This window comes from Apostichopus japonicus, chromosome 23, assembly GCF_037975245.1.
Source record: "Apostichopus japonicus isolate 1M-3 chromosome 23, ASM3797524v1, whole genome shotgun sequence".
In the NCBI taxonomy this organism is placed as follows: Eukaryota; Metazoa; Echinodermata; class Holothuroidea; order Aspidochirotida; family Stichopodidae; genus Apostichopus; species Apostichopus japonicus.
The window spans coordinates 8598197-8886554 of NC_092583.1; the positions used below are offsets into that span (position 1 = coordinate 8598197).

The 288358-nt window shown below is 38.0% G+C and overlaps 15 protein-coding genes, 2 long non-coding RNA genes and 1 pseudogene across 31 annotated transcripts in view; 14 read left to right on the forward strand and 4 right to left on the reverse strand.

The window, feature by feature from the left end:
• Positions 1-6599: 6599 nt before the first annotated feature.
• On the forward strand, positions 6600-48860 carry LOC139964945 (uncharacterized). The gene is made up of 11 exons (XM_071967044.1): positions 6600-6837; positions 11302-11495; positions 14370-14511; positions 27159-27657; positions 28983-29115; positions 30137-30237; positions 38243-38418; positions 39719-39846; positions 43410-43516; positions 44100-44281; positions 45099-48860. Exons 2-11 carry the CDS (start codon positions 11378-11380, stop codon positions 45118-45120), a joined length of 1608 nt encoding a protein of 535 aa, XP_071823145.1. The 5' UTR covers positions 6600-6837; positions 11302-11377; the 3' UTR covers positions 45121-48860.
• Positions 48861-59872: 11012 nt separating this feature from the next.
• LOC139964539 (thyroid hormone receptor beta-like) lies at positions 59873-92581 on the forward strand. Of its 3 annotated transcripts, XM_071966178.1 has the most exons (9): positions 59873-60382; positions 67046-67084; positions 81928-82043; positions 83034-83175; positions 83770-83981; positions 84349-84465; positions 85436-85691; positions 86461-86588; positions 89063-92581. In XM_071966178.1, exons 1-9 carry the CDS (start codon positions 60364-60366, stop codon positions 89246-89248), a joined length of 1215 nt encoding a protein of 404 aa, XP_071822279.1. In that variant the 5' UTR covers positions 59873-60363; the 3' UTR covers positions 89249-92581. The 3 variants fall into 3 exon arrangements, with proteins under 3 accessions (XP_071822279.1, XP_071822278.1, XP_071822277.1); XM_071966177.1 differs by lacking the exons at positions 59873-60382; positions 67046-67084 and adding an exon at positions 73240-73627 and having other exon boundaries at positions 83770-83977; positions 84348-84465; XM_071966176.1 differs by lacking the exons at positions 59873-60382; positions 67046-67084 and adding an exon at positions 73248-73627.
• LOC139964538 (uncharacterized) lies at positions 74104-77789 on the forward strand. Its single transcript, XM_071966175.1, has 3 exons — positions 74104-74702; positions 75384-75446; positions 76018-77789. The coding sequence occupies exons 1-3, from the start codon at positions 74387-74389 to the stop codon at positions 77781-77783; spliced, it is 2145 nt and encodes a 714-aa protein (XP_071822276.1). The 5' UTR covers positions 74104-74386; the 3' UTR covers positions 77784-77789.
• On the forward strand, positions 78212-81096 carry LOC139964537 (uncharacterized). Its single transcript, XM_071966174.1, has one exon. The coding sequence runs from the start codon at positions 78245-78247 to the stop codon at positions 80420-80422; it is 2178 nt and encodes a 725-aa protein (XP_071822275.1). The 5' UTR covers positions 78212-78244; the 3' UTR covers positions 80423-81096.
• Positions 92582-93335: 754 nt separating the features above from the next.
• LOC139964543 (homeobox protein Mohawk-like) lies at positions 93336-107933 on the reverse strand. 3 transcript variants are annotated; one of them, XM_071966182.1, is made up of 6 exons: positions 107155-107933; positions 102557-102710; positions 101093-101279; positions 100557-100853; positions 98468-98510; positions 93336-97676 (listed from the first exon to the last, which is right to left on the reverse strand). In XM_071966182.1, exons 1-6 carry the CDS (start codon positions 107295-107297, stop codon positions 97580-97582), a joined length of 921 nt encoding a protein of 306 aa, XP_071822283.1. In that variant the 5' UTR covers positions 107298-107933; the 3' UTR covers positions 93336-97579. The 3 variants fall into 3 exon arrangements, with proteins under 3 accessions (XP_071822283.1, XP_071822282.1, XP_071822284.1); XM_071966181.1 differs by having other exon boundaries at positions 98468-98513; positions 107155-107932; XM_071966183.1 differs by lacking the exon at positions 107155-107933 and adding an exon at positions 103514-103578 and having other exon boundaries at positions 98468-98513.
• Positions 107934-110024: 2091 nt separating this feature from the next.
• LOC139965082 (protein CNPPD1-like) lies at positions 110025-117124 on the forward strand. Its single transcript, XM_071967284.1, has 9 exons — positions 110025-110228; positions 111503-111602; positions 112127-112208; positions 112514-112634; positions 113147-113219; positions 113817-113872; positions 114260-114321; positions 115007-115124; positions 116050-117124. The coding sequence occupies exons 1-9, from the start codon at positions 110166-110168 to the stop codon at positions 116854-116856; spliced, it is 1482 nt and encodes a 493-aa protein (XP_071823385.1). The 5' UTR covers positions 110025-110165; the 3' UTR covers positions 116857-117124.
• A 1789-nt stretch (positions 117125-118913) lies between these two features.
• LOC139965083 (angio-associated migratory cell protein-like) lies at positions 118914-132360 on the reverse strand. 6 transcript variants are annotated; one of them, XM_071967288.1, is made up of 11 exons: positions 132158-132360; positions 130715-130824; positions 129809-129979; positions 128391-128510; positions 127878-128017; positions 127076-127310; positions 126299-126411; positions 125141-125223; positions 124175-124265; positions 123181-123335; positions 118914-122607 (listed from the first exon to the last, which is right to left on the reverse strand). In XM_071967288.1, the coding sequence occupies exons 2-11, from the start codon at positions 130788-130790 to the stop codon at positions 122532-122534; spliced, it is 1260 nt and encodes a 419-aa protein (XP_071823389.1). In that variant the 5' UTR covers positions 130791-130824; positions 132158-132360; the 3' UTR covers positions 118914-122531. The 6 variants fall into 6 exon arrangements, with proteins under 6 accessions (XP_071823389.1, XP_071823388.1, XP_071823386.1 ...); XM_071967287.1 differs by having other exon boundaries at positions 130715-130828; XM_071967285.1 differs by having other exon boundaries at positions 129809-129982; positions 130715-130828.
• Positions 132361-132436: 76 nt separating this feature from the next.
• LOC139965085 (uncharacterized) lies at positions 132437-133902 on the forward strand. The gene is made up of 2 exons (XR_011792167.1): positions 132437-132646; positions 133279-133902. It is a non-coding gene; the product is annotated as an uncharacterized lncRNA (long non-coding RNA).
• On the reverse strand, positions 133900-160122 carry LOC139965081 (islet cell autoantigen 1-like). Of its 4 annotated transcripts, XM_071967280.1 has the most exons (13): positions 159965-160122; positions 157982-158065; positions 157361-157390; positions 149462-149654; positions 148662-148734; positions 147605-147728; positions 146789-146987; positions 144758-144982; positions 142817-143002; positions 141125-141249; positions 140521-140684; positions 139776-140045; positions 133900-138502 (listed from the first exon to the last, which is right to left on the reverse strand). In XM_071967280.1, the coding sequence occupies exons 2-13, from the start codon at positions 157996-157998 to the stop codon at positions 138237-138239; spliced, it is 1872 nt and encodes a 623-aa protein (XP_071823381.1). In that variant the 5' UTR covers positions 157999-158065; positions 159965-160122; the 3' UTR covers positions 133900-138236. The 4 variants fall into 4 exon arrangements, with proteins under 4 accessions (XP_071823381.1, XP_071823383.1, XP_071823380.1 ...); XM_071967282.1 differs by lacking the exon at positions 157361-157390; XM_071967279.1 differs by lacking the exons at positions 157361-157390; positions 157982-158065; positions 159965-160122 and adding an exon at positions 152155-153082.
• Positions 160123-161682: 1560 nt separating this feature from the next.
• On the forward strand, positions 161683-164444 carry LOC139964919 (piggyBac transposable element-derived protein 4-like). The gene is made up of 2 exons (XM_071966981.1): positions 161683-161841; positions 163144-164444. Exons 1-2 carry the CDS (start codon positions 161683-161685, stop codon positions 164401-164403), a joined length of 1419 nt encoding a protein of 472 aa, XP_071823082.1. The 3' UTR covers positions 164404-164444.
• A 7177-nt stretch (positions 164445-171621) lies between these two features.
• Positions 171622-197660, forward strand: LOC139964788 (ubiquitin carboxyl-terminal hydrolase 37-like). 2 transcript variants are annotated; one of them, XM_071966752.1, is made up of 19 exons: positions 171622-171918; positions 173012-173231; positions 174248-174404; positions 176330-176391; positions 176928-177121; positions 177442-177563; positions 178443-178533; positions 179146-179289; positions 182558-182686; positions 183897-184023; positions 184922-185163; positions 186511-186639; positions 187197-187331; positions 188168-188248; positions 188787-188907; positions 190128-190728; positions 191277-191342; positions 192309-192418; positions 193870-197660. In XM_071966752.1, the coding sequence occupies exons 2-19, from the start codon at positions 173055-173057 to the stop codon at positions 194080-194082; spliced, it is 2901 nt and encodes a 966-aa protein (XP_071822853.1). In that variant the 5' UTR covers positions 171622-171918; positions 173012-173054; the 3' UTR covers positions 194083-197660. The 2 variants fall into 2 exon arrangements, with proteins under 2 accessions (XP_071822853.1, XP_071822852.1); XM_071966751.1 differs by having other exon boundaries at positions 171623-171918; positions 190125-190728.
• A 5802-nt stretch (positions 197661-203462) lies between these two features.
• On the forward strand, positions 203463-203537 carry LOC139965112 (U2 spliceosomal RNA; annotated as a pseudogene).
• Positions 203538-217675: 14138 nt separating this feature from the next.
• On the forward strand, positions 217676-227459 carry LOC139964681 (shiftless antiviral inhibitor of ribosomal frameshifting protein homolog). Its single transcript, XM_071966506.1, has 7 exons — positions 217676-217826; positions 218867-218938; positions 219448-219603; positions 221138-221298; positions 221735-221879; positions 223484-223722; positions 226328-227459. Coding segments are annotated over exons 1-7 (789 nt in total). The 5' UTR covers positions 217676-217811; the 3' UTR covers positions 226329-227459.
• Positions 227460-229314: 1855 nt separating this feature from the next.
• On the forward strand, positions 229315-243344 carry LOC139964680 (peptide-N(4)-(N-acetyl-beta-glucosaminyl)asparagine amidase-like). Of its 2 annotated transcripts, none has more exons than XM_071966504.1 (12): positions 229315-229473; positions 233395-233509; positions 234117-234242; positions 235383-235545; positions 236434-236656; positions 237237-237358; positions 238494-238639; positions 238966-239076; positions 239998-240186; positions 240880-241065; positions 241603-241780; positions 243040-243344. In XM_071966504.1, the coding sequence occupies exons 1-12, from the start codon at positions 229328-229330 to the stop codon at positions 243207-243209; spliced, it is 1875 nt and encodes a 624-aa protein (XP_071822605.1). In that variant the 5' UTR covers positions 229315-229327; the 3' UTR covers positions 243210-243344. The 2 variants fall into 2 exon arrangements, with proteins under 2 accessions (XP_071822605.1, XP_071822606.1); XM_071966505.1 differs by having other exon boundaries at positions 240886-241065.
• Positions 243345-246734: 3390 nt separating this feature from the next.
• LOC139964885 (echinoidin-like) lies at positions 246735-256001 on the forward strand. The gene is made up of 3 exons (XM_071966942.1): positions 246735-246915; positions 251623-251764; positions 254585-256001. Exons 1-3 carry the CDS (start codon positions 246806-246808, stop codon positions 254879-254881), a joined length of 549 nt encoding a protein of 182 aa, XP_071823043.1. The 5' UTR covers positions 246735-246805; the 3' UTR covers positions 254882-256001.
• Positions 256002-257030: 1029 nt separating this feature from the next.
• Positions 257031-265141, forward strand: LOC139965066 (uncharacterized). The gene is made up of 6 exons (XM_071967249.1): positions 257031-257893; positions 259149-259216; positions 260098-261322; positions 261739-262538; positions 262859-263075; positions 264034-265141. The coding sequence occupies exons 2-6, from the start codon at positions 259158-259160 to the stop codon at positions 264673-264675; spliced, it is 2943 nt and encodes a 980-aa protein (XP_071823350.1). The 5' UTR covers positions 257031-257893; positions 259149-259157; the 3' UTR covers positions 264676-265141.
• Positions 265142-268798: 3657 nt separating this feature from the next.
• Positions 268799-270608, reverse strand: LOC139964744 (uncharacterized). Its single transcript, XR_011792078.1, has 3 exons — positions 270473-270608; positions 269513-269697; positions 268799-269017 (listed from the first exon to the last, which is right to left on the reverse strand). It is a non-coding gene; the product is annotated as an uncharacterized lncRNA (long non-coding RNA).
• A 13869-nt stretch (positions 270609-284477) lies between these two features.
• The window catches only part of LOC139964434 (uncharacterized), an 8558-nt gene continuing 4677 nt past the window's right edge, over positions 284478-288358 (forward strand). The window contains exons 1-3 of the mRNA XM_071965989.1: positions 284478-284802; positions 285277-285355; positions 287630-288358. The exon at positions 287630-288358 is cut by the window's right edge and continues 118 nt beyond it. Of these exons, the coding sequence (XP_071822090.1) occupies positions 285336-285355; positions 287630-288358 (749 nt within the window). The 5' untranslated portion in view covers positions 284478-284802; positions 285277-285335. The remainder of the gene's footprint in view (positions 284803-285276; positions 285356-287629) is intronic.

The following is a 288358-nucleotide window of genomic DNA, read 5'->3' on the forward strand; positions in this document are numbered from 1 at the left end:
AGTGATAAATAGTTTCGTGGGTTCTCGTGCATACCATTACCATCAGCTACACCAAGGACGGCATTTGTAGCTAGCCAATTTTATTTTCAATGTTATCTCGAGTGTCTTATTCCAATATGTTTCAAATACGGCATCTTCTCTGCAGACGCATTGGCGATGTTATTCTCAAATCTGTACTGTTATGGTCGCTGATAATATCACAGTTTTTCATACCACACGGATCTTCCTCGATAATTTGTCAACAGAAAGTTAACGGCATGTGGATGCCTTTTGAAGGCGCAAAAGTGACAAGCGACGTCCTTAGGTGCTATTGCGATGGTGGTGAGAAATCTGACAGTGCCCGTTGGTTGTATCCCGATATCAAAATGGCGAATACTGCATACACAGTGGAAGGTAAAAACCTTACTTTTGAACTTGGAGAATCCTCTTCTCAATACAGCAGCGATGTGTATGTTGATGTTATTATAATGTGCGGGGTGGTCGATGAGAATGGGTACGAAGGAAATATCAGTGAGTATACATTGAAAATGCCACTTGGACGATCAGAGGACCCTACCTACGTCTCAGATTCGTCGGACATCTTGCATCCAATTAATATTGCCCTTGGAGCTCTGTGTTTCGTCTTGTTGGTTATTTTCATCGTCGTCTGTGTCGCTGTTTCACGAAGTAAAAATGAACTGAAGGAGGAACTGTTGAATAAAAAGACGTTGGATACGAGCTATCTTGAACGTAAAAACTCAAGTACTAGATACTCCAGTGATGAAAACGTCAATGAAACTAACAATTTCTCGGGAACCCAGTCTGTGACAATTACGATATCTCCCAACGCCTCGTTGGACACGTCTGGCTTAGACGAAGACAAGAAGAGCACGTCGGTACAAATATCCCGAGATAAGGTTAACGCACCTGGAACTTGCGTCGATACTAGGTACCCTCGCCAAGTACCACGACGACGTACAAACTCGGATACGTTAAGCCACGGCAGCGTTAATCATGGAACTAATTTCAAGCGGAAAAGTGATGGCTTTCGATCTGGACACGGTGAACTAAATACGTCGGGGGCCGCAGATAAGAAACTGGACGACCAAACGCCGCCAGTACTACCACCGAGGGATAAATCAAGCTATCGCCTCTTCAGACAGACCCCCCTTCCGAGAGACGGAGCCAGTTCACACCTCTCCCGGAGCCTGTCAGAGGAAGGTGCTGACTACAAGGATAGTAGTAGCACATCCTATCCGGATAGTCGCATCTACCGCAGAAGCGCCAGCCACGGCAGCCCAACTCTCCCGCCCCAGCCAGTACCACGAACCTTCATGTCTCTACCAAGGAAACCTCATACCCACAAACCACCAAGAAGTGCTGCAGCTCCCTGGTAATAATCAATTTGCGAAACTTTTTTTTTTCTCGAACTAAACGGATACTGCGTTGCACGGCCTAAAGCCGACAGTATCAAGTCTACATGAACGCCCAGTTCGATCCAGGAGTGGGATCCTTCTGCGGGAGAAATGGCCGTACCGTATCAAGAGTAAGAATTAGTTTTAAACTGATGGCAGTTATCTTACAGGTACTATTATCATAAACCCGCAGGCTAAGTTGTTCCGCGATGCAGCTACGAGGTGCTTTCGAAGAAGGTACGTTTTTTTTTAACCAAAAGGCGGCGCCACTGCACTCGTTTGCCGAATATTGAATCGAAGGTTTGGTCATTGTTGACAGTTGAAGTTTATTGATATACCTAAGTCAAATTATATTCCACATGCTAAAACGGATGCAAAAGCAACAACGATAAAGAAAAAAAGACCTCGTCTCCAATGCCATATGTGACTAAACTCGTGATGCAAGCTAATGTACTTTTAACAGGAAAGTTATATCCTCGACAAGTCGATAGGAGAATGAATTCAGTTTTGTTTATAAGGTGTTTGCGCTTTAATGTGGAACTTGTGCTATACCCAACCTCATCAAGACTGGAATTATTTGAAAGAAGATGACAATGAAGAAGAAAAGAGAAAGCAAAGGGGAAATAAACAATCGAATGTTCGTGTAGAATATAGTTATGGCAGGTATATGATATTATATATATATAGGCCTATATATATATATATATAGGCCTATATATATATATATATATAGGCCTATATATATATATATATATATATATATATATATATATATATATATATATATCCATTGTTAATTTCTATAAACAGGTTATTCTTCCGAGGCAGACGATTTTGCTGCTGTAGGATCGAAACGTTGGACCCTCTATTAAGGGTGATATGAGGAAGAATTTAAATCTTGATATGTCGTAGTCCAAGCAAAAAAGGGCAAATGAATGATATAATAATATTATATAAAAGTATACCGGATTTTAAGATATTGAGCACTGAAATATCCAACAATCTCTAAAATGCTTATTTAAGGCTTACAGTTAGTGGTGACGTTGGCTTAACGGTGCAGGTATAATTGTTAATATATGTATCCATTGCTTTGTTAATTCTAATAACGTAATCAAAAACATGTTCTATTCACTTCGTATCAACAACAGAACACCCATTTAACATAATTTGTACATTTGTAATAATTCGTAAACATGTCATTTGTTGCCATGAAAGTCTTTAATATGTTTATCTATTGAGAAAGTGACCTAATGGTTTTTCATTTCAACTAAGTACATCAGCCACTTTATTTCATGGGCCTCACTCAGACTGGTCAAAGTTATTTCTCAAACCATAAACGTGGCAACAATTTACAAACCTGAACTGGTATACGCAGTGGTTTCAGTATTTTAACGAAATATGAATATTAAAATAATTTTGTTTGTGCCTTCTCCTTTCACGTTTTGTACATAATTATATACTTGGTATATTATATATAGATAAACAATGTTAAGAGTTATTATAGCTTCCTTTGCTCCATTGATTTGATCACAATATTTACAATTCATTAACTTCGGTCGTAGAATCGTTCATTAACTTTAATTAAATGACGATCCTAAAGAAACTATATTATTATTAACTTACTTCCTTTATAGTTTATTGTTACAGTTATTGTTTTATTGTTTTGTTTTTGCTGCATGTGAACACTGCCAACTATATATATATATATATATAGCTGGAAACAGGGACGTAGCTAAGGCCTGATGATTGGGGGGGTGTAGTGGCTGAAATTCCAACTGGATGGGTTTTGGAGTCAGAAAATTCCGACTGCTGCCTTGTACCCCCCCCCCCCGCACTCATCGTCAACGATACGGTCAGTGTCAGTCAGACACCCCATCTTTCGCGACTGCACTTTTGTTCCGAACTTTTTTCAATACATTTGTACCTTATGGGGCAAAGTTTTTGCTTATGTTGATGGCACTTTTAAACTTCCGTAGATTAGCATTGAGTGTTTTAATTGTATACCATAGAGACAATGTATATCCCAACGTCGTAGCCAGGAATTTGAAAAGGGAAGCACTTTTTGCGATTGATATGGGGGAGGGGTCTAAGGGGAGGGGGTGTCCCCCTCCCCTTTGAGATTTTTTTGAACAATTGAAGGTCCTTAGATGCGATCTGGTGCAATTTGTTGCCAGTTTCATCATTATCATATGATATCATATAATCAGCAGATTTTGTTTCCTGTTTGAATTCTTTTACATGTTCTTTTACATAATATATCAGAAAGACAAACATAGTGCTCTTTTACAATTTTTCCAGAAGGATGATTCTTGTTTATTGTCCAATGTCTGGACTTAAATACATTTGACGAACTTAATTGATGGACAATATAAACTTTCATATTTTGTAAGACAGCCAGATTTGCAGTGGCCTAAAAAAATATCGTTATCTCCGTGTATTAACAGTGTAATAATTATTTATAGGAAGTGCGTATCACGTACGATTGCTAGCTTAGCTTCATAACATGCTGTTCGTGCAACAACTTAGGACGAATCATAGAACGGATGAGAACGAACTTGTCGTCGTCGTTGTGCATACGGTTCGTGACATTCCATCGAGTGAGGTTAGGTAGGCAATATGTATTTTATTACGCAGTGGCCAACTGTAGGTTTGAAATAGGCTATAGGCTAAATTTATCTAATTGCATCTGCCAAACTAAGTAAGTAGTTGAATCAGTAGGCCTGCATGTTATTACGATTATAATCGAGTTAACGGAGTTGACGAGTATTCAAGATCAAAAGAGCACTGACAAAATACCATGCTAAAAAACAAGTTTTTAAACATTTTTTTTCGACACTCAAAGGGAGGGGGGGAGCAGTCGCTCCCCTGCTCCCCCTGGCTACGTCCCTGGTATATCCTGAACTTACTTTAAGCTAGCGAACAGGGTCAACCCACCCAATAACAAAATTAATACATAAATTTTCCGAAATGAAGCTGGCGAACGTTGAATTTTTTTTTAGAGTATTCAAAATCATACGAAGTTTTGTATGGTGGAGTATAAGGATCGCGAGATACAATTTCTCAATGTGACGAGGAAAACGTGGTAAATATGACTGATTAAAGGTCAATTTTGATCGAAAATTTTATGTCACTCACAAATTACAAGAACATATGAAAATAAGAGTGCGACAGTCAGAAAAATTAGAGCGCGACAGTCGGAAATTCCGAATTGAAGCTGGCGACAGTCGGAAATTCCGACAGTCGGAAATTCCGACTGTCGCACTCAAATTTTCCAACTATCGTCATTTTTACCAAGATTGGGGGGGGTGAGACACCCCCCCCCCACACCCCCCCTCTAGCGACGTCCCTGGCTGGAAATCTTTGCGAAATTATCATGTTATAATGGAATCTTTTGTCACATTTATTATTGATAAGTCGAAATTTAAACTTCTATAGATGAAGCTATGTTTTTTGAAGATCACGTGCGAATAAAGAAACTATTATACTGTGCGAGGGTTACTGCATATACAGCCTACTCCAATACTGCGGGGGTGTTATAGAATCGGCTTCGAATAACTACGTTCAGCAGAGTTTCAATTTATGAAGTAATTGTTTAGTTTTTTAGATGATTGACAGAAACCTTTAAATCAGGAATCGGATGGGCTTAGTGACTTGTCACCTTCCTGCGTCTATATAGGTGGCTTGTCTGCGCAATGCAGAAAGCTTATGCCGATGGGTTAGTATGCAAAAGCCCATTATTATGCAAAATTCAATCACTCAATTTTTGGAGAAATATAATTTGACATGTCTGTTTTCTCCCAAGAATATATGCTGGTTACATTTTTATTTTTAAAGAAATATATTTTGGATTCTCTGTGATTTTATTTTTTTTTAATGTCATTCATTTTTTTTTTTTTGGCTCAAGCGTAATATATTATCGAGTCTCTACTTTGCCGAGAAAACATATTTTGGAGACGCGAAATCTCTCGACAAAAAAAGACAACAGAAATGTTACATTTCTTGAGAAAAAAAAACAGACCAGCGCAACCTATGTTTTTTGTTTCATCTTTATTAACTGGTAGAATGGGTTTTCGTAGGTAAGTGTTAAAATGTATGTGTCACGTGTTACTGATCCATTTCACTAGACTCCTCTTGTTCAGATAAATGTTGTAAATATTATATTAACTTGCCGATAAGCTGTCTTTCTCTTTCTTGTAATTTTTTTGTAACTATATAAAAAAGATGTGTTATTTTTCGTGTATTCGAATGAACAAAGAATGTACAGGTTATTGTACATTCATACATACAGTTGATGATAAAATCACAAGTCATAGTTTTTTGTATTTTGTTTTGTTTTGGTCTTTATACTATTAACATATATCTAGTGTCAGCTGTCGAGGGAGTTGTGGTCAAATGGGGAAGGCCATGACTTGCTTCTGCAGAGTCCAGAGCATACCGTTTTGTGTCCATCGGCACGGCACAATTTCCATTGCCTCTCTTCACCCTGGTGTATAAATGGGGACATGTGCGGTAACTTGTAGATACTATAGTTGCGTGCGCCCCGTTTGCGGCTGCACTATATGGGAATCTGTGCTGTGGACTCGACCCTCCCCTGCCCCTCTCTGAAAAGGGAGAAATTGAAACCAACGGCTTGCTAAAATGATACTGGGCGAAAACAATATTATGTCTGTCAGTGCGGAACTCAACTCCTGCAGGGATTTTAATCTGGGGATGTAAGCCCCCACTCACAAGCCTAAATATAATCAACCGAAATGATCCCTCTCTCAGTCCCAGTTCTTTTACAGCGGAACGCAATCTTATAACTATTAAGATACATGCCAGAGATTCAAGTGGATTTTCTGAGAACAGCAATAAAGCAGATTAGTTTAGGAATAGGTTCTTTTCCGCTCTACTGACCAAGAAAGAACTCAACTCTGAAGGGAGCTCAGTCCGGCAGACGATAAAAAGATGATGCTCTTCATATGCGTATAAAATTTTCACTAATTTAGGGAAGAAATTAAAACGTACAGAGAAATTTTGAAAAAAAAAAAATTTCCAACCTCTTTTGGTAACTAAGGGTATTCCATGCTTTCATGTGAAAGCGGGCTGTAGTACGTGTCACCCTGCCAACTATAAGGATTGTACCATTATTTAGAGGGTTTCTCCAAGAAGCAATGAAAGTTTTCAATGATGTAACATCATCTCATCTAAATGATGTTTACACCCCTCTGCACAAATACTGTGCTTGCATATAGAGGCCTACTTACATGACATAAAGTATGTAGGCAGGAGGATGTACGGTATAGTGGGTAGCTAACAAAGGCGAACAAGCAGACGAGACAACGATCGATATTAGCTTATTTAGCAATAAAGGATCAATGACAAGAATAATTGATTACACATGATCTTGTTATAGACATTAGAGGAAGCTTTCAACTGGGTGTCAAAGTCGATGCCGAATCAGGTAGGTTATAAATCTGATAAATGTCGGGGGTTGGACTTTCTAAACGTATGTTCATAACAGTAACACTCAAGTTTGTATTTATCACGAATGGGGTATTGTTGTTTGATACTACTATACAACAGTACTAGCCGGTGCGTTTTAATGTCATGATGGCTTGGTACTTCTTCAGTACTTCTCATTGTATTAAACATGAATGTATATCTAATTTATGTTAATCTATTGATTGTATCTACTGATATATACAGTTATAAACTTGCCATAACCTAGTAAACACAGTAACTAGTTATACCGAGCTATAGAATATTGGGCCTAACTTTAGTGTTGCAAATTAGTTAGTAGGATGGTGACTTCGAAGTTCGGCCACTTAAGACTTAAAACACCCCAAAACTAAATCTTCTGGTATAAATCATTTGAAAATATACTTCATATGGTTGGAGAATTTTGTTATAGTACGATACACGGCCAAACTTTCTTTCCTGCAAACTGTTTTCACGTTGTTTTCCAAAAAGATTCTTCGTGATTGTGGAACTGGTATATTTCTTGCTAGAGTATTGCGAAGTTCGGACACGCAACCCACAGTGTGGCGCTGGTAAAAATTGGTGGCGCTGTTGCTCTTTCAGTAATTATAACAGACTTCATAGATCTTCGTCATTTTATTGACAAATATGTATATAAGTAATTTCTTGCACACGGGTCATTTTGGAGAGAAAATAACTGTAGCTTCGTACTTTTTGGTGAAATTTGGCTCTTCCTGTAGGTTTTCATGGTGAAAATCGTGTATTTCTTAGGGTGCCCGAACTTCGCAGTATGGCGAACTTCGCAATACTGACTATACTACAGTTATTTTCCACATTGACGTGAGTTTAGCTAGCCCAGTAATAGTTTGGGACTCATATAAGGCATTGAGCCTTTCACCATGTTACAAGGCCTTTGACTTCGAAACTCTATGCCTAAATTGTACTTTGTTACATCTTCAAGCTCCATCTGTAGGCTTTGATGAACGTTTCCAAAGACGTGATAAGGTGAACCTTTTCGATGTCTTTGGAAATGAACACGTTTGCATAATTGCAAATGGTATGGAGTTGCATTTTCTCCAATGGAAGTAACATTTAGTGGCTCGCCGGCTCAGAAAGCCTATGCCTCCTTCAGCCCAACTTGGTCTTTGTTTTAGGTTTTTGCTTATTGGTTTTCAAGATTGTTGGATGAGTGAAGTTCTGTTGTAGCTTGAGACTGAATGGGCTTTGCAAGTCTAACTGATGTATCTTATCATTGATCCAGCATATAAGCTTCAAGTTTTAATTTTTTTCAATGTATCTGTTGCTATAACAGTGATGGGTTGTGCAAATGATGAATCTCAAACTTCAAATTTAGAAACATTACATGTCATATTGGTTACAATATCAACATTCTTTCAATTCAACTTGAAAATATAAATTAAAAAACAAAGAGAAAGTAAAGTTTTCACCTCCTAGTGGCATTTTGACATCACAGATTGACAAATTTGCTCCTCTACTGACACTACTTTTGAACCCTGATCTCCCACATGAGTTCCTTGATATTGAGTGAGTTCTTTTCCACAAAGATCCATCTATCATGAACTGCCGGTTATTATTTGGAGATGCTTACCTGTAATAGCACCTTTTAAGCTAACTTGTATTATGCTACGTACAGTTATGTTTTTGCAGGAATTGTTTCTACTACCTCTACATAAAATTTTGCCCATACATGTTAACAGTAGACCACTAGTGAAACGTTCGCCACAGATGTCCATCAGTTTTGAATGTTTTTAAAAACATTTATTTATATATTAAATTGGTTATATCTATGTAAATCAATAAATGTCAATTAGAAGATCAATGAACTGTGCTTTCCTTGATGTGTAGGCTGACTATCTCAATACAGAGCTTCTCAAAACCAGTGGTATTGACAGCTTTTAGCCAACATTACCCTTCATTTCTAAAGAAAAATTGTTGTCATTCCCCTCAAAAGAAGATTGTATTTACTGTATGGCACAAAGTGTGTGTTGCCTATTGACTAACAGTGCTGTTTGGTGCCCCTTTTGTTTATGCTTACAGTTCAATCTTAGTTGTATACCATAGATTTTGGTTACTATGGCAAAGTGCTTTCTAGAAGCATATAAAGATCTAGCAGAATAGCAAATAACTTATTTATCATGAGATCAAATTGGTCACCTAAAATTTAATATTTAAAATTTAACCATGGAAAATTTCATTGTATTTGTTGATTATCCTTTGAACACATTTTGAGAATGAACAGGAACTTTCAATATGGTATTATTGGTGCCCATTAGGTCACGTACAGTATTGTCTGTTCCACCCTCCACCACCAAAACTGCTAGCCTTCTGATGATGTCAGGCTTTGAAATTCAGGCTGTTTACTGGATATTTGTTAGATGATTTGGCTGTTTTCCGGGAGGCAAAACAGGCACAATTGCATTCTTCAGCCAGTACTTAGACATTACGCACATCAACGAGTTTGTGATACGTTGGGTAACCGTGGAAATTACGTTCAATCCTCAATCCAAAAATTGTGTGATTTCCGCACCCATCATAAGCCTTGCATAGTACTACTTATTATCATCAAATAATCTCAAATAATATTGTGTTGCTTTGATCAGTCTGAACAGTGACTGCGTGATTGAGTACTTTAATTCGGGAACATGTATGTTAGTGGGAATGTGATTTTAGCTAGTACCAAGGTTTATTTAAGTACTTGCAGGTCAGCAAACTTGGCTAAAATGGGACATTCTAGGCCTGGGTGTATACAGTATACTGTACATTCTGCCCCTTGTTTATTCCTTGCCCAAAGAAACATGAATCATACTGTATGTGATGGTGATGACAATTGAGAGAGTGTGTGTGCACTGTGTGAACATGCATACATGTGATGCCCTTGGCTTGTAAACATTGATAATTCTAAAAGTTTGTGGGTTAACTTCATACTTGGTACAGGGTACATGTATACATATCTCCCTCAGTGAGTACAAGAAGGATTTCAGAACCCTATTGAAATTGGTGCAGGGTGAAGGTCATTTGAGGTCAACAGAAGTCTAAGTCTGAAAATATTGTAAACATGATCTAAATCAAAATACACGGCTTAGTTGAACTTCATTGGTATACATAGGTCCCACTTTATGAGTACAAGATGCCTATAGAAGTTGGTGGTGGTCAGAAGAGGTCACAGTCTGAAAATCTTGTAAAACACTAGAACTACAAAATTAATGCTTAGATGAACTTCGTACATGGTATCTCCCTTAATGAGTACAGCAATCCTATTGGAATCGGTAGGGGTCAGAGGTCACTTAAGGTCAACAGAGGTCAAAGTCTGAAAACCTTGAAAACACAACAGCGACAAAAGTGGAGCTTGTGTAAACTGTATAGTGTACTCTAATTTGTATGTCAAGACCTCCTGAGTGATTTAAGAACCCTAGTGGAATGTTAGAGGTCAAACGTCACAAGTTGAGGTTTAACATTTTCAGAGTCAACATTGATCAAAGTCTGATCAACTTGTAAACACAACAGCAACCACAAAAGTAAACCTTTGATGAACTACATATTTTTATATGTACTGTGGATCCACATAATTCAGTACAAAAAACCTTATCATCATATCTGTGAAGTCATAGTTCTTGTGAGGTCAATGAGGTTCAAAGATCGCGTGAGTTTAAAACGTGGGAACTTTTTAAGTACTGTAAACAAAGTAACTGGAAATATAAAGCTATTAATTTACTTCATATACTTTGTAAAATTTAAGACCACATGAGTACAAGAATCCTATTGTTTCCTGTGAAGGTCAAAGGTCATTTGAGGTCAACTAGGTCAATGTCTGAAAACTTTGGAAACTCACCAACCAAAGTAAAGCATGAATGTAGTTGATAGTCGATACAGTGTAAGTCAACGTTAATGCAAAGGTCCTCGCAGGTCACTTTCAAGTGAGCAGAGGTCAATTCTTCGAAATCTTGCGGGCAGTGTGAGGCACTGTGGCAATATGAACAATGGACAGGTGGCGCCAGCATCATCCAGCCTGGTTGCCAAGGCTTATAATATTTGTTGTTCTGCAGTTTGAAGCAATGTATAGGGACTTCTGGTCTGCCAAGATAATCCCTATTGTTTGATTTTGAGGGGATTTGGCAGTCGCTGCAGCCTTTTCTGGTTTTGACACAAATTTTGTCACTATGAATGTGGCGAGGAGTCGCAAAGCCCAGTGACTTTCTGGTTCAAAATTATGTCAAAAAGTATATTATAAGGGGTACCAAACATACAAATAGAAATTGTTGCAAGCACTGTCACAAGTAAAGAGACATGCATGATGTACGGTTTTGTCAGTTTCAACGCTTAATATTGTATGAATGTTGTAATCATAGCCGTAATATGTAAATGCATTTTGCATGGTAATGAATATTCATGACCTGGATGATTACATTGTTCTACATATATATGTCAGATTCTGTGCAATGACGGTACGGTAACTGAGTAGCAGCAATCTTGAGAGTGATACACAACCAGGCGACCATCCACAGATGACCAGAAAGAGTGAATGGACAGGCATGAGCCCTGGTTCCTCTGACAGTGCCAGAGGGTCAAGCTCCCATCCCCGTTGGGATTCTCAAGGGTCAAGTTCTTATTCCAGTTTGAAAGGTTAGTTGTCCTTTATCAAAAGTTTTGACTCAGTATATTTTGGCACCATCCCTGTCTTTAGTGGTAGTAGTGTACATGGGATATCAACAGATCACATGTGGCAAAATTCAGTGTAGAATGTATGTGTAAATACTGCGGATATCCAAATATTTTTGTTTTAATAATCATCATGGAGTTGTGATAAAAGAGACATATTTCCCTCCTCCTCCTCCTCCTCCTCCTCCTCCTCCTCCTCCTCCTCCTCCTCCTCCTCCTCCTCCTCCTCCTCCTCCTCCTCCTCCTCCTCCTCCTCCTCCTCCTCCTCCTCCTCCTCCTCCTCCTCCTCCTCCTCCTCCTCCTCCTCCTCCTCCTCCTCCTCCTCCTCCTCCTCCTCCTCCTCCCCCTTTTTATCCTCATCCCTACTTACTGTATTTGTACAAAATCTGAACCTTTGCGCTAACTACTGTAGTCTAAGTGTTCAAAAGTTAGTAGCGCTGTGAATTAAAATGACACCATGTATACAAATATTCCTGGAATCATTTTTATGTCCAACGCTTCCACAGATATATAACTGTCAGTTACAAACCTGGCATTTATACAACATTGTATAATGTGTACTGTACATCAAAAAATACACCCACACAATGAAATCCCAAATCCCTTAGCAACAAAACAAAAAATTTGGGTTTTACTAAAAACCTGGATAAACATAACCATACTAAAGGAATCGTAGTGCAGGCATTGTGTATCTGCTGAAGGATTGATAAGGTGAAATCGAGGTGAACAAGTCCTTGAAATTATGAAGAAAAGAAAAGAGAGAAAAAAAAAGAAAGGAATATAAGAAACTTATCTTTAATGTTTCTATCCATACATGTGCTGGTGATTCACATGTATGTTTGGATATGATGCTAATTAATGACATTCAGCTCTGCAGGTTTAACCTTTTGGTGATTCCAATTTGAAGATCATGTCACAATGCGAAATAAACAGTCTGTTTTCATACATTTCGATTTAAGGGTAGTGTTGAAATCTCAGATGCAGTGCCTTTTGTAATTAGGATTGTGTTAACAGCTCGTCTGTCATAACTGCAGCAGTATTGACAAGTTCTAGACTTGTAGGTGAAGGGAGATCTGGTGGAGGTCATAGGTCATTGAAGGTCAAAGTGTGGAAAACTATTTTCGATATGATTTATCTGATAAATATGACATATCTCGAGAAGGACAACCTGAAATGGATAAATTTGATAGTTGGGTTTTTTGATGACCGATTGTTCTGGTGGAGGTCGAATGTCAATAATTTTAATATCGATGTAAACATTTAAATATTAATAGTCTGGAATATGGTAATTTTATCCATCTTGGCCGGCAATCGGTCACCTTTAGGAACATCGTGTGCTCACTATTAAAGACGTTTTAAGTTTTCTAAAGTTTAATGACCTCTCAATGTACAGTATTGGGTTATTTTAACTAATTATGTGATGATACATTAGCTGGAAATTGAGCTTCAGGGAAGCCCTGTTGTTGACTGCAAACATATTAAAACTTTCAAAAATAACTAGCAAAACTAGGCAAAAAAAATATTGCAAATTAAAAGGGGCACAAAAAAAATGTACATTTATACTGTACTTTTCAGATCACTCCAAATTATGATAAGTAAGTAACTGAAGATGGTGAAAATATGGAAATTAAATTTTTCCTGAGAAAATATTCTCTGAGGGCGGTAGCTGAAAGTTGTGAAAAATGCTTGATCATAGTTGACCATTTCTGATCTTTCTGGCATATGTGCTAGCAGTAATGATATGGACCGTGTGTGTTTGGGGGGGGGGGGGACCCAAGGTCATGTTCTTTGTTTTCTTGCTTCTGTCAATGTACAGTATTTCCTGTTTACCTCAAGGGAAACAAAACATTTCAAAAGCTGTTTGTCTTCAAAGTTGGAACAGAAACCTGTGTACCATTATATAATTTTTTTCATCAGACAAAGCTTAACTTGAGTCATTTGTTTTTGAGCCCTTTTCAACGTAGTACTTTCAGCTCTGTTATGTTTATTCAGTAGCTGCTTTGCAGACAGACAGTCACCATAACCTGTTTCAGGGAATGAACGTAGTCGTTAAATATATAATGCCCTTCGGCAGAGTACATCGCATGCTAAGGCAAAGTTGCCAAATTATATAAATTTGCTCAGCTTGTCATTACGTACATTTTGAATTCTCTTTGAGCAGCCCCAATAGGTCAAGTAGTACAATCGTCAATCGAAAAAAAAATTGGTAACTGTGTGCAGTGTGCAAAATTAACGATTATTTAATTAACAACCATTTGACTTTAGCCTGTTTTTCCTGTAAGCAAGTTGGGAAGGTTCTGAACTTTCATGAGTATTCTGAGTATTTCTGAGTATTTTCATGTTAACAGTATGTCCTGTACAAAAGTTCCCAACAAAAACTTTGACCACTGCTCTGAATTTTAAAAAGAGAAAAAAAAAAAAAAAACACTGCTTGTATTTTATTTGGATTTTTCGATCTGTGTAGATCTTCGCTCGAAGGCATACAAGAATGCTGTTGCGCATCAGTTTATGTAAATCCCTAATGTTCCAAACTTAACATTATCTAGTATGTCACTGAAACCCTTTGATTCATCCCGTAAACCTCGATTCATCCCGAGGTTTATCTTTATAATCTATTCAAGCGTTCTCCTGTCAGTTAAAATCTCATTCTCTCTCTCTTCTTCTTCTTCTTCTTCTCTTATTTTTTTTTTTCTTTTTTTTTTGTGTCAACTTTCCTTTTGAGGCTTGATGTTTTTGTTTTTTTTTGTCTTTTTTTGTCAAATTTCCTTTGAGGCTTGATTTCTTTATAACAATGTTTTCTTCTCGTCCCCGCTCTCTTTCAATCGTAATCTCCTAAAGGTGATCAGCTCGGAGAGGAAGAGTCCTTTGTCGACGATAAGGAGACGGCTTCCAGCGCAGTGGCCTTCGTGGTCCACAGTAGCAGAAAGGGGATTATACACCTCTGCGCCGATGTCGCAAATCTTATCAAAGCAAAGAAAAGGTGAGGAAAGCATATGTACAGCATCACATCAATGATTAGGGGGGGGGGGGAGGGAGGTCAATTCAGTCACAGTATAACTGTCCGTCAGTGTCCATCAATGCGTCTTTCATTTTAATCGACACCGTCCGTCCACGATGAAGAAAGAAAGAGGAACTGTTTGCACATTAGATGTAGCTGAAGAGGAAGAAGTGGCTGAATATATGAATCCTGAAATGTGAATGATCTAACTATATTATGTGTAACTGCACTGCAAGTGCTTCCCACAGAATATATTGCCAAGATATATTGAACTATGTGTACTACCGCATTGCAAGTGCTTCACATAGAATTATATATGGCCAACATATATACCAGGAAATTGAAGTAGGGAAAGGAATAAAGTAGTGAAGTTAATAATGGTGATGCTGACAACTATTTTTTGTTTCTTTTTTCTTTTAATCAGATCTTTTGCAACATTTGGCAGTTTAATGTCTTCCTTCCATTTAAATCGATACCAATCAATACAGGTATCTTTCTGTCATCCCTCATAAGAAAAAGAGAAAAAAATTGTCGCCAAATGTTGCTATGTCTCAGCAATCTTTCCCTAAATTTGAGCCCTGAGTTTTCCCAAAACCCAAGATCACAGACACGTAGCCAAGGGGGGGGGGGGGGGGGAAAGGGGGCAGCCAACCCCCCTTGAGCATATTTTTTATTTATTTTTTAATGTTTTTATGATATCGCTAGTATTTTCAAAAGAGAAAATGCTAAGATGCAATTTACAAGGCCTGGGAAGTGCCATTTCCAGCGATCTGGGAGGCATTTTGAGCCAAAATTTTCTTGTACGCTTCGTGCTACGCTTAGATAGTTTGCAATGCTGAATCTACACTTCCGCCCCTCCCTTGGCAAATTCCTGGCTACGCGTCTGCAAGATCATGATTGAAACAAGTATGAAAAATTTCAAGTTTGCAAAGAAAAATATCTACAATGTTTTATAATTAAAAATTAGATCAGTGAGAAGAATGTTGTCTACATGTCTAATATGTACATCTCAGGATAACCAAAAAAAAAATCACAATTGGTTCTAGCTAAGTACCGTAGGAATATTTAAAACTCATTTATGCCTGGGTGATGATGATTTTCATTTGAGAACTTTCCTAGAGTTTTGATGATTGTTTTTCTAAAATTTAATACGATCATGGTTTGTGGTGTAGCTTTAATAGTTATTGCTGTGTTTTAGATTATTTTTATTCAATGCTGTTTTGTTTTTTTCTTGCACTTTTGTTAATAATTGAAAATCCCATGGCATCCATTTTCCAGGAAGAATTACACTATCAGTATGCAAAGAATTTTGCTTTGTCACACTCGGCTCCTGACACTATTCAATACCATGACCCTCGACCTATACGCTTGTACCTACCGCCTGACTTTTGGCTGCAGTTCCAAAGTAAAATTGATTCATTCGTTCCAAAGAATGACTTTATGATTACAAATTTATATCTTTCTGGATGAATTTCAGATAGTTGCTTTTTGTTATTGATAAACTTCTTTTGGATCGGATGGTGCATTGGACTGGATTGTGTTCTGTTGGCATGTAAGGACTGTTGGTGTTTGAATAACTATTACAAACATTTTTTGCTTTCAAGGAATGTTGAGCTATGTATCAACCCTCACCCAACCCCTTTTTTTCCCACTTCTTTTACTGCATTTGTATTAAAAGAAACTGTGCTCCCACTAATACTATAATAGCATGTTAGTGAGATTTGCATTTAATGATAAATAACTATATGACTGCATGAATGAAGCAGCCAACATTTATAAAATGGACAAAAAATTGAACAAATGTACCATAGGTTCCAATCTAATGTACTTTTTTCAACGTACTAATGTACTTTGTACTAATGTACTAATGTATTAATGTACTATGTACTAATGTACAACGTACTAATGTACTAATGTACAACGTACAACGTACTAATGTACAACGTACTAATGTACAACGTACTAATGTACAACGTACTAATGTACAACGTACTAATGTACAACGTACTAATGTACAACGTACAACGTACTAATGTACAACGTACTAATGTACTAATGTACAACGTACTAATGTACTAATGTACTTTTTTCAAAGTACTAATGTACTTTTTTTCAGCATTAACTTGATTCGATTAGAAAGAAAATTGAGTCTCCCTTTCATGCACTTCAAATGTCAACACCAAGTGCTGGTTTAGCTCCCAAATGGAAGTTTTCATGAAGGTGTTCTTTATCACAGTGGGTGTTGGAGGTGGGTGGGGGGGCCTTAACCTTGGGAACTCTTAGGTAAGAAGGCAATAGGAATTCTTAAGGTGGTGATTGCATGTGTGTGATAGACGTACTGTATGTGCCATGTATGTCCGTATGTGACGCCGCCTTGGATTGTAAGCTCTCCAACTCAGATATTTAACTTCATAATTACGTATGTGGATCCACCTTAGTGACTAAAAGATCCCTATCATTTTTGTAGAGGTCAAAGGTTGTCATTTCGAGGTCACTAAAGGTGAAAGTATGCAAATCCATTAAAAAAGGACAACTTTAAAAGTAAAGCGTGGATGAACTTCATACCTATACTTACTAGTATATGTGGATCACCCTTTATAGTGAGTACAACCTCCTTAATGTTTTTTCTTAGAGCTCAGAGGTCATTTGAGTGTAGATATCACTGTAGTGAGTGTAGAACTCTATCTGTGTCTGTGGAGGTCAAAGGTCACATGAGGTGCAAATGTGAAAATATGTGCAATGTTAGAATTTAATGTTCTCATGAAAGTTTGCAAGGAATCACAGAGCCTTGTGGAACGAGATAATGGGCGGAGGCAGGACGTGAGATGGGGGAGGGAGAAGTGTTGTGCTTTAATGGTACCAAGTTAGTAGGTTAGGTAGAAGTCAAGAGGAAAGAAGACTGGAGGAAGATAAGTTTGGTTGCTCATTAAAGTCCCAAAGTATTAAGTTTTGAGAGGCCTTTTGGCTCTCAGGTTTCTGAATAACAGTCATCCTTGGGAACTTTGAAAAGAATACTTAAGGAGTTGGATTAAAGTACTCTGTAAGATGGGAAACTGGATTATCCAGATCTCTTTCACAAGGGGACAGTTTAGTCTGGTCCTTTACATGTCCATAAAGTCCAGGTATTAGGTGGTATACTAGACGTGACAATCTGTGGACCTCCGTTAAAGGTTCATCTTGGGTACATTCCAAATAATTGCAGAATGACTATACAGTACCCTGCTATATAGGGTTACAGGTTGACTATAGATCTGTGTATCCCCAATGAAAGCAATGTATTAGGATCCATCGCAAGCTAACCATTTTCATTTTCCATTGTATAGCCTTTTTCACCAGTGATTTTCAGCCTTTAACAAATCTAGCACCTGGGGTAGAAAGAAAGAAAAGGGACATCAGTTTTGGCAAATGGCTGTTTTTTCCTTTAAAGACCCTGTTTGCCCCTATCATGCAGGCATTGTCCTGTAACAAGGGACTATCACTTTGTGGGTTATTGTCATGGAAGGTGCAAAAGGATTTTCAAAATACCAGCCTTGTCAAAAGGTTCTCCATCCATATTATCAGGATTCTAAAGATGGTCGTCGACAAAATAGGCAGGATTGAAGGGGCCCAAAGAATAAAAAAAGGAGGGGGGGGGGGCTTAGCAGACTCTGTTTTCATAAGAAATTGAAAGTTAAAGAAATTGTGGATATCACTATGTAGAGCAAACGTAGGGATTCCTGTTGTGTTTTCCAATAAGGCATGTTTAGCCAAAAGTTTTCCTATTCAGTGGTTTTACTTGCTGGTATTTTACATTCTCTGCCCAGGGCTTTGTTCTTTGAATTAAATGTTTTTTTTTTTCCTCTCTGCTTTCTTCGTCCATAGTGATTTTTTTTTCTTTTCCCCCCCCTCCCCCGTCCCACTTACCCATCCTGGTCCTTCTTTCTTTTTGGCTGACTATTGTTTTGTCAAATAGCCGATTAATTTTTCATAAATATTTGTCCTTGATTATAAAGCTCCAGAAAGAATGTTCCAGAAAGAGATCTGATTGGTTGGAAGTAAAAAAATTTTTTTTTTTGGAGAAAGAGGAGGTACTGTAGGTGATCAGATTAAACTTGCTCAGATTGTGGAACCTACAATGTTGCCTTGACTCAGACAAGGTGTGGAGAAGTTTGGTATTGGTGTCAATTTTCATAAACCTTTTGCATATCATTATGGCTTGTGTGTTTGTGTATACATGGAAGTGCAGCAGATATACTTCCATGGTTTTGTGGGTGTGTGTTTGGGTATGGTATGGTTGTGTGTGACAACACCTCGCTTGTTAACACGGTATCTTAAGAGGGGAAAAAACTTGGACGATTGTGGTTAAATGATCATGACTCTTATCATATGTGTAGGAAAGGTCATATCATTTCAAACTGTGAAATGAAAGGAAAAAAATTGCACCAACTAACTTCACATAACACAATTTATTTCACTTACAGAAATGTAGGTCATCTACAATTTGTCACATGAACCCTGTTCATTCACCCATGGGGTCCGACATCACTCGAATTACACACCAGTCCAAACCTCGATCACGTCGTACAATTCACTTCCATATAATCTGTAATGATAGTCTGTGTGCTCACCTAGGAATGTATGGAGGGTGTGGGGGGGGGTGGGGTGGGGGATTGGTGGAAGAGGGGCTTACTTAAATGTACAGTACGTTACTTTGAAAGCCTAAAGTGTGTCAAACTGACCTGCTTTTTTAAATAGATTTGCAGTTGAGAAAGTACACAGGTCATCGTGTGATCGTTTTACCACATATCGTAACATTACAGTAGTTTCGACAGATGCATTGGACTCCCATCCCTTTGTGATATCTGGAAAATGTGAGGTCATCGATAAGGGTATCACCAGCGTCGAGTTTATAGAGAAGTAGGAAAATTCATTTGTACTCCAGAACAGTTGGAGGCCAAACTAGCTTCTTCTTTTTGTTAGTCGGTAAACAACTGCTCTGTCCGAGGCAATGCGTACCTGGATGTGACGTCGTCGCGGAAGGTTTTGACTGGAAACCGTCGAAAAATGCCAGCTATGTGTTGTCTTGTCAGTTCAGTAAATTAGAACAGGGTCATACAATTGAAGTGGAAGTGCAGATGACCTCAATATGATCTGTGGTAATTCATGTCTGTTGAAGAAGTCTTGATACTGTAGGGCAAGAAGAAACATTTGTAAGCTAACAATACTGTATGCATATAATGTATGAGTACTGTTGTTGTGAACTGCTCATGGGCTGTTTCATCTATGGGGCAGGTGGAAAGGGGCAGGGGGGGTGGAGGAGGAATGGAAGAGAGTGAATGAGATGGTGAAGGAAAGAAGGGGACCCAAAGGGTGTCACAACGGTTATCTCCAAAGTATATATCAGATCAGGAAGTTTACTCTTTGTCCAGGTTTCTTTGTTTTTACCACTTTTTTATACTTTAAGATTTTAAGCATACGTGTCCCTTCTTCAAAGCACTACTGTCGACAGAGAGAACGTCTCTCCTGTTTGAACATTAATTTGATTGCCCTAGTGTTTATTGAAGAGAAAGAAATGCCAAGTACTGTACACTTACTTGTTGTTGGCTTGGCAGTTTTACTAAAAAGACATATTTTGGCAGTTTTGATTTCAAATTTGTGCTGAAAATGAAACCTTTGGTGTAAATTTAAGTCGCTGGTCGCATTTCAATTTGAGACTTAAACAGAGGCAATAAATTGCTTGTTGAAATTTCAACTTTGGTGACCATTATCTGACTTCCTAGCATTCTAGCATATATCTGGATAATAGTGATGACCTTTTAATGATCAAGCTTTGTGATAAAAAATTAAACAGACAGACATTCTCTTAGAACTTTTAAACATTTTGACATGTTTACAATGTTGACAAACATATTGACAATTGACAATTTATCATGGACGTTAAATATGAATCTAAGAGACTGACTTCGGCCAGCTTGCGGCTTTGACAAGCCAATGAAGCTTCTTCGCGAGTTCCTGCTTGCAGGAGGATCTAAAATACATAAATGCATACATTTATGTGTCCCATTAAACCATTAAAACATAATGAGGTCTAAGATTTAACAATGATTCGTTCGAGTACGACCACCTGAGAAATATCTCGCCGCAAGTTTACATACCTACAGCCATGTCAACATCTGGATTGACCTAAATGACAACATTGAGAATGCTACAACATAACCCTCTCTTGACGTGCAAACTAAAACGTCATTTACTGAACAATCATTATCAATAGTTAATTCGTTGGAGTTATCCCTTTTCTCTGTGTTTTTCTTCTTCATTTTTGTTTTGTTTTCTTTATTACTCTTTCTAACGATTTCTAAAAGGGGGTGGAAGGGGTGGGGGGAGGGGTCTCCTCGTAAAAGCCTTGCTTCTTCATTCCTGCACCTCGTTGCCTTCATAAGAACTTCTACATTTTGTTGGCTATGAACTGTACATATATGTTTTGTGATGTATTCCATGGACACTAATCATATTTAAAATATATATATATATATATATATATATATATATATATATATATATATATATATATTTTCCACCGCTGCTATGGAAAAGATTTTTCAAGTGAAAAATTGCTCCTGGTGTGGTTGGTGTGGTTTTTGAAAGAAGAAAATGTTCTAGGCATATTACCTGTAGTGAAAATTGACAGTCAATTCCAACTCTACGTATTGTTTTCAAGAAAACAACAAAAGTTTTCATGAAGTTGACAGGTTTTGTATCGAAGATGAACTTGAAGCAATCAGGCGTGATGTCATACAGTAGATGCACAAATGACAAGATTTTGTTTGTCTTTCTTCCTTTTTCTCTAAATGTACATCCAAGTTTCTCTTCTGAATTCGGATAATCTTAAATAAAACATATAAATGAACATTTCATTGGGGTAATTGAAAATTTCTTCTCCACTTCAAAGCAAAGTTGCAAGTCCCTACTGATTAAAGCAATAACAAAAATAAAAAATAAAATGAGCGGGGGAAAAAAAAACATTTTGCCATCAGTGTGAAAAATTCTTATACCATTAGTCTCCAATGCAATCAGCAATGAAGTTAAAATCACTGCATGCCTGATTTCACATTGTTTATTATCGGTGACTTCAACCTCAGGCTTCCATTATATTGATCATTCCCCTTTCGTGAGATTTTACTTTGTAAAACACACGACCCGCTTTGTGGAAAGAACATAACAATCTTAATTGAAGTTCTTTTACCGAGACCTTTATATTTACTGCTTTGTGGTTTTGGTGTCTGGTTTATTGCATATTTCTTTGTTTGTTTTATAAAATAAAATAAAACAAGTATTAAGGGGTTGGGGGAGGAGGGGAAATAATAAATAATACCTGGGAAAGGTTTATGGCCTGGGAATGTACCAATATTAAAAGAATACAGTTAAATCTGGCAGGCAATTATGAATTATGAATGATGGTGATTATCAAGACCAATAAGGCATGAAATCGAGAAAAGGAACTGTAAACGGATGGATGAACATTCATATTTGTTAAATTTTTTAGCTTTGAACACTCAAAAAGAATTCATATATTGCTGCTAAAGAATACAAAGCTACAAGCAACGATGAATTCAGCAAAGTTTGCTTAGAAGTGGGACTGGCATCGGTTTTTAGAAGGAGTGGCATTGGTCTTTTAGAAGGGGGAGCGGGGGCGAAGGGTGGAAACCAGGAATGCATTTAGTCATTTGGTGGTGTTCATATGTAGATGCACCATAGTCAGTTTCAAGAACCCTGTTGTTGTATGTGGAGGTCAAAGGTCCTCTGATATACAGTATCTAGGTAAGGTCCATATTGGAGCAAGTACCCTGCTGTGACCATGGGTCAATATTGCAAATAATTTTGTTGTTTCAAAAACTCTCAACGAAAATTTGGTAATTAAATCACTCAGTCTGTCGGCCGTCAGTTTGAAAGTATCCAGTTTAATAACTTGAAAGTGTATAAACTTCTACATATTTTGCTTCCACTGTGATTGGGCAGTGTAAGGAAGTTTAAATATCTGATTCCCTTGAATTCCCCAACACTTTTTATTAAATGAGACAAAATTGCTATTGAGATGTTGTAACATTGCTCAGCTTTCCCCAGTCAAGAATAAGTTTACCCTGTTTTGGATACCATATTTTCAGAGAGCAGTCCACTTGACCCATGACCCAGGTCATTCCCAGGATACAGCTACAACCCACTAAACCCGACCCATCAGAATGGGATTCCCAGAATGCAGGACAGATAGCTTGGACTATGCACATGATCTTCAAAGAATATTTATCTTGATTTGATCTCTGTCTGTAAACTCAGAAAAAAACTGTGGATAACCATTTAGTTAAGGTCTGGCAAACACCTTTGACCAACAGACAACTTTTGGGAGACCCCACTTTTGAGTCACACTCCATAGTTGTGGATCAGCATTTTTAAGGGATCCCTCCCATGCCAGATTTGAACAAGTTTAAACAAGAAGAAAAAGACAAAAACTTTTGCTTCAATTATGAATGTCCTTCATTGATTTGTAATGTTGTTGATTTTCTTTGGTAGAGGTGGGGTTACTTGCAAATGCTGCTTTTTCCCTTTATTAATTTTTAAAATCTAGCCCTGGTAATGGCAACAAAAAAACAACACAGAAAACCTCACAAAAAACAGCAAAAAGATACCGCTGAATTTCGCCATGACAACGTGAAAATAATACACAGTCAGGGGCACTTAGATAGTTGACCTATTGTAAGCATATGACATCATGCAATTGACAAATATGACAATCCACCCTCCCCCCCCCCTTGATTTGACTTTTGCATGAACTTAGGATGGCTCCCAAAATGGAAGCAAGATTTTCCTAAGCTTTATATTCATGAAGGAGTTGAGTTGATGATATACAGTATGTCTGTAAGTAGTTTACCTAAACAGAGAAGGTGAATACATGTGATGTTTGATTATATGTTGCAATGTTAAAACTCTTTTCACTTATAGTACAGTATGTATGCTGTGCTCACACTTTTTGGTATTCATGTTTCATGGGTCGACTGGATAAGTTCTAGTCTGTTACCTCAAGCTTCAAGGTCCCGCAAAATGCATGTAATTAGAGTAGCCGCCATGGCGCATAGGGAACAGTGTACCATGAATACGGTTACAAGTACTACCGGCTAAGAAGTAATCCATACCCGGTGGATTAAACCGGCTTCTGTCAAAGCTATGTCAAGTAACCATTAGTGTTACTAAACCACTTTAATAGTATTCAAATGTTCTTTGGCCAATATATATTTGTGAAAATCAAGTCTCATATTGTGGAATCTACTAACTTGAAGATTTGAGATCTATGTCAAGTTAACATTAATGTTACTAAACCACTGTAATAGTGTTCAGATGTTCTTTGGCCAATGTATATTTGTGAAAATCAAGGCTCATATTGTGGAATCTACTAACTTGAAGATTTGAGATCTATGTCAAGTGAACATTAATGTTACTAAACCACTGTAATAGTGTTCAAATGTTCTTTGGCCAATGTACTGTATATTGTGAAAATCAAGTCTCATATTGTGGAATCTACTAACTTGAAGATTTGAGATCTATGTCAAGTTAACATTAATGTTACTAAACCACTGTAATAGTGTTCAAATGTTCTTTGGCCAATGTATATTTGTGAAAATCAAGTCTCATATTGTGGAATCTACTAACTTGAAGATTTGAGATCTATGTCAAGTGAACATTAATGTTACTAAACCACTGTAATAGTGTTCAAATGTTCTTTGGCCAATGTATATTTGTGAAAATCAAGGCTCATATTGTGGAATCTACTAACTTGAAGATTTGAGATCTATGTCAAGTTAACATTAATGTTACTAAACCACTGTAATAGTGTTCAAATGTTCTTTGGCCAATGTATATTTGTGAAAATCAAGTCTCATATTGTGGAATCTACTAACTTGAAGATTTGAGATCTATGTCAAGTTAACATTAATGTTACTAAACCACTGTAATAGTGTTCAAATGTTCTTTGGCCAATGTATATTTGTGAAAATCAAGGCTCATATTGTGGAATCTACTAACTTGAAGATTTGAGATCTATGTCAAGTTAACATTAATGTTACTAAACCACTGTATAGTGTTCAAATGTTCTTTGGCCAATGTATATTTGTGAAAATCAAGGCTCATATTGTGGAATCTACTAACTTGAAGATTTGAGATCTATGTCAAGTTAACATTAATGTTACTAAACCACTGTAATAGTGTTCAAATGTTCTTTGGCCAATGTATATTTGTGAAAATCAAGGCTCATATTGTGGAATCTACTAACTTGAAGATTTGAGATCTATGTCAAGTTAACATTAATGTTACTAAACCACTGTAATAGTGTTCAAATGTTCTTTGGCCAATGTATATTTGTGAAAATCAAGGCTCATATTGTGGAATCTACTAACTTGAAGATTTGAGATCTATGTCAAGTTAACATTAATGTTACTAAACCACTGTAATAGTGTTCAAATGTTCTTTGGCCAATGTATATTTGTGAAAATCAAGTCTCATATTGTGGAATCTACTAACTTGAAGATTTGAGATCTATGTCAAGTTAACATTAATGTTACTAAACCACTGTAATAGTGTTCAAATGTTCTTTGGCCAATGTATATTTGTGAAAATCAAGTCTCATATTGTGGAATCTACTAACTTGAAGATTTGAGATATATGTCAAGTTAACATTAATGTTACTAAACCACTGTAATAGTGTTCAAATGTTCTTTGGCCAATGTATATTTGTGAAAATCAAGGCTCATATTGTGGAATCTACTAACTTGAAGATTTGAGATCTATGTCAAGTTAACATTAATGTTACTAAACCACTATAGTGTTCAAATGTTCTTTGGCCAATGTATATTTGTGAAAATCAAGGCTCATATTGTGGAATCTACTAACTTGAAGATTTGAGATCTATGTCAAGTTAACATTAATGTTACTAAACCACTGTAATAGTGTTCAAATGTTCTTTGGCCAATGTATATTTGTGAAAATCAAGGCTCATATCGTGGAATCTACTAACTTGAAGATTTGAGATCTATGTCAAGTTAACATTAATGTTACTAAACCACTGTATAGTGTTCAAATGTTCTTTGGCCAATGTATATTTGTGAAAATCAAGGCTCATATTGTGGAATCTACTAACTTGAAGATTTGAGATCTATGTCAAGTTAACATTAATGTTACTAAACCACTGTAATAGTGTTCAAATGTTCTTTGGCCAATGTATATTTGTGAAAATCAAGTCTCATATTGTGGAATCTACTAACTTGAAGATTTGAGATCTATGTCAAGTTAACATTAATGTTACTAAACCACTGTAATAGTGTTCAAATGTTCTTTGGCCAATGTATATTTGTGAAAATCAAGGCTCATATTGTGGAATCTACTAACTTGAAGATTTGAGATATATGTCAAGTTAACATTAATGTTACTAAACCACTGTAATAGTGTTCAAATGTTCTTTGGCCAATGTATCTGAGTAAATCAAGGCTCACATTCTGGGATATATATAGTGCTGCTTTAAGCTGTGAGATATCAAGCAGTTTTTAGGGTTACTAAACCAGTGTTATAGGGTTAATACTCCATTGGAATTGGTGCATCAGTTATAGAATCTAGGTCGGGGTGAACAGAAAGGTTGCCTTTCGAGGCTCCTGTTCATTCCCGGTCCGGAGGTCATGTAATTGAGAAGACGCATCATCTGAGGAAACATGACCCAGTAGATAACCCAAGGTTTATTGTAGAACATGAAGCACCAGTAAGAGGCTATTTCTGGGTGATTTAATATTCAACATGTAGTCGATATCTAGGATGGATAACACCAAGTTCCCGGTGTGAAAGTGTAAGAACTTACCATTCTGTAAGAAGACAAAAGTGGGGCAGGTTTGGGTGACCATTTGAAAGGATGACTTTAGACGAAGGGGGGGGGGGGGGGGAGGTTGTTGTTGGTACATCATAATCCAATAAAAAAAAATGAAAATTCAAGTTCAGGTGCCCTTTTTCAAGATACTTATCGTTAAAGGCTTGTAGGATGGCGTATCACCCTCCAATACTCTAGAATGTCAAATAGTGGCCACGCATATCTGCACAGATTTCGACGAAATTACTGTCACTCTTCAGGGAATCACAAAGCCTAGATCTTTGCCGATTCAAGCATCTTCTTCTTGTGTCTGGTCGACAAGTTAATAGGGGAGAGAGTAATCTCTCAGCCTAGAGAGTATTTTAATACTCAGATTAAGAATGATCCACATCCTCCAAGATTTTGCAACCGAGTAAATATTAAAACCTGTGTGATAAACGACTTTTGATTCATCCCTCCCCAAAGAATTTGTCTCTTATATGGTAGTAAATAAGATATATATATATATACCAGTGGTTGAAAATCACATGCACATAACAATTTTTAAAACTTCAATTCTTAAAAAAAAATTATACTATTTTGCTTCACTACGGTAAAAGAAAACTCTACTTCATGCACATCGTAATCTCAATTATTTCCAGCATGGAAGGGAGAGTCGATAAATTCAGGAAATTTGACAGCAAAAAAGATGACATACTGTAACATAACCGGGAAGATATTGATAAATCTGTCTGGTCATTTTTCTTTCCTACAGACTCGAGCATCTGGTGAAAAAGTTGAAAGAGGAGAACGCCGACTTGAAGCAGCTGAGCGCGAGCCAGGACGCTTCGTGCGGCCACACTAGTAGATCCACGACCCCGTCCCCACCCTCCGTAGACTCATCAGATTCTCACTATCATTACCCCAGGGGAAGGAGGAAAGGCTCGTTACTCAGCGGCGGAAGACGCCCATCTCCGTCGCTGTCGACGTCGACTCTGACCTCACCCGGGGAGGAGGTCGGAAATCCGCACCGCGAGGTCGGGAGACGCCTGGCCTCTCGCAAGAGGAGAACTTTGACCCCGCAGAGGGTCTGTACAGCAGAAGATGAAATAGAAGCTGCAAGGGAACCTGCGAACGGTCTTCTCGTGCGAGGGGAAGACTCAAGTTCCGTCGAATGCGAGGCAAAGTCTGCTTCCGAGGAGGAGGAAACTGGTGCGCGGGGAAATTATCACCAAGTCACTGTAGATGTGCATCGGTCTTTTCCCCATGTGGAGGTAAACCGTTCGTTGCAGAGGAATTTTTTCTCAGTTTAATTACCATGAATATTCATGTGGTCTTCTCCTGGAGCAGACTTGTTTGCAAATTAGGTTCCCAAGTTCTGTCAATTTGACCAAACCTTACAAAGGATTATTCAATAAAAAGACTTAAAAAATTTATCTGACTAAAAGAACCCCACTAGTACTGTAACTAGTGACTCGTCGCAAGTGAAGATGAACAAGAAATTATTTTGATGGTTTTGATAGTATTTGTCGATAACGAAAACTGTCTGCCAGACTTTTTCATTTCTGACAACGTTTAGTGCAATAAAGGCTGCCTTTGTCACTTTCAATGATTTGTAAATACCTCAAGTTACCTGTTTACCTGATATTGTAGTCAAGCTACCATGAAAGTGCATCGTTTACGAGGTTTCCGTACCAAATGGCATCAAAACCTTTGGAAGCAAAGTTAATGCATAAAGTTGCCTTTTGACATTTGCACTGTTAAATGTTGTGACGACTTTTTTCAAAATTTGTAGAATTTTTTTTTGGGGAACTTTAAATTCTTCAAAGTGCAAGTGTACTACATTTTGCGGCCAAGCTAATTCACTGTATTGTAAATCACAGCCTATCGATGTTTTTGTTTAACTGGGGGCTTCTGTTTAATATGCATGTGTAATATGCTGTATTTGGATGCTATCCCAAGAGGAAGTTTGTTTAAAATTTTCAAGTCATCTGCTTTGCCAAACGTTAAAAAAACATCGCTACATTCAATCGAGCATATTTTGAGGCAATGATGCAGATCTAAATAGAAAGGTTTTTACGGTCACAAAGTTTCTGTCATATTTTGTAAAAAGAACTCTTGTTAAAGCGATATATAATGATTTAATAGGCACAATGTCCCTAACATGGGAACGCTATGAATGAGTGAAAAATCATTTGCTTCCTAACTTTTGTAACTCATATTTTTTCGTTTGCCAGACATAAACAATTTTTTTGGCTGTAATGCAATAATCTAGCATATATTTGAGGTTAATTTTGACATCTCTCAGTAAAAGAAAATCATGCAGACAATGTTTTGCTGTCATTTTGGAAGTTTCCTTCATTTGTGAAAGATATGGAAAAAAGAATGATTTTTACCTGGCACAATTGGCACAACATGGGAATGTTATGAGTGATTGAAAACCTATGACTTGCTTTTGCCGTACCTTCTAAATTCTTGAAAATACATTTTCCTGAGTCACGGACAAGAATTGTCAACAACATCTGAAGGCAAACTCCAGTTCAGATGCATAAATTTGTTATCATTTTTTTCTTTTCAACAAAAACAAATTTTCTCACAGGAAGAGACCCATAACCACCGTGTGCATTTACAGACTGAAGAAAATCTTGTCAAAGTCTTGAGAGAGTCTGTGGGAATTCAGTGCTCGCTCCCCGAAGATCTTCACAGGAACTTACAAAGACAGCTGGATGAAGGTTTGTCGTCTATTTTATAAAGCAACATTTCACCCATCAGGAGGGCAAATATTTCTGGTTCCAATAATCCAGCCCAGCTTTCCCATCTGTTATTTACAACTTATAAGTTTAAAATTCTACACTCCACTCCTCTCTGACATGTCTCGTGCCCTCAACATAATTGCAAACCCACCCCCACCCCCATCCCCACCCCCACCTACATACAATCCTCCTGGTCCCCTGACTAATTTACACCTGAATTTTGGTTTCATTGAAAATTCTATGCATCTGGTTAAGTGTGTATACAAAAGTGTACATGTATTGTTATATCTTGTTTTGGTTTTTTTGGGGTTTTTTTCTCGCTTCCTTATGTTTTTGGTTTTTTTTCCTTACATGCATGGGAGTGCTTTACTTTGTTAAAGCGATGGGGCTTTCTTAGGAATACTTTGTTTCACAACTATGCGCAGGCAATATATTTAATTCAATCAATCATATATGTTATTAATATGTACGTATGTATGTATCTTTATCTCTATCTGTATCTGTACATATACACATATACATATACATATATATATAAATATATATATATATATATATATATATATATATATATATATATAAAATGTCATGATTTGCAGAGGAAGGCCAGCAATTTGCCCAACAAACAAGCAGTCTCTCCTCAGCAAGCTGAACATAGACCGGTACGTTCGCATTATCAATTTCAACTTCAGGTTCCAACGTCACGTACAAGATCTTTCGGTGACCGTAGCTTTCTGAATGCCGCACCGCGTTTTATGCGGGAACTTCCTCCCGGTTGAACTTAGGTCAACTTTGGATTCTTTTACTCAATTTAGGAGCTGTCTTAAAACTTATCTTTTCTCTCAACTCGATTAGTTTTTGCACCTTAAGTACACTTAAAAGCGCATTGAACAACTTTTGTTGGAGTTCGAGCTATATAAGACTAGTCATTTATTAGTTATTATGACTCTTGAAGAATATCAGATTTATAAATTGCACTTTCGTCTTCTTCTCGTTTCAGTCGTGAAAAAAAAAGCCGAGTTGGGAAGCAGCTACCTCCGGGTACAGCAGGAGTTGGAACAACTCAGGCTTCACGTAGAAACCCTTGAAAAGGAAAGACGGGTAAGCTCTCGCTGTTTAATCCAGTGGTTCTCAAACTTTTTTAGATGACTGCCCCCTTCGACCATCTTGCACTGTCCCAATGCTCCCTCCCCCTACCCACTACCCTCGACCTATCGTTCAAATTCGACCGCTCAAGCGAGCAAGCAGACTGTCTGAAGATGTGCATAGGAATTAAAAAATAGCCTACATTCCCTACAAGATGATGAATTTTCTCTCAACAAAAGTTAATTTTTTTGTTCCCAGACCCCCTGGATGCCTTATTGTGCCCTAAATCTCTGCAGTGTTGTGTCGTAATCGTCAGGGACCCCCAAATCAGTGCCAACGCCCCCCTACTCCCGTGTACCCTGTAGCGCCCCTCTGAGACTTCCGAACGCCCCCAGGGGGCAGCAGGGACCTCTTTGAGAACCACTGGTTTAATCAGTGGATAAAAAGGGAGTCTTGAAATTTACAAAATTCTCGTATTGCTCTCGTCTTCTCATCCTCATTGCCATGATCCAAGAGTCAGGAGGTTTTAAAACAGTCATTTTCATGTTTTCTAGATGTTTAACATGAGGAAAACCATTTTGAACTTGCTGTACATAGACGTCCTAAAGGTGTTAATATATTTATTGGTTTACATATGTTATAGTATTTGCGCTATATAAGGATCCATAATAATAATAATAATGATACGGGAACAGTAAAGAAAGGTAACACAACAACAATAATAAATTAAAGTGTTAAAGCTGAAATTGGTATAAGATACTGGCACCCTGATTATAACAGATATATATTTGTGCATGATTACAATGACACAGGGCAATAAGTACAGTATTGGATTGTATTGGTATTCAAGGTTTCCAGCCGTAGACTCGTAAAGCTGTTGCTGTCGTTATATATAATTGCTGTAAGGTCAGGGAATAGTTTATATAAGTTTTGAGAGGCAAAATGCAATAGCAAATTACTAAACAAGTACAAAGATATGTAGCATTTCTTTGCACAGATATCATAGTGTTGCCATGACATTTACATAGATACATAAAACTTTGTACAGTTCAAAAACTGCTAGGCAATTATGGTCACTCTATTCCTTTTGATACCTTTAAAGAAAAGCCTCTAAGTAAAATAAAGACCGTGGGACCTAATACCAAGGTGTAATAATTTGATCGCTATTGGCTCTTTTCCAATTAACAGCTGAAGGGGGAAAAGCAACTACCATTGTTGTGGTTAACCAATTGTGGGACTTAAACAGCAAAAAAGAGTAAATATATATACTGTGGAATGTGTTGTCAACAACTGAAAATATACTGGTGGAGTACCCGTGTCTGAGATTTTGAACATACATGATCCACACACACGTCCTGTGAAATGATGAACGTCATTTTAGCTTGGAGCTTCCATGCTTAAGACTTCGTTGTTGAGATGTATGACATATATGATTTGCAGTTTATTCACCTTTATTTTGGATGGGGTGTTGATTATGCAGTAATCTGTGATGTCGTATATAGACTAACTCTATTAGGATTATATTCTGTATTTTATTCTTTATTATACTGTATAAATTACTATATTCTTTAGTATAATGTATACTATACTATATTTTATACTATTATGTATAATATATTATACTATACTGTACATTATACTATATTCTATACTATGCTGTATAAAATACTATATACTATACTATACTGGATACTATACTGTATACTATACTATATTCTATACTTTGCTGTATACTATATATATTATACTGGATAATATACTGTATACTATACTATATTCTACACTATACTGTATATTGTACTATATATACTATGATGTACAATGTACTATATACTATACTATACTGGACACTATACTGTATAATATACTGTACTGTATAATATACTATATTCTATACTATATTCTATGCTGTACTGTTAAATATACTATATTCTACTTTTGCAAGTACCAAATTGCATTCACTGTAAAGTACTCTAGTGTCAAAGTACTCCCTCTCATAAACTGTACTCAAAATTCAGTGCTAAACTACTTGTATGTATATATACTTGATTTCAATTAGTTGGTGCTCTATCAGTGACTTAACAATTACTGGCGTTATACAGTAGCCTCATAATATTGTTTTCCCTTTCTCTATGAAAGTATTATTTTCTTCACAATAGTACTTTTGTGCATCACTACTCCAGCAATTATCTCATATTTTCATCACATACTTTAGCACAGGTTGTACGAAGATGAAGAAGCCATGATAACGTATGAAATCATTAGTAGTATTACTATTAGTCTCAAGGGCGTAGGAACCGGGGGGGCTGGGGGGGCGCCAGCCCCCCAGTGAAAAATATGGGGGGGGCGGAAGTATCATTCCGCCCCCCCGCTCCGCAAGTCAGAAAACCCCTTTTTCATTTCCAAATGAGAAAAAAAATCTCATTTGGAGCACTAAATTGCATTTAAGGCCAGGTGAAAATGCAAAATTCTTTACAAAATGGAGTGGGAGTTGAAGTGTGCTATATTGCACCAAATTGCATCTGCGGCCACCTGGAAATGCAAAAAAATCCAAAGGGGAGGGGGACACCCCCTCCCCTTAGACCCCTCCCCCAGGCCGGCCATCAGTCTTCAGCCCCCCCACTCAAAAGTACCTTCCTACGCCACTGATTAGTCTAACAAACCCTGTCTAGACACCACTTTGCCATTCCAAAATCAGAGGGAGAAAGAAAAAAAATTGAGAATATGGAGGCATTCTGAATGTTTACAAACATTGCAAACTTTCGAGCAGTCTCTTCACATTCGACTGTCATATCATTTGCTTATACAATGACAACGAGGGAGGCGTTGTTAGCATATGGTTCTTGTGTATTGAATAAATCAATAAAAGTACTAAGATGTACTCAAAAAGGTACTTGGATGAAAAAGTACCCATATTCCCGTCACTCCGATTCTAAACTGCTGTACTCTGACACTGGTACACGGTATTCGGAACGTGGATTTGTGACGAGAGATCACAGCTGTGCATCATGTAACCACTTGTTCTTCATTAAATAATGGGAAAAATTTTCTACAAAAAAAGTTATTCAACCATATCCCAAACTAATAGCTAATATTGTGTGCAACCAAAACGAAAGAAAAATCTTACCCTATTGTCTGTGAGGAAGTTAGGATCAAAGCAATAAAGCGATGCTCTGATAATTAGCTATCTGTGCACACAAAGCTTGTCCTACCCCTGGACTGAATTCCAGATTTGGAGACTGAATAGTGGTGGTTGGGCTTAATACTGGCTTGTACAAATTAAACCGCTCCAGGGGACAAAAAAAATTTAAAATTTATAACACGCACTTCCCTCTTATACATAATCCTCTAATACTATGCTCCAATTGGTCAAGTCTTTAAACAGGGGGTGTGGCTACCATCCATCCAGGCCCTGACTCCTCCTTCCTCTTTGGACCATTTGTATGGTAAGATCGTGTTAAACCTTCCTGGATATTCTCTGTATAAAATTCAAGCGTTAGTATAAGGATGGAATGTAGGATTTATGTTTTCGTATTAAGTCTTGAGGAGGAAAATATTTCATATTTCTAGGTCAATACTCAGACTTCATAAATAATAAAAAATTATAATAAAAAATAAAATCAAGCGGGTCGAGCCGGAAAAGAGAGTAGAGAGCCTGGTGTGCTTTTGTCTGGAGTTACCCGAGATCACAGTCACAGATCCAGCAATATAAGCCACTTGCGGAGGTCGTCTGACTTGAGTAGCCATTGCTACCCACTTACGGAGGGTACTCTGGCCACTCGGCTACCCGTTGCATCGGGTAACCAGACAACCAGAGGATCGGAGAGCCAGGCAACCGGTGCGCTGGGCAAGTCAGGATGCTGGGCAGCCGAAAGAGGCCAGGGAGCCTTTGATTCGGCAGCAATGGTCGGCCAGTGGATCACATGAAGGTTCAGATTCAGAAGCCTGTCCCGGCGGAGACTGGGTCCAACAGCTTGATTTACGAGTGAGACTTTGAGGGTCTCCGCCAGAACGGAGCCAAGCCAGCCACTCAACGTGTTCTTCAAAAGACCCGAAGGGGAGAGTTAAAGATGACCGACAGAAAGAGTCGTAAGAAGGAACAGATAAGAAATCACTCTTCGTTGGATTCATCGAGAAACACTGATTCTGGGTCAGACAGACCGAGGAAAAGACACAAATCTTCCTCTGATGGCCAGGTTATCTTGGAAAGGTTTAGCCAGCTCAAGGACTTGCTTGTCGCATCCACCCATTAGACAGTGGAGATGGAGATTGCATACCTCTTGACAAAGCAAGCGATCAGAAAAGGTCCACCCCACCCGACAATCAGATTCTGTTAAGGTCATCATACTTCCTGACTCTGAAGAAGAAGGGAACAGACCTTTGGAGGCCCCATACTCAACTTAAAGCAGGTTGCAAAAAAGTTGTATTTAAACCAAAGTCGTGCCGGATGGAAACACTTTCCTCAATCGTTCCGATCGTAGAAAAGGGAATGTGGGCCACCTCGTTGGATGCATACCTGCACATCCCAATCAAGCAAGAGGACCAGAAGTTTCTGGCCTTCAACTACACGGGAGGGGAATTACCAGTTTGCTTCCCTACCATTTGGCATATCCACGGCACCAACGGTCTTCACCAGGGTAAACCAGATCCATATTGGCGTTTCTACGACAACGACAACTGGCTGATCGTCTCAAGATCAGAAGAGGACTCTAAGAGAGACACAGACTTCCACTTTCCTTCCTAAAGGATCTAGGCTGGTTAATAAACGAAAACAAGTCATCTCTAACACCAACTCAAAGTCTCACATACCCAGGAGCGGTACTTAATCTACAAAGGGTTGGGTCTTCTCAACAGACGAAACGGTAGACGCCCTCCGACTACAAACGATGGACGTTCTATCCAAACGACATTCCAAGACGAGAGCATGGATGAGATCACTACAGCAACACCTCCTTCTTCCAAGCAGGAACTAGCAAAGAAGCCATCATTGACTTATCAAAGCTGCAAGCTGACCGAAGTCATTCTCTTAGATTCATATTTTAACATCCATGATTATGAATTGTCAATTGTCAACGACTCTGTAACAGGAGGACATACAGTAATCTTGGGGTGACTCGAACTCGGGACCTTATGATTGAAAGGCATATGAGGTAAGTAAGTGAGTGCTAATAAATTCCCCAAAGCCACTTATCTGTTTTGGGAATTTGTTAACCACGCACTTGCCTCATATAGGCCCACCCACCTTCCCCGCTCTGGAACATCTCTTGGGAAAGTGAGAAGCCATATTTATCTCTTCACATGCACAGACCACACTGACATAACTATTTATCACTAATGTGGGTGCCATTCTCAAGACAGGAGTGCGTGGAGAGGAACTTAAAGGCATTGAAGACTCGCCCAAAACCGCATGCTGAGCTCTGAAAAAGTTAACTTTCCGTTGCTTGCAAGTGAAGTTTTATTCTTGTCGCAACAAAACGCGGAGGGTAATGAAACGTGATACCTTGTTATCTTTTATCTGACCTGAGATGCCCATCGCTGCTATGTACACTGTGTTGTGGGTATTGACCGTAGCTGTATGTATTGACTGTACACTATTTTCTAATTACCGAAGGTAGCAAGCTATGTGTGTATTTTCTGGGATCGATGGTGGTGTCTCACACTTATGTCACACCTCATTCGAAACTAGGTCAGATTACCGGCATGAGATGTTTCTTTGTGCGCGAGTCTTCACACCCTTTAATGGATCAGAGAGATGATTCTCAAACTCAATAAGGTGAGCTGTAATTACATTCATTAAAAATTGGATATTATTACTGAGGTCTTCTGCCCATTCCCACTTGTGCATTGGTTAAATTTAGCCATTGTTGACACGAGGGATGTAACGGAAGTGGATCCTAAAGAGGAAGGGGGAGTCAGGGCCTGGATGGATGGTACCCACACCCCCCACCCTCCCCCCCCCCCCCCCCGTTTAAAGACTCGACCAATTTGAGCATAGTATTAGAGGATAATGCGTATGTATATGAGGTAAGTGCATGGTTAACAAATTCCCCAAAACAGGTAAGTGGTGTTTGGGGGAGTTAAAAAGATAAATAATACAGAACTTGTGAAATAAAGTACATTGATCCAAACCCCAGGTGCATTTAAGCTTGTTGAATTGTTGAGGGGGAAAAAAAGAAGAAAGAATGGAATGCAATTATTTCATATTCAAAAAACTGATTTTATTTTGTTTTTATGATTATGATTATTATTTTTTTAAGCACCTTGGAAAATACTTCAACCGCATGATAGGAAGTTCTATTTCAATAGTGTTTCTTGCCAAAGGGCAAAAGGCTCCTTTAGAACTCTAGTCTGTCCGTCGGTATGGGACGCATCTCGTAAACACGACAACTATAACGCGTTTTGCATGATTGAGCTCCATACTTTGGTAAGTATTTGTTGTGGGTGCAAGAAACCTTTTCCCAAATTGGATTTTGGTCAAAGGGCATTGGACGTCGACAGAAGTCAACATCTGAAAACATTTTGAAAACGTGATAGTAATTATAAGGAAAATGCAGGTTTAAACTTCATACTTGATAAGTAGGTTACCTGTAAAATCTCATCGGTATAAACAAGATTGTGAAACAATTGTGTGCAGTCTACTATATTTTATGTTCTCATGTGTTGTTTGGTAACAGGTATCACTATCCCCTGTTAGTTTTCTGCTCTTGCATGGTGGTAAGGGTGCGATCAAGTGGCGTCAACAAAATATTACCGCGATTCTCATCATGGAGGGGATCTTAATTGCATCAACGGAAAATATAATGTAAAAAGAACGACTGTCGTTTGTGTCGTGCGTGTCTGACATCACAAGTTATTATAAATACTATAATAAATACCAATAAATACCGAGTATTAAAGTGCTGTTATCATGAAATAAAACATGCTCACGAGCACTGTACAAAAGAACCAATACCTGGAATATAACATTACCAAACTTAAGAAAACCTAAAAGTAATAACAACAGCAATAAAAGTAAAAAATGATATAAGACAGGGTTATAAACCACAATAAAGTACATAAAAATATAAATATACATAAAAATGGGCACAGTGAATAAAACACTGAATAAGATTAATGCCATACTCAAGCCTAAAAAGATAAGTTTTTAAACGCTTATTGCACAATGTACTTACTTATCCAATTATAGAAATAGGCAGCAGGTATATTATATTAAGCCAATGTTTTTTTCTTTTCGCTTGCCCTATTTTATATATATATATTTTTTTTGTAAATCAAACCCTTTCTTTTAAAATTAATGTGGCATTTGTACCCTGAGAGCCTTTTTAGCTAGAAAAAAGTATCTGAAACATTCTCTGGGGTGGGTAGGGAGAGGCCCAGTTCAAAAACAAAAGTAAAGTTGCTCCTTCATCTGAAAAACTAACAGTTTTGATAGCTATTAAAGCAAAGCATTCCAAATGTATTAACCCTTTCAGGAGTAGGTAAACAAGTAGAGTATATAATAGGAATGTGTAAAGCGTTTGGAGAACAGTTGCCTTGGTGACGTTACAGACCTAACTCTGTGTTCCATATAACTGCGGTTAGGGCCCGTTATTGAAGCGGGTCAATACAGGTTCATTCGATCAACCATATCTGGAGTTAGGTATCAATTATTGAGATGGGGATTCAACCAGCAGTATGGAATATCTTCATTGTCTTTAAGGGATAAAGTTTAAATTGTCTGCCACTGGAATATTCCTTGATTTCTTTGAATAATTGATTTCCAAAACCTCCCAAAAATGTACTTTTTTCAAACTTTTGACAAAGTTTGGCTTATATCAAAAATCTGGCAGCAACACTTGAAATATTACAGATTGAGTTGTAAAAAGAAGAAAGAAGAAAAAAATATTTGGAGGGGATTTAGAAGATAGAAATTAATTTTTTTGGCCAATTTGGTTAGCATCGTTGGTTGACAGGTAGTAGTCTTTTTCAAGTCGTATCGTTTGATAATTTAATTTGATTAATATTGAATTTTTCTTTCCAGATGAAAGATTGTTGTATAGTCGAAATCGAAAATGAACTGATGATGAGAAATATACCGCATAGTGAACCATTAACCAAGGACAGTGGCTTAAAACAATCGTTACCTCGTCTTACTGAACCAACCACCACCACGGGCTGTCAGAAGGCCGTGAAATCACTCAGTCGGATTACAGGCGGGTAAGTCCAATTAAAGATTCGGTTGGTAACGTTATTTCACGCCTTCTTACTCCCCAACAGACGTTCCAGGTTTTTTTTCTCCCGCTTCTGTGACATACCGATGCTATGAGGGTTATTTCTGTCAGTTCCAAAATGTCAATTATGCCAAAGTTAACGGGGGTTTATCTGTACAGTTGATTTGGTAGTTCGATTGGCTAGATTCAAAGTTTGCATGTTGCCATGGCAATGTGTCTATCTTTATCTTACACGCTTGTTTGATTTTGCTAAATATGAGGTTGGAAAACGTTTGTCAAATTTAATGACATTTTTTGTGCAGTCCTTTTAAGCGACTAATTGGTTCATGCCCACAAGAAACTGAAACATTTGCTTGGCTCCCTCGCTTACCTGTCTCCTCAATATGAAAACATTTTCGCACTAACATGTCTAGCTTGAACCAGTAATTTGTCTAGCACTGTAAAGAGCTTCGCAGCCGATCACTCCTGTTCAACCGGCCTCCCGATTGTACCACCAAGAGTAACTAGACCTGTTTTTTTTCAATATGGGGGGGGGGGAGAGGTTTGTTACCATTTTGGTACAGTCAGAGTGCTAAGTATGTGAGCAGGTAGGTAAGCTCATCATTCATTAACATCTGAAAGTTTTGGAATGTATACAGATATGCTAGCAATGGTCAATTCAGCTGCCATATCTTTCATGATCACACAGAAATTATGACTTCAAGTGATGGAAGAAGGCAAGGGGGGGGTGGGAGGAGGGGGTGGAGGGAGGAGGGAGGAAAGGTTATTCATCGACACCCTGACAGGTAGTCACTTAAAAGATCATCCTGTAACTTGCCATTATTACTGTTCCTTATTTCAAACCCTATCATCAATGGCTGTGTGGTTCAGTGGGCTGCCACAAAACTTCATTGTTTAAGCAGCATTTTGTGTTTGATCCCCGGTTGCCAGTAAAATGACAGCCCTGGTATTATTTTATGCATTGATTTGTAAGACTTAACATAACAAACGATTGTGATGGCTATTAGTTTCTGCTTCAGCAGAATTCCTTTCTGGGAAGAAAAAGCTAGAAAATTAAGCCACTATTTGAATTCTACTGAGGCAACAAACCCCCAAAATTGAGTTTATAGTATTATATAAAGGTAATGTCTTTATACCACAGACTTCTAGTTTTCTCGCATATAGTTTTACAATCGTTGAAGAATTATGTTCCTAATTGATGATGCTATCATAGTCGTGTGGCTAACCTCTCGCTTTAAAACTGATTGTTTTTATGGTCCAAACTTTTAATTTTTATTTTTATTCAGATGCACAATCCATTTGGAAGACAGGGTGATGATTAAAGGTGATCGTACAGGCAGGGTATGCTACATCGGTCCCTTGAAACACCTGAAACCATCCATGGTGTTTGTAGGGGTGCAACTCGAATCCACAGGTACGTACAATGTTTTGTTTTACTCACCGGGGGCACAGCTGGGTGGTATGGTTAAGGGAGATTTTTGTCCGATTGAGTATGCCCTCGAGGCAGCGAAAGGTCACGGCACTGTATAAGGAGATGCCTGTTTTGTATACCATGTGTGGTCATGTCTAATGAAGTGTATAAGGAGATGCCTGTTTTGTATACCATGTGTGGTCTTGAATTATGAAGTGTATAAGGAGATGCCTGTTTTGTATACCATGTGTGGTCATGTCTAATGAAGTGTATAAGGAGATGCCTGTTTTGTATACCATGTGTGGTCATGACTTATGAAGTGTATAAGGAGATGCCTGTTTTGTATACCATGTGTGGTCATGTCTAATGAAGTGTATAAGGAGATGCCTGTTTTGTATACCATGTGTGGTCAATGTCTAATGAAGTGTATAAGGAGATGCCTGTTTTGTATACCATGTGTGGTCATGTCTAATGAAGTTTATAAGGAGATGCCTGTTTGTGTACCATGTGTGGTCATGTCTAATGAAGTGTATAAATGAGATGCCTCTTTTGTATACCATGTGTGGTCATGTCTAATGAAGTGTATAAGGAGATGCCTGTTTTGTATACCATGTGTGGTCATGACTTATGAAGTGTATAAGGAGATGCCTGTTTTGTATACCATGTGTGGTCATGACTTATGAAGTGTATGGAGATGCCTGTTTTGTATACCATGTGTGGTCATGTCTAATGAAGTGTATAAGGAGATGCCTGTTTTGTATACCATGTGTGGTCATGTCTAATGAAGTGTATAAGGAGATGCCTGTTTTGTATACCATGTGTGGTCATGTCTAATGAAGTGTATAAGGAGATGCCTGTTTTGTATACCATGTGTGGTCATGTCTAATGAAGTGTATAAGGAGATGCCTGTTTTGTATATACCATGTGTGGTCATGACTTATGAAGTGTATAAGGAGATGCCTGTTTTGTATACCATGTGTGGTCATGTCTAATGAAGTGTATAAGGAGATGCCTGTTTTGTATACCATGTGTGGTCATGTCTAATGAAGTGTATAAGGAGATGCCTGTTTTGTATACCATGTGTGGTCATGTCTAATGAAGTGTATAAGGAGATGCCTGTTTTGTATACCATGTGTGACCATGTCTAATGAAGTGTATAAGGAGATGCCTGTTTTGTATACCATGTGTGGTCATGATTTATGAAGTGTATAAGGAGATGCCTGTTTTGTGTACCATGTGTGGTCATGTCTAATGAAGTGTATAAGGAGATGCTTGTTTTGTATACCATGTGTGGTCATGACTTATGAAGTGTATAAGGAGATGCCTGTATTGTATACCATGTGTGGTCATGTTTAATGAAGTTTATAAGGAGATACCTGTTTTGTGTACCATGTGTGGTCACGAGTAAATGAAGTGCCTTGTTTTTAACAATTTGTAAAGGGTATTTCCTGTCTCGTTCCAAAGAAAAGACTCTGTCTATGTGATTGTTCACCGTAGTCGTATAATTCTTCTATATAGACACACAAGTATATAAACCACAGAATTAAACATTGTGTTTACAAGGGAGAGCTTACCCTTGTCAATTGCTGACAAAAACATTATTGGTATATTTAGGATTTCTAGAAAGAGGGGAGGGGGGGGGGACGGGGACCTGCGTGACAAGCGTCGGTAGTTAAGGACAATTTGACCGAAATAACGGCAGTGGATTATAAAGCCTTGCTGAATGCTCCTGCATAGTGTGTGTCAAATCTCTTCACCCTGTTTAACCTTGTTCTGAGCATGTTTGCAGCTAGTTTTCAGTGCCACAAACTAGTTTTCAGTGCCACAAACTAGTTTTCAGTGCCACAAACTAGTTTTAGTGCCACAAACTAGTTCTCGCCGCCACAAACTAGTTCTCGGCGCCACAAACTTTTTTCAGCGCCACAAACTAGTTCTCGGTGCCTCAAACTAGTTTTCAGTGCCACAAACTAGTTCTCAGTGCCACAAACTAGTTCTCAGTGCCACAAACTAGTTTTCAGTGCCACAAACTAGTTTTCAGTGCCACAAACTAGTTTTCTTTGCCACAAACTAGTTTTCTTTGCCACAAACTCGTCAAAACAAGAATCTCTCCCTGGATCTGTCACTCTTCGGTATTGTCAAAATGGATGTGATCATCTGTGCGTTTTGTATGGAAATCTCTGCCTGTCGCATACTACCTCGTAAGGCACTAAGAGTGTATGCTGGGATGAATGTAAATCAGCTCTTTATTTCCAGAATTTGGGGAAGTTTGGACGTCCCAGACTGACAGCAGATTTTAGTCACAGTTTTCTGGTTACCATGTCCAGTGGCTCAGTAACCTTTGCAAACGCGCTGGTGTGTGTTTCTTTTTGTCTGTGACGGCCAGCTTGTAAACAACATATCGCAAGAAGCACAAGTTGAGTCAATGTCACATGGTAGATAGATGCCCCATGATGTGTCCTATTGTTTGTGGTTTCCATCTCATGAATATTAATGAGTGGGTGTACTTAAGGTAAAATTCTTATAATGGCAATATCTCTTCAACCAAACGTCCGATTTAGTTCACTCTTGGTATGGTGATGTCAGTTGATGATACCTACGTGGTCATATAGTCAAGAAATTCATTCTCAATATTATTCATGAATGGGCGTGGCTAAAGTGTCATTACAGTGGAGGGTGGGGGGGAAGGGACCTGCGTGACAAACGTCGGTAGACAAAAGCTGTAAGTTGGATAGCCACACAATGTGATGAAGTGTTAGTAATAAGCCATTCCACTTCTCACCCATGCGTCTGTTTCTGCTTAGCATCGTAAAACCGACTGCCTTCGAGGGCCGACATTATTATGTATTTGTTAAACTGGCATCCACGTACTCTGGAAACTTACCTTTATTGTTAATCTGCATACTTAGCATCTCAGTATTCTTTCTCAGTTGCGACTTTAAGATAAAGCAAGTCCGTCCCTAACCTCCCCCTACCCTCCCCCCCCCATTCCAACTGCTCTGTTACCACCCAAGATTCTACCTCAGATTTTCTGTAGAAGTAGGGATATGCCTTAGCAGCTATGAATAGTGGTTTGTGATCCTAAATCAAGGTTTTTTTTCAGTTGAATTTGAAAACTTCTTTGATTCTAGATATTCAATCCTATAATCCCAAGTTGAACAATGTCCTTCTTGAGCTTGTCTGGCAAGTTTCGTTCCAATGATGAAATAATTCGGAGAAAAATTCAAAGGTTTCTGGAATTGTTTTCACTTTGTTTTCACATGGGATTTTTGTCTAACATAATAAAGAAGAAAAATTGTCATAAAAAAATAAATAAAAAAAACAAAAAAATTGTCTGCGCAATCCTATATTGAGACTGACCAATGGTATAATTAATTACCTGCTCTGGCGGAACTAGCACTAGCTGTGGAGTTTTAGCCTGTAGATGGAAGCATTTCAATTGAAAATTTTCATCTTGTCACATGTCAATAGGCTGTGCGATGTCGTACATAGTGTTGCACCGATTTTGTTACTTTTCAAATTTTTTCCATCCTACATTGACCACCTTACTTGTACTTCCTCTCCGCCAGCCGGTCGTCACGATGGTTCCATCCACGGTCATCGTTATTTCACCTGTCCGAAAAACCAAGGCATATTCATCCCAGTGCAAGATGTAAATGCTGTTTTAACCTCTAAGGTAAATCAGTTTCTTTTTCGTTACAGGATTGATTGTTCCATCGTTCAACTCTGTAGGTTTACATGGCTCCAAACAAAAGCAAAAACACCGAAAGTATGCTATGACTCGTAGTCTCGGAATTTTGTGTCATGTGAGCCTGTATCCATAGCTGTCATTGTTGTCAGTTGTACCTGCATTTTTTTTTTTTCATTTCTTTCTTTCCAGCTAACAATAAATTGCTTTGGCAGACTCATTGCCTATTGACAGAAGTACAGTGAATACACAAATAATATTTACAAGCTACTGTTTACCCTTAACACTTCATTGTGCATTTGTCGGCACGGTGGGTATGGAGGAAACAGTCTCAATAGCTCTCGAAGAAACAGGATTTATTCAGTCCAGCCAGGCATAGCTTTCGGTAAATAGTACATTTTCTGAACTCACCAGAACAAAACCTCCCAGTTACAAAAGGTAACTGTGAGTGACAAATGTTTATATTAATCAATTTTTTTTTTTGTTCGTCACCCATTTGCTTTAAAGACTTTATTCGGTCGTCTGTAAAAATTTACGAGAACAATATTTTTTTGTACCTCAATATTTGTAGTTTATCAAAAGACCGAAATCTGCCAAAGTGCCATCCATCATTCCTCGTCATCCGCCCGCCACTCGCCACAAGAGGGTGACCCCGGTGGTGGCGTTACCCTCCTCGCCACCGGTCAAATCGAATTCAACGGCAACATCCCGTCCTATCTCCTCCAGGAGACAGACAAGGCTTCTTAGACAGCAGTAAGTTTTGAACGATATTCGTTGACAGTAAAACCTGAATATTACAAATTTTCAAATTTCAAAAAGTAGTTCAAAAGGTACTTTCGAGTGGCTGAAGTTGATTGGGTGGGTGATAGATACGCTAGAAATTTTCTACATCTCAAAGTCAAAGTCTTTATCCTTTTACCAGGTTGGTTTTGGGGAGGATACAAGTTTTTACAAAATCTGGTGGTATTTTGTGAATGTATTTGGCAAGAGTGGAGGAAAATGACGTCTTTACAGCACTTCAGCGGAAAATGTCTATGAACTCGCTTATTCACGGATGAAAATCAGATTTATCAAAAAATCTAAAAAAAAGTTGCATTTTGAGGAACGAAAAACAACAACAGGTTAAAGGTCATCATTGATGATCACAGGTCAACCCTGAATGGCCTTTTCTGTCACAAAAATTTAAAACAGACTGATCCCCCCCCCCCTGGATCCTAGTCCATGACAGGGTTCAAAGCGCTGGATCTGATCCGCTTTTACATTCCAAGTAAACACCGAGCATGGAGTTTTACACCCTGCTCGCTGTCGAATGTAAACAGGGCTGTAACCATCAATCACCAGGGAGTGTGAATATTAGGCAGTTTTAGGCCTTAGAAATGTATAGCTCATAGCTAGTCTAGGGCAAATCACAACATGGGGTGGTGCTAAGGAAACAAATTTGGTAAACAAGGTTTTATAGTCAGTAGGCTAGTCTGTGAGATGTTTTATAGTCAGTAGGCTGGTCTGTGAGATGGTGATTTGTATGAAAATTGGCATTTATTTCCCTCTCCTTTCTGTTTTATGTCGACAGAAGCAATCATGAATATTCTTGAAGACGGAGGGATGACAAAGATGACCTTTAACCAGACGGCCATGGATTTGCATAATCCATGAATTATTCATATTGCGATAAGATTTGTGTTATCGAAAAATGGAGTTAAAAGTTGCACTCACCAAGACTTTTTGTAGAGAAAAGTGATTTCTTTGAGAGAAATTTTACGTCGCTAGGCCGGAGATGCTTTTATAAAGGGGTCTCATTTCCAAGAGAAGAATCCCTACGGCATCACAGTCAGATAAAACTTTGTCGAAAGCATTATCGGGTTTCACTCAGACAGCTCTCGGTTGGCCTCGGAAGAAGTTCCTGCTACAATCGAAACGTTAAACTGGTCCGTCATCAAGCAAAAAAAGTTCTTGTATCTGTTTATATTATCAATGAACAGCAAATAGCCACATTTCATTATGAGGGAATGTTTACCTGAGAAGTGTGACATGCGCTTCCCAATTTGACAAAAGTTCAAGAGGCCATTATTCTCCCTCCACCCCACCCCACCCCCCCCCACCCTTCCCTTTTTATGCCCCATCACGCATCAAGTGCTTAAAAGTGTATTGTCAAGGAGAACTTCCAACTCTGACTTCAATCGCAATTTGACATTATCGAGCAGTATTTAGATCACAACCATTCAAGAAATTGTCAGAACGAGAATTAACTACGTACTCACCTCACCTCTACTCCAAAATCTACTCTCATTCTGTAATTTATCCGAAAACAGAAATAATATACGTTATACTCAGTTTCTATGCTTGAATTAACTCATCTATTATATCTCTTCTTATATGTGATCTCTCTTCCAAGAAAAAATTAATTTAAAGCCATTTTCTTCTAAAAATAGTTATGTTTGCATATTTAATTTCCCCTTCAAAGAGAATTTTAAGTTATAATTTCTTTTTCTTTTTTTTTAATTTAATGTTGATATATATATATATACTTTTTTTCCCTCCATTTTATCTATAATTATAATCTGAGACTTACAAGAAGAACTTAAACAATTCTTTGCTTTATCTTTTAGCAGACTTTAATTTCTTGCTCTATCTTTTAACAGACTTTAAATTTCTTTTCCTCTATCTTTTTAGCAGACTTTAATATATTCTTGACTCAAGGCTTCTCTACATAATACGTGCCTTTCGACTAATTTTGGTTCATCGTTGAATTATTCAAACGTTTACCGTTTTTTTCCTTTCATTTTCTTGACTCTGATTCAGGGTTAGGCTTGTGGCAACTCTACAAAATTTATTTTGTTCCTTTTTCTTTTGGAATGGTCATATTTTGATCTGTTCTTTTGATGAAATTTCCGTTACAAAAATTGATTTTGACATGACTTTTTTTTTTATTTTTATTTTTCTTATCTCCATATGCATACTATATTTATTAAGATAATTGTTTCCCTGATTGGCCAATGGCCATGAGAATTACTAATTTCTCTTTTTCTTCAAAGAAATTGTAATCAACTTGATGTTGGGATTTTGTTTTTCATCATAAATACAGGATTTTGCTCAAAAATTCATCTATATAAAAAATAAAATAAAACTGTTAGCAAACTGCTTATCCACTAGAGAGCCTGTGTAAGAGAATGCTCTTCTTTTTTTTTTAGCCTTTGAAGAAGATCCTGCTAGGATCGAAACGACAGGCCAACTTACTTTTACACAAAAATTCATCTAACCGTCATCTGTGATGGAAAAAAAATTGAACCAATCTGAACAAACTGGTTTGCCCTGGGCCCCTTCGATAAATCTGAACGATAAAAAACTTTACATGGACCGGGAAATGGCAAAGAGGAATTTGAGAACTTGACAATATGGAGAGCCTGGTTGTTCATTCTTGCATAATCAAAAAAAGTCATCCTGGTAGTTGCTGATTCTTTTTCATCAGCAGTCATTTCCTCTGATTAAACTATCAGAAATATTGGGGCATAAATATAATTTTTTTGATGAGCATACACAGACAACAGAAAAGACAACTTTGCCTCAATATTTGTGATTGTATATTTTTTTTTTGGGGGGGGGGGTGTTCCAAAAATGAAAAAGGTTCAGTATTTTCAGAAATGTTGATCAACAAATGTAGTAAGAAATGACATTTGCATACTTGCTAGATGAATGTTAATCTGATTTCTGCTCCAATGGAAGGAAGTAATTTATTTAAATTAATGAGTTTTGATATGTATGCAGTTAGGTTCAATTACAGTTTAAAAAAATGTTGTTTTTTTCTTCTCTGACAGAAAATACATATGAACAAACAATTTCTTTTACCAGAAACACCTGTTCTAATAGACTATGAGATTTACCATGGCAACCAGTGCAACACAGTCGCTATAACAGTTTGCTTTCAAACTCTTTTGGACAATAAAAAACTTCCAATTTGGATACAAAATTGAATGCCAGAAGATAAAAATAATCAATTTGTAATTGCTCAATCCTTCTTCATAATTCTGATCATTGCTATGGATATGTCAATAGTATAAATTTATGTTCATGTGATGAATATTTCATTATTTTTTTCTCTTTTCATAATGTACAAATGTACTGTTTCCAATTGGAACTATTTTATTGGTTTATTTTATCATTCATTGCTGGAGTCTAAAGGTATCTGTGCGATTGTGTCTGTATGCGTGTGTGTGAGCGTGCGTTTGTGTGTGTGTTATGTCTTGGCTTGTAAACAGCATAACTACAAAAGTATGTGGTGTATGAACTTCCTACTTGTTAAGTTGATTAAACCTAATATTGTGTACAAGAACTCTATTCTTTTATGTGAAGGTCATCTTGACAGTTCGTCTTGGCTCAAGTTCACACTTGGCTTGTTGAATATGGTGATTGCAAGAACCGTATCGAAATTCGATGGAGGCCAGTGATCATTTGAGGTCAACATAGGTCAAAAAAGTCTGAAAACCTTGTGTAAGCATGGTAACTCAAATTTAGGTCAAAAGTCTGAAATATTTGTGAACGTGGAAAATCTAAAAGTACTTCTTGGTTGGAAGTTCATTTTGTGTTCAATATGTAGATCCCCCCACTTGGTGAGTACAAGAACAGTATTGAAATTGGTGGAAGTCAATGGTCAATTTCAGGTCAACCTAAGGTCAGTGTCTGATAACTTTGTGAAACACTGTCAACTCAAAAAGTGAAGATTGGATAATGACCATAGTATGTATGTGTATCCACCTTTTAGAGTACAATAACTTTTCTGTGAAGGTCAAAGGTCAACACATGTCAAACACAATTACTTTCGAAGGTCAAAGCCGCCTGCATGAAGTCCATACCTTTGCATCTAGATCCACCTAAGTGAGTTCAAGAACTCTTTTCTGCAGAGTTGTGATACAGTATTTTATCAAGCAAATTTGTATTTCTTGGATACTCTATGCCATAACTCAGTTTTGATAAATTTGATATGGGCTTAAAATTGAACTCAGAGCAGTATTGAGAACCATAATTAATAACGCAATGCTTCCCAATGAAAGCAGTAGATACAGGGGGGCGGGGGAAGGGGGGGTCAAGAGAGGTGGCAGGAGGTTTCTGTGTTTTAACTTTAATACTTTATAGATGATAATATCATCAACAGGCACAGAATATTAAAGGGATCCAATCTCCATAAATTTCAATAGTGCCTTGGAACCCTGATATTCTTGTAGTTCATTGTTGTTTCCTTTTTCATATGATGAAACATAAAATACAGTTTTTGGTTCACTTTTGCTAACCTTTGTGCTTTTCAAGGAAGGAACAGCAAATAAAAGACACAAATAATTGGTACTTGTGTTTGTGTTTTTCCTTTTCTTTGTGTTCTTTATTTTTTGGTTTCGATGATAATCGTAACCTCTGTAATCATCATGGTGTATGTGTGCGTGATTGTATGTGTTCGTCTGTGACGACCAGCTTGTAAAAATGATATCTCAAGAAGGGAAGGTCGGACCAATTTCATATTTGGTGTGTAGAAGTACCACATTGAGTACAAGAAGTCTCTTGTTTTTTATGGAGGTCAAGGTCATTTGGGGTCACGAGGGGTCAAATTGTGAAAACCTTGTAAACACGATATCTCAATATTGGAAACTTGACCAGATCTCGTACTTAGTTTAAAGGTGTATAACACTGAGTGAAAGAAGCTTTTGATTTTGGTGGAGGTCAAAGGTCATTTGGGGCCAACAGGTCAAATCGTGAAAAGCCTTGTAAACATGATATTGCATTACGTCAGATTCATGAAGAAAACTGCCCATGTTACATCATCGAAACCACAATGCATTTTTGCTTTCTGGTTTAAACAGGAAGAGTGTTGGCCTCTGCTTTGTAGAAGAGATTTGGAAAGGAGAATGGAAGTTCTTTGGACCAATTTCCAACTGTGTAGCTTGTTCTGTCTGCATACGGCTTACTGCGGAATGTACTTTTCTAAAGAATTTGAAAATCAATTCCAATTTATTATTTCTACACATCAGAACGAGATAGAAATGTTGAAGTGGGACATGAAAGGTTCTGTTTACAATTGTTGTTTTATATATTGGTGGAAAACATAGCCTTACACTTACATCAAGTATGGCAGGCAGTATATAATGTGACCGGCCATTGTGAGAAATGTTCTGCATTCCCTCTCTCTCCTCCACCCTCCTTCCCCTCTCGTCACCCTTCTCCTACCCCCATATCAATCGAACGTGTAAAGTAAGAGTTCTTGTATCGAAAACCACCAGTCTCTTGTCGTCTGTAGTGTCCTTAAAATTTACTTTTCATTCGTCTCGCTGTTCGCTTTCTCTTTTGTTTTCCAGACCTTGTCCTTTGAAATACTGCCCTGTAAGTATTGGTCTAGTCATGCCATCAATGGACCCCTAATCCTATTTTATATGTCACACCCGGTTTAAGTTAACTCGTCCCTCTCGCCTTTGTTTCACTTGCTACCCCCTTGTGAGGTGTAAGCCCAATGTTCTCGAGATGGCTGAATACATAACGGGACCACGATCGATATCTCATGAGAGGAAATCGTTTCAATGACAGGCTTAACAAAGACAAGTAATCAATGGCACATCAAAGAAAACGACTTGCCTGAAGACTAGATCCTATTGAGTTACATTGTTAGATCGATACGCCCTTAGCAGCAGAGAGGGGTGTGTAACACGACTGGTGGTTACAACACCAGTGATTTGGTAACACTACTTTGGCCAATCCTTTACCAACTGGTATTATACGAAATTTTCGTTTCGTTTTCTTCAAGAATTAGCAGATTAACGTCACTGTTATAACGTTTATCTCGGCTTTACAACCCTGTTTGCATGCTGGGGAAGTTTCGTTACAAGTTGTATAAAAATATTAATAATGATTATTACTATCAATTCACTCTCGGTTGAGACTTTGTGTCTGTTACTTGGATCTGGAACGAGTCGACGAGATATGGAACCAAGTCAAATACAAAGAGATCATATCTGATGACGATTTCTTATCAGTATATCTTTTATTCGTCTACGTATTATTCAGCCGTTTTCTTCTGTTGATATTTTTTTTATGTCTGGGATCATATTACAGTCGTTTCTTTCATTGGATTATACTTACTACAGAAAAGGAAATTTAAAGAATTGACAAAGGGAACAATTTATAAGCTCGTCAAAATAATGACAACATGCGTCGGTGTTCACGTCAAAACAGTTTCCGATGAAGTTTCTCCATGATTAAGGGGGAGTGTAAACATGACTTGATAATGATTCTGTTAAAATTGGCTGATTATTTCTTAGTTACCGTACTTCCACTGACAACACGGAATCTTATATCTCTTTTACATTTCTGAGCAGAAACCAACGTATGTTTCTAACGCTCATGAACATTTTCCGGACCGACTGACAACTACGATGGTTCTGCGTTTGGATTAACATTTAGTCGTACTTTGGTCACATGTATACTCGAAGATGTGCCCTATATGAAAATTCAGGATAAAACAGAGAACGAACGACCGATGTGCAGATGATGACAGAATACTGACCGTTAAAAGTAAGGAGAAATACAACATTACAAGAAAGAATAAAACACAAAGCTTGTCGTCTGCAGGGATCTTTATAATTGCTTTGTTGATATTTATAGTTGCGTTTTGTAATACAGACAGCAATAAGTTTTATCTAAGATGATGAAATGCCTTTCTCTGCAGGACATTGTGTAAAAGGGCGCAGCTACTTCGTAAAACGCGTTGTGCGCAGTGAACCTGCGTTCGGTGCAGGAGGTCTGGAAATGCCTGGATACTACGTCGGCAACTCGCTCGCCGAGCAACTTCTTACGCATTACAAGAACCATCGATATGCGCCTTTGGATGGTAGTTTAGACATCCCACAAAGTAATGAACTGCACCAACGCGCACAGACTTTGGGCGTGGTTTCTGTCCAAGGAAGCGCAGCAATTGGCGGACAAGGTGGTTTAAAACCTTCCAATGCAGACCCTCATAAAATGGAAAGTTTGCCCCCTGATGGAGACAGCCGTCAAGTGTTGACTCCTGGTAGAAGTTCGTCTCATGGACCGACTACCCACTTTCCGCTATTAGCACGCACTACCATAGAAAGGAGCATTCCATTAAGACGTAGGGATCCGTCGCATGACGTGACGTTACCACAGTGCATCGTAACACAAAATACACTCAGTAGCAAGAGCGAACTTGAACTACATAGGAACTCGACAGCCTACGCTCGTGAAAAAGTCAGGAAGTCTTTAAAGGGAATGTATCCACCTAAAGCTATTTTCATGGAAGGGTACCCTCAACCGGTAAACTTTTACACGACAAAATTTCCACATGTCGTTTTAGAAAAGGACTTGCGCAAGCAGCAAGGGAAGTTTCTTGACCACAAAATTCGATCGTTGAAATATTCAAATGGCAGACCGGTGGAACTTAAAAGGTCAGAAGGGTTGAGACACAACTATTCCCATAACAAACCGGAGCTAGCCTCACTCGAGAAACTTGTCAACTATTCGGCACTCATTAGATTACGTAATACCAAAACTGTTTCTGGTTGGTTGGGTGGTCTACATTGTTACCCAAAGCAGTTGCACGAAAAAGAGGATGAAGTACCTCCTTAAAGCAGCTTTATATATGTCACTTGCATGAATTTAGTAAACTTTATGATACTATCCAATATAAAAACTATATATATATATATATATATAAACGTAACTGATTTGTCAAGTTTCATTTCAAAACATCCAAAAGAAGACGATATTTTGTAAAATGTTCAGATTTTCTTGTTGTCCTACACGTGACTTGTATATTAGAATACAAAACATGAGCGACAGAAAATGATACATATCGACTGGCTGAAGTTTCAGTAATCACCCTCATTTGTTGAAAAATGATAGCCAATGGGAGGTTTACTTCAATCAATCGCATTTGGTAAAAATGCGGACCAAATTCAATAAAGCTGTATTTTTTTTATAGAGGACAAGAGGGATAACATATGCAATAAGTTCTGTAAAATGAGAAAATAATCGGGCAAGTTGTTATATGTGTTTACGTAAAATATGGCATGCTGAACTTTCCTTCTTTTCTTTTCCAAGCAAAACCTATACTCTTCAGTTAATCACATTTGCCAAGTGCAGAAAATGCAGTGGTACCATATTTAAAGATTATTAAAACATTTTTGGCGTCACCTTAAGGGTTGCATACACAATTATTTTGATCTGATGCAAATTAAGTAAATCCATTTCACATATTTTTGAGAGAGAAACTGACATTCTCAATACCAGCTTAGATTTTAAGGTAAACTGTGTATAAATTGGTATGTAAACATGCATTTCAGCATGTCTAAAACTTGGAAAGTCGAAAATAAATGACGTACTGCCACAAATATGCTACGTGTGGGAATTTCTCTCTATTGTCAGGGCGGATCCAGGGGGGCCCGGGGGCCCGGGCCCCCCCCCCTTTTTGAAAATCCAGATTTTTTTTTACCGCGTTCGAGGGAAAGGACCCCATGCGTGATCAGTGGCGTAGCTACGGGGGCCTGGGGGCCGAGGCCCCCATGAAACAGGTTGGCCCCACTGGGAATGGGGTAAAAAAAAATGTTGTAAAAAAATAAAAATAAGTGCGATTCACTTATATTTTTTGTTCAATAATTTGGGAAATAGAGTTACACAATTATCTCGTCTGTATCTAGCAGAATAAGAAAATACAATATCTGTAGTAATCATGAGAATGGTCACACAGCATGGCATGGCAATGGTCGATGCGACGATTGCGCCATATACCACGAACCTTGTTGTGCTGAGCGATATCGATATCTGCTGAAAATATGTCCAGTGCTTCCACCTAGCGCAACAATCTATCAAAAGATTGGCTCCGTTTGTACTGAGCCGAGGTATCAGGTTTTCATATATTGCCTCGAGTCAAATGAATATATGCAGGCGCGGATTCAGGGGCGGGGGGGTCCGGACCCCCTGCTCTTGGCCCAAAAAAAGAGAGAGAAAAAAGAGAGAAAAAAAAAAGAGAGAGAAAAAATAATTCAATTAAACGCCAATTTTAAACATGTAGGACGTCAGAAAAGCGGTTATCTTCACAAGTCATCCAGGTGTGTCTTTTCCGACAAATGAACTATAGTGTGCACGCGTGCTACAGGTGCCAAAAATGCCTAACGATCTCAATTTTCAGACCGAAAAGTTTCAAAATTGAGGTGGTGTTCGAATTTTTTTGGACGGTGAGGTTACAGAGCGGTAGGCTGCTAGGATGCGCTAACGAATTTTTCAGGAGCAAACCCCTCACCCTTCCAGAATCCTGGATCCGGCCCTGCATCAAACAGTGGTGACGGAACGGGAGGGGATTGGGGGCTAAAGGCATTATGATTTTTGTATCATCTCAATTCATCTGATATGTAATACCATATTTCATAGATTGTTTTTTTCTCATCAATTGAGAAATTGCAGACATGATATCCATATTTTCAGGCTAGGTACATGCTGCTTAGAATACTCGGGAAGTGCCGTTTCCGGCCATCTGGGGGGTTTGTAAAGCCAAAAATTTTCTTGTACGCTCCGCGCCAACCGATGATGGCGCTCCGCTTAGATAGTCTTACGTTCAGGCGCGGCTGGACCAGTCAGACCCCCCTGTCACAAATCCTGCATCCGCCCCTGATATGTCATTGAATATTCCACAAAACAACTTTTTTTTTTATGCCCACGAAACTGTCGAAACATGATTTTCACTACTGGTAGAGATATAAAATATTGGGAATTCTGAAATTCCTGCAAACATGCGGCTGTGCCTGTTCAATACTCACTACTGATTCGCCTAAAAAAATGATGAGTGGAAATAGTTTCTCCAGGACCGTATCGTATCGTGGGTATCGAGTGCGTCTGATATACGAACGTACGTAATACGTACGTAAGTACGTCTATGATGATATGCACTGTACTGTACTGATAAAAACATAGGTGAATTTCACTCCATGGGAGTGATCACTGAGCACATTCCGGTATAAGAGTGAATTTCCACTCCATTGGAGTAACTTAACTCCTAATAGAGTTATATTCACTCTTATTAGGAGTGAGGGTTAACTCCAATAGAGTTAAATTTCACTCTTAATTTGAAGTGCGCCGAGTGATCACTCCAATGGAATGAAATCCACTCATTTGTTTTTAGTGTTGCTAGATATATGAAGAAGAAATTTACATGCCAATACATGTTATCGGTCATCGATTGGCACAAAAAACCAGATTCTGATGACAGCTGCATCAAGAAACCCAATAAATGGCCTAATTAGCACCGAGCCACCAATGTGGAACATTACCGAAACATCGATGCGTGTTAGTCTTCCATCCCCTTCCTCTAATGCTATTTAAGTCCACATGTAAGCATATCCTGCAAATCTACCGGTAGCCCACAGGGGTTTGAGTTGGGAGAAAGGCCTTGACAGCTGGAAACGACAAATGATGCCAACTTCCCTCAAGTTAAAAGTCTGGCTGAGTTGGCAAGGCCAGTCAGCATGAAAGATAAAAAAAACTTTTTTTTGCATTTCTGTCACCAAAGTTGCACATCTTTTTGGTTGTTATTTTGCCTCACAGGTGCCATCTCCTGCGATCTGGGGGTTGCTGAAATCTCAAATTTTCTCTGTACGCTCCGCGCCAACCAAGGTGGCGCTCCGCTTAGATAGTAGCCTCCGGCCCCCCCCCCACAAGAAAGAACAGCCCCCCATGGCCCCCCACTCAAAAAATCCTAGCTACGCCACTGTGCGTGTAATTTTTTGTAAAATTAATTTGCAAAAAGAGTACACCATCATTCTGATAAAGTCAAGGTGAGAGGGGCACTCTGACTGCATCAATAGTCTCCATCTGGAAGGGGGCATCCAAGATGAAATGGCCTGGAGTAGCCTGGTAAAAAGTAGTTTGCATCACCACCTACTCCCCAAAGACGTAAATCCCAGCTCATTGCTCGAAATTGCAAATATATGCCCGGCAAACCATGAATACATGATTTATTGGAAATAAATTTTACTCCAAACTTTCACGAAAAGTAGCACCAGATTGCACCGAGGACCTCCATATTTTGTGAAATTTTCCAAAGGGGAGGGGGGCACCCACTCCCCTTAGACCCCTCCCCCAGGACGACGATTAGGCATTTCCCATCTGGGCCCCCCCCCTTCGGCGAAATCCTGGATCCGCCACTGATTGTTCATGTTCAGCGACGGATTTAGCTTGTTTGTGTGTGTGTGTGTGGGGGGGGGGGGGCTATATGATTGTTTTGGCGTATCAGAATATAACCGTCGAATAAAAAAATACAACACAATTTTATCAAATAAGGTTTAATTAAATTTCGCAAATATGATCACTACCCATATATAGCTGATTGACAGAACTGTATTGTTATAACACTATTGTGTTACGTCCATACATAGGGTTATTTAGTGGTATCGCGTTTGGTATTTGACTCTTTGCAGTAAATTGAATACCACGTAAATATACCACGTAAATACCACTCTCAAATATTCAGATTGCTATCGTGTAAGATAAATGTCATATCGCACATCATTATGAGACGACGATTTTTCATGTCGAAATATGTGGGGGACACTTAATGTGTCCAGGGTCGGAGTAGGGGGCAGGGGTCGGGATTCGACTTAATCCGGTTGCTCAATCAGAGACATACCGCGAACAAGAATATTTATGCTATAAACATAGAACTAAATTATGAACTTTGCGATACATATACATATATATAGTATAACATATGTATGTTAGCATGAATATTCATGTTTCGATCAAAATACACAGCCAATCCTCACGTGACAGTATTTCTCAAGAGGACCGTGTTGGTACACAGTTTAATATGTCGAGCAATGTCATCATGCATGATACAGCCCAATGAATAACGTATCTTGTGGACCGGGGAAACCCTAGGTTAACCCTAACCCTTACCCGAGAAATACTGCATCATATGTAGTATCATACAATACCGTACTTCTTGAGGCAATGCAACTTGCCACATTATAACTTGTCTTGAGAGATGAAAAAAAAACAAGACAAACCTGAGGTCTTGGTGAAAAACATTTAGCTATACTCTGCTTCATTTGGACCAGTGAGGTATGTACAAACTAACCGATAGAGTAACGGATACATGGACCCCCCCCCCCCCCCAAAAAGTTAAGATTTGTAGCTTTGATTCATTGGTGGACAAACTCTTCCACCATGTCAAATACAAATGGTGCCCAGGGTTTCACCCGGACAAAACCTATTTCAATATCAATACATTTAGATTGTGCGTATGGTTGAAGACTTTGACATAGCTTTTTAATGTGGTGTCGGACTATTTGGAAGAGTAGAGGTAAAAACCCAAGTAGAACATATATTGTTTTCTATTTCTATTAACTAACTGCAGAGAAACAAATAGCATTATTAAGAAGCCATAATTAGATGTAGACCTATACGTACGCCTCTTTTTTAATGAAAGCTTACATGCATGTTTTCAAGTGCGTTATTTAAATATTGAATTTTATTGAGCATAATAAAGAAGCCTGTTGTTAGAAAAAAGAGGGGGAAGGGGGTGGATATGGGGGCATGCTTTCATAAATGTTAGGCCTATCACGTTTCTTTATGTTTGTATGTTAAATGGCATGAACCACAGAACATTCACACATATACGTACATACATATTATTGTATGTTGTTAGGGGAGGGGGTAGTAATTAGGGTTATAAATGATTTCGAATAAAAAAGGGAATAAGAAGGTTGTTCTTTGATAATTTGTCATATTTTGGAGAGAAAACAATCCAAACAACTGCTTTTGGATGGCTTTAAAGTGGTCTAAACTTGCCTCAATTCTGCATGACATGTACTTTCATTCATGCTCTTCAATATCCACGGCCACCCACCCACACCCCCCCCCCACTCCACCACCCCAAAACAGACCCGTTTGATAACATATCAAAACGACGTTACTTTTTGGCATTTTCTTTTCCTGAACGAGAACTCTTATATTAGGCGGATTGATATAAGCTCTACGTGGTACAACCTGTAAAGGCACTGACATAAATATATTTCTTGTGCTATACAATCAATTGATGGCGCGCTTTCACTTAGCTATATACGGCTCTGTTAAGCTATCCACTTACCTTACACATCGATTCTCTCCGCCGAACTAGTCTTGTTCGAGACCCTGGCATTCTGCTGTTCCTTTACCTGTTACAATTAATATGAGTGCGCCCTCACAACCCTCTTTCGAAAATCTGTCAAAGCCATTTTTTTAAAGCTGAAGAACAATTTATGGAAGGGCGCCCTCAGTTAGCGTTATAATTCGATGATATTTATCTATAAAACGAACTTCTTGACCAAGACTACCGCCGAACCAGAGCAATATATGGCTCTGTGCCAAATTCCGAAATAAGGGGCTCGCTCTAAAACAAACTCAAAAGCGTAGGAGGCGATGGGTCCGGTCACTTATGTTTAGCGACAAGACAAATATTAATACCAACAAGAGTTGTGAAGGAAAGTATTTATTTAATCTGTACTTTCAGTATGTGGCTATTAGCCGCGATGTGATATCTTGCTGTAGCTATGTCGAACCTCCATCGAGTTTCTCTCATTTTACCTGCAGGTTCAGTGTTGATAATTTGACATATAAAAATAAAAAATTGGAATTTATTTGATCAACATTATATTTTTCTTTCATGTGAACTGGTATTGTTAATCCCATGTAATTTTTGTCACGAATACATGAATACAAATGGTTTTTTGGTATTTAGAGGACACACAGTATATCCCTATAATGAACAGAAACCTATAGGTTTTGTTATTTTGACCCCCCCCCCCCCCCTTTCCCCCAAAGAAATACTTAAATGGGCACATGACACAGGCCAAACCATCATTATTTTATTATACAAAAATCCCATCATTAGAAAATTTTATTAGAAAAAAAGAAGACAGAGTCGATTTGCTGATAATTTAATAATTTTTATATGAAAGTAAATTTTCAATGAAATTTATTAAAAATTGAATGGATGGATTATAAACGTTTCACGAAGAAACCTAACTGCTCCTGTTACTGAATTGAAGTTGGCCTAACTACTGGCGGACATCTTCTTTGGTCGGGATCAGTCTGTTCTGAAAAGAAAAATTATCAATTTATTATAAATTATAACCCATACGCCTTTACCAAAATTGTACACACCGAAAATAGGAAAGCTAACGATAACTCAAATGAACACATCGTTTAATGGGTTTTACAGTCATTCTGTCAAAACTTATATTTGTGCCTTCCCCGTCCCGCCCTCAACGTCCCCTCCCTCTCTCTCCCCGACTCCATTCTTCCCCACCCCCCGCCCAACAATAACACTTCTATTCTGCTGAGTAATAAGGGGAGGATTTTATAAGACGGGTGTGGCCTCGGGTAGTTATACAGTCATTCTGTCAAAACTTATATTTGTGCCTTCCCCGCCCCCACGTACCGCCCCTCCCTCTCTCCACCCCCGACTCCATCCTTCCCTCTACCCCGCCCAACAATAACTCTTCTATTCAGCTGAGTTATCAGGGGAGGATTTTATAAGACGGGTGTGGCCTCGGGTAGTTGAAGCCGACACTCATGTAGGGCGTGTAGAGGGTGGGGCGGGGGGGGGGGCTGGGGCTCTCATAATCGCAAGGTTGTGCTCATTCTGCTTTCCGATTGCAGTGTGAGGTTGAGAGGAAGGGGTGGCCATGTGGACCCCCCCGCCCCCCCACACACACACGGCGTGCGTTGTAAGGTAATTGCCCCGACCTAAAACAGACCGAAATTTCCCCTCCCATAAAATATGCACACATTCTTTGAACATGTATGGAAAGATGACAATTGCATAGGGTGTTCCTTATAACATCGAGGTAAAAAACAGTTTTTACCTCCATGTTTATACATAGCTTGTGATACCACTGTATATCTGGACTTCACCCATCCATGAAACTGAATTGTAAAGAGGGCGACTGGTACCATGGAGCTTAGCTCCATGCTGGTACGTACAGAGACCGAACGGGTTGACCTCGAAAAGCACACACGTTATGTGATTGTCCTTAGCAGTAACCGTAACTTTGTGTGTGTAATATGCAAGCAGATAATTGGCTTTCTGTAAGTTGCGTCATATTACGTAACTTGACCTGAACGGCTTAAGTTTTGGGACAGACTCTTCCATTTTACATATGAGGGCTTATCCAAATATCGATTTTATTTGATGTAAATCTGAAAGTCGCCAGGGTTAAATCGTATATAAGATTTAAAATATACTTCTGTTTGAAATATTAGTTTTTCGTTTAAAAGCTGATAGCCCAGTAATGAATCTAAGGTTACAAATAAGTTTTTAAAATACCTTTCAGTTTTCAGCAGTCTATTTTCAGGACACGAAGACAATTATATGTTTGGTATCTTGTTACACAATCAGTTTAACAGTACCCGGCTAGTATATTGTTAATGCCTAACTTAGCGCTAGCCAGGGTATTTTTTGATTTTACAACGATTGGAGGTAACGATGTGGATTATATCCACGTAAAATTATAATTTGGAAATTTAAATTGGATGGTCAAAGATGTTGCTGAAAGCCGAATTAAAATGTTACCATAGGCATTAATATATATGGAACTTGTAAAATTGAACAAGAAAGATTGAAGCCGTCAGACTTTTTAGCTAGAGAGGTGCATTCCAAGACACCGGATTTGGAAGGACATCGTTGTTAGAACAAGGACGTCCAGGTTAGACTTCGTTCGCTAAGCCGGCAAATTCCTTCCGAAAAACCAACAAAACAAGTTACTTTATTGAAGACGAGACAGAGTTCGATTGCACTGTCTAAATAGAAAGCGATGTCGAATTTTCATTTCGGTGAGTAAATTATCAGTCCGTTTTAACTGCTAACGAGAAAAGCTAAAAAAAGGCCTTCTTCCTTGACTTTCACCTTAGTAAGGACACTCTATTTTCCTCCGTCCTTGTAAGGTGGTACTTTCGAGGTCTAGTGAAAGCAACACTGTTGTAGTAACTCAGACATGATATTAAATTAACCTGCAAAAGTTACTTTGAATTAAACGATCGTTTAATTTCTGGCATTTTATTCTGCATACTTTAGGTTTAGGCTACTAACATTGTAAAGAGTTGTGTTGGAATGTAAGGAAGGCTAACCAGTTAGGCTAAATTTGAAGCAAAGTCAAATGATCTCAAATGGAAGTCATCTTGGCTAAGCCCTTAACTAGTTTTTATCAAACTAGATCATTAAATTAGGCCATGACTGACCAGTTTAGTTAGAAGTAAGAAGTGTTACATGTGTCCTGAATGATATAGTGTTTTTAATGACCAAATATAAGGTTTTAAATGCTTAAACTTGCAGCTGCAGAGTACCCCGCAACTCTTAAATTATTGCTACTTCACTTCTGGAATTCTGTGACCTTGCAGTCGATCATGACTTGAGACGAACGTTTTTCAGTTTTCTTGCGTTATGGATACCCGGGTGGATTGGAAATTCAAATTTTGCTGTATACAGGGGATATAGTTTTGTTAAGTTCCCAGTTTCCAAACCATGTTTGTTATGCAGTGGCGTAGGAAGGTACTTTTGAGTGGGGCGGGGGCTGAAGACTGATGGCCGGCCTGGGGGAGGGGTCTAAGGGGAGGGAATTTTGGAATTTTTTTGCATTTCCAGGTGGCCTCAGATGCAATTTGGTGCAATATAGCACACTTCAACCCACCCACTCCATTTTGTATATAATTTTGCATTTTCACCTGGCCTTAGATGCAATTTGGTGCTCCAAATGAGATTTTTTTTCTCATTTGGAAATGAAAAAGGGGTTTTCTGACTTGCGAAGCAGGGGGCGGAATGATACTTCTGCCCCTCCAAATTTTTCACTGCCCCTCCCCCCCGGTTCCTACGCCCTTGTTTGTTATCACACTGTACTCACTCAAAACTAAATATATACTTACCAGCTGCTTGCAATGGCTGTATCAGTGAACGTATCTCTCAATTGAGTTCAACCTAGGCTACATGTTTAGCAGATGAACTGGCATTTTATTCAGTGACACGTTTAAAGGCATTGAAGACTTGCCCCAAACCGCGTGCGGCCATCTGAAAAAGTTAACTTTACGTTGCTTGCAAGTGAAGTTTTGTTTGTGTCGCTACAAAATGCAGACAGTAATGAAACGTGATACCTTGTTATCTTTAGCTGGACCTGAGCTGTCCATCACTGTATCGTTTGTGAACTGTGCTGTGGGTATTAGCCGCAGCTGTGGGTACTGACTGTACACTAGTGTCTAATTACCGAAGGTAGCAAGCTGTATATTCATATATTATCATATTAAAATAATCAGCTAATGATTGCAAACCACTTAGAAATGTATCCAGCTTAAATTTCAAACTCAAATTTTTCAAGCAGGTCAAGAATGGACTTAAATTTCTCTGCGATGATGTAGTGAACTGACTGACATTTTCAGCTGATATTGTAACATGTACTCACTGATTACCAGCCATACTGACTACTGAGGAAGAAATACGAGATAAACTGTTGAGACAGTTGTTTCCTGCAAGTTTAAAGCCACAGGGCCCTTCAAGGTCAAATTGCACCAAACCTGGATATATAGTTAACTTAAAGCACTAACGGACACCTACCCAATTTGCCCCATATTCAGTGCATTTGATTTGTACTTGTGTGTTTGATAATCCCATTCAAAATCGGTTGACATTTTTGGAAAAGCTCTTTATTTTGTTTCAAAGATATACACAAATTTGAAGTTTTCATAAATCTTGGAAACTCATTAAATATGTGTAAACTATGACATGGAGTAATTCATGCTCATCAAAATTTCTTACATTAGGTAAATTAGTTACCCTTAATTACTTTGAATAATATGATGTTCCTCTTATCAAAGAAGAAAAATCAAATATTTTCAATAGCTCCTTAGGTCACACAGTGACACACACCTGTGTTCAATGTCTTTGAAACGAAGGTTTTACAAACAAAGAAATAACATAACAGAAAATTAAGCAGTCACTCTGCATAATTAGCTAATTAAATAAAATTAGAACTAAGAAAAGACTTAAAATTTTGTAAAATGGTCAATCTTTGATGGATTTCTAATGCCTATCAGAAGTGATTAGGACAATGTTGTTCATAGGTATCATATAGACCTTTAACATGAACATAGCATGTATATAGTAACACTAGTACTGGTACATTCAATATATCAAACACAACAGACTTATGAAAAAACCGATATGACCAAGTGATCCCTGTTTCAATTTTTGACTGTTATCAATAAAACAGAATAAGTACATACATATTTTCAGGCACCTTTAGTTGGCACAACCAAAACTTGACTATCATATGTTGTTTATTAAAGACAATTATCAGCATTGGACCAACATACCTAATATTGCTTAAAATGATATCAAATATACAGTTATAATGCCCCTAGCAGATTCTCTGTAATGTTAAAAGTTTGGAAAGTTTTGATTGGTCAATTAATGATATGTCTCAGTAATAAGGAGAAAATTCTCTGAGGTTGAAGGCAAAGTGCTTTTCGAAGTTGCAACATTCGTGACCATTATTTAACTTGTTAGCATGTTCGGGGACATAATGACGACCTTTACAAAATCCTGTACAATATCTAAGACTGCATGAAAAGGGCAGATAGAAATTAAAGGGTGTGAAGATACTTGTCACTATTATCACTATTTCTATTTGTTTTTATATGTTTTACATTCCAAGCAGTTTAAAACCACCATTTGTGGTATTAGTATGACTAGTATCCATGCAGCCACTCTGATAAAACAGTGTGTACTGTACAAACCTTATTGGTGGCTCCCATTTTTGTCAGTTAACTGAATAATATAATTACCCTGCAATAAGGCCAAATACCATCATAAATTGATTGGTATTCCCACTGTGTTAAGTTACCTAATGTTACATAATCACAGCTAGTGAGGGATTATTTTAACCAAAGGCAGGCCTTGTTGAAGAGACATCAACCTTTGGTGATATCAAAGAGCAATGAATTATATAGTTGTCTCCTAACAGGTCAGGGTAATAGTGAAGATCGTATTTCCATGGTAGTAATTGTTCATGAGGAGGAGGAGGAGGTACTGTAAGCTGATACCAGAATGGTTTCAGTGCAGTAATTCACACTTTTAAATGATTAAATCACCTAAACTTTGAAGTGTTATTTTCTATTCTATATTTAGACAAGTAAATGAATTAGCCTAATAAACCAAGTTTCAATTCATATGAACTAATTTAAAAATAAATTTAAACTAAATTATAACAATAAATTATAAAATATATAATAAGCTTTAAAGCTTGATTTGATCATTCCAAGATCATGTCAGTTCGTATGTTTCCACTTATTATTACAGTGACATAAGAATTGTCAAATTGTTGAGAATCATATCAAAGTTCATAACAGTCATCGCTTTAAACTTTCTTGTGGTGAAAAATTGTGGGTAGGCAAGTTTGATGGCCAGACTTAACATGAGACAGTAATAAATGTTAATCCAAAAGTGATAATATTTTAGACTCTTTAATCTCAACGGAAATGCACTAGTAATTTGACAAATCAAGCTTTAGGAGTACTGTTAGTTAGCTCTCCTTTATATGGGATTTAAAGGGTGTGAAGACTCATGCAAAAAGAAACGTCTAATGCCGGTAATCTGACCTAGTTTCGAATGAGGTGTAACATAAGTGTAAGACACCACCATCCATCCCAGAAAATACACACACAGCTTGCTACCGTCGGTAATTAGACACTAGTGTACATTCAGTACATACAGCTGCGGTCAATACCCACAGCACAGTGTACAAACTACACAGCGATGGACATCTCAGGCCCAGCCACAGATAAAAAGGTATCACGTTTCATTAAGTGTCTGCATTTTGTAGCGACAAGCAGAAAACTTCACTTGCAAGCAACAGAAAGTTAACTTTTTCAGAGCGCGGCACACGGTTTGGGGCGAGTCACCAATGCCTTTAATTAAAGGAATTATAATGTAAAGCAACACATATTTTCTCTTTAAATTTATCATTGCTTCTTTATACACAGAAACACAATTTAGACAAAGACTTGCCTTAACAGCAGAAACAGTTTTTGTAAAAATCATTGTTGAACAGCTGTGAAAGCTTTAATGTATCTGCCAAATTTTAGGGAAATTCTATTTGTGCCATCCAAGGTTGTTGATGAGTCCATAAATATCATGGATCAAGTAAATTTATAAATAATATCTTGAGTCAAGTTAAGTGTGGTGGCGCTCCGCTTAGATAGTGTGGAAAGCGCCACCACAGACCACTGGCTTGTGACTTTTCTGTACAGTGAGTTGCTGTGTCATAGCAAAATCTAGATAGTCTAAAGATTTTTTTTTTTTTCATTTTGTGTAAAGTGTAGTAATGTATACTTTCAAAAGTTTCATTATTTTGAGTGGGTTTTAAACGTTAAAACTAGTTTTGCTTTTAAGACACATTATGCAAAAGTATCTATTTTGTCTTCAAAAGTGTTATTAACTAAAGCAGGTTAACATTAAACTAGTTCTGGTTTTAAGGCACATTATGCAGAAAGTATGTATTTCGTCTTTGAACAGATCTGTTTCATTATCGAAAGCAGACTCCTGGTCCTTCTTCTGCCATTCCCTTCCATCCCCTCTGCCTCCCCCCCCCCCCAATATCTATGCACTCTTAGACCAACATCCTGGTTACATCCTTATCCAACATGGATAACTGGGACAGTGAGGAACCTGAGTATTTGAAGCATGAAAGTAACCTTGGTTAAGGTCCTTGTGAATTAAACATGATAACAAACTGTACCAGAGACAGGTGTAGCCTTGTCCTACACCCCTCCCCTCCCCTCCCTCCTATATCTGTACACTATTAGACCAACATCCGGGTTACATCCTTCTACAACATGGATAACCGGGACAATTGTTAATGACATGACTCTCCACACACATCAATTGCTGAGGAACCTGAGTATTTGAAGGAAAGTAACCTTGGTTAAGGTCCTTGTGAATTAAACATGATAACATACCAGAGACAGGTGTAGCCTTGTCCTCAAACATTCCATGGACATTATGGTATCTCTGGAGGTCTGGAAGGTCAAATATATGCAAACTACATACAGATGACTTCCAGTAGAATATTTTATTTCCATCAAGTTTAGAGCAATTTCTGTACTTAGAGGGTGTGAAGACTCGCGCAAAAAGAAAAGTCTAATGCCGGTAATCTGGCCTAGTTTCGAATGAGGTGTAACAGAAGTGTTAGACACCACCATCGATCCCAGAAAATACACACACAGCTTGCTACCATTGGTAATTAGACACTAGTGTACAGTCAGTACAAACAGCTGCGGTCAATACCCACAGCACAGTATATAAATGATACAGCGATGGACATCTCAGGTCCAGCTAAAGATATATATCACGTTTCATTACTGTCTGCATTTTGTAGGGACACAAACAAAACGTCACTTGCAATCAACAGAAAGTTAACTTTTTCTGATGGCCGCACACGGCTTGTGGCGAGTCTTCAATGCATTTAAACCAGTTCAAAAATCGAATAACTTCTTAAGAACAGTTCATGGTATGGGTTAGTACAGTTTCCTGTCTTCAATGTAGAAATTATAAAATTACTCAACTTTTGAATATTATTCTATAAAATTTAAAAGCATATAAGTGATAGATAAATAGTGTGTTTGGGTTAAAGAGATCATTTCAATTGACGTAGAATTCAAATTCGACTGGTACAGTTTTAGACAAGTTTGTTCAATCGACTGCACAACTAAATTAACGTAAGTAGGATCAGTTAGAACATGCATGGTGCTAAGGTTGTGAGGAGACAGGTAAGCTTGTCGCTTGTAAATATCCAAACCAGTAAGTTTGGGGATTTTAGTTAGTCAGTGGGTTTACAGGTGCATGCTATACCATTTTTCAAAAGAGAGAAAAGTACCCAGAGTATATATAATTAAAAAGCTTGCCTAATTAAAAGGTTAGCAGTCTCATGGTGGTGACTAGCTCTTGCCGTAGAAAAGCAAAATGTCAGACAGAATCGTAATGAAAATTACTATTTGATTGCAATTAAAACAGTGCTTTGGCATGTTAACTGTTCTATGTTTACCTGAGTGAAAAGTGAAAGGGAAATGTATATATTCCATTGAGGTGAAAATCGCTCCCATGTCTATCCACCGAAGGTGAAAATCTAGTCTTCCACCTATCGGGTGTATTGTTTTCGATGCAAGGGTCATTTTAGTACATTAGAAACACCAATGAGATTAGTCAAAGCAGACTGAATATTCATGAAACCCAGTAGCAGTTTGCAACCAATGGCTGCATATGTGATTGATCAATGGTACAAAATGATCTATGCATATTCATATTTGAAATATTTGAAACTGGAAAAAGCTACATGCATGTGAAGTATATGGCATGTATTTATCACAGAGATGTTTAAAACTATAGAATCCCTTTCAGTGCAATATTTCAAATTCATATTTTTGTAAAATTTAATTCCTTTTTACATTTTCCAGATCAACCTTCATCGATGTCAAGTCAGAGTAATGAGAAACGTAAGTCTTTTGTAGTTTCTTATATGGAAATGCTTTTAGTTAACTGTTGTTATAAGCTATGCTCATTGGTCCCCCTCCTTCCCTCACTTTGTAATACTTTTCTCATCTTTCATATCCATAGTACACAACTGCATAGCTTTTTCATATCTACATCTTCTTAAAACCATTTGCAACAGATTAAGCATCTTCCTGATCTTGTGCATTTTTAACCCAGCTTCACCATTTCACTTTAAGTGGCACTTTTAGGTATCTTCTCTTCCTGACTTACAATGTTTCTCTCTCTCTTTTATATTTCATATGTAGTGGTTATCATTGATGTCGCACATACCCCCCATCCCCTCACCCACTCACCCACTGTTCATCTCTTTAATTTAGAAAACTATTTCCTAATGCGTTCAGAGTTTGTAATCCAACAGCATAATACATATCATGGAAGTACATTAAAACTAGAATCACGCCCTTACATGCACTAATTGCACCCTTTTAATCATTATCTTTCCTTCCTTTTGATTGTTCTTCCCTCCTTTTCAACATACCCCCCTTCCCCTTCATCCTCCCTCCCCCTTTCTTTCATACTTCCTCAGTCAGTAGTGTCATGTTAACAATAGTGTGACCTGATGGGGTCATAAACAACCTCCTCCTCCTACACCCATGACCTCCTGAGGTGAACATTCTCATCCTGTTTTTGTTGACATTCATGTCTTTAACCCTCAAATCACTAATCCTCTCTTTCTCTCTCTCTATAATCTTGTCCTTTGAACCTTCAATAGAAGTAACTTAGGCTTTTATGTACATACACCAGCTGACCACAATGTGCAAATCATCACTGTTTAAGCATGGTCAGACAATTCACACAAATTACGTAACCCTTCGCTGGTTCACTGGTATAGGTAGAGAAACAAGCTAGTGAAGAAAGAAAGCAAACTGCAAGCAGGAGGACTGTGGTATATAAAAGTAAAAAAAAAAAAAGAGCCTTTGTCTGCATCAAGCTTTGAACACTTTAAAAGGGATTTTTAATCACCCCAGCTGTTCAATATGCCACTAGTGTTATGTAACATTACATCAAAGAGAAGTGGACACAGTCTGTGGTGATATTCTTTGCAAAGTTTGCCAGCTGTAAATAGATAAAAGTGGGTAATCTAGTTATAGGTCTTGCTTTGACCTGAGGGGGACCACATATAGGACAGGATACAGGAAGCAGTTAAAACAATCATACAGAGAGAGAGATGGGTGGAGAGCAAAAAGAAGAAAGTAGGGGCAATTATAGTTAGTTTGTAAAGGAATGATCTGTCTTTGTCTGCCAGGCTGGCAAAAACGTTTTGGTAGAGCTGTTTGGTTGGGTTGGGAAAGAGTTTTGGTTAATCCTTCATTCTGACCAATTCAAGCCAATTGAAGTCACTATCTCTGCATCATTGGTATTCTTATGACAACATACATGCCTTGGTTGATTGGACAATTTTCACTGCTACATGTTGAATTAACAACGTTTATGTCCAATACAAAAAAGAAAAAGAGAGATATAATATTAAGAAAAATTCAAAGAAACTTGAGTGATTGTTTGACAGTATATATCAGACAAGATGGAAGAAATTACATATAAGATGAGCAATTTATCAAACCGTCTTTGGATCAGATAACCACTGGAGGATTAAAGCATGGCAGAAGGCACAACTTTATGTCGTAGATCAATCCAAAGATCTGACTCCTCAGTTAACACCCAAAGAGATCCCGAATAGCGAAAATTCTGTTGGGAGGTCGTTGACCGACGCATGGGAGCAGGGGTTGGGGGGGGGGGGTTAGGTCATAGAGAGCATACATGAAAGTTTACCAGTTCACTGTCTAGGCATGGCAGAGTGAGAGTGCTGAGGTTGTGATGGGACAGGTAAGCTTGTTACTGGTAAATATCCAAACCTATTAAGGTTTGGGGTCACAAGCCTAATTTTGATATGTCGTAGACATTGAAGTGACGTAATGCTATCAGAAGTTCAGGGTTTGTCTTTCTATACCACTTTTTTATTATATGACCCTTTACACTTGGTGAAATGTGACTGGACTATATGTAGTCTAATATGCAGACGATTAGGTCAGTTCCTTAGAATGCAACACAAAAACTCAATGGGAGAACAAAAGATTGTTACATATGGCCTCAAATTAACATCCCTTAAAATAGATGACGAATTTATCAAGGACAAATGGTATTGAATTTCATCCAAGGATGCTCTGTTATTTACAAGAAGATAAACTAACATTTTGGGGTTCAGTTAGTTATGATTTATAATTTATCAAACAATGGATAAACATTAACACGCAGTCTGCACTCTTAAGCTTTAAAGAGCCTTAAAGGAGCATTTCAAAGGTTAAGCATATATCTAAAAAGGTAAATTTCTTATAACTCCCATTCCCAATAGCTATAATTTATAACAAAATGAACTTGCTATCAATTTTTTTTTTTTACCTACACAAACAAGACTAAAAATTCTGCATAAATTTCTCCTACCATTGGAAGTACAAATTATATGGTCATATTTTCTATTCTTTACACATGAAACTGCAGGACCAATTTTTAAGCAGTTTCCTTGCCTTTCGGGTTCTTCCGAACAGCAAATTTGGTTATCCGAAGAAATGTAGCAACTTATACAACAAAGAATGACCAATATATGTACACTATGGAGGAGTGATATGTTGGTTTGCTAACTTGAACACCAGCTTTGGGTTCAGTAAACTCCCCTTTAGATGGATCATGTGCCTACTGTAGGCTATAGTATTATATTTGTTTATTTCAGTATCTCCAAAGTGATGGAGGGTGACACCAATTAATCATTTTGTTGGGGAAGGGGGGGTGTGGGGGGGAGGAGAAGGGTATTTTGTTACAATTCAGCCTGAATCTGTAAGCAATGAGTCATTCGCTAGGACAGACGACTTCCAAAGCTATTTAGTAATCTCAAACGATCATTAAATAAAAATTCCTTTGAAAAATGCAACCAGCTAGATCTGTCTATAATAATATTAAATGAAAATCAAATCATCATTAAATAAATGGCACAAGTATATATACATAGGCTTAGGAGCCCAATTTGATTTTGGGGGGGGGGGGCTGCAACGACTTGCCCGAAAAATATAACCACAATTTTTCGCGCGCTCCGTGCGTTCAACATGTTAATGTGCATATCATATAGGCATGCATCGGTTGTTACATCGCATGCCAATAACATACAATCATTTGTCGTTTTATTACTCTTCTATATTGGTTATAATTATTGGGGAAGTCGTTACAATCATAACGATAATAATAATATCAGTTTAACCATTGAAAAACACATTGCACATTATTTTTCTGCAGTAGGTGCCTGAAAAATTCTCAGCATATTGCCCGAATTTTAACAAAAATTGTTGGTTGGGGGGCCTGCAGCCCCCCCGCCTCCTACGCCTATGAGTATATTGATTGTGATCGTCATCCATCCCCAACTTATAATAAGGCAACTATGGTCAATGATTTCAGGGAAAAGATTTGATAGTAGCCTTGAAACTTCGAAAAACACATAAAGCTTTACAGTAGTTTACTTGGAAGAGTCGCTCAACTGTGAGTTCTTTGAATTCTAACTTGACCAAGGTCCAGCTTTCCTTCAGGGTATTGTAATTTAAGTATGTAGTTATTATTATTATTTTTTTGTGGCTCTGTTGGTTTTATTTGTGTCCATATTTGGTAATTGTATATTCCTTTGATCAAAGGAAACATGTATGAATGATCTATGTAAGTATTACTTCTTGCAAGCTATTATTTTTATGGTGAACTTATTACGGTGAAATTATTACAACACAGAAGATGATTTTTTTTCCCTGTTCAGTAGGATTAAAAGTTTGCATCTATGTAGCAATGATGGATTGCATGAATCTGTTCATCTTGATACTGTACTGTAAAATACTAATGACACGCAGTGCAGAAATCAACTAATACTTGTTCACATTTTGGCAAGTTAGTAATTCCCACTTCAGTGATCAATACAAGATAATTTATTCTCTGCTTTTGTTAGATTTTTTTGACTCGTATAATGTACAGTGAGGTGAAGAGGCATGATGAGAGGGGTGGGTCGAAGGGGAGGGGAAATGCAGGGTCTCTATACTCTGGACGCAATCTCAGTTTGGGGGCCCAGGAAAATATGTATGGCCAGTGAAAAAAGAGGATGGAGAAAGATCTATTCACATTTTCAAAATATCCTCAAGAACAATTGAAAAGTCACAAAAAGGGTCAGGTGACATGTCAGGTGATATATGCTGTTGGTCCATGTTAGATTTCCATTAGAGAAACAAGATCTGAGGCTATTAGGATTGTGGTAGCGAGGCACATCTGTGATATAATGGGAGAGCAGAGTTCATGGGAGGTTATATATGGGAATAAGAAGGTGCATTGTGGGATACAGATTGTTAGCTCACAAAAACTTACACCGTTCAAACTACTGCATGTTCACAAAAATTGATTGTAATTTTAACGAAATTATTCCCTATGCAACTGATTAATATTTTCCGACATACAGTACCATGATGTGAAAATTAAAAATGTATTATTGAAAATACCTGAAAACGTTTCCATATAATTTAGTATTCATCACAATCACATGCATGTTAATTCTAAATTTCAAAAAGTTTTAACAGTGAATTTAGATGGAATTGTTTCAATTGAAGGTATTTACCATGTATTGAGTACAGACGCTATGTGCTAGAGGTTTCTACGTTCCGTACAGATAGAACAAAATACGTTTCAAAATCGACTAAATTAAGAGGCAAACAAATGGCTAACTTACAATATTGATGATATTTGCATAAGTATGGAAAGCATGCTGTAGCAAAGCATAAGCATGGAAAGAAAAGCATAGGCATGGAATGCAAAGCATAAGCATGGAGAGCATGCTTTGCTAGCAAAGCATAAACTTGGAAAGCAAAGCATAAGCATGGAAAGCATGCTCTAGCAAAGCATGGCAATAATTAAGTGCAGCAGTTTCCTGCTCAGAGTTAAACCATGGAGCTGTTTATAGCTCCATGGTTAAACATTCCAAGCAGCCATATGGTTTGTCTTCCAAATTACTATGTTGTCATATTGACCACAGCTTGACCAACCCAAGGCCAAACAGAAGGTTCTTGGAAATATTTACAACCCATCATGAGTAATGCATTTATCAAGGCTGAATGTTTTAGATTTCCTCCAGCCCCACATGGGCTTTGCAGATTAAAGTGGTTGCTATGAAAGATTATAGTTAGATAGATATTGGTCTTTGGAAGTGCCAACAACATTCAGCTTTAAATATGTAATCATTTCAGAGTTAAATTTTGTGACAATTGTGTGATGAACCACTCTACATCTAGAGAAGATGGAAAATTTGTCAAGAAACTGATATATACTACACAATACATAATTTTTTTTTAAATTTTAAGACCACTTGAAGCACACCAGAAATGATATAATGAGGCATAAACTTTAATTAAAGGTATGTCGCAGAATAATTAAAACAAAAATTTTAGTTTACAGAATACGATAAACAAATTCTTGGATCGAACTAAATGGTCCTTGCTTAGAATGAGAGTTATTTATCTTTATGACATTGGAGACTATATGTAAATTAAATTAACTTAACCCTAGAAAAACACTGCTTCAGCAATCATGACAGCAAAAAATTAAGATATTTCATTTTCTATCCAAATACTCACTGTATTTGAGTGACATTGCAAAAATAATAATAAAAAATTGGAAGGTATTCAAATTTATTACCAAAATGATTAAAAATTAATATTTAATATTGCATTTAAGTGCAGTACAATGTAACTTATTCATTTCCATAAATATTTCACATATAATATATGTAATAAAGAAAAAAGAAATCCACAAGAATCCGTACAAAATAAATATTTTTATTTTTTACTTTGAATTATTATTTTTAAATCTTGATAAGACATATCTTAATCTAAGTACCAGTCATTTTATATATTTATACTGTATGTAGCTTTAATTCCATGATAGTTTTAAGGCATAGCCAGTTTGCTATTTATCAGTGTCCTTAGCAGCTGTGACATGCTTGAATGTAAGTACTAGGTTGTCTAAGAAAGAGAGAGAGAGCAGGTAGATTGTAGCTTTCCCAGAAATAACTATATACAATATTATCAAAAGATTAGTCACAAATGAGTGGGTACAAATGACCTTCCCTCCTGTCCAGCATTTTCTGTGTGATGTGATTGGTCGATACTGAGATCTGATAATAACTTGTTCATGTTATAAAGAATGTGCAGGTCACTTATAAATCTCCACTTTCAAAACTCCTGTCAGACAAGTTGTAAGTTTCAAAAATTCAGTGCATTCATTTGCTTGTTTTATGAGGTCGAGTGTTGGGCATGATTCTAACTTTTTGGAAATCTGGTAATCTCAAGATATGGGTGTTAAAGAAACTGGTAGTTACGGAAAATGTGAGGGTAGCAAAGCACCAGGTAATACGTTTGGTTCGACCAGCTGTAAGGAAAAGGACAACAGGGCATTCACCAGCAGTAAGGAATATCGTGGTAAGATTGTATTCCTTGGGCCAGTGAGGATTCATTGTGCGTTTATGCGTTGAGAATCATGTATTGATTTCTATCTCAAGATAATAGTACACTGGCTGTAAACTGCAGGTCTAAGAATTTACTCTGCCTTTTTATAAACGACGTCATGTAATGTTTTTATAAATGGATTTATATCGATTCTACATCTTCAATTCTCTGACATATACTTTGATGATTGCTGTTGCAGTATTGTCAACAAGCATACATTATTTGTTGTGGAGAGTTAACATATAACGTAACAAAATGTGTGTGTGTTATTTGTAGTGCATTGGTATAACAAGTTAACATAGAGAAACACACCATTTGTATGTCTTTCACTGTAACCTTTGCATAATATATTATAATTTTTGGCCAACTAGTAAAGAACCTGTACCAAGTTTGGTTTCAAAAAAATATCCAAGTGACATTTAATGTGTCATTTGTCATTCCTCCAGTAGACCGTGGGCCGAAGTCCAAAATCGTTTAAGTTCGTTGCAACAGAGAGAGGACTACCAACAAATGTCATAATAATTATGAAAATAATATGAAATCACCATTATCGATTGTTCCCAGTTGTCTAACGTGCACATTTTTGCAGTTGTAATTAATAACCGTTACCATTTTAATCAAATTTGAAGGAGTTTATAAGGCGAAAATACAGCGTATGATGTCACGAGTAACCAATCACAATCGCGTCTACAGTCTTGCGCAATACTTTTTAACATCTGGCAACATTTGAACATGGCGTCAACTAGTGATAAGGCGGCCTGTCGAACGAAAATGAAATTAGAATGCGTTATCCATGTTTCAAAGACAGCCTCAGGAAAAGTGACTGCATTTACCAATATCTCCAAAGCTAAAGTTATCAGATGTGCCAACGAATGGAAGGCTTTAGGTGGAGAATTAGGAGATTTTGCCAATACTCTTTTGTCTGACAATGCAGACCTCAACTTGACGTTAGACACAACAACGTGCGGGTATCATCGGCAATGCTATATGAAGTTTACCGACGTATCCAAAATCTCCAGGGCTAAGTCAAAACTTACACAATCAGTTGGTGAGTTGTTTGGCGTATTAAAGTATTCTTGAAATATTAAATTGAAAATGAATGCTCTATTCGACTTGAAACTGTATAATTCGAGTTCGTAAAGTTACAGTAACCACAGTCGTTCTCAACTAGCCTAGGCCTACGCGGTAAAAATTGTACACAGCTCTAGCTTAGTTCTAACGTTGACTAAACTGTTATTCAATAGCCCAGGCTATGCTGAAACAAAAAGGTTGGCTGAATGTACGTTCTGTGTACAATTTGTCACAGGAACGAAGAGGGTTGCTGGTGCTGGTAAAACTATGGGCCTAACTTTACAATCCGTACCATATGAATGGGAAAGCTTTCTTCAAATCGGCAGAATAAGAACTGTATAATCCGGCTGTCAATAGAGGCCTCCAAATCAATAGAATAACAGTCAGTGAATAGGTGCGTCGTGTGAATTAGGGTTAGGAAGTAGGGTTAGAAAGTAGGGTTAGGGGTTCGTCGAATGGTACGGATTCTAAATTAGTACCCCTTGTTTATATTAGTTTTGAACTAATGCAGGTTCAACCAACTGAACAGTTACAACCCGTCTCTTGGATACAAGCCTTGAAATAAGTCATAATCACAAAGTATATATATTGTCATCATCCTAGGCGTGATTCAACGAGACACTTGTTCAAATCTCTTTTTTTATTTTCTGTCTTGCAGAGGATTTACCAGCTCAAACTGATACTGCAGATTTTAGAGACTTCTCACACAATGATCAATCAGGTAAGATTTCCATATGTTGCCTTCAAATAGAGTGCAATTATGTACGTGTTGGAATATAGGCCTATAAGTATAAACAAACTTATGATTCTGTAATGATGCAAGCCGCTGCTCTTTTAACATACATAACTGCTTGTAGTCCCTTTCCATGTGTGAAACATATCTTTCCAAAAACCGACAACACATGGTTCGGTAAGTAAACAGACATGCATAGTGTCTTGCTACTTAAATGTATTTCAATCGAAATTCAGGTCCATGTTCTGTTGAAAGCAAATATGGGAGGAGGGAGGAAAAAATTTGAATTATAAAGTAAAAAATTAATATAGAATACTCATTTTGCAAAACTCATGGTATGCAGCATAAGTTAGTATATTTTATTTGAGCTTTATCAGTCACTGTTTTTATTAATGTGGAAATTTATTGTAATGTTGCATATCTCATTTTAAACTATCTATCAGCTATGCAACATTGAAGTAATTGAAAGCAACTTTTAATTACTTAAGGTGAAGTAAGTAAGCCCATTTGTGTATCACAAATACATAATTAAATAAATCTTCATCTGCTCTGTCAACAGATACAATGGATCAAGGACCTGCCCCAAAGCTGCTGAGATCAGTCCACACACTACACAGTGGCCACATTCTGCCTCCAGTATGTGTAATATGCCAGAAGGTCAGTTATGTAACTAACTCTTTAACGAAGAAGCTCAGTAAGGAAAGGCTAGTAGAGTGCCAGACGGTTACAGCTGGGTCCCTGCAGACAGCGGCACAAATCAGGAATGATGAGAAGCTATTGCTTCATATCAGAGATCAAGATCTGGTGGCACTTGAGGCAAAGTACCATAAGACTTGTTATCAGCAGTATGTGAGAGTCCTTTCTACACAAAAGAAGCAGGATGGTTTGCTTGGTATAAAACAATACCAAAAAGCCTACGAAATTTTCTGCCATGATATTGTCGAAGAGAGAATTGTGAAGAATGCGGAGATATTTAGACTTACCAAATTGTTGCAAATCTTCAAAGGTTATGTCCATAAATTTGAAAATCTAGACGCTGCAAAATATAGGACCTATTCTCTTCAACACCGGCTGAAGGGATCATATCCCCAACTTGTCTTCCTGAGGCCTTCAAGGAAGAATCTAAGTTGTTTAGTCTACAGTGACAACTTAACAACTGCTGATGTTGTAGAAGATCTTCCATTTGATGACGACAATTCATCTGAATCTTCAACCAGTGACACTGATGACATTATACCCTCTGTGAAGAATCCATCACCAACATCGATTAGGGACCTGTATATGTCTGCCCAGAATTTGAAAAGTTCAGTCACACAGCATCACTTCGAGCCTATGGAATGGCCACCAACAGCAGCTGCTTTAAATTTGTCTAATGCTGAACATGTAGTTCCAACTAAGCTCTACAACTTCTTAGCTTGGGTTGTTGGTGCTTCTGAAGAACCAGTCATCACCAGTAAAGTGAAAGTTGAAGACTCTGTTCATCATAAATTACTTTCTGTGGCTCAAGATGTAATGCAACTTGCTTTCAAAGGGAAGAAAATGACACCAAAGTATCTTTCCCTTGGTATGGCTGTTCGTCATCTTACTGGATCAGCTCAACTGATAGGACTGTTGAATGGACTAGGTCACTGTTCCTCCCATTCTGTGGTGCTTGAACATGACACAGCCTTAGCTCAACAACATCTTGACCATACGGATGCACTCCCAGCTACTATTGTCCCCGGAGAATTTTTGACTTTTGTCTGGGATAATATTGATTTTGGAGAGGAAACCCTCACTGGAAAAGGCACTACACACAGCACCAATGGGATTGCAATCCAGCGAGGAAAGCATGACCTCTCTGAAGTACAAAGAGTTCCGCTCGTACGCAGAAAGCAGCGTTCGATCAAAGCTCCACCTTCTAACATACTGCCATATTTTGGTGTAAAGAAGCATGGGCCAAGACCTTTCGGTGATCAACTCGAAGTGGGGGAGAATGTGAATCTTCAAAATGAGGCACGTCTCATCGACTTAACATATAATTTGCTGAAAGCAGAGTATGGTGCAAGTATACCCACTTGGACTGGTTACAATATTGGGTTGTGTCCACATGTGCCAGTGGTTTCTCAAATTACATACTTGCCAGTGATCAATGCAAGTCCTACAGAATACGACACATTGCACACAGTGTTGCAAGAAAGCTTGAAGATCGCTGACAAAAGTTCTGTCAACACAGTGGTAGTGGTCATGGATGAAGCAACATACGCCAAAGCGCAGCAAATTCGATGGACAAGTGAGGTTTTTAGGAACCGCATCGTCATGAGACTTGGAGAATTCCATGTGTGAATGGCATACATAGCCTGCATTGGCAGTCGTTTTGGTGATGCTGGTCTAAGAGATTTACTTATCGAGTCAAATATCGTTGCCCAGGGCTCTATCAACGGAGTTTTAAATGGTCATCACTACAACCGGTCAGTGCGGACTCATAAGTTAGCAGCAGATGCTTTATCCAGGTTGCGTTGGCTTGCTTTCCTGGACACATTAAATGAACAACAAAGAGAAGAAATCAGGATGGTTTTGGCTGACTTACATGAAAGTTATCTATCTAATACCATCTTAGATTTTGTAAGAATGGATGAACTGAAGATGCTTCAACAGCAATTTCAACAGTTCATTAGCAGGCACAGTGCTGTTAACCCAACGTTTGCCTTCTGGAGTTCATATCTGGAGATGGTGCAACTTCTGCTGCTGTTCCTCCGTGCTACCAGGGAGGTAATTGGGATCTACATTTGTCAACTGTGCGCTCAATGCTACCATGGTTCTTTGCGTGTGATAGAGTCCATTACTCACGGTACCTTCCTGTCTACTGGCTGGAAATGAAAAATCTCCCTGAAAGTCATCCTGATGTACACGAAAATCTGTCTGCTGGAGAATTTGTTGTGCAGAGGCAGGATCAGTTTGGATTTAGCCAGATTGCTTGTGATCAGACCATTGAACAGACATGCAACAGGGACACAAAAACAAAGGGCGGTTTGACTGGCTTTACCCTGAACAGAGGTGCGGTCCATCGCTGGATTTTATCGAGCCATGAGAGAGCTGCCATTACCAAGGAGTGTCAGACAATGGCAGGGAAGTTTTTACACTCACGGAAGAAAGACCTTGATAAGACAAGAATCTGCAAGGACGAAGAGCACACCAACTTGGTAATGGCTACAGTTGAAAGTATGATCAACCCCTTTGAACCTGATCAGCATCAACTGGTTAATATTTCCTCGGGTGTTGTTGCTACTGATGATGTTTGTGAAGACCTACTTTCAGCTCAAGAAGTTGGTGAAACTGCTGTGCAAGCCTACTGCAAAGAGAGATTGCAACAGGGTGACAAAGATGTGTTTGCTACATTACGTAAATGTAATCTTAAATCTTTCACTTCAATGGTAAAAAAGGTGAAATCAAATCAGAAGGGCAAAGAAATTGTTTTGAAATCAGACCGTAATCTTTTTGCAAGACTGCTCCTGATTGGCAGTTCGCGTCAAGTTGATATTAAGGAAATGTTAAGTTACTCCTTAGGTATCTTTCCTTTATCTATTGCTACTTGTGAAGGAAGTTTGGTAAAGACAAACAAAGCAAAAATGATGCAGTTTCTTGAAGAGAAGGTTGATACACCCCTGTATGTAGAAAGGCCTCCTATGGAAGCTGCATGGATTGTTGATGGTATGGCACTCCTCCAACAATTGAAAAACCCACCTGCAACATTTGGTTTGTTAGCTAGACATGTTCTTGATATTCTCCTTAATCTAGCCAGAAGTAACAATGCAATGTATGTTCACTTTGTGACCGATCGCTATCTGAATAAAAGCATAAAAAGTGCTGAAAGGGAGAAAAGGGGTGTTGGTGGTACAGAAATTTTTAGAATATATTCAGATGATCAGAGTGTACCCAAGCAATGGAAGAAATTCCTAAGTGCAAGCACAAACAAAGAGTCATTGGTGAAATATGTTTTTCAGAAGTGGTCTTCTGGTGATATGGACCTGCATGGTGTGGTGATTTTCATTGCCCATGATCAAGAATGTCATCAAATATGTACAACAGAGTCAGGAGTTGAGTGTAAACCTGTTCCTGCCCTTCATTGTAACCATGAAGAGGCTGATACCAGGATTTTTCTCCATTGCTCTTATGCATCTAGTGTTACGAAGTGTAACAACATTATCATTAAGAGCCCAGATACTGATGTAATGATTATAGCTGTTGCAATGTGCAGTACCCTTTCTACAAGATTGTTTTTCAGTACAGGAGTAGGAAATAAGAAGCGCATTATTGATGTATCGCAAGTAGCTAATAACGTAGGAACAGATATCTGTTCTGCATTGATTGGTTTCCATGTTTTTACAGGGTGCGACAGTGTTAGTTCTTTTTATGGTAAGGGTAAGGTAAAATGCCTTAAAGTACTTAAGTCTAGACCAGAATTTTGTAACACATTTTCTTCACTTGGAGAAACATTTGATGTCCCAAATGAGTTGTCAAAAACACTACAGTCATTTGTTTGTTGTCTTTATGGCCAAACTGCATGCACAGATGTGAACCAAGCAAGGTTAAATTTGTTTAGACTTGATGTTAGGTGTGAAACTGGGATGCCTCCTACTCAGGATGCCCTGCAGAAGCATATTTTACGTGCAAACTACCAGACTGCCATACACAAGCTATGCTTCGAACAGTTTCCTGAGGTTCCTCCACCCATAAGCCATGGATGGAAAGTAGTCGATGATAACCTTGATATTGATTGGATGGACTGCCCCCCTGCACCTGATAGTGTACTTGAATTTGTTCAGTGCGGATGTAAAAAATCAAAATGCCGACAGAGAATTTGTTCATGTGTACAAAATGGTCTGCCATGTACAGATCTGTGTCATTGTTCTGACTGTGACAATAAGTTTGCTTATAATGAAGTTGAAGAGGAGGAGGTTGATAGTGACGAAGAAGTGATTTAGGTATTAAATGATTAGTTATATATTATTCAAGACCTTTGCAATTTTGCATGAGAGACGACATGATGAAAAGTTGCCATGTCTGAATTCCTGCAAATTTTCATGAATACTGTATGTGCAATGCACTAGGTCCTGTTCTATGAAAATGTATACATACTGTATATAGCTACTAGATATAGTAAATGTTTTCAATTTTTACTTCATAACAATAATGGTAAAAAGGAATTTATGCACTGGTGATGGCATGTGGCTGTAATGTCTTGGATTGTGAACATAATATTTTAAGTACATTTTCAAACTTGCATGTACAGTAGACAAACCAACTAAATCTCTTTGGTCAAAAGTGGTGTTAGCTCTGAAAATCGTGTTTTTCAAGAAATCTCCAACTCAGTTGACTCTCTGAATGGTTATATAAAATTAATTATCATTGTACCACATAATGTCCTCACTCAGTGCATTGAATGTCTTGTTCAAAAAGTGTAACAATAACTAGAATACTGTCACTGTTCATATATACCATTGACCAAATATGCTAAATGCTATTTTTTAGGTATACTTCTTTATTCATAAGGTATTGGCCCTTTTTAAAGTAACTGTAAAAGGAAATGCTTCAAAGATAATTTATGAAAAAAGATCTTTTGCTATAATAATAATATAATTCAGAACTGAAACTAACACACCTTTCTCGCCTTCTTTACACTTTATGGTTTACATTGGAGCCTCACTCCCATATGCTTTCCTCATTTATAAACTAGGTTTATACATGTCCCCTCCTTACACCACCTCACCCTCCCCCTCACCTTCCCAATCCCTTAACTTTGCCTTAATATTTTCAATTCAAGAGGGGCTTCAATCTCTGAAATTTTGGAGAGGGTTACGCTTTTAAGCACCATTTAATATATCCATGTCCAGCTACCAAACATAGGTATGGGAATTGCAGTGCATAGGATTGGGCTAGGGAGAATGATGTTTGGCACATGATCAGAAGTTATGACAGGTTTTCCATGTAATTACAATGAAAAGCATCGCAGAGTAATTTTAATTATAATTTTTCACATAGCAGTATACAATGCGCTGATATACTGAAATGGACAGCGCCCTCTATTCTATTTTTAGTGCTTTATGACCTTGGGTAGACACCCCCACCCCCCACAAAACAAATTATCATCGTACGTATGTTCAAAATAGCTGGCGGAACCTCAACATGAAGGTAGATTCTCTTTCTGATCAATTTTATGGTATTTGTGGCCTATTCTATTTTGTACAGGATATGTATGGGGAAATTGCCGCCATTTTGGCCTAAAAAACATTAATGTGCAACATTGACGCTTGGGAACAACTGATTTTGGAGAATAATACATATTACTAATAAAATATAATGGGTTTCATGTAGACCCCGTGACTTTGCAACGAAAGTTTATTTTTAGATCACTTTTCCTACTTCGGCCCACGGCCTACAGAGCCTACATTTACAAAAGAGAGAAAAAATATTTTTCATTTCTTAACAGGAGCTCCATACATCCCAAGTTACATGGATCTTACAAACGGACCCGAGCCGTGTGTAGTCTGCGGTGACGCTGCCACTGGGTACCACTACAGATGTATGACCTGTGAAGGTTGTAAGGTAGGACAGTCCTATCCTTTTCAAGCCCTTTTACCCCTTACCCAAGCCCCCAAGCCCTTTACCCATTTCAAGGAGATTATCAAGGCTTTATGAAACTTCTCACTTTCTCCATCAACCCTTTGATTCTATAGTACTACACTATCAACATCCTGCTGCCTTCAGAATGCTTTCGGTCAGAGCTTTAATTCTAGTGTGTATATATCTCTGTTTATATTCATGTATAGGATAGGCCTAGGCTAGATGTTATCTCTGACAGTGCTTGGGAAACTTATCGCAACAGAAACAATGTGGCTGTAGCAAACTCCATGTTCTACTGTACCTCAGCCTGCAAGGTTTATGCTCTGGTGATTCGGTTAATTAAGTGGAGCTTCATCAGAAGAATTAACCTATACATTTGGTAGGCAAGGGCTATTCACAGTATCTGACAACTTACTGTATTGAACGAAGACTAATGGATTAACATAGCAGCGCACCATCTGTGCTTTGATAAACCAAGGTCAGGCCGCACTCTGTGAAGGTTAGACTATTCTACAAATTATACGTTCAAAATAGACATATTTTTCTTCCATTTTGCACTGTCTTCCACTTTACTAGAAGTATAACCAGCTTCTTGCATGTGGCAAAAAAACCATGGAGTTTTCCACTTTTTTTTTCCCCAATTTGGAAGAAAACTGTGAACCCAAGTCTTCAGGAACAATTTGAAAGATTTCTATTTGATTGCTCTTTTTGGCAATTAAATAGTTACAGCACTTTTAATATCTTTATGATGCATATAAATAGACACATGGATTCAAAATTTTGTTTACATGTTTTCATGTTTCCATAGTTACATGATTTGTGATTTTCTTCATGATTTCAAGTTAATGCATTGGTTTATGCTGATACCTGTCTCGTCTAAACAATTACATACACATTTCCCAAAATGTAAACTTTTCATGTTTAAATTATCAACACCTGTTTTTTTATCAAATATTTTCTTTGTATTTTAAGGGATTTTTTCGGAGGACAATTCAGAAGACATTGACCTATTACTGTAAATGGAATGAAGAATGCATTATTGATAAGACCACCAGGAACCAGTGCCAACAGTGTAGATACAAGAAATGCTTAGCGATGGGGATGGCTCCGGACTGTGAGTACCTTAATTAATCCACACACCCCTATGACTTGCATCTTTTCCAGATCAATGTTTTCCCTGGTAGTGATACCTTGTCCCCACTTCCCCCCCCCCACATTCAGAACCCCAGTGGGCTATTGTACAGTATATATTGAAATAATACTTTAACCTATAGACCTGTTGTCTCCTAATGGACTGTAAAAGTCCCCATCAATTTGAGGGTCAAATCCTCTCGACTTTGTGAAATTATTGATGTATGACATACTTTAAAGTTGCTTTCTTCCCTCCCTCGAGTCTGTCGGTTTTCAATCACTTTAAATCAGGGAAGACTAACTTTAAACCTGTTTTGTCAAGTTTAATGATGATTCACAATTCATGTGAATGTAAATTATTATAAACTGATACTTTCAACATTGACACTTTGACTATGTGCAGGGTGAGAGCAGGGAGTTGTTAGGGAAGTCCCTTATGAGAGTGTGAGGGGGATTTTTCAGTTTTAATCTAGATGGTTCATTCATTCACCACCTCAAAAGTACTGTCGATGGGACTTCCATCTGTTTGAAACTTTTTCACACATAACTTTGTGCTCGTCACCTCCTTACCCAACAGTGGTCTTAAACGAATCCCAGAGGAAGGCAAAGAGACGTCTCATCCAGGAGAACAGGGAGAAACGGAGTCGAGAGGAGTTGCTGAGGCAGAGCGGCTTGCTCTTCAGCAGTCGTCTCACCGAGATGGAGGAGAGCTTAATTCAGTCCATAGTCCTTGCCCACCAAGAAACCAACCAGCTGTACAGGAGACATTCAGAGAGCAGCTATGGCGGGGTGAGATGAAGAGATGAAAATAACATTTAAGAGATGAAGATAAGATAGAATAAGAGACGAAAGTCAAGCTGAAAGGGTTTGACCGTGCACATACCTTTAGACTCATCAATGAAAGTGTCTCGACGAAATTAGTCTAAGGCTTCAGAAAAGAACTATAGGTCATCTCCAGCTCCGATGCAGCACAAATTGATATCTGGCGATTTGTATAGATCTGATTTTGTCAAGTCTGAAAATTTATGGAACTGGGTGTGTGTATGAGGAATGGGGGGGTGGGGGTGGGGGGGCTGGTAGGGGATTTACCGCTTATGATCAGCGACAGATTTCAACCGTCGTTGTTTCATTAATTATGCTGTGTCATCCCCTTCAGGATTCAGATGAACCAGATGCCAAACGTCAAAGGACGGCAAAGCCCATAGCTGAAATAATGGCGCCCTCTATTGTGAAAGTTGTCGAATTTGCCAAACGGATACCCGGCTTTAAAGAGGTTAGTACAGATTTTCAGGTACTTCAAGTAACTTTCTCAGGTAACTCTCTTTAAGGTATTTTCTGGTTATTTTAAGGTATTTCTTTTCAATAACGGTCAAGTATGATCCCACCAGAGTATTGCAGAATGAACACACCCCCACCCCCTACCAAGAAAAAAAGTTATAAGAAGCTTAATGAGTCCTTTAATGATCGTTTTTGTCTTTGGAGTTTCAATTTGTTTGTGTTTGAAATAGGTATGAATCATACTCAAGGCATCAGAAATTCCATAAAATGACCTTTTGATCCAGTTAATTGTGTATGGCAGGCCACTTACGGCACATGTATATTCTCATATGTAGTTTTTTTTTTCAATGAATCAGTTGGAAAGGCAAGGGTCGGGTATAATTCTTGAAGGAAGGGAAACAATTACAAAACAATGCCTTTATTGTTTTTGTATAGTTACAGAGATGGATTTATGAAGGAGGGTGTGTCAGGGGGCATAAGAAGTGCTCAAATTCTGTGCAGCATTTTTTTTAAGGCTCTGTCTGAAGTTTGTCTCTTTTAAAATAACATGCTTTCTGTATAAACCAAATTAAAAGAAAATAACAACAATGCAAAAATGCATTGTGGTTTTGATGATGCAACATGACCCCAAATGACCTTTGACCCCCACAAAGACAATAGGGTTCTTGTACTCAATGTGGTACTTCTACACACCAAATTGGTCTGACATTCGCTTCTTGAGATATCGTGTTTTACAAGCCGGGCGTCACAAACTCACTCACACACACATATACACCCCTACGCCATCATGAATGCATAGGTTACGATTATCATCGAAACCAAAAACCCCAAAATGCTATACATCTCTGCACTGGTATAGAAAGTTGCCCAATTTGCATAGCATTTTGAGATGGATGGGATACTGGATATAAATCAACACACTTTTTGCATATTTAATAATATATGTTTGATATTTCGTTCTTCAGCTGGACAGCCAAGACCAAGTGCTACTCCTTAAATCTTGCTGCATGGAGATCATGTGCCTCCGGATGGCTCAACGGTACGAGGCCGAGGAGCAGAAGCTGGTCCTCTCTACCGGGGTCAAGGTCAGCAGGGAGGAGCTGAAGGGTAGCGGGCTGAACGACCTGGTGGAACCGATCTTTGACTTTGCAGCTGGTTTATGTAAATTAGATTTGACCGACACCGAAATGGCTCTATTGGCTGCTGTTCTTCTCATAGCAGGTAATATATGGTAATATAATATATATATATAATATATATGTAATATATATTTATATATATAATAATATATATAATAATTTATACTAATATATGAGGAAAGTAACTAATGTTGACAGAAAAACTTAAAACTGGTACACTTTTGTTTGTATGACCTTGTAGTCTGCAGAATTCTTGTTCATGCAGTTTTTTTTATTTGGTTTTGGGTTATGTTTGATTCTGTTTGATTTTAGAATGAGAATGCAGTTTGTTAACTAGACCAGTCAAAATTCATGTCAATGAAATTGCCAGGAATCGTTGAGTAAATCAGTAAAATTCTATGATGAAAATGTAATGTATTGAAACTTAATATTTCCTTACTTTCATTTGTCCTCCAAATTGTCCTCCTTGACAGACACTTCATAAAAAAATCAAACGTGGTATGATTTCCTTGCTCTCCCTGAACGATTTAGTCATATAGTAAAAAATTATGAAAAATCTGGCTCAGTATTCTATATTAGTGGTCAGTCATATTGCAAAATTTCAATCTTGGGAATTATGAGAATTAATTAATTTATTTTATTAAAATTTATTTTTAATTAAATTAATAAAATTAATTTTATTAAAAAATATTATTAAAAAGAATTAATTAATTTATAATTATGAGAATTATGAGTGTTTTCCGGTTAGATACAGACGATACCCTACATACACAGTTCTGAAATCTGGGCGCTTGTTGACCCAATTGGATTCTGCATTTTAGAAAGAAGAATATTCTTTTTTTGTCTTACAGATCGACCAGGTCTCCACAACTCTCAATCAGTGGAGACTTTACAAGATGTTTTACTGGGAGCTTTCCAACATTACGTGAACGTAACCAGACCAAAGACACCGGTGCACTGGGCGAAGATATTGATGAAAGTAAGAAAGTCAGGATTTAAGCTTCATAGGGATATACTCAGTGACTATTTAAAATGCTTATTGCATAGAAACTTATCAAAGAAGTCTTTAGATCAAAACCACATCATCTTTGAATTTCGTATAGCAAAGACATTAAATTCTTGAGAAATTAAAAAAAAAAATTAAAATATATTGTTTTTTTTTTTTTTCAATGAGCAGTGTGGAATATTTGTTTACTCTAGCTATGAGTTGCATCGTATGCCATTGGAAAATATCTCTAAAGTATCAAATTCCAGTCGAATGAAAGAGAGTAGGGAGGAGGCAGACACTGCTGAAGTGATCTCTTCAACTAAAGACCAACGTTGGGGCTCTCCCTTTCTCTGGTTCTTTGCCGGAAGCAAAGGAACTTATGCAGTCATATTGGACGTGTGTGTGCGTGTGTGTGTGTTTCTGTGCGTCTGTGACACTTGCTTGGGTCTGCGATTACTCAACGACGGAGCGATGAATGTTTGTCATACTTGCAATGTAGATGTATTATAGTGAGAAGGTGTGCCCTATCCTCTCTGCCGCTGACCTTATGAATATTAATGAGGTTATGGGGTCAAACCTAAAAATCTTGACATTGTAAATAACATTGCAACCTTAAGTCAGATTGTAACAAAACTTGGTATTCAGTTGTTGATTAATAACAGGTTACATGTAGGCCTTATATGTTTGGGACAATTGTGGCCCCAGAAAAATCCGGGCCCATTTTTGGGCTGGGTTGGCCCAAATTGTATTTCCATCTCAAATGCATATTGTGACACAATTCTTTGGGTCCAAATTTGTGGAGCCCAATATTTTTGGGAACATTTGGGCCCACGTTTTCTTTACATTGCAATAACTCCGCAATGGTTTGTCGGTTAGTAGCCAAACTTGGTATAATACAGGTGTTAGTTAATAGCCAGTACACGTGGGCCTAAATTTTTTGGGACCATCCGGACCCAAAATTTCCGGGCCATTTTGCACTGGGTGGGCCAATCTTTTGTTAGCTGAACTCATCCCAAAATGTGGGTAGTGCTTATTTGAGGCTGTAGCAGGGAAAACGTCTGTCTCTTTTTCAAAAGGACTACTTCTTTCACAATTGCTGGCTGATTTTTGTGAAATTTGCAGTAAGTGCCACTTTTGGATTATATGGCAATATAGCTGGTTCATGAGTACAATATTGGATGTAAGGAAGTGGTAATTTTTTTGGGCAATTTTCATAATTTTTTTCAGTGTCTTAGCATTCTTTTTAGAGTTGTCACACTTGTGTCGAGATAGGATATGATAGCAAGCATAGGCGTAGGAGGCGGGGGGGGGTTGGGGCTGCAGCCCCGGAGCCCCCCAACCAAAAATGTGTGTGAAAATTCGGGCAATATGCTGAGAATTTTTCGGGCACCTACTGAAAAATTTTGGTTAAATTTTTCATGCAAGTCGTTACAGCCCCCCAAATCAAATTGGGCTCCTACGCCTATGATAGGAAGCTTTATCTGGGAGGGAGGAAGCTTATCAGGGTGTGGAACAGTCAAAAGTCATAAGCCATTGCATATCAGTGGGTAGATACTTCCTATGACAACTGATCCAATGTGTGTACTGTCAATATAGCCCTGAAGGTGTATCATTTCTTATCTTCCAATTGATATTTGATGCCAGTTTATCTCAGTCTAAAGCAGGGAATTGGTCTAAGCTTGGTGACCATGAGTAATTTGCTAGAACTACTGTCTGGGCAGAATTTGCTAGTCTCTGTAATAAATCCGTCTAGTGTTGTTGAGCTACCACATCGGGCGGCATGCATGGAGCTGTACACAGAGTTTAACTAATTCAACAGTGCATACATACAACACTGTACTATAGACTCATCCATGGCAGTCCTCCACTGAATTGGTATCCATTCACAGATTATGGGTTGAGCCACTGCAGCATTGCTGCTTTATAGTTGTCATATCAAATTTGCTTTGGGACACATTCTTTGGGCCTGAATTTGGGGGCCCAATATGTTGAGGACCATTTGGGCCCACATTTTCTTTACATTGCAATAACTCTGCAAACTTGGAATGTAGCAAAAATTAGTATACAGTTGCTGGTTAATAGCTGGTACATATAGGCCATCTGGGCCTCTAAACATTCTGGGGCCATGTTTGGACCGGGTGGGCCCAATTTTATGTCCACCTCAAATGCAATTTGGGATACATTCTTTGAGCCCAAATTTGCGGGTCCAATATATTTGTGGCCATTTGGGCCCTCATCTTTTACGGTTCAAGTTTAGGGGCAATTATATTTTTGAGCCAAATTCATCTTGGCTCAATATTTTTGGGGCCATTGACGCACAAAATTGTAAAATTGCAGTACCTCCACATTGTAACTGATGCAAGCTTTAATCAATGTCGCTCTTTAATAGAAAGGTTACTTAGAGAACAATTATTTTAGTGTAGGAAGTAAAAGTTTCAACTCTTTATTTTTTCTCTCACTTATAGATCACAGACCTCCGGACCATAAGTGGCCGACACACGGAAAACATCATGAGAATAAAGTTAGACAATTACAAAGATATACCTCCGATATTTTTGGAAATGTTTCAGGATTGTCCAACTTTCGACAGTGCAGAGGGGCTCGCTTCTGACACATCACATCAGATGGAATCAGCAGACGTCCAGACTTAAACTGATCCTCCAAGGATGAAAACCTTCATGGTTTATGTGAGATATGTTGCACGTTACAGAAAAGGTGACATCTGATAGTATACTTTTCCCTGTCCATCTGGAGTAGATGACCGTTGGAAACATGGCCATTTTTATGGCCTGGTATCTCATATGGGATTCATCTCAATTGGATGAACATCAGATAACCCATTTTATGCCAGGGTGTGTTGAATCACAGGCTTACAGGTTACATGAAAGGTGACATCTAATATAATAATATGTCATTTCATTGTTGATCTGGAGACGAGATGACCTGTGGCTTATTCCATTTTATGGCAGGGGTGTCTAATACCACATGCTTGAGATTCATTTCAGGTCAAGGTGGCTTTAAGGAATATACCATTTTTAGGGGGTACTAAGGTATTTAAATCCTGTCACCTTACAGCTGCAGTAACTAACTTCCTGTAATTATGTGCCCTAATCATCTGCAGAGCAGAGGATTTTAAGCTTATATAATAGGTGGCGCTATTCATAAATTACATTGTGACTGTACCTCTACTAACGTATATTGAATATAAACCTGTTAGCTGGCTTCTGTAATGTGCTCTACCAAATCTTAAAACTGCATTGTCATAGTTTCAGCTGTGGACTTGTTCTCTATGAAACACATTTGTAGATGTTGATTTAAGGCTGACAGACAGACAGACAAAGTGTATACTTCATGCATTAGCAACATGTTTCGTTAGAAGTCGAAACATCTTCGAATAACAAGATTCATGAGTCTCCACTATCGGAACCGCAAACCTGCCAACGTTTGGCAGTGGATTTGTTTTTCATTGCAACGGCAGGCAACGCACCATTTTAAAATAGAGTATTACGTTTCAAAACTGCTTGTTCTAGAGAGTAGCAGTATCCTGAATTTCTAGAAATAATGAGTCATATGACCGAGGAGCAATTCGATATATACCATAATTTCTGTAGTATGAACTTCATAATACAATCTAAAAAAAAAAACAACGAATACCTCCTTTTCCAGAATAAAATTTCACCAATTTTAGTGGAGTGTCTTTTCAATGCAGCATAACAGCCAATCAGTACTAGTAACTGTTCCAAGAATGATTTATTCTGGAAGTAGGGTGCTCCAAAGGTCCTTAAAGATAGACAAGAGTATTTATGGTATATATGAGTAAAGGACTGGGAGAATAGGCAATAGCATCGAAAGGGTTGCTATGGCAACGGCGATGGTAGGAGTAAGTTTTGTATGACAGCACTTGGAAACGTTTCTTACATTTCTGTTAGTAATATTAGTGTTAAAACAATTTCTTTGGCATCTAGCCACCACCTGACTGTTTCAGATTTGCATCCAAACTGGTCTAACAAACTCTAGAGAGATAGCAGCCTATGTATGATTTACAAAATATGTTGCTAAGCTTGTGCTCTTCAACCTCTCGCATAATCAGCCGGATCTAAACTCCTTCGGACAGAAATATTATGTTTGTTCATTTCGACAGGCATACCTGCACCTATACACTCAGTGAAACTTAGTATGAACCTAGTTTATAGGAATTAAGTCAATCAAATTGGGAGAGGGGGCAGGGGGGATGGGGGGTGGTTGGGAGGTAGGGAAACATTTGTAAACTGATCTTTTATATTTAGCTGTGAAGAACAATCTTTGCTTGTAAGCCATTAGTGTGTTTTTGCTATCCATCAATTAAAAGAAAGATTTTATCAGGGAAATTTGAAATCGTTTCCTATATAAGTTTTGTTCTGTTGTCACAAAATCCTGACTATGTAGGTGGCAGATTGCATAAGTCCTGCATAGCCTTTAGTTTATTAAGGCAAGTTATCTTTTGGACATACAAATCACGTTTTCAAATTATGTTTTAAAATATCCAAGCTACCTCAATTTTACTTATCAGGGCATTTTCATGTACATTAATAATATTATTATCAAGGCATTCTGTGAAAAAATGAAAAAAAAAAACCAACAACAATTTAAGCCAAAAAAGGACATCAAGTCTCGACTGGTATTTTTTTTTGTGTGAGGGATGCTCAATGTAACATCTATCTTTTTGTAGTTATTATTATTATTATTATTGTTATTTATTTTTTATGTGTATGTATGTAAAAGGCAACAAAGAGCCTTAACAGTAATTAAACTTTCCTGGGAAGGTTTCATTTGTGGAAAGGCTGGGATCTGCAAAAGTTGTAAATATGTAAAGAAAGGATTGATCACTCGAGCAGCTTACAAGAATATCCAAAGACTAAAAAAAAAAGCAAAAAGAACCAAAAAAAAAATGAAGAAGAAGAAGAAGGAAACCACCAAATTTACCTCCGCAGTTTGTGATTAATTAATCTCTGATGCCTTTATCCTTTTCATTCTCTCTCTCATCTCGATTGTTATTTTGTTTCTATACTTATATATACATTATATGCCACAACCATCTATGCCAACTTTTTATTTTACCTTTCGAAATTACCACCAGCATTCACAAGTTACTTGCTGATCACAGAGCAACAGAAATTCTTTGAATGATGATGCCACAGGTTTTAAATGACTACAAAACATATTTTGTACCCAATTGTGGTATCTGGTGTCTGCACCCCCCTCCGATTCCCATCTGGCTTCTCCCGAGAGCTGTGAGAAGTAATTTTCACAACTTTGTGTAATTAGAACTTTTCAAAATAATTATAGAATATTTTTTGAAAAAAATCAAATGTATGTGAAAAATAATTCATTTGATTCTAACAGCTGATATCAGGTTTTTGGAAAAGTGCAGTAATATTAAACGTAACAACATGAAAAAGCAGCAGATTTCACCGTTCATGAAGTCTGAGTTATAATATCAATACATAGGTTCATCACTTTTTTTTATGTTGTTGTTAAATGTAGAAGGGGAACCTGTTTTCATTTTTGTTAGACAATTGTATGATAATTATGTTATGCAATTATGGTATACAATTATGGTACAAATGAACGTTAATTTGCTAAAACCCCAAAGACTTCCTCTCTTTACATATTCTGTTGCTGATTATTTCAGAGGATTGAAATGCTAGAAGCAACAGATGATTTACTTTGTTAAGTTAAAAATTTACTGAAATGGAGTTTCATTTATGAAGAATCAGTAATTTTCAAAGATTTTTGGGCATTTGTTTTATACTGAATAAGTTTTTTTAACTTTCAATTGCTTGTCATCAGTAATCAGTTATAAAGAGTTTTTTAAAGCACTACAGACACCTAGCCAATTTGCCCCATATTCAGTACATATGTTATGTATGATAACCACATTCAAAAATTGGTTCAAATTTTTCGAAAAGCTCATTTCGTTTTCAAGATAATCACATTTGAAGTTTCCATAAGGCCTTAATAAGTTAACCCCTAATTACAAGCCCACATACATCATTTGAATATTGTGATGTGCCCCTTTTCATAGAAGACAGTAAAACATTTCAACAACTCGCCTTTGGCCAGATTCCTGGGGTCAGTGTCCTTGAAACAAAGGTTGTAAAAACAAACGGATAACATAACAGATAATTAGGCAGTCACTCCCTTTACATCATCAATGTGCATAATTAGCTAATGTTTATTCATAAATTAAACTAGAATTAACAAAAGACTTGTGAAATGGTCAATCTTTGATGGTGGTTACAGCTACTTTCATGATTTCTAATGTCTATTATCGTGATTTGGATAAAAGTCGTTCACAGGTGTCCCTAGACCTTTAAATCCTGAACAGCTTTCAAATGACGAAATTGTAAGGCTACTCGGAAACTTGGAACATTTGTAACTATTTTGTCTTTTTTTTTTAATTATCTTTGTTATAAATGTTTAAGTAATTTGAACACTTCTTTCCAGTGAAATTACCAAGATTAATTAATTAATAAAGCTAATTATAAAGGAAAAATTGTTAATCATAAAGTTTTTTAGCATTGATACTAGAAGACAGCTTCTTTAAAGGAATGGGGATAGAATGCTTCATGATATTACTTTTTCCAAGAAATTGGGGGGGGGGGGAATTCATTCGAAAAACTGATCAAATTAAACTGCATGCAGCTGATTGATACTTTCATTCGAAACTGATCAAATTTAACTGCAGCTGATTGATGATTTTGTTGATCCTTTAAGATCGATCACTTTCTATGTCGTCTTATGTTTTTGTTTTGCATTATTCTGTTTGAAAAACAAGGTGAACATTTTTCAATAAATGCTGATGATTAAACACATATAAAAAGAAAGATGTTAGTTATGCACAGATGCTTTTGTGCTTGTAGGAAATAGCTAAATCCAAATATTAAAATCTGGTACAGAATGTGCTGACCAAATTAGTCATGTTTTGTTCTGCTAGATAATTAGGCAGTCCGTGTTATAGTGCACTCTGCTAGTTTCTCATACTAGCCGAGTCACAATTGGATTTACTGTTCACCTGCCCTCATCCGTTGAAGACTATAAGCATAAAACTGAAGAATGAATAAGTTCTCCCATTCCCCTTGCCTAGGAACTCTGCATTGTGGTAGGATTTAGCCCATGCATTTGGGGTGAGGTGGGTGGGGGGGGGGAGGAACTTTAGACCAAGCATTGTGAGTACTTGTTTCTTTGACTCACACATTGACAGTTTAGTGTAAAAAGATTGTAGATTTCAACCTAAACATTCTTGTCTTAATTATTTCATCAAACTTTCAAGGATGATCTAATAACGACGGACACTTTAAACCGGGATTATCCAGTGAAGGTAGACATTTCTTAATTATCCAGACCAAATGTGTGTGAGATGGAAACAAATACTACCTCTTAAAATCAAAGCAAACTTTATTCTCTAACCTATCCATAGTTTCAGTATACATGATTGGCACCACCGTTGCCCTCTCTCAATCTCTATAAATGTTTTTTTTAACTATATTACTCTACATTTCACGAGCCACCCAAAAGTTCTTTGTAGGTCCCTCACTCATCCAAACTAGCCTCTTGTGTGGGAGGCGAGTTTTCCTCTTTTTTAATTCTCAGGTTGTAAGAGTCGTGCTCATCTTGTCTATTCTTTAAAAAAAAAAAATCTTTAAAAAAAACCTTTTTGTTTTTCTTAAAAGTGATTGAAATACAATTCATATTTTTGCTGCAGCAGTTGTACCAGTAACTTACCTCATATTAATATTGTTTCCAAAATGACAATGACAACTTTTGTGTATAGCTCATATTTAGTCCCTCTCCCTTTTTAAGTTTAATGTCTGTTTTTTCCCGGTAGTGTTCGTTTTTGTCGTCTTAATTATTTGTCAATCGATATTTGTATCTTTATATCCGACTTTGAAAAGAAGAAAGTCGAGCCAAGCAAGGCTATATTTTGCATGTATGGCATCTCAAGGAAGTATTAAACATTGAAATTACTAACCTGTTCTTGTCATTCTCTGCTTTTCTCATGTGTCCGTCATTTCTTACCTTTTCATGTTTTGTAATAATAAAATCTAGGCATATATAATCGTTGGGATGGGGAGGGGGTGGGAGATAAATTTCTGGTTTTGTTTTAATTAATGGCTGTTGTAAAAACAGCTGTTTTATGACAAAGCAATGTGTTGTACTAAGTGATATCAATGAATCTAATCACCTGTGGTAATTAAGCTACCAATGTACACACTTCATGGAACTCATATATTCTCACTGTATGTATGATATACTGCTAAATAGAGCAAAGAAATGACCCACAGCTAATTTTGCAATCACAAGGTATTGGAGACGGGGGTGGGTGGGGATTATAAACTAAACTAGATGGATCCACACCCAGCTGGGCTTACCTGTAAGCTTAACATAGACCCTGACAATGAACATCCCCAGGGACAAACAGGCATTACCAAGCAACATGATGGTATTACAGAAGGTTTATCAGATTGGTTAGGAAGTATTGTGGTTACAATTCTGCCACAATTGATATTTCATATTCCACTATTTATGAAAACATATACATGCTCCAGAATTGAAATGAACAAACAAAAAATTGCAACATACAATGTCTAATGTTATAAACTGTATTTTGTGAAAAACAGTTACAGTTATAAACAAATGACAATACCGACTTATTTTTGCAGTCTTATCATTTACTCGGGGTACTGTTGGTTAATCTTGGGTTAGTGTTACAAACAAACACTAACATATTCTTTGCCCAGATTAACAAAATGATAACAATGGTCAAGTGTATTTATTTAGAAACCAAGGCATAGTGAAGTGTTGACCTCTATGGCCGATTCTTACCCAAGTGTATCATGATATAAGGATTACATGAAATAAATGCACAAAGTGTACTAAAGCTGTATGGCCGATTCTTACCCAAGTATCATGATATAAGGCTTACATGAAATAAATGCATGTATAGTGTAAGCTGTACGGCGGATTCTTACCCAAGTATCATGAAATTAGGCTTACATGAAATAAATGCAAGTAATGTCTTAAGCTGTTTGGCCGATTCTTACCCAAGTATTATGATATGAGGGTTACATGAAATAAATGCACAAGTGAAGTGTAAGCTGTACGGCCGATTCTTAACCACGTATTATGATATGAGGCTTAAGTGAAATATATGCTGAAGAAATATTTACTTAATGAAGGGATTTTCTGGTGGCTGACAATTGTGACATGTTTATTGAATGGAAAAATAAATTCCACACCATCGGGCTGGGCCCATCTCAATTTCTTGTTTCTTACTCGAGATAAGGTTGTTTGAAGTACTTGAAATGGGTGGGAGTTTAAATAGGCATAAATGTTATTTTATAACCGAAATGAAATGTACTATACTGTAGAAGTTGGCTACACAAATCACCCCCTCTATCAAGTGAGCCAATAATGCTACCAAGTACCCATGATATGATGATACCCTTATCTCTACCCCCCCCCCCAAATTCCTTAAACAATAAATAAACTAAGTAAACTGACAAAGTAAATGCCTTTCAAAGATATCAAAATGATCAACATTCGACAAGATGTCTTCATTTTTGACTGGAAAGAAAGATATTTACAAGATTTAAGGAGAAAAAAACAAATCAAGGCATGATAATATTTTTGATGTAAAAATACGTCAGATGTTAGTAAATGGAAAGTAAAATGCAATGCTTCAGTGCTCATATGACTGAATGTTTTGTCAAGAAAATAACTGATCATTCAAGTTGCATAATAATGGTAACATTAACAAGGCCTCAACAAGGATAAAATACTTTGAGGATAGCAGAGTAAAAATTAAAAAACTTTTTATCCTAGAATGACTGCAATATATGATTAGTTTGTTGGCAATTATGTTGCAAAGTTGTGGTTCATGCAATATGATAACGAAAACTGACTGTTTAAACTACGATGTACAATAACTTAAAACTTGAATAACCAAAGACTGTGTTAATTATATGATGCTGAGGTATATAAACAAAAGCTAAATAAACAATATCAGAGGTTGGTCATCTTTAAAACTAGATTCATACGAGGGAATCCTCCAGGTACTGGTGCAGGGGACAATATACGGTGGGGGGGGGGGTGGGAAGGATGGATGTATTCTAAACACTTCCCTTCAACTTGCTCATGTATTTTACAGTAATTTTTGGTAACTAAGTGACTGTAGGATGATGAAAAATGTATTCATTTTAGATAAAGTTGGTCAAGTAGAGTAAACAGGTATTATGTTACGGTGGGGGGGGGGGGGCTGGGGAGGATGGGGGTAGTGAGTACACAGTACACAAGGAGAGTCTATTTTTACAACTTCATCTCTATTTTAATAAAATGTTACCTAATTTTACCAGGTTTTGATAGTGTGATTAAAGAAAGCTTTGGAAAGACTTGTGGCTCAAGTTGATTAGGTTTTAAAATAAAAGACTGGGGAATAGTACATAACACATGAAGTTAATGTACCATCCAGAGGTAGGCTTGTTACCCTAACAGTATATATAGTTGATGTTGAATACAAGATTGAAGTCACTTTGGTGAGCCTTACATTACAGGTCACATCCAGCAGTGATGGTTGCTAGGCAGCCCTAGGCTATATATTTATGCTAACAAGCAGCCTAGGCCTAACCACCCATTACAATAACACTTATCATGCAGTGTGGCAATACTAAGGTGCAGGCCAATGAAGACCTAAGAACACATCCAAAACACAAATTTTGCAAAAATTGCAGTATAGGCGTCAGTTTGCTAATGCTACAGTGTGTTACGATAATAGTTTTTGTCCCAGAGGTAGAAAAGAAATCACGGATATTCCGCGAATTCGCGGAAAAAGCTCATGCCTGCTAATAACACATCCAAAACACAACAGACTCTGCAAGTAGTGTTTTATGTAGCCAGACTGACTTCCATCAGATCAGAGTCAAACTGAGAGCACTCCTGCTGCCCTACAAGCACAAAGCTTGACCATTTCTGGCTCGAACAAAGTTGGTGAGTGCAAGGGCAGCGTCGATTTCTAACCAATGCGTGTCTGGTCTGTCGAGACTGCAAAAGAACCAAGAGGTAAATTATACAGACTTTGGAATTACACTAACAGCGACACATAATGTTTCTCTCCTAGCTGAAAATCTATAACCCAGAAGTATATCTTTTGCATCTAATGTTTAACTGAGTTCCCACTTTTGTATATTAATGACATATTAATTAAATAATGTTTTCAATCGTAAGCTGGCTAGCAGCTATATAGGCCTAATCAATTGTAAGACAACAGCAAACTTGTAGGACAGCATATGTCCATTTAAACTAGTATAAATCACTTAGAATCTGGTAGATGTCACAAAAAAACAAAAACAAAACAGTATCTTTAATTGTCATATACTGATTTAAACTGACAATTTGACAAATGTCAAATTAAACTGGTATATCGCGATTTAAAATGGCACAAATTGATTTAAACTGAGACATACCTACTTAAATTGGGATATATGTCATTTCCCTGTGATCTGATACAATCAATGGCCTGCCATCAAATCCAACCCATGCATTAACATACAAAAATTGTTCCTCAAATCTGCTAGGCCTATATGGCTTTATGGTCACATAACAATTTGATACAATTTCAATTTCTCGTGGTGTTACCAACCTGACCAGTGCTATACTTTTCTGGTCATGAGATGTGTCTATGGGCATGGTGTCCCACACATGAACACACACACACATCAATACAATTGTCCACCAATATACATGCCATCTTTACTGTAAATGTACCATTGCCATGTAAAACCAATATATTCTTTTCCTAAAACTACTGAATACAAAGCTATTCCTCCGTTTACCTTTCTGATTCTGAAGAGACTTCTCCATCCAATTTGACAGTTTCTGCTGGAAGAAAGATTTAAAGATAAAAAGATTATAATTGACACTTGAATAAGTCTTAAAATAACTAAAATCATGCAGCTAGGTTATGTGTTTTGAAGTCAGTATGTGTCTCAAGAAATATATTACCCCTGTTCAATGATATCCCTCCAGTCGGCAGCAGCTATACAGTATACTGCGCCCAATGACAAGTTACCTCACAGGTACCCATTTAACCCCTGGGTGGAGAGAGGCAAGTGAGATAAAGCATCTTGCCCAAGGACACAACGTAATGAACTAGGCAGGAATCGAACCAGCAATCTTTGGATCATGAGCCCGACGCCTTAGCCAATTGGCCACCACGCTCTCACTATTTGATGTTCACTGGGGATTTTTTTTCAAAGTGGTGAATTATCCAAACAATATGTAACATTGGAGGGGGGGGGATCTCCATAGCTTGGGCCCTAACCCCTCCTCCTACAATTATCGGTCTCTTTCATATTATTAATCAATTATTTTATCATATCCAGCTCACTGCCACCTCCCTCTATCCTCCTTCTCATCACCCAACCCTGACCATATCCTTGGTTTTCAAGATTACTGAATTGCACTGTTAAATTTAGGTTAGTGCAAACAATGAAGCCAGTGTGGGGGGGGGGGGTGTATTTAGGGATATGAAACTGTTTGAGCTGCACAGAGGGGTTTAAATAAATATGTTGAAGCTGATTATGTAACAAAGACTGAACCAGTAAAACATAGAATCAGGAACTTCTAGACATTATTTTGAACAGATAAAATTAAGCAAGAAAGACACAATACTAAACCAGGTAAGTGTGGAGACTTTCACTATCAAATAAATTTTGAAACAAAAATAAAAAAATACAGAACTAACGAAACAATCCTAGAATTGGGTACTTTTGAATTTCAAAACTAGGTCACAACAGTGTTGGGAGGTACCCAGTACTACCTAGGTGCAAACACTATACTTAGAACTTAGTACTCGGTACTCAGTCATGGCAATTCTACTTGTTCTCATATTCACGCTGTTGTACACAATACACATGCATGCTACAAACTTGTCTGTTTCAAACCACATAAGTACTCATAATTGGCCTCTTATCAATATTTTAATCAATTATACAGTTCTTATGCCCATCCAAAAATGTTCATAGTGAATTATGTGCTTCAGTTCCAAACATTTCAAAGTTTGTGCTGGAAGTTCCCCAATCTTTCTTAGGGAGCACTGCTAAAGTAACCATGTATGTTCACATGAACCTCATCAATCTTGTCAATGGTCAAGAAAGGGGGTAAAAAACAACATTCTAACGAAATACAGCTTATGGATATAAATTGAAGGTTAAAGAAAACTTATCAAGATTATGTGTTTAGGATCTTGTCTAGAGGTCAGGAAGGTTGCTTTGTCAAATAAACAGTCTGAACAATGTCCCTCATTTCAGGGTGAAATCCAAAGAGTGATTTATCAAATTTTTAAAGACTATGACTTAAACCTTATCTGGACTCTGTATTAGGAGAATGTATTATGGACCACCCATTGAGATGGGCTGCTTGATGACACATTTACTGACATACATTTGATCCAATAACTTGCACACAGTTGAAATATAAAGAGAGGAAAGGATTACAGGATGATGAGGGGATGGGTTATAGGAGGAGGCGGGGATAGGAAGTATGAAAGGGAAGAAGGGTAAAAAGGGGGGGGGGGGAGAAAAGGGAAGAGGTAAGAAGAGAGGGAGAAGGGAAAGGGGATGAGGGAGAAGAGTGGGGGAAGGGAGGCAGGAGGGCAGATGAAAGATTGGAGGAAGAGGGTAAAGGGGTAGGGTGGAGAAGATGGAAGAGAGGATTGTGGTAGAGAAAAGGGAAGTGGTGGGGAGAAGGACAGGAAAGATGTCAAAAGCAACAGAGGAAGTCAAAACTTAGATGGAAGAATGAGCAATTCCAGGAGCTAATATCTAATAAGTTGGTTTTGCTGATGGGACTTTTCATCAAAGCCTTTTTGACCATGTTAAAGGCATATGGAGGGTGGGGGGGGGGGGCTGGAAAATTATTTACCTTCTGAGGGTACTGGTGACATTCTCTCCAAGTCATGGGAGCTGGTTGATCCAGAGAAACTATTGACCTTTGACCGTCCCAATGTTGACCTATCTTGTTCTCTGTTTGTGACGTGGCCAGAGAAAAGTGTCTGTCTGTTTGCATGAGCATGCTGAATGGCATCGTTAAGGTATCGCTGCAAGATAGTGTGTTTATACTTATGGACTGGGAAACGACAGCCTTCCATAAAACCTTCTTTGACAGGGCTCGGTGGTAGCCGGCAGGCAACCGCTTCGAAGTTGCTATGCAGTCCTGACTCTACGAAGAAAAGAAATTCAGAGAATGAATCAACCTTTTTTGCATTTGTTCCTGATCTTGCTTCCATCTATACTCCTAACATGAAAATGAAGAAGTATATATTAAAATTTTCTTTCCTTGCATCAGATTTACAAGATGTCATATTCTTGCAACTTAAACCACGAACACGAAATGATTTTCTCCAGAGGAACTGGGCTTTGTTCTCTACAGAGGATATCACAGAGTTTGCAAAAAAATACCTTTTATTTGCCTGGTATCTGGAAGGGGGTGCTCAATCCTCTCCTCCTCCTCTGAGCATACACTTAATCTATCTTCAATGTCACTGCTCAGCCTGTTGTAGAGTTGAATCCTCCTGCTCCAAGTAAGACCAGACTGCCTGACCGTGGTTTTCAGCCGTCGCCTGGCGTTGGCAAACCAGTTAGAGACCTTCATTTGAAAAAAACATTTGCTCGCTTAGTGTCTTGAAAAGCAGCCTTTTGAATCGATTTTGCTGACTTTTTTTGCCAAATTTGGGCAAATTTACCATTAATGAGCTAAAGGTAGCTCATTTTTTTTGTGCAATTTCCAGCAACTGAGTGTGTGACCAGACAAAGTTAACCTTCAACTGTTCCAATGCTATTTAAGTCTGAGAGCAGATTTTTTGGGTTGATTTTCCTAACTATTTTGTATTCCTATTTTTGTGACAAGTAATAGTTAACTGCCAGATTAACAATCTAACTCATTAGTTTGAACAACCAAGCTTAATTTTTCAAGTATAAAGTTCAAGTAGACCATTTGATATTCTTCTTTGCATTTTACATGTAATTAATGGGTGTATAATAATTAGTGTCTGGCTGACAAAAGTTTGAAAACCAGCTGGAATCATGAAATAGCTTGATCATTATACTGTATACTCCTTAACCTGTATTTGGGGGGCAAATCTTGAAGAAACTGCTGGAATCTCTCTCAATTTTCACTAATTGATGATGGATCAGTCTGACTCAGTGCTAGAGTATCGAGGGTAATTCACAAACCAGTTAAAATGGCAGGAAACATTTGATTGGGCCATATGGTTGCTGAAGGGAAAACTGGAATGTCATAGCAACCAAATATGCTAATTATCAAGAAGACGGAAACCCAACTTATGTAATTGAGATCTTTGTAACGAGTAGCAACTCTTCTGACCAGCTAAGAAAAATCTCACTCAATTTGGGAGATATCCTTGAGTTGGGACTTCCTTTTAGTAAGTCTGTGATGTCATAGTGCCACTAGGCTCTGCAATACTTTACTTTTTCTTCATATTTGAGGTACAGCAGATTGCTGACAGTGCTGATATTGTCACCAAAATTTGTCTCAAGTAAATGACTTGATTAAGTCTGCAGCCTTGTGTGTCTAGAAACATCTAAGTGTGACTAAAGCCTGGCTCAAAATTAATTTTTGATAAGTAGTCATCTGTACGAACAATTGCTATCAGTTTCAGGTTGTATCTCTCTAACGCTTTCAATGTTTGAGAAATTACCCTTATAAACATCTGAGTGTCATCTACTCATCAGTGAAAGTGACTGGACTACATATATAGTCTACTAACATCATGACCATTTGGTAATCTAGCTGCCAACTAGTTGATTGGGTCTGTGTCTTCACTCAAAACTGATTCTAGCCAGCCATCTCAAAACTCAATTTAAAACATAAACAATTTAAAAACCATCTTCAAATATACCTACTTGTGTCAGAGTCATTTGAGATCCTAAGGCCAACAGAACTTTCTCTGTTTTGGACGGATAGGGGTGGTCTCTGTGCTCATACAGCCAGGTCTTCAGCGGTTTTGTCATGTCTTTGTCGGGATGTTTCTTTACTTTCATCTGTGAGGCCGACCCTCTAAGGTGGGAGGATAGTGATATACAAGAGAGAAAAACAGTTTAGTTCTCTAAAGTTTTTGATCTTTCAATAAGTGAAACATATATATCCCTTGGGTACATAGACCGATACTGTGTAATACCTATAATACAAGCCAATGCAAGGTCACTTACTTAATACAACGGCAAGGCTATCATACAGAATATTTAAGTTGGGTTCAACCAAAGATATTTCACCTTCGGAGGTGAGTTATCTTTGGTTCAACTAAGTTAATAATGTCACAGGACTAGCAGTCTAGCACTGGCATATGAAAAATCTATTGGAGTCTAACATTGAATTTTTAAGTAACAATAATTGGGATGACAAATATTATTACAAATTATATTATTAAATTATTTGTATTTATATTATTACAAATTATATTACAAATCTTCAATTACGAAACTGTGCAAAGTCTTGCCTATTGTTAGTTTGAATTAGTCGTAGGGTTAATCTATCGATCCTTGCTTATACTTATAGGCGTACAAGTAACTGTAAGGCCCTGTTAAACCTATAAGACAAAAGGCTTAAACTAAGCCTAAGCTAAGTTGCCTACTACTCTTGTAATGTAAGTTGTGGAAATTTAGTTGAAACGCCAGGCAAACTTAATTAGCTTAGACAAGTTACACTTGTAACTATAAGTAATTGTAGGACTCCGAGTCTCCAACTTTTGGATGCGAGTCAAAATTACACGATCTTCAAATGCGCACGGTTTTCTTGAGTTAACAAGAAACTAATTATTATGGATTATTATGTTTATATTATAACACGTGAATAATTGTTACTTAAGAGTAGATTCAGTTTCAGTGAATTGCATCTGTTAGCCGAGCGACCGTATTACAGTTTAAACTGTGTGAATATGTGTTATGTACTTCCATACGCTGAACAACTTTCTCATTACGTTCTAGCGCCCGCAGCAGAAACGTCCACTTTAGCCCAAACAATATTACTGTTGGTAGACAAAGTCGGACAACAGGCCTTACAACATTCTTCAAACCATCGACATTTTTGGAACGCACAACTAACTCAACCAAATCATTAATATATTTCGTTCACAACCATCTCAAACCAGAACGGGAAATCGTTTAATGGTTCCGAAACTTCCGTTGTCTAAACATATAGCCTACAGTGTGTTAAGCCATACATGTTATTTAATATTCCTGAACTTGTGCACATCAGTTATCATGTCGACAAAGTCCATTTAGTGACATAGTATAATAAAATTATACCCCTAATGGTCCCAAAAATATTAGGCCCACAAATTCGGGCCCAAAGAATGCGGAAATACAATTTGGGCCCACCCGGCCTAAAAATGCGCCCGGTATATTTTGGGCCCAGATAATCCCAAAAAATTAGGCCATGCATGTACCAACAATCAACAACAACTGTATTCCAAGTTTGGATACAATTCGATTTGAAGTTGTGGAGTTATTGCAGTTATTGTGGAGTTTTTTTTTAAGATTTGGCCCTTCCAAAAAAATGGGCCCAATAAAATTTTGCGCCTAAATGGTCCCAGAAATATATGGCGCAAGCAAACTGGCTCAAAAATATATTTGACCCCCTCAAATAGAAATGAACCCAAAGAATTGTGGGTCCAATTGTTCCCAAATATACTAGGCCGCACAAATTCGGGCCCAAAGAACATTTCAGGTGGAATAAATTTTGGGCCTACCCGGCCTAAAAAATGCACCAGGAATTTTTTGGGGGTCATATGGTCCCAAACAATGAATGTCTACTGCAAAGAATATGTCCACTATGTAGTTACATCACCATACCAAGTATAAACTAAATCGGACATACGGTTGAAAAGATATTGACACGCTCATTAATATGCATCATAGCCCCACCACAACCAATAGGGGTCACCTACTGACCCTTGACAAGATACACACCAAGTATGACATCAATCACATATTTCCTTCTTGAGATACCGTGTTTACAAGCTACGGCGTCACTAGTCTTGTTAAGACCCTAGTATGTACAGCCTAGTGTACCTTTCCTTTTCACAAAGCTATTTTCACGTATCTTTTGCTGTACTGCCCAGAAAACGCCCGGCAACGCTTCAGAATGATACTAGGGTCTTGCACATTTCTCCAAAGCTATCTTATGTTTTCCTCTGATTTTGGAAGAGTTGCTTCGGAAAAGCGGAGACGACAATCAGGTTTGCCAATTGGGCCCACTTCCCCCAAAATGTTTATTCAAGCCTTGCCTCCCGCAGTGAACAATCACTTAGCCTTATTAGATTGGTATGTACTGCGAGACGGTCGCTAATTACATGATCTCACATGACACGCAATTTCGTAACCATAATATGAATATATATTTTTTGGTTTGCACAAATTCACGCCCCTCTTTGGAGAAATGCCCAAGACGTTTGTATCGGAAAGATCTTCGGGCATGTAAAATACAGTGGGCAAGCAAGCATATTCGTGGTATGCAGAAACGGACTTTGGGCATGTAAAGTTTGCCAAAAAGGGGGTATTACAAACGACTTGGCCAAGACAAGGGCGTCACACACATGCACACACACGCCAACTTCACTGCATTGGTTCCCAAGGATTCAAAGCGTCGGAACAATAAACTGCAAATATATATCACAGATTATATGCATCAGCGCAGCAATTCTGAACTTTTGGTCTGGAACGAGACTCTTGGCAATACAAAATCCTACGTTATCCAAACAGTTTAGGACGTTAAATCAATCATCACTTCCATAACCAGGGAAACGAAAGCCCCCCTCGGGAATCGCGTCACATTTGTCATTCCAAATCTTAACTGATTTGACGCGTTCAATCGCCGATAAAGGATTGTCCATCATCACGAAATTGAAGACTCGCTCTGCCCTCTGCAAAGTTTTGTGATTTTCTTGCCTGAAAGGTCAAATATATATGGATCGTATAAAATGTATCGTTTTCCAAACCGAATTTGACGGCACAGAATTAGGGCAGATTGTGTTCGATCGAGGTATGCAAGTCGTCCAATTTGGGCATTTTTCTTCACATACGATTTCAATATGATTGTATACACAATATAGTTGTATAATACATGATGTGGGAGGGAACAGGTTGGGTGGAGAACGTAGGGTAAGCCTGGCAACAGGTGTATGAAGTGATTCCAATAAGCTTCTCGGCCCAGAAAGAATTGAGCCGACACTCGACTCGACTTTCAAAATAAGTGACTACTTAGAACTCTATTCCTACCCGACTCGATCCACCCACCCGAAAAAACACAACCCCACCTACCCCCTCCCCTTAAAAACCTCCCTCCGTATTGAGAAATACGGCCGGTACGCTACAGCACATTCTGAATACAAAACGCATTTGTCAATGAAAATTTTTTCCATCCGCGACTGTGTTGCATATACATACCTATAACTTGCTATTTTGCACTAAAGATCTGCTTTTATTGGCTCCAATTACAGCCCCTGTAGCTAGGAAAGTTTTGTGATTACGTAATCGACCCGCCCACGGTCGTAAATCCACCTCAGGCTCTAAGATGCCTGCATATAGCTTCTTTAAACCATTATAGGCTCTTTGTGTCGACACTGTGTGGAAATATGTTCATGTCTACAGTGTAGTTAATCATACAGCGTTCACACCGAAAGACCCTCATACAAGAAAAAATGTGGCAGGCGTTGCAGACTAATTGATAGAAAGAGGTCATTTTACGACCAAGACAGGTCGATTACGTAATCCCAAGAAACTTGTCCAAGATAGCGTGCTATAGTTGGGGCAGGGTTAGAGTAGCAGCTCCCTGGTTGGGGTCTATACAGCAGACCTTTAAACACATAACATGATACGGCACAGTATGCATTCCGTATGAGGCTTGTACTACACTCATGTTCACTGCGATAAGAAGTGGCCACTGGCCTCCTAAATTTAGCTAAGAAACGGATAGCCTATTTTGGAACTTGGAAAATATTTCCCGCTTCAAGTCTCCACTCACCTCCCAGCCTTGTACGCAAGGAATGTTCACATACAATAACATACTAATAATATATTAGCAGGGGAAAGCCATGTCTCAAAGCTTCGATTTAAAATGGACCGTATGCTACATATCAACATAGACATTTCTATAGACGGGCCTATATGGATCATCTAGTCATTCTAGTGTTTCTCATCCCGCCCCTCCCTCTCCCCCTCACCCCTGCAACCACTTTATACCATGGTACCAATTAAGTGTCGAATTAGTTGCTTTACTATCACTCTCAAATTTCAAGATATTACGATTACAGCTAATTCGTCAAAGTTATCGACTATTATTACGATTAGTCGATTACGCAACTATTTTGGATTCTATGAATAAAATATAATTATAACGAACAGCTGCAGGGCACGTAAAGAAATACCTGAGTGTTGGCACTTATAAAGCAGCTTACATCAATGTCCTATACAAAACTACAACACAACAAAGTAGTCTCACTCACCTGTCTTGATATCTTCGACTCCTAGTCCGCAAACTATGTCGACGGTGACTCAAATTGTTATTTTCATCGCGATGATCCTCCGTAAGTGTAGGACTTACATTATGCCAATAAATGTGGCCTGAATCTCTTGAATTTCTCTCCATGTGCGCAAAATGTGTTCCTCTTTTCCCCCGGTTTTATCCACTAGAACATATAAATATTAGTTGTTCTTGAAACATCTAGTCGTGTAATAAGTACAGGATATGGTTTCGTATCCGACAGATACAAGTTTGCGATGATGACACACTGGAATAGTCCAACCAGGGAGTTGTTTTGAACAACCGCAAATAAAACACCACAACGAAGAGCTTACACACCCGCTGACTAAATGATTTATAGTTCACCAGTTCTCAAAATTTTGAAACAACTATTCCGTTGTTCTCGTTCACAAGTGGGGCAAGATCTGATTTCTATTTACCACAAGCATAGCCCTCCACTCAGCAACGTAACAGCACGACGGAATTACACGTTGAATATTATCGCAAATTATATATATTGTTATACGATTTAGGCTCATAGTATGTTTATAACCTGTGATGTTCATTGACCAGGCAGGCAAGCTTTGCAAAGGATAAGAATCTCGTCACTCTTTGCTGTTTTATCTTTAGCCGGAAAAACCTAACCGCAACTTGAGAGGGTTTAACAGTTGATGACTAATCGAAGGCTAGGGTCACGTTGTTGATCCTGTTACAATGTTCTCCTCTATATATATCGGCTAAGTAGGTCTGTGCTGTCTCATAACTGTGATAAGCAACCGCGTTTTCTTTTTGACAAGTGCATTGTTAGGAAGAAGAACAACAAACACATACGCACACTCACAAACTTTCATTCACAGAAAACGAACCCACTGTTCAAATTTGACGAAGAGCTTGATGCGTGCGCGACAGGAAATGGTTTACAACTTTTATAGACAATGCTTTCGGATAAGCGTTTTTGTCCATGGGGTAACTAATGGTAAATAATCAAGGAGCAGGATACCGAGTACCATTTATGTTATGTAGCGGAGGGAAGGGGATAAGATGCTATGTCGTCCAGGGCAGTAATTTTTTATTAACGAGAGTTGCTTAGTGCAAACTGGTGCTACATTTAACTCTTGCAGCAATGTTGAAGAATTTGAAGAAACTGTTATAGGTTGTACCGTATACATACATGATATATATAAGCCCTTCCTGTAGGAGTTTTATTGTAACGTTATGTCTGTCAGTGTGTGGTGGTGGATGGGGGTGGGGCTGGGGGTGGTGGATGGGGGTGGGTGGGGGTGGGGGAGGCTAATTACCCCTTGATTTATTGATGGGGGGGCGAGGCCCTAGAAGTATACGGTGTTGCGCCTCTGGCCGGAAACGGTGCATAGCAGCAGAGTAGTAGCCTAGATGTGCAAGGTCAAGGCCTAAGCAGAGAATTTAAAAAATGTCATGCATATGTGCAAATTGCAGGAATGATACAATTAGCATACCTAGGTGTAATAAACTGCGTTATAAACAGCAACTAATATGTTGTATTATTTGGCCGAATGTGATTCACGAGCCTATACTCATGCGTTATTGTTCATAGGTTAGTTACTAATCTACAATTTGTGACTCATGCTCTTTGCCACAATTGTTTCTAAATAGTACTAGCGCAATTTTCTAATGTAAATTGGCTATGAAGGACGGGAGGGATGGAGACAATAAGGGTGAAACCTCTTTCAAATGCCCGGAGCAGGGAATAATGAGTTGGAAGGGCACCAACAATTTATGGAAAGGTACAAACAAGTTAAGGAGGGACACAAATCGTGTCCAGTTACTTGTTATTTTTTTACACATGAGGATGATGGTGGAACAGATTGGGGGTGGGCTCAGTGGCGAAGCGTCCATATATGCATACAGTCAGGTGGGCGGATTCCCCCCCCCCCCCTGACGGACTCAAATGAACTGCTGGCGCCCTTTTCAGCTTTTTACCACTTTTTACTTATTCGCGATTATTGACTTTTTTAGTGCGCTCTCATCTACCTATTGACAATCATAACATTTTGTTGGCGATGACACCTATTTATTCTTCGTTTATCTGCAAATTAGCAAGGCCAGGAAAGGGTCATTTCCGGCGATCAGCTAGGGAGTATCTTTACTCAAAAAAATCTGTCTGCTCCGCGCCAACCTGTGGTGGCGCTCCGCTTAGATAGTGTCGAAAGCGCCCCTACAGACCATTCTCGCCCCCCTGACCAATACCCCTCACTCCACCACTGGGTGGGCTATATACTGCACGGGAGGCCACGATCCCCTGCACCATGGCCAGGTTACACAGAAAATGGGGGAATGCAATGATGAAGCAGCGATATTGGAACATATCAGAAACACTCCCAGTACTCACTCACCTCACCCCACCCCACCCGCCACCCCTCCCTCGGCGACCCGTCAGTTCCTGACCCCGTGAATGTTCGGTCAAGCATGGAGGTAAAGACAGTCTGTTTTTAACTCCATGGCTCAAGGAAAGGCTACTGAAGTTCGTTGATCCATTTGTTGAGTAAATCAGTAATTCTTCGATGCATGGTGAGTCAAGCGAAATGGCAGGGCGGGGAAAAACACGGTCTTACTTATTGTAAACTGTCATGAAATAAAATTAGCGCTTACTACAAAAAATCAGCTATAAATGAACTATTACATGATTATTTTGCTTAAAAATAAATGTCTAAAATTTTGCTCACCTTTTTAATTTGTTTAGTAGTATTTATGTTTGTGGTGTATGTTTTTATTTGCCATATTTTTCTCTGTACAGTCACAATATTAGAGCGTTGTGGATGTCTATTTCGCAACATCTTGCAATTTTTAGTCACTATGCGCGGTATGCTGTTGCCAGCTAGCCTTTGTATTGTTCACCACACACTTTGCATTGTGCTCATGCCATAGTTTCTTTTCCTTATGTTGTTATTGTGTAGGACTAGGAAATACCTGTTCCACATTAAAGCAAAAGAGGAAATAGATTGAGAAAGTAAACCTATGGATCCTTTTGAAGAAATTCGATATTTAGGATGGAATCTAGAAGAAGTCGAAGACTTCGAAGTATGTATATCAATGGTTTTTATATACTCACGTATACTTAGGCCAAGGCCTAGGCTACGCGTGATGTAGCCTAACGAAGTCTTTCGATCGTCAAGGTTAACTAGTATTACTTGATTATAGGCCAACAACATATTCTTCACATTAAAGCCTACACTATAGTAACAGTATTGTCAGTAGGGCCTATAACTTCTTCGCCTAGGCTTATTAATTAGGCTCTATAACATTCCTAAAAATGTTCCTTTTCTCCATAGGTTTCAAGCCTTTCCGCCATGGCGGAAAGGATCAAAGCCTAGGCCTATGGCGGAAAGGTATGGCGATATGTACCAATGGTGCAATGGCACTAGATTCGTCTTAAAGTTAAACAATTCACAAAATTTTCAGTGTCACATGTAAACCAAGAAAGTGACACACTGTGCCTAGTCTACGGGCTACGGCTATTTTGTATAAAATTTCAAATTCAAATACTAGTTGTGTTATTCAGGTCAGTTTTACCAGTTGACCATTGTCAGATCTTTTAAGTTGTATTTTTCACGTGTGTCAATTTTAGCCTGCAGACAAGATCAGAAACAATGTTAACTTTCTAGCCAACCATAATGTGGCATTGAGCGTCAGCATATTTTGTTGTTGTAAATTTACTTTGTTTTCTTATAGGGCCTACTTATTCTGCTATTGTTGCCTAACATTAGGGTTAGGCATATTCTTAGCATAGTTACTGTAGACTAGTCTAGAGCCGATAGGCCTATGCATGTGTGACCTCAGTATCATTATTATGCCCTACTAATATTTTATAACATGTTCTTTTTCAAAGCTTGATGAGTATACTGGAATATACATTATTATTTGTGTAATACTAATAGATATACATGGACAGTAAAATAAATATGTGTTTGTTTTATTGCCTGGTTTACTTTTACATAGAAACAATGATGAAAAACATTTCCCAGACAGTAGAAGCTAATGACAGTTAATTGATACGGTGAACCAAAGTTATATAAATTGCATAAATGTGATTTGTGATTTTGATGTCAGTGGCCCAAACTTGTAACAGAATATTGTATAAATATGGAAAGACAAACTTGTAAAACTAAAATATGTCAAAATATAATTTTCATGGTGATCTAGAATTATTTTTCTCTCGGAAACAATTCATATACATGACATGTTGCAATGGAATTAAATGTTAATGCCATTTGAAATAAAGTCTGCATGTGTCAGTTTCAACTGTTGGTGCTTTAATTTTATGCATTTTTTATTCGTTTCTTTTTATTTTGTAGTACTCCCCATCACATTCAACACTCAGTAAGCGATTGACGAAAACCTTGTATCTGGCGGAAGGTCGTTCTAATGAAAATGGAATTTCACTCCCTGTTGCCGGTGAATATATTACTTATAGTATTCTATATTGCAGACATGTAGACAATCTAGAGAGCTAAATTTATTATGTTCCCTATTCAGATTTCCAAATGTCAAGATCAAAGACAGGTTCAAAGAGGCCTTTTAACATTAACAAACTGCTGATATTTACTTAGAGGATTGTGATGTTCTGAAGTTTTGGAAAAATGCTAACAGGATCTTGTGTCAGCGTATCGGCATTTGAAGCCAAGAAATGGTTAAAAGTGGTATCGTAAAACATAAATCAGTTTCTAACAAGCATTGTGTATTCCTTACATTTGAATCAGTGGTGTAAACTGTTAAGTTCATTTCCCATTGGACAGAAGTTTAAGTATACCTTGTTCTTAGTCAATGTCTGTGAATATATACATGTGTAACAGAGCAAATAATCAATGTTACAAAATAATTGAATTACCCATGTATATTATTAAGAGGAGGCTGGCTGCATTGTTTAACTTAATTTGTCGTATTAAGGCAGGGATTTCTTTGTTTTAATCCTCCTTCAGATGCTGCTGTGGAAGTTTTCCATGAAGTCTCCGGTTCACCCTTGAGGAAGATATCCCCACGTCATGTTGCTAATCTGAGCAAGTAAGTAACATTAATGCTCTTAATGTGTCTATGAATGTTCTTATCTCATGAGATCATATCTAGTTGTGTGTTGTGCAGCAGTTTGCATAGAACTCTTAACATTAAGCAGTCCTTCCATTCTTTTATTGCAACCGCAATTTCATAAAAATTCAAGAAAAGGAGCTCTGCAAAAAATGCTAAAATTTACTAAATTGTCTTTTGGTATAAGACACACTGTTCATTGTAATTTGATCAGGGTAAATTTAAGTTTATAATGATTTAAGTTAGAATGTTTGATCAAAATCCTTTTCTTGTGTCTCTAACAGGAGGAGCGGCGCTGCTCCGTGCACCCTTCTCCTGGCGATGATTTACGCTAGACGTATGAAGACGACCAACGAAGCCTACGTAGAAAACATGACCTCGGCCGACATGCTCCTTGTCTCCATGGTGAGTCACCATAACAACATAACAAATGAGAACCAGCCCCATATGTCCCATCATAATATAGCAAGTTCCAATTAGTGGAAGGAGTATTGGAAGCGAGGGAGTTTTGAGCTGGAATTTGAGAGATGGGCAGCAGGAGGGAGGGAGATGGGGTTTAGAGGGGCATGTTTGAGACTGCATGATATCATATTTCTCCTCTGCTCATGCTTTTTAGTTGAGAGTGCTGTTATGCTGAAGTGACCAGCACTTGCACGATCCTTAACAAACCTCTTCCCACCCCCCTTCAGTTCTAAAAACTGAAGAAAAAACAACAAGAATCTCAAGTCTCTAAATTAACTGCCTGTAAGTTACAGTAGTAAGCCACATAGTTTTAACATGACCATTAGTAGTATACTGTGTTTATTGAACCATTCAGTTAGTTTGTGGTTATCAACGATAGGATTATTATCATCCATCAAGTTAAATTTCTACAGTTTTTCATTGGTGCATACTTTATAATTTTCCCTTTTCCACAGATGGTGGCCAGCAAGTTCCTGTACGACGAAGGAGAGGACGAAGAAATGTTCAGCGATGAGTGGGCTAAAGCAGGTAACCCATTATATACCTCCTCCTGAGCGGGTTTCAAAATTAAAATGCTGTTACATTGGTCAAGTTTGGTGGTCAGCCTGGCAGGAGGCATTATTTATTTTTCCTGCAAAGGTGAATTAGCCAGAATGCCTGTCAGTGTTTCATACCTAGTTCAACGGTGGTCTCTACAGCTCTCACTGGCTAAGCCCCACCCATCATTGGTTAGCTGACACGTTGGGCCATTTATGTCACCTTCAATTTATTTTATTCCATATTTATTTTTCTCACCAAAGTTTCTGTCAGTTATAAACAAGCCAGTTTACTCACCAGTAAACAGAATTTCCTACGCAGCTCTTTGAAGGCCTAAAGTGTTTTAAAATTTCATCGTTTTCCCCTAAGTTTCATACCACAAGCACTTCAAGTTTTGTGACGTCCAAGTCACAGTAACGCTAAATTCTGTTTGATGACATTTGGAGAAGAGGTTCTCCTGTTGCCTTTTTGGCAATTTTCATGGAGTATAACAGACAGTACTACCAGCTCTATTTGTGTTATGCCATATTGACAACTTTGTACTTATGTAACCTCTGTTTGTTCTCATCACTCTCCGTTCCTTTTCAGCCAATGTTGACCTCGACCATGTGTACGAACTGGAACGTGAATTCTTGTCAGGGATGGTGAGTAACTTTGATGGTTAAACCGTATAGTGGACACGTTTAACTCTACAGTGAACGACGTTTGCAAGTTGTCCACTCTCTTCGAAATTAAGACAGTTGGTAACAGAATGTTGAACTAAGAGTCAAATAAATCAGGCACTGTGGAGTTTGGTGAGTCACTGCCCTACCTTGCCAAGTATTTGATAGGTTAAAATAAAAATAAAAATACTTAGAAATAATTGGCTGCAAACACAAACAGCTGTTTGTCAATAGATGTTGCTAGCGGCAGATATTCTTGTGAAGGAGAATAGAATTGCACCACATCAGACCGTAACACCTGCAGACTATTGAATATAGATTTAAATCTAGTAACTAGTGACTAATCACCTATATTTTATTCGTCCTCAGGACTGGAACCTATTTGTACACGGCGAAGAGTTCTTCCACTTCATCAGACAGATTGAAACAAGGTATGTATCTTACGGTGGTCCTGTTTGGAGTTAAGGAGGATTAGTGTTACTGTGTTACAATGACAAGACATAAAAAAAAATATAAAAAAATAATAATAAAAAAATTTTGCAAATTTTTGTGTGGTGCTGACTCGTTGTGACCTTTGTACAGTGTAGTTAAATATTCCAGTTGCTATTGCAGTTACTGTCACAAACTGTCAAAATGTGGAATTTGCTGTTATGGTTCTCTGTGTTGTACTAATTCAGTAACACAGCATCTCATACGTGTCATGAGAACCAATGTAGTATCTACTACTCTGTCTCTTCCATGGTGATTAACTGTCTATCAGTGATTGTCATGTTATGTTCAGTTACCACCGAGATGAAAGCAAACATAATTTACATCATAGGTGATGAAATTTGACAGCTTGCCAAAATGGCCAGATTCATTTATGCCACCATAAGTAGTATGCACGGCAAAATTGAAGGTTTCCCTTGCATTTTCATGATTGAAAAAAAAACTTGGGGTAACACTCTTACATCCCATGAAGTTTGAAAAATAAAGAGAAAATCAACAGGGTTTTCTTGATTGTACAAGTTTTCATTTATTCAGATTTATTCAGATTTATTCAAATCATTTATTCAGAAACCAACGTCTCGTTTCATGTATAATAGCCCGTCTGAATTGATCTCCTCTCCTTTTCAGAATTGCCCTGAGTCAAGGACTTGGTCGAGGTTGGTTCTCCTACTCTGACATGGAGGTCCTCATGGCGCATCCCAGTTGGAATGAATCATGGGGAATTCTCTTCCATCAGGCTTTGAAGGTAACACAAACCCTCATTCCCCCCCCCCCCTCATTTAAGTGTTGTGTATAGTTTGCCCCTGATCAATCCTGCCTTGAAAGTCACAAGATTGGCTGCTTTGCACTTGGTGACCATTTTCACTAAACACAGGGAGCATTTGCTCATACTAAGGTCGGAAATTGACAAATCACACTAAAACAGCCTCCTAAGGTTTTATCCATATGGACATTACTTCAACACGTAAATTAATGGTTGCATTTCAGGTTAGACAAGTTGTCACAGAGAATCTACTGTATCTCTGCTTGTCAGTAGAGTTACTCGTAAGAGTCACAGCAGATCACAGTGTGATCATTTCAACACTTTTTCCATCCAGCTCCAGATCCATTAGCAAGTAATGATTAAGTTCATATTAAAGGAATGGTATGCAAAGGTCCTGTACCTTCTGACTACCCCTCCCCCCCATCCCCTCCAGCAAAGAAATGCCTATTAAGGGATCGCAACCGACAAAGGGCTGGATAGGTAGTGGTAGGGCGTTGGGTTTGTTACCCAGGGGTCACTGGTTCGAAACCTCTTCTAGCCATAAATTTCTTTTCCCTTTCCCATTAAGAAAAAAACCATTACCCATGACCCAGACATTTTCATGTCAGAATTTTCTGTAAGTTAAAGGCAAATCATGCAAACAAAGTATGTCATTATTGGGTGTTAGGATAACAAATTTAAAAGGAATCGACGTAACAAGTCTTTTCTTGTTTGCAAACTTTGAAAGTTGATGAGCCAAGCTAACAAAGTACACAATTGGTACACACTTTAGTATGGCAAAAATTGATGCAGAATTTCCTGTGTCAGTATTTGGCTTGTGGTGGAATGTGTATATGGTTTCTTCAATTAGTAAAGTTATTAAAGAGTTTCGCTCTAAAAGTATTTACTCTGTCTTTCTCTTCTCCAGGTGCTTGGCCTCTGTCTTGCGGTTTATACCGTGTGTGCTACCTCCATTATATGGGCCTCCATGTTAATCCATCACCCCCACCTCCAGTCACCATCTGGGGGATGTAGCTTCCTGCCTGTGACATTGAACTCTCACGTCAGGAAATCGACCCTCATGCATCGTAACGTAGAAATCATCAACACCTTACCGTCCTCGAGCACTGTATGCCACTGTCCCAGCAAGGAAATGAACGAGTCCTTTGATGTTACGGAGACCAAGATCGAGGAGAGCGACTGTATCGAAGAGAACCCCAGTGTAACCGACCTGACCATCACGTTACGAGAGAAGTATCAGGGAGCACAGCACGCTCTTTTGGTCTTCTATCACGCCCTGCTGACCGCCGTCAGTGACCTTCCTGTTTCTAATGGATTTCAAGCCGAGTGCAATGACCGTTCGTTTTCATCAGAGGAGAACTCTTCTTGCATTTGTACATGTTATCGCAATGCCGCTGTCGGTATGAACGATGACGGCCTCAACTCTATGGACCGCCAAAGATTGTTGATCAAGCAATCCTCAATCCCAGTGGCCTGTCGGTGTCCGTGTCAGTATCGGAATGTGGACGGACATCGGTTGACCGGGTCGAACGAAACGCAAACTAACTTAACAGACTACGGAGCAACCGACCTTTGGTCAGGTATCTCTAAGTGGTGGTACGAACTTTGGATGGGCATAAAGGGTAGAGAGGCATTTTGTGCGTGGTCGTCACCTAGTTTAAAACAGCACAGGTTTGTAGATCTAGAGATGAGGTTTGGAACAAGTTCTTACTAAAGTTTAAGATTTGGTTCAGCTAGTAGACTTAGATTTTCAGAATGGGCCGTACTTGAGTTCTGGAGCACTCTGTTATTTCCATTTGAAGTAATTTATGACAGTATTTGTTAAGTATTTATGACACACAAGTGCATAAATTACTGTGAGAATGCACCGTAGTTTCTGTAAGTGGGAAAGTAGTTGCTCACACTGCATTGGAATAGATTCCATTAACACCATGAAAGTATGTTTGGATGATATGTTTACACAATTAAAGAACACTTTCTTACTTTATTTGCTTATGTGGAATTTTTACTCAGTTCTTATATCAATGTAGCCTTACAGTGAGGTAAAAGTAAGGGGGGAGCATCAGCTGATTGTCTTCACGGGTTTTGTGCCCATGGCCTCTGGAATCAACCCTCTGTTATGAAATGAAGGAAGCCTGGACCTAAGACAAAAATTGATACTAATCAATAATGGACGTCTTCCCCGGTCACAGTTCAGAAAGTAAAAAAAACTTTTTAATCCAAAGGTTCTAATGTAAAAAGCATCTCTATCATACAATGTAAGAGGTATTCGTTTCCGTCGTTAAAGGTCGATAAGGATAATATGCTAGGAATTAAATATGCTAGGAAGTAAAATAATGGTCACTTACATTCAACTTTAAATGGCATTGTAATAATGCCAACCTTTAAAGCTTGTGCAATCTGTGAGATATGTCATTGTGTATTATTACCACTCTTGCATATCTGAGAATAACTTAAACAGTGTCAGGAAATCCAGGAGACTAACTTTTGAAAACTGTTCGCAGGATAAACTTGAGGGCTGTTACTAATAATGACATTTGAAGTCAAAAGTTTGCTGTGAATTTTATTCAGTATTAGTCTACCAGTACTCCCACCTATTAAATTGGGGAAATTTATTTAACAAAACTCTACTTTGATACAGGCAGCGTAAGCAGTATGAACAATATATCCAGTTTTTTCTATGAGATAAATGGTTTGGAACTGTTCATTCTGTCAGTATGATTGCCTTGAAGCGTGAGAAGAAAAGTCTTGTATTAAGTGGTACTAGCAATGGAAGTATTCTCATCTGGCTGAGTAGTCTCAGAAATCTAGAAATACCAAAAATATGAAAAGTAGAGCTAATAGCAAGCATGAGCTTTTTCTGCGAATTCGCGGAATACCCGTGATTTCTTTTCTGCCTTGGGGACAATAATTATTATCCTAACACACTGTAACCTACGCAAACTGGAGCCTATACCGCAATTTTGGCAAAATCATGAGATACCCTTTCTTCTAGTTGTTATCCTGAAAGTTACCACAAGAAATAGAAAAGACAATTTCTCAGTTTGAATTGTTTGAGCATGAATGCCTGCTGGAGATGTGAAGTGTTCTTTTTAATGTTGTTAGATGATTTGTGTTTATATTTGGAGGGGAACTCCACAGTACGTAGAAACAAGAGTCTTTTTCTTTAACGATGTAATACAATATATGCTTTTTTTCCTTGAATGCTTTATATTAGCAGCCTTGATGTGTGGTTTTATTAGCAATCAGTTTGTATGTGCCTAATACCTCAAGACCTTTTCCTTCACCATTTGGCATTTCCGAGCATCACAATGCATCTAATTTGTAGTCATTAATATTTTTTCATTATCTTTCTTTAGTACTCTTGAGACACGCTTGCAATGATATTGTTACTTTCTCAAACAACTTTTCTGTTACAGGACTAGCTCCAATTTTGTAAGAAGATTCTTCTAGGATTGAAAAGTCTTCAAAGAAACTCGCAATTAAACTTCAAAGTAGTTTTTGTGTTGATTTGTCAGTTCCTTACAAGTTTGCATTCGAACGGGTGCTTCTGGAAAAAAACTGTTTTTTTTTTTCACTTACCAAAGAAAAAGAAAAAAAGAAGTGATTTGAAACAGTTTATTTTCCAGACTCTTTAGTTTGTACTTGTGTAAAAGTAAGTTGGCCTGACGTTTCGATCCTAGCAGGATCTTCTTCAAAGGCTAAATGACAATCAATTAGCCTTTGTCATTTAGCCTTTGAAGAAGATCCTGCTAGGATCGAAACGTCATGCCAACCTACTTTTACACATTCTCCTACACAGGCTCTCTAGTGGATAAGCAGTTTGCTAACAGTTTTATTTTATTTTAGTTTGTACTTCATAGAAAGAGCAGACAAAGAAGATTCAAAATTTTGGTCAATTTTCGTCATTAATTTCTAAATGAAAACGGTAATAATATACTAGCCTGGCTAACAAACAGTCATTATGGAAATCAACAAAAAAACTGCTTTGAATGGTTGCATGTCTTTCTAAGTTTGTTTCATTGTATTTGGAACAGACCAATTCCAGAATATAAGGATTTATATCAAGTTTGTTAGTGTAAGACTCCATTCTTCTGACAAATTCATACTGAAAAATTATGGGTCTTCTTGAAAAGCCAATGTTTTCGTCACTTTCCTATTTTTACTGGGAGTGATCCTTCTTGAGTATAGTCAAATTTAAGAATAAACAACCACAAGAGAAATGTTGTGGATAACAGTAAAACATACATAATTCCTGAGTAGTATATGGATCAATACATTATAACTTATTCAACTTAAAGAAAAACAAGCTCAGGTTACAAACATTGTTTATATAGTTACATTGTACTATGAAGAAGTATTTTTCCTCACTTGGAATGTAATGAAAATTTCAGCTTTCCATACCAACAGACACAAGTTTACGGGAACTTTAAGAGAAATATCGACTTAATGTTGAGTTCTCGCCTCCTATTTGGTAAGAACAAATCGACACAAGAAGTATTTTCCCTCTCCATAACCACCAAAATTCCACTGACAAAACAATAGTACTATCTTTCATGCTTAATACAGATATTTTCAAAATGGAAGAGCCTTTGATAACCAGTAAGAAATTCTCTCTGTTTGTACATGGGTAAGTGGAGACTTGGTTTAACTACAAACTATGTAAAAGTGTTGTGTGCAGAGAGATACAAGTAGTGATGACACAGATTATTGGAAAGTTTTTTTTGCGTGCAGAAGGTAAAAAAGGACTTTCAAGATGGATGTTCGTCTTTGTGGTTAGGTGGATTGACAGAAGATTTTTCTGTATTGTGAAATTGCAAAGTTGTGTCGAGAACCTCGAGCATGAAATTTTTTTTCCTGTAAGAACGTGGGAAGCATGACTGGAAAGGCTTGGAACACCCGATATGCAATGTTTTGTATCTTTTCTGTATTACCGTATTTGTTTGTTTCTGTTACTTCTAGCTTCAACTTTCAAAAGGCCTTTAAAAATGAAGGGATTAATAAAAGACAATTATAAATCCCCATTCATTTATCTTTGTTTTTCTATGTATAAATAATTTCCTGAGGGACAATTTTTTGTTACACTCGACTGACAAGATGTTCCCCTACCATCCTTTAGCTTTACTCCAACAAGAATAAAATGAAACTAGAGCACCAATGGTGCAGAAGCTCATACCTTCTTGGGCTAAAAAATGTAGGGCCCACAAAACTTTATGGCCCACCAAATTTCAGGCCATTTTTCAGGTTCCACCAATTTTGGATCCATGAGGCCAAACATTTTAGGTTCAAAGACAAATTTATACCCCTAGCTCAAAATGGCGATAACCCCCCTCCGTTAGCAGAATCCTGGCCACACCACTGGCTATAATTCCTATTTTCCCCAGCTTTAAATCCTATTTTACCCACTCTCTCAAACAATACCACTGACCTACCCTATTAAACTTTCTCCCCTCTACCTGAGCAGACATAACCCAACCCACACCTTCCCAAAATTTTGGCTGGCTGCCAACATACCTCATGCTCAAAGACTTCTAAGAATCGGCAAGTGCTGATTGGCTATAGGGCTCTCATGCTTACAGTTCAACAGTTAATAACAACTCCCAATCCTGCTTTAATTCCACTAACAGCCTCTGCAGAGCTTAACCACAAATGTAAACAAACACTGCAGACACTGGGAGACAAATTAAAGGAGCTTTGGCAAAAAGGTGAAGGCTCAGATTTTTTTAAACAATGGGGATTAATTGAAATTAACTAACGTTTGACCAAAAATTATTAGGCATCACCTTATTCATACACATTCCAACAATCATCAGTTCAACTTTGAATGTGATCCATCAAAATCTTGAGGAGATTTAGATATTTCAAAATATTACAAAGAATGACCCTCGATGACCCCCTAAATGACATTTGACCTCAATTTTCCGAACACCCCTCGTAACCCTCATCCCGAGGAACGTTGTGACCAAGTTTCATTATAACTGGCCATACACTGTCAAACGGAAGCAATTTGAAAATATAGGGCCGCGGCCCGGGCCACAAAAGACCCCTAGTTGATCTTTGATCTCAAATTCATGAACACCCTGAAGGTAAAACTTCCATAGTACTATCGTGACAAACCCTCAACACTGTACCGTGGAATCTGTAGGAGAAGAAGCATTTTGCGTATTTCCACAAAATGGCCCATTACGGCCAACAGGTGACCTTTGACCCCAAATTACGGACCATCTCTGATGGCCCTATAGCCAATGGTCCTTGTGTCCAAGTTTCATGAAATTCCATTAAACACTGTGCGAGTGGGAGCAGTTTTACCAATTGTTGACGGATAGAGTGATAGACGCCGCACTGTAACAATAGCTCACACCAGCATGCTGGTATGAGCTAAAAAATGGGTTTAACAACAGTTTCCCACTGACAGTTGAAGTCATCTTCAAAAAGTTTTTACACCTTCCCCACCAATTGTACACCCCACCATTTCGCTCACTAAAATTAAACCCTAGTTTAAAATTACAAATGAAATGATTCATAGAAACCAAGGGGAGTCATTTGTAAAACTGATGTATTTCTTTTTACTGAAAGTGAAATATACTTTTACATAATTACAGCCCCCCCCTTCCGACCCATGTATATTAAACTCAACAATAGTACGCAGAAACAAACAAAAGTATTGCTGGAGAGAAACTTGGCAAATTATAAAACACTCAATACGAAATTATCCAAATCTCTGCTTGCAAATATCCAAACAAAACGCTTTGTTTATGGAGGATAAATGGAAATGCAATGAATCGTTTTGTTCATGGAAATACACTTTCTTTCAAACATACCATTAAATTTATGCCTTACAGTGATAAGATGCTTTCAAAAAAACTGGTAAAAATAAATCATTATAAATTCTTAATTTTTTAGAGAATTCAAATAAGACTGGTAACATCCTATTCTAAATCTCTCTTTGCTGTACGTCTCCCATCCCCCTTACCCTTTCTTTTCAAATCTTGATAAGGTCAATATTTGATGTAACACACTAAACATAACATGATTTCTCTTAATATGTGTCCGACACTAACCAATCTTCTTGCAATATCAGTATAAGAAGTATACCAAGGGAATAGCTTTTTTAGTGTGATTGTGAACAAGATCTCATTGGTGGGACTACAGAAAAATCTAGGTGTTGTAAATATAGCCCATTGGTATAACTTACATTGGAGATGGTGTATCTCCCCTCCCTCCCCCCCGGTTTTTTTGAGGCACCCCTGACATTTAAAACTTTCTGCTCCCACATTAAAAGTTAAAAGCTGGCACATGCCTGGTCCCCCAGGGGGTGGGGGAGGGGGTGGGGGAGTGGGTTCAAACTGAGCTGCCTCCATATTTATTGAGCACATCTGGTTTATAGGTTCACCTCTCCGGTTGGGAGATCTTGAAGATCCGGCATGTGTCGTCACCCGATGATGTTAAAATTGTGTTTCCGTCACTACAAAAGAAAATTGCATATTGTGTGAAGATAAATACATACTGCACAAAATAAAAAACTTAAATAAAACATATCTTCATACAAATAATTTTGTATAAAATGTAAATCTGATTATATTTCTTCAATTGATAATTGAACAATTCATTCCGTTTTAATTTCTTAAGGTCAAGTGGAATCATTACCAGTAATTCTTCTGACTTGCGTCAAGTCATGATTTAGGTCAGTTGTGTTATCTCTAAAGGGGAGAAGCTTTTCATACTTGTCGAGTGATTTCCTTTTATAAACGAGGTGATCCCAAGGTCATAACATATTTCAATGGTATATCTTTCGGTTATCAATAACTGCTAATTAACAAACCTTTTATAGTATTAATAAAGTTTGAAATTCCAAGATGAGGAATTTTTACACAAATTCACTCTCTTAATATTGAAGCATTAGCAATTTGACATTCTTCCTGTGGTAAGAAAATTCTAAAATTTTCCCAAAATTCGCAAAAACTTTGTAGAAACTCTACAACCCTTGTAGGATACCACGGGATGAACTTTCCCCGAGAGAAAATATAATTACACTAACCTGCTGAGATCAAAATCTAAGATCTCTTTCGAGTGTCCTTCATAACTTGACGACCTTTGACCTGACCTGGCATCCCAAAGCTGAATTCGGCCGTCTAGTCCTGCAGCGATCACTACGGGCGACGTAGGATCCCATTTAACCTTCACAACACCAGTCTAGGAAGAGAAGAATGAATGAAATTACCAAACACCTGACAAATTTTACTGTCATGAAAAAGGAAAAAAATAAAAAAAATTGTAACATCTCTGCAATACTTTGTCATGAAGATATTATCCATTTTTCTGTTTTTGCTTGTAATGGCGGACTGCTTATTAATCTATTTGAAATTATTTTCGGTTCTCCAATACTCACTTGCTTTATATTTTTAGACTGTTGAACCTGACCAGCTAGGTAATAAACCTAACATTATTATTAGTACACACTTTTCTTAAGCTCGCAAATTAACAGACCTGACGACCACGTTATTAACAGATCTTTTACAGCTAAGCATTTAATTTAAAGTACAGCAAATGCAGTATTCACCCCCCTACCTCCTCACTCACCCCCCCCCCCCCCCCAATTTGAGCAAGCTTAGATAGCTAAAATTTGTCAAAAGCTACTTTGATGGAGAGCCAATGATTAATATTTTGCTCAGACATTTTGGTGGCTCAAATTTGGTGATTTAATGTTTTTGTTTTTAAGCCGCAAAAGACGTGTAAGACAATAGTTTGAGCATGACCAACCGCTTTTCTTGGTACTACCATATTCGGAGGGAAATAAAAAATATCACTTATGTATGAAGTTATGGATGAAAGGTGTTCTTCACAGTCACAATCAATTTAACTTCTTTGGACAAGATATAATTTCTCTTGTTCATTACAAATTTTTCATTCACATTTCAGATCCACACGATACCAAAATTGTTTCACATTGTTTGCAGTACCACTACAAGTTATTGCAAGGAAGAAATCCAAGTTTTTGGTATCATAAGGAGAAAGGTAAAAAAGTCATTTACCTCGGTCCGACACTGATGCCTCAGTTTCTGTGTGGGTACGTCCCAGATACTGAGTAGGCCGTTCAGAGACCCAATGGCTACAAGTGACTGACTGTAGAGGACAAAACAAGAAATAAATATAAGTGATTGATGGTATAAAAATGGGAAAGAAATGTGGTATGATATGTTATCTGCCTTCAATCCCTCTCCTCCCACCCCCACATATCTCCCCTCACATGACTTTGATACAGCGGTGCTATTATCTAACTCCTTCAATCCCTCTCCCCCAACAAATCTCCACTCACATGACTTTGATACAGCAGTTCTATTATCTAATTCCTTCAATCCCCCCCAAAAAAATCTCCCCTCATGTGACTTTGATACAGCAGTGCTATTATCTTACTCCTTCAATCTCCCCCCCCCCATGATACTCCCCTCACTTGACTTTTATACAGCAGTGCTATTATCCAACTACTTCAATCCCTCCCCCCTAAATCTCCCTTCACTTGACTTTGATACAGCAGTGCTATTATGTAACTCATAGGAACCGTGCCCAGCTATCTTGCTTACAATAAACTTTAAACTCTTTATAACTTAATCACTACACCAAATCCTGATTATATACACACATGGACTATGTACATCAATTTTTGAAGTTTAAGGACAGAAAATCCTTCTATAAGGCTTTTGTCAGAGGGGGTTAGTCTTGTGTAATTTGGAAATGTACAGGAAGCCCGGTGAATGAGCACAGTGTATGAAATGGACCTCCATCTTCAAGTGTTTATTTTGTGTCATGCAACTGACAACATTATAGAACAACGTGCAACATGAACCAATCAAAACGTGAAAAATTATCATGAATGTTAAATGACAAATGACGGTTCCACAATCAAAACCTTGGTATTATTAAAACACAAACCAAGAAGTTGAGGAAACTCCTGATGTGAGAGGATTCTGTGAAAAAATTCCAAAATTTGATGTCATTACCTCGAAGAGAATTCTAGGCTCTCGACAGAATTAGTGTCGCCAATGCTCTCATCGATAGCCCCCGCTGGAAATGTAGCTACAACCTACGTTAAAAAAATTGAGTGATGGAGGTATTGATCAAATATCAAACAATTCTACATGCTATTTGTCCATCTATTTAGCTGAACTACCCTATCACAAAATAGGTCCTACAAACAAAATCACAAAATATATGCATATATTTCATATCATTTCTCATTGATACTATGTTTTAGGGTGATCGCTAACCAGGGGTTCGACAACTTTCTCAAGAGACGCAGAAAATTTGACTGAGGGCAGCACTTTGTCTTCCTGTGCCTTAGAACTTTTATGAAAGGGAGAAACCTAACACAAGTTATAGTTGCATTTCACTTCCTGCAATATTTACTCGAGTTTGACTTCGTGGAAAGTAATGCACAAATGATTTAAAATATTTTATTTTAACCAAAAAACTGTGAAATTAACTAGCATTTATTTGATTCACAAGTGACAGCAGTCCTTACTTCTATATTTGTTCGGCAATTTTATCAAACCTACCAACTATTACTCAAATAAGATTGCAAATGACCAAGAATTTTTATTTTTTGGTAAATGGTCCAAGTTTTACTTGATTGCTTGACACTTTTTTGGTAAACCTAATAAATGTTGTTGTGGGACTTTAACCTGAAGAGCTTGGAGAAACTGATGAACTTAAATGGATGTAACATATTCCACCGGAGATCTACATGAAAAGATGGCTTGGTTCTTCCAGTGCAAAAATGTCAGTAGCTTAAAAATAGGCTTTCTGTTCATATATCTTCATAAATGAAAGAAATATGCTCAAGACAATTACCATCCATTTGTGACAAAATGAACAAACCTAATTATTTAATTTCATTATTTCTGTGCTAAATTGTACATTTACACATGTAAGACATCTTTAGTTCCTCCTTCAAACTATTTAAGACCTACTGTACTCTGAAGTCTGTCCTCTTTCCTATGATCCTATAGTAATAGGCAAGTTAATATTGGTTAATTTTGAATTATTGTTTTTTTTTAAATAATTTTTATATTTTTAATAATTTTTTAAATAATTTTTTTTAAATAATTTTTTTGAATAATTTAACAATTTGATTGTGTTTAGATTATAATTTTACTCACCTTGCCTGTGTTTGTGTTGAGTAGTTTGGCTGTTCCATCCACTGATCCAGTTAAGGCCATCACATTATCCTTGTGACAGTCCATACATGTAATACTGTCTGAATGCCCATGTCCTACATAAAAAATAATAAAAATAATCATAATAATCATAAAAAATATTAAAAAAATAAATAAATAAATAAATGAAACAAAATTAAAACAAACAAATAAAACAAAACAAATAAATAAATAAAAAAATTATAAAAAAATTAAAATAAAAAACATTATAGATTGTATCGCTTTAATTGTGGAGTAAACTTCACCCAAAGTTTTTAATTAAAATTGTTACAGAAATCATCTTAAATGTTGATATTACATTGATAACACAACATAGCATAAATCATGGCCAAAGCTGTTGAAATAGCCAAGAGCGTATGCCCTGCTGACAAGACCTGGAAAGCTGTCACATCTGGCATTAGGCCGGACAGTCTGGCCACTTACTGTGCTGCCCTCTATTTCTGACATTTCTCATAAAAGAAAGAATTTGAAGTAAGAGATGAAACTGTGGTATGTTACCTGGCATGCGAGATATTACATGGTCTATAATGGTCAATTATGCAAAACTGATGTTTAAATAGACATTCCCACCAACTAAGGGCTGTAAGGCTCATTTGGTAGGGATTTGCAATCATCGGGTCATGTAATCGATTCCAACTTTTGATCAATAATTCTTTGCTCTTAAAATACAAAAATTGAAAATTTCACAAAACAGCGACTAAAACAAAAGTTTCCACTGACCTCCTGCTTTGATATGATGCAACAGAGCTTGATCCTTGAGATCCCAGATTTTGCTAGCACCATCCTCATATCCCACAATGCACCTCTTCCCATCGGGCAAGACCCTGCCACAGCTGGTGAGGCAGCCGTGCCCCTGCATCATCTTGGTATCCCCAGATGGTACCTTCCACATCCAGACGTCCCCTTCTGAGGTACCCCCTAGGAGGACGTTGGCAACAGGATGCCACCTCAACCACTACCGGTGAGAAAATGGACTAGCAAATAAAATATATGCAACCTCTGCCTACAGGGTCTTAACATACAAATTTTAAGAACTAATTACTGCTATGAGGGATATGCAAACCTTTATCTACATAATTACACACATCATATCATATGAAGCAGATTTTTTATTTTTTTCATTTTTTTCCTTTTAGGTATGACCATCTAGGTTTATGCTAATATGTATGATAATCCAAAATTATCTGAGATGCCTTTTATAGCTCAAAAGCAAATATACATGATAAAACCTGTACCTTAGTCTCTGCATATGAAACAAGCTTTACAGCCACTTAATACCTACTGCATATTCATTAAAATGTATGACATACAGTGGTGTTGTAAGCCAGAAGGGGCTCGAGTGATAAAAGTATGTTACCGATCCACTGCTTGAAGAATTTCATTTAACATGAAGTATATTATAAAAATGATAATCAAGTAGTCTTTAGCCCACATTTCTTCAGGCCCACTAATTGACACCTGGACTTGAGCTATAGCCCCCCCCCCCCTGGACACCCCCTACTCCCCAGGCCTGATGACATACCTCTAAATCAGATCCTTCAAACGACCACAATTCTTCTTTGCTTTCAACTTTCCAAACCTTGATAATCCCACTCATGTCACCGCTGGCAGCGAGTGTACCCTCACGGTTGAAGCCAACACAGGTGACAGAATCTTTGTGACCTAATAAATAGATAGCAGATTGGGAAAGAAAAAACTACACAAATTTACCAAATTGTTGTGACATGCATGATCATTGCTACAACCTCAAGTCAAAAATGCAATTAACACATCACAATTCACAGAAGGACAACAAAATAAAAAAGACATTTAAATGATAAATTTTCTAGGCTTTCCAGTGAGAACTTTGAGAGAAAATTCCTTTCTGATGACAATCACATATCCACTGGAAGTTTTATCGTTTATTTGGAGTGATCCTATTCATGTAATTGATAGGCTGAGTAGCCTAACTCATAATCGTATGCTCTAACCGAAGCTACTGGGTGCCTGTACTGTAATCTTACAATAGATGGACAGAGAGGCCGTTTTCTCTCACCTGAACACTCTAAGATAACTGCTCCGTCAGACGTGTTCCATACATACGCTTTATCGTCTTCACCTCCTGATATAGCAAGGCTTCCTGTGGTGGGCTCCAGGGCACAAGCAAAAACAGATCCTGGGAGTGAAATGTTACATTAATTAATTAATTAGTTAATTGATATGACTAACACTAACCTTTCTACTATTGGCCAAGTTCAGAGAAAGTTAGTCTGATTCTGTTTAACAATGTCTGTTAAAAATTCCTAACATGTATATGAGGTGATCTTAGGAAGTTCATGTAAAGTTGCATTGTTGATTTTGTTGACCAACTTTACTTAGTAACTGAAGTCCATTAACCAAGTTAAAAAAGTTCAGACCTCCAATTTCAATAATGCACGTTTAACCTGTGCTAATGAATACTAGTATTTATAAAGTCTATCACAACGCAGCCAGTTAAAAGTATATTACAAATGGAGTAACTTGATGGCAATTAAATTCTCACTAAAAATATTCCAATATTTCCAATTCCAAAACTGACTGATCATTTCCCAGTCAGCCAGTGATATTTAGCAGAAGTACTACTATTGAGGGTTACATCTCTATGTTCCGACGTCTCTATATTCCGACGTCTCTATGTTCCGACAAAAAGAAATAATTCGGGGCAGTTTCTTTTTATCCAAAAAATTGTTTGTAGCAACAAAACTAGTTTACAGACCCCGATATTTTGTGACCCAATTTTTTTCGGACCAAATTTTTGAGACAAAAAATTTTTCCCCAAAAAGAAACAAATTAGGACCCTAACAATTTTCAGGTTCCCGCCCAGGAGCGTCTGCTCAATTTCATGGGTGGTGGGGCCAAGTATCCAATACCCCTGACTGGCATCCCTTCCCCCCCCCCACCGCTTCCTTAATTTTTTTTCAAACTCCCCCTACTGAGCCCTGAGGTTGAGCTGGGCATGGCTATTGCCCCCCCCATTTGGGCAGGCCACTGCCCCCCTCCAAAGAAATGGTAGGCCTACAACATATTTTGGTCTAAATCTAAACACATTAGATTCGAAAATTGATTTGGCTTAAAACGATTTTGGTCCCAAAAACTTTGAGTACACACAAATTTCGGGTCACAAGCAATTTTCTGTCACAAGCAATGTGTGGGTCATAACAAACTTTGGGTCACTTTTTTTTTTCTTTTTGTGAAAAAAATTTTGGTCTCCAAACAATTGGTCCCACAACAAAAATATTGGGGTTACAAAACTAGTTTTCTTGGTACAAACAAATTTTTGGATCAAAAATTGCTCCGAATTTTTTCTTTTTTGTCGGAGCATAGAGACGTCGGAACATAGGGATGTCACCCTATTGAGAATGCAATGGAATATGTAAAAACATGAACTTAGTGTACTTTTGATATCTTTTGTAAGAAATTAATTTTTTCTACAACCTGAATGTTTCTTGAAACAAACATCAGCATCATCGGAAGTAGGAGCTGCTCCTGCTTCTTCATCTGGCTGCATCTCCTCATTGTACTCTTCCTCTCCCTCCTCATAGTCGTCGTATTGTTCCAAGTCCATATCCCCCATCTCATATTCAATGTCATCTCCTCCTCCTCCTCCTCCTGAGCAGAATCAGAAACAGAGAACATTTTTTTTTCATCTATAGACAAGAGTAAGTTTTTTTTTTCCTCTGGACAATGATACTAACATCTGCAATCTCAAAAACAACATTTTTTCCCCTTATATTTTTTTGTGTGTAGTCTATGATACATATATATGCTTTGTAAGTACAGTATTGTAAGTTACATGTAGCTTATCTCAGTAAAACTGGAAGTTGAAACTCTGATAACTTTGTCCAAACCTTTACTTAATTTAGTGGTAGAAAGTACGTTCTACGATAGTTTCAGGTTCAGTTGTTTTAGGGTGAGGATGAGAATGAGGAGATATTTGGGTAGAGAGGGGGAGTGGGGAATAAGTCTTATTATGCTATATATCACATATCCGACTGGATAATATGGTGTCACCTCATTGCTATTTTTCTTCTGGTGAATGAACAGAAGTGAGGGGGGGGGGGGTGGGGTAGTGATGCAACATTAACCTGTGGAAACTAAAAAGATTTTTGCAATCCATTGGGAAATCATTTTAAATAGCAAAATGATCCATTACATAATTTCTTCAACCTTTCCCAAGTTGGTAGAGAAATATTGACCTTCTTTCATTTAGTTACGATAAAAACAAATTATTTCAGCAATTTGGAAGAGCTCTCACCATTTTGTGAAAGTTTTTGTAAAACTAATACAACCATATATGATCTCTGGAAAATTGTGGCTAATATGAATACTACTGTAAATTACCATTTGGTTGGAGGTCTTCATCTGTGACTTCCTCGAAGTCATCTTCGTTCAAGTTAACATCATCTTCAGGGTCCATAATTTATTTTATCTTTGATGATATAGGTTGACAGCTAACTTAAAAAAAAAGGAAAGAATGACAGTAAATGATACCTAAAGCCATTTTCAAAGTAGACTTGGGGGGCTTGGAGAATTTCTGAGCAAATATTGAATAAACACAGAGCTTTGACATTAGGTTTTATCCCCGAGTTGGTTTTTACTGAACAGAATTCTTAAAGTGAGAACTTTATCAAATGTTTTTAATGTATAAAAAATCTTAAGAAGAAACCTTAAACATAAGCCTCGGACAATCAGAGGGTAAACTAACAAAGCTTGGCCTAACTATGCTAAGTAAGGTGTAGATGTAGCTTTATGAGTAAAGAATAGAGGGTGTTACTAAAACGAATGACAATTGCGTTACACATAACGAATAACAATATGTTGTACACACTAAAAAATTGCTTTGACTGAAACGAATGACAGTAATGACAGCACAGACATTTGCTTCAAATGGATATCACAGTTCAGACTTCGTGGGTATCTAGATCTTGTAAAATACGGACAAGATAAAAACGCACCTTATAGTAAGCGAAATTGTAAGTCTGATTTTAAAAAGTAAATTTAACGTCATTTTTTCCGATATTAATTGTTAGAAACTAACAATACTATATAATCTTGAAACGGCTTCAGTTATCTTTTTTATATAAATCTACAGCGGTAAAAAGCACAGCACTCAAGCGCAATGTGGTTTCTATCCGTAAATTACACCAAAACCCTGCAACCATGTGATGCGATTTTCCTCAAATCATTTTTGCGCAGAAAATCAATAACCGCATTTACTCCACTCCGTGAATCATTCATTCTCCACTCAACACTGACCTTCGTTGTCATTCGTTGTCATTCGCTGTCATTCGCAAATGATAATTAACCCTGTACAAAGTCAATTGTCATTCGCTGTCATTCGTTTTAGTTTGTCCCAGAATAGAGATCAAGTTTGCAATCAAATAAAATTATACTTCACAATTTAATCTTGAAAAAGGAAGGAAATAAAAATGTCACATTGATATACAATGGTTAAAGGTTTAGTTAACACCCAAACACCGAAGTATTTCCGAATGGTATAAGTTTTTGGTTAGACAACATTTTTCGAGGGTAGCTCTAGGCATATATACAGGCTACGGTTTGTTTGGTTTCGCAGAACCCATCACCATGCATACAGTCAGCCCTAACCGACACATCAACATAAACTTTAAGTCTTTTGGTTTTACAAGTTGGTCCAGTATTTGTCCTATCCAGTTCAAATAACAATTTCAAGGTAATGTGCCCATCATTAAATTAAAGACGAATCACAATTTGTCACAATTTCACAAGCAACATGTAAGAATATAAGTACATTGGAGGAATTACCTGTTCTATTATTGCTTTCTGCAATAACATGAAATCACGTTTCCGAAGTCTCAGCAATGGAGGCTGCCATTTTGGATTTTTCAAGTTGGTTTTGAGTATATGAACTAATAAAAATAAAATTGACAAAATCTTCACAACAAATTTTAGCTCAACCGATGACTTAATATTTTGATAGCATAATTTCAATTTTTTTATTGCTTTTTAAATCTTTTTACAGCCCAGTTAGGTGATAATGCTTCTTGTAATAATACAAAATTTTAGAACTGGCAAGTTTTTTACCGTAGCCCAGATTGCGTAACATCTTTGTAACTGTGCTGTTCGTCTGTTCGCCAAACAGTTTTACTACGCTAACGATCTCTCTGTGTTACACAGATCGTCAAAGTTCAAGGGTCGAAAATATGTCACATCTGAAGCCTGTTTCTAGCTAAAGTTTTTGTTTGACTTGATAAAGATGCTGCAAAGTAAAGCCGCTAAAGTGATGGTTAGCTGGTAAGAAAATGTAATGTAACCCCGTACCATACCTAGTGCCACAGTGGGTTAGGCAAGCTATACAAATCTTGACCTAGTTAAACCCTAGTTGTTGCATAAATTGCTAGGCCTACACTATAATTTAATCTAGGAGTATAATTACAGCGAGAGAAATGACAGGAACATCACTAAGAATGGCTGGGATTCAGTAACCAATTGAAAATATTTCTGTGGTTGGCAAGACATGGAAAATAATTTGTAGTGTCAAATGCTAGTTACGTTTAAGTAAGCCAAAATCAAGTAAAACTGTTAGTGTTAGCAAACTGCTTATCCACTAGCTGAGCCTGTGCTCTATAGCCTCGGAAGAAGATCGTGCTAGGATCGAAACTTCAGGCCAACTTACTTTTACACAAGTTTTAGTAAGGGTAGAACTCATACCCAGTAAGTGAACCATAGATGAAATTTTACCTTCACCCTGTTAAGTACAAGAACCCATAACTGTCAAGTTCAAAGGTCATTTGAATCTAGCAAAGTACATGCTAAAAGTGAAACTTAGTTGGACTGTTCAATCATGTGTGTATTTTTGACTTAATTTTCATATGAAACATTGCAAGGAATCATTAAGTATGTTGATTGTCTGATTTTGCTTACAGGGGTGTTGTCATCTTTCTTGGAGTTGGCTCTTTTGTGATGGTGAAGAAGCATGTCGACCGGACTAGATATGACATCATGAAAAGCAAGGAGAGAATGCGAATGGCTAATTTAACTGGTGATAGTTCTGCTGTCAAGTGACAAAATGTACAGAAAAATCAAGTCTTGTTTCATAATTTTGAAAATATTAGTAAAGGACTGCTGTTAAAGCCTCACTTTTACAAGATGCTTCATAACGTTGCATGAGGAGATGGATGGCTGTTTGGACCTTTTTGATGATGAAATTAATCAAGAGACATTTGGGGACTCCCATGGTTTTATATTGATTGTGCACATCAATTGTGAAATTAATTATCTGATTGTCTAACATGCTTTAAGATAGGTTTTGTTCAACTTGAAATAATATAATGTAATTATATTTACTCATCCAGAGATGTTTGTACTGATTTGTTTTGTTACATTATGTTGGACCATGATGAAAATATACCTCATTTCACTCTGACGTGAGACAGGTATGTTCATAAAGAAACTTGTAAACATGTTTTCATCCATGAGATGGTCTAGATAGAATTTATTTGTGTGTGAATGATAAGATTTAAATCGATAATAAAAACCGAGGCAGGTTATTTTATTTCTTCTTCGTTTATTCACCTTCAAACACCCATGTAATGAATGCTAAAATCTAAAAGTAATAACTAGCATGAATCCACCGAAACACAAGAACAGACAAGAAAAAGAAATGCTTAACAAGAATCTGGCCCATAGTTATACAAAATGACACCAAATAGTCCATTTCCTGATGAAATATTTTACACATATTTATGGTACTTTACAAGTAGTACTTTGTATCAAGGTTATTGTAAAGTAACTTAAGATTATTCCACCTAGTTCTGCCCCAAGTCATTGCACCCTTTTCAGTTAAATGCAATGTGGCATTATTTAATACATCAACAATCGCATGTAACCTGACCATTAAAATGAATTGTTGACTTATGTATATAGTACGCCGATTTCATTCTGAAGTAACCCAAATGAAAAGTGTTCGAGAACTGTACAAATATGCATGAATTTTAGAACCTTCTAAGAATACATTTCTTAACCCCTGTTTTAAAGAATGTTAGTCTAACACTTAACACCGCTGTAATACAATATCCTGCTTTCTTCACAGTGATACTATTAACATGAACTACCATTGGTGAACACTTAAAAATTTGCTGCCCTATGGACGACTGTAAATGTACTCACATATTTAGGTCATTAATTTACCTGTTCTTCCTATTTGTTTGCTTTTTGGCTTATTTAGAATTATTAATCTCAATTTTTACAAAATTCTAGCAAGAAATAATGGTCTTGTTATGGCATCACAATTTTGAACTTCTATCCAGACATGCAAAACCAAGGTATTAACCCTCACAATGGACCAACTATATCAAAATGTGTTTGCAGTGATGGTGGTAAAAGTAGGTTAGACTTTTAAAGCCTTCTCATTGTTAGTGGCGTGCATAGGATTTCAAAGGTGTGGGAGAACCTTTCTGGAAGTGCATTCTAGGCCGGAAAAGTGGTCTATTTCATTCCCGACTGTACAAAATTTTCGCAAATGAACGATTCTACCCCAACTGACAAAGGTCGTTGGGATAGCTGGGTCCCTCCAGTCCTCCTCCCTTTGCACATGCCACAACCCGTTGCAAATTTTCTTCACTTCTCAATAAAGCCTGATATTAAAAGAGTGGAAAGCTGGTTGACTTATTTCAAAGTAACCATATCGTTAATATGATGAAAAACTCATGTCACCATGACAGGAAATCTCTACTACCGACATCACTTGTAGAAATTACATCTTACTCCCAACATGCCTTCCTTTACTTTGATGTGTTTTTAAAGTAAGTTGGAAGAGGACATGAAGAGATTGTACACAATGTCACACACAAGCCACTGTATAGCTTAAAAGTATTCTAAACATCTTTTAAGTGGTTTCGTCCACAAACAAATAGGTATATCACAGTGTAACCCAGATAGGTTATGCACAACATGCAATATGCTACATAAACCCACTAAATTTGGGACCATTAATCATATTTCTCAGCTAGCTCAGGCTAAAGAATTAGCCATACATATTAAACATATTAGTTAAATTAGAATTAGTTAAACATACTGAGAATTTCAATTCTCAAATTATTTGGGGAATACATGAATGAAAGTTTCAAACTATGAATTAAAAGATGAAACTAACCCAAACATCATCCCTTACTACACACGATAGAGGGCAGGCTTATGATAATAGTCTCGTTAAAGATAATGAAAACAAAAATTAAAATATGGAAAATACTTCAGGTGCAATTTTCCTTGTTTTTTTCTGTTCCCATTTTGAAAACGATGCAATCGGTAAGTGGTAAAAGTTTAACACTCCCAAACGGTTTGATAAAAAAAATTGGCAAAGAATACCTCTTATTATTCAAAAATTGGGGCACTCTTTTGCAAGTTGAATTGCTCAAAGGGATGCCTATCCATTGAATGAACATCAAAAGGATGACATTTTTGCCAAATGAATGGGAATTTTCTCGGCTATCTAGCTATTTTCGCAAGTTACCATCACGGAAAATACTGAGGACAGTTTGGGTTTGCTCGAGACAAGACTAATGAAATTTTTCAAAAATTGCTTTTGTCCTATCATCATGTGACTGAATGAATGAATGTAACAATTGGATTTATATTGCTGCAGTACAGAGAATTGCAATAAACAAAATAAATAGATAAAAAACAGGAAGGAAAGAGATATTACAAATAGAAGTCTGGCAGCAGATTTTTTGAAAGAGAACAGAGCATTAGAATGCAAATCATGTGATCAAAAAAGGAAAAAATCACTGTTATCAATAAATTAATTGCTACCATTTTCTTCCCATCCCCTTGAAACAACTTTTTATTTTTTCTTATATACTGAGATTGCACGAGTTAAGGAATACTTACAAAGAATGTGGCAGAACGAAAGACTTAATATATATATATCTAGGACATTTCCCGTCTAAGAATGAAGTCCCTTTTGCAATAGAAGCATCAATTTGTTCTTAAAGTCAAAGTGTCCCACGTAGGATCAGAAAATCAAATCGCCTCGAGATTGTTTAATGCATATATAATTTATCTCATTTGACCAAATATTTATAAAGAAATATTTAACTTAGTAAGAAAAAGAATGTGGCATATATTTTGAACAGAATACCACACTTAAACGCATCAATAGATTCAAGGGAACAACCTAACCTTTCTGAAGTTAATATTAAAGTCAACTGTATAAAATGTCTGATAGAGGGCCAACAACAAGCAGTGGTACTGGTAAGCCTTAAATGTTTTAAACTTAACTATACAAGTAGGCAACTCCTTTCTTTAGGAATAGTCAAACTGAACCTCTTTTTCTTATATTGTTGCCTTCTTCCCAACGGTTCCAGAAAGAAGAAGGCTTCCAAGAAATCACCTGATGAAATTGCCACATGGAGAATTTGAAGGGAGCGATGCGAAAGAAAGCCGATCACTTTTAAGAGGTGATACAAAAGAACTAGCTCTAACAGCCAATATACAAGCAAGTTAGAAAATGCCTGCACTGAGGGGAGAAGGGGCCTGACACAGGCCTAGGGTTGTGGGCCTTTGGTTGGCACTCAGCATAGCTAGTTCCCTTTGGTCTACTATACTAAGCAGGCAGGTTTTATGGGTTGCTTATGAGTAGTAGGTGTGTAAGGGCTTATCATTTATTGACACATTCTCACAAGGTCAATCAAGTTCCCACAGTTATTTCCAGCAACAAGACCTAAAATGTCACTTAGGAATTAAGCTTGCAAGTTAAAAAACATTATCTACGTACCGACTGGAAAAAGCAAAAAGGGGTACAACACTGAAGAGTAAACTGCATTACTAGTAAAAAAAATTACTGCCAAGTTACATGTATCAAATCTTATCTGAAATTTGATTCTCCAAGTACCTAATACAGGTTACTCACATTAGAAACCATTTGATATGTGCCCATTGCAGAAACGTCGGGGGAGAGCCCCATTTACCAAACGCACCTCACAAAGATTATTGAATGAATATTTCCAACTATATTGCATTTTAGTTTTGATTTGACAGTGAAAAAGCCCTTTATACGATTGCACAAACTTGTACCCCTGATGATGACATTTTGTAACTAGTGAGGGGGTACCTTCACTATTTAGTCCAGAGAATCAACTATGGATACCGTGAACTTCTATTCCGGAAGAAAACCTACTCAACAAAACGGAATGCTCAAACAATTTTAATTGTTTGAAACATAGATATATCTATAAATGCAGTGTTTGCTTTTTGGATTTTTTTTGGACAGTTCAATAATTTTACAATTGTGTTGTGATTGGCCACAAAAGAGGTATCTCACATCTTAGGTAGGTTTGCACATTAACAGATGGAACATTATAAAGACGTCGATAAACTTGTGCAAATTTGAAAAGACAGAATGGCTGACAAAAGTTGAAGGTACCCCTCTCATGCCACATAAATACTTGCACTAATTCAGAAAGTGTGGCACAGATTGAAAGGCATATTTTCTTGTTGAAAATGTGGCATTGTTTTCTCTTTTTTGCTAAAAACCCTTTAATTTATGAAGGTAAACATTGATTAAATCCTTCCAAATTTCTTTTCAAGTAAGAATTTGTTTATACTTTTTCAATTTTTTTTTTTATCTTGACAGCAACCACAATTTAATTTTGCTCTTATTCCTTTGTTCGTTTGTTTTGTCAGTTACCTAAGCATGCTACTATTTGTTTTGTACTCACATTTTGTTTGATTTGACCCATCGATAGTTTGATATAAATTTAGCACGAAAGCTACAAACATAATAAATATAACGACGATAAGATAAACCCATGCACTCTTTCTACCGTTTGAATTATCAGTATGACGATGACATGGTTCACTATGGGACAGGGCGCCCTCTCTTTCGCTAGCAGTTCCTTTCTTCGACTTCCACACCTTCCTCTTTACCGACAGCGTCGGGGTTCTGAAGCGGATCCAAATCGGCGAAGAGATTAAACCAGGCTGTCATATCGGGTTTGGCGCCCTCTTTTCCAAATGCTTGGGGTTTACTGGAATCCACCATATTTTGCACAGGTTTCTGTTGACTTGAGGCTTGCGCAATGGCCTGTTTCTCCAGATCTGCAGCGGTTGCCGTTTGTTGGGGTGCGAGCAAGTCCTCACCTGAAGGACCAGCTGTGTTGTAAAGAGAAAAAAAGTAAATAAGTAACAGGGTCATCTATGAGAAATCACTTTCCTCCAGACGTTTCATACTTGGTCTGGGATCAGAGAACATGATCTTTGATACACAGAGGTATGGCATACTTCCTGAATCTAATCCAGATCATAGAAAGCAGAGTTTGATACATAGAGGTATGACATACTTCCTGAATCTAATCTAAATCAAAGGAAGCGTGTTTGATACACATAGGTATGGCATCATACTGATCCAGATCAAAGGAAGCAGTGTTTGATACACAGAGGTAAGGCATACTTCCTGAATTTAATCCAAATCAAAGGAAGCAGTGTTTGATACACAGAAGTATGGCATACTTCCTGAATCTGATCCAGATCAATGAAAACAGTCTCTGGGAAGAACTGCATACTTTTGTTTGATCCAAAGAAGTCTTCTCAAGTATGATCTGGATCAAGCCAAACAGTGTTTGTTACACATAAGAATTGTACATGCATAGTAACTGACAAATATTGTATAACTTGACTTGATCTGAAGAGCATTTAAATGCTGAAAGTTGGTGATCAAAATTCCAATAACGATTTTATCTGTTGATGAGAAAGTCTACCAGAGTGCCTTGGTTTTGATCGGCTGGGTTCCCTTATTGAGTACTACTGGATAATTTTTGTAAAGCTGCTTTACGCACCTGCTCAACTGAGGACAGCGTGTGTATACGAAGAGGGCGGGAAACTAACGGAGGGAATTCGTGTCATTGCCACCCACTTTATGGATTACACAGATTTTACATAGAGTGTTGGTCGTCTCCACAAAACAGTCCCAAAATCATCCCTCCCAACGCAAGAAAAGGATACTTATCGGGCTGCAAATGACTTCAAAGTTCTCTAGCATCCAGTAGATGGAAAACCTCTCAAATCCTAAGTTACCGTACGTATATGGACGAAAGCCAAAGGAAAAAAATCCACTCGAAAAACATGTGTTCAGGTACTTTGGATGGTAGAATGAGGACATTGACCGGAGGGGCTGGTCATCAAGGGGTGTACAGTGTAAAAAGGTTACCAGGACATTAGGCACGGTAGAACGAGGGTGCTTAGGTTGTAGGGAGATAGGTAAGCGAGGTAAATTTGATCGACTGCGAAGCTTTATCACTACTTTATTACTCAGGGATGAGCCTGGGGTAAAAAAAAAAAATCACAGAATTTTGCAAAAATTGCGGTATAGGCTCCAGTTTGCATATGCTACAGTGTGTTAGGATAATAGTTTTGCAAAGTTGCTCACCTGAGGGTTTGTTCACCCTTTGCATCATGCTCGATACATCCAGGAGGTCTGATGGGAGGTACCTCTGCGCTGCTTCGCTGATCGTGCCATCGTCGTTCGTATGCGCTGACTGGTCCAACCCCTCAAAGAAGGAACTAAAACTGAACGGCTCATCGGGAACTGTGGAGGGCATGTTCAGGATTTCGTGCAGGAGGGCTAATTCTTCGTTTCTATCTGCTGGAAGCTGCTGGAGTGGCTCCTCAGAAAGAAGGTCCAGATCGGCGTATTTATCTATCACAGTCATTAGAAAAGTTTTCAATTAATAAAAGTGGTGGTACGTGTAAATAATAAATAAAATATACCTGTTAAGGTATCTTTGCCCTGTTGCCAGGTATCTTTGCTTTGCTCTCTTATGAACCATGTACTAACCTGCTATGGTTTCTTTGCCCTGTTCCCCTATGAATCATGTTCTAACCTGTCAGGTATCTTTGCCCTGTTCCCCTATGAATCATTTACTAACCTGCTATGGTATCTTTGTCTGTTCCCCTATGAACCATTCACTAACCTGTTATGGTATCTTTGCCCTGTTCCCCGATATCTTTGCCCTGTTCCCCAATGAATCATGTACTAACCTGTTATTGTATCTTTGCTCTGTTCCCCTATGAACCATTCACTAACCTGTTATGGTATCTTTGCCCTTCCTCTACACCATATACTTACCTGTTATAGTGTCAATGCCCTGTTCCCCTATGAATGTTGTACCTACCAGTTATGGTGTCGTCGCCCTGTTCACCGGAGTTCCCCATCATACCGATAAAGGCGCTTTGCTCCTTATCAGCCTCACTGACGTCCCCAGACTTGCCATCTGCGGGTGATGGCCAAGCTAAAAGTTGGCTTTGTTGACTTGAGTCCTCGCCGAGAGATATCAATCTGTGACGATATAAAAAAAAAAATGATTAAACTTGACAAAGCCACATAGCATCATGATTTAACAAATGTAAACATTTTCAATTAAATTAAAATATATTTGATGTGTTGATGGTGAAAGAGACAAATCTTACACCTAAAAGTAGACACAAGTGCATCATGGGTACAATAGGTACGCTGCACTCTGCACCCGTTAACAACTGTCTCTTTTCATGTACAAATTTCCCTGTGGAGAGCAAAATCATGTTTCAAACACACAGCTTAACCCTTTCAATCCACTACAACACACCCCTCACCTTAGTTACGTGTTTTAAACCCTGATTCAAAATACATTACCGATTCAGAAAAATCATGTTGCAAACACACAGCTAGACCCTTTCATTCCTCTACAACACACCCCTCACCTAAGTTCCATGTTCAAACACCGATTCAGAATACATTACCTCCGCCTGGCTGCAGTCTCTCCATCCTCCCCATTCACTTCTTTCGCCTCTTGGCCATTCTCTGTCTCCCCTTCTGCTGAACCGTCGGTTTTCTCCGCTAATTTCTTACTCACGTCCTTAAGGTCCTACGGCAGAACACGAAATGTTACTACTTCCTTAGTCCAAAGTTAACAATATTATCTATAATATCCCCCAGTCCAAAATTAACATAATTATCTATAATATCGAGCATGTGGTCGACACAAAAAAATCCAGTATGATAACCAAGTATGATTTATTAGACAGTTTTTCATTTGTACAATCAATGTAACCCTGCAAAGCAGGTACTAAATATCAACCATGTCGATAGGTGTCAAAGGCATCACAAGAGCACCTATTTGCTCAATGTTTCATCTTCACCTTTTACAGACGGTTATTTCTTTCTTTCCACCCACGATTTTTAATCAATAAGATACTGAAATAATCAGGAAATCTGATTAACACTAAAATATGCAAGTAATCTACAGATAATTTTTTTCTTTTAATTTGATTTTGATATATATATTATTTTTTTCTGCTATCAAGAAATTGAGAGAGAGTTTTCCAAGTGAAACCAACTAACATACAAAAACAAACGAACCAGAATGCATAACTACATCTGGAGCTTGGACTGTACATGACTCTCAATGAAGCCATCAATGTTTATAAACCACCCTCAAATGACTATTTGCTTACGAAAAGGTCATCTCAATTCCAACATCGCTGAGAATCGACAGTAAACTGAAAAAAACTGAAGGTGAGTATGAAGTATAGTGCCTGTTATGTGAGTAAAAGCCAGTGTGCTCGTGTACATTCAACACAAGGCGGTATGGTAGAGGTCAGAAAAAAAGAAGGGAAAAAAATAAATACAATAAAAACAAGGCATGATTCAGTGAAGGAAAGCATGAAGTAAATACTGTGCAAGCTATATTCAATGAAAGAAGTAAGTAAAACTGAGCCAACACATCGTTTGGGAAGTGTAATGGGTTATTAAACATGACTTATTTTCATTCATTTTTCACATTTTTTGGGAAATTTACATTCATGACTAAAAACCATTCCATGAAAGCTTGTGATTGTACAGCCAAGTCATGCAGGGTTGTCCGGTTGTTTTGAAGTCGATCATTTTGTGGCCGACAGGTCATAACTATTAGTTTACTTGAGAAATGTTTGGCTAAATTACAGTAAAAAACACTCATTCATACTTTTCGTCACACATTGATCTCTTTGAATAAACTACCTTAAGAACAACTGACAATTTGACAAATTTTCTTTCTTAAATAATCAGCTGGTCTTTAGAAGATGTTCTTAAAAGGAAGTCTCAAGGCAGAATTTTAGTTCTGATATGATATAGTGCAACAAAAAGGAAAATTTGAATTTGTTTGATAACAACACTCTCCGCTCAACCAGAGTAAAATTTTCCTACCTAAAATTAGTTCTTGCCAAGTTTGGTTGGATCAAACGCATTGTGAATCGTTGCAAACATCTTATACCATGACGGAGAACATGTTAACGTATTGGCGACAATATGATGAAAACTTACGACACATAGGAACAATTGGGTGCAGAACATTGAGTGTGTGACATCTACAGGAGTATGTCACATGACTAAAAGCAACCAATCAACAAACATGCCTGCAAAACCAACAGAAACCAAAAGGCAAGGAAACTAACAATTAACTGATCATCTCCTTCTTCTCCTCCTCCTCTCTCAACCTCTTGCTTCCGCCTCTCCGACTTCGTCGTTGGAGCCTCCCGTCGTCTGTCTTCCGTCAATCGTTCCACCTCTTGATCCAAATCTGGCAAGACGTCCTTAGCCCCTGTTAGTCTGGCAAGCTGTTTACTGGTTTCCGAAAGTTCCTAACCACAAAAAAAAGGGGACAAAAAAAAAGGGGGTGCAGGAAGGAGCCACACAGAGGAAGGTTAGGGCTAAAGGTCTACACATCAAATGGTTTAGCAAAACACATCATTCTAAGAGTGTACTACAAAATGAGCAGCACTGAGAATTTCTACACCGCAATGCAAAAGAGAGAGGTCAAGAATGGGTCACCTAAGTGAGATGAAATTGTCTGACGAAATGTTGAGAGATTACGATGTATTATCATTGCAAACTTCGCTGAAGTGTTGTATGAAAATTTGTTCCTATTAAATAACTTTTTAATTGTGTTTTTTTATATGAAAAGAACTTATATTTGCTGAACCACACTAAGGGTTTCTGAGATTTTGACATCTTGAAAAGCTTTCTTAAATAGTACCATTTGAAAATCTGTTGCTCGCAATGTAGCAACAATAATGTTGCCATTTGCTTTATAGTGGAGAAAAATGACAAGACTCTGGAAATTAGGATTTCATTAGAAGCTCTGAAGCTGTTTAGTATGCATGATGTATCTGGATTTCATTGGCCGGTTAGCTTCAACCCCTTTAATTTAAACACCTGAAACAAACTTGATTGCACTTTTGGGATAAAAAAAAAAAAATTGTAATTTTTTTCTAAAAATTGTTTATAACCAACCCTTTGTTTATATTTTTTAATGGTGACTAAATTTTCTCAAATTCCCTCAAAATATGATCAACAAAACATCACACAAAGACATCATCTTCCTGGACATTTACAAAAATAAAAATTAATTATGATTTTTAAGTTAAGATTCCATTTCTGACATTTCATCATCCACAACGCATGTTTATGGTATTAAACACAAACAGAGAGCGAATTGGAAATTTTTCAAACTTCTGTCGTTTTTGGTGTCATAAAACTCCATCAATCAAGCTTGTGAGGTGCATTGTTTTGGCATGTTAGACTGTTAGTATGTTATGGTTTAAAAAGTTAAAAAACTACCAAGGCAATATTGTTAGAAATATTAAGTCCTGTTTTTGTCCAAAGTTATGCACCCTAAAATGCAAGCAGTTAGCTAGCCTGAAAACTTAAATTTTAATTCACTGAAAATTCATTGTGTGCTTTGCATATGATTTAATTTATATTCAGTTCAATGAAGCTTTATGCTTCTACACTGTAGCAGTTAATTTTAACTGTCTGGTGGTTGCATTATGAAAGCTTGTCCGGTGTTTTCATCGTAGCAAGTAATTTCAATCACCATGGTAACCACTAAATGGGAAGACTATGCTGTACATATAGAAGCACAACACAAATAAGGTAGAAAACAACTTTCCATAGAATACAAACAGTGTTCAAGGTAACATGTTAGTAAGTCATAGTTCACCATATCATGATGAAACCCATCAAAGACCTTTTGAGAATGAAGCTTTAGTTAAATGCAAATGCTAATTTCCGAACAATCAGTATTTTCTATCACCGAGAAGAACGGTAACTTCAAATACTACTTTCGAACAAAATTCTCTTACAAATGTCAGAATTCTGAGTTTCCAATTTGCTAATAAACAGATCAATTAACTTTTGGTAAGTCTCCACACACACACACACGAAGATGACTTGAACATGAACCATAAACATTGCTTCACTCTTTTTTCAGGAACACACAAATAAACATGATCGTCAGCTTTGGTGTTCCTTTTCATATGATTAATCCTGTAAAGGAAATTATAAAATCATAAATCACAATTAACACATTACTATAAACTTGCATGTGGACTCACCTTCAGCATATTAAACTCATAATGTTGATAACCCTTAAAGCTCTCCTGCACTGCCGATAATGTCCGAGAGCTCTTGTCTAGGTAGTGGACTAGGACATTCTGGTAGTTAGCGAGTGTGTGCGAGAGCAGGTTACATCGACTTGCACCCAGGAGGTCCACTTTCTGGCAGACGTCGTTCTTTAGTTTATCAAATTTCATCTTAGTGGTTCGGACTTGTGTTTGGACCTACGTACGAGTAAAAGGATTGGAAAAAATTAGAAATCAAGTTTTGAAATCAATTTTGATATTTTTTTTAATGTTCAATTAAAAGCTACTGCTGTCAGTCCAGGTTGCATCCCTAAATATGTCAGTCTTTAAAAAATAAACAAAGGCTTTCTCATGCTCTCATTAATGAAAGTGGCTGTACTACTTAGTCTAAAACTAAAAAAAAAAAAAAAAAATCAATACAAAAACCTGAACCTAATATTGTTTGAAAAATGATCCTTTTAAACATAAGAGGCTTTATCAAGGGCTCATTACTTAAAAATGGCTGGACTACTTAGTCTACCAAACAGATCATTTAGGTAAACACAACCCTTAAGAGAAACACATAAACCTGTTTAATGTTGTCCTTTATTTTATCATGGACAAAACTCATCACAGCCTGTTGGCATTTCAAAGCAGATGGTTGGTACTATTTCATTACTTAAATAGTAGTGTGTTTGGGTTCATTGATTTGTTTTCTAGTAATTTGACCAATCATAACAAGTATTACATTAACTTAAATTGCAAACCCTTGCAAACTCACAAAATTCATTTACATCAAATGAAAAGTTAACTGCTGGGTAAATACAAATTTAAAAGCCAAATACTTCATCGTTTGTACCCTGCATACTATTAAAGCAAATTTAATGTAAATAAAATTTGAAATATTTATCAAATTAAATGCAAAAGCCTATTTCAATTTGCAACCAATTATCCACACCCTTGCTGGGAAATATCCTTAGGATATATTATTGTCTGTGAAAGATAATATCCGTAAGAAGTAATGTGTTCTTTTGTTCATGTTAATGCACTTTCAATTGGATATTAATTGGAAATATATTTTCAATTGATTTCACTTCCAACAAGCTTCACTGAGAGTAGCTAGTGCAAAGGATCATAGAAAAGCCATGGAATGTCAAAAGGGACATTGCCCTGGTTTATTACCCTTTGCAAGTAATGAATAATGATGGAAACAAACTCTGCCCAAATTCTAATATGCAAACGACAGATTGAGGTACTATACATGTTGTGAAAGTCTTGAAGGCCTAGGCTAAGTCAAGGTAAAAATAATTGGCTGCTTTTGGAGTCATTGACAGTGGTTCTGATATTATTTCCACATATTTGTTTTAAACACATCTTGCCCGATTGTACGGTGGAGAAACAAGATAACGTAAACACAACCATCTGCCCACTCGTATATATGTAATTAAACTGCTTATTGTGTTTGAAGAGAGCAAGAACACAACCTTTGTGGTTTAATGTGGTACCTTTCCCTCTTAATAGTAAAATATGAGGGTCTGTGGAGTTAAAATACCAATTTCTCATTTGGAAGCTAGGAGCGTTGTATTGTTTGCACATTAGTAAATATGTAGAACAAGTCCGCGGTCTCCCTGATGTACTAGGTATTTATTATTTTTAAGCAAATCAAAAGGGAAAAATTACTGTACATATATCAGTGGAGTTAATTGTATACTCACTGCCAAGTCAAAATTGAAAATATTTGCAAATTTCATAAAAATAGCAAGGCAAATCAGTTGATAATAATGATAACGAGAACGAAATGTCAGAATTTGTCAGACCTTTGCCATGTTTGTGCTACATATGGACCGTCTTGGAATAGTTTTGTTCTACCAGGACATTTTTTACTTATTTACTTATTTTTTACTGATTAATACACCTAAGATGAAAAAAAGGAAATGTAAACAAAGAAAGACAGACGGAAAGTATGAATCATTAACTATCTTCACACAAAATCATGGTGTGCTATTTTTGTTTTCTGCGTCACACCTTTCTAAATTTTTCCAGCTGTTTGTATGTGTCTGGGTCGAGTTCCTTGGAGATGTCTTTCATCCACATTAAGGCAGCTCGGTATTCCATCCTTGCGCCCTCCATACGATTTATGGTCATTAGAGTGTCTGAGATGGCTCGATATCTAAACGTTTCAATTTCCTGGTAGAGTCGGACCAGAGGCCCTCTGAGAGATAACCTGTAAAAGATGAGAGAAACTATCAGAATATAATATTTTGATGATATCTCCTAATAAATAGAACTTAAAGTAATGACATTAATTCAATAGTTTTTTTTTTAAATTTACTTAAATACATTTTAATCTATAAGAAAGAAAAAGGAAGAATTAAAGACATTTATATCATATCTCCTTCTATGTTGTTATGTCATACTTATGTTGTGATAAAACAAAATAAATGAAATGAAATGAAAATTTCTTAATAAGTAAAGCCAGTGTGGTCATCATTTGAAGGGATTTTGTCCCGACTTATATATTATATAAGTATATAAGAACATATTTTGTAAAAGAATTACAACTTTGCCAAAAGATTTAGCTCATGCTGTCCCTGTTCAGCTAGTTATCAGTACTAAACAAGATTGGGAGAAAAAAGTTGACTGACAGAACAGTAATCAAGTCGATTTGGATCTAAAACTGGAACTTAAAATGGGCCTTTCACAGACTATAAATTGTAGTCAATCGAGCCAGCCTTGGTCACTAGTTAAAAACTTTCGGTGGTCCTCTCTGCCCCAGTCTACCCTAAAAACGTTTTCTACCCTGCATGTAAAATGGTACAGTCTGAGAGAAGAGATACCGACCTTTGATCCGATGAGTTTGTCTGGGCTTTCCCCACAGCACTCATCATCTTCCCGGCTCTTGTCTTATCAATGCTGCTCATCTGTTTCAGGAATCTCCCCATTGCATTCTCCTCCTGAGAGAGTCCTGATCAAAAAAATATATAAAAAAAACACCATCTCATTAATAACTCAATTCACTGTTTAGCATTCATAGATTTGTATTTTATTAAATATCAGTTTCAATCATTCCTCCAAGACTGCCCAAATGAGGCTGTTTTGTAGGAGAGAGAGAGAGAGTCATTGGGGGGGGGTGGGGGGTGGGGGGAATGCACAAATTATACCAGTTATTAGGCTAGGGTAAATCAGAGTGCATGTGAAGGAGACAGGTAAGAGAGGGATGAAGGTAAATTACTTATCTTCACAAGTAGGTAAATTAAATACACACAATATAATTTTCTGAGCAAATGAATGATGGCAATTTTGACAGGTGGGAAATTCTAGACGATGGAAATGAACACAAAATGTTATGGCTAGAATGTGAGTTGATCCAGCGACCTCTGGATTGCAAGCGCTTGTAAACCCAGAGGTCACTGGTTTTTGCAATATAATTTTCTACCATTCTTGTCTCCAAATCGGATAAACTAATTGAGGACACATATTGTTCCATTTACTTTCAAAAGGCTACTTCTATTAAATTTTGAATAAAACAAAGGAAATATGTTAAAAATCACTTCATATCTAATGGCATTGCCCATGTATGGTACATTTTAACTTTTGATAGATACCAAATTTTCATCTTCATCCACCTGTAGGCAAACAGCTAAACCACATTTACAAGCATTTATGGCACGTTACCAGCCCTGCCATGCAAATTACATAACTGTAGAAACCTGAACTGTCCATCAAAATGTAACCAGCACATGTACATGTGTGTAGAAAGAAAGGCTCTCGTTCTTAGCGTCAGTGTCCACACCGATAGAGGGACAAATTACCTCTGCATGTTAAGATGGTACTCAGAATTTACTTTGTTTGGTTAAGTCTAATGATGACAAACTTAGAAAAACAAAATCATACTCACCACAGAGATCATCCTGGTACTTTTCAATTAACTTCAACAACTCCATGCAGGAACCCTGCACCGACCGAAATACCTGTAAGAATGAAAACCCATGTCAGAAAACGAGTGAATAATAGTAATTTAGAATCTGTCTAAGATTACTGGTACAGGTGTCATGAGGCAGGAATGAAACAAACGAAAAGAATAAAAACAAGAAAGAAAGATTGATTGCACAGATGGTTAGATGACCCATCATGGCACCATTGCCCAGATTATCCTCCCCTACCCCCCCCCCCCTTTCCCGGACCCAACTCACTTCCATGTCCAGGTAAAAAAATATAAGGCTAGCTAATTTCAATAATAAACCATTAACAGGTGCACACGGCATAGGTAGGGAAGAAATTGAGAAAAATGAGAAGAGCGTATAAAGAAAGACCATATAGGAGGCTAAATTATCCAAGGCACCGTGTCTGCCCCATACCCCCCCTCCCCCTCCACCAAATTCACTTTATTTCCAAGAGAAAATTTTTTCCTTATTTTCATAACTTATAATATCACTGTGTGTTAGGGTCTAGGGTCCATAAAACAGCCTTAGGCAAGCCCAATGATACCGGACCAGGGAGATCAATATAAATAGCTTCCTGCTGTACCACCCTAACCATTACACTGATGACATTGGTATCACATCTCACTGTGGCAGCCAATCCCTGCCCAGTTTGCCAACTGTTGGTGGGGGGGGGGGGGGAGTGGAGAGGAAAGAGGAAGGTGAGGGGAATTTGAAGGGAGAGGTACTGTACATTAATTTTGAGATTGGGACTCACCTGTAGTTTAGCATCAAGTTCTGCATCTCCTGCAACCACAAATTCGTCCTCTTTCCTGCCTAACTTCTTGATGACTGCCTGCTTGGTGACCCAATACTGCTGCTGCATCCTGTTGGTCACCGACTTCTTTGGACCTTCTTGGTTCAAGACGTGGCGGTCGTATGCCGAAGAGGAAAAACCTTCCTCTTCCCACCTGGCAGGCGAGAAAAAAAGAAAGAAAGATGAAAACCTTGGCATCTAGAAATCTCAGGAAGGAGACTTGAAATTAAAAAAGTGAAATCAAAATTATAATCAAATGATTTGGTCTGGATAAACCATCCTTGGTTCACAGCGTATCGGAAATAGTTAGTTTTAATATTCACTACATTTAAGACTAAGAAAAGTGCCATTCTTCCCTTCAGTGTTTTGCTCTAAAATGTGTCATTCATCGAGAAAAATATTTTTATTAATAAATAATAAATTATTTATCACAAAACAAAAAACAATCTAAATTACTAGCCATTTTTTCTTAGAGGGGATAGAGGATGGGGTGGAGGGAGGGGGTAACATCACAAAAACAAAAGAAATTTCCAACAGAGTCATGTTCATCATCTTCATTCATTGTTCTTTATATTTTGTTTCAAATTGCAAGTAGTTTCACTATTTCAAAATTTTCTATATTTTGTATGAATAACACCTCTTTAACTCCAAGGATATGATCAAGGAATAGAGCTGATATTTACTGAAGAGATTGGGTAATGACACTTGCAGGGACTAAATTAACAACACTTAAAATTCACAAGGAGCAAGATACTGTACACATATCCCTCTGAGAGGAAAATTGGCCACAAGAATTAACTCTTTGAAAACCTTTCAGATAGCAAAATAACTCAATCAATAACAAATCTTTGTAGACGGTAGTATGCAGATAAAAATATGACAAAACCATGCAGTGAAGCCAATTATAAAAGAAACTGTTGACTATTGTATACGCCTTACAGCTTATACAGTTGGCTTACATTGAATCCATTAACTATCCCCCCACCCACCACCCCCCCCCCCCCCCGCCTCCCATTTGATTCCTCTTAGGCTCTTATTCTTCCACAGAATCAGTTTAATCCACTTGTTGGCTATTACTTTCAAGTCATCACAGAATGGGGCCTGCCTGATATTACTGAGCTACAATTGGGGCCTGATATTACTGAGCAACAATTGTTTTCTTCAAAGTTTCTTTAAATATTCCCAAACATTCAGGGATGTTAATTTAAATATTGACATGTTTTTAATAAGAGAAAAAAAATGTTGCCAGGTGGCTGTTTGCTGTTTGTTAAAAATTGGAACATGCTTTCAGACCATTTAAAAAAAAAAAAAAAATGTTTTTCAATTTTTCTACCATACTGTATTTGAGGGTAACACTGATGACCCTTTAAGTATGGCATTTTCTGTAGGTTTAATAAGCAGTGCTGAAACAGAACAGGGTCTTTGAGAGGACCATGCATTTAAAAACAATGTGTTTGTACTTTAAGAAAACAGAGTAGAACGAAAATGCAAAAGAAGGAAAAAGGGAAAAAGATTATGAGAAAACTATACTGTAGTTATGGAGCTTACCTTCTGCACTAGGTACAGAACATAATCACAGATACAGTTGGGACATTTAACATAGAGATAAGCAAGTAGACAAGTACATACATCAAAACAAAATATTGCTAATTCTTGGAACAAAAACATCACAATAGACCAAAAAACAAGGAAGAACAAAGAAGAAGTATAAAACATTAAAACTGGTTCAAGGATGATTTTTGGCATAATTTTTCACTTTTAACTTTATATGTACAGAGTCAAAAAAGAAAGTATTGAGTGTGCTGGTAATGTTTTCATAGCTCTGATTCGGTTTTCAAGGTATAAAACCTTAAAATATGCTTCACTTTAGGAATGCTCCTTTAAGGCTACAGATGCTGGTGGTGACATCAGCTCCTCGGTGCAGGCCTAACCGATTTGTTAACTGTTTTTTATTCAGTTATTTGATAGTTTGATGACTCAAACAAACTATGTTCATTTAACTTAATTAGAACAACAGATCACCCTTGGATAATGTACAGCACTCTTCTTCAATGATCAATTTGTACTGTTTGGTAAACATGTTATTTAATGTCGTACAAATCTTATGTTTTCCTACTGAGTTTCGTGTTGCAGTCTGAGGAACCGATCTAATGGTCTGTGTGTTAGACTAAGTAGTCCAGCCGCTTTTATTGATGAACTTCAATTGTAAATACTAAAGGGACATTTCTCAATACTTAAAGGTGATAAATAAGTACAACCTGGATTGATAGCAAAGTTCTCTTATGTTCTGGTCTAAAACTAGTTCTGTGCCTTAAGTCATTGTTCAAGGGAATGCCATGTCAACAAAGTCCACATTCACATTGTGGATTAGAACCCATGCTTGATGTTCAGTGTTAAAAACAAAGTCAATCGATTTTGATCCTCGACTGATCCTAGCCTATCACCGGGATCAAAATGGCCGAATCTGATACTTGTTTACATTTCTGTAGAAAATAGAAATCAAACCCTGAGCCTGAGAATCAGCATCACGCTCATTCTCAAGTATGTCTTACAGCCCTGCCAAAAGTCATTAACGTTCTTAAATCTAGAAATCAGCGACAGCCATCATCGGTACCATTTATAGTCACTTTGACTTAACGTTTATATATATATACCTTTTAACATCCGGATATCCTTTCTTCTTTCCCATAAAAGGGATCTTTGACGAAAGTGAAAACTTCGATTGGTGTTTTTGTGCATCCATGTTATGTTTGAGCACCTTAATCGGGAAGAGGAAATCTCGGCCTTCTTTCACATCCGTTACAAAATTGTCCATGTTAGATCTAATCAGCACTTAGACACACTCTCTCTCCACCTCTCTCTCTTTTAAGTAATGTTACTCATCACTGAGCCAGTATAGACAGCATCCAAAAAGTCACAAAAGACGATAAAAATCCCCCGCCTCACATATTCCTTGCAATCCGGAAAGACTTAGTTTGCATTTGAAACGATCACATTAATGTTATACACCAAGTGCATCAACAAGTTAACGTTCTGCAAAGCAACCCTCGCTATCAAACATTCAAACCACTGTGCTCTACTTGGAAGCTAAGTTCTGTAGCTGCATCAGACATAAATGCCAACCAAAACACACATAACCTTGAATCTGTGAACCTCCAAAATGGTACTGAAAACAGAGTTGTTTACAATTTTTTAACTTGCACACTTTCCAAGTGCAGAGCCAAATGGGAAAAATTCCTATTTGATATTCCAGTGTCGATACCGGCTCACAGGGTTCTTAAAGAGTTGGAGATCATGTACACACATATACTGTACAGTGTATTATTGTATCATCTGAGAGCCCTTGTCAATGAGTGAGCAAAGGGTACATTGATATCACACTAAACAAACTTTAATGAACCCCAAACGAAGCAATCGTTTGTTTGAAGAGGTCTAGTTCATCAATCACGGACAAAGTCTGTCAACCAGTTTGAAGAGACGAACAATGTACAAATTTCACAGAGAATGGTTATAACATGATGAAATCATCCAAACTACACTAAAAATGCAAACCCAATTAGATAGTTTATGTACTGATTCACATAACTGATTCACATAAATCACTGCTTTCTTCTAATTAATGGCCAAAAAAACAAATGTAACACAGAAATTATAACAGAAACGGCACTATTCTCCAAAATATGTCGAGATGAACGGAGAGTTGGTATTTTAAAGTTCAGTCAAACCTCAACGAAATGTTACCTCCAATATTTAATTTGCTCCACTTTCCAAGGAAAACAATTGAAACTAAACTATAATGCTGCATAAAGCATGTATGAATTCCATAGTAGCCTATGGTTTATTATGCCACTTTACTTTCCACAAAGTTGTACAGGTAGAAAAACTTCCCATGTGAAAAACAAAACCACAAAAAAAAACATTCCATCCAGTCCAGTATCTCTCCACTTGAAAATGTTTAGTTTGCAGAAATCAAGACCAAAATCAAGAGTTGGCCTAGAAATATCTCTGGGGAAGGCCACACCCTTGGATAATTTAGTTTAAAAGATAGATCAGAAAATGAAAGAAACTAGAAAGTCTACTCTGCTGTACATATCTAGAGTATGCACAGTCTATGGCTACTGTACACTGTATAGCACAGTTCAGTTGTATCTGGCTCTTAAATGACAGTACAGTATCTCTGATCTGTGCAGAGGGATTATCTTTGGTTGGACTGTATTGATGAATAGATACACCTGGCTGGGATAATCCTGGCTTATCCTCCACAACACAGTGAAGCGTTAACAAGATATTCCTTGTTCAAGATAATGGCCCAGAAATGCATAATTGACCACTATTGACCACAACTATTTCAAACAGAACCTACCAGCTTTTTTAAGACTTCAAGAGTTGGTATAAGCATTGATTACCAAACAAGTGAAACTTTTGTAGAAAATTGTTGCATGTACGGTGTTTACATGATGTTTAACTGATAATGAGCTAGCCATTCAATAGTTTTCAGAAGAGAAAAGAATGGAACCATACTGTTGTTAACAAATTGAATTTCTGAAATGTTGTGGTGACACTGAACAGTAATTACTAATACAACAGGATTATACAACTGGTATTAAATTTTGAGGGTCCTTTGATACAGGGAAGTGGAACAAGTCATTTCAGAATGCTATGTCCATAATTATACAAACAAAACTTATGCTATCTTTTTTTTGCTTAGTCCAAGAATTTGCTAATCATTTCCAGACATATTTTTGAAATTTCATTTATCTAATCAATGGACAAGTCTGATTCCATTACAAAAAAAAAATTATTTAGGTCTTTCCTTAGTTTGCTATGAAATAGAACCACAAAATGTGTCAGCTTACAAACGTTCACTTCTACTGAATGTAGAGTGTCTTTGTGAACCTCCAAATACTTCACTTTCAGGTAGGGGAGTCAATAAAATCTGACTTTTGTGTCGTCTACAAAGTTGCTGGTATGGGAAGTTACACCACAAGTAGAACAAAGTGACTCTTCAGTTGTTAGTCTTTGTAAAGATGCAGGTCTTTTCAAGGACCTAAAGCATTTTTAACTTTCTGTATTTTTCGTTTTTGTTTGGTCATTCATCACCACTCAAGTATTTTTGTTATATATATGAAGAAATGACCATACGTAATTATTTACACCTTCAAAGTTCAAATGTTACTTGTAAGTTGCCATCATTGTGCAAACTCTCAACACAAGGCTTTTATATCAAATTAGAGTCAGCAGCCTTACCCGTTGTTCATTGGATTTCCTGGTTGTGGGTAAAACAGAGAGGGGGAAGGGGTCACACAAACAAAAGGAAGGATGAGGGAAGCAAAATGAATAAAATGTCATTTTCTGTCATTACTGTTTTGTGTTTTCCCTTTTCCCCCTACTGGTCTGGTGGGGTTAAATTAGATGTGCTAATACAGAGCTATATAATAGACCACACATGTAATTGTATCTGTCCACTTATAATATTACATTAACTTTCAACACACACCTAATTGATGCAACTGAGCCAAGGAATTAGAAACCAATTTTTTTCATTATTATCCATCAGATATCCATCTGCCCCCCATCTGCCCCCTCACCCCCCCTCCCCAGATAGAACACTTTGGCCAATTGGGACTGGGAGTTGTGAAAGATTGTGATGTCAACATAGGTTGTGTTTGTATACAAATTGTTGGAAATTCTCCACCAAATGTAAACAGCTGGTTTCATACGAGCCCGTTTTCAGTTCCTGAATCCTTTAGCTAGTATGGTAAACAAATGTTTACATACAAGCTTTAATTAATTAACAGAGTGCATACAGTACAAGATGCCAAAGTGCTGGTACAGTAAAAGTAAACAACTTGGGGATTCATCCATTGGGTGCAGTACCCAGTCACTACAAAGCAGTCTGAACGGGAGTGTAGACGTTATCATTAAAAACACAAACAAATAAATAAGATGGAATAAACATAATTTTGTTCCGTGCATGCTAGGCATTACTCAAATAACATTTAATATTAATACAAAAGCAGGAAAATTGAACTATATCCTGATATTATTCCAAATACTCTAAGACTGATTCTATTATAAAGTACGTCAGCAAGTCTTGTGGTTCCATACAAAGACAAACTTGATGAAAACAACATCATGTAGTAACATCATCTCATATTTAACTGTCATTTTAGTCCCCTGAAATCACAACTAGAATGGGGAAACGAGGTAAAACTTCAATGCAAGAAGCAAAATATGATTAATAATATCAAGGAATAAATTCACAATAATATTAATCAGTTAGAACATTAATAATAATTAATTAATGCTCAAATTTGGCAACACAGTTTTGAAGGCTATGAATTTTGTCTCTTTTATCAAACAAAATAAAAAAATTTTGGTCCTGCGTACAAAACACATGTATGCATATTTGCACTTATATATACGTGAAGCAATTTGCCCACCAGGCGCCTAACAGTTTGCGATTCAACACTGGATCAATCACTCACCGAGCTGTACCACACGTTTATCAGTTACTTACTTGTTTATTAATCTGGGTACTAGTCAAAGGGTTGCAACAACATCACCTGTTGTTTCAACCATTTGGGAACCAGAGGCTTCCCTGTTATGTGTGAATGTTACATGTTTCTATCAGTATGACACAAAATTACCAACATAAAATTACCGACATGAGAGAAGCTCCGAGGACTGTCTGCAGATCAAGTTATAATCTTTGAAATGCAACAACATTGTCTTTTGTTCCAGGACAAAAGGTGATCTAATTTAGGAAGCAGATGACTAAACGTTGTGAAAAGTTGTACAAAAAACGTGAAAAAAACAAAGAAAAAACAAAAACAAGATTGGATCAGACAGAATTGCTGATATTTTCTGCAAGAAAATGTTACCATGAATGTGAATTTGGTAACAGAAGTGATGTCACGGAAAAAAAATATATTGAAAATCATAGAAGCTACAAAACAGAGAGAATAAACAAGCTTCTGAGACATTTGCTCATCTACAATGCTATCTAAAGGCTGGCTATAAAAATGTATCAAATTTAGTGGGCCTCCTTGTCTGATAATTCCATCTTAACAGGAACTTATTCTCTGGCAAACTGACAATGTTTACTAACAAACAAACATTGATAATTTTATATACAAGGAGAAGCTGACCAGTTTTCATAAGGTCAGAAAGAGAAGGTGACGTACCATGACAAAAGGACATTAATGATTCAGAAATGATGGCCAGAATATGGTCGTAAACTCCACGCTGGCTATTCTTCGACCATAACTTGTGCGTTACATAACAGGTACAGGGATGTGCTCAGGAATATTTGAGTGCCAGGCAGATTGTGCGGTTGTGTGATCCACACCCTGGAAGAGTAATCTCATGGGTGGGGTACCCCCTCCCCACTGGACAAATTTTGCACATGAAGGATGATTAGGTGGTGCTTTTTTTTTCCTATTCTGTGCCACGTATTCTCCCAGATTTTGGAAATGGTAAAATTTGTTAAATTATCATCAAAAAAGTGCCGGGCGGAAATGTTAATAAACTGTTTGTGCTGGGCTGCATTCAGAACTACTATGCGCAGCCGCCCGGTGCCACCCAGTGTGAGCACATCCCTGCCAGTACTACATACAGTAACTCTCTATTTTTAAACTGTTTTAAGCTATGCCAGTCTTCATTCTACATTGATCCTGTATACAATCGGTATGGACAGTAGAGGCAATTGTTAGTTTGAAGTAAATCTTTTCAAAGCATTCTTAGAGCTGCATCATGCAGAGCTTGACAAAACAGCACAAATAACATTTATGAAGTTCATCCAGGATGTTATCTGAATTTAAAGGAAAATACAGCATTGCCACACATTCAAGAACTTACTTTTGTACTAATGGGTCCTTATTTTCACCACTGCAAATAGTGTAGAGATAACAGTAAAGAGATGATTTGATAAATAAGTCTTCCTTAAGTTTTGATTCATGGTCTTTTTTTGTTGTTGTTGCAATTATTGGGTAAGAAAGAATCACTGATCTGATTATCCCCTTGTACTGGGGGCAGCATACACAAATGTCAAACACTTTAAAGCCTTTAAAAAAAGGGTTATAATAGAAATCAAAACTGTAGCAAACTTGCCAAATTTTATGTAATTCTTAAGTTATGAATACTATGATCTATGGAATAATCTTATCGTTACTTTTATACATCCTAATACAATTCTAAAAAATATAATTTGCAACATGAATGCTCAAGACAAAGTAGATACTTTAACAGTCAGATAAGATCCCACATAATAGGAACTTAGTTTGTTTAAATCCTAATTGCTTATTTGCTTCCAATTCCTTAGTTCATTGCCTAGACTGCTTAACACTTTTCTCACCAATCACTTACCATTTCCACCTATAAAACCTTCTGAAATATTCATCTTTAACAGAAGATAGTTTGAAACCGACAGAATAATTAGGAGAAAAAAACACACCAAAGATCGTGAAATGTTTACTGTACCTTCCGTCTCTATTCATAGTTGATGAACAATTCACACGTCACTTCGGTGGGCCGATAATGGCATTCAGAGTGATAATCTGCTACCTTAAATGAGAAGGATGATAAAATAAAAATCCATCTCAATTCACTAGTAGAATCAAGAAAGTTCTGTGAAAAGATGGTATTTTTGTGCGGATGTTGAAATTCTTGAAGCACTTGCTGAGCTTTACCATACACATGTAGGGAACAATTCAGTGTTTCACATTTTGTGTTGCAGTTTTGAAGTCTATGAATTTTGTCTCTTATAAAGTACTATGGTTCGTGTTTACACAACTGCAGTTCGCTATACATTTTTGCATTTCTATCGCAATTTGCTCATATTGTGTAGCATTTTGAGATGCGATACTGGATAAATTATTCCTGTACATGTACAGCAGATTTCCAGAAATGACAAGGAATGATACAGTTAATGCAGAGACCCAAACTCTGGTTCTTTCAGTGCTCTGTTCTTAAGCAATAAACAGGTCATCGACCGAGTCTTGGTACTTATTTATATAGATTCATCGAAAAATTCCTACAAACATAAGGCATCCCTTATTGTTGTTTCCAATGGTTATGTGATGTCTGTTGTATAAAAACTGACCAATCACACTGCTTGACTTTTTTTTTGGCAGAAAATTTCTGTGCATGCTGGTTGGGATCATCAACCTTAAATCCCTCTGACACGGTCTTACTTTAAAAACCATTTAGTGTAAAGGTCACATCTTGCTGTATTGCAATGGAGGGAGATCACAGTTGTGTGCACAGTGTGTGCACAGTGTGTTCAAATTCAAATTGTTGTGGGTAGGCATAGAAGCATACATGTATAGTTTCATTTAATTTTACATTCAAAATCAATAACGTCACCTATAAGGGGAAATCAACTTCTAAAATGACAACAAGAAAGCAGAATATACATACAAAACATTTTTCACTTCCTTGTTTTATAAGTTAAATTATAACTGTAAGCAAATGAAAATGTTATTGTTATCTATTGGAGAACATTGTTAGGATGTTAAAGTTAATTTAACAAAGGGTCCCCTACTTATGACTAGTAAAATCATTTAACAGTTTGCCTTGCAAGCTTGATGGATTAAGGAAAACATTGGGAAATCTTAGCTTGTGAGTCCAAAATCTGCAGTATACATATTTCAGTGTAGAAAGCAACAGTGTAATGTATTGTATGCAATCCCATTATCCTTATCCATAGTAGAATTTAGATAGGTAAAACTGTGTTGGACATTATATCAATGTAAGGCCTAGGCTAGGTATGTTTGTTTCCAATTTTAATTTTACATCATCTAAAACCACTTGCATCACATAATTGTATTACCTACTGTACCTTTGCCAAACTTTGACATAAGGCCTAAGGTCATGGGAATAAAAGCCATTTGCATCCAAACAATGTTATTAAAATGGCATGCCGCTTAACTATTATTTCAATTCTAGTAGTCTTTTTCATAGACTTCACTGCAATGTACTGGTATAAATGAATTTACTGCTACTGATAAATTTGTCAAGTTGTGGCAGATTAGAATCAGCACTCAGTTAGATGGCTAGTTTCGGTTTAGTAACAACTGAAATTCTATACATTTCATTTCCCCTGCCCTTACTTAGGCTATGTTACTCTTACTTCTTAAACTTAAGGCACAAGGATCTGCAAATCTACCTTAAGGGTAAAAACTGGTAGCTTAAGTTCCTAATGACCATAACGTCTTGCCCAGTCAGTTTCGCTTAGGCCACTTTATTCAACAGCCACATCGAAAACATAAGAGTGAAAGGTGCAAAATAATATTCGCAAAATTGGTACAAGTGTAATATAAATGTGAATTTACCTTCACGTACTCACAGTGACGAAGTCTATGCTTACGTTAGCAAACAATAACTAAGGTTACAAATGTATGGTTCATATATCAATTATATTTTACGGAGTTTACAACAATAAATATGGAAATTTGTACTTACTACACATAGAAATTTAGCCAAAGTCTCATTTGCACTGATGCAGTGACCAATATCATTGGATTTGTCCTTTTTCAGTCAATTTATGTCAATAATTTTACAAGCTGTATGTCAGCTGTGCAACACATCACCTTTACTTAGCAGGTCTACACAAATGGTGGCAGCCTTCAACTTTTATTCGACAAAGCTACTTCTCTGACACGGTGTCAGATAGCATGGTATACTTCATGCTGCATAAATCTCGTTTTCTGAGTGGGTGTTGGAAAGTAAGTGGGTGTTGGAAAGTAAGGGGCTACCCCCCCCCCTACACACACACACACGCACACCCACACACACACACACAGACCATAAGGTTAGTGATTACATGGCCGTTGAGAATAGGGACGGGTGCGAACACGAGGAAAAGGGTTTGACCAAGTTTAATAAAATGGGTAACTTTCGATGTAAATGTCCAAATTTATATAAAATCGTTACACTTTTTGTATCAACTCTATTTGAAATCGATCGACTATCAATTATTTCGGAAAGTCGTCTATTTCTCCAACATTTGAACATTTTAATTTGGAACTGATTGGAATGTTCACTGCTTATCTCAGAGACTCAGATCTAGAATTTTCATCTCAAACTAAACGTTTAAAAACGGCCACAAGTTTATCTCAAACATTTTACTATAACCCATAGAAATTGATGCTTTAACCTAACATCTCTAGAATACAAATTTTCCATGTCGAGATTTAGATCATTTATCTCACAAGTAACCTCCTGGGCTATATAGTATTTAATCTGCAATTTCAAATTTTCTTGAAGGTTGGAATTATACAGTGACACCGTACAAAGAAAAGGTAAGCCGTGGAGTGATACTAGGCAGTTTACTATATAAAGGATATAGGTTGCACATGCATAATTGTTGAAATTTGACACACACACACAAGTACATGCACACACACACACACAAAACAAAATCGATATTTCGACGGATTATAAAAAAAGAGATCATTTGATTGCCTGCCGTTACCATGACTTTCTTCTTCGTTTCAGGTGGTCCATATTTGTTCCACTGAAAAACCATGTGTTTTGAAAATCATTACTAGAGAGCTTCCCATAGCTTTATTTTGCACATAAGACAGCCTGCATCAATAAACAACATTTTTCCGAGGGGGTCACGAAGACTTTTTTGTCTTCAAACATTTGTTTACATTAAAAAAAACGGTCGTTTTGACCTTTTTTTTCCAAAAAATTATGAGATCAGTGAAAAATTTCAAGTCAACTAACCCTATCCGATACAATTAGGTAAGACATACAAGGAATCAAATCAGGAGCCTTCACAGGCATATTTAGAGAGATGGCTCTATATTTGGGGGAAATATGTCAAAAAATACGTTTTTCGGTCTAAGTTAGGGCCAAAACACGGACCCTTTTCCGATAATATTTCTCCAGAATGTCTCACCCTACAGAAAAGATTTTTAGCTCTCCAGAAGCGCCACACTGAAACGTAGGGCTACATAGAAACAATTTAGCAATAGCGCCACCACTTTGTGAGTAATCCTAGCAATTCAAACTCGAGCATTTTATGGTAGGGAATTTCGGTCAACCGCATTTATTTAACGCGTGGCCGCGCTATCTGTAACACTAACGCACATTTATAATGGCTACTTGTCATAGTGCAGAAGAGGCTCTAGCCATTCTTTTTTCGGACAATATGATCATCCAGCCGTTCGAGGATGACGACATCGCTGAATCTGAAGAAGATTCTGAAGATGAAATCAGCGATGTCGAATTGGCAGATCTTCCTGAAGAGTCTGGTTGACCATCTGTTTATAGCTCCATGGGTTGACGAACCTGCCGCCAGACCCTCTTTGTTGCTCAGGTATCCTGATATGGTAAGCCACACACTACATGTATTGTGTATACATGTACTCTGGTAGTACAATAGGCCTATGGGTCATTCCGTGTCAAATCACGGATGGCTGTCGCTGCACCCTCTCCAAAAATTCCCAAATTTTTTGTATGGTTGGACCACCACGAAATAAGCATATTCTGAAAATTGCAGTTGCATTGTTTTACAATTGGCCGATTTATGACACTTAAAAATTCCGCAATTTGTCACCACCATGGCATTTGGCATTTTCTTGACTTTTGAGGTCTCATTTCTCAGCAATTAAACATTCTACTACCTTTCTATTACAGATGCCCATAGAGTCTATCCCATAGAACAGGAAAATAAAAAAATTGGCTATAAAAATATGGTCTTGTGGAGTTAGGTCAACTTAAAAGTGTCAAAATATTCGATTTTTGTATTTTTCACTAAAAATGTGCTATTTTTAGTGATGAATTGCTCTTAAACCATTGCTTCAGGGTACTTGATTCTTTCAGAAGTTATTATGTCTAGTACAAACATTACAAAATAATGATAAAATGCTTTCCTATAAAATGTTTGCAAGTTGTGCAACTCTAAAGTTGCTATTTCATGCTGCGATTCAGCATGAGGTAGTGGTTTTGATGCCAATTTTTTACCAAAGTAACCATGTTAGAGCTGTCAGGGTTCTATACTTTAATTATAAGTATAAAGTTCTTACACCTAAACAAATGTCAGGGTTCTAGCTGTTCTCAATATTAATTTATGAAGTTGTTAAGTTGCTCCGATGTACAAAAGAGGTGGTCTTTGACGGCAAATAACTCAAATCGCGTCATGTTGAAAAAATCTGATAATTTTTTCTGGAAGAGATATAGTACCACCCTGTTTGTACAAAAAATTTATACGTTTTTTTGTAAAAATCCCAAACTTTGAGGATTTTTCATTTCAAAATAAGGCAAAACACCCTCCTGAAATTTTTGGCTGGAATGGCTCTGGGAAGACTTCACAGAAGATGTGGTATGTTTTGAAGACTGCCTTTTTATGGGAATGTTTTTTTTTTCTCTACAGGGTTTCCTTGACCCATCAAGATCTGAGGACCTCACCGAAGATTCGATATGACTTGCAGATACATATATTAATTTACCTTTCTACAGGGTTAGCTCAAATCAAGAAGACGTAGTGAATATTTATCGAATAATTGTCTTATGTTTTATTTCTAGAATTACACAGTGAATCAACAAGATGCTGTTATTTCTTTCAGCAGCAATTATTTATATACATCAAAACTTATTTCGACACTTTTTTTTTTCTTTTTTCCCACTTACAGCCTTTCATCAATGAAAACGTCAACTTTGCGTTTGAGACACAAGGTCTTTCACATACAGTGAAAGGGGCAAATTCAGAGCTAGATTTTTTGAGACTGTTTCTCACTGAACCAGTCTTGAAAAATTTAGTTGACCAGATTAATCTTTATGCCTCCCAAGAGGGGGTCAAGACAGTTGACGGTGGTGGGAAGTATATTCCTGTCACCAGAGAATCTCTCATGGCATACATTGGGTTGACTATTGCCATGGGTCTCACAAACAAGAGCAAAATTGATGCATACTGGTCTACTAATCAGATACTAGAAACTCCATGGTTTCTTAAAGTAATGCCTCGTTCTCTCTATCAACAGCATCAACGTTATTTGCATGTTTCAGATAACACGATGGGAGAAAAGACTGCTGATGGAAGGTTCTGTGATAAGTTGTACAAGGTCCGTCCCTTACTTGATTCCTTGGTCCAGTCGTTTCAGAAGCACTACAGTCCAGGTAGGGAGTTGAGTATCGATGAGATGATGATTGGTACCAAGTGTCGTCTCAGCTTTCTTCAGTACATGAAGGACAAACCAACGAAGTGGGGGCTGAAGGTGTGGACTTTGTGTGATGCCAAGGTTCACTACTGTTTGAATTTTGATCTATACACAGGCGGCATAGGGGAAAAAGGTTTGCCCTTCCGTGTTGTGAATGAGTTGATGGGTCCGTACTTAGGGAGAGGTCATCGACTATACACCGATAACTTTTATACGTCCCCTGAGCTATTGGCGCACCTACTCAGTCACAACACATTGGCTGTGGGGACGGTTCGAGAGAATCAAAAACACATGCCAGTGCGAGGGAAGTCTTCACAGACTAAGGTCGAGGTAGGTCACTCCGTTTTCCTCAAGAGCCATAAGATGACGGCCTGTAGATGGATGGACAAACGTGATGTGTTTTGTCTGTCGACAGTGCATGGTAATTCTCTCACCGAGATCACCCGCATAAAGAAAGGTAGTGCAGGTGAACCAGAAGTAGTTCAGAGGCCCACCATAGTTTCTGACTACAATGCGCACATGGGCGGAGTTGATGTCTTCGATCAACTGCTGTCTTACCATCCAATTGTTCGAAGATATAAACGTTGGTGGCTCAAGCCCTTCTGGCGAGCAATTGACATGGCAATTTTGAATGCATTTGCATTGTGGAAATTGAAACACACAGAGCTGAGCTCACAAAATCTACACCAAATGTTTCGATTAGCACTCGCAGAGCAGCTGTTCCACACCTGGTGAGAGATGTCCCCCAAAAACAATTCGCTGTTCATCGATTGTCAGCGCCCCACAAATTTTGAAACCCGCAGACAGTGTAGTGTTTGTAAGGACCCCCATAAAAAAATCAAAACAGGCTGTCTTACATGTGGAGAAGACATAAGACTTCATTTGACTGAGCCAGAGTGCTTTTATAGGCACCATCATCAATATGATTAGAATGTACGCTTTCCTCCTAGTAATGTCTCCACAAGACCGTTAGAATCATGTTTCAAATTTTTACAACTCAGAATTGCTATGCCAACCGCTTATCAAATTATGTCAAATTTCCAAAGTTACCAAAAGAAAATTCTAATTCAAAATTAGTTTTTCACCTCGAAGCGATGAGAGAATTATGGTGTTGCTGTTTATTTTCACTCACATTTCTTTGTTTGTTTGTCTATAGGTTCTTATGCTGGTAATACAGAACCTGTGTAATAGTTTGAAATTTGAACATTAACCTTCACTCTCTTCTTCTGCAGGAAATGCTTCTAACAAAAAGGGGCTTAGATGCATGATCTGTCGGTTTGTTGCGATATTCTTCTCCCTGCATGGGTTGTTGATTACTTGGCGGTATCATGGTTTTTTCTTGTTCTGATTAGTAGATCAGTGTTCACACCTGTACATGGTGTCGACCTCGAGTGTTCAAAAACATGACAGATTCTCTCCTCAATTTTTTTTCTTTTCATTTTTTTCTTGGGAGGCAAAGTTTAGTTTGTTGCTTCTTGCAGTTTGTGAAATTCCTTGGGGCCATCTTCTGTGATGTCTGGATGATCAAATTGCCTCAATTTTTTGTATACAATTTATTTCATATTATTCTTATATTCATATTATTCTTATTTCATATTATTCATAGTACTTTTTTATGGGAGTGGTGAGGGAACAGGGATGGGGGACATGGCTGTAAATAGGGTTGAATATTATTGGAAATTTCACAGCTATATATTGTTTTTATTTGTATTGCAGAGCTGGTATAAAGGGGGGGGGGAGGTGTTGGCAACCTGTTAGTAGATATGATTGAGGGTAGAAGAATGAACTGGTTATATAAGTTGGAATAAAAAATTTCAAAAGTCAAAGCAATTTGCTTCTCTTTTTTTGTGTATTGTTTGTACAAGTTTTTTATTATGCGCATACTAATTAGCCTTTATGAAGTGAGAAGAAGAGTGGGTGGGGGTGGGGGAGGGAGGGCATAGTACTAAAGAGGGGTAACTTTGTTTGAAAATTGTCCTTCTTTACTCTTGTAACCTTGATTGGGATTAGTGGTTATACATCTATTTACAATAAGCATATACTTTCACATTACATAGATGTTGCTATGGGGAGAGATTCATGTGGGGGGAGGGATGGGGAATAAGTGGGAGGGGTAAGGGGGAGGGGGTATAAGGGGGGAGGGGTTAGCAACCTGGTAGTAGATATAATTGAGGGGAGGGGAATGAACTGTTTTTTTAAGTTTGAATAAGATATTTCAAAAGTTAAAGCAATGTGTTTCCCTTTTTTGTGTGTTGTTTGTACAAAATTTGTAATTATGTGCATATTAATTAGCCTTTTATTAGACCCTTGCTCCAGTTACAGCAACAACTGAGGTGCCAAATATGATGTGGATGAACAATAGCCTCTACTTATCACTCCAGAAGAGCCCTTGACCAGCATGGAGACCATAACTTTGATATAAACCCTAAATTTGGTAGCCTGTAAAATATTATAATTTATTCGCGAAGGAAAATTAAACAAAACGTCAAAAAATCAGTCATATTTCTCATATTCACACATCAAATTGTATTTTACTTATAAAATAACATGTCTTGAACTCATCAAACTATCAAAAGTCCAGCAGATTTCATCAAAATAATTTCAAATGGGCAAAAGAAAGTACAGTGTATGTATCATAACCTCATTTGCATATTTACATATCTAATTAGCTCAATTATAGAAAAAAATTTTAAAAATTTAATCCTCATTTCAATACCTATCTGTCAATACCTGGGTCCCTATTGACAAAAATGAACAGATTTTAAGTAATTACAATGTGTAAAAAATTTTCCCCAAGGAACAATGATATGACGTGGCAACTCGGAATTAAGGAGTTGCAGAACATTCAGCTGAATGACCCCAGCACTGCCGTGAGGAGCATCATTATACAAAGTGTTGTGTGTGGGATGCGGTCGGTCCGGGGATTTCAAACGTACCTCTCAGTCCCCCACTCTCCAAAGTAATGACTGGGCTCTAGCTGATTCAGCATCTTCCTCACCCTGTCATATAAGCCGGAGGAGGGAGGGAGGTCCCGAAGTCCCCCCCCCCACTAAAATTGTTCAGTCGGGACCTATTTTGTTTGTTCAGCCATGCGGGAATAATTAGGTTATAAACGGGGATGCAACGTATGCATGTACTCCAGCGACGTAGCCAGAAAATTTAAAGGGGGGAGCAAATTTTGCAATTGTTATGGGGGAGGGGTCAAAGGGGAGGGGTGTTCCCATCCCCTTTGAGATGTCTTTGAAAGGTCCTTAAATGCGATCTGGTGCAATGTTTTGCCAGTTTCATCATTATCATGTGATATCATATTATCAGCAGATTTTGTTTCCTGTTGAATTCTTTTACAGGTTCTTTTACATTGTATATCAGAAAGACAAACACAGTGCTCTTTTACATTTTTTTCAGTAGGATGATTCTTGTTTATTGTCCAATGTCTGGACTCTAATACATTTGACGAACTAAACTGACTGACAATATAAACTTTCATACATTGGCGGATCCAGGGCCTTTGTTTGGGAGGTGGCATTAGAGGTGGCAAAGTGGCATTAGAGTGATATGGGGGAGGTGTCTAAGGGGAGGGGGTGCCCCCCTCCCCTTTGGAAAATTTTCTATTGCTGAATGCCCTCAGATGCCATTTGGTGCGACAAAAGTGTACAATGGTGATGTTAATTTACTTCTAAAAAAAATGTTTCCCAGGTGTAATTTTCTAAAATATTTATAAAACAAAGTTGGCATCATCTTTCTCAAGAAATGTTATTTCTCATAGGTTATGAATTTCTTACAACCAGCCTGTAACTGCAAAATGGTGTTAAACTGTAAATCCTCATGCTCATACATTTATATAGCTCCCAACTCTTGAGAAGGCAAATGCTGGTTCATGCCACGAATCGCCGTCCTGGGGGAGGGGTATAAGGGGAGGGGGTGTCCCCCTCCCCTTTTGATTTTTTTTGGAATCCTGGTGATGCCTACATGTAAAATGGTGGCACTTAGAAAGGCTTTTGTCACCCAAAATTTTCTGAGAAATATGCATTTTTTTGTGTGTAACATCAATAAATTGAATAGTAGGTGATAATTCATTCTTTCCCGTGGCATGAAAATGTTGGCTGCTCGCCCCAATGAAAAGAAATATAGGCTAATTTGAGGTTCAAATGATGCTGTAAAGGAGGTTTTATACTGTATTATGCTAAATGCTAAAGAAATGATGGTTGCTAAGTTAAAATTTGATGCAAATTTTTTTATGTATACTTGACAATTACAATGCGGATTTTTCTGACGCTTGTGCGGGTCAGCGGGTTTGGGTGTTAGAATGGGGGTCTAATTCCCGCGAATTGCGGGTCAGTTGGGCCCGGAGCTCTGCATTTAATTTTAAACCAGAAAACGAAAAGGTTTAGACTAGTCTACCTCTGCTATTCTTCTCGATTTTTTTAATTTCCAATCATATGATTTAGCGGATGTACGGAAACACTTTTTGGCTCACCTTGGGGGGGGGGGCATGGCCCCCCTTGGCCCCCCTTGGATCCGCCAGTGCTTTCATATATGTTGTACGACAGCCAGATGTGACAGTGGCCTAAAAACAATATCGTTTATCGCAAGTATTAGAAGTATAATAATTTGAATTGCGTACCGGTATATCACGTACGATTGCTAGCTTAGCTTCATCAGGGGCGGATGCAGGATTTGTGACAGGGGAGGGGGGGGGTGGGGTCTGACTGGTCCAGCCGCGCTTGAACGTAAGACTATCTAAGCGGAGCGCCACCATCGGTTGGCGCGGAGCGTACCAGAAAATATTTGGCTACAAACCCCCCAGATGGCCGGAAACGGCACTTCCCGAGTATTCTAAGCTGCATGTACCTAGCCTGAAAATATGGATCTCATGTCTGCAATTTCTCAATTGATGAGAAAAAAACAATCTATGAAATATGGTAATACATATCAGATGAGTTGGGATGATACAAAAATCATAATGCCTTTAGCCCCCAATCCCCCTCCCGTTCCGTCACCACTGTTTGATGCAGGGCCGGATCCAGGATTCTGGAAGGGTGAGGGGTTTGGCCTCCAGTGATCCTAGCTAGGGTCTAAGGGAAGTGGGTTTCCCTCTATCCATTGTAAAATTCTTGGATATTAAAGTACAACAGGGAACCCCCTTCAATTTAGCTATGCAAAGCACCTCTCTCTTTTTTTTCTCTTTTTTTTCTCTCTCTTTTTTTTCTCTTTTATTTTTCTCCTTTTTTTTGGGCCAAGAGCAGGGGGGTGGTCCGGACCCCCTGGACCCCCCTCTGGATCCGCGCCTGCTCCATAACATGTTGTTCGTGCAACAACTTAAGACGAATCATAGAAAGGATGAGAAGGATCGTTGTCGACGTCGTTGTGCATACCGTTCGTAATACTCCATCGAGTGCGGTTAGGTAGGCCAAGGGCGGCGAAATCACTTTTAATCTTGGGGGGGGGGGGGCACCAACGTCGAAGGGCACTTTTCAGAAATTCGATTGGACTGATGCAGCCTGATATTAGCACCCTTCATAACTCTTATTGTATTATCTTATTTTCGTAAACACTTCACTCCATCAACCCCCCCCCCCCCTCAAGGAAACAATGTATATACTAGCACTGCAATATCTAATGTACAAATTGGGAAACAAGGAACAAGTTTTCTTTCGAGATAAAATGAGGTGAAATCATTATAAAGTCCAAGTCCCTGCACACGCGATCGATACATGCATGAAAGCAAATGAAATATGTCAAAATACGAAAGGATGGGAATAGGGTTATGTGTTTTTCAATGGTTAAACTGATATTATTATGATCATTATTATTGTAACGACTTTCCCAATAATTATAACCAATATGGAAGGGTAATAACATGGCACATGATTGTATGTGATTGGCATGCGATGTAATAACCGACGCATGCCTATATGATATGCACATTAACATCTCCGCGCGCGAAAAATTTGGGTAATATTTTTCGGGCAAGTCGTTACAGCCCCCCAAATCAAATTGGGCTCCTACGCCTATATGGTAGTAAACATTTAAAACTTCCCGAAATATTTCATTCGAGGTGGGTTTCGCTTTGTAAACTCTTTTTTATTTAGAAATTTTTATGTAGCAAAAGGGCACATTTTTAATCTGAGGAAAAGTGCGGGGGCACGTGCCCCCCCCCCCAGTTCCGCCGCCCTTGAGGTAGGCAATATGTATTTTATTACGCATGTTCCGACAAAAAGAAAAAAAATTGGAGCAATTGTTTTTCATCCCAAAATTTGTTTGTACCAAGAAAAGTAGTTTTGTGACCCCAATATTTTAGTGACCAAATCTTTTTTGGGACTTGAGTTATTTTTTTTTGACCAACATTGTTTCGGACCAAATTTAGTGGGACCAAAATCGTATTTAGCCAAATAAATTTTCCAAATAAAATAAGCTTAGAATTAGACCAAAATATTTTGTAGACCTACCAATTTTTGGGGGGGGGGGGTGAGAGGTAGGGGAGGGGGCAGTGGCCTTCGCAAATGGGGGCAATAGCCATGCCCCGCTCAACCTCGGGGCTCAGTCGGGGATAGCTTAATTTAAACAAATTAAGGAAGTGGTGGAGGGAGGGGGATGGGATGCCAGTCTGGAGAATTGGGTATTTGGCCCCACCACCCATGAAATCGTGCAGACGCCATTGGGCGGGAATCTGAAAATTGTTAGGGTCCTAATTTCGTTTCGGACCATAATTTTTAGGGCTGTGTTTTTGGTTTATAGTCTTGTATCATGGTCGTCGATGTATGTACCTTTTGATTTTCCTTTATATACCTCCTTTTAGTGCAACTTAATATACTGAAACATTATACTGGCCGTTTCTCTTACCGTATGTATGTTCCTTTTGATTTTCATGTTTATATCTTTTTCGTGCAAATATACAAAAAAATTGCGCTGCGCCGCTTGCAGTATTCTTTTTTGGTCCCAAAGTTTGGTCCAAAGAATTTTTGTCCACAAAATTTGGAGTATAACCAAATTTCGGGTCACAAGCACTTTTTGGTCACAAGCACTGTTTGAGTGACGAAAAATTTGGGTCACATTTATTTTTTTTTGGGGGGGGGAGGGGGGGAGGGGGGACTTTTGGTCCCAAAAAATTTGGTCCAACAAATGTTGGTCACAAAAATATTGGGGTCTGAAAACTTGTTTTCTTGGAACAAACGATTTTTCGGATTAGTCGGAACACAGAGACGTCGGAACACAGAGACGTCGGAACACAGCGACGTCGGAACACAGAGACGTCGGAACACAGGGACGTCGGAACACAGAGACGTCGGAACACAGAGACGTCGGAACACAGAGACGTCGGAACACAGAGACGTCGGAACACAGAGACGTCGGAACACAGAGACGTCGGAACACAGAGACGTCGGAACACAGAGACGTCGGAACACAGAGACGTCGGAACACAGAGACGTCGGAACACAGAGACGTCGGAACACAGAGACGTCGGAACACAGAGACGTCGGAACACAGAGACGTCGGAACACAGAGACGTCGGAACACAGAGACGTCGGAACACAGAGACGTCGGAACACAGAGACGTCGGAACACAGAGACGTCGGAACACAGAGACGTCGGAACACAGAGACGTCGGAACACAGAGATGTAACCCTAACTAATTGCATCTGCCAAACTTAGTACTGTAAGTAGGTGAATTAGTACTACGATCATAATCGAGTTAACGGAGCTGACGAGTATTCAAGATCAAAAGAGCACTGGCAATAATAACTTCGCACTTTTACTCTTATATTTATCAACGACGGTGAGATGCTCGTAACTATGTTTGTGTGTATCATGTATAATTTTCACAGAAATTAATACATATGTGGTAAATAATCACATAGTCGTTCGCCAGAGCATCAAAGGTACTTCTCGTAGTTCAGTGCTTACGTCTAATTTTTCCCGCGTCCATTCGTTCTGTACAGTAGTGTGGAGTGTTGTCCCATATGTCTACCATGCAAATTATGTTTGTAGACGTATTCTCTGTCAGCCTAAATGAACGAATTTAGGTTATGCGCCAGTGCAAACGTATAAAACATTGCCCTAATTGTATACAGTAGGCTATACTGTTAGTAAGATTAGCTGATGTGTACCCAGCGTATACTAGACATTAACGTAGAAGTTTACATTTTGCAACACAAATACAGTCAGTGAATTCGTATCTCTCAGGCTTGTACATCGTCAACAGTGGCAACTGATGAACGGATGTCAGTAACGAGGATTATAGGCTTAAAAGTAAGTAGCCTATGTAAGTGTAAGATTAGAAACTAGTAGTAGGCTAACGTAGGTTATGACTGAGTTAGACTATGCATAGCCTATGTTATTGTTACTCGTGTTAGGCCGAGTTGTTACTGTTACCTAGCTTGAAGTAAACATTGGGCCTAGGCTAGGGCAATACCTACATTAGGCTTGGCCTTATTCCACAAATAGGCCCAGTGGCCTATTTTGCTCTGTAACTGTTGTAAGCCTAGTCCTATGCCATAAACCTTACTGCTTGAAGTAATAGCACTGTTTGGAAGGACTAGATGCTAGTAGTAGTATAGTCAGTAGTGCGAAGTTCGGCATACTGCCAAGATCGGCCACCCTAAGAAATACACAATTTTAAAAAGACAACTGACAGGAAGGGCCAAATTTCACCAAAAAGTACGAAGCTACAGTTATTTTCTCTCCAAAATGGCCCGTGTGCAAGAAATTACTTACATATTAGTCAATAAAATGACGGAGATCTATGAAGTCTGTTATATTACTGAAAAAGCAACTGCGCCACCAATTTTATCACCAGCGCCACACTGTGGGTTGCGTGTCCGAACTTCGCAATACTCTAGCAAAGAAATACCAGTTCCACAATCACGAAGAATCTTCTTGGAAAACAACGTGAAAACAGTTTGCAGGAAAGAAAGTTTGGCCGTGTATCGTACTATAACAAAATTCACCCACCATATGAAGTATATTTTCTGGTGATTTAGACCAGAAGATTTAGTTTTGGGGTGTTTTAAGTCTTAAGTGTCCGAACTTCGAAGTCACCATCCTACTACACTGCTAAGTTATACTGATGATAGGCCTAGATGTTGGTTAACCAACCCCATGTCTCTCTTAGTTCTTACAAGTTACAGGTTAGCCAGTATCATGCATTCTGGGTATCTTTTTTCTACCTTATGTGACGCCCTACAGATTTATTCAGATTAAGAAAATAGCAGGAGTACGGTACTAACACTACTACTATTACTAGGCCTATACTATTACTAGTTTCTCCAGTTTATTCACAAGTGGAAAGGAGAAAATATTGTATTTGAATTGAAATGTACCAATTTTTTCCCTCATTTTCCAGCTGTTGCATGTAGGTTATTACTAGTGTGTTACTAGTCTGAGCCATGACTTCTGAAGTAAATGAACTGACACTTCACACAGTCACTGGGAATGTAAAGTACAGTGGAGTTGACTACGGCTCACAAAACTGGAAGTCTGGTGGCCTGCAGATTTTCCAGCGTGATAATGGCAAAACATTTTGTCGCATGTTCTTTTCAACGGGTAACCAGAAGACGTTTCCGGTTAGTCCTCAAAGTTTTATGTTTTTGACAAGGCCAAAATTTATTGGTTTTCGGAGGAATGTTAATAATTTCTTGTTTACATTTATGTGTAAAGTACTTATGAGGTTTCAGTGTCCTCAGGTAAACATAGTCCTTCTGAGGAATTTCACTGAATTAGGGAGAGGAAAAGGGTGGATAGGATTGGATTGGAAGGGCAAGAAATGTTTTAATATACAAAGACTGATTATGTTTGTTGATGTTGACAAGCCTATAATTTATTAAGTATCAGAGCATAGAGTTAGAGCATAGAGTTAGAGCATAGAGTTAGAGCATAGAGTTCTTGTTAACATTTTCACCAAGCACTTTTGAAGTTGTTGTGCCCGGAGGGAAATTAACTCAGGACATTCATTGAGTAAGACTAAGAGATGGGATAAGGACTTGGGGTAGAAAACACAATAATTGGAACTTTATATCTGAGATAGAAGGGAATTGAAGAGAGAGAATGGAGCAGACATACAGTATATGCAAGGAAGATCTTCACTCTATATCCTGTTTCAGCATTTTATGTGTCACTTTGTTGAATAAATTTTCCAAATTAAATGAGCCAAGTTGAAGTAATTACCCTTTTCATATTAAATTTTCATACAAATTGAAACCCATTCCAAGATGTGTTTTGTTGAAAATGGGTGTGATTCTTGGATGCATGGTATGCAGTGTACTATCTTATCCTGTCACATATTCTGTTGATAGGAATTGCTTCCAACATTTTCACACTTTTTCCTTTGCAACCTGAAAAATGTTGTTTCAAAAGTTTGGGAGTTAAATTGCTTTTTGGTCAGTTCTCTAAGTTTATTCACTATATATTGTATTATCTTAAACAGGTAGCGAATCTCTATTTAAAGTTTTTAACTGTTATGTTTAGCAATGGTGCACTCTATGAATGGTTTAACTAATCTTCTATTCTTTGTGTGGTAACTACTGTATATATACTCTTTTGCAAATTTCCTTTTTTAATGTGATTGCAAATCATCTTTCAGTTATCAAATAACATCAGGAGGGTGATATCGATCGCATCTAACCCGAGACGATGTCTGATACAGCTCAAGTCTGGATGCAACATCGTGATTGACAAGGGAAGGGAACCTCTGGTGGTCAAGCTTAGAGAGATTGTAGAAACCTTGGACTCTAAAAAAGGTACTTTTTTAATTACTGTTTGGGTGACTTGGAAAGAGCATTGAGATTCCGATCAGTAGATATATCGCATTGCAGGGAGAAGTAAACACAAGCAGAAATCCTGGCCTCCAGTATCATGTATTACTGCCTACTCCTGGCACCTTATACCCTGGTCATAATGGAAGGGTAACTCACTAGAGAGTCATTTCTGTTGCATAATGTTGAAAGTTGCCAGAAGTTTACCTTAAATCATTGAGAATACCAGTCGTGCCCCAAGCTGTGATCATTTACATTCCAGTTACATAAAATTGCAACAGTACAGTGTAGAGCACAGCAAATTCCTCATTGAGCTACACAAAAAGTCAACAGTGAAAAGGTACCCCCTTGGTACTCCCTCTTTCAGGAATTTCTATATGATTTGGGGTCCTTCGTAGCAAAATGGTGATAGTCTGCAACCCTTTAAAGTAGGACATTTTTTGTTCAATAGTGGCAAATAGGATAAATAATGGCAATTTACTTTTCCTTTGCAAATTTTTAGCCACCCTCCAAAAATTTGTGGCAATCCTAATAAAAAAGAGTCACATCCCCCACATTGAGTACCTATGCAACACCCTCAAACCATAATGGTTGATTCCTGCTTCATTCATTTAACACAACTCCATTTCATATTTTCATATTACAATAAAATAACTTCTTAATAACATTGGTAAATGCCATTTCATACATAAACTATTCTTTTCATATGTGTGTACTTTAACACATTCTGTGCAGTAATTAGCAAGGATGGGAGAAAGTTAAAAACCACTTGCACACCCAAGTGAGTAAATCTCCATAATGCCCCTCCCCTCCCCCCCCCCCCCCCACTAAGCCTCAGACATTTGGTGTTGAATTTTCAAGGTCTTCTGGTTTAGCATAGTTGGATGTTAAAGCAACTTTTTGCATTGAAAATTGATAAATGCTTCAATGCTAGCACATAGTAAATTCCCATTTTAAGTTACTCACCAGTTTGTTGAGTCAAGTTTCATTTCAAATAGTCTTCAAAACAAACGTAAATATTGTTTGAAATTTGGAAATCTGTATTTAAAGCTGTTTTATACAAAGTTGAAAAGTGTCCGACAGAAAAAATGTTGAAGATTGCACAGGGAAGAATTTATTGTTCAAATTTTCTGTCGCAATTTTGGAAGATGTGATGGCAAACACTATTATACAGTACATCTTTGCACTTGTATAGCAGTTTTTCCATTTTGCGATGTGATGCTGGATAAATATACCCTGTCACATCAAATTCATTAATAACCAACTAAATTCAATTGCATTTATTTGCTGCAATTAAAAATCTAGTAGGATGTCTTAGTTTGGTTAATTGCAATCATATTTTAAGAAATAGTCATAAGTTAAAGATAGAACATGTTTCGAAAAAGCTCAAAAAGCTCCTTTAAACGAACAATAAGATACCAAAAATATAATATGTTATTGTGTACCAGAAATGATGAAATTTGAGGATAAACTTCCAAGGTTCTCAAAAACCCAAAGTGTTATTGCATTAACATCTATGGGATGCAACATATTCTGTATAAGATAATTAATCAGAATAACACTCAGTAACGAGGGGCAGCTAAACTGCTAGGACAACTGAGTACCCTTAGTTTGATTCAGGGGTGTCAAATTACGGGCAACTATCAGATTAGCTTGATCAGAAAAGAACTCATCTCAAAGCAGAATACAGCAACTTTTACAAGCTTGGCCTGCCTCGTGCTCCAACAATGCTTCTTGGACTTCCCCAGTTCATATGGGTATCCAACAATTCATTGAAAACAAACTAAATAAATGTCTGAAATGGGATACGGTATGCAGCAGTCTGTGACTTTCAACAGAAAATGTTGACCATGCGCCTGGTTAGGAAGACACTTGCTCATTCTGTACAATTTTGTTTTTTGTGTCTGCAGCACCAAACGGACATATGAATGGGCTGAAGAGATCTCCACACGGGGCTGCAAGAAATGGGCAGGTAAGAAAACAAAATTCATGTCAGCTACTGTACAGTGCAAAACATGTTTGCTTCAAATTTACTTTTGGGTACAAAAAATTGCCACCTGCTAATGCTAATATCGTGAAAATGGTTCATAGGAACTGAATGCAGATTTCACCAGGATGCTTAGAATATAGTACTGTATATAATATCAGTCCCTGAACTAACCTATTAAGGGGTTTCAATGAAAAAGCAAACTTGCACTAAATGTTCCCTGCTCATTAATTTACCAAACTTTCACAATTTCTATAGTCAGTTATTTGACCGTGTGGAAACCTGAGTCCAGACGCTTATGACTTTTCAAAAACTTTATGCATGATGTATTTAACTATTGGCAAGACACCTTACAAGACAAGATTTTAGCATACCAACATTTGCGCACCTGTGATTAGATTGTCCTTAACTTTTCAAATAAAAAGAGAAATTAAAATTAAATAACAATTATAGATTTCTTTAATATACAGAAAATTGACAGAAATGTAAACACAATTGACAAATTTTCGTTTTATGAGCAGCTGAGCAAGTCGCCATCAGTGAAGAAGGTGAAATCCATACAGCAGTCTCCTCGCCTCTTCAGTCAAGTGGGCAACATCGATCAGAAGAGTCCAATCAGCATAGAGGATTTTGAAAACGAACCAATCACAAAACTGCCACTATTCTCCGATGTGGATGATGTTGGTGTAGATAAGGAGAATATGGGAGAGGTCATGTGAGTTATCTCTTTAATCAGTCAGACTCGAGGCGGGAGTCGCTGATCAGGGATTTATACAGGGTCTCGGGAATCCTGAAAAGTCAGGGAAAAAAGTCCACAACTTGCATATGAGTAGTAGCCCTTGTTCTTTGATTGGCTACATATTTGAAGTAACTGAAAGTATTTTTAGCAGTGTTGCTATGGTAACATTTTATAGACTGAAAGATGAACAAATGTATAAAACTATGTGTGCATTGTTTGCAATTCCATGTTATGATGTACAACACTTAAATGACATAAAATGTAATTTATTATATATTTTTAATTGCTTCGTTCAGGTTAGCCTCCTCTGAGAGCGGTAACAAAAGAACTCCTTACCAGATGAGGAAAGAGGAAGGGGGAAATATTTTCTTGGCATCTTGTGAGGAGAAACTTACCTTACTCAAAGAGAAGAAAAATGGTACGTTAAGTTAAAGAACGTGTAATATGACACTTTTTGACATGTAATATGAACATGTAATGAACATTTAATGAACATGTAATACGACACCTATTTTGGTTGAATAGTGCAATTTTAAATTCATCTGGCTCTGATGTAATATTTAGAATTTCCTGTTTCTCTGAAACCAGGAAGTTCATCAATTTATGTAATACTTGCAAGTTTTCGTACGGTTACCGACTTACCATGGATATCATATCAATCATTCAAAAAGTAAGACTTTAAATCCATTCAGATTAAAACCTCACTGAGTATGTGAAATTACTTCTTTTTTTTTTCATTTGTTCTTAAACAAGACCTAAAATTTCCTTTCATTTCATACTACAAATACACAACGTTTTTACATATTGAAACAAAATATGTTCCTGTTTGTCCAATAGTTTTTACAAAATTGCCCAAAAATGGTCACCCAGGGAGTCACCACTTTTCTGGAGGGATATTTGACCTTAAAAACAAGAGAACATAGAAATTCATGCTGTAATTTGCAATTAAAAATACTTACGTTCCAGGAACCATGTTGTTGCCGCAGATATCTGGTTTGTGTCTCATCAATCCGTCACCCGAAATAAATTGTTTCAAGTGTAATGGAGCCTAGAAAGCCAAAATAAACAAGAATTCCATCTCCAAAAATGTGATTCATATTTGCATGAATTTGTGTGGCAAGTCAACAATTTTTGATAGAATCATTCTTCGGTTATTTTTTTGATAAATGATTTCCGCTGATGACATGGCAGTTGCACGGTTGTGACAAGTCACTCTCTGGTCACCATTCAGTCAGCAAGGTGATGTCTTCCTTTCTGTCACGTCCGATAAAAATGTATTTCTTGCTGTTTCTTTCAGAGACAAACATCAATCCTGTCGCTAGATCTTTCTACGGGCGAGGGATGTCCATGTCGAACTATGCGTCTGTGGACAACTTTAAGTCTTACAGGTGAGATTCCATCCCCTCTCTACTTAGTGTCCTCTCTGTACCTGAAAATGTCGAGACTGTTATTTAATTGCAATGAATCCAAAGTTCACAAAATTTGTGTAATTTCTTTCTATTATCCCCCCCCCCAGACTATCACTCTGTTCATATTTCTATTAATCACATGCAAGAAAGCAATTTTAGATTTTTCATTTTTTTCCCCCCATTTAAAATGAGATTGGTATTGGATTTTCTTATTTAAACTTGCAAAAAATTGTAAAAGAGTCAACACAACACAAGCTGCATATGTTATTATTATTACCATATTATTTGACTATTTTTCTTACTACTCCTGACAACTTATCGTTATGAACATTTTGTCTGTTAAACTACTTTGTGAGTTAACTATGTCTGCTGATCGAATGTCTACCTGACCCACAACCACAGTACGTTGCAGCAATTGCTGTAAATTACTGTAAAATTGTATTAACAGCCAGGTTTTCTTGTTGTTGTTAAAGTACTTGCTCATTTTCTAATTGATCTCACTTATTTTCTGATAATTTTTTTGATATTTAAATGAATTTTTTATTGTGATGTATCATTTTGTTGTCTCTTTTGTGACTGGCATTTTTGCAGATCAAATCTCTCCAAGTCACCTGGTCCTCAGCTTTTTAGCCCATCAGCCAAGAGGCAGTCCAGTTTTCGTACATTCAGCTTCAAACCAAAGACTGCCGCCAAATTTGTGTCTAGGAATAACTTGCCTCAGAAGACACTACAGGGGTTTGTGGCAGTTCATATATTACACTTGTTTTTCATTCTGCCCTTTCCTTCTCTGTTCCCCTTTATATATCAGGGATGTGCCCACGCTGGGCGGCACTGGGCGTCCCCGCCCAGCACTAAAAATTACCGCCCAGCACTTTCTTAAAAATCGTGGATCCCACCCAGCACTATTTTCATCTAAAATCCTGACATTCCTAACATTATATTCAACATAAATTGGGCCTTGACTATGCCAAAATCATACAGGCTAATAATGCATCAGTTAAGCATGCGAGAAACATTACTTACTGCTCTCAATTGGTCCCTTGTAAAATCTCTTTGAAACAAACTAATAACTTTTACCAGGTAAGTGATATATTTCACTAAAAAAAAATTAAAAAATGTAAATTGTTAGCAAAACTAGTCCTTGTGTATGTGCTTAAAAAACTACACAAGTGCCAGCATTTGGCATCTGAGCACCTTCAAAAATTTCTCTAAGGGGAGGGGGACACCCCCTCCCCCTTAGACCCCTCCCCCAGGACGGCGATCAGTATACCCGACACTCAGGAAATCCTTGGCACATCCTTGATATATGTTAACCTTTTGAAAGATAATTTCCTTTAAGTTTGCCTTGAAATATACTATGCAAGGTCAGAAAGAAAACTCCTGACCGAGCCGTGCAAGGCACGGCTCCTGCAGGTTTCTTAGAAATTTTTATTGAAAAAATCAGGTCTATATTAATCTCTGGATTACTCCTTTAAGGCTAATTCAATGATGACATCATCTCCCCACAGTACAGGCCTCAATCTTAATGTTAATCCATTGTTTTTGTAAGTTTTAATGACTCGTTAGAAATGTCCTAATTACCTCATATGAATAACAGATCACCCTTTGATGTCATCCATCACCATGTCTCCCTGATAAATTAGTAGTGCATGGTTAATATGTTATTTGACACCATAAAAGTTCATATTCTTCCCTTTGGTGAGTGTGTTAGACTAAGCTGTCCAGTCACTTCAATCGATGAGCTTCAGATGTTTCAGGTGTAATTCCTCAAAAGCTAAAAATGCTATAGAAATTGCTGTGATTCTTAGAGGTCAACATACATATCAAAATAATATGTTTTGCCTAAGTCACCTAAGCACCTGTAGGTGCTAAGATCATCCTTTAAGTTAATTGCAAAAAAAAAGGCAAGGTTAGATAGTATTAAATCTCAAATGGCCATAATTACAATCAATCAATCAATTACTGGTAATTATGCAACAAAGCCTGATGTAACATGTGGCAACACACAATATGGTTACTATGGCAATATGAAAAGGACCACTATAGGTTCACATCATGTCATTGTCTTAAGAAGTGGAAAGTTTTGAGTGCTTGTCATCCTTCTCAAACTATTTTCATTTTACTTTGAAAATATGATATATGTATGGGCGACTTCTCAAAGTTTATGATGTCATAATATCTTCCTTAATTGCAGACTATCGTCCACTGTTTTATAAACTACAACAACGCCACCGTAAAAGATTAGTTGCATTTTTTGAGGTAGATTGCTCTCCCATTCAAAGCGCTGGACCTTTTATTCTAGTCACCGCATCCAATCCTATTTTCAGCCAAAAGTGCACCCGCTTAGCTAGGTGGGTTGTGTATCTTTTGAAAAGGCAAAAGTAGTTTCATGTGTTGAAAGGGAACAAGAATTGAAAGTGTGTGCACTGAAAGGGATTCTTATTTTTGTGAAGATTAAAAGAAATCAAGAACCAATGAGAACTAATAACTAATGAATTCACATTGAAGTCAAGCAAATATGATGAAAAGGAAACCTTGTTATTGATTAATTAAGTTAAGTCATGAATATGTAAGAGAGTTAGAACTAAGAGTTAGAACTAAGACTTTAAACTAAGAACAGATGAGACATAATTACTGATGAAAAAACTAACGATGAAAATAAGAGGAAATAAGAGGATGAAAATTGATTAATAATTAATAAGGTTAGGTCATAAAGATTGCCTAAATTTAGCAATTTACATTTAGCCCCATTAAACAGTAGGATGAGAAACTAGAAATACATAGACTGAAAAAGCTGTTACTGTTTTAGTCCAAACTGTTTAGTCCAAAAAGAAAACGAAAAGAAAGTTTTGGGTATCGTGTAAAGGCTTAAAGGTTTAATGTTTTTTTAAGTATTTTGTAAGCTTATGATTAAACATGAGCATGTCCGTTTGATATAAATTTAGAATAACAGGTATAATCATGTTAAATATTCTCTCAAAAAGCAAAAAGCAATATTTATTCAGAGTTAAAATAACAAAGTGATAGAGTTCGTTTTGCTTTTAGCTCTCCATTTTTCTTGTGAACATTTCTGTCACACTAGAATCAAACAGAAAGGACTGATATTAAATTTAGATATGTGTCCATTCTTAGGCATAAACCACATACAGGAAATAATTTTTAACACTTAGCTTGCAATATTATGGTGTGAGATTATAAAAAAAATTAAATATTAAGATTCAGAATAGAAACTCTGTGATTTGTCGTTTGATTCCTACATCCTGTTGGTCAAGTTGAGTGGCATTTTTTACTCACTAGAAAAGCTTGAACTTCCCTGTGCTTGAATTGTTGGTGAACTTATAGAAGTTTTCTACAAAACTTGATTACAAAGATTTGAGTTTGTTAAGTAAGTGTCGTATTGAATGTACACTGGCACTGCTGCATAGAAGCTGTCAGAATACTGGCCCTTTTAACATGAATTATTGCTATGATCATGCCAAGAGCAGGAATTTCCAAAATCGTGAGAAAAGCCGAGTCAAAGAAATCATGACACCAATTTGATGCGTTTGCATCATACATAACATTGGGCTACTCGCGGACAGGGATAAAGGGATAGTTCATCAGTCAAAATGGCTGGATCACAAGTCTAGCATCAGAAAGCTAATCTCTAAGTTTTTGGTGGCATAGATGTGTCCTGCCTATCTACAGGGGCACCGTAAGCCACATTTGAGCCTTGGGACAAGGATGTCCCATTTTTGATGTGTTCACTTTCCCTCAATTATATGATGGAAAAGAGAATACTTTCCTCTTTATCCTTAATTTCCACACACCCCCTAGTTCATCTGGCCCCCTGGCCACCCTCTCCCTTTGTCCCCTTGTCAGTTCTGCCCATGTGAATAATATTGTGTAGCTTTTCAAGATAAGAACACATTGTCTCTTGCTTTTTACAAGAGCATGTTAGTTCCGAATAAAGGTTGTTTTTATGTATGTGATGCATTAATTTGACTTTTCCTCTCATTGACAGATTTTCCAATCTGGGTAATACCTGTTACATGAATGCTATCCTCCAATCACTTTATGGATTAGAGTCCCTCAGGAATGAACTGGTACATTCAGAAGCATCGCAGAACTTCCAGCCAGAGTCTCTGTCATAGTAAGGGTATTTCTGAGTATTTCTCTCTGAGTATTTTTCTGAGAGCGTGGTGGCAAATTGGCTAAGGCGTCAGACTCGTGATCCAAGGATTGCTGGCTCGATTCCTGCCTAGTTCATTACGTTGTGTCCTTGGGCAAGATGCTTTATCTCACTTGCCTCTCTCCACTCTGGGGTTAAATGGGTACCTGTGAGGTAACTTGTCATTGGGCGCAGTATATAACTGCTGCCGACTGGAGGGATTGTCTCTGGGACAGGCTATCATTGACCAGGGGTAATAACCGTAATATAATGTCTGAAAAGCGCTTTGAGACCTATCACTGGTATAAAGAGCTATATAAAAAGCAATTATATTATTATAATTCTCTCCTTTGGTTCTAGACAGGTTGTTGCCACATTGAACTAGCAACCGTTTTTTTATTCAGACTATTTGGACAAACAATGTGTTTATTGTAAAACCGATGTCCATTCTAACCTGCCAAAATTCTGATATTTTTTTTCATTTATTGCAATCCTCAGATATAGACCTCACCGCATCTTATTAGAGTAGCGTTGTAACTCCATTAATCATATAAAACAGTAGCATTGAGGATCTGCCCCCTTGATTGATCCACCTCAGATCATGCTTAAAGGTTAAAGGTTAAAGTTGACAAAAACAGAAAAATAAATATACAACAAAAAATAATCAAATACTGATATATAAATGTAAGCTATGTTGATGGTACCCATTTTGTTCTTATAGTTCTGCAATGGTCTACAATATCATAAAGTTAAAATCCCATTAATGTATGTATATCTCTTTTTGAATGGCCAGATACCATACATTCAAAGAGTTATCCTATAGAAATAATGACATGCACAGTTACCATATAGACATGCCAATTAAATCTATTGTTATCCTTGTACAAGTTTTGTTTTAACAACAATAATAACAATAACAACAACTACAATAATAATAACTATATATTTGACTTGACTTTCAGCATTTCATCACCTGGACACCTTATCATTACAGTATTAGTCACATGCAAAGTGCATATTGTGAAAAAGCTTAACTTTTTATGTCATTTTTGGAAATGACTCATGAGTAATCCAGTTTGATGTTTAGGGACTCTAGTATCAGGTAATGTAAATAAATTGATAACCAGCCATTGAATACTTTCCTTTATCTTTCAAATAACTTTTTGTCGTCTGTCTCTTTTGAATACCACAGTGCCATCAAGGTATTATTTATTGCCAAGCTGCAGAATAAACCTAGAGATGTAATTAGTAAGTTACTGCTCAGGGTCAAAGACGCCATTTCCAAATCAGCCACAAGGTTTTCAGGATATCTTCAACACGTAAGTTTTTACCTGGCTTTGATCTCTGCAATCTGTAGTACTTATGCATGAATGCATAAATGGCCATGTCTTTAAATGTTTCATGATAGCTTGCTGACAATCTCGCTTTTCTAGTTTTCATTCCTTGCGGAATGGAAAAGGAACCTATGCAATGTGTGTGTGTATGGTTTTATGCGTCTGTGTGTGTGTGATAACTTTACATGTAGACACTAGCTGAAAATGCACTTGTTTGTTTTTACCTTCATATGTGGTATCAACTTTGGCGAGTAGAAGAACCCTATCGTGTCTTGTGCAGGTCAAAGGTCATTTCAGTCTGAAAACCTTCGAAATAAGATAATTTCACACTTGGCATATGGATCCATCTTAGTGACCTCAAATTTTTAGTAGTGATCAGTTACCATTTGAGGTCAGTAGGAGTCACGGACTGAAAACCTTGTAAAAGTATGAGCTACCAAGCTCTAAGTTGGTGGCGATCAGTGTTTATATAACCATTTTGCTTGGAATGCCAGTCAGAAGCTAAAGTAACATACATACTCCATAACCAGGGATCACCTCACCTTACTACAAGAGCAATTTTCTCCTAATCTTTAATCGTTGGATAGCTCACCTTTGTAGAGCCTGTGCTTTGCATTCCTAAAGTCACTGGTTCAAGTCACTAGGCCAAATTTTTGCTCTTTAAAAATGACTTTAAACCCAAAAAAATTATCAGTCAGTCTTTTCTTCATGTAACTTCCTTGTTTAGAGGTCTTTCATGTTGGAGAAATGAGACAGTCCTGTAAACAATTAACCCTGTTTCAAGTCTGTGTACATGTAACAACTTGACTGCAATTGTCTAACTACATTGTTGCTAACCTGGCTTAAATTGTCTTCTTCTTCTTTTATTTTTTTTTCATGAAAGGATGCCCAAGAGTTTCTCTGTCAATGTATGGATCAGCTCAATGAAGATACCCAGAAACTGAACAAGTTCCTCTCTGAGGGGATGGGTAACAAGCCCTTGCCGAGACAACTGAAGCTATCCTCCCCCACGTCGGACAATGTAGAGTTCACGGTCGTCCACACGATTCGTTGTCTGGAGTGCGGAGAGTCTATCACTAAGGAGGAAATGTTTCACGATCTTTCTCTTGACATGCCTAAACCGAGGTATTAATAACACAAGGAATAATACCTAAAGTGCTTCTTAGGTTAAACTTGATATGTTTTCAAGGTTACCTACGGTTTCCTTTTAAAGGCATTGAAGACTCGCCCCAAACCACGTGCGGCCATCTGAAAAAGTTAACTTTCCGTTGCTTTCAAGTGAAGTTTTTTATGTGTCCCTTCAAAATGCAGACAGTAATGAAACGTGATACCTTGTTATCTTTAGCTGGACCTGAGATATCCATCGCTCTATCGTTTGTACACTGTGCTGTGGGTATTGATCGCAGCTGTATGTACTGACTGTACACTAGTGTCTAATTACCGACGGTAGCAAGCTGTGTGTGTGTATTTTCTGGGATCGATGATGGTGTCTAATACTTCTGTTACACCTCATTCGAAACTAGGTCAGATTACCAGCATTAGACGTTTCTTTTTGCGCGAGTCTTCACACCCTTTAAGTGACCATGAATTTCTCCGAGGTTAAAATAGAATAACCTTGAATTTCCTATAAATGTTCTTTTGTTTCCCCCCTCCATTTATTCACCATTAATTATAAATCTTTCTCTGTTTGTTTTTCTGATACTGTTAATTGTAACATGATAACAAGTGTCATTGTATTACTACAAATGTTAACTTGGGGTTTGTATCTATAAAATAATGAAAGATGGGTACTGAGTAAATTAAAATGGTAAAGGCTTAGTAAAACAGCTTTATAAAGATAATTCAAGTATAAAATGAATGAAAAGTTGGTGGAACAATTTTCAATAAATGACTCTCTATCAGATGTGAAGTTACCTAGGATTACTTTGCATTTATTTAGAACTACCGTAATGTTGCCTAAAAAGACTCAAGTTACCAAACATGACTATTAATTCCAATGCCCTTTCAAGTTACCTAGAAGGACTATAAAGGTACCAAACATGGTTTTGAAATTATCTAAAATTGTTTTGCACTGTTTGCAGTTTGGTATATTCATTCCAATGCCCTTTCAAAGTTACCAAGAAGAACTATTAAGATACCTAATGTGGTTTAAAGTTACTTAAAATATGGACTTTCCAGTTACTAAGAATTGCTTTTGAAGATACCTAGGTTAACTCTGAAAACTTTGAAATAACCTGGAAGTTATGAACTTACCTTGCATTTTTTTTCTTATGAAACAAAGTTTTCCTTAAAAGGTGTATTGTTTTATTTTCATTTCATTTCTATGTCTTTAAGTAAAATGTATACAAGGTATGGCATGCTATATCAGTAACCCAAGATAAGATCTATTTACACATGTTCTTTATTTTACAAGTATATAATGCAGATGTGAAAGTAATAATTTTTTACAATATTGTCATTTTTTTTATACAGTGCTTTTTATCCGTCCACCATTCAAGTCGCTCTGGATAAATTCTTTGAATCTGAAGATATCAGCTATTCTTGCGAGAAATGTAAAGGCAAACAGGCAAGACTGTCGCACAAGTTCTCAAAGTTGTCTAGGTATATCTGACATCTTTTTTTTTTTTCCTTCTAGATTTAAAAATAATTTGGTTTTCATATTGTTATGAACTTTGAGATGGGGGATGGAGGGGGGGGTGGGGGATTACTGTCAGTCAGAAACCACAGTACAGTACACACTGTGTAAAAAGGGGACACACTCCAAGTTTATTTACTATAACCCAGAAAGGTACAGGGCAAAGGTATCTTGAGAGAGAGTCTGCTTTTTTTTCTATATGTGAGTGACTGGTCTAAGTTATAACAAAATTGAAACGAACAGAGAATTTTTTAGCCAGAGTTACTTAAACCCTGTTAGTCAGGCTATTAACAGTCTATTTGAATTAAGGAATATTCATACCACAACATTTCTTTGTTTTGTTGGTACCGGTCTTTTGTTGTTGCCGGATTTTTAAATATATGCAGTGAATGAGGTTGTTTTAATTAACCCATGACGTGTTTCATTATTATCCCTAAACTGTCAACGGAATCCATTTATTTAACAGTGTATAAATAACAACAAATATGAATGCACTTTATTTCTTTTGTGTTTTATATTTTAGGTATATCATCCTGAATTTGAAGCGGTACATGTACAGACTTGACTCTAGCCAGAATGGCAAGGTCCAGAAGGAAATAGAAATACCCAGATACTTGACCCTCAGTAGGCACTGTATGGCTGCAGTCGAAAAGCCATGGTAAGTCCCCTTCTTAATGAATGTACTACTCGTTACCATGACGTAGAGAAAGGTAACACCGACATAAAAAATTGATTGGTAAAAGAAGAAACATGTAAATATAAATTTATTAATATTGCAGTGATAATTTTTTTTGCAATGTCGACAAGTTGAAGATGACATTTGAAGTTTGAAGTTTTATACCGAGAATGAACTTTAAATGGCCCTTGGAGGAGGGGAGAGGCGGGGTGAGGGGAGGGGTTGAGGGGTGGAGATGAGGTTTGCAATAGAAGGTGGGTCAATAGGGTCGTCTGATATGAAATTCTGTTAACCCATCACCAAATAATGTGTCACATCAAAATTACCATCACAAGTAAAATCAAATGGATCGGGTGGGGTTGTCAGCTCAGCAAGCTACTTGGCGTGTTACTTTACGAGTCGGGCTGCTAAAGTTGTTATTGAGGTGTGGTTTGTTGAGCAGCTCCTCTTAAGAAATAATAATAATCATAATAATAATAGATTCTTATATAGCGCAATTTACCTAAGGCGGTCTCAATGCGCTTTACAAGTAACAAAAACAAGAAAAGGTATTAATCAAAATAAGAAGAAAATAAATGCCAATGTAGACAGTTAAAAACTTGACATACAAGTCTCTGCTTCCCTGCCTTTGCTTGTCATATCATGCTATCAGTTATAAAGCATTGTTTTAATACCAGTGGTGTTTGGAATTTCTTCATAATTGTACAAGCTAGAATACTGGTAAGAGCTTCCCTTGTGTGCTTATCAAGGACGTAAATAACTCATACATTATGTCCCATGTGAATTCATTGTTCTTTCTTCTTTTCTTTTTTATCTAGTAATGGTGAAGCAACTCCCACAGATGAGATGGCCATGCTTCTCACTTCATCCCCTAGGAGGAAGCTCTCTTTCGATGCTGGGTAAGTACAACCCATATTAGATTGACGTGTTGCTAAAATTGGACGTTATGACATCTTATTGCAGGTGATTTCTTGCTGTAGCAAGTGATCTTTAGCTCTCTCTCCAAATGTCCCTCCCATTGAGATCTGTGCAGGAAGTTTCCTCTATTTCTAAGAAACTGGAAAAGCTGTTCTTGCTCTAGTCATACCAAGCAAAGCAAAGCTGGTCGAGTTCTGTTTGCAAAACTGCAGACGACATTTTCACTTTGTCCGTCCACTGTTTATCTCTTACCTCTCCTCTTCTCCTGTTGCTTTCTTCTCTCCATCCCTTGTCTACTAATCCCCTTACAACTATCTCTTTGTGTTCACCATGCTCATTAACCTGTCTGTATTCTGTGCATGTTTTTGTCCCTTCTGTTACTTGTCATTTAGCCTCTGAAGAAGATCCTGCTAGGATCAAAACGTCAGGCCAACTTACTTTTACACAAATGTTAAGATTTCACGATATTGAATGTTTTTGGCAACGAAATGACGAAGCTATTTTATTTACATGACACAGAGACGGGGGAGAGAGAAGAGATAAACACGTCAAGAGACAGAGGTTGGATATGGACCAGAAAGATGCCCTCGATGAGAACGATCAGGTGGTGTTAATATCGGAAGCAGATTCAGAAGAAGAGGTAAGAAAAAAACGTGTTTCATTCCACAGATAAAATACTTCAGCCGAGTTGAGAATTACTATAAAACTAATCAGTGCCAGACTCATAGTGAGTCCTTACTGGTACTTTGTACTAGCAGGGATGTGCCCACGCTGGGCGGCCCCGCCCAGCACTAAAAATTACCGCCCAGCACTGTCTTAAAATCGTGAATCCCACCCAGCACTATTTTCATCTAAAATCCTGACATTCCTGACAATATATTCAACATAAATTGGGCCTAGCGTATGCCAAAATCATACATATAATGCATCAGTTACGCATGCGAGAAACATTATTTACGGCCCGCAAACGGTCCCTTGTAAAATCTCTTTGAAACAAACTGATTACTTTTACCAGGTATGTAATATATTTCACTAAAAAAAAAAAAAAAATTGTTAGCAAAACTAGTACTTGTGTATACATGTGCTTAAAAAGCTACACAAGCACCAGCATTTGACATCTGAGCACCTTCAAAAATCGAAAATCCCCTTAGACCCCTCACCCAGGATGGCGATCAGTATACCTGGCACTCAGGAAATCCTGGGCACATCCCTGTACTTCTGACATAGTCACAGGTACTCCAGCTTTCCCTCATGAATGTTTACATCGTATTCTGGACATATTGAATATTACTGTGGGAAGGAGTGCAAGATAAATGTACTTATGCTCATGCTTAGAGCCTTGTACTGGTACTAGTACTCACACCAAGGGGAATTCTGCAGGTACTACTTGTCCAATAGATAATAATATACAAATAATGAATGGTTATGAGAGCAATAGTGCAAATATTTCATGAGTTGAAAGATGGAATGTTCCATTCAACGAGGCGCAGCAGAGTTGAATGGAACAAATTACATCTTTCAACGAATGAAATATTTGCACTATTGCACGAATGGAAACCATTCATTATTTGTTTTATACAACATATTATATTAAGATGGGTAAAAGGCATTCATGCAACAGGTTGTTTTGAACAGACAGGTTTCTCTGCTCTCTTACCATTGAAAAAAGTACTACCCAAAAAATATAACCCATGGTTCTATTTCATAGAGTGGAATAGAGCGGATTTTGCATGCAATCAACGAGCAATTGACCAGTCAAATGACCAGAATACAATTAGGTGTTATATAATAGTAAATATTAAGCTGGAAGTAAAAACATTCGATTGCTTCAATTTTACTCTCCTATTTTTGTGACAGAAGGCAGCCGACAGAGACGTAAGAGCAATGACTGAAGATGAACAGCTTGCGTACGTTTTGAAGTTGAGCCAATCAGAGATTAAGAGGAAGAAGGGTAAAACCCCCTTGGACTTGAGCCCCACGGTTACTATGGCTACACAGACCGAAACCAGTTTTAGAGGAAAGGTTAACTCTAGTTTTAGTGAAGAAAAAAGCCCAACAAAAGTACACAAAGAAAAGAACCCTGATAAATGTCAAATTGTCCCGGACGGAAACATTGCCATATCCGAGCCATCGGATATGGCGGACGGTTATCAAACTACGGGGAGTCTTCAGACTCCCGTTAAGGTTTCCATGGGGATGCAGTCCGATGGAGAGGGGGCTTCTCTGGAGGGCGCAGAAGCGGTAGAAATCACTGAAATTGAATCAGATAGTTCGATAACTCCTGACGCGGCAGCCGAAGAGAAAGAAGAAAGTCTTAAGAGCGGTGAAAATTTGTCAAATCCTGCGAAAGCCAACAAAGAAGAGGATGTCTTCTCTCTGCCTGATTCTAACCTGAGTCGGGAGCAGCTGCGAGCTCAAGAAGATGAGGAACTCAGGAAAGCCACAGAGCTTAGCTTACTCGGTAAAATTCATCCCTAATTGTCTTTTTTTGTTCCAAAGTTTGACACGATTGAAAAGAAGATTAATGTTGCTATTCAAAGGCAGAGATTAAATTGATTTACTCAGGAATACAAGTCCACTCACTGAAACTGTCACTCTCGACTGGTAGCAAAGAACTTTATTAACGATTGCCACTGCGCTTCTCAGGGTCTGCCAATAATTTGGAGAGGTGGGTGGTGGTCCAGTTGATAATATTATAATGATTATTGTTTTTTATTTTCTTCCTCTTTTGGAGGGGAGGGGTTGGATATCACAAGTGACAGCATTATTTGCGTGGGGGGAATGAATTTGCCAAAGGTTTGGTAGATATAGTAAGCTATCATTTGCAGTTTAAAATAAGTTCATCGGTATAGGACATAAAAATATAGTAGTTTGTAATAGTTTAAAAATCTAGTGTTATTAGTGTTATTCTAAATAGAAAATGCGTCAGTGCTAATGAGGATTGCTTTCTGTGCTAATGAGGATTGTTTCTGTGCTAACGAGGATTGATTCGTTTTTTTAAACATTTAGAACAGAAAGATGTGGCTCTCAGAGAGGAAGAGGAAATACGAAAAGCTCAGGAATTAAGTTTACAAGGTAAGAAAAGACTTTACCTTCCTAAAGGGTGACTCTAGGTCAATGTTTATACATCTGTTTATTTAAAGGTATTCACCGTCTGAAATGCTCCTTTAATGCTAAATGAATTTTGACATCATTTCCCCAGTTCAGGCCTACTAATCATGACTACTGTTTATCTGTTTCCTTATGTGTTCTAATAGCTCTACAAATATTTGTTCTATTATCCCCCCCCCCCTTGCCCCCCAACATCCAGTGTAAAGAAAAAGTGGGTGCAAGAATGAATTCAGACACTTTGATAAATTTCTAATAATAAATTTTCAATAGTTCATCTGAGGCTACGAAAGTCTATTATGTCGCTTTTGAGTATTTTTTGTCACTTATAGGATTGGATCTATGTGTCAGTCTGTGAGACTATCTTGTCCAGCCATTTTGTTGAGTGTTTGATGGTTTAATTAGTTAATAATTATTAATTTTTTGTACTCATAGAAGATGGTTACAATTTGATATTGCAAACATGGCAACTTCAGTGCCTATCAGTGCAACTACATATATGTATAACACATAATGCAAATTTAGAGAACATGTGACAATACCATACACCACCATTACACTGATTCTTCATAGAAGATACCCCCCCCCCCCTGACGGACTCAAATGGACTGCTGGCGCCCTTTTCAGCTTTTTACCACATTTTCCTTATTCGTGATTATTGCCTTTTTTAATGCGCTCTCATCTACCTATTGACATTTGTCACATTATCTGCAAATGAGCAAGGCCCGGAAAGGGTCATTTCCGGCGATCTAGGGTGTATCTTTACTCAAAAAGATTCTGTTCCCTCTGCGCCAACCTGTAGTGGTGCTCCGCTTAGATAGTGTCGAAAAGCCCCTACAGACCATTCCCGACCCCCCTGACCTATACCCCTAGCTCTGCCTCTGCATAGAAGGCGTAGTAACCCATACTCTCTTTCACTTTCTCTCTGTCTAGAGTATGAGAAACAGTCCCCGCCTCTGATGATCCAAGAGGCTGTGGATGATAGTCCTGACCGGCCATTGTATAGTAAAGAGGAGTGGAAAAAACTCAAACAGAATGCAAGGGTAAGCCATGATTGTCCACTTGTTACCTAGTAACATGTCAAAACAGGCCACAATGGCCGTAGCGACTTCAATATCTTGACCCGTGTAGAGACCTAAAAATAAAACGACAGAGAAGAACTGAGGCTTCAATAAGCTGGTTAACATGAAAATGGGTAATTTAATAGACAATAGTATTGACTAGAGTTATAACAGGAATTAAAAAAAAATTTGTGTAGAGAAGCAGAGTTTGCTAGGCTTGAATTACAAATGGGCACAGTAGGAATACCTACCTGGGTGAGCTGTTTCTAAAAACAAAAAAAAACCCTGCCAAAAATATAATTATTAATTTATTAATATATAAATTATTAATTTGGCTGTATTGCCCTTTCTTCTTTTATACTATAATTACGAACAGTGATGGCAATAAACAGGTTGGTTGCTATAGCAGGGTTGCCATTGGCAACACTACAAATTTCAAAGAGGTTATCATTCTTTATATGTGTTCTCAACTCTCGGGTCTGGGAATAGGATTCTGTGCAGCATTTTTGTCTGTTATTATTTTCCTCTGTTCCAAGATAATCCCATACAATTTTATCGTACTTCAAAGGATTGGTGGCAGATGTTGATTATCTAGCAAATTAATGAAAATTTTTCTGCATGCATAGGTGAAACCACAGCCTCATGGCATCTTGTAGTGCCAAAAATATGAATTACATCTGGCCACTTCGGCTGAAAATGTTTGTTTACATTTTTATAATTTCTCAATCATTCTACTCAATTGTTTCTACCAAAATAACAAGGTTCATTTTGATGACATTCTTAGTGTAGAGAACTTTGCCAGCTTTAATTCAAAATTGATCAGGTTTCAAGGATTAATCAACAAGGTGATTATGATGGCCTAAGGATTATTCCACAAGAAGATTACAATAGCCTAAGTACAGCTATTGCATTTGCCTAGATGACATCACAGACCTCTACTATGAACCAGTAATAGGAAGGTTTAGCCTTATAATATATACATATAATATATATTATATATATTATTTATGTCATATATTATATAAATTTAACCTCAAAATAGGTTATATTCAAACGACCGTAACTTGATTTAGCCGCCAGATATTGAGATGGGGGTATTTCAACTAGCAGTGTGGATTAGTTTACTCTTCGATATAAGTTTCACATTGTTTGTCACCAGAAAAATCCTTCTCAGACTTGAATGACTGTCCATGTCCATACCCCGTCTGGTCACTGTTTCTAAATATTTGATACTTTCTAGTTTTATAACATGAAGGATGACTTTATAATACACACCTTAATAAAGTAATAGCAACCAATCAACAGTATAGACATATCTTCAACCAACTTTGCTTTGACCTTTGAATGAGCGTTCCGATAGATTTAACCCTGCGTGTTTAGTGCTTATGGATGCTTTTGCTTTTATTTTCATTCATGTTCTTCTTGCCACACAGGAAGGAGACATGCCCAATTCTTATCAATTAGTCTGCGTGGTGAGTCACATCGGCAGCTCGTTAACGATGGGCCATTACGTCAGCGACGTATTTAACAGCAAATCCGAGTCGTGGCTAAGCTACGACGATTCAAACGTTTCGGTCATCTCAGGGAATCAGGTCCGCGAAGAAAGGAAACGAACGGGCTATATTTTCTTCTATGAAAAAATATGAATGAGGAAAGGGAGAGACCTTGACTAGACTGAAGGAGACCAGTGTGTGATCAATTATTGTTTTATAAAACAAGGAAAAAATTATCTCTGGGATATTTTTGCCAAAGGGTGTCAACACTACCTCCTCTTGCACCCCTACTGTCCTCCTTCTGGTCTCCTTTCCCCCTCCCCGGTTATTTTTTGCTCTCCAAAAAGTAGACGATGGTGACATAACCAATATGAAAGGAGTTAAGGAGGACAAAACTGACTTCATTTTCCAGTTTTCTCGAAAAAACAATCTTGACTTTTTCATTTTTTTTGAAAATGCATCAGAACAGGGTTCCTGCAAACTTATTGATTTTGAGATCATCTAGCATTATTATATATCGTTTCACCCGATGCAAATAATTTGGCATTTGGCTGCGGCTCGTGAAATCGTTGCACAGATATTAAAAGTAGTACTAGTGTTACACCGAAAATACAGTTTAGTCTTGGTTATCAAGAAACATCTGGACCACATACGAGAGAAGCCTGTATGATAAGATTCCTAGTATCGTTTGCCCATGTTTTTTTTCATCTATACATTGTATAATGTTGAATAATAATTTATCTGGTATTACTTGAGAAAAATGCTTTGTAAATTGTTTTAAATTGGAATAACAGATGCAAAGATGTATAGCAGTCTTTGTAGACAAAATTCAGAGCATTTATGACTGCAACACATAATTTCGAAGACTCAATTATTATGATGATTATATTTTTTCGTAATGGGAAAAACAGTACTGGAAAACAGTGCACAGAATGTTCTGTGTATGCACAGTACTATGGCATTTTAAAGAGAAGAAATTGTTGGCTCATAACCCAGCATCATATGGATTAAAGGCATTGAAGACTCGCCCCAAACCTTGTGGGGCCATCTGAAAAAAAGTTAACTTTCTGTTGCTTGCAAGTGACGTTTTGTTGGTGTCGCTACAAAATGCAGACAGTTATGAAACTTGATACCTTAATTGTTATCTTTTGCTGGACCTGAGATGTCCATCGCTGTATCGTCTGTATAGTGTGCTGTGGGTATTGACCGTCGCTGTATGTACTGACTGCACACTAGTGTCTAATTACCGAGGGTTGCAAGCTGTGTGTGTATTTTCTGGGATCGATGGTGGTGTCTAACACTTCTGTTATCATTCGAAACTAGGTCAGATTACCGGCATTAGACGTTCCTTTTTGCGCGAGTCTTCACACCCTTTAATGAGATGTAGATAATCCAGGTGTGTGTTAGTGTAATAACATATGTTTATATATATATATATATATATATATATATATATATATATATATATATATATATATATATATATACACATATATATATATATATATATATATACAAACACACATACACACACACACACATATATATATATATATACATATCTATATACCATCGTCTACTTCCTGTCTGGTGTGGTCTTGTTCCATATTCCATATCAAACGTGGCTTCCTGTCAACGGAGAAGATAGCTGTTTACTGACATTGCTAGTTGATGACTTTACCTACTTTAACATCATTCTTGGGGTGTAGTCCAGGTGTAAAGGTTGTTGTACATCAGTAGGCTAATGAATTCATCAGTAGCAGACATTCTTTATACATTCCACATAGTTTAACTTGTTAACACTAATACAAGTCCCTATAACGGTAGTGTGATTTCAAGATGCATTATGTTGCGATGTTGCCGTTGTGGAAGTACCATAAGTTTCGTGAAGACTGAATTATTGGAGAGACACAACAATAGACAAAATCATGCAATCCCTGTAGGGTGAACTTGGTTTATTTCTATGACACAATAACAAAATAAAATTTGTTGATAAAAAATATTGGCTGCAACTGTTGATTATGATGTTGTAACTCTGTACGTGCCCTCCTTCTAGGAATCAAAGGCAGGGGGAGGGTGAGGGGCAAGGGGAGGGGCAAGGGGGAGGGGGGTGGACAAAGGGAGAAACATATCAATGCAAACCTTCAAAGGTAATCTTGGTTTGTGTCGATATGATAAGGCTTTAAAAGATGAAATCAATTATGAATCTGGCTAGAAAGACAACAATATTGTATTAAAGTACTGAACTTTCCATATGCATATGAAGGGAGTGGGGCAGTTTGGCGGGGAGGGGGGAGGGGGAGGGAAGACGAGAGTAGATAATGATATGGGTGAGTCAACCTTTATGTTTGGAAATTATTCATTTTGTGATGGGAAGATGAACAGACAGTAAAATTTAGAATAGAAATAATTGTTTTTAGTATTATTCAGTTCATGCTGAACTGTTGATTCCAATCCCAGCAAATATAACAAACTATCCAGCAGTCTGAGCTCCTTTGAGACAGCAAACTTTAGTCTGATGTCGATTATTTATTAACCTGCAGATTCTTCGAGTAAACTCGACTTTAATAGCTAAATAAAAACATCATTGAAACTTATTTTAGTGACTTTTTAACTAGCGTTTACACTGTGAAACCGAAACAGACAGTAAAATTTGGCTGTCAAATGAGAGAAGACAATATAAGCATTGGGTTTAGTTAAGAATCAGCAATTCTGATTGTATTTAGACAAGAAGGAGATGAAAGAGGGAGGGGTTAGTATTCATGTATAGTTAGGCGAATGTTATGAGATGCTCTCATACGTTGAAATATTTACAGCGATCGTGCTTATCGGTGGTTAAAACAGTGGCGTAGGAAGGTACTTTTGAGGGGGGGGGGCTGAAGACTGATGGCCAGCCTGGGGGAGGGGTCTAAGGGGAGGGGGTGTCCCCCTCCCCTTTGGAATTTTTTGCATTTCCAGGTGGCCTCAGATGCAATTTGGTGCAATATAGCACACTTCAACACCCACTCCATTTTGTAAACTTAATTTTGTATTTTCACCTGGCCTTAGATGCAATTTGGTGCTCCAAATGAGATTTTTTTTTCTCATTTGGAAATGAAAAAGGGGTTTTCTGACTTGCGAACCGGGGGGGCGGAATGATACTTCCGCCCCTCCACATTTTTCACTGGGGGGGGGCTGGCGCCCCCCAGCCCCCCGGTTCCTACGCCCTTGGGTTAAAATAAAACTTCAAGAGCACTTCAGTTGTTTGAACTGTTCTAGTCTTGACTATTACCCCGGATATGTCACACCGACGGTGTTCTGATAGCCAAGTCAGTCTTGTGGTAAGAGTATGAGTACACCGTGCGAGAACTGGAACAAGGAATAATCTATCCGTTATCGCATCGCAAAGTGCTATGTAAAATGGGTTGTTATACGAAAGCGTGGTGGCCAATTGGCTAAGGCGTCGGACTCGTGATCCAACGATTGCTGGTTCAATTCATGCCTAGTTCATTACGTTGTGTCCTTGGGCAAGATGCTTTTATCTCACTTGCCTCTCTCCACTCAGGGGTTAAATGGGCAGCTGTGAGGTAACTTGCCATTGGGCGCAGTATATAACTGCTGCCGACTGGAGGGATTGTCTCTGGGACAGGTTATCATTGACCAGGGGTAATATAACGTCTGTAAAGCGCTTTGAGACCTATCGCTAGTATAAAGCGCTATATGAAAATCAAATATTATTATGATTATACAAGTGCCAAGAGGAAAGATAGTATTCTGTGGAGGAACATTGAGCGCTTTGGAATCCTGCTATACAAAATGTGAGCACTAAGTTATTGCCTGCATTCCTTAACCTCACTTCCTGAAACCCCCCCCCCCCAGTCAAGATGACCCCAGGAGATTGATTTCAGGTAACTATGCTAGAATACAAGTTATTTATTTGAAAGAAACATTAATATGAAATTATGAACACCCCCCCCGAAAAAAAAAATATATGCTATTATCTAAATCGACACTCGACAATTTCAACACGACTGGACACAGGTTTGACTTGTGGTCACCGATATCAAACCTGTGTTACGCGCCGTGTAAATATGCATGTGATTGAATTATTACGATTTAGTTCGAACTTACTTGCCTTAGAGATTGCGTCAGGATAATATAATCGTTTCAATCTCGCTTTGTTTCTAATGATCCGATAAAAGTATCAAATTCCAGCTGAAACTTTGGTTAAAGGTAAAATTGAGTTAATTCGGGTTTTTGATTACATTAATGCATTTTATCTTTGAAGAATAAAACCAAATTAAATTATAAATATTGAGTACAAAATATCCTTACAGGGTGCCGATATTCATAGGATTGTAGGAGTTAATAATATCTATTTTTAGATCGATGTGTCTCATAATGTTACAATATATATCTATATCGTATATTGTAATATTAACGATAAACTTATAAATCTTTGTCGTAAGGGTTTTGCGTTTAAGAAAAATCACACTATAGGAACATACAGAATTAAAGCTTTCGAAAACATACATTCTTTTATGATTTCAATTGACATGAAGTTCAAATAAAGTGAAACGCTCAAAAGTTAACGAACATCTGTTGTTATTGAAGTTTTATTTTTTTATTTATTTTTTTTCTCGATTAGAGAGTGAGGGTAGGTGTGAATATGACTTTGACAGCAAAAATGTTTCTATCACGGAAGGATTTGTTTTCCTCAATTGATGTGAAATGCTCAACAGTTTACGAACGTCTGTTGTTTTTCTTTTTTAATATTTTTTTTTTAAATATTTTTTTAGAGGGTGGGGGTAGAGGGCGAGTATCAGTTTTACAGAAAAAAATGTTTCTTTTGGTCAGACGTTTATTTAGCCAAGACGCTGTGAAATATCCCTGATTAAAGTGGAGAAAGAAAATTGTCGTGTGGTTACGGGTAAATACATAAGCAGTGGCGTATCCAGGATTTTCTGACCCGGGGGGCGTGAATTACTATCTAAGCGGAGCGCCACCATCGGTTGGCGCGCAGCGTACAAGAAAATTTCTAGTTTTGGTACCCCCAGATCACCGGAAATGGTACTTCTCGAGCTTGAAACTGACCAACCAGATGTACACTTTTGCCTGAGAACCAAGTATTTCCAAATGGTTTTTTTTTTCCATCTATAACCTTTTTGAAGATTGTCATCAGTCACACATCATGTTCGACCTCATCACATCTCCTGCGGATCATTGCTTTTGTAGGTGGTTCTAAGTCGCGGCCCACTATAACCGTCAGCTCCACTTTTCAAGGTTTTAAGCCCATTATTTGTTCAGAATTTGAAAATTCACGATAAATTCACTTCAAAACATACCCATAATGCAATGTTGCACAAAATTTCATCTATGGACAATCAATACAGAAAAACCTACTTCAACCCCAAACAGACTAGTCAAATTTGCACGAGTAGAGGGAAGTATGATGAAGAATGTTGGTCAGGGAATTTTCGAAAATTCCGACACAGTTAATTTATTGGTGTACAAATAATAAAACCTCTTTAAGGAAATAGATATTTTCGAAACCGAACACTACACACATCGACAGTTTTGAACATGGGCGCAGATCAGTCTTAGATAATGGTATGAACGCGAGTCTGTTCTCTGACACTATCTAAGCGGAGCGCGACCATGGGTTCGCGCGTAGCGATTTTTTGGGTCAAATATAGCCTCCCAGATCGCTGGAAATAACACTTCCCAGACCTAATGATGCTCCCAAACCTCCTTAAGTTTGAGATTCCATGGTTTAGAAATTTAGTTTGGGGAAATACATGCATGGGCGTCTGCAGAAAAAAATCAGGGGAAAAATAATCCAAGTAGACTTTTGTATACGATGGGTCTGGTGTCCTCTCCCAGAAAACAATTATAGACTGCCGCAAATGCGATTTCCGTCCTATATTTAACAACTGTGGATAAATATAATAAAATGAGAACTGTTGCATGTGATTTGCACAATGCTGGATCAAACTTCGCCAAAGTTCAATACAGGGGAACTTGAAATGCAGCTATTGTTCAAGACAAATTGGTGGGGACACGGTATATCATGTCCCCACTGCTGAAAAGGTTAGTGGGGACGCGTCCCGCTGTCCCCACCAGGATCTGCGCCCATGGTTTGGAGGCTGTTCATTCTGGAACGCCATTTTCATGCTCACTGATATGGAGTGATATCTGCTGTTTGCTTTACAAATTCGAATAATTCGAATATTGTTAGATGCATGTCCATTCAGTCCAGTGTCCTTGGGATTTCTTGGGATTTTACGGGGCCTGATCTTAGGAAATCGGGAGTGGTCACACTCCATTTAGGTAAGTGCACGACCACAAGACGTCACTTATACACAACCCGATCACTAGTCTTGTTATCGATGAAGTGGTGTGTTGCCGGATTTTGTGAAGGTCTTGGTACTATACGGGCGAAGGTCGAGAGGGGTGGGGCGTAGGGGTTGTGGGGCGCGCGTTTTCATGCAGATGAGGACAATCTCAAGAAGTGATGGGTGTGTGTATATGTAAATATATATATAAATATATATATATATATATATATATATATATATTAACAATACAAGGTCAAGTATACTTAAGGGAAAGTTCATGCACTTTGTGTAAGCTGCGGTATGCATCTATTTCATTGCATATAGTTCTATAACGATTCATGAAGCTGTAGGCCTGCCTGTACTAAATGTCAACTTTTATCATCAACCCCTCTGTGTCCACATGCACTTTGTATACATATCGCAGGTCCGGATATTTCCCACAAATAAAGCCTAAACTCGAGACCATTTGACGTATTTCCTGAATTAGTTAGAAATTTCTAGTTAAGTTTGTGGTTTGCGATCTACAGACCATGAACTTTAAGATCCTGGGAATTCCAACGCATACATTGTTCCTCCCAATAGTTTCCTGTATTACTCATTTCTTAAAGAGCTTAAGTTGAAATTTTACTAATCCGAGGTGGGTTATTGCACTTTTTACGAGGAGCCGTACAGCCTCCTTGTTTTGGTATGTATTTAAGCCATTTTTTTAATTAAATAATTTTTAAACTTTTCTCAAGCGTAATTTATACATATAATTACGCATACAGTGGAATTTCGACCTTCCTTACCGGTTCGAACCTCTGGATATACAATCGACGTCCATAGCCTAGTGGTTAGGGTGTCCGCATATAAAGCGGGAGGCCCGGGTTCGAATCCCGGTGGAGGCTGGAAGTTTTTTAAATGTTCTGGATTTTCCAACTCACTGCAATTTCAATTATATATATATAGATATATATATATATAATTGACTTAAGACTTGTAATTATTTATCAAACGTTTACTAGTTATATGTCAAGGTGGACTAATCTAGACTAATCACCACCACCACCACCACCACCACCACCACCACCACCACCATCATCATCATCATCATCATCATCATCATCATCATCATCATCATCATCATCATCATCATCATCATCATCATCATCATCATCATCATCATCATCATCATCATCATCATCATCATCATCATCATCATCATCATCATTATAGAAGTTAAATCATGAATAAACATACACTTTACCAGGACTGTCAGCCAAACAGAGTATACCGAAACTTATTGGTATATTAGCCCAATGAAAGGAACATAGAATTGCTCCCATTTAAAAGACACATTGCATACATAATTCGTTGACACCAGTTCGAATCTCACCGCTGTCTTCAATATATAAGCCTGCATGGTGGGATGTGTGACATAAATACAAAAAAATACAACACACGAAAACGTGGCAGACGTTTTGAGAGTTTTAACAAATCAAAATGTATCAACCATAAATTGTTCCAGTGGATAATAACTAAAACTCATTACGATTTTCATTTATATATATTCATTTGCCTTTGTCGTTTACCTCCATTGCATTAACATAAAGTCTGTTCAAAGTATCTCTTTCGAGATACGGCTTTAGGAATCACAAATGATTTCGAGTTGGTTAGCATCCTGTTTGATCTCTAGAGTAAGGCAAAATATGTCACCAAAAACAGAACTAGTATTGTTCGATACAGGTGACAAACGCCTACAGTGGAATTACGACCTTCCTTACCGGTTTCGAACCTCTGGACATACAATCAGCGTCCATAGCCTAGTGGTTAGGGTGTCCGCGTACAGAGCGGAAGGCCCGGGTTCGAATCCCCGTGGAGGCTGGAAGTTTTTTTTCACTGTTCTTGATTTTCCAACTCATTACGATTTTCATTTATATATATATATATATAAATATATATATATATATATATATATATATATATATATATATATATATTATATACATTAGTGAGAGAGGAAATATGGAAACTTCAAAATGGGATTGTCGGTGTAATGGGTAGGGTGAGGCGCACGCCCTGCCGAAATCATCGTATATAATAGGGATCAGCGCTGTAATTATGTCACTGTTCCTCTTTCTCTTCCCGGTTTCTTGCCGTTTTTTCTACTCCTTCCTTTTCTCCTTTTTCTCTCTTTCTTCTTTTTCTTTTCCCTTCCTTCCTCCCCTTCTTTCCCCTCTTTTTTCCCTTTTTCCTTCTCTCTTTTTTCTCTCCTCTTTTCCTTACCCGGGGGGCGCGCGCCCCCAACGCCCCCCCTGGGTACGCGCCTGATGAGCGCTTTTATCTGAAGTAGGCCTAATGTCAAAACCCTTGAATTTACACATATCGCCACGCGTATATAGTTACATAGTAGGCCAGCTGTCAGTAGGCCTATGGAACTATTTCTAAGATTGTCGATGATTGCATATATAGGTATGCACAAGGCAAGAAAACTTCACATCAGAACCTTGTCGATATTTAATGCAACAGTTATTCAAATCTGTCCGTCCAACGAGGGGCGGATCATTTACAGGCTCGGAAGCGGTGCGCCGCCGTATCCGCGGCAACGTCGATGTTCTGAAGACGCCGTTTGCCACTTAATCGCGAAATATCGCCAGATGCGCCGCCTGTTTCAGTGTCACAGCGTCGTCGGTTAGATCGCTGCGTCGGGCAGCAATGCATGCCCCAGTCTGCCCTGCTTATAATCAGGGCCGAAGCCTGTGGAGGGGAGGGGGGAGGCTGCCCCCTCCGAGATCTTCATTTCCTAAATGAAAGTAATAGTCTTATATGATAGTGTGATTGCCTGGACAGTATCCGCTATTTCAGTTAGTTTAGCGAAATGTTCATATATTTTTTTTTCATGTCATTAATTGTATAGTGTGAAACCTCAAGATTCTAGGCACGTTTTATACGAATGGCGTTCGAAAAGAACACAAGGTTTATTTTAACCGTTCATCACGTATATATATGGACGATCGCTGATGCAATGACCGCGCGTTCATTTTGGTTTCCATGAGTTTTGTTTGAATAACAATAATGTAGAGAGCTCCTCAGATTTAACCTGCGTGAACAGTATAGTAGTTCAATGGGAATTCTAAGGTCCATTAATACAATTATCACGACCATGTGTTTTTACCTATAGGCCTATCAGTTTTATGTTAGCCCTATATCAGTGCCCCAATGTTTTCACTTAGAATATTCGCTTCTCGGCCTTTTGGCTAAGATCATGTGTAGTATATGTTCCCTTTCGAGGAGAATGGTTATACACACACCGACGATGATCACACAGTCACAGTCTCGATGCAAGGGGACTGATGTTGAGAGCGGATCAGTCGTTCGGTAGTTTGGTTTTCGTGCCCAGGTTCTTTTCCTGGGCGACTTTTTCTTAAAAAGTATGTTTTAATATTAAGGCACTGTGCAAGACTATACCAGGGCCGCTTTTAACATACTAACTAGACGGGCCCCTACACTACCCACACACTCAGCTCACCACCCCCCCCCCCTGTGGGTCCCTTTTGGGCATATAAAACAAATACTGATAACACAAACCTAACAGTACATCTAAATTCTCCATATGGCTTCCCCTCAGCATATATGCTACGGCTATCATCAGAATGCCCTCATTGTGTGCTTCTAACTTCAGTTATACTTGTGTAAAACAGTGAATAAAGCAGAGCTTATAAAGTAACGTAAAGTTCTATTTTCCTCCTACAAAGTGATTTTACCGAATAAAAGTTTCTTTAATTAACCTCTTTTTTTATGGGAAGTGTAAATTTCTAAAACATGAGATCTCAAACTAAAGAATGTTTAGATGCAACTTACAAGGCATGGGAAGTGCCATTTCTGGCCATCTGGAGGCAAATATTTCTAGGCGCTCCGCTTAAATAGTTTCATGATGGTCCCATTGGGAAATGGAGCACCCACTAAACATTTCTTTTAAAAGGCCCTGGTATATATGCACATTAAAAGCATCGCTTTGTAACATTTGGGCGATACATATTACATAATACAGGGTTCTGCCCAGGGTGGATTGAGTGCCGGCAGGACTATCTAAGCGGAGAGCCACCATCGGTTGGCGCGGAGCGTACAAGAAAATTTTGGGTTTTGGAAACCTCCCAGATGGCCGGAAACGGCCCTTCCCGTGTATTCTGAGCCACATGTAGACAGCTTTGAAATGAGATCTCACGTCTGGAATTTTTCATAATTAATGAAAAAAGTTAGGACAAATATCTGGAGCACCAGAGTACAGACCAGCCGGTGGTGCCTATTAAATAAATCATTCAGGCTGAGATGATAATTTTAGATGGACAGTGAGTGAGAGTCCACTCCCAAATAAAGACGAATCATAATGAATTATGTATTCTCTCTCATTTATTCAACATCGGGCTTATGATATCGGTCCATTGAAAGGATATCACATAATTACAGCAGTAATTACTGAGTAGAGGAACTCAGAAAAAATGGTTGTCTTCTTTTTATCTCTTCTCGCCGGAACTGACTTAATTTACGACAGTTATGATATACACACTGAGCGACTAACGCTGCTTCTCATGTATCGAGTAGTGAATACAAAATCTGAGTGTAATTTCATGTACAAATAAACAGTAAACTAGTGAATAACTCCGATCAACTGCGCGATATCATGCAGTGAACCTTCGAACAGCGTTTATTACTGCAGTGTTTAACCCTACCCAACTACCACGGTACATGTGCTGCGAATTGACACTGTGATGTGTTGGATATTTTGAACAGTTATGAACTGGATTTCCCCTAGTCTCAAACAGATTGTTTCTGTACGGTCGACCCTCCGGATATGGAGCTGTTTTTTTGGAGTTCCTATCGAAAATAAGTGCCGGTCGGAAAAGTCACTCAGGCAGAATGTGGCGGTCGGTAATTCAGCGTGCTGGTCGGGCCCGACCGGCGCCGACCGGCAGCGGCAGAACCCTGATAATACTATATCCCTGATCACCTCGAAAAGTAGACTTCCTGTTTTCGCACATGTAAACTCAACATTGGAAATCATTCACTGCCCTATTGCTTCCTCTACAAGTTTGGATTCGAAGTCTCTAACTCTTAACAAGCGTCGAGAGCCGTCAAGCCTCGGGGAAAATATGTCACCGGGTGCCCTTCTCGAAGTCTTCATTTTTCCTTGCATAAATATCATCAAAATGAGAATGATCTATAATTTATGCCATTTTCAGCTGCCCCTAACCCCCTGCCTTCCCGTAATACATGTCTCTATGAGTGTCTCCCGTAGGTCTCTGCAGATCTGCACTGTGCATATAGTTGTAGACTCTTGTTATTGTTGACTTTACTTAATAACCGCGTGTACAGTCACTCGCCTCATTCAAAGTGTCAAGTATTTCCTGTTAAGGATGAAAGTACTTTACATGTAATTTGGTTGGGCGCGGTTCCGATTTGAAAACATGAACGGTCAATTACCGGGAAGGTTTTCCGTTGTCAAGGTATTATGTCAGACAACTATACAGTATAACATACTATATGAATTTTCGCTATAGGCGTAATAATATCTACATATAGGGCCTATATATGTCTGTGTATATTGTAGGTCTGATGTATATAAATCAATTAGCGACAGGGTTGGTTAACGTAGAGTGGACTAATTCATACATGGTCTTCGAAAACGAACACATTATTCCGCTATTGTTGGGTTTAAAGAAGAAATATAACGGGAAAGGAAATTTCTGCCATCTTTGCTTTGTTGTAGTTTTACGTACCGCGCACAGCCAGAGCAACAACAGCCGCGGTTGAATCTTCGACATCTTATGAGATATCTAGCTATTTGACAGTCTTCGACATCTACGTATCATCATATAGGATTTCTTTGGAGTTCTAACAATCAGATCGAGACATGCAACTTCAATCGTCATGATAACATCTCACCGTGGTTAAGAACACGAAGTCATTTTAGGAATTAATTCAGAAACCATCCGTTTCAAATGACTATATATAGATACGACTATATATCGACCTGTTCAAACGGCATGTGAACTGTTAGAACGTATGTAGGCCTATACTAATGTGCTTGTCTTCCGACAGTTTGCATATATTAACAGTATAGCCTACGTTTGATTCCTTCTCCACAGCTAGGCCTTGTTAGCCTTATAGGGAAGTTATTCACCATCGGAAAAGCCTACGGGCAACAGTCGCAAAATAGTGTGTGCCCATATATGCACCGAAGCTGGATGTAGGAAACAAAACAGGCCTGGTCTAGTTATTGGGTAGCCTACGTTTATACGATGTAGGGAAACGGCTTTCTTATCTCTCAATTTCACATTTTAATTGCCGCATTGAAACAAATCAAAGTCTGTCAACTTTGGCAAGTTCCGGTCTCTGTCACTTCACTTTTGTACTTAGACCTATAGAAAAATTTTCCTTTCACTGAAACTTATCGCAAACATTGAAAAGTTGTAGCGTGAATATCGCCAATAGGCCTGTCAGTTTCGGTCTAGATTAACTATAGCCTACCCCGATTGAGTGAACCAGCCTTTTATTTATTACATGAGAATATTAATATATAGCTAGCCATGAAAGAAAAGAGTTTACACTATCAGCTATCTTTATAACGGATTTTAACGTATTGTAAAAATGGCTTTTTTTGTCGCGTTAAATAGGTACTTATCAAAAATGAAACGAAAACGAAACTATCATATATGGCAGGCTTAGCAGCTGTACAGTTGTATAACCGTTATTGAAAAGACTGAGCACTTTACTTTCAAAATCACTGTGAAGGTTTATACATTGATTAAATGGCTCAGTCCTTTCACTGAAGGAGACATTATTTGAAAGTGCTCGAACAAAAGATATCGGAAGATGGTTTATACAAGTAAATGGGTAATGAAGGTCTAACATTATTCATTTTATCACTCAAGCCTCTGGACGTCTCACAAGCAACCAAACGAAACAGCAGTAATCGTAATTCATATCCGATAGACTGGCTATTGAAAAGTACGTGAAGCCTAGCCTACGGTATATAGGCTACTCTCGTCTATAGACTATGCTAATATATACTGGCTATCTACATCAGTGGAAATAATGTGAATATTTAAGTTGAGCATACCGTGCATTTGCTATTATGGACATTTCTTTGATATTTCTCAGTGCAGCAAGTCTAATAATCTTCATCGTTGGAATTACGCTATGTGTTAAAAGCAAATATTGGTCAAAGAAACCCGAAGTTGAAATTTATAATCCACCGAGTCTTCTAGAGACTTTAGCTAACAAGACCGACCGCGACCTGACGGCTACTACTAGCCGTCAATACAATCGAAGTGGGACTTCGAAATTCAGTGAGCAGTATTGTAACGTGTCTACCTTTGATATGGTTAAGTCACCGTTAAGGAAATCCATCTCCGAGGGCGATTTGTTAAACTGGGATGAGGACAAATCGTCGAGCGGTAGCAGTGAATCTCTTGAAGAGAGAGGGATCGGTAAACAGATCCATTTTATCCGAAGGATTCCACCTCCTGCTCACAATTTGGTGACCAGATCGTGTGAAATGTTATCCGCCACCGGACTGTACGAGTATGTGGAAGCGGATATACACATGCCGCCAAAACGTTCGACTAAACGTAAGTTCCGTGCTTCTAGGCCTTTACCAAATTTACCAAACGAGCGGAGCAGACGGTCAGCAGGATTATCAATGTCATATTCAGATATCCCGCCATTTGTGAATGTGACTCAGCAATCATCATGTAGACTTACTTCATCAGCCGTTACAGACATTCATCAATCAGTACCACTGCCGCCATTTATTGGCGACGATATATCAAGATCTTGCATTGATCTCCGCATGACCATACATCCATCTCGTGTTAGTATCCACGCTCGTATTGTACCGAATCAATCGATCGAATCCGTTCTTAAAAGTCCCTCTGAGAGTACAATGTTAGATCAAGTACAACGCCATCACATTGCGCAGACGGCAGCAACACCAGAAGACAATTACGAGATTCAACACTCGTACGACTACGATTCCGTAGAATATGTTCGATCATTAATGCCGTATGCTATTGATCCTCACAACGATTATTTCTAACCGGAAGTGTAACTATTTGTTATTCTTATGTCCATGTCCATTTTCTTACCGAGTCTAGTTCGTCGGAGAATAGACTGGATTGAATACAACGCCACTCTGGGCGAAGACAACGCTAACAGAAGATGGTCACGAAATTCCAAAATCAACGCTCATGCGATTACGATTACGCAGAATATTTTCGGTCATTGATGTCGTACGCGATTTATCCTCAACATTGATTATTTCTAAGCGGAAGTGCTATTGTTTACTTCATCGTTAATGTTATATCCATTCCCGTTAGGCTCACGGAGTCTCGGCTCTTGAGAAGTTCTTCGGAGGATAGACTATAGATTTAATCACTAAATGCCGGGCAGACGACAGCAATAGAAGACAATGACTACGGATATTCAATATTCGTACGAGTTTCGTTTCAGCATATAGCATGTTTGATCACTAATTCTATACACCATTAATCATGGTAATGCAAAGATTATTTCTGACCGGAAGTATACATGTTTGTAATACTTATGAGGGGTGGATCTATAGCATTAAAAAGGAGAGAGTGTGGCTATATATGTAGTCATTGAAGTGGTCACCCATTTAGGGGGTCTGAAAGTCCTCCCCTAGACAAAAGCTGAAACTTTAGACTCGAAATGGTGCATATTCCTGTATTTACATTCAAGACTGTGCTAATTACATTCAATTTGTGTATGTGTATGTGTGATTGAAAGGGGGGGGTAGGGGTTGGATGAGGTATGGAGGGGGGGTTCTCAAGAAAGTAATTCAACATTATTATATACGACTGTACTTGTTTACAGAATATTTCCGATCATTAAAGGCATTGAAGACTCGCCCCAAACCGCGTGTCGCCCTCTGAAAAGTTAACTTTCCGTTGCTTGCAAGTGAAGTTTTTTTCTTGTCGCTACAAAATGCAGACAGCAATGAAACATGATACCTTGTTATCTTTTATTTAGACCTGAGATGTCCATCGCTGCTATGTACATTGTGTGTATTGACTGTACACTAGTGTCTAATTACCGACGGGTAGCAAGCTGTGTGTGTATTTTCTGGGATCGATGGTGGTGTCTAACACTTCTGTTACACCTCATTCGAAACTAGGTCAGATTACCGGCATCAGACATTTCTTTGTGCGCGAGTCTTCAATGCCTTTGATGAGTTTTTTTTATAGTCGGGTATTTGTTTGTCATTATTCTTGTAGAATCTATAATGTTTTCGTTTTGGTTGTCAAATCGTAAATAAATCGTATTACATCTATGCGAGAGTCAGGATTCAGGAATACCTCGACGGCGAGGACCTCAGGGAGAGAACTGAAGGCACGGTAGGGTATCATATGCAAAATATTGTTACGTTTTGCGTTAAGGTGGAGTGGAATTAAGGGGGTGGTCTAGACCGTGGAGAAGGCGTGGCCTAGATGGGAGATGGGGCGTGACCACTAGGCTGCACTATACTGTTAACGTTGCTCGTGTAACGCAAGCAAGTTCGGCGGAAGCACTTTTAATCTGGGGGGGGGGGGGCACCGACGTCGAAGGGCACTTTGCAGAAATTCGATTTGACTGATGCCGCCTGATATTTAGTACCCTTTATTACTCTTATTGTATTATCTTATTTGCGTATACACATCACTCCATCAATGCCGCCCCCCCCCCCTCAATCTATGTTTACAAGTTGATGTTTGATTGGCGTAACCATTCAGGTTCTTATACAAAATGCTAATTGCTAAAGTAGGAATCTGCCGAATTAGAGTTTATTTCTTGTTAAGAGCTTAACAACTTTTTCCATTCGAAACAGCTTTGAGTTTGACCCATAGAAATTCATTAATAGTTCTAAATTAGGATTAGATCTCATACTGAAATATCGCTGACTTAATCAGGTGATTAAGAGTACAATTTTTATGTAGAAAAAGGGAACATTTTTAACCTGAGGAAAAGTGGGGGGGGGGGGCATGTGCCCCTGTTCCCCCGGTTCCGCCGCTCTTGAACGCAAGGTTCTTCGGCATCTACTTATGCGGCCATGTAGTAAATATTGGACAAATACCTATATGTACAGAAATTAAACTGTTATATTTTGATAGAAAATTACAAATTATAAGCATAAAAATGTTTTAAGTCATTTTTTCGCATTTTCAATCTTGCTGATGAGTAATACATGTAATGTAATATTGGGGAATCGAGATTTACGAATTAGCCTACGTACGTGTGCATAGTCACTTTCGTTTTTTTTATGCAGAGGTTTGCATGTTAAAACAACATGCAATTCATGTGTCATTTTAACTAATACGAAAGTGTAACTCAAATGAACTCATATAAGGGTGTGGACGGATGTTAAAACTTTAGAGCACAATTAATATCTGGCAAAAAAGTAATACCGCTTGAAGTAGAATCTCAAGAATGATCATACAATAGAAACTAAAAAGGTATCATGACATCACGGAGTTTACAAATGCATGGCAACCCCCCCCCCCCTCACCCCTTCAGACAGCACTTTTAAAGTAAGATGTTTTTCAACGGAGCGGGTTTATTTCGAGCTATCCGGCTTGTGAGAGTTGTTCATCATATAAAGATCTCTGTCATAATAGATAAAGTTAGGATTTGTGTTTCCTTCATCGATATAATACACTAACCCTAATTTGAGTTACATTTCGTTAAATATATATATATAAATATATAAGTATAAGTATATAAGTAACTCTGGTTTTATCGTGATTTTTTTTCATAAGCTACAATGTTCAATTGATTGAATTAGTACGGATTAACGGTTCCTCGTAACAGTGCTGTTATAAATTATTCTGAGAGGGCTCAGAATTGTTGGTTAAAATTAGAAAGTAGGTGTGGGCAAAAATATAGCCTGTGGAAACATGTTTATGGACCACTATAGAGCCTTTTCGGCAAAAAAATTAAAGCGGTCCGTGAAATGTGTATACTTTCAAGGTTGCACATATTGTTGACTTGCGATGGGATATTTCAGTAGTAGAGATGGAAAATGCAAATGAAAACTTTCTGACCCCCCCTAATATACATTAATATATCCATTATTTAGTTATAGGCCTATTTAAGAATTTCGACCGTGGACTATGGGTACATAACTTTACTGTTGCCGGTCGGATCAATATTAAATGCCTAACCTTGCCTTAGAGCAGTGAGGAAGAAAGATCAGCTTCCGTTTTGACAACTTATTAAAGACATTGAAGACTCGCCCAAAACCATATGGCAAGCCGTTTTTACATTTAAATCGCAGTTAGACTTAAGTCGAATACATTTCACTTAAGTGGAATACATTCTACTTAAGTGAAATGTTATTCCACTTAAGTAAAATGTATTCCACTTAAGTGGAATTCAATGTCACTTAAGTAGAATTCAATTTCACTCCAGTGGAAATGTACATTTCTATTTCACTTAAGTGGAAATGCATTTCACTTAAGTGGAATTGTATTTCACTTAAGTGGAATAGCATTTTACTTAAATGGAATAACATTTCACTTAAGCTAAATAACCCACCTATTTCACTTAAGTGAAATGCATTTCCACTTAAGTGAAATACAATTCCACTTAAGTGGAATGCATTCCCACTTAAGTGAAATTGTATTCCACTTAAGTAGAAAACAATTTCACTTAAGTGGAATAATATCTTTTGGGCGTCAATTTCACTTAAGTGGAATTCTATTCTGCTTAAGTAAAATACAATTCCACTTAAGTGGAAATGTTGATATGTGGCATATATAAATACAATTTAGGGTAATGTTCGTCGTAACGCATTCAATTGCTCATCACATATGATGATGTAGTCGATACTCTGTGCACGTGCACATCATGGCTATAGCTAATCATTCACATCTAACATTGCTGGCATGCGATCAAATAATAGTTGTTGTTAGAGACACAATTCGAAATGTTGTTTCCTCACTTGCACAGGGAACAATCAGTATGATGCACAATAGAGGCCAAGGGCGGCGGAAGCACTTTTAATCTGGGGGGGGGGGACCGACGTCGAAGGGCACTTTGCAGAAATTCGATTGGACTGATGCAGCCTGATATTTAGTACCCTTTATAACTCTTATTGTATTATCTTATTTGCGTATACATAGGCGTACGAGGCGGGGGCAGGGGGGAGGCAGATTGCCCCCCAAACTTCCAGAGGACAAGAAATTCGGGCAAAAGTCCTGAAAAATTCGGGCAGCCTAAGAGGAGAAAAAAAAATATATATAAATATGTAGTAGCTTGTCCGAATCTTTTCCGTATTTTTGCCCGAAAATTCCGTGGAGAGCGTTCTGTGTTATTTGGTTTGTGACATTAATATTAATATAGGCCTAATGATTTTCTTAATTTAGCTTCATGATGCCCGAATTTTTCCGTGTAACACCACCGTAAGCGCATCTCATCTGGGATACCAAGCTTTTTGCACTATCGCCCAAAATTGTTAACAGGGAACGCCGCTCACAATCGTGGTGACAAGCATGCAAGGAGATTAGCAGTCTCTGAAATGAAAAAAACCCCGCAGTAAACATTTTTTTCCTTCTAACTAGTCAACTGTATATCTGGACATCCCAGACATGAGTGTATATAAGAAACATTTTCTTTTTCATGGATGGGGGGGGGGGGGGGGGAGTGCCTACAAGCCTAAAAGTACAGGTTTATCATATTCTTTGTTATTTTTTATACTTTTTTGTGAGACAAATTGCAGTCTCACCCGACACAGCGACATTTTTATCCCGCCTACGTGTTGTTGAACAATGTATGTTTTTTCTGGGGGTAGCTGAGTACTGTGTTAAAATAATAAATACCGTAACTAAATAGGAGTTGAAAAATATTCTAGTTTTCCCCGTCAAAGTGATGTTTACCATCTTTTCTCCTTCTAATTTACCAAATTTTTTGGGAGGTGTAAATTTCTAAAAGTGAGATTATAAAATATAGAATGTTTAGATGCAACTTGCAAGGCCTCAGAAGTGCCATTTCCGGCAATCTGAGAGGCATATTTTGCCAAAAAAATTCTTGTACGCTACGCGCCAACAGATGGTGGCGCTCCGCTTAAATAGTGTCACGGGAAATTTCGGGCTCAAAACTTTCTGCCCCCCCCAACCGAAATGGTCCCGTACGCCTATGTGCGTATACACATCACTCCATCAACGCCCCCCACCACCCTCAAGGAAAAAATGCATACTAGCACTGCAATATCCAATGTGCAAATTGGGAAACAAGGAACAAGTTTTCTTTCGAGACAAAATGAGGTGAAATCTTTATAAAGTCCCTGCACACGCGATCGATACATGCATGAAAGCAAATGAAATATGTCAAAATACGAAACAATGGGGTAGGTTATGGGATATTAAAACTATACTCATTATTCATAGTAGGCTATAAATGGCGTCTGTTTATTAAAAAGTCACAATGTAATATAGCAATGCATTGTTGGAAATGCATTAGAATTTTTTTTTTGAAATTGAATATGCATCATGGCACTCACCAGAATGTTAGAAGCAGTTGCGGAGCTAGGGGTATTGATTAGGGTGTCGAGAATGGTCTGCATGGGCGCTTTCGACACATATCTAAGCGGAGCGCCACCACAGGTTGGCGCGGAGCGTACAGACACTTTTTGAGTAAAGATACTCCCTAGATCGCCGGAAATGACCCTTTCCGGGCCTTGCTAATTTGCAGATAAACGAAGAATAAATAGGTGTCATCGCCATTTTGTCAGAAAATTACACCTACAAAACGTGACAAATGTCAATAGGTAGATGAGAGCGCAATAAAAAAGTCAATAATCGCGAATAAGTAAAAAGTGGCAAAAAGCCGAAAAGGGCACAAGCAGTCCATTTGAGTCCGTCAGGGGGGCACCCGCACCCCTGACTGTATGGACGCTCCGCCACTGGTTACAAGCCTTGTGGTAGTAAACATATAAAACTTCCCGAAATATTTCATTCGACGTGGGTTTCGCTTTGTAAACTCTTTAGCGATGTCCCGTATAACTAATCCGTCCGTTCTTACTTTATGGACATCAAGCATTAGCATATTATTATACCGTTTTTCACCAATTGTGCTTCGCAAGTATGTCTTTGTCCGGCGTTGTACGGAGAAGGATCTCACTCCGGAGGCTGCGCTCATTGGTGCCAGTAGGTATACGTGTATTATGCAGAGAACATTCGGAAATGCCAGGCGAATGTCATTGTGGTCAGACAGGAGAGATACTTACAATTTTTTCCAATCGAAATAGCTTTGAGTTTGACCCACAGTAATTCATTAATAGTTCTAAATTAGGATTAGATCGCTGACCTAATAAGGTGATCAAGATTACAATTTTTATGTAGAAAAATGGGCACATTTTTTAACCTGAGGAAAAGTGGGGGGGGGGGGGGGGCACGTGCCCCCTGTGCCCCCCGGTTTCGCCGCCCTTGATAGAGGTGACTTACATTTTGTTTAAGTAACATAGGCAGAATTCGTAACTTTTTAGATAGTGAAACTTTTCACGAAATAAAATATTCCATCCATCTGCTTGTGGATGGAATATTAAGACCTAGACGCTGCGGAGAAGTAATACGTTCTCTTGCCCTTGTCAATGCGTTTTCGGCTGTAGCTCCAACCACTTGTAGTGTATTTGCCATGGCTTTATTTTGGTAATGGTATTCGCAGTTGCGTAGGAAGGTACTTTTGAGTGGGGGGGGGGGGGGCTGAAGACTGATGGCCGGCCTGGGGAGGGGGTGTCCCCCTCCCCTTTGGAATTTTTTTGCATTTCCAGGTGGCCTCAGATGCAATTTGGTGCAATATAGCACACTTCAACTCCCACTCCATTTTGTAAAGAATTTTGCATTTTCACCTGGCCTTAAATGCAATTTGGTGCTCCAAATGAGATTTTTTTCTCATTTGGAAATGAAAAAGGGGTTTTCTGACTTGCGGAGCGGGGGGGGGGGGGGGCGGAATGATACTTCCGCCCCCCATATTTTTCACTGGGGGGCGGAAGCCCTCCGGTTCCTACGCCCTTGGGTATTCGTCAGGTACAGGTCAGGTACGTACGTACACACCTTGCACGGATGTTAAGTGCTAGCTGGATCCCGATGGACATCCGATATTCATTGTGCATATATCGACACCACGTACGTACGTACACGTATCGCGGTAAGCTGTTTGTAATGGCGCGCAAAGGCATGGGCAAAGTTTGACGTTAAAGGTACTAGCCAATCACGTTCCACTTAAGTGGAATAGACTAGCCAATCACATTCCACTTAAGTGAAATAGACTATCCAATCACATTTCACTGAAGTGAAATAGAATTCTACTTAAGTGAAATACAATTTCACTTAAGTGAAATAGACAGGACATTCCACTTAAGTGGAATTGTATAGAATGCAATTCAACTTAAGTGAAATAGAATTTAGCTTAAGTAAAATGCAGTGACAAGTTGATGAATTCAGCTTAAGTAAAATACAATTAAGCTTAAGTGGAATGGTATTCCACTTAAGTGAAATAGAATTCCACTTAAGTTAAATAGTATTCTGCTTGAGTGAAATTGAATGCCACTTAAGTGAAATGTATTCGACTTAAGTCGAATTGCGAGGTAAATGTTAAAACGGCTTGCCATAAAACCGCGTGCGGCCACCTGAAAAAGTTAACTTTCTGTTGCTTGCAAGTGACGTTTTGTTCGTGTCGCTACAAAATTCAGACAGTAATGAAACTTGATACCTTGTTATCTTTAGCTGGACCTGAGATGTCCATCGCTGTATCGTTTGTATACTGTGCTGTGGGTATTGACCCAGGCGCGGCGGAACGGAAAAATTATTGGGGGGGGGGGGCTAATGTGTGGAGACTATCTAAGCGGAGCGCCACCATCGGTTGGCGCGGAGCGTACAAGAAAATTTTGGGTTTTTTCAAACCCCCAGATGGCCGGAAACGGCACTTCCCGAGTGTTTTATGCTGCGAATACCTGGCCCTAAAATATGTGTCTCAAGTCTGCAATTTCTCAGATTGCACGTTAAGTCTGTAAAAACATTGTAATTTGTATATTCGATGGTGTTTTAAGAGAGTTGCTATTACTTTTAGTGTACTCGCAAAGACGTTTTTGAGTGTAGTAAGGGCAGTGGCGGGGCTAGGGGTATTGGTCGGGGGGGGGGGGCAAGAATGGTCTGTAGGGGCGCTTTCGACACTATCTAAGCGGAGCGCCACCACAGGTTGGCGCGGAGCGTACAGAAAACTTTTGAGTAAAGATACTCCCGAGATTGCAGGAAATGACCCTTTCCGGGGCCTTGCTAATTTGCAGATAAACGGAGAATAAATAGGTGTCGTCGCCATTTTGTCGGAAAATACACCGACAGAATATGACAAATGTCAATAGGTATATGAGAGCGCAATAAAATAGTCAAAAATCGCGAATAAGTAAAAAGTAGTGAAAAGCTGAAAAGGGCGCCAGCAGTCCATTTGAGTCCGTCAGGGGGGGGGGGGGCATCCGCCCCTGACTGTATATATGGACGCTCGATCCGCCACTAAGTAAGGGGATGTTGGAGAACTGGCTGAAATGAGGCAAGTCATTGGCCTAAGACGAAGTTGTGTTACGCTCACCGGTACTCACACTCACTGCTTCCACTTTTCACGGGGCGTGAAGACGCGGTTGGGGTGACAATGTGGTCTATAGCCAAGGGACGGGCCGAGGGTCCCCCAGCAATTACTTAAATTATTACACCTATAGAGTATACGTGTGCATCGGACAGATCGACAAGTATGCATTGAAAAATGGGCAGATGTACGTTTCGGAGCCTTGGTAAATATTGGGGGGCTTATCATGCATTTGCCCCCTCAACTTTTTTATTGGGGGGCTGAGCCCCCCAAGCCCCCCCGGTTCCGCCGCCACTGTATTGACCGCAGCTGTATGTACTGACTGTACACTAGTGTATAATTACCGAGGGTAGCAAGCTGTGTGTGTATTTTCTGGGATCGATGGTGGTGTTTAACACTTCTGTTACACCTTATTCGAAACTAGGTCAAATTTACCGGCATTAGACGTTTCTTTTTGCGCGAGTCTTCACATCCTTTAAATTAAAGACGATCAGTAAACGTTTAGACCTAAGCCTACTTCCCAGGAGCTTGCTTGAGAGCTGAGCCACGACCCACCACAATCGATGCTCACTTGATATGAACATTTAGCATAAAATCCAGTAATATAATACTGCTTGTTTTCTACTATTCTTACTGATTACAAGCGTAATATACAGCAAAAAAAATCCGCGTGGTACACTGTGTGCAATAGGTTAGAAAGGATCAATGAAACCCATCGAAAAATATTTGCGTCCAAAGTTTGGGTCGCACGTCATAGTTGAGGAATACAGTTATTATAAATTAGGTTGCGCCCTCTACGTTGTAACGGCGTGAGTGCGTGTCACTTCGTTCTATCCATTTTCAAAACATGACATTTGGATTGTCAAACGTACAGCTACAGCTGTATAAACACTCTGTGAGCAACAACCGGCAAGCGGCGGACTCTGCGGTATTCAAATTTCATCGAATTTCAAAATGAGTGAAGAACATGTACGAGGTTTTGCTTTAATTTAACTTATGACTCATTTATTTTACCTGACGTAACACTGTATAAGGTTGTTAAGCTGTAATTATTTAGAAATATGTAAGCTAATATCAATCCTTGATCTAGTTTGTTGTCTACCTTAGGCCAAGTTGAGATCCATAAGTACACACATTGAACATATGTTACATGTTAGGCAATTCGTTGTAGGTGTAACAGTAGCAGTAGCACTATAAACTACTAGAGGTGGCCCCTGGACAATTATCTTGCAGGATTATGATTAGGCTACAACTTAATAATATCATGTTTACTCTGGAAGTATATGAAGCCCTGCAAATTTCAACTGGAAGTGAAAATTATATCATGAAATGGGTCTTTCTGCCTGAAAGTGCTGTAAATTTCCTTGAACATGAAGAAACTGAACTTTTTATGCCAAGTACAAAGTGCAATACATTGATAGTATATAAGTGAAATATTCAGTGTTGTTTTATTCTCAGACTTCCCTGGTTACAGCAACCTTACACTTGGCACTGCACAGTTGTTTAATTTGTTTCCAAATTTGTATATGAGAAATGCCTACAGGTCAAACATGTGTCCATGCTGAGTGGATGTATTAATGCCCTACAGTGTGAAAGGAGATTTGCTGTCAAAATGGGTGTTACCTTGCACAGAAAATTGTAGGGCAAATGTTGGATATAAATTGGAATCTCACGATGCAGTTAGCATCTTATGTGCAGAGGTTTGTTTTCCTCCCAAACAAGATGGCACACATTGTTCAAGATGTAACATCGAGAGGCTGTATCATGTGGTTTTGTCTTTTTGAAAGATCATATAAGCCACGTTATGCTTAGAAATTACCATGAAATCAATATTTTAGAGGAAGATGGTGCATTGCTTTTAAAGGTCTGTACTGTATCAGAAATGAAACATGAAAAATTGGTTATAATTCCAATTTCACAAATTTCCCTTTTTATTGTTGACTAAAGTTTGTATGAAAGGTCCAAACTGTACCATTATAATACTGTCATTTTCCTTTCACTTCCAACAGACACTTTACATCTCAGAAGAGAGTTTACTAGGGAGGTTTAAAACAGATGAACCAGTGTGCAATAATAGAAGGGTAGGATGTGATCTTTTCATTTATACTTTCAAGGAAATTATAATTTCATTTGAAATAAGTATTGTAAACGTCAGAATTTAAGCCAAAAATTTATCAATATGAAGAACGGAGTGTAACGATCATGCTAATGAGCATTGTAACAAGATTGTGCAACATTTTCTTGTGTGGGGAGGGGTCTTAACGACTAGAATAAAATCAGTGGGGATTAACACCCCCTGCCCCCCAAAATGATATGTGAACAGTACATACATGTATAACGTGTTTGTGCGGCACAACCTTAACAGTCGAAAGTTCAACATTGTTTCGAAAGTTGCAAAATGTAGAATCCTTTTGCATCAAAGCACCCACCCATTTTACCCAAGAAAGACAAAGAATTGCAGTCATATTGCCATAAAATGACCGTGTAAAAAAAAAGGAACATTCTTCAACCTGTCATTTCTGTGGAATCATGTGTCATACAATCATGACCAGTCATAACTGATTTTTTTTCTCTGTATGTCTCCCTGTAGATTTATTCTGTTTCCAAAGCAATAGAACGTGAGGAGAATGATTCTGTGTCCATCACATTTGAAATAACTGCCAATGGCACGGTCCGCTGCAGCTTCAGGGGGACGCTATCGAGGATAAACCGAGCAAGATCACTAATGGAGTATCGACTAACTGGGGTAAGCTTTCTGTCAGAAGAGTTACACGACAAAATGCAGATCATATGGCAACGATAGCGTCAGCGTAGACTCTCGTATGATGCAAGTACAGGGAGTAACTTACCCAGTATTAAATGTTTAGAGAATACTGTATGTACAGAGAGTAACTTGCCTAGTATTAAATGTATAGAGAATGTGTACAGAGAGTAACTTACCCCAGTATTAAATGTATCTAGAGAATATGTACAGAGAGTAACTTACCCCAGTATTAGATGTATCTAGAGAATATGGCAATTTGCTATGTAAGTGAATAGACAGTTGAATTTTTGTACTTACTCATGGACAATGTAGTATATTATAATGAGCCAAGATTCAGAGCCTATCAAACTGGTATATTTATCAACATTTAAACTCTAAAATTACTCCATGAGGTACAGTATATGGTGGCCAATACAAATGTTGCAATGAACAGACTGCAGGTGCTATCGATATTTCTAACAGGTTTTCAAAAGGATTTTTAAATTCTGTTTTGACGTTGAGAAGACAGTATTAGAAGAATAGACAATACAAGACAATAGACAATACAGAAGACAATACAAGAAGACAACAGACAATAGACAATACAGAAGAATAGACAATACAAAAAGACAATACAAGACAATAGACAATACAGAAGAATAGACAATACAAGTTAAGACAAGACAATGTATCTATTGTTGAGCGTGTGAGGCAATATTTCATGGCAAGAAGAGATTATCGCCACAACTGTGACCAGCTGCTCTAATGTTTGTTTCCAGTCATCAAAGCAATTCCACTCTAAATGATTAATGACTTTATTTGTAATGTTTACTTCAGCACATTATTAACTTGTTGCATAATACTCTACTCTTTACAGAAATGACATATGATTTTAACATAGTTTCTATAATCTGGCCTTAAAAACTGAAAATATATCAATTTTGTGTCATTCCTAGACGTTGAATCGTTACCTGTTGGTTGTATTATCTTTTCAGTTTTTGTATCGGTGTTTAGATAGTGATGGTAGTTCCTTGGAATGCCATCACAAATGAAATATAATAAATATCCTGGCTCTTTATGTTAGCAAACAGTTCAGTCAGTTCTGTTCTCAAACCCTGTTGTTGCTTCAGTGCCTTATGTATGTATGTATTTTAGATCTTCCTGCAAGCAGGTACTCGCGAAGAAGCCTCATTGGCTTATCAAAGCCGCAAGCTGACCGAAGTCAGTCTCTTACATTCATATTTAATGTCCATGATTATGAATTGTCAATTTTCAACAACTCTGTAACTGGACGACATACATTAATCTTGGGGTGACTCAAACTCGGGACCTTATGATTGGAAGGCACCGGCATTAACCACTGAGCTAACACTCAACTAAAATTGTTTGTAACTATTAAAATTGCTTTAGGAAATGTTTATCTAATTGACTGTCAGAACACCATCCACTGAAATACTCAACAAAACTGCTCTTAACCTTTCTCTAAATGGAAGAAATTTCAGTATTTTTTCTCTGGTCGTAAAACTCTCTCTTGCAGGGACAGCAAGCAGATGCAGAACCCATCGATGGTGTCACTCCGCTCACCTTGGAGAACTTGACCAGATTTAATGCATCCCTCACGGAAACCAGGCAGTTTGGGTGCAGCAAGTGTAAACACGTGTGGTGGCGCAAAGTATTTACATACAAGCCTGTTAGTCAGTGAGTATGATAGGCATCATAAGCATCATCAGTTTGCTTTTGTTTTAAAAGTTACAATAATTTTGTATCAGTTTCTTTTATCAGTCACCTTCTAACTATGTGCCATGTTTTATTGCAGACCTCTAGGCTCTAGGTTGGGTTTATTGACATAACACTTGTGATGAAATATTTTTTATTCCAGTTACTTTTTGTATGCGAGACACAGCTCAAAAAGTAATACTGGGCTCTGATTGGCTGATAATATTTTAGTTTTGCTTTTGAGTTTTGTTCTCTTAAGAGTTAACAACAGTTTATTGTTTGTGTTGAACAATAGAAAACAAAACAAATTATTAAACACCACAAAGGGTCGTTTAAAGCTGGCCACTCTCTGCCAGACCGAACGTAACCCCGAATAAACTCAACCATATTGACAGTTTATTTCCTTTTCTATTTTCAGCTGCCCTAAGTGCAATGTTTGCTATAATCCCATTCCATTAGATCAGATGTTCGGCTGGGGTAAATTTGTTTGCCCTTGCGGTAACGTCTTTTACGGTCGTGCACAGTCAACCAGGTTCTCACCTTGCTATTCCTGCGGTGAAATGGTGAGTTGATATCTGTGGACATCAGTTTTGGTAAAAGTTGTCCGGTTTTTTCTTTTAAGAAATACAGTAGTCCAGTGGTAGAATATTTCAGGTTTATCTTTTAAGAAATAGTCCAGTGGCAGAATATTTGACACCTATTGAGTGGTCATCATCTCCTGTTATGCTATGTTTTTTACACACAGGCTGGTTATTTGAAACAATTTGAACCACTGGTGCCCTTTAGCTTATACCGGAAACAGCAGTGGGTATTGATTTTAACCACATTCCAAAACTGAGTTGAAAATTATGAAATTTTTAAATTTCATTTTATCATTTGAAATAAAAAGTAACTACTTTGTTTGTTTCGGGATTCATGAGATATCCGGTGGCAGACAAATAAACACTTTCATGGAAAAAGGAAAAAAAATTGACACTGTTAGTTGAAAAAACCCTTTCTCAACATCTTTTTCCTAACTCAAGTTATGGTTGATTGAATGGAACCTACCTACATTGGTTGGCAAAACCTTCAATTTTTCCCTGGAGTAGATAACAGTAGGTGGTCTGTGACGTCATAATGGTATTTCAAATGTTGATCGAAACCTTTACTCGTCCTGTTTTACTTTATTCCTGTTGTAAATTTCTTCTTGATTAATCCTTGAAACCTGATGCATTTGGGAATGCTGACTTAGCTGTCAAGGTTCTCTGTGTTTAGAATTTCATCAAAATGCAACTTTTTCGTTCAAATAATACTTTCCTCTGTGGGTTTATGAGTTAATCATTATAATGAGAAATGAAAATAAAAACTAATGAGAAAAAAAAAAAATATATATAAAATAATGAGAAATGATTTTTTTTAAAGCTAAACTGCCCTAATGACATGCATTCATTTTGCTGTTGCCAGATGCAATCACAAAATACCACCAAAATTTGAAAAATTCCCATCTTCGTCATACAAAAAAACGATATGAAGAGATACCACAAAATTTGAAAAATTCCTATCTTTGTCATACGAAACGATATGAAGATCTGATGCTTAATGTACAGATTGAGATAGTTTCCTGCACTTTTATCAAGCAATCAACCTCAGCCTCTGGAATATCCTTTCAAGTCCTTGTAGACTCTTATACATTCCAACCAAGGCTTTCTCAACTCTTCTCATCTGCCTCGATAACATCACTACTTGTAACCTTGGTTTTTGCCAGATGCAATCGTTAACTCGTTAACCAAACGTGCATTTTGATTCTTGATAGATGTTTTGTTTATATGTAGATGTTTCTGTTCTTTTTACAAGACTACCCGAACATTTAAGAGTTTGTCATTGACTTTTTGGCCTTCCATAGCCTAGCTAATGAATATTCAACTATTGAAAGTCCCTGATGTACATGCAGAATATGTTGCAAATCATCCTTCAGTGAAAAAGAAAGTAATTAAACTACACATAAAGTATCTTAATGTCGGCGTGTCCTTTTGATTAAAACTTCACGCTGAGGAAAGTAGTTACAAAGAAGAGGACTTTGGAACTCAACTATCAGCCAGATGTATAAAATTCAGGGGCTGTTTACGATTGCATTCAATGTCATTTAAAAGTGCGCCGACCTTTGGTCGATATGTTTTTGTTCCGCCAGGTGAGACCTAGTGTGGTAGGGCCAATGCCGACTAGTCGCCCTCAGCGTACCCCTGGACAATCCTTCAGTGGACGCCGACACGCCTGCGAAGCGTGTCACAGCGGCACCATAAGACCTTGTCCGTCATATAACATCATGGCCTCATACAGTACCCCGCACGACTGCACTGGTTCTACAGTGTCCACATTTCTAACACAAGCCTCAACTGTTCCAAGTGAATTTGGTTCTGAGATGATGTAGTAAGTATATCTCTGTTAGTATATAACCTCTTCCAAAAAAATAACAGAAAAACGGTCTCAGTTTTTGGAGCTTTCATTGCTAACAATACTTGACCTTGACCTATGTATCTCGGGAGAGTCACTCAAGTCAGTGTGAGCTCTGATGCTATGATATATTTTTGTTACATTTATAAAAAATAAAATAAAAAATAAACAAATTCACTATCAGTCTCACAGTCTTGTTTAGGCGTAGGATGACATGCCATCGCACTGGCATGCCTCAGATATCAAGTTCTGTTAATTTGATTAGATTGTCTCGGAGGGTTTGTTAGAATCTGTTAACTGCAATAAACAATAGAGCTCTGTGCTTAAGTCTCTATGTGTGATGACTGATGAGAAAAGTTTACTCACAAATGTTTCTTGACCTACTTTAGAGTAAGATTTTCGTATTTAGGGATATCCCTTTGAATACGGAACCTCATTTCTTCCACAAGGAATTAATTACAAAGGGTAGTTTAGAAAATATCTCAAAAAACAAATTTTATATAAAATTCTGAAAATGTTTCAATCTGATCATTTAATTTAGGTTGGTACAATTTTACAATCTTTAGAGTGATAAAGATCATCTAGTGAGCAAGTTTTTTGACACTAAAAGACTGAGTCACCAAATATCAGACCGGATGTATTCAGTTCATAGTGAGTCATCTACAACGACTTTCAGCTCTTTCATTATCAGATATATGGTCAATAGTTTTGTCCACATTTTATTTCAGACTCAATACACTTTCTCTTTCTTTGTTTTATTAAGTGTAAAGATGAACTGGTTATAAATTAGTTAAGAATTTAGACATGCAAAATGAAAAAAAAATCTTCCAATTAAAAGTCAATAATCTGCTTTGAAAGACCTTAATGATTTAATGAGCTATAGACAGGAAATTGTCACCTTTCATTTCACACACAACCATCATGTGGACTAGTCTGTTACTCCATACGGTGAGAACTTCAACAGCTGAGAAGGCAGTCAGAGATAAAGTCAGGGCTAAGTGATATTGTATCGAGATAAAATGTATTTAAAATACTACCTAATCCTGTAGGCTGATGTAGTCTAGCCAGATGGAATGGCAAGGTTACTAATTTAACAAATCTGTGACAAACAATACTGATTGTGAGTTTGTGACTCAGAATTAGACTTCACTCTGTTGGCTTTTGTAGTTATTAGTTGCAGAAGATGGACTTGTTTTGTGCCATACAGATCTAATGTTGTGCAAATTAGTTACAATTTGTATAGTATAATAGAATAAGACTTTATAGTATATAATAGAATTAGAAATATTTTACACTCTAATAGAATTTGACTTCACTCTGTTGGCTTTGTAGCTATTAGTTGCAGATGATGGACTTGTTATGTGTCATACAGATCTAATGTTGCGCAAATTGGTTTCAATTTTTATAGTAGAGGTCAAAGAATGCTACAGTACCTGGCTGAATATTTTGTCATTTTTTAATTTTTTTTTTTTAGATTTACAAATGTTATGATACAGGTGATGTTGTGACTTGTCAGAAACAATTAAATCATGTTTTGAAGATTTAGGGGGTGCTATGTAGCAGGTGGTGTTTTGACATGTCATAGAGATCTAAAATGAACTATGTTTGATAACAGGCTGTTGGGATGAAAAAAAAGCTGTGTTTAATACAGGTGATGTTGTGATATGTTAGAAACAATTAAATCATGTTTTGAAGATTGAGGGGTGCTATGTAGTAGGTGGTGTTTGACATGTCATAGAGATCTAAAATGAACTATGTTTGATAACAGGCTGTTGGGATGAAAAAAAAGCTGTGTTTAATACAGGTGATGTTGTGACATATCAGAGATATTTAACAGGAAAGATGTTTTAAAATATATTATTAGATCAAAAGAATATACTATGCTTTCAGGGGACTCCATCTTGATTTAAGCATTTTAGATAGCTCTCAGCAGGTTCTGACAAATGTAACTGATTTGAGCAGAAAAATGCATCTTTATTCTTCTAAGAAGTGGTTTACTTTGAAAGGATGTTGTGTAAAGTACTTCTAGGGTTGTTTTCTCGGCCAAGATGCTTTATGAATTGGGTTAGCTATTTGTTAGTTTACAGGAATTCATGATACTACATGTATAATAATTCATGATGACTTATCAAATGTAAAAATGTAGTTCTGTGCATTCCTTTTCAATTAGATTTGAAATAAGTTTGTAGATATTGGCAGCCTCAAAGCAGAGATGAATTATGCACTAATCCAAACCACTTGAAAACATATAAATGCCGATCTTGTGGAAAGAATTTTCTCTTTCCTTGTCTGGAAAGAGCCATTTGTCAAACAGTTAAAGAAATATGGAGGATTGTTCAGCAAAAATACTTTGTGGTGGTTCTACTCATTTTGTCTGATGTTGCCAGGATTTTTTTTGGAAGTTACCACATTTTTTTTTTTAATGTGTGTATCATGGAGATAAACATGCTCTTATGATGTGGTTTTCACCTCCTGAAGCTGAACATTTGTATCAATTTCTTTGTAATATATAATTTTTTTTTTTTTTTTTTTAGAGATCTAGAAATCGTTTAATGTCAGTTCTCACTCTTATCTCTTTCAGATTCCTTCAGCCACTGTCATAGTACCTACAACGATCAACTTGCCATCACTGTAAATTCTAAAATTTTAATATCAATTTCTTGCCATATTGACAAAGATTAAATTATGACTGCATTTTTCTCTCTCCTTTTTTTTCTGCTGGGGGGGGGGTGGGAGGGGGAGGCTGACGAAATTTCTCAGTGTTTTAATTGTTTTAATTGTTGCCAGTCAAAATAAGTGAGCTTTGTGTGCCTTTTGGAAAGCGAACCACTGCCAAATGTGATCATAATTGTGAACTGCTTTTACGATGGAATCGCTCTGTCAAGATTTTTTGCAAGCTTTGAAGAAAGGAATGGCTGACAGGTTTCATCTCATATTTCAGACTTATAAGCATCTAAAAAAAGGCTTTATCGAGAATCCGTCTTTATACGGACATCGTTAGATGATTTCCACCGCATTTTAACAAGGTCACCCAAAGATTTGTTTTGTTGATTGACATCGAGCACGTAACATCCTTGATTTGGTAGAAAATGAAATTTGAAAGGAACTTGGAAGACATCGAAGCTGCCATTTCGTGTTTTCTTGTAAGATAGTTTGTGTCACAAAGATCTCAAAAGTGGTGTAGAAATTGCTTGTGGCTGATTTTGACGACCTTTCTCCTTAAAAAGCAGGATGGAAGTCAATATTTTTCAATACTCGTGGCTCTCTTAAGCAGCTGTCACAATTTTACATGACTGAAATATTTTGTCATCTCTCATGCTATTGTACAAAAATGAAAATTGTTTAAATAAACGTGGACGTCATGGAGGAGGAAGCCCAGTATAAAGTACTATATATCAGTTCCATATGCATCGAAGATTGTTGCTTTTGAAAGGTTAACTTTTGGAACCAAAACGCAGCGTGAAAAGACGGTGGAAAAAGAATAAAATAAAGAAAATAGAGTATATATGTATTAAATAAACAGAAGGAATGTAGCTTAACTTATTTCTCTCTAGTTTAATATTGGACAGATTATTCCCATAGTTATCAAAGATATGTTATTTTGAACACATTCACATGAAATTATTTGTACAGAATCCCATACGTGGCTGTTTGTGAGAAACGAGAAATGACGATATTGACAAAGAAAAATAAAATACAGTACTCTTTTCAAATTCTTTGTGTCTGTTTCCTCTTTGGAACGAATTACATATTTTCTGTTTAATAGATCACATTTTGGTAGTTACATTTCTGAAGTATTGTAAAGATTTCCACTCCTTATGTCTATTATGATGTTAAATGGTTTGAGGTACACAGAGTACAATGGTTTATTAGATGCAAATTCTGGCTTTAGCCTTCAAAACAATAACGTTGAAATCCCCACTAATGCTGATCATTTAAAGATTCCCCCAACATGGGAGTTGCAGCAAACTACCTGCTACAAGCAAAGCTAACGAGGGAAGTAAAGACATTCATTATTTACGTGTGAAATTATGCTGTGACCAGTGTTCGATTTTTCCGGTATCGCATCGCAAAATGCGATCCAAAACGACAAACTTGCGAGACGTTTCCAAATCAGCATCGCACATTGTGCCGATTTGTGCGATACAAATTCCTAGTCAGATTTGGGAGCAAACTCTCAAACCTTAACTTACGAACTGTCGATCACAATGTAGAAGTTGTAATTTATTGAGTTTATACTCAATGTACAACTTATTCACTTGACCGTATAGTGAAAAAAAAAAAACCTGAAAAAAAGGTGTTACACAGGGGATGAGCTCACAGTTGTTGGGAAGGTACCTGGGCAAATTCGCAGCACATGTACCGTGGTACAGTAGTTGGGTATAAGGTTAAACACTGCAGTTGTAAAAATGTACGCATAGTGCACGCTATTCATTGTTAGGCAGTCTAGAAACGGGGCTTTGCTGAACGTTGTTTGTTTCATAATATCGGTAGTATTGTAAGTTGCACTTTTTAAAGATTGAAAGACAGATTAAAGCTCTTTTCATTTTATAACATAATATAGCTACTTTAACATGTCATTTTAAAATTTTCATCAGTTTCGTGACAATTTAAATAAAAAAAGTTGTCGGTATTTTGCATCCTCAACTGCGAATTTTTTCATCGCCAGACATCGCAAAAAATGACAACAATTTTCGGGGGCTTTCGCCCCCAGGATCCCCACGAGGGGTTCTACCCCATGACCCCACCATAGCCCTAAGACGGGCCCCTGGACACCACGCTTTTATGCTCGCACGTTACGCGTGCTAGGCAGGCGAACACCGGCGGGAAATCGGCAGTGTGTTCGCGGGAAATTGAACAAGGTTTTCCAACACTGCTGAACTGTGCAGTTACTGTATGCATCATGTTCAAGGTTTTCACGGAGGCCTTTGAGGAAATGAATGGTTAGTACAGTGTATATATGCTGCACTAATGCTGTGTGTAGGCCAAGGTTCACGAAGGTCATTGGATATATTCGCGCGCCGTAGACGTGTTTTTAGATGTTACGGAGAGTCGGGTTTCCATGGATATTAATCGAAAATGAATCTGAGTTTAACTGACGCTAAAGAAATGGATCGTCTTGGGCAGATTAACAAATCATTGCAAGTATAAATAAGTACAGGTAGCTCTGCTGTTAAAAAGAAAAGTTCAATATCGGTTTGCTGTTATCGGCAATTAGGCAAAATTTTACCGATACCGATATGCTGCCGATATTGCAAATATCGGCCGATACCGATATTGAAAACTTTTATCGTAGCAACACTAGTATAAATAATAATAATAAACAAACATTTTCTAGTTAATACATTGATCGCCGACATTTGGTCCGTTTTGTGGTTATTTCAAAACTGCTATTCAATATTGGGGAACTGCTATGCAACAAAAATATTGTATAGCAATTGTCGAAATTTGTTGCTATGCAATGTTTTGGCCATAAGTCGAACACTGGCTGTGACCCTTGCTGAAGCGGCCTCTCCAAGTTTACACAGCAATACCGCGAAAAGCTGTCGAAAAACTCACGACCATCTAAATTATTAAATCTATGATGACGATGTTGAAGAGCGCCCCTATTTTAGACATGGCGACAGCTGATGCAGGCTACGCACTCCGACAATTGCGTGAAAATGACGTCAATACGTTTCTTTATGTCTCAGAAACACTCTTAAAGTACATTAATAATATCATACAGTAAGTGATCGTGCTTTTTGTGTGAATTTCAATCTTCAATAATGTGAACATTTTAATATTGCGAAAAGTAATCAACGTTAGGCTGTAGGTAATATTAAGCTCATAAGCTTTAGCACAGAGTTCCCAGTTCTGCGAGAGTGATAATCTGTTAACGAAGTGATTATTCGCAGGGCAGCCACGCGAATAACGTACACAGACACCTTATTCGCAGGGCTGTGACGATTTTGAAAATAGGTTTATTATTAGGTTTTGCTATTGATACCAGTCAGTTTATGGGCCTTGAAAAAGCCAACCTTTTGGGCCCAAATAGTCTTAGCCACTTCATAAGCTAATTTTTGGAACCCCAGCAATTCAATTTTAAAAGGTGTACAGTATGTGTCTGGCTATTCGCAGGGCAGCCCTGCAAATAAGATGCTTGTGTCTGGCTATTCACAGGGCTGCCCTGCGGATAAGGTGTATGTGTCTGGCTATTCGCAGGGCTGCCCTGTGAATAAGATACTTGTGTCCGGCTATTTGCAGGGCTGCCCTGTGAATAAGGTCTATGTGTCTGGCTATTCGCAGGGCTGCCCTGCGAATAAGCCCCACCATCTGTTAAACCCAGTACTGGCAGTAGCATGGTGGGCTCATAATTGAGGCAATTAAGGATTTGATTAACGATGTCTAACAACGAAAATACAAATCACTCAACTCTATGCGTTCTTCATATGTGTAGTCCCTCAGAAATGTAATGATCTCAAAATATTTATTATTCTGTGCCTACGCAATGTAAAAATGAGCAGAAATTGACCACAAATTTGAATTAAACTCATCAAATATGTAACTGCTTGACTGCAAATAGTTCAGGTTGCCTGCTGTATCGTTGCTAGTAATATTTGAAGGTGCGTCAATTACGAAGGTGCGTCAATAATGCAGCCTTTACTATACTACTACTACAGTAAGCTAGTACTGTAATGGAAGAGGCTAGTAGGCTATATACTAATTACTATGGACCAGGTATGCTAAATAGGCTTACTAGACACCCTAAGCAGGCCTAAGCTATTGTCATTTAATTGCAAACCAAGAGACAATAGTTCCTTCTAGTACTACTAGGCTAAGTAAGGGTAATATAGTCAAGGAAATATGACACATTTTGGAGAATTTTATGATTTTACCATTGCAAGTGAAGACTTTTTTTTATCTACAGTATCACTTTTCACTCCATTATGATGTCCAATCTACCCAATTGCAAGGAATTGTGAACCCATACAATTTCTACACATAAACTAAGTCAATTGTCATAAAACAACAGCAAATTTACACCTGAATAACCTGGATCCTTAAAACAACATTCAACTTAATTGCCAGAGAATATGCAATCTCACAAATACAAATGACTTTTACAACATGTTTAAAAATTGTGTAGGATTCATAAATCATTTAGCCTTTTACATTGTAAGGTTAGAAGTCTCAACAAAACCATGACAATCTCTCCGTATTACTTCGCATTCAAAACTTGCATTCAAAAAAGGGTGTGAAGACTTGCGCAAAAAGAAAGGTCTAATGCCGGTAATCTGACCTAGTTTCAAGTGAGGTGTAACAGAAGTGTTAGACACCACCATCGATCCAAAAATACGCACACAGGTTGCTACCGTTGGTAATTAGACACCAGTATACAGTCTGTTCATACAGCTGCGGTCAATACCCACAACACTGTAGTGTAAAAATGATACAGCGATGGACATGTCAGGTCCAGCTAAAGATAACAAGGTATCATATTTTGTAGCGACAAGCAGAAAACTTCACTTGCAAGCAACGGAAAGTTAACTTTTTCAGAGCCTGGCACGCGGTTTGGGGCGAGTCTTCAATGTCTTAAAATTTGATTGTATTGCTGTTTCCGAAACTTGGTTACGTGAACTCTTCACTTCCGATCTTTTCCAACTTGATAATTACAATTTCGTTCGTAGAGCTCGTACGCAAGGAAACGGTGGCGGTGTTGGTCTTTATATGAACATTAACCACCACAATCTAATTAATGATGAACTGACAATTTTTCGCGAAAATGTTTTCAAATCTCTTTTTGATATAACCAAACACAATCCCAAGGTAATTGTAGGCGTAATTCATCGCCCTCCATCATCTGACATAAATACTTTCTTAGAAACACTTGACATTTGCCAAAATTGGCAACAATTCATGTTTCATTCTTGGGGATTTTTACTTAACATTACTCAAAAAATTTCTCCAAACATGATCCGGCACTTTCAAAACTTAGCCTTCTCTTTGGATTCCAACCTCTAATTGATAAACCTACTAGGGTTACTCAACAGTCAACACATCAACATTATTGGAAAATAGTTTTACAATACAAATCATATTATTTCCTCTGGTGTTATTCTCGATGACCTTTCAGATCATTATCCGATTTTCTGCATTTCTGATTTTGTATTGCCTGAGTATGGCCGCAGCGGGAATGATGAACGAAATTGTAAACGCCAGGCTGGAATTGATCAATTTACCAAAGCTACAGTAATTCTCAAATTGACTGGACTGATGTCCTAGCGTGCACTGATACAAATTTGGCCTAAACAGTCTCTTTATCGAAATTGTTCATAAAAATTACATTAATTGTTTCCCCATCGTTACTGCAAACACTCACCAATCTAGGAAAGTTTGGTGTTCTAGAGCCAGGTTACTCAACCTGGGGTCCGCGGACCCCTTGGGGGTCCGTGAAATTTATTTGGGGGTCCGTGAGGGCAAAGGGGTCCGCAGGGGTCCGTGAAAAAATAAGGGTCCGTGAAAAAAATAAGGGTCCGCGAAGGCCGAAGAGGTTCGTGAAAAATGGAATGAGAGATATAGTCGAAGGAAGAAGTATGTATGCCTCTAGAAATCTAGGCTAGGCTAGCCGTCAATACGTCGGACCCTGATGATCAGACCATATCTTCAGTAGTCGATAAATGTTGAATCGTGCGTTCCCCAGATGAAAACAAGTAATATAGTTTCTCATTGATATATATAGGTATGGATAACATGCCACCCGAGTGTTGTGTACAACTTAACTGCACACTATACATCCTAATATGCAGAGCAATAACTATGATGCGTTGCTCATTGTTGACACAGCGAAGCGCGGTAGCAGTATAAGGCTTTGGTGGAGGAAAAGTTATAACTAACTTGGATTTGACAAAAAAAAAACGGTGCCATTTGCAGCTATCTCTGACAAAGAAAACCCATAATTCTCCTGACCTCATGCAGAATCAACCAGTTTGTGTCTGACAACTCATCGCTTCCAAATTAAAATTTAATTGGGAAATATATCATTTGAAAGTAAGAATTTTTGAAGTGGCCTATGCCTAGCAATACTTGCAGGTCTAGGAAAACTGCATTCCAGGCCCAGAAAAATGCATTTCTAAACATAAATTCTTGAACATAAATTTACTTAAAAAGTCACAAAATAATGCACCATTTCGCATCTAACCCTCAAATATTGAAAAAAAAATTCAAAAGGGGAGGGGGACATCCCCTCCCCTTATACCCCTCCCCCAGGGCGGCGGTCACTGTCCGGGGGTCCTCCAAACATTTCAGTGTATCTCAAGGGGTCCCTGGATAGAAAAAGGTTGACAACCTAGGTTCTAGAGGAACATTAAACTCTTGTCAATCAAAAAAAATAAGCTCATCCGAAAATAGGTCAAGCATCCTACTCCTGAGAACAAAGCTGCATATGACAGATTCAGAAACAAACTCAAAACTGTTATTCGTTTTGCTAAGTTTAATTACTATCACAAGGAATTTATTAATCAAAGTATAAAGGGAATCTGGATGCCATTAACACTGTCTTGCTTGGTAAGAGTAATTATAATAACAAACTTAATGAAAATGGTAGAGTATCTCTGATATCGATACTATTTGTAATATTTGCAATGAGATACTTTTGCTTCTTTACAGGCATCCAAGAGATACAAAGTATCGGTCAGTTCGCCTTGGTAACAAAGTCTTTCAAAAGAAAGTTTTGCCAGTGCTGGGAGGCATAGAGTGTCTTTTTGCCATTGGATTTGAGGAGGTACAGTACAGTAGGGTACATTATCATGACCCCATAGGACTATATTAATTACAGCTTTTAGGGCTGATGATTAATTTCAGTAAATAAATGTAGATTTATTTCTCCTTGGAATGATGTAGAATGGCTAGACGACATTTTAAAGAAAAAAACAAAAAAAAATAGTACAACTTGTAGAAAAACAGCAGAGGTGTTTATGCACATGAGAGCATAATTGAGTAATAGGCGATTGGATTCTCGTGTTAGCTAATAGTGTGCACTGTGAAGTGTGTTTAGGTATTGATGTTTGAAATTGTCAGGAAGATGGAACCCGGGTGCTTGTAAAATCCATCTTGTGTCCCGAGATGGGTTGTGAGAAATAACCTGGTTGTGATTTTCTTAAACAGCCAAGGGGGAGGGGTGGGGGTGTGGGGGGGCAGGGGATATTAGCAAGTATATCCATAAACCGTCTAAATTTTCCATTTACATGTTCCATTAAGGCAGTAAGTTAACATTCAATAATTGATTTTCCCATTGCATCTGTAGGCCCTTAGATCTCACAGGGTTATTTCTGACATGAACCAGTATTTTTGGTGTGTTTTACCAATTATAATCACTTATTTCTTGCTAGAATGATGAATGGCTTACATTGCCGAGCAGAAAAACACTGATCGGCCTCCATTACATGCAGAAGGAGTTGGCCAGTGAAAGATTAAAGCTTATCTCCACACAAGTCTGTATGCTGACCACAGCTCAGGTAATATTAAGATGTTGTTATTTATTATCAAGAGAATTCATTTTCTTTTTTCAATGGTTATAAGAGGAACTTGAATTTGCTGAGCTTGACAATTTTGCTAACACGTCTATAAACTCCGTATCCGGCATGTTAACCTTTAGGAATTTTAATCTATGTGAAGGGCAAGGGTTTCATAGGTTGATTTCTTAACAATCACTCCATTGTCTTTTTTTGTGAACAATGGACTGATTGTTAATCACTATAAAAGACATGTGTGCACCTATGTCATGGGTGGTCAAAAGGCCAATCTGTTTGACACAACTTGGGCATATACCATATACATCAGTGCAGTAAGTATGTGCCTAGTGGGTTCAACCTTGAGGGCTTTCTTATACTGTTTACCCCCCCCCCCCCCAAGTGGGGGTATTTACAAAGAAATACTACGTATATAGATGGACATTAGTTAAAGCTAATTGGTTGAAAATTTAATATTTCAAAAAGGTAGGATTCATAAAGCAGAAAAATGATATGTTGAAAGAAATACCATATGTCAACAACTTTATATTTGTTATTTGTAAATACCCCCAAATGGGGGTATTTATATTTCTTTGTAAATACCCCCAAATGGGGGTATTTACAAAGAAATACTACGTATATAGATGGACATTAGTTAAAGCTAATTGGTTGAAAATTTAATATTTCAAAAGGGTAGGATTCATAAAGCAGAAAAATGATATGTTGAAAGAAATACCATATGTCAACAACTTTATATTTGTTATTTGTAAATACCCCCAAATGGGGGTATTTATATTTCTTTGTAAATACCCCCAAATGGGGGTATTTACAAAGAAATACTACGTATATAGATGGACATTAGTTAAAGCTAATTGGTTGAAAATTTAATATTTCAAAAGGGTAGGATTCATAAAGCAGAAAAATGATATGTTGAAAGAAATACCATATGTCAACAACTTTATATATATATATAGTGAGTATATAGTAGTGATTTAGAAAATCCAGAACAGTGAAAAAACTTCCAGCCTCCACCAGGATTCGAACCCGGGCCTCTCGCTTTATATGCAGACACCCTAATATATATGGTATTGTGTGTTGGTGAGCCTTAGCTACATGGTAGCCGTTTTAATGTTAATTTCATTGTAGACATCAGAACAAGGTTTTCATCAGAGAATGAGAAGTTCGGCGGATCATGTTTACCACTACGAGGACCCATTGCTGCAGCAGAAAGCCAGAAATGTTATCCCATTGCAGGAGTTGAATAGTAAAGCCGCCTCTAGATTGAGCACTTTAGACCAAGAAGAAACTGGTAAGCTTCATATCCATCTTCTATTGTAAGTCATTGTCTGTTTTGTAACAAGATAAAGATACAGTATACAAATAATGAATGGTTATGAGTGCAATAGTGCAAATATTTCATGAGTTGAAAGATGTAATTTGTTCCATTCAACTCGGCTGCGCCTCGTTGAATGGAACAAATTACATCTTTCAACGAATGAAATATTTGCACTATTGCACGAATGGAAACCATTCATTATTTGTTTTATACAACACCTTCAAATTTGGATATAATTGGATGTAAAATGCACTGATGCAATAGATTGTTTTGAACAGACAGGTTTCTCTGCTCTCTTACCATTGAAAAAAGTGCTATCAAAAAAGTATAACGCATGGTTCTATCATCATAGCGTCCAATAGAGCGGATTTTGCATGCAATCGACGAGCAATTGACCAATCACATGGCCGGAATATAATTAGGTGTTGTATAATAGATGCTAACACATGGTTATCAAAACTTCAGTACTTGTGTGTTTATTTTGGACATATGAACCAACCACCACTGTGAGTAGCTCAATTGCTCTATATATGCGCAAGATTAGTAAAATAGGGACGTATTTGAAAAGCCACGTCCAAATGCAGAGGAACGCTAACAAACGCAGACTTTGTCAAGCTCCTTAGGTCTCTTGTGGTTCCACGATTAGACAACTGCGGTTTATTACTTAAGTAAAATCAACAATTGAGTTAGAAATGCTGTGAGATTCTGTCAAAGGGTCTCAGTGTCATGGAATAACATCCAAATACAGGAAATTAATTTGTGCTGTTTCTCAGAAGTTGCACAATAAGGTAGCAGCATTTACTTCTTTTAAGGAAAAGTCTCAAATATGTATGAGGTGGAACGTTATTTCCTGCTCTACAGACGAGAATCTGTTAGATGTGAGAGACTTTCTCCTTCTCGAGCTGCTGAAGTGGTTCAAACTCCGATTTTTCAAGTGGACCGACAGTCCTAGGTGTGATACCTGTGGGGGGACTACTAGGAGTAACGGAATGGTGGAACCAACAGCGGAAGATAGAAGATGGGAGGCAGGAAGGGTGGAGCTCTACTCATGTACCCAGTGCAATAGAAATGTCAGGTTTCCAAGGTATGTGTTACATATTTCATTTCATTTATTTTTGTTCTATCATAACATAAGTATGACATATAACATAGTTAAGGATATAAGAAACAAAACTTGTCAAAGGAAGTGTACTAAAAAACCCTATAGAGCTTGTCGGTTAGTGACATTCTCTGCAAAAATACAGAACTTTACAATTAGAAACCTCCTATTTTTCTGTATTTTAGTTTTAAGTATACAGTGACAGTTTAAAAATGTTCATTCAAATAAAGCCAATATTTAGTTACGTGTGATACAATGATACATTAAACTTACTGCTCTAGTGATGGAGAAGTACATGAAATGTTAGGTTAACCCTGACTGAATGCTTACAATTTGCTCATAATGATCTGTGACACTGAGGCCCTCAGACATTAAACTTACTGCTCTAGACACGGAGAAGTACATGAAATGTTAGGTTAACCCTGACTGAATGCTTACAATTTGCTTATAATGGCCTGTGACACTGAGGCCCTCAGACATTAAACTATCTGCTTCTGATTTGGAGAAGTACATGGAATGTTAGGGTTAACCCTGACTGAATACTTACCCATGCTTTTTGTTTTAGATACAACCACCCTGGGAAACTGTTGGATACAAGGACCGGTAGATGTGGCGAATGGGCCAACTGCTTCACCCTCTGCTGTAGAGCTGTTGGATTTGAAGCCAGACATGTAGTGGATTGGACAGGTAGATAGATTCCTTAAAAAAGTCAATACGACCACAAGATGTGCTAGGAATACAAAACACAGCCACTTGTAGTCTATTTGTTACATATTAGTTCACTGCCACCTTGAGGGAAAAACTCTTAACTGCAGAAATTGCTTATTTATTTGACATTTCTCAATTTCTGGGCATAATTTGGAGAGTTAGCTCTTTTAGAGGGGGAACAAAGTTTTTCCCCTATTGGGGGGGGGGGGGTGGGAGGGAGTTTGGGATTCTGAATAAGAGATATGCACTGATTACTTGTAAATAATGAAACTTGTGTTCAGTCTGAAGATATCCAAGTATTTAAGTCATGTCAGATGAGAAGTAAAACTCTTCTTCAAGTTTCTTTAAACTTTTTTTTTTATCATTTGTATCTTGATTCTGAGGGTAAACATTGCCGTTACTAAAATTAGTGACAGTATTAGCTTAGTATTCAGAATGTTTGCATAAACAACTTCTATTCAGAGAGTAACATTTAGACAAAAAAGAAAGAAAAAGGGAGCCATTCAAACAGATATAGGGGTAAGCCAAGGTATCACTGTTAAACCCGTAGGACAGTGCCAAGCTGAGCACAAACTCACGTCAACTCCACTGCATTGTCCCAATCTCCATTATCATGAAGACCGGGGGTACCTTCAACTGACCCATCAGCACGTAAAATGACGCTTTGCTGCTAACGACCACAGCTTGTTTAGGTCACATGCAAATATGTTAGCCCCTAATTTGTTACATTTGTTTAAAGATGTGTAGTTTTAGCAGTGAGCCCTCAGCACACTGCTGACTGCCAAACGGTACACGTTCAGTTATCCGTTGTGACTTAATAGCTGGCAATCTCGATCAGTCGTAGTTTTACGAACAGGCAAGCTACCGACTAGCTGTGATTTGCCTACGTACCAATGATGGCATCAGTGATCAGTCGGGCAGTATGCAACAGGCTTGAGGGAGGCTATGTCGATGTTCACAAAAGATAATCATCAGTGATTGGTTAAGAATCCTCTGTCACAGTAAGGCCTGGGATTGATCGATCACTCAAAATCAAGTAATTCGAATAAATGTAATAGATTAGTCGATCAATGGCAGGATAACATAACGTTACTTATCGTGTTATCATTGTTAGATCATGTCTGGACGGAGGTATACTCCAAGTCGCAAGAGAGATGGTTTCACTGCGATCCGTGTGAGAATATATGTGACCGCCCTCTATTGTACGAGCATGGCTGGGCGAAGAAGCTGTCTTATGTCATAGGGTTCTCCCACGAAGAGGTAAAACTGATTTGTACTGTGAAATGAAAAATAAAAAAATTAATATAGGAAATTTAATTTTTCAAAATATCTCTCACAGTTTGGTACATCCCTTGTTTGTTGTGAAATATGTTCTTATGACCAGCAACATGGAGGCTGTTATTATTTACTAGAGGAGCAAGTTTGTAAAATATCCCACCCTTACCCACCTTCTCCCAACCCCAATCCCATACCACTGTCTCACCCCCCTCCCCCCAAGTCCCAACATACACATACAATTTGGTAATATTCTCCATCTAGCTGTAGTTTATATTAAGAATAAAACGACAAATCCAAATCCTATACAGGTTGTTGATGTCACCTGGAGGTACACGGCCAACCCTCAAGACACGATTTCCAGAAGGACAGAATGTCGTGAAGATTGGCTAATGGATCTTATCGGTCGCCTTAATAAAGAGGTGAGTTTGCAAATTCTTGTTGGGTAACATGTGCATTTTTTGTGAACCGGTGCTGTGATCGAGTGGATAAAGGCGGTGGCATTTGAGGCAATGAGGCTTAGCAATCGCAGGTTCCAGGCTCGATACCCGACCGGGTCATAGTAAGGTGGGTTTTTCATCCAAGAGCAATCTACGGTTTTCCCATCCGAAATGACTTTCACAATTGAAAAGATTCCACATTTGAGTTAAAATGTTGAATTGGAAGCCACCCGACCAGTAAGTTGTAATCCATAAACTCTTTTTGTGGTCACTTAATCGTCGTAAAAATAACCACTGATTATTATGATTTTTCTTTGAAAGGAGAGCATCTAAATACTGTAAAAAGTCATATTGCTTTTTAAAGAGCAAAACTACCGATTCAATTTAAGTGATAAATACGAATAATGCTATTGAAAGGTCAAAATATAAAATAACAACAGAAACTTAAATTAACCTTGATAGCCTCTTATATCGTTGCAGACTTCTGCCAAAAGTGAATAAGCTTAGAGGGACATGGAGGAATGTAATTTCTGGGTTAAAAATATTATACTTGTGCTTGTTTTAATTTTGTCTTAACTACTATTAATTCACAAATTTAAAATATTTGTTTCTCATTTTCTTCCTCTGTTGTCGCTAATTGATTTCTAAAGGCTTTTTTGATTTGTCTCTATGAATCTAGAAGCAAAACTTAAGTTGGATGCAACTTGAAGTAGCAGCCCTTTAATATTTCCAGAGCATCCAAGTAAAAAAATAATGTTTTTTCTCCTTAGACCAAGCCAAATTTAGTTTTCAGAACACTTATATGGAAAATGTTTGAAGTGTGATTTTAGTAAGATTGTAATATATAGTTTTTAAAAACATGCCATCAATTGTCAAAATAATAATTTTCCTTCTAATTTTTAGAAAAGACGACGTCTTTCATCAGAAAGAATCAGCGTTTTAGAGGAGAGGATACCAAGGGAACTAGCGGAATTTCTGTCCGTGAAGAAGATTCGGGAAGGAGAAGACCAAGGCAGACAATCGGGGTCCCTTGGATGGAGATTAAGTCGAAGAGAAACCACCACAACAGAAACTCAGCCCTCCTCTGCCAATGTAAGGGTGTAACAAATCCTTAAGAAATTTTTGTAATTTCGTTTTCAGTTTTATGAGTTTTTAAATTTTGGTGATAATTTTGTTATTGCACCTGGCAACAGCAGAGTCCTGAAATGATGTCATCTGGGCAATCCAGCTGAACCTGAAATTTTTTTTCTTATTTTATCTCTGTTCTTTATAACGTTGCAATTATTTATCCACAGAATTTTATTTTTTTCTACCAAAAGAGTTGTATTTTGATAAAATTGTAACTATAGACTAAATATTGGCAGCTAGGCGGTCATTCCGATTTTGAGAATACATCAACCTGAAGATTATGATAGCCTAAGTAAAGCTTCTGAAGAATAGTGATTCACTTTCCGGGTTTTGGCATGTCAAGATATGTTTCATGCAATCCATCATATCTCGAGTTTGGAGCAACGATTTCGAGATGGGGGCTTTCAACTAACAGCGTGAAAAATGTTTCGTTTATATTCAATATCAGTGTTTACATTATCTGTCCCCAGAATATCCCCTATTATAAAATCTGGGTGTCATTGGCACAGTCTTGATACTAAACTAGTATAGGTCTGATGTGGGAGTCAGCTGAGCATGATGCCGTTGTGTTTACATTTCATACTGCAGAAGCTTTCTTGAATGATATTCCTCCAAAGCAAATAATCCTTTTTGTTCTCTTTCTTTTTTTCCTGCTAGCTGCAGATTTACAAATTTGAGCCCACCACAGAGGAGGTGAACTCCAAGCTTTTCCATCTCAAGTATTGCTGCGCCAGTGATAAGTACACAAGAATCTCCAATCGTAATGAAGTCAAAGAGGACTGGGAAAGCTGGATAAACCGACAAAGTAACTTATTTAGAAAAGAGGAATTTGATTGGAAAATGGTAAGATTTGACTTCAAATCCTTAATATTTCTTCTTTTAATTATGAGACAAAAAAACAAAAAAACATGTCCACTCTACTAGAGGGGGATGGGGGTGGGGGAGGAGAGGGTATTTGTCAAACTGAACAGCCTCCATGAATATATGTCATAGTAAAGCAAGGTATCAGCCATTTCTTGATATCCCGTTGAAACAAGCCGTTGCTTTGCAAGGTCTTGTATGTTCTGTATTCCTGAACACAAGCCGGTGGCTAAGGTAGATAAAATTGTTATTCTTAATGTTATATCCCTAATCTGATCTGGGAAACAGGAGAAAATAGAGAGAGCAGTGTTGTTTTCTTTTCTAATCTTGTCCCCTTTTCTAATCTTGTCCCCACACAGTTACCTTTATAGGGGGAAACTTCCCCCCCCCCAAAAAAAAAATTCTTTTCTTAAAACAAAACTATATTTAGCAGTACTTTTGAGAGCCCCTGCGACTGATGTCACACCTACAAACACAACATGTCTCTTTGTAAAACTGCAATATCTTTCCATGCTTCAGGTTTATCTAGCACGTGAGGAAGGATCACGAGAAGCCTCCGTTTCTTGGAAGTTTGACTGTTCCCAGACAGATGTCAAGGTTAATGATGTTACAGTAACAGCTGTAAGTTCAACGTTCCAATCGGGTAACATCGTCTGGTCTCTTACAGATGGGGAGAGATCGGTCAGGCTCTCTGGAGGTAGGGTTCAATATTTATGTCGTTTCATACTTGAAAATATTTTTTTTCCCCAAATTTTTTTGGGTTGGAAATTTGGAATTTGCATGGAAATAAATATGGTTTCTTTCTACAAACAGCTTATTGAGGTTTCTTCTTACAATAGGTAGATTCCACTTGTCACGTACGTTGGCAAATTAGCAGTAAAGATTTAAAGAAACCAAAGATCTGTGCGTTTGATATAGAAAACTTGCAGGCTGAAAACTTCGCCATTTCATTTTTCAATTTTGCTTTTATCAACAAGCTTACCCTCCCGCCATCCACCTATGGATGTAAAAATTTTATGCATAAAGTGACTTGAATATTATAATGACAGAAAAAAAAATCAGCTGAGTTTTGTGCTGATGACATCATTCACTATGCTGTTGCCAGAGACATTTAAAAAAAAATTTATCACCACATGAGAAGAAAAACAATCATATCTTTCTAAAAAATACAAAAATGAAAAAAATTTTGACCTGAAGATGTAGATAAATACCAGCATTATTTTAAGCAAATAAACTTCAGTCACTGGAAATATCCATTTAAAGATGAATGCATTGCAGACTTTTGCACAGAGCAACTAACTAAAACAAGAATTAAATAAAATTACAGTTTGACTTGAATAAACTTATGATTTTACTTGAAATAAATCATTGCCAATGAACTGTAGACATCAAAAAATGTGTTTTTGGATTTAAACAATTTCCACCCGTTTATATTCATAATATGAAAAAAAAACAAAAACAAACATGGAACGAAAAATAAAAGCAAATATCTACAACATGTAAGAAAGGTGACCATAACTGGATGATAACGTTTACAGCCTGACCCTCTGTTGAGTTGTTCATGGGCCTTGTCATCTTTTACCCAGTTGGGACAATTTTTTTTCTATACTGTAGTGTCATGGCCTGCTTCAGAGCACTGTCAGTACGAGCAGTATGAATATCATGTTGCTATCAGATCAAGGTTAGGAACTCTTTTTACTGTCAATAGCAGTGCTTTGAAGCATGATATTGGAGTACAGTTTGGAGAGGTATTAGCATTAGGATATTGTGACCAACTGGCTGCATCTTTGGTATACATCTCTTGTTTTAAAAATCTGTTGTTTTTTGCCAGCGTATATAATAAAGTTATCAATTCTTAGCGATTCTTTTATCACGATTAATATGAGCCCTGCTTTTTGTATTGTTCTCTAACTAAATATAGCCTGTTTTGTTGTTGCTTTTTTGTCTTTTTGGTAGGATCCAACTCTGAGACCTTTACAGACTTTAGAGGTTCTGCTACCTTAGAACTGACGGCCGAACTATCGGGAGGCGAGGGTGACGTCGCCTGGCAACATACACAGCTCTTTCGTATGAGTACGGATCAACTGGATACGTTTCCCTTTGAGTGGAGGATATCTTTACTTTAGAGATTAGCCGATATCCTAGCAGCTCAGATTGAGTAAAGAGTCTGTCTTAGTCGTTGGTATGATATCAGATCAACTGGTTGCATATATGTCTGTGGGTGGAGTATATCTTTTAATTTAAGCTGATAATACAGTGGCAGGGGAAATGGGGGTGGGGGGTAGGGGGGGCACAGCAAAATGGGAGTAGCACTTTGGCGTAGGCACAGCATGCAGGTACTGCAAGTTGGTGTTGTTGTGATATTGCTGTAGGGTTGGGGGTGGGTGTGGATGTGTGGGGGGGGGGAAGGGGCAGAGCAAAAGGAGAGTAGCATTTTGGCGTATGCACAGAATGCGGGTACTGCCAGTTGGTGCTGTAGTGATATTGGTGTAGTTTTGGGGGGTTGGGTAGGGGGTTGGGGGGATGTGGCAAAGCAAAAGGAGAGTAGCATTTTGGGGTAGGCACAGAATGCGGGTACTGCAAGTTGGTGCTGTAGTGATTTTTGTGTAGGTTTGGGGGTGGGGTAAGGGGTTGGGGGGGGAATGCGGCACAGCAAAAGGAGACTAGCATTTTGGCGTAGGCACAGAATGCGGGTACTGCCAGTTGGTGCTGTAGTGATATTGGGGTAGGTTTGGGGTGTTGGGTAGGGGGTTGGGGGGGATGTGGCAAAGCAAAACGAGAGTAGCATTTTGGGGTAGGCACAGAATGCGGGTACTGCAAGTTGGTGCTGTAGTGATATTGGTTTGGGTCAGAAATTGTTGAAGGATTGTTAAGTACTTTTGGCAATTTGCCTGTCTTCACTCAGATGAGAGTAACTAGATAGCCAGATCACATTCGAGTAAGAATTTTTCCACTGTGTTTGTTACAGTTTTGTCCGAGCTACTATTAAAATCCACACATATTTATTAAAAAATGTGAAATATCCACCAGGATGTCAGATAGATAAAAGAGGTAACTTTTTGGGTAAATCTGGATAAGTGGTAACCATAATCAAGAACAACCTCCTCGTATCATGAGAAAAGTCTTAAACAAGGTTGCTGGATAATTGCCATGTATCATGGCTGAATTCCAAGAAAGCAATTTCATATTTAAAATATTAATATTTCAGTCGTGCTTTTCTCGAAGACTCTTTCCCGCCAACTTTCCGTTGTAATGAGAGTAATGTGTTTGTGTGCGTGGGTGTTTGTGTGTGTGCGGATGTGTTTATGTTACTCCTTGGCATTTAAACATTGTAATTCAAAAGATACATCTGGGTTGAACTTCATACTCTTTATGCCAGCTTACTTTCAAATATTAATTTTTTTTTACTCCTTTAGTCATCTATTTTCATTGTTTCTCGATAGAAACCGAGGTGATCCATAAAAGCCTTGTTTTATTATTTTGTCGTTGACATATTTAAAAGTAAGTTGTATTAATTACACCTACCCGATGTTATTAACCAGATGTCATATTTTTGCATTTATTGTGAAAATTACTAGAAACTGCAGGTGTTGCCATGACCTTTATGTCACTAATCACCTGTAAACTCTGCCAGATGGCCTTTCGACTGTGAACTGGTAGAATATCCTGAAAAGTATTAAAAGTATAACAGAAGTACAATAGAATATAAAGAACATATCACATAATTAATTTTGTTTGTAAATTACTCCTTCAATAATGAATAGTGAGAAGTTAACTGAATTGTCTGTTTGTCATTTTTTGTTTTTGTTTGTTTGTTTACTTAGTTGTTCATATTTTCCAAAAGTTTTAATTTCGAGTAAATCCTTTGATTCGGCCCAAACACCATTAAAATAAAAAAAGGACAAAGATATAGATTTTGAACAAGAAGGTGATTGTTATAGTTGGTTTTCATGATTTCCAACTGATGTTTTGCTACAAAATTAGAGAAAATATCTTTTACTCCTAATATTTAAGGTCTGAAATGCTATGTACATTTAACCGGAGGATAAAGTCACTTCATTAAATGGTAGGTTGAATGTATGTATTTTCAAATGATGCCCCCGTGGAGACAGTGCATTCTATTTGCGAGGGCTGAAATCAATGGTAGAATTACACCCTCTGAAACCCAAATGCACTGTATGTACCCAACTCCACCCCTTTTTATTAAGTTTTACTGTTACAACCTGAAAATAGAAGGGTTAGTATGGCTTGCCTGGAAGGAATATAAAAAGCTTGCTGTGTATTTCACGTTAACGTCACACCCCCACTCCAACCTCTAGCTACCGCCCGAGTTAGTAAGAACAAAGCAGCCTAGAAAGACAATCAGCTAACGATGTTACATAGTCATTCACTGAATTCGTATATTGTTGAATGCCACCTACATTTAGTAATTAATCACTATAATCTTTATGGCCTCCGACCAGATGGCTTTGAAAACTAGTTATGTGTACCACATTTATCATTAACCACTAATGAGCAGATGCTTACAGCAGAAGAGGGAGAGGGAGAAAGGGGGGGGGGAGGTGGAGAGACAGGTGGAACGAGAGGTGGAGAGTGAAGGAGGGAGAGGGAGGTGGAGAGAGGGCGGGGGAGGGGGCAGGGAGAGAGAAAGATGGAATGTTACATCAACGAGCATCAGCGAGTAGTTATAAGCATAAGTTTCTTGTATATTAAATAAACCAAGAGACCTCGAAACCAAGGGCGTAGGAACCGGGGGGCTTGGGGGGCGCCAGCCCCCCAGTGAAAAATATGGGGGGGGGCGGAAGTATCGTTCCGCCCCCCCCCACTCCGCAAGTCAGAAAACCCCTTTTTCATTTCCAAATGAGAAAAAAATCTCATTTGAACCACCAAATTGCATCTAAGGCCAGGTGAAAATGCAAAATTCTTTACAAAATGGAGTGGGTGTTGAATTACTATATTGCACCAAATTGCATCTGAGGCCACCTGGAAATGCAAAAAAATTCCAAAGGGGAGGGGGACACCCCCTCCCCTTAGACCCCTCCCCCAGGCGGGCCATCAGTCTTCAGCCCCCCCACTCAAAACTACCTTCCTACGCCACTGCTCGAAACTATGCAAACGTTGTTTCTTTGGTACTTTGTACTCGGAATTTCAAGTACTCGATATAGGTACTTGGCTACAACACTGAATGACACCGGTAATTATCTGCTTTACGAAGATAAATAATAAATAAAGAACTACTGTTAATACTCTGCACTGTACTATGGAAAAAAACTACACACTGGTTCACACTTTCTATCAGACAGATGTTTTCAAAGCTTTTGACCAAACGTTACATTTTAAATTTCGGAGTATACATTGACAACTATAAGCGAACATTTCGGAAGCAAAATATTTGAAAGAAAAAAATCAACGACTACGTTATAAAAGGAAAATATTAGTCATGAAATAAAGAACCATCTGAAATCTAATTGCCTTGGTAATGGTTATTCACGAATAAAAAAATACTCAAGTCATTATAATATCGAACAACCACGTGGTTGGGGCGAAACTGTTGACATTACGAGTTGAACTAGTACTTTGTTAATATTTAACAACAAGGGACAATTTAGTAGAAAGATTTATTACGCATTAACGAATAAATAGGGAGACATAATTTCACCGAGTTCACTCATCGCTTGACGGCACAAAGCGAGCTGTCTACTATCTCTTAGAAAACTTCACGATGGCGCTTAAGTTACTCCTTATAGTCAACCTGCTGGTCGTGTTCTGTTCCGTGGGTGACGGATGTGACTGCCCCACGTTCTGGACTCCATGGGGGGACAATTGCTACAGGTTAGAATTTTTAAATCCATTTCTCAGTTTTCCATTCATGATTTCGTAGAGATTGTATATAAGCAAGGCTGCAACCACATATACCTGTGGTTTAGGGAGGGGTGTGGTGGGGAGGGGATTACCCCCAGAAAACAATCATCCCCTTATCCCCTTCCTCACCTACTGGCATACGGACCATTCAAAAAAAATACCATATAGCAGGGCGGATCCAGGGGGGGGGGCCGACCCGGCCCCGGCCCCCCCTTTTTGGAAATCAGTTGCGTTTTTTATGTGGGAGTATACTTCAAATTCCTAATAGGCATAACTTTGTGAAAGAAAAGCCTAATATATATCCAGCTGCTCTTCCCTGAGACGCGATCGTTTTTATTCCAAATTTGAAACTAAGGCAATTATCAGGCCTACGCGACATCACGTATTAATTAGATACGTCTCAGTACTATAGTGCTGACTATTACTGTCAGGGAAAATCAATGCACAGTTAGCAAGTATATCATAATTATCTGAATGAAAGGGGTGTAGGCGGTTTTACACTATCTAACGCAACGTAGTCGCCAAGAACCTGAAGTATTTTTAAGGGAGGGCTCGAGGAACATGAACTTATAGCATGCTCCTCGTGGTGAAACATAATTGCACCTATTAGGTGAATTGAGTGTACTGTTAATAGTAGGAGAGACTAGTGTAGGTTCTTATGACCAACTAGACCGGTTTCTGCTCTCAAACTTTATAGGAGGAGCTTCATCAGTAGTAGCCTTTGAATATTTTATATTCGGCCTGGGCGTCTCGTTCTCAAAATGCATCTATTTTCTGTGCACGAGTTTTTATGGACTCATATAGTGCAGCTATAAGAGCATCTAAAAGAGATTCGTGTGAACCTTGAGAGTCAGCTGATTCTTCGTTAGTATGAAACCTTGAGTTTATAAGTAAATCTTTGAGATTTTGGGCCCTTTTGTAGGCTAGAATCGGTTCTTTTGGAAACAGTTTGGATAATTCCGCGTGCAGGGACGTAGCGAGCGGGGGGGGGGGGTGTCTGGGTGTCACACCCCCCAATAATTTGGTCGCTGTCGGCAAATTTTGGGTCTGTCGGCAAAAGGAGAAAAGGTGAAGAGAGCGGAAGGGGAAGAAAGAAGGAAAGCTGAATAGAGAAAAGGAGAACGGGAGCTTCTTTATCGGTTATTTCGATTTTCCAGTTCTTCATCTGATAAACTCATTCACCAATCCAATCACCCGACGCCTGCAAGTTAAAAACCTCTCGGCAAATAACTGATAATGTCACGGCCGTCAGCATAGCTACTGTAGCCAGGCTCAGCTAGACGAGTGCCAGAATCGCCGGCAACTCAGTGAAAGAAATGGAATTAAAGGCTTCCGTATAGGCCGCAGCCCATGAGTCGTGCTATCGTGTGACAACGTGTTGTTATTATCCTCTGTTCAAAATGACGTCATCGCAGATGTCATTCGTTCTCCGTGGAAAACTTAAGGACACGGCTCACGAATTGTACACAATTTTTAACTTTTCTCGCTTGTATATCAATGAATGTTGTTATTTCTCATTACCGGAAAGTTTTCTGAACATTTTCATCACAAAGTTTCACTATTTCAACGATCGGTGAAAGAGAAAACACAGTTCGATAATTGGTCCCAATTAATTCTTCTTCTGCCGACTGCCATAAAAATAATATCGAAATGGAAATTCTACGGTGCCAAATTTGACTTAAAATATGCACCAGATTGCATCTAACGACGTTTCAAAACTAAAAGTTTTCCAAAGGGGAGGGGGACACCCCCTCCCATTAGACCCCTCCCCCATTTCAGTCACATCTTCCAGATCCGTCGGCAAATCAAATCCTCCAACCCCCCCCCCCCCAACAAAAAAAAAATCGCTACGCCCCTGTCCGCGTGTTGCGAGATTAAGTGTCAATGTTTCAAAAGTACATTTTTCAAATGCGTGGTCTTGATATGGGGTGTATAGGTTAGCTTGAACACCATTGGTGGTTCCTTTTGTTTAGGTTTGGTAGTGAGGTATTGCCCACGGTTTTCAAATTTTATGCCTTTCGTGGCTGAGGCAATTTCCTCTTTCTTATGTATGTATATGTGATCTTCCCGCAAGCAGGAACTCGCGAAAGAAGCCATTGAGGCTTATAGACTCGCAAGCTGACCGAAGCCAATCTCTCGGCACACATTCATTTAACGTCCATGTCAGGAAGTTGTTATTGAACAACACCCTTGCCAGACGACACACATTGCTGTCGGCGGGGAATCGAACCGGGGATCTCATGACTGGGATCTCACGACTTATAGTTACGGAGTAACAGTTTCTCTGTGAACGCATTCTTTTTCTGTAAGAAATCAGTCTCATTGTTACATAGACGTGCGTATCGTAAGACTTCCCTTTTAATGAAGCCTTTAAAAGTGGCAAGTGGGTGTGCAGAGTTTCTGTCGAGGTATTGGAAGGTTTCCGTGGGTTTGGTGTAGACTTTGGTGTCGAATAACCCATTGGTTTCAAACCTTGGACCTTTGAAGATTTTCAAATCTAGGTATGTTACCTCGGTGTGTAATATTTCTACCGTAAACTTTAAGAAGCGGTGAATTTCATTCAACCTGTTTACTAGTTGTTCAAATCCCTGAGGTGAACCGTCGTAAAGCAATAGAATTTCATTTCTATAGCGGAGCCATTTTAAGATTTTATTATCTGTCGGTAAAATCTGGTTTTCCAGTCTATGCATGACGATATCACAGATTTCCGGAGAGGCTTGGTTACCCATGGCGCAACCGATCTTTTGTAGATAGAATTGGTTATTGAACTCGAAGCAGTTTCTTGTTAAATATAAGTTCAATTAGTTTGCGCATGGATATGGAAGATATTTTATTTATTCCATATTCGCTTTTTTCCGCCTTTTCATAGACTTCTTGACATATATCTAATGCCTCCTCTTGGGGAGTATTGGTATACATGGCGACGACATCGAGTGTAGCAAGTACTACTGCTTTTGGTAACGGGGTGGCTTCCACAATTTTCAGAATGTGATTTGTGTCTTTCACATAGGTGCTTTGTTTTAATACAATAGGAAGCAAGAAATAGTCCACAAATTCCGATATTTTTTCGGTCGGTGATCCGTTTCCGCTTATTATCAGGCCCTCCCTTAAAAATACTTCAGGTTCTTGGCAATTACGTTGCGTTAGATAGTGTAAAACCGCCTACACCCCCCTTTCATTAATAAGTATATCATAATTATCTCATTGAATATATCTTGTTTTATGTTTTTTCTTGGGGTGAATCTGGTGTCATAATTTTCGCGCAAAAGAAAAAACGAATCGACGCAATAATAGTGTATCCATTGTACATGCACTGTTGAGCGTTGTTAAATATGTGTCTATCGAGAAAAAATATGTGCACAAAAAAGCGTGTCTGCAACGTTTCTGGTTTTTCTAGTTTTTGGCGAAATGTTTCACCATTTTGCATCTAAGCACTTACAATTAACCAAAAATTTCCAAGGGGGAAGGGGACAACCCCTCCCCCTAGACCCCTCCCCCAGGACGCAGATCACTAAAGTGCTACCATCTGGATGTCGGCCACCCCCCTTTCTCAAAATCCTGGATCCGCCTCTGTATATAGTGTTCAGTAAATATAAATATTAGAACTTGTGTAGGCAGTGTTACCTAACAGTCGAAAGTACAAAGTATAGCACCATTATACAAAACATTCTAAAGGGTGGGGTGAGCGTGGGGTTGGGGGGGGGGGAATTGCGGAAGACACCCGTCCCTTAAACCGCTCGCTTGGACGGCTATAACATCTTACCCCCTCAGCAAGTATAGAAATGGTGGTTGCGCCCCTGACGAACAAACAATAAGTAGTTAATGCTACCAGTCGCATAAAACCTGAAGGTAAAATGTAATGCAAACTTACCCTCAAAATTAACAAGTGAAACTTCTTTGTCATCCTTTTCCTTTGTGGAAGAATGTACGTCATATGTCACGTGTCTTAAGACATTATTTAATATTCGCGTAACACAGTATGTGATCAACATGTAACGTGATGTTTTTTCCTTTTTCTCAAATCCTTTTTTATCGTTTCATAAATTTATGTCCATGCACTCATTAATTTTTTGGTTTCAATTTAATGGAAGTTTTTGTTCCATTATAAACCTATCATCCAATGCGGTAGTGACACACTGTCTTTGTTTTTTTTTTCACTACGAGTAGGCTACTTTTGGGTTAAATGAATAGTTTTTAGGTCAATGCAGTATACTAATTAACTTAGCGACTCAGTGATACATACAGAGGATTCAAATTTAATGCTGCATATAGTTTTCATAATAATTTTACTGGAATCCTTCCATGCATGTGCTTACGAGAATCAGATCCCCACCTCATATTGCCCGCCCCTGTTTCTCATCAAATAATGTAACCTTGCATACCATATTCGACAGTGGCGTAGGAAGGTACTTCTGAGTAGGGGAGGGGGGCTGAAGACTGATGGCCGGCCTAGGGGAGTGGTCTAAGGGTAGGGGATGTCCCCCTCCCCTTTGGAATTTTTTTGCATTTCCAGGTGGCCTCAGATGCAATTTGGTGCAATATAGCACACTTCAACACCCACTCCATTTTGTAAATAATTTTGCATTTTCACCTGGCCTTAGATGTAATTTGGCTGGCGCCACCCGCCTCCCGGTTCCTACGCCCTTGATATTGGATCATAATTATGTCTTCATACAGATACTTTGGAGCTAGAGTATCGTGGTACGATGCGAAAAACCATTGCAGAACATTTGGGGGCTGTGTCGATTTGGTATCCATACACTCACAATCAGAACAGGACTTTGTCTACGATTACTGGAAATCTCTTCGAGAAGAAGATGTAAGTATAACCTATAGTTCATGCATGCTGAATACTAATAGCAGTGATAGAGGTTGGATGATAAACGGTAACTATACACGATGGCTAGCGGACAACGGGAAGCGTATTTTTCCCCAGGACAAACGTGGGCATCGGTCAATCAAATCCCTGGATTCCAAACATGTGACGCTTTTTTAAAAAATATGTTCTGAATCTTTCCTGAAAATTCCTGAAAAACCCGAAACCCACGTTCGTCCTGGGAAAAACAAAACGCCAACGCAGCGGGAATCCCATGTCTCTCTGACTTTGATCCGTGTTATAGTTTCTTCTTCAACTACAGTGATATTTCATCGATGACTTGATTAAATTCAGCCAGAATGGGATCGATGTACATTTGTAAACATCTTCATTGTAAAAACGCTTGAAATATGACCTTTTTTTCTTTCTAGATATCGCATAATCCTCTAGTATGTATAATTTCTCTCAATAGGTGAAATAATTCATGAAGGTGTTTGAAAATACAAAACTGATAATTTCCTTCTTCCACTGCATAAATTTAAGCTGCTTTCGTTCAGCCTGACGAGACTAAAATTGCGTTCGAAAAGTGGTTACGATTTGACTTTCGAACACACCAATTCGAGAGTGTCTACAGGTGCAGCAATATACGTAGGTCTATGTATGATAACAAATAGTTTTCCAACTGGCGCTACAATTTCAATTATATATATGTAGATCCGGCTTTAGGAATCACAAATGATTTTCGAGTTGGTTAGCATCATGTTTGATCCCTAGAGAAAGGCAAAATATGAATATATACAGGCGCGTATCCAGGATTTTCTAACCCGGGGGGGCGCGAATTACTATCTAAGCGGAGCGCCACCGGTTGGCGCGCAGCGTACAAGAAAATTTCTGGTTTTGATACCCCCCAGATCACCGGAAATGGCACTTCTCGGGCTTGAAAATGACCAACCAGATGTACACTTTTGCCTGAGAACCAAGTATTTCCCAAAAGTTTTTTTTTCCATCCATAACCTTTTTGAAGATTGTCACCAGTCACACATCATGTTCGACCTGATTGCATGTCCTATGGATCATTGCTTTTGTAGGTGATGCTACGTCACGGCCCACAATATCCCAAAGCCCCAATTTTCAAGGTTTTAAGCCCATTATTTGTTGAGAATTTGAAAATTCACATTTCTCGTGAATAAAATCACTTCAAAACATACCCATAATGTTGCACAAAATTCAATCTATGGACAACCAATATAGAAAAACCTCCTTCAACCCCTAACTTACAGGTCAAAATTGCACGAGTAGAGGAAAGTATGATGAAGAATGTTGGTGAGGAAATTTTCGAAAATTCCGACACAGTTAATTTATTGGTGTACAAATATTAAAACCTCTTATAACGGCTATTATAAAACTTGGTTGAAGGAAATGAAAAAATCGCAGATATTTCCTTCAACCGAATACTACACACATAGGCGTAGGAGGCGGGGGCTCATACTGAAAGAAAAATAAATTGCAATGATGTAGCTAAAGGAAATGAATAGTTTAAAAAATATCTCCTTGATAATTAAAATAAAGTTGTAAGCTTGGCCGACTAATTCGACATTACTAATGTAAAAGAGAATTTGACATAATTGGACCTCCATGCTTTTTCTCCATGATAAGACACTCGTTGTGTACAGCATCCCGCGGTATACTGCGCAATTTCCTCGGACCGTACGGTACACGATGGCATGCGATGTAATAAGCGATGCTTACTTATATATGATATTGACATTAACATGTTGAACGCGCGCGGAGCGCGCGAAAAACTTTAGGTTATATTTTTCGGGTAAATCGTTACAGCCTCCCAAATCAATTGGGTTACTATGACTACACACATCGACAGTTTTGAGGCTGTTCATCCTGGAACCTCGTTTTTCATGCTCACTGATATGATGTGATATCTGCTGTTTGCTTTACAAATTCGAACAGGCGCGTACGGTAGCGAATATACTTTGCCAAGGGAGGGGCGAAGCCTGTAGGCAAACTATCTAAGCGTAGCGCCACCACGGGTTGGCGCGAAGCGTACAAGAAAATTTTGGCCAAAAATGCCTCCCAGATCGCTGGAAATGACACTTCCACTGCCTTGTAAGTTGCATCTAAGCATTTTCTATTTTGAAATTACAAGCGATATCATAAAACAAATATGCTCGGGGGCAGTCGCCCCTTCCCGAAATGCGTCATGTTCCCCGACGACTCGGTCGAGTTCGAGACCAGCCACAGTTGGTTTCATAGCACAATTGTTTAAGGCGTCCATACACACACACGCGTTATGGTAGACCATATATAGTATTTATATAGATACATTAGTGAGAGAGGAAAAATGGAAACGTCAAAAATGGAGTTGTTGGTGAAAGGTGTAGGGTGAGGCGCACGCCCCTTCCGACATCCTCGATACGTCACTGGCTACCCTGTGTATATAATATGGATCAGCGCTGTAATGATGTCACTGTTCCTCTTTCTCTTCCCGGTGTCTTGGCGTATTTCTTCTACTCCCTCCTCCTTTTTCTCTCCTTTTTCTTTTTCTTTTCCCTTCCTTACCCCTCCTCTTTTCCCCCTCTTTTTCCCTTTTTCTTCTCTTTTTTCTTCTCCTCTTTTTCTAACCCGGGGGGCGCGCGCCCCCAACGCCCCCTGGAAACGCGCCTGTATATATATATATATATATATATATATATATACACACAGAAATATTCAGAAACACTCCCATATACGCCTGTGTTGGAAACCTTCATACCTTCAGCCCTCACAAGTATGGTTACGTCAACGATTTCCTATATCTTAATTTTTCAGACAACCTATCCAAAACCTGGAATGTGGATTGGTCTAAATGACATCGAGCAAGAAGGTAGTTTTGTATGGTCGGATGGCACCTCGTTGAATTACAGACATTTCGACACGGATCAGGAAACGCAAGATGGTGACATTTACTTTCTTTGGGATGTGCATAACTCAAAATGGAATCCCAAGGGTAAATGGCATAACCACCTCAACACCCCAGACTGGTACTTCCAGTTTATGTGCAAAATGTCTCAGGAAAGTGGAGAACAACTCAGAGAAGCTGAAAAATGTCTGGCCAATAAAACTTGAAATGACTTAAAATATTAAAGTCGTTTTCAAATTGGCTTAAGGTGGAGGGAACGCTACAGTGCATGATTTCATAATAAGTTAGACCCCTTTCTTTGTTTTTGGTGGTGGTTTCAATAAATGAGCAGATCTGATATCGTTTTACTGCTGCCAAGACTTACAAAAGCAAGGTTTGTTTTTGCAAGGAATTGTAAAATTTTCTATAGATAAGAACTCTGAATGCAAATTTGATTGGGCAGCAGAACGGTATCTTAGAGGGTCGTACTACAGCGTATGACGACTTTAACTATGATACCATTTATGCAGTGATTATAACTTCACTTGTTACCTTGATGAACATGTAGCAGGGACGTAGCCAGGGGAGGGGGACAATGGGAGCGATCGCACCCCATTGAGTACCCCGATAAATAAAGTTTAACTAGAAGCAGGAACTATCATTAAAGTCCTCTTTTCAGGTTGAAGGAAGCTAAGCGATCCTTCTCAATCTTTCCCCTGAAAGTTCGTCTGCTACCTATTAATACAATACTCTTATTATTGTTTATTTCCAGCAACGTTGAGGGCATTTTGGGTAAATACTGTCTTTGTACATCATGGCGCTCTTTTAACTGTAATAATGCCCCCTTTGTGAGAAGTGCCCCTTTTAAAATTCTGCTCCCCCTTTCAAATTTCTGGCTACGTCCCTGACATGAAGTAACCGCCACCCCCCCCCCCTTCTACGTCCACCCGAACTCACCCCTTAAAAGAAGCAAAGGAACAACACTGAGGAACGCAACTCTAACATTAAGCCTTTACATCAGGTGGCCTAAATATACTAAACTTTTCAATAATGAAACGAGTTATTAATCGGGGTATTACTGGGGCGGGCGGGGCGCGAGGAACACTTCCCAAGATCTCTTAGCCACAAAGATAGTTCAGTCAAATTTAATTCTTGAGTTTTTTTTAAAGGCAACTTTACGATTAAACAATGGAGCGGGGTAAAAAAGGACCACATTGTAATGTATTCATTAATCTTCGTTATGAAATCGTTTATGATTTGGGAGAAAATTCATAGAGACAAGTGAATATATAAACCATTCTATTGTAAACGTAACTTAATATATAAACCATACTATTGCAAACGTAACTTTTGTAATTGTCTTAGTTTGTGTGTTTTTTCTTGGGTGGGGAAGGGTGGGGTAGAGGATGGGTAGCATGGGGTTTGATATGGATTTGGGGAAGGGAGGGGGGGGGGGCGATTTTGGGAGGGGACGAGAAGGTGCATGAATGCATAACGTCGGTTCTCAGAGTTACAAATTGCAAGTAGATCTTCCCTAATTCGCTCATCAGACTAGTAGTTTACCATGCAGGAGCTATACGAGATTGTATACAACTGTTACGTAATGTAGTAATACACGACGCGCTGTTGCAAGACATTGATTGCATCAATCTATTACATTCACCATATCCATGTACTGCTTGCTCTGTTTGATCATAGTGACGACCTGTTACAGTATCGACGACCGGACAAAAATCACTTTACGATACATATCGATATACGATATATATATATATATATACATATATATATGTTGATACTAGATGAGACTAGTGGAACACTAGTAGTTGTAACTCGGAGTTTCACGCTTTATAGCGATCTTCAGAGAACCAGTTGTCTGAAGATCGCTATAAAGCGTGAAACTCCGAGTTACAACTACTAGTGTTCCACTAGTCTCATCTAGTATCAACATATATTCCGCTCTGTCCAATGGACATAGAGCACTCTGCGCCAAGATAGACGCCAACCTACTCTATACATATATATATATATATATATATATATATATATATATATATATATATATATCTATATAAGTACATGATCTTTGTAGTATATATTGTCCATAAAGTTAAAGTGTAGCATATATGTTATCACTTTAACCGCCGGGCTTCCTATACTGAAGGAAAGTCTTGGAATGCGGTAGTCGAGTGACGTAGTAATATCTAAATATTGATCTATCATCAATTTTAATTTTCAAAACGAATAATAAAAAAAAATAAAAAAACGATCTCAAGGCTCATTCAAGGCCTCGTCCGTATCAAACAACTTGGCATATTTACTGTATATGGCATACTAGAATCCGCGTCTCTGGAGTAAAAGTTACATTTCAGAACAGTTTCAATTTGAAGTCGAGAATAATTAAACACTCCTCAGACCCCTCGCTTCACTTTTTGTCTGTTTAAGATGTATAGGAGTCATCAGATACTTGACTTCTCACTGAAAGTGAAGCATTACTGTATTTTTTTTTGCCGTATTAGGAATATTTTTATTAGGTGGATAGTAAGGCTGCATATAAATTGGGATATTCCCGTCTGATTCTCCAATGGTTCTTTCTACATCCCTTATATCTCCTTAGAAACATTATTTCCTGTCTTTAAATCATAATGAACATCAAAATCTTGCTTGAGTTCTTGTTTAATCCAACTGTTACGGTTCCTTATCTATATTACGAAGACAAAAACTAAGTGCCATCGTAGAAATACGGCAAAGCAGCTTCACGAAACGAACGGCCAGATCAAACGAATACGCGTGCGTATAAGTGCAAGTTGGCTCCATCATTAAGTGTTTACGAACGCGATGCAAGAAATAAAACTTGCGTACACAGACGCGCGCGTGTACTCGCTTCACTTTGTTGTGTGTAAGACGTAAGAGTTATCAATCTAGCGCTTTTGGCGTTACGCAAATTCTTTGGGTTGTACATGATACCGTCGCTCCATCCCAACCACTGATTAGGCTTTGCTACTTAAGGCATGTTATATGATGCCTTTAGTGCGTTCGAGCGCGCAAAAGTCAACGCTTTCTTCACGCAGGTTTACTGACGTCACATAGGCATAAACTAAGAGTATTGTATTCCTTGACAACGGTATCCTTCAGTTCAATTTGCCTAGCATCACGAACACATAGTACTTGCTTTACCTAGCGAATACAGCGATTTATTTCCAGAAACTGGAACCCACTGCTTCAAATTCATATTTCTGGTGAGTATACGTTCTCTTTAAATCAGTTTGATTAGCGTTTGCTTACAGAAAGTAATAATATTTACTGTATTTGCCAAGCATTGCTGCATTACGTGCAGCTATAGTTTGGTGTAATGAATTCCCTATAGTTATAATTCTGAGCTTGCTATTCATTAAATTTGATATGGACACCCAGCGGCGTAGCTAGACTTCATTCTTTCGGGTGTGGGGAGGGGGGGGGGGCTAAAACATTTCCAGGGGCAGGCAGAACCTAATTCCTGGGAAAATATTTTATAAATAGTTTAGGGGGGGGCGGGGTTTTCATCCCCACCCCCTTGTGAATGGGTAAATGATATGAAACCAACTATATAAACGTCAGCACTTCGGGATAATGAGTTCATTGTTTCTTGAAGATGGTACTATATAGTCACCTGGTCGACGGTATATGCGGTATATTTCAATTCATTAATAAAACCATACATAGAAAATAGACATTTAGCCCTATGTCATAATTATATCATTGCAATATTTAATGATACAATTATTTAAACAGTCCTTAGAAATCGTTAGTTTTATTACATTAATCTCCCTTCGAATAACATTATGCAGTTACAAATACTAGTATATCTAAAGAAAATATGCTGTAATAATTCAATGGCAAGTTTACCCACACTACATCCTAGCCAAGTTAAGCTTATCCTAGCCTACATAGGTATACGCTTAGAAGGCCTATAGGCCTACATCATGCAGCTCGAGGGTAGCGTAACATAGCCTTGCATAGAAAAGCCACCAATCCAGACAAGTTTAACCTCTAGTTGTCGCATAACCATGTATTACCTACAAGTCGGTCTAACATAGCACAGAATAGTATAGCATATCATAGCATCGTAATTTCAGTTCAGCTATATTAAACCGAACCTAGCATAGCATAACAGCTAACAATATGTTTACTTTGCATAACCTAACAACAACTTCGTCATTACTGGCCTTGTCTTTCCCGAGGTCTTGACTAGCTATCGCATATCGAAGAAAATGTAAGACTCAAATAGCCATCCTCATGACGTAAGGACTAAGATGTGGGATGTCCTCCATTCAACGCCTCCAATGCGACCCCTCACGAAATCAGTCTTCTGTTGCAAAGCAACAACCCATACTTTGTTTAGATTTTTGGTTCTCATGAAATACATACATGAAACACTCGCAATGTATATACAAGCTATCTATATATTTATATAACACAATTTTATGTTTGTAAACTGTTTTTTTTAAATTTCAGTTGGTAACAATGTTATCCAGACATATGAACGAATTCCAACACCAGCAAACCCAACCGGCTCTTCATAGGTAAATGGAGTTAATTTATGTATATTTAGCATTAATGGTATGCGCATGAGAACATTGTTTACTGTATCTAATTTTGATTTTTTATTGTATATTACATCGACTGTTTACTGTGTATTTTATCAAATGTTGACTGTATATTATACTGATTGTTTTCTATATATTATCTCATTTGTTTCATATATATTATACTGATTGTTTACTGTATATTATACGGGTTGATTACTATGCATTACACCGACTGTTTAATTAATATTACATTGATTGCTGTACATTATATTCATTGTTTACTGTATATTAGATTAAAGTCTGTATGAAAATTGGCTGTGGAATGGAATATCCTTTTTTGATGAGTAACTCGTCCAGCCAATTTATTGCATTTCCATAAGCATATGCGAAATTCACATACGTTAAAATATTCGGTTCTTGAATAATTATTTATCCGTTACCCGTTCATTGCAAGAAATACATTGTAGTGGTATTGAGGAGCCTTGTGTAGTTACCTAAGTAAACTTAATGGGAATTGGTAGATGTTTATATACATAACGTTAGCAATGGAACGCATTCCAGTGTGGTGTAAGAAATGACATACTAGGCTACTCTAATGATCAGTATCCTTATGGAATTATTTCCCGCTGGTTGCACCTTTGACCCTGCGTGTGGGCAGGATGACAATTTAACATCGGTGACTCCGAGCAAAAAGTCACAAAACATACTCAACACGTGACATGGAGCTGTACCCCCCCCCCCAAATAAACAACACACATATAATATATGTATATTTAAATAAAAAGAATGTGATTTTATCAAAACGAAAAAAGAAGTTGCTGATAGTTTCTACATTTTGACATGGTTAATTAAGACGATTCTATTTCATTTTATAGACGCTCGGTTTGGAAGAAGGTCGTTTCGACCTTGAGCTGTTGTGGCTATTCTCGATCTAATACTTACGAAGTTCCGGACCAGTATGAACCAAGACCTTCATCAGTTTCCATAACTTCATCTCATGGATCGAGAAACAACTCACAGCAGAGAGTTGGTCATGTGACCGACAGGCAAGGGAAAAGATCCTCACCCTTGACGACGGAAAGCTTTCAACCTAATTGCGGCATTACCAAACCAAAGTCGCCGCTAAACGCAACACCAAAGGTCCAACGGAAGGTAAAACCATCTTCCATCTCAAGAAAGCGTCAGACCTCTCCAAAGAACAGAGAGGTCACTCTAATCCAGCTCACCAACCCCCTGGTAAATAAAGGGCGCCCTCGTCTCACCAACCAACCAGAGACGACCACACTACGATGCCAGTCACGTGGTATCAATCTGAAAGATGTTTCGACCATCATCAAATATGCAAAGTCGATCAGCTTTCATACTTTACAGTCTCTTTCACCAGACGGTCAAGAATCCTTGAATGAAACAATTAAACGGCAGAAATCCTTCATCAAGTCTTTTGTAAAGTGTCAAGCAAAGACTCCATGCCACGCCGTCGGGCTTGACCAGGAGTTTGATCAACGCCATTTACAAATACTGCCCTCTTTATGCCGTCAGGCAGTTCGATCACCGGTAGTACCTCAGGCGTTAGCTCTCCAGCCTCAATCATCCTGTTTAAGACTTCAAGATCAGGAAAACAATGTAAACTTCAATTGTTCAAAAGATGTGACCCTAGCACACGCTACCGCCTTACCAAAACCTTGTGACGTCAGCCATATTCCACCAGCAATTGACCTAGTCAATGTACGCAACGCACAGAATAACGGGAGCATCAATCACATCATCCAAACACCCATTAAACCACATTCATCAACCAGAGCCAGAAGCCATAGTGAGCAACCTTTGAAGCTAACACCTCTTCATGCACCGAGAGAGTTAGTCCCAGGCCAAGAGTCAAAGCTAGCGATCAACAAACAAGATGGCGATGCCTCACGAGTGGATGGGTTGGTAGCAAGCTCAAGGAGCGAAGTGGAACTAGACGGGTATGCAGCCAAAACACATAAAGTCCTGATACGAAATGTCAACATTGCGCGATATCCACCAGTATCAAGAAATGAGTTACCCTCGGAGAAAGCGCCTTTGATACATCCAAATGTCAACTGGGCACAGCCACGAAAGGTATTCAGGCTCACAGATAGTAATTGTAGAAATTTCGATGAATTATGTTGCAAAAAAAAAAGAAAGAAATCCAGGAACAAGAGGAAAAACAAACGATAAGAAATGAAACAAAAGACATAATGACTTTCAGACGTGGATTTCGTCGATTATTTTTCACATCGAATGAAAATTGGTTAAAAATTTACATTGTAACACCAATAGATTACACTAAACAATTGCAAATGTTTAAAAAGAACAGTAGTCCGTATTAGCTTCATGATTTGTCCATTAAATTTATTTTAATTCAACCCATTTCATAATAGTAGCATTACGTTAGTTCACAATTTGAGTCTTCCATTTTTATTATCGGTCATCTGTAATTATCTGTCGATCTTTTAATTATATCTGGACAACTTGTTTGTCGATTACTCTTCCAGGTTGCTATTACCAAACCTGTCACATTTAACACCGATACAACGGCTGAACCAATTGAGGCAACGGCTGAACCAGTCGCGGCAACGACTGAACCAGATGAGGGAACGGCTGAACCAGACGAGGCAACGGCTAAATCAGTCGAGGCAACGGCTGAACCAGTCAAACCAACGACTGAACAAGTCATAGCAACGGCTGAAGAAGTCAAAGCAACGGCTGAACTACTCAAAGCAACGGCTGAACAACTTGTTTGTCGATCATGGCTGCAGTTTGCTATTACCAAACCTGCACAAATTAAGACCGAAACAACGACTGAACCAGTTAAGGCAACGGTGGCTAAACCAATCAAAGCAACGGCTGAAGAAGTCAAAGCAACGGCTGAACTACTCAAAGCAACGGCTGAACAACTTGTTTGTCGATCATGCCTGCAGTTTGCTATTACCAAACCTGCACAAATTAAGACCGAAACAACGACTGAACCAGTTAAGGCAACGGTGGCTAAACCAATCAAAGCAACGGCTGAACCAGCCATAGCAACGGCCGAACCAGTCGAGGCAACGGCTGATCCAGTCGAGGCAACGGCTGAAGTAGTCAAAGCAATCGCTGAACCTTTCAAGGCGAAGGCTGAACCAGTCAACGAAACGGCTGAACCAGTCAAAGCAATGGCTGAACCAGTCAAAGAAACTGTCAAGCCAATCAAAGCAACGGCTGAACAAGTAAATGCAAAGTCTAAACCAGTCCAAGCAATGACTGAACTAGTTTTGATCAAGCATACGCTAACTCCAGACAAGAATGTTGTTGTGAGGTGAGCAAAATGTTCTGAAAAATCTAGCTAAATGTTTGTAAGGATTTTCAAAATCTTTGTTGCGTGTTACTTGCCAAGTCAGCATTAACTTTCTCCGTTGTCTTAGTAAGGGTGTGTGTGGGGGGGGGGGAGGGGTTGGGGGTCTACAATAATGACAAACAATTAGAAAGCAATAAATAATGTTTTGCTTTACTTTATTTCACTCATCTCATTTTTTTCTGATTCTATTTCATATGGTATACTTGATCTTGATGAGAAAGTATAACTCCTTCATAAACGTTGCATATAACAGCTTCTAATAATCTATTTTCATTCATTAGGAAAACAACAGCAGCAAAGCTACAACATTTATTTCCAGAATGTGAGTTGCTATTGCAAAGTGATCTTCAGCATGTTTTACATCCAACCACAAACAACCCGATAACCCTTGGCAAAGGAGCGTTTGGAGTAGTAAGACTAATGAAAAACATCAAAACTGGAAGGCTTTGTGCTGTGAAAACCTTTCAAAATCATCTTATGAATGCGAAAATATTCAAGGTTAGCAAAGCGAAAAAATTTAGTTTACCAAACTTGATCTCATACGGTACGTCAGAGTTTTGTGGCGTGTTTTCTCTGACATCACGATTATGACTTCAGTTTACGGCTTCATGGCTTTATTAATTAATTAATTTATTTTGTATATCAAATTGACAAAATATTATGGCATCGAAACTATCATGTCTTTGGTAACCAAGAAGGTGTAGGAAATCTTATCTTTGTAATAATTTTTCGTTATTACATATATAATCTGAAATGATATATACTGCAAACGAATATCAAGAAAATAACTCATTTAAAAAAAAATAGAAATAGAAATAAGTTATTAAATAGATCATTAAACATTCAGTTTAAATGTGATGTGTCTGTTAATACTTGTAACAAAGATAATTTATAACAATAATTTTTGAAATGAATAAGATTGCGATCTCGGTAGTTTTAGTTTTCAAAATAAACCATACAATTACCCCCTTTTCATAAGGGCCCACATTTTAATGTAAATGTAATGTAAATTAAAATCTTATATAGCGCACTACGCGCGATGCATCTGTGCGCTTTACAAACTATCTAGAAAATACAATGCCATAAAACATTAAATAGAAAAAACAGTAAATACATATACCATCTACAGAAATATACAGGAATATGAGATAAAACTATTAAAAGTACTGGTGTAGCGTAAAGCAATAAAACAGAAGATAAATTTTACTTTCTGAATCTTCAATTCTCGTCATCTGCTGCAGGAAAGCTTCATCAGAAACCCTAAATTTATTTAAAAGGATATTTTTCTTGTGCGTTCCTTATAGATCCTTACAAAGTTCGAATTCCAGTTTAGTAAAAAGGGAAAGAAATATGAAACGAATATCAAAGATTTGTTTTTTGTCCGTATCTTCATCTTTTCTTTACTAACTGTGTAATAATTCTTCATCATTAACTTATTCTCTTTTCCTTTTGACAGGACGCAAAGGTGGAGGTTCAGATGTTAACTAAACTACGCGGTTTAAAGTGCGTCCCAGAACTGTTCGGTATTGTACCAGCAGAGGGGAACACCGGGGTTCCTTCTGTCGTTCAAGAATTTATCGGTGACCAAGACACTCTCATGACATGTACTATTAAAACCGCTATTCGCAAGAAGATCTTTTCTGCTGATATTATCGTTCGTGTTGCTCTGAGCATCGTTAAAGCCCTCATTGATGTTCAATCACGAGGAATCTGTCACTGTGACCTTAAACCTGACAATATAATGCTGATGCCTGAGCTTCAAGGAGGGCAAGATCCTTATATCAAAGTCATCGATTTTGGAAGAGCAGTAAGCACGGCTAATAAGCCAAAATACGAACATCTCACACCAGAGAGGCAAGGTGAGGTCCTCCAAAGGTCCGCCCACATCGCCCCGGAAGTAGTCCTAGGGTTATTGCCATACAGTGAAAATTCAGAAATGTATTCATTAGGTAAGATCTTCATTAGAATGGCCGGAGACCGATCTAAATATTTGAAAAAGATTGGCAAAATGTGCATGCATGACGATTTTCGTCAGAGACCAACGATGAAGAAACTCAAGGAGGAACTGACGTCATATATAGGGAGGAAGCAATGCTAGACAATGACGTCACATGGATGGCATCCGGCCGAGAAACTATATGAAAACTAAATAAACAATGATTATCGTTTAGAGGATTTTGCCTTGTGACGTAATGTTTCACAGAGTTCCGCCGTGTGAAATCAACTTTTACAAAAAACATTTTTCGAGTAACGCTGAGATATGATATAGCGCCCTCGATTAGTTCCAGCAACCTCGAGAAAAAACGCGACACGTGAGGGATTCTTTGGAGTCCATTTACGTCAACGTCCATATTTTTTAGTTAATGTCCTGTCAATTGTGTTCTTCAAAGTGCTCATTTTTTGTACTATATTAACGAATGGATCTATACGCTGAGCAATATTTCTCTTTCAAATAAAAACCTTTTCAAACATAACTCAGTTACGTTACAACATGAAACGAAAACAATGAAAAATAAAGCAATGTTTAACAATGACTAAAGAAACTATAAACTGAAATAAATTTATATAATTAAGAATAAATTGATGATCTTTCATTTATTGTATTGTAAATATTAAGCCATAACTACAATTTGACCGCAATCATAGCTCCGTTATCTTCAACGACCCCCCCCCCCCCATCTCACCCTTGCCCCACATGGACACTACCATTGGCTAGTGTGCTGCTAAAATACGAACTCACATATGGGTTTGACACGGTGACCGCATCGAATGAAAATAGAATAGCAATGATGTGCGGCTAGCAATGCTGGAGAAGGGTTGGCCTTAGGTTTATTTTGCGTACTAAACTGTATTGTTACAAAAATTATTACTAGTTTTCTCGTGTAACCCTTTTTTTATAAAAATAAAAAAACTTTCCGACTTCGGCGTAGCTTTACAATACTTTGCAGTAAACAGAATTGCCAAATTACTGCCAAAAATGCCAGAATGTGAAAAGACAAACATACGACCTGTTTTTCATTGTGCACTATACTATAGAGGGGATTTTTTAGTGACGGAGATTTGACGGCTTAATACAAAAATGAGTAGAAAACTATCTGCAATTTTAGGTCAAACCGACATTCCCCTACCATTCTGTGCCGCGAAGATATGAACAAAATTTAAAAAAATGATTTTGGTGATATTTTTGAAAATGCATCTGGCAACTACAGAATGAATGATGTCATCAAGGCAATTCAAACTTAACAAATTTCGTTTGTTTTTTCTTTACAATATTTCGACCATTAATCCACAGAGGAAGATAATAAAAACTACAAAAGAGATGCATTTTGATGGCAGTTCAAACACAAATAATATTGGCAGCTCAAGTAAACATTCCAAATGTATCGGGTTTAAAGTATAAACCAAGATGATGATTATAATAGCCTAAGTTAAGATTTGAAGAGCATCTGCCATAATGACATCACAGACCACCTACTGTGATCAATGTGTATGGGGGAGGGATGGGGGGGGGGAGACTGGGGTTGACTGATTTAGGTAGGGGCAAGAGGGCTAGAGGCGAATGAAGGATTTTATACACGAGTGGATGTCCTGGTGTAATTTAAAGCTGACTCCTATGTTTGGGAGTTTGAGGTCATTTCCCCCACCCACCAGAAATAAATACACGTAAAATAATTCATTCGGAGGCATATTTACACCATAAATTAGATCTACATCAGCCGAAGAGTAAGGGCTTGCCAAAAAATAGTTTATGTGAGTATGAAAGAGAGAGAGAACGAAAGGAAGGGGGATGGGGGGGGGGGGGTAGGGGGTAGCACAGCCGTTGCATTGGTCCAAATTCTTCACTGGCTGAATGAACAAAATCCTTTTTTTCCCCGACTGAGCCACTTCCCCCCGACTCACGATCGGAGGTGTCCTTGAAAGAAAAGGTAAGGAGATCTGAGCTCGCCTTCAAACAATAAAACAAAAGCCCCCACCCCCAACAAACAGAAGAGATACAGTAGCTGAGACAGTAAACAGCTCATCAAACTTCTTCAAGTGACAGATTCAGCTCTGCATTATAATTATTGTTTTTTTCTTCAAAACTGGGATTTTATTGTGGTACGGCACATTATATTATTTAAATTCGGAAAATTGTTAAAAAATATATATATTAAACAACGTCATTCGTGAAAATTTCAATTAACTACATACATGTTTTTAACAAAACAAAATTAGGTGATAAATATATTCAGGCGCGTATCCAGGATTTTCTAACCCGGGGGGCGCGAATTACTATCTAAGCGGAGCGCCACCATCGGTTGGCGCGTAGCGTACAAGAAAATTTCTGGTTTTGATACCCCCCAGATCACCGGAAATAGCACTTCTCGGGCTTGAAAATGACCAACCAGATGTACACTTTTGCCTGAGAACCAAGTATTTCCCAAAAGTTTTTTTTTCCATCCGTAACCTTTTTGAAGATTGTCACCAGTCACACATCATGTTCGACCTGATTGCATGTCCTATGGATCATTGCTTTTGTAGGTGATTGTACGTCACGGCCCACAATATCCGAAAGCCCCACTTTTGAAGGTTTTAAGCCCATTATTCGTTGAGAATTTGAAAATTCACATTTCTCGTGAATAAAATCACTTCAAAACATACCCACAAAATTCAATCTATGGACAAGCAATATAGAAAAACCTCCTTGAACCCCTAACAGACAGGTCAAAGTTGCACGAGTAGAGGAAAGTATGATGAAGAATGTTGGTGAGGAAATTTTCGAAAATTCCGACACAGTTAATTTATTGGTGTAGAAATATTAAAACCTCTTATAATAGCTATTATAAAACTTGGTTGAAGGAAATGAAAAATAGCAGATATTTCCGATATCAGGTATGTCGAAACCGAAGACTACACACATAGCCGTAGGTCCCGTAGGAGGCGGTGGCTGCAGCCCCCCCCCCCCCCCGCAACCAAATTTTCCCCATCTTTTTCGGGCACCTACTGAAAGAAAAATAAATAGCAATGAATAGCTTAAAAATGATCTCCTTGGTAATTAAAATAAAGTTCTAAGCTTGGCCGACATTACTACTGTAAAAGAGAGTTTTGACATAAATGGATCTGCATGATTTTTCTCCATCTACATAAGACATTTGGTTGTTTACATAGCATCCAGCGGTATACTGTGCAACTTTCACGGACCGTGCGGTACACGATGCCATGCACTGTAATGACCGATGCTTGCTTATATGATATTTGCATTGATATGTTGAACGCGCGCTTCGCGCGCGAAAAATTTTGGCTTTTTTTCGGGCAAGTCATTACAGCCCCCAAATCCAATTGGGCTCCTACGCCTTTAACTACACACATAGACAGTTTTTGAGGCTGTTCATCGTGGAACATGCATTTCAATGCTTACTGATATGATGTTATATCTGCTCTTTGCTTTACAAATTCTAACAGGAGTGTAGCGAGTAATTGCCGAGGGAGGGGCGAAGCCTGTAGGCAAACTATCTAAGCGAAGCGCCACCATGAGTTGGCGCGAAGCGTACAAGAAAAATTTTGGTCGAAAATGCCTCCCAGATCGCTGGAAATGACACTTCCCAGGCCTTGTAAGTTGCATCTAAGCATTGTCTATTTTTGAAATTACTAGCGATGTCATAAAGAAAATTTGCTCGGGGGTGGGGGGCGGTCGCCCCCTTCCCGAAATGCGTCATGTACCCCGACGACTCGGTCGAGTTTAAGACCAGCCACAGTTGGTTCCATATAGCACAATTGTACAATTGTTTAAGGCGTCCATACACATACACGCGTTATGTTAGACCATATATAGTATTTATGTAGATACATTAGTGAGAGAGGAAAAATGGAAACGTCAAAAATGGAGTTGTCGGTGTAAGGGGTAGGGTGAGGCGCACACCACCTCCGTAATCCTTGATCTGTCACTGGCTACCCTGTAGGGATCAGCGCTTTAACTATGACTGTTCCTCTTTCTCTTCCCGAGGTCTTGGCTATCTTCTACTCCCTCCTTGTTTCCTTTTTCTCTCTTTTTTCTTTTTCTTTTCCCTTCCTTCCTCTCCTCCTTTTCTTTTTTCCCCTCCCTTTCCCTTTTTTCTTCTCTTTTTTTCTCTCCTCTTTTCCTTACCCGGGGGGCGCCCGCCCCCAACGCCCCCCCTGGATACGCACCTGATATTACAGCGGCAAATACAATTCATCCAACGTACTGTCTGAATGAAACTGGCTGTTCATGGATTTGTTACGTAACTAGCTAAAAATCCATTTTCTTCAAATTCAGAGTCTGAACGGAATATAAGCAGAAGCTCATTCTCCGTACTTGTCGTTTCAGGCGGTATATAGACATCGCAATACACACCGACCAATACCGGTTTACCGGCAGGCGGTATATAGACATCGCAATACACACCGACCAATACCGGTTAACCGGCCAGCACATCGTAGATCTGTGCGAGATATGAAAACAAAGCAATGTGTGATTTTAATTTTCTGAGAAATGAAGAAGGGTACATAAGCAAGAGGTGGGCGTAGTTATACGGTTTTATGGGCCCAGTTTCAAGAGTTAAAGGTGGAAGAAAACCTATAAATGTGAGATTACAGTGATAGATCCGATGTTGTAATGGACAATTAAATTGTTTATCTGAAGAAAAAAGTAGACGTAAACACAAACAGATATACTAATGTTGGTATTCATTCAAATTATTCATGCAAAACCAAAAATACAAGAGGGGGGAAGCGGGGGGGGGGGGACTCCTGGACATTTGGGGCCCTGACTTAAATGAACAATGTGAACGGCCTATTCATACGCCCATGAAAACAATTGAGCTGAATGCATACAGCAAAGCTACATATAGGAAATTATTCATGTCTTTTCATATTTTGTAAGCGCTATTTCAAAATTGAGTAAACATTCTGTCTTCAGTAAGCCATATATTCGTTACCTTCACGTAATCCAATGGACAGCCAGGTAGACCTCCCTGTAGATCAAAGGCCTCAAACGTTAGAGTAATGGTCTTTTTCGGTGGTGATGTAATACGGTAATAGCATAACAGAAATGAATGATATGTATCAGGGTAGTTTGGAGACATAACTTGTCCCCAGGAAGCCTTATGTTCTTCGTTGCAATCTGAAGGGAACAAAGAGTCACATCTGAATCTAGTAAATATTTAACTTATCACAAATTCGACGTAACGTGTTCTCAGTATGATAAGTCAAGTGCAAAGTTCTTCCGGTAGTATGACGTCACAGGTTCATTTCTGTGCAACCAACTTGTTTGTGAACTCTTTATTTAAACTTATATATATTATATATATAATTAGAAAAATATAAGGAAAAGATTTGCTGGCTGCATTTATATGGTGTTGAGATCAACCCACGGAACTGTGTTCAAACATGCAGGTCTTAGCGGCTAAGATCACGTGTATAATCAATATATTACCTCTTTCAAGGGATTCGTGATACACATTTAACAATGATCACATTGTCACGGTCTCGATGCAAGGAGACTGGGGATTGATAGTGGATCAGTTTTGGTTTTCCTGGTCAGGCTTTATATTTGGGTGACTTTTCTCAAGCCGCCTGGAATGATTTCTTGAACATAAGCCATGCATGAGATAGATTTTTAATCGCTCTTGTATAACGAACATTAAGTTATCTTTCTGTTTGTGCACCAACTTATCTCCACCATCACTAGGAAAATATCCACAGGAAAAGGGGAACATATACCCCCATCCCCTCCCCCTGGATCTGCGTTTCTATGTGCCTGCATTGGCCTACCGGAATGTTATTTTTACATTTTCTGTACAACGAAATAATTTGACAAAGTTTTATAGGGGTTGATCAAGACGTCTTTACAGAAGTTGCTTCTTTATCGAACTTAGTCATAAGTTTTTACTCCTTACCTAGACATTGTATTTCGTCACTTCCATCCAAACAATCCCTTTCTGCATCACATCGATGAGAGGATAAGATGCATTGAAGATTGTTACATTGAAAAAAAAAACCATTACTGCATGCGAGTGCATCCTCCTCTAAAAGAAGATAAATGGATCAAACCAATTTACGTATAAATATATGTCTCTTTATTCATAACAGATTTATGTAAGAGATTATCTGGTAAGGCTGGCTGTTGGAGTCTACGAATAACATGGCATAACAGGTTCGAGCCCTGGCCAGATCATTGCGTTGTGTCCTTGGGCAAGGCGCTTTATCTCCATTGCCTCTCTTCACCCAGGTGTATAAATGGGGACCTGCGACCATGCATCCTATGGGAAGTCCCCCGGGGACACGTGGTTGTGGTGCACTGTGGTGCCCCAGGAGAGATTGATTGAATTGTGCACACTTTGGTGTGTGGGTGTGACAAGTTACCAATGACCAGGGGTTAATAATAATCAGCGCACTGAGACTAAAGTGTGTACTTGCGCTTTATAAGAACTGTTGTTGCGCCTTGAGCACCCTGTAGGGTGGATATGTGCGCATTATAAATCTCTGTTATTATTATTATTATTATAACATAAACATATAGAAACGCAAGATATTAGACAATGTATCATTAATCTTTGCCTCTTTACAACATGAACTGCTTTTTTGTATAGATGTAATGTTTGTAATTTTCCCATTGTCACTTATAAGATAAATATCTTGAAACGTGTCTTACTAATGATCGGTTATCGATCGTGTAATTGTTGTAAGGTTTCCAAGGTAAATATTTAAGAATTTTAAAAACACAGAACAATATGTAAGTATAGGGATGACAAATTTGTTTTATCTCGGATTTTGAATAAAACGCAATTAAAATTAATGTGGTTGTTTTGAAAACTAAGTCGGGTTAACTGAAATATCTTGTAAAGAATGATACAGTATTATAACAACGAAGAAACTCTTTGCTGGGTCGCCATTTTTACAACGTTCTTTTAAATGAATCATATCATATTGGTATAAGAATATCTTGTTCTTTATCCCATATTTGTTACCGAACAGCCTATGTAGGCCGGAACAAAAGCCCCTCCCTATATGTCTCCCTCTTCGTCAGGCCTGCTAACTATAAGTTAATAGCTATAACAAGCCGTTTAAGCCATTCATTGCAACATGCTGTATTCCATGACTAAACACATTTTAACTGAAAGTGAGGGCGAACTATAACAAAAGAGAACATTTCTCTAAAAAAAAAAAAAAAATCTCAAAATAGACTTAACTTTGTTACGTAAAGTTCTCTCAGCACGTAAACCTAAACTCCTGCAATTGTATCGTTAACACGACAAACGGAATAAAGCAAACTAGCTACATGTGAAGTTTTTCTTTCATAAGCGAATGTTTGGAAGAGCAAAGATTGTTCTGTTAAGGACAACTGATTAACATGATTTTATAAGATTAATACGTACCGTATTTCTATTAAATTTTCTGACCCCTTCCGAGTGGGTTAAAAGACTGCCCACTAACACCCACTGACCTATTATCATGTTCAAACTTAGAACAGTTGTTGAATTAATTTAAAAATGTCTGTAGGCCTATATGTCGACGCTACTTTGCAGAGACCAGCAAACATCCGGCTTCAAATTCAACACTCGATTCAACTCAGATTTAAAATTGAAACTAAAATGCGTGGATGTGATGGTGGTATATTGATGATATTACCCCTAGTTCAGTACGCGAATTATATTTCAGTCATACAGCGACTTGAATCGAGGGTTGAATTGTTGAATATATAAATCATATAAATTCGATGAGTATGACGTAGAGCACACCGGTGCGTAAATGATAGAGGTGAATTTGGTTTCTATAGCGCTACAGTTATGATTCCTATACCTTTTGAACACTAAAATGTGAAGCCAGTACCTCGCCGCCGCGTCCGCACATGCACGCATTTGACAATATGATTCCAGTGCAGCGCACTGGTACACACTTAATGATGAAGCAAACTTGCGCATATACGCGCAGGTATCCATTGAAAAAGTACGTGACGGATGTGCATACTTGGTCTATGGGTCTATGGTTTCTTTCGTGCAACGAATTAGGGGTTCGTATCCGCACGCAGTCAACGCAGAAAATGCGCCATAAGATATCACTGAGCACGAAGGATCCAATCCAAGTGGGATACATATCAACCGGTGTTTACTATCTGCAGTTTATTACACCGCGTCTTCCGTGTAAGTGCACAAACATTCAAGTCATTCTCCGACGTCACACAGGTGTAAACTAAGAAGACTGGATCACTTGGCAACGTACCATTAAGTTCAAATTTGTCTAGCATCACGCACATATAGAACTTGCTTTATCTAGCGAAAACAGCGATTTATTTCCAGAAACTGGCATCCTACCGTTTGGGTCAATATGCCAATGTACCATTATTAGACTTAGTCACCTATATTTGAGTACTTCTCATTTGAAGGATTGCATTATTTGCACTATTTAGATATACCAGGTCTGTCATTGATGATCCGTGTCTATTGTTAGGAATAAAATGTAACCTGACCCCCCCCCCACCTACGCCCTCTGAGATGAGGGCCACACAGTGATAAAAATCCAATGTAGCCTGATTACGACGTGGCGTTGTGTATAATGACATTCCAAAGAGATTCTGTAAACTGTACTTTAATGAAAATATAGTAATACAATTAAAACAAAGTGATGGAAATTTATTATTCGCAAAACCAAACTATCACAAGACAATTATTATGTAGTTCTTCAGGCTTGTCTTATACAAATCAAACGAATATAACATATACACCCGATGTGGCCTTACAAGGACAAATTAAACCACCGGAGTCTTGTGACGTCACACATATTCCATTTGCACTTTGTCATGTCAAAATACCCGATATACGAAATAGCAGGAGCAACAAGCGATTTGTACAAAGAGCAATTAAACCAAATCCGTCTACCACGAAACTACCAACATCTCATCCGGTGCCAGGAGAGTTAGCTGTCCCAAATCAGGAACCAAACCCAACCTTTATCAGTCATAAAGATCTAAATTATCGTTTACAAGAATTCGTGCTTGGGGTAACCAAGGAGATGAATCTAGATGGTGGTTCAATAAAACCACCTAAAGTTCTTAGAGAGCAGCCAAAAAATGTATCCAGGGTCAAAGGTGGTCATGGCAGAATCGTGCGATCGTGGGCGAATTTGGTTGGACGTAAATCAGTTAGGCAAGGCGCAGCCAAAGGCGAAGCTTTCCGAGGGTTAAAGCTACGAAATGCAGTCACATCCAAGCATGGAGCAAGGAGACGGATGGACGGACAAACTGATGTACATACTTCTTATACAATCTCATCCGGGACTGATTATCAGGCTAAGGTCAATCGAAGCAGACAATGCGTAAGCAGGCGCGTATCCAGGATTTTCAAACCCGGGGGGCGCGAATTACTATCTAAGCGGAGCGCCACCATCGGTTGGCGCGCAGCGTACAAGAAAATTTCTTGTTTTGAAACCCCCCAGATCACCGGAAACGGCACTTCTCGGGCTTGAAATGACCAACCAGATGTACACTTTTTGCCTGAGAACCAAGTATTTCCTAATAGTTTTTTTTTCCATCCATAACCTTTTTGAAGATTGTCAACCCGGCACACATCATGTTCGACTTGATCGCGTCTCCTGTGGGTCTTTGCTTTTGTAGGAGATTCTACGTCGCGGCCCACAATATCCGCCATCCCCACTTTTCAAGGTTTTAAGCCCCATATTTGTTCAAAATTTGAAAATTCACATTTCTCGTGAATAAACTCACTTCAAAACATACCCATAATCTTGTACAAAATTTCATCTATGGACAACCAATATAGAAAAAACTTCCTTCAACCCCTAACAGACCGGTCAAAATTGCACGAGTAGAGGGAAGTGTGATGTAGAATGTTGGTCAGAAATTTTCGAAAATTCAGACACAGTTAATTTATTAGTGTACAAATATTAAAACCTGTTATAACGGCTATTATAAAACTTGGTTGAAGGAAATGAAAAAATAGCAGATATTTCCGAAACCGAACACTACACACATAGGCGTAGGAGGCGCGGCGGCAGTGGCGAAGCTAGGGGTATTGGTCAGGAGTGGCGAGAATGGTCTGAAGGGGCGCTTTCGACACTATCTAAGCGGAGCGCCACCACTGGTTGGCGCGTAGCGTACAGAAAATTTTTGAGTAAAGATACTCCCTAGATCGCAGGAAATGACCCTTTCCGGGCCTGGCTAATTTGCAGATAAACGAAGAATAAATAGGTGTCATCTCCAAATTACACCAACAAAATGTGACAAATGTCAATAAGTAGATGAGAGCGCAATAAAAAGTCAATAATCTAGAATAAGTAAAAAGTGGTAAAGAGCTGAAAAACGCGCCAGCAGTCCATTTGAGTCCGTCAGGGGGGGGGGGCATGCGCCCCCTGACCGTATGGACGCCCCGCCACTGCGCGGCGGGGTGCAGCCCCTAATTCGCCATTACTAATTTAAAAGAGAGTTTTGACATAATTGGACCTGCTTTTTATACATCTACATGAGACATGTCGTTGTTTACAGTAGCATCCCGCGGTATACTGCGCAATTTGAACGGACCGTACGGTACATGATGGCATGCGATGTAATAACCGATGCTTGCTTATATGATATCGACATTAACACGTTGAACCCGCGCTTTGCGCGCGAAAATTTTTGGTTATTTTTTCAGGCAAGTCGGACAGTTTTGAGGCTTTTCATCCTGGAACGCCATTTTCATGCTCACTGATATGATGTGATATCTGCTGTTTGCGTTTCAAATTCGAACAGGCGCGTAGCAAGGAATTTGCCAAGGGAGGGGCGAAGCCTGTAGGCAAATTATCTCAGCGTAGCGCCACCATAGGTTGGCGCGAAGCGTACAAGAAAATTTTGGCCGAAAATGCCTCCCAGATCGCTGGAAATGGCACTACCCAGGACCATTTGTTAGCGCGAAGCGTACAAGCAAATTTTGGCCGAAAATGTCTCCCAGATCGCTGAAATGACACTTCCCAGGCCTTGTAAGTTGCCTCTAAGCACTTTCTATTTTGAAATTACTTAGCGATATCATTTAAGAAATGCTGAATGGGGGGGGGGGGCGGGCGGTCGCCCCCATCCCAAAATGCGTCATGTTCCCCGACGACACGGTCGAGTTCGAGACCAGCCTCAGTTGGTTTCATAGCACAATTCTACACACGCGTTATGATAGACCATATATAGTATATATATAGATCATTAGTGAGAGAGGAAAATGGAAACGTCAAAAAAAGGAGTTGTAGGTGTAAGGGGTAAGGTGAGTCACACTTTTACGAAATCATTGATCCGTCACTGGCTACCCTTCAGCGCTGTAATGATGTCACTGTTCCTCTTTCTCTTCCCGGTGTCTTCGCGTTTTGCTTTTACTCCCTCTTTTTCTCTCTTTCTTCTTTTTCTTTTCCCTTCCTTCCTCTCCTTCTCCTCTTTTTTCCCTTCCTTTTCCTTTTTTCTTCTCTTTTTTTCTCTTCTCTTTTTCTTACCCGGGGGCGCGCGCCCCCAACGCCCCCCCCTGGATACGCACCTGGTAAGTGTGTTGCGGGTCCCTTGACTTTTGATTATTTTTCATATGATTTGTTCAATTTTATGATATATGATTAACAAATATATATATTTATATCCAAAACTCCCATTGACACACAGGTCAGACGATTAACCCTTAAAGTAATTACATTTCATAATTCTCTGTAATACATCTGATTAGTATACACAATTGTATTCTTTGACCGTCATATTGAAGATGATTTGCTCTGCACGAAATAGGCATCAAAAGTACTGTTTTATGGTATATCTCCTTCTGCTCTGGAACGATTTCTCTCGATCAGTCACTACTTTATAACGTTATCATATTTTACCGGAACATTCACCAAGTTATGGTTTACAATACAGAGAACACTACGGTGATTTACAACCTACGAGTCTCCCTCTCTTGATAATGTGTATAGCTTTTTGCTATTAACTGTGGACATTGTCGATATTGTTTATTCCTGCAGATTACTACTGCCAAAGCCGTCCACAATAATCACCATGTAAAGATTGAACCATTCAAAGCAACGATTTAACCACAAAAAGCAACGGCTGAAGCAATCAAAGCAACGGCTGAACTGGTCAAAGCAACGGCTGAACCAGTCACGATCAAGTCTACGCAGACTCAGGAAAGGATAATTGTTGTAAGGTGAGACTAAGTTTGTTTGTTTCCGCCAGTTGAAAAATGAATTAAATGAATTTCTTTGATTTACAATGGGATTAAAATCTGTCCAGAATAATCCAAACTGTCGACAGATATTATCAACATGCATGTTACTCAATAATCATGTGGATTACGATGACAAATAATAACGAATTGGAAAAGGGAAAGCATGAGCGAACGATTGTATATGGACAAATTTACATTGATTGAATTGTCACATGAACAAAATGACCAGCATTCCAACTGACGAAGTTGAATATGAAACATCTTGAGTGACGATCTATATCGAATATTGTTCTATAGACCTGACGTATGGAACGCGAAATGGGACAGAATATGGGAAGTTATTCTAAGCTTAATGCTTCTGTACTTTTCGACGAGTTAGACGATGAAGCAGAAGTGGGGGGGGGGGGGGGTGTTAGATCTGAGCGGGGAGGATTTATATGGGAGAGATCAATATTTCTCATTGATGCTATTCTAAGGGCTGAGGCGGAGGAAGAAGTTTAATTTGGGTACGTTGAGAATTAGCACAGGGACATTGAGACATGTTAACTGATTCGATGGGACAGACACAAACTCAATTCAATACGGCTCGACAAAATGGGTCCTTGATGCATTTTTTAACCAAACGGAAATTATATTATAATTTTTACTCTCTCGATAAAGAGCACTTTTTAATAATATCTTTTCAAATTTCTCATCAAAGAGGCACTCTTTTTTATAAAAAGAGTACCGGTACACCTTTTTAATTACGCGAAATTATATTTTTGGCCATTAACACAATGGAAAAAAATTAAAATTTATGTAAAGGGAACCCTCTGAGGTTTTTCGAAAGAAAGGTCCCTATCCCAGAGTGATGTCAACCAGCGAAGGAAAAGCAATGATGAATTGAACGCATAGTTTCGTGAAAAGATTCATATTCAATTAATTGGAGAACTTTGTGTGATGTTTGTACTTCGGGACGAGTAATAACACTCATATGTTAGTATCTACTTAAAAGTAGAATTATGGTCGAGTTTTAATAACAATCTCATCATGTTTCCTTTCTATTTTCAATTCAGGAATAAGTAGAATAATATAACGTACACTACAGCATATCAGATCAAAGAGATGATGACGTCACACATGCGGAGAAAGCTAGTGAAGAAGTTCACTTCACTGTACCGACGTCTGGGGCGAGAGGTAGAATAAAATAACGTACACTATACTGCAATCAGATCAAAGCTGAAATGACGTCACAGAAATACGAAGAAAGCTATTTCAAGGCTGACGTCACTGTGCCGAGAGGTTGAATAATATACAGTAAACTACAGGAATGAGCTGATAAAGGAGTGTTGTTGGATGATTTGTCTCCATAGTTACAATGCATGAGATATTGCCTAGATTTTTGGTGAACGAAAGGTCAATTTCCAGTGATCACATGACTGAAGATACCAACAACTGACATAGAGACTCTACTAGCGAGAGATTACTTAGGTAGGTCATGGAGCCTATTGATATATGCTACATGTGTTATGTTCTGCATAGTTTGTTCTAATCATGTCCCACATCAGTACTATATATATCATTTATATATATATATATATATATATATATATATATATATATATATATATATATATAAATATATATATATATATAAAAATATATATATATATATATATATATATATATATATATATATATATATATATATATATATATATATATATATATATATATATATATATATATATATATATAAATATATCAGGCCTCGACAAATTTTTTAAAGCTACTCGCCAACTGGCGACCGAGTCTAAAATTCTACTCGCCAAAACGTTAAATTTACTCGCAATTTTTTCTCGCAAAGTGTTTGTGTGATATAAGCCTAGCTAGTATGGCCTAACTTAGGATATCACGGTATAGTGTTACTGTTAGTTGTTTACAGCAAAAAAAAAAACGATCTATTAAATTGTGCTTCTTCAAAAGTGTTTAAAGCATGATATTCATGATAATATATAATATATATCGTGCATCATTTAGCTTGAGCGATTAGTATCAAATTAGTTCGAGCTGGTGAACAGAGCTGTTCCTTAGGCCCTAATGGTAACAGTGCACTTGGTGATTGTACTGTGATTTTTAATATTAGGCAATAGGCCTTTGTTAATTGGCTCACAAGTTAATAGTAAGCCTATCGTATAAACGCAGTGAGCGAATGAGCCACTCGCCAAAGTGTCGAGCGTAATGCATTTTTTGCTCGCCAGTCGCAAAATTCTAGTCGCCATTGGCGAGTTGGCGGCCGTATTTGTCGAGGCCTGATATATATATATATATATATATATATATATATATATATATATAATGAAAACGTAATGAGAAGGAAAATCCAGAACAGTGAAAAAACTTCCAGCCTCCACCGGGATTCGAACCCGGGCCTCCCGCTCTGTTCAAAGTATCTCTTTCGAGATCCTGCTTTAGGAATCACAAATGATTTTCGAGTTGGGTAGAATCATGTTTGATCTCTAGAGTAAGGCAAAATATGTCACCAAAAACAGAACTAGTATTGTTCGATACAGGTGTCAAACGCCTACAGTGAAATTACGACCTACCTTACCGGTTTCGAACCTCTGGACATACAATCAGCGTCCATAGCCTAGTTGATTAGGGTGTCCGCGTACAGAGCGGGAAGCCCGGGTTCGAATCCCGGTGGAGGCTGGAAGTTTTTTTCACTGTTCTGGATTTTCCTTCTCATTACGTTTTCATTTATATATATTCATTTGCCTTTGTCGTTTACTTCCATTCATTAACATATATATATATATAAATATATATATAAATATATATATATATATATATATATATATATATATATATATATATATATATATATATATATATATATATATATATAAATATATATATATATATATATATATATATATATATATATATATATATATATATATATATATATATATATATATATATATATATATATATATATATATATATATATATATATATACATATAGTGTGAGTAAAATTTGAAGAATCAGCAGCAGACCCTCATTTTTCACATCTGTAAAGATGTTAAGATTTCGGTCTCGGAGGAAGGGTCAGATCAGTACCATAATCATCCGATAATGAAGATAATACATATGTTACTATACCAGCTCTGACCGTTAAAATCGTCACAAGGATCGCTTGCAATCATGGGAATTTTCCTACGATATGATATGGTCAGCTCATTTATGGAGAAAACACAATAGGACTTTTGCTAAAAATATTTTTAAATTTGTATACAGTCACGTCTTTCCAAAAGCCAGGCAAAAAAATCACCAATTGTGGTAAGTTTATATTCAGAATTAACTGTGAGCATTAAAATGATCCTTCCAATACTGATATGCATCAGAAATGAAATGAAATGAAAAAATTGAGAAAATTATTAACTGAAAATAAAAACTTAAAAAAATGTGTCTGTGTTTATAATCATTGGTTTGCTTTACATTGTGATATCTTAACATTTTTGCACACTGATGAACGGTCTTCAGCATACTACTACAACCACGAGAGACTCATAGCAGTTTCCAGACTTTCTTTATGAAGAGGAGGGGAGGGAAGGGGGGGGGGCTCTATTCCATCCTATCCTTCAGGTAACCACCCCTTTGCTAGGTGGATTGGAAGCATACTACAAAATTAAACTTTTAGACTTCAAATGGTGTACACTGAGGTATATTTAGACTATAAATTAGACTTATAATTAGGTCTACGCACAAGGTTGTGTTTTAAAGTGTTCCATACAGACTTCCATCTACAGCGATCAAAAATCAGTAAACCGGAAAAAAAATCCCCCGGTTAAAGCTAATTACACTAATTGAGCAAAAAAAAAAAAGGAAAAAAGAAAAGAGGATAGCATTTAATATGTGTGTTTAATTCAGATATATCAGAAATGCCTTTATGTCTCTAACAGAAGGAATATTGTCAAAGAGACATATGAAACAACAGTTGATTTCAAAATTCCTTTTATATAATAAAACTGACTATTCTTGATATTGTGACATAATTAGCTAAAAATCCATCATCCCCGACGCTGCTGTCAGAATGGAAGACCAGTCGTAGCTCGTTCTCCGTACTTGTGGTGTCTGGTGGTGCATCGGTGCCGCAATAAACACCAAGGAGCACCGGCACACCGGAAACGACATCGTATAGCTGGACGGTAGATGAGAAAAGATGATATTTTAATCACTCAAAAAGAATTTTAAATATTTATAAAGATAAGAAGCAAACCCAAACCATCATCATTGATCTGCATAGTAGAGATACATGCGATAAATAACGTTATATCCAAACATGCAGCTAAGGAAAAGAAGTTCTTCTTATTGGGAAATATCGAAGTTTTCATGTTCCTTCATATACTCACGAAAGAAGACTTAAGCAAGTCTAAAATGTGACATCATCGAGCCAAAAAGGGCTTCAATATTTGCTTATGGTTTTCTTAAACGATTACAATTGTTATTTCCTTCCCGCAATAGAGGTTTCGCATATATATATATATATATATATATATATATATATATATATATTTTTATTTCTATCAATTCTCAATGTACATAATACAGATAAAATTGACTACAAAAAGCATGACAGGTCTCAACGACCGCAGCTAGCAGAAAGCCACACTAAGGATAATAAAAGGATAAAGGGATTAAAACGACAGACAATACCAAGCAAACAAGAACTTAAGAGAACGACAAGTACAAATCTAAATGCGATCAAATAGTAAAAAGAAAAAAAACTGCTGAAAAAAATATATATACTCTATATATCTACAATATGTGTGAGGCAAATGTCAGCATCATCCCGAAGATTGTATATTGTATAGCTGCACATGAGGGCTAGTTTAGTACATTTGGCAAGGTATTTCTTTATTATAGATTTTTTCGATTTTCCCAGACTATTGCACATAAGTTTTACTGTACCGGGAGCTATTATCCCCCTTACTCCAATCTCCACCGTTATGAAATCCACTTCCCAGCCAATATCACTCAAGTCACCGATCAATGGTCCATATCTGTCTGATTTTCTTTCTTGTGCATTGTTAAAGGATTCATCGGAGTCCCAGGGACACGTCAACTCCATGATGTGAATTTTGCGTTGAACCCTGTCTATAGCAGTGAGGTCTGGTCTGCAGGTAGTAGTAGGCAATATATCCGGGGGTATGGTACTGGTGTGCTGGTCATATACGATAGTGTTCCCGTCTCGAGTAGCGTCGATTGCGATATCCCATGCTGGGCCTAGCGTTAAAGTGTAGAGGTCTCGCAGAGCAAAGAGAATGTTATCGTGTCTCCAGGTGTACCTGTGTTTAAGTGATAACGAAACCTGGCAAGAGCTGAGCACATGCATGGTGTAGAGTTTGCTCTGGAGCATTACATAGTTCGCGACTTGCCAGACAAGCTCCGCATTGGGCAGACACCGAACAGTTCCAAACCTTACATAAAACGCTGGCAACAGGAAGTTGGTTATTCAGGGAACGAATGGCAAAGCTAAAACACTGTTCAGACATTCCTCGTATGGTGGCTTGCCATTTCGTGTCGGCGTCTTGAAGATGAAACAGTTGGTTCCAGTTTCCTTGCTCCCTCAGGTTATTGAGACTCTGATATATATATATATATATATATATATATATATATATATATATATAAATATATATAAATATATATAAATATATATCTATGTATATATATATATATATATATATATATATATATATATATATATATATATATATATATATATATATGTATAACTATGGATCCTACCTTAGGTCGACAGTTACATTGACTTACACACTAAATTTAATCTAACCCTAACCCTTTTTTCTAACCCTAACCCTGAACCGACCCTAACCAAAACTTATAAATGAACGTTTTAGAGGACGGAGAACATTATAAAGCTATTTGCGACAATAAAAAAGTGTCTTAAAATGGTAGTGAAAACATTAGGTCGACAGTGAAATGTCGACCCAAGGTACACTGTTGACCTAAGGTACACTTTTTTACCATAAACTGTCGACCTAAGGTACATATCATGAGTATATATGTATATATATATATATATATATATTCATATATATATATATATATATATATATATATATATATATATATATATATATATATATATATATATATAATAGTAGTGAGTTGGAATATCCAGAACAGTGAAAAAACTTCCAGCCTCCACCGGGATTTGAACCCGGGCATTTCATTATTCGTTATTCATTATTCTAGATTGTCTTAAATTTCTGAAGGGGGAGGAAGACACCCGTCCCCTCACACCCCCTCCACGGCGATCGTTTAGCGATCGCGTTCATCTCAAATCTTCGGATCACCCCACCCCACCCAACCCCACCCAACCCCACCCCCAATGTCAAAAAGAAATCTATATACGTCACTTTTAACCTTTATCGCGATGCGTCCATTTGTATACGCGCAGCGTGGGAAGGCCCTGCTATAGAGACGACAGAATGGGAAAACTTCGTTGTGAACTTTCCATAAACGGTGCCATGTGTATATGGTATTGCGTTAAACATACTGCATTGGAACAGCAGTGTGAAGGCAATAAACGTGTAGCCCTATAGGCTATGTATCATCAGCATTACCCACCTACTCAAATATTTACTTTAAGTGAGAACAATAACGATCTTTTAACACAAAAACAGTTTTATTTGAATACAAAATCAAAATCTTGGTGACGTACATAGACTGTTTGACTTGAATTGTTTGATTAAACAACCAGCTCGAGCTAAAACGAAAATACCTTTAGTGCTTGGTTAGTCAAAAGATGCTAGATAACGTCAGTATTGTCTAGGAACTTTAAAGTTAAATATTAAAGCAGTAGACTATATATATTTAAGGTTTCTTCTAAAAACCGGTATACTCTGCACAGGGCTTACGATTTTAATTTTATTTAGAGGCCGGAATTGTGTTCCAATGGGAATGGAAATTTAGGCTGACCCATTTAAGAACGTAGCTCTTAGACGAAGCTCAGCATCTTTCACATGCATGTGCACTGACATACACGATGAACCGAATTTGAATATATTTTCATCCACCCTATTTACTCCCATCTGGATCCCCCAACCACACTCCCTCCCCCACCTATCCAAATACTCCAATATACTGAGTTATTTTGTCAGGTTTCTATTTTGAATAATAACGGGGAAATCGTAGAGTTTTCAATATTCCGCTATTAGGGAAGACTATAGGACCGTTTTCCACACAAATCGGCCGCAATTAAATGAAAGACGCTGTAACTGTATTCGCCATTTCCAGACTTATATGTTGGACTGGTTAGAGAGACAAATAATAGTGGCCCACTTACTCAATGTAAGTTAGATTGAGGGAGAGGGAGAGGGGGGGGGGGTATCTCAGGTTATGTGATTATCTCGATGGTCTGTAGACTGTAGGGTCTGTGGTCTGTAGACAGGCAGATCACCTGTATTGATTTTACGACCCCCCCTGTTCCCTCCTCTCCTTTCAGTTTTGGAAATTCGATATATTTATTAAGTACGTCATAACATTAAAAATTACACTCAAGGTGGTTCAGTTAAACATGAAAAAAAAATGAAAATCTCACCGAACTGCTTTAAGTTCAATATTGACTCAAACATCACGCGATATGGTTTATATCTAAGAGGTCAAAGGTTAGTGGGCGTAATTTATTATTTGATTCATTTGCTATATATATATACCAGTTCAGATCAAGCCTGTCCTCCTCTTTTACTATAGCATTCAACTCTCTTTCGTGCTCCACACTTCAGCGTTTATTACCTAATATTTAGTTGAGAATTTGTTTCATTCTCTGATCAAAGTCATAGCATTTCGTTGTCTTTTAAGTGATCTCAAAGGGCATTCTGTTTGAAATCTGTGTTATTACTTCATGTTTGTTGACGTGGCAGCGACTCAACATAAAAAACAAAACGAATTATATCAACAATAATTTTATATTCAAGACCTTTCGAAGAATATTAGCTGTACCTTATCTGCACCTCTCCAACACAGACGTCTGTCATTTTAAGTAAAATAAAACATTTATTGATATTTATAAACAGCACTCCAGTGTAGGGAAGTATAGCTAAATTGTACAACAATCCTGTTTTGGATAAAAATGTAATTTTTTTACCAGAAAATCGTTACCTTTGACCATCGTAAATATGAATTTATCATTTTCTCGCAATTTCCAACATTTTCTCACGATATCGCCGTCTTTTTCGCAATCCAGCATGAACCAAATATAACTGTAACGTAAACTTCTTTATTGATCGTAGACAGTGTGATTTTAGAATCGGGGATGACCAAAACCATCATTCCATCCATTATATTAAATTCAATGTTGCTCGTTAATCATCAAAACAGGCCACAACATTTACCCAAAAGAAGTCTCCATGCCGTTCCTGTGATCTCTATATTTATTGCGATATTCCTCGATAACTATTTTTTTAGAAAGTCATATTTGTTTCTTAAATTTATTTCTTATTTTATCCGCAGATCTGGACTCCCGCTGCATTCAATATAATTCACGTAGAACTAATTAACCACATATCAAAATGGCCAGCGCAAACACTTCGTAAGTATTATCATTATTATTGACAAAAAATAACATAAAATCGAAATGTGTTTATATTTGGCATTAAATACATGGCAATATAAAAAAAAATATTGATTATTTGTTTACTTTACATTGTCCAATGTTGTATACTGAAAATAAACCGGGCTGTTCATTCTTCAGATAACTCCTGAAATGCGGGAAAGGGTTAAGTGTTGAGGGTAGTAGGACATCACGGTGTCGTTGCATTGATGAGGTAAAGCACAAAGTCAACTCAAATCGCCGATAAAATGGATCATCTCTGCATTCTGTGCCGCAAATTCACCTTTTGATTGATTACTTTAATTTATCAGCAAAATGGCACTTCCTGAATACACTTTTCCTAAATGTATCAACAAAAGCACATACTTAAAATAACACAAAATGACAAAGTACAGTACTTGTCCACAATGGACACTTCTAATCTATGAAACAGAGCACTTCTTAACGTTTTCGTTACAAAACAGTAGTTACATGTCCCCTCGGATCCCTCGCATCGCGAGAATCGCCCCTGGATATAACACAAATGGTTTATGTCAATGTTTGGGGCAAAATGGTTTGGTAAAAATTAAAGTCGATGTATTGTAGAAAATTAATACACACTGCTATCAGCCAATTTTGGATGTCTATAACACTTCATTTTAAAGAAATGACCCTTTATACAAGTGAAGTTCGTCTCTTTGAAGTGACTGGACCGTATTTAGTCTTATACAAAGACCATTAAGTCAGTTTCTCAGATACAACACAAAACTCAATGAATACTTTTATGGCCTCAAATGCCCTAGTAAGATGCATTACAAATTTTTCACGTACGTGCTCGATGTTATCCAATGATGCTTTTCTTGCTTTCATCGAGATACAAGAACATGTTTTGGTGGAGTTATTAGAATTTTAAAACAAAGGATTATCATTAAAATTTATCATCGATCTCTGAACCCTTAAGTGAGCATTCCAGAGTGTTAGCATATTTTGAAGGTAAAATATTTTGGAAACCTGTGTAGCTGTTAGAAACATTATTACTAGCAGTCAAATTTGTCATTTGTTTCTTGGACTATAATAGGTCAAAAAACTAAAAGACTGAAATTCTGTCTGAAGTCACCCATGAAAACTTAAGACCAAGTTGGCTATAGAGCCGTATATAGAGATATCTGGTTGGCTCCAGAGCCGTATTGGCTCACTTTAATAGCGCCATCATTTTCAATAGCGGAGCCTGTTGACAAAGTTAACTTTTTTGAATATCGCCACTATTAAAAGGTTGGGAGTTTCTTTCTCTCTCTCCTTTTTTGGCGCTAAATGAAAATGAATTAAAATGTACTTCACGCATGTGGTCAACACACCGGACGAGTTGAATCAGAACATTACATCAGGACATAGCCTACATATGATAACGATGAAAGTTGAAGATAAATAAATCATGTTCAAGCAGATTAAATCTAAGCAATTTCACCAATTTGGCTGAAACTGCCTGTTAACAAGCTTAAGGCCTATGGTCGGTGTTGTTACATGTAAGAGAAATTTTGTGAAAGGAATATTTTCATCAACACACAGTAATTAATTTACATTCGACCTTTAATAGGATACTTTAATAGGAAAATATTTTATTCGGTCGATTTTGAAATTTCTAGCACTTTTTACTCCGCTCGCCATATATACATAAATGGGGTCATGTATTATCTTCACATTAGTGCCCGAGAGGGTTGACCATGGATGTACAGACCAGTATCCTAATTATAAGGCCTTGAACGTCTCAATTCTTTTATCTTCGAGATTACCATGTCGGACATGCTCTGGACATTTGCCATTGTGGTTCACAACTTTGTAATCCATGCATAAATCAATAGCTTTTTTTGTATTCAGTACCGTTAGTAAGACCTAGGCTTTAGCTACTTCGCAGACTGAGAGCTGTATGTATATTAGATCCTCCTGCAAGCAGGAACTCGCGAAGAAGCCTCATTGGCTTATCAAAGCCGCAAGCTGACCGAAGTCAGTCTCTAACATTCATATTTAACGTCCATGATTATGAATTGTTAATTGTCAACAACTCTGTAACTGGACGACATACATTAATATGGGAGTGACTCGAACCGGGGACCTTATGATTGAAAGGCACTGGCGTTGACCACTGAGCTAACACTTCCACAGCTGTTCATCAACTACATTCCTTCGATCAAAAAGCACTCCTAAATTCTTCGTTACCACGGATACAACCTTCCAACCCTGACCTAACTTTTCACTTTTTGCCTTCCACAAACACAGAGTGCATACAACGATAGCACGATTCACCGTACGAAATGATTGCACACTGTGTTCTTTGGACGTACTGGACACAGGCCATTGGGCTGTCGCTGGATATAATGACAGGACAAGACGCGGTTTTATTGATCTGTTTATGTTACAATTTGATCCTGATTCTCAAGAAAAACCGTTATTAGTGACGTCAAAGCGGTATCATACTCAGCAATTTAACAAGTTTGGTTCATCATTGCGGTCTGTTTGTTTACTGGATGGTCATCTGTTTTTAACGTGTTGTAAAGAAACGATAGCATTGTACGATAGTAGTAATGGCGATCTGGTCAATCAAGGGAAGTTTAACGGTACAGCCTTCTGTATGACAACCAGAGATGGTTTAGTCTATGTCGGTTTAGATCACTCCAAAAAGGTGATTGTCTTAGGCGCGAGAGGATTGAGAATAAAGAAGACAATGATCTTAACAGGATTAGTAGGCAATCCCTGTGATATAACAGTTAGTAATAATAAACTGTTTATCTGTACAGGCTATGGGAGTGCTTTAATGTATAATGATGAGGGAGAAATAGAACAGGAATATACACACAAACAGTGCAGCCATGCTTGGAGTATAACAGTCAGTGAAGAGAAAGGATTAATATTTATATTATGGTTAAGTGATGAGGGTAGACAAGTTGTTGTTTACTCTCTATCTGGGGGTCATTCTTCCATCTCTGGGGGTCATTCTCCCATCTCTGG

Excerpts from the sequence above, each read along its gene's own strand:
- LOC139965083 (XM_071967285.1), bottom strand. The coding sequence starts at position 130,790 with ATGGACCCTGAAGATGATGTTAACTTGAACGAAGATGACTTCGAGGAA. Across the intron at positions 124,266-125,140 it reads AGCCTAGAATTCTCTTCGAG|TCAGTCACTTGTAGCCATTG; the intron begins GTAATGACATCA and ends TGTCCTCTACAG. Across the intron at positions 122,608-123,180 it reads TTAGATTTTGATCTCAGCAG|TGACGGAAACACAATTTTAA; the intron begins GTTAGTGTAATT and ends TTTCTTTTGTAG.
- LOC139964537 (XM_071966174.1), top strand. The coding sequence starts at position 78,245 with ATGCTACCATGGTTCTTTGCGTGTGATAGAGTCCATTACTCACGGTAC.
- LOC139964680 (XM_071966504.1), top strand. The coding sequence starts at position 229,328 with ATGATGACGATGTTGAAGAGCGCCCCTATTTTAGACATGGCGACAGCT. Across the intron at positions 229,474-233,394 it reads TACATTAATAATATCATACA|GCATCCAAGAGATACAAAGT; the intron begins GTAAGTGATCGT and ends GCTTCTTTACAG. Across the intron at positions 241,066-241,602 it reads AGGAATTTGATTGGAAAATG|GTTTATCTAGCACGTGAGGA; the intron begins GTAAGATTTGAC and ends TCCATGCTTCAG.
- LOC139964543 (XM_071966181.1), bottom strand. The coding sequence starts at position 107,297 with ATGGAGAGAAATTCAAGAGATTCAGGCCACATTTATTGGCATAATGTA. Across the intron at positions 101,280-102,556 it reads CTCAAATGACTCTGACACAA|GTCTCTAACTGGTTTGCCAA; the intron begins GTAGGTATATTT and ends TTTCAAATGAAG. Across the intron at positions 98,514-100,556 it reads GTCACCAGTACCCTCAGAAG|CAGAAACTGTCAAATTGGAT; the intron begins GTAAATAATTTT and ends TCTTTCTTCCAG.
- LOC139964945 (XM_071967044.1), top strand. The coding sequence starts at position 11,378 with ATGACCAGAAAGAGTGAATGGACAGGCATGAGCCCTGGTTCCTCTGAC. Across the intron at positions 11,496-14,369 it reads TTCTTATTCCAGTTTGAAAG|GTGATCAGCTCGGAGAGGAA; the intron begins GTTAGTTGTCCT and ends AATCTCCTAAAG. Across the intron at positions 39,847-43,409 it reads GGTGCAACTCGAATCCACAG|CCGGTCGTCACGATGGTTCC; the intron begins GTACGTACAATG and ends CCTCTCCGCCAG.
- LOC139965066 (XM_071967249.1), top strand. The coding sequence starts at position 259,158 with ATGTTATCCAGACATATGAACGAATTCCAACACCAGCAAACCCAACCG. Across the intron at positions 262,539-262,858 it reads GACAAGAATGTTGTTGTGAG|GAAAACAACAGCAGCAAAGC; the intron begins GTGAGCAAAATG and ends TTCATTCATTAG. Across the intron at positions 263,076-264,033 it reads TGAATGCGAAAATATTCAAG|GACGCAAAGGTGGAGGTTCA; the intron begins GTTAGCAAAGCG and ends TCCTTTTGACAG.
- LOC139965082 (XM_071967284.1), top strand. The coding sequence starts at position 110,166 with ATGGATCCTTTTGAAGAAATTCGATATTTAGGATGGAATCTAGAAGAA. Across the intron at positions 112,209-112,513 it reads CATGTTGCTAATCTGAGCAA|GAGGAGCGGCGCTGCTCCGT; the intron begins GTAAGTAACATT and ends TGTCTCTAACAG. Across the intron at positions 113,873-114,259 it reads GTGAATTCTTGTCAGGGATG|GACTGGAACCTATTTGTACA; the intron begins GTGAGTAACTTT and ends ATTCGTCCTCAG.
- LOC139964539 (XM_071966176.1), top strand. The coding sequence starts at position 73,501 with ATGGGTGTTAAAGAAACTGGTAGTTACGGAAAATGTGAGGGTAGCAAA. Across the intron at positions 83,982-84,348 it reads CAGAGAGCAGCTATGGCGGG|GATTCAGATGAACCAGATGC; the intron begins GTGAGATGAAGA and ends CATCCCCTTCAG. Across the intron at positions 84,466-85,435 it reads GGATACCCGGCTTTAAAGAG|CTGGACAGCCAAGACCAAGT; the intron begins GTTAGTACAGAT and ends TTCGTTCTTCAG.
- LOC139965081 (XM_071967279.1), bottom strand. The coding sequence starts at position 152,315 with ATGGACAATTTTGTAACGGATGTGAAAGAAGGCCGAGATTTCCTCTTC. Across the intron at positions 146,988-147,604 it reads ACAAACTCATCGGATCAAAG|GTTATCTCTCAGAGGGCCTC; the intron begins GTCGGTATCTCT and ends CATCTTTTACAG. Across the intron at positions 141,250-142,816 it reads AAGGAGATGATCAGTTAATT|GACCTTAAGGACGTGAGTAA; the intron begins GTTAGTTTCCTT and ends GTTCTGCCGTAG.
- LOC139964919 (XM_071966981.1), top strand. The coding sequence starts at position 161,683 with ATGACGACATCGCTGAATCTGAAGAAGATTCTGAAGATGAAATCAGCG. Across the intron at positions 161,842-163,143 it reads TGCTCAGGTATCCTGATATG|CCTTTCATCAATGAAAACGT; the intron begins GTAAGCCACACA and ends TCCCACTTACAG.
- LOC139964681 (XM_071966506.1), top strand. Across the intron at positions 218,939-219,447 it reads CAGTGTGCAATAATAGAAGG|ATTTATTCTGTTTCCAAAGC; the intron begins GTAGGATGTGAT and ends GTCTCCCTGTAG. Across the intron at positions 221,880-223,483 it reads GCTATTCCTGCGGTGAAATG|GTGAGACCTAGTGTGGTAGG; the intron begins GTGAGTTGATAT and ends TTGTTCCGCCAG.
- LOC139964885 (XM_071966942.1), top strand. The coding sequence starts at position 246,806 with ATGGCGCTTAAGTTACTCCTTATAGTCAACCTGCTGGTCGTGTTCTGT. Across the intron at positions 246,916-251,622 it reads TGGGGGGACAATTGCTACAG|ATACTTTGGAGCTAGAGTAT; the intron begins GTTAGAATTTTT and ends GTCTTCATACAG. Across the intron at positions 251,765-254,584 it reads AATCTCTTCGAGAAGAAGAT|ACAACCTATCCAAAACCTGG; the intron begins GTAAGTATAACC and ends TTAATTTTTCAG.
- LOC139964538 (XM_071966175.1), top strand. The coding sequence starts at position 74,387 with ATGGCGTCAACTAGTGATAAGGCGGCCTGTCGAACGAAAATGAAATTA. Across the intron at positions 74,703-75,383 it reads AAAACTTACACAATCAGTTG|AGGATTTACCAGCTCAAACT; the intron begins GTGAGTTGTTTG and ends TCTGTCTTGCAG. Across the intron at positions 75,447-76,017 it reads CTCACACAATGATCAATCAG|ATACAATGGATCAAGGACCT; the intron begins GTAAGATTTCCA and ends CTCTGTCAACAG.
- LOC139964788 (XM_071966751.1), top strand. The coding sequence starts at position 173,055 with ATGACTTCTGAAGTAAATGAACTGACACTTCACACAGTCACTGGGAAT. Across the intron at positions 176,392-176,927 it reads GGGCTGCAAGAAATGGGCAG|CTGAGCAAGTCGCCATCAGT; the intron begins GTAAGAAAACAA and ends TTTTATGAGCAG. Across the intron at positions 178,534-179,145 it reads GACAACTTTAAGTCTTACAG|ATCAAATCTCTCCAAGTCAC; the intron begins GTGAGATTCCAT and ends GCATTTTTGCAG.